General features: G+C 41.8%; 23 protein-coding genes across 39 annotated transcripts; 13 read left to right on the top strand and 10 right to left on the bottom strand.

The window, feature by feature from the left end:
• The first annotated feature begins 323 nt into the window (after positions 1-323).
• On the top strand, positions 324-11,666 carry fam131bb (family with sequence similarity 131 member Bb). The gene is made up of 8 exons (XM_029503790.1): positions 324-384; positions 552-589; positions 3,510-3,612; positions 5,227-5,451; positions 5,617-5,757; positions 7,282-7,592; positions 8,748-9,014; positions 10,300-11,666. The coding sequence occupies exons 1-8, from the start codon at positions 324-326 to the stop codon at positions 10,516-10,518; spliced, it is 1,365 nt and encodes a 454-aa protein (XP_029359650.1). The 3' UTR covers positions 10,519-11,666.
• A 2,565-nt stretch (positions 11,667-14,231) lies between these two features.
• On the bottom strand, positions 14,232-38,158 carry clcn1b (chloride channel, voltage-sensitive 1b). Its single transcript, XM_029503950.1, has 23 exons — positions 38,033-38,158; positions 28,655-28,874; positions 27,739-27,870; positions 27,482-27,610; positions 27,181-27,314; positions 26,697-26,774; positions 24,780-24,858; positions 23,497-23,622; positions 22,820-22,904; positions 22,493-22,594; positions 21,915-21,999; positions 20,647-20,802; positions 20,469-20,538; positions 20,268-20,327; positions 19,686-19,899; positions 19,456-19,589; positions 18,411-18,592; positions 18,251-18,332; positions 18,089-18,171; positions 17,747-17,791; positions 17,531-17,635; positions 16,316-16,402; positions 14,232-16,055 (listed from the first exon to the last, which is right to left on the bottom strand). Exons 1-23 carry the CDS (start codon positions 38,081-38,083, stop codon positions 15,609-15,611), a joined length of 2,886 nt encoding a protein of 961 aa, XP_029359810.1. The 5' UTR covers positions 38,084-38,158; the 3' UTR covers positions 14,232-15,608.
• A 1,453-nt stretch (positions 38,159-39,611) lies between these two features.
• Positions 39,612-47,305, bottom strand: casp2 (caspase 2, apoptosis-related cysteine peptidase). Of its 3 annotated transcripts, none has more exons than XM_029504029.1 (12): positions 47,151-47,305; positions 46,701-46,864; positions 45,319-45,489; positions 44,758-44,940; positions 44,512-44,572; positions 44,006-44,097; positions 43,661-43,843; positions 43,194-43,322; positions 42,823-42,913; positions 41,728-41,928; positions 41,377-41,486; positions 39,612-41,272 (listed from the first exon to the last, which is right to left on the bottom strand). In XM_029504029.1, the coding sequence occupies exons 2-12, from the start codon at positions 46,848-46,850 to the stop codon at positions 41,138-41,140; spliced, it is 1,506 nt and encodes a 501-aa protein (XP_029359889.1). In that variant the 5' UTR covers positions 46,851-46,864; positions 47,151-47,305; the 3' UTR covers positions 39,612-41,137. The 3 variants fall into 3 exon arrangements, with proteins under 3 accessions (XP_029359889.1, XP_029359890.1, XP_029359891.1); XM_029504030.1 differs by having other exon boundaries at positions 41,740-41,928; XM_029504031.1 differs by lacking the exon at positions 44,758-44,940.
• rap1gapl (RAP1 GTPase activating protein-like) lies at positions 39,705-54,734 on the top strand. Of its 7 annotated transcripts, none has more exons than XM_029504009.1 (23): positions 39,705-45,243; positions 45,364-45,500; positions 46,566-46,647; positions 46,749-48,407; positions 48,550-48,603; positions 48,715-48,796; positions 49,011-49,046; positions 49,140-49,187; positions 49,348-49,545; positions 49,639-49,736; positions 49,960-50,038; positions 50,402-50,455; positions 50,563-50,646; positions 50,746-50,846; positions 50,934-51,063; positions 51,224-51,385; positions 52,030-52,101; positions 52,430-52,516; positions 52,605-52,760; positions 52,853-52,936; positions 53,016-53,035; positions 53,129-54,497; positions 54,597-54,734. In XM_029504009.1, exons 4-22 carry the CDS (start codon positions 48,337-48,339, stop codon positions 53,217-53,219), a joined length of 1,707 nt encoding a protein of 568 aa, XP_029359869.1. In that variant the 5' UTR covers positions 39,705-45,243; positions 45,364-45,500; positions 46,566-46,647; positions 46,749-48,336; the 3' UTR covers positions 53,220-54,497; positions 54,597-54,734. The 7 variants fall into 7 exon arrangements, with proteins under 7 accessions (XP_029359869.1, XP_029359866.1, XP_029359871.1 ...); XM_029504006.1 differs by having other exon boundaries at positions 46,545-46,612; XM_029504011.1 differs by having other exon boundaries at positions 46,545-46,612; positions 46,732-48,407; positions 48,571-48,603.
• LOC115044837 (glutathione S-transferase kappa 1) lies at positions 54,673-57,373 on the top strand. The gene is made up of 7 exons (XM_029504123.1): positions 54,673-54,808; positions 54,908-54,989; positions 55,064-55,192; positions 55,750-55,895; positions 55,994-56,110; positions 56,207-56,300; positions 56,619-57,373. Exons 1-7 carry the CDS (start codon positions 54,740-54,742, stop codon positions 56,666-56,668), a joined length of 687 nt encoding a protein of 228 aa, XP_029359983.1. The 5' UTR covers positions 54,673-54,739; the 3' UTR covers positions 56,669-57,373.
• A 445-nt stretch (positions 57,374-57,818) lies between these two features.
• On the top strand, positions 57,819-62,515 carry styk1b (serine/threonine/tyrosine kinase 1b). Its single transcript, XM_029504044.1, has 10 exons — positions 57,819-58,207; positions 59,036-59,091; positions 59,276-59,446; positions 59,747-60,079; positions 60,188-60,369; positions 60,467-60,541; positions 60,832-61,040; positions 61,153-61,193; positions 61,618-61,714; positions 61,852-62,515. Exons 2-10 carry the CDS (start codon positions 59,037-59,039, stop codon positions 62,042-62,044), a joined length of 1,356 nt encoding a protein of 451 aa, XP_029359904.1. The 5' UTR covers positions 57,819-58,207; position 59,036; the 3' UTR covers positions 62,045-62,515.
• Positions 62,516-62,587: 72 nt separating this feature from the next.
• On the bottom strand, positions 62,588-68,573 carry phc1 (polyhomeotic homolog 1). Its single transcript, XM_029503958.1, has 14 exons — positions 68,520-68,573; positions 67,447-67,578; positions 67,223-67,333; positions 67,059-67,124; positions 66,807-66,950; positions 66,420-66,695; positions 65,482-66,225; positions 65,251-65,386; positions 64,972-65,150; positions 64,795-64,858; positions 64,610-64,697; positions 64,217-64,388; positions 63,535-63,769; positions 62,588-63,444 (listed from the first exon to the last, which is right to left on the bottom strand). Exons 2-14 carry the CDS (start codon positions 67,561-67,563, stop codon positions 63,293-63,295), a joined length of 2,484 nt encoding a protein of 827 aa, XP_029359818.1. The 5' UTR covers positions 67,564-67,578; positions 68,520-68,573; the 3' UTR covers positions 62,588-63,292.
• A 1,753-nt stretch (positions 68,574-70,326) lies between these two features.
• On the bottom strand, positions 70,327-73,326 carry m6pr (mannose-6-phosphate receptor (cation dependent)). 2 transcript variants are annotated; one of them, XR_003840846.1, is made up of 8 exons: positions 72,992-73,326; positions 72,209-72,381; positions 71,894-72,051; positions 71,661-71,770; positions 71,305-71,435; positions 71,084-71,210; positions 70,809-70,993; positions 70,327-70,689 (listed from the first exon to the last, which is right to left on the bottom strand). XR_003840846.1 is itself a non-coding variant. In XM_029504109.1 (7 exons), exons 1-7 carry the CDS (start codon positions 72,995-72,997, stop codon positions 70,871-70,873), a joined length of 828 nt encoding a protein of 275 aa, XP_029359969.1. In that variant the 5' UTR covers positions 72,998-73,326; the 3' UTR covers positions 70,327-70,870. The 2 variants fall into 2 exon arrangements, 1 of the variants encoding a protein (XP_029359969.1); XM_029504109.1 differs by having other exon boundaries at positions 70,327-70,993.
• Positions 73,327-75,353: 2,027 nt separating this feature from the next.
• Positions 75,354-87,769, top strand: arhgef5 (Rho guanine nucleotide exchange factor (GEF) 5). 2 transcript variants are annotated; one of them, XM_029503915.1, is made up of 15 exons: positions 75,354-75,956; positions 76,521-80,462; positions 81,111-81,156; positions 81,464-81,513; positions 82,331-82,701; positions 83,779-83,939; positions 84,105-84,257; positions 84,410-84,539; positions 84,641-84,715; positions 84,829-84,918; positions 85,383-85,525; positions 85,640-85,783; positions 85,893-85,960; positions 86,889-86,993; positions 87,106-87,769. In XM_029503915.1, exons 2-15 carry the CDS (start codon positions 76,541-76,543, stop codon positions 87,246-87,248), a joined length of 5,601 nt encoding a protein of 1,866 aa, XP_029359775.1. In that variant the 5' UTR covers positions 75,354-75,956; positions 76,521-76,540; the 3' UTR covers positions 87,249-87,769. The 2 variants fall into 2 exon arrangements, with proteins under 2 accessions (XP_029359775.1, XP_029359776.1); XM_029503916.1 differs by having other exon boundaries at positions 75,362-75,956; positions 76,521-79,745.
• Positions 87,770-88,071: 302 nt separating this feature from the next.
• On the top strand, positions 88,072-91,910 carry LOC115044853 (gamma-aminobutyric acid receptor-associated protein-like 1). Its single transcript, XM_029504147.1, has 5 exons — positions 88,072-88,273; positions 89,334-89,423; positions 89,732-89,810; positions 90,658-90,776; positions 91,366-91,910. Exons 2-5 carry the CDS (start codon positions 89,334-89,336, stop codon positions 91,429-91,431), a joined length of 354 nt encoding a protein of 117 aa, XP_029360007.1. The 5' UTR covers positions 88,072-88,273; the 3' UTR covers positions 91,432-91,910.
• A 213-nt stretch (positions 91,911-92,123) lies between these two features.
• Positions 92,124-96,718, top strand: LOC115044830 (early activation antigen CD69). Of its 2 annotated transcripts, XM_029504113.1 has the most exons (7): positions 92,124-92,281; positions 92,495-92,587; positions 94,900-95,013; positions 95,299-95,400; positions 95,782-95,933; positions 96,014-96,111; positions 96,303-96,718. In XM_029504113.1, the coding sequence occupies exons 1-7, from the start codon at positions 92,194-92,196 to the stop codon at positions 96,427-96,429; spliced, it is 774 nt and encodes a 257-aa protein (XP_029359973.1). In that variant the 5' UTR covers positions 92,124-92,193; the 3' UTR covers positions 96,430-96,718. The 2 variants fall into 2 exon arrangements, with proteins under 2 accessions (XP_029359973.1, XP_029359974.1); XM_029504114.1 differs by lacking the exons at positions 92,124-92,281; positions 92,495-92,587 and adding an exon at positions 94,610-94,801.
• trpv6 (transient receptor potential cation channel, subfamily V, member 6) lies at positions 96,392-102,900 on the bottom strand. Its single transcript, XM_029503969.1, has 17 exons — positions 102,773-102,900; positions 102,413-102,570; positions 102,197-102,294; positions 101,988-102,110; positions 101,327-101,467; positions 100,988-101,086; positions 100,657-100,832; positions 100,401-100,547; positions 100,222-100,301; positions 99,993-100,128; positions 99,369-99,455; positions 99,205-99,281; positions 98,949-99,114; positions 98,717-98,783; positions 98,322-98,590; positions 98,129-98,235; positions 96,392-97,226 (listed from the first exon to the last, which is right to left on the bottom strand). Exons 2-17 carry the CDS (start codon positions 102,541-102,543, stop codon positions 96,959-96,961), a joined length of 2,172 nt encoding a protein of 723 aa, XP_029359829.1. The 5' UTR covers positions 102,544-102,570; positions 102,773-102,900; the 3' UTR covers positions 96,392-96,958.
• A 2,937-nt stretch (positions 102,901-105,837) lies between these two features.
• On the bottom strand, positions 105,838-143,595 carry ephb6 (eph receptor B6). 3 transcript variants are annotated; one of them, XM_029503933.1, is made up of 19 exons: positions 143,463-143,595; positions 134,851-134,915; positions 130,057-130,329; positions 129,359-129,528; positions 128,974-129,269; positions 117,444-117,599; positions 116,856-117,127; positions 116,352-116,433; positions 115,568-115,692; positions 115,296-115,458; positions 114,928-115,042; positions 114,786-114,841; positions 114,473-114,589; positions 114,129-114,376; positions 113,801-114,019; positions 113,011-113,160; positions 112,436-112,620; positions 112,180-112,338; positions 105,838-107,130 (listed from the first exon to the last, which is right to left on the bottom strand). In XM_029503933.1, the coding sequence occupies exons 1-19, from the start codon at positions 143,518-143,520 to the stop codon at positions 107,025-107,027; spliced, it is 3,015 nt and encodes a 1,004-aa protein (XP_029359793.1). In that variant the 5' UTR covers positions 143,521-143,595; the 3' UTR covers positions 105,838-107,024. The 3 variants fall into 3 exon arrangements, with proteins under 3 accessions (XP_029359793.1, XP_029359791.1, XP_029359792.1); XM_029503931.1 differs by having other exon boundaries at positions 114,129-114,589; XM_029503932.1 differs by having other exon boundaries at positions 114,129-114,589; positions 114,928-115,039.
• A 1,639-nt stretch (positions 143,596-145,234) lies between these two features.
• Positions 145,235-154,106, bottom strand: slc2a3b (solute carrier family 2 member 3b). Its single transcript, XM_029504028.1, has 11 exons — positions 153,999-154,106; positions 153,754-153,881; positions 150,443-150,547; positions 149,702-149,862; positions 149,230-149,470; positions 148,859-149,021; positions 148,453-148,640; positions 147,879-147,983; positions 147,686-147,787; positions 147,371-147,574; positions 145,235-147,272 (listed from the first exon to the last, which is right to left on the bottom strand). Exons 2-11 carry the CDS (start codon positions 153,775-153,777, stop codon positions 147,015-147,017), a joined length of 1,551 nt encoding a protein of 516 aa, XP_029359888.1. The 5' UTR covers positions 153,778-153,881; positions 153,999-154,106; the 3' UTR covers positions 145,235-147,014.
• Positions 154,107-158,441: 4,335 nt separating this feature from the next.
• Positions 158,442-161,167, bottom strand: cox6b2 (cytochrome c oxidase subunit 6B2). The gene is made up of 4 exons (XM_029504151.1): positions 161,140-161,167; positions 160,518-160,657; positions 158,978-159,078; positions 158,442-158,769 (listed from the first exon to the last, which is right to left on the bottom strand). The coding sequence occupies exons 2-4, from the start codon at positions 160,621-160,623 to the stop codon at positions 158,716-158,718; spliced, it is 261 nt and encodes an 86-aa protein (XP_029360011.1). The 5' UTR covers positions 160,624-160,657; positions 161,140-161,167; the 3' UTR covers positions 158,442-158,715.
• A 2,212-nt stretch (positions 161,168-163,379) lies between these two features.
• rasip1 (Ras interacting protein 1) lies at positions 163,380-172,121 on the top strand. 2 transcript variants are annotated; one of them, XM_029503941.1, is made up of 16 exons: positions 163,380-163,618; positions 164,361-164,482; positions 164,792-165,243; positions 165,407-165,667; positions 165,753-165,994; positions 166,080-166,244; positions 166,823-167,027; positions 167,154-167,452; positions 167,559-167,720; positions 168,593-168,633; positions 168,938-169,092; positions 169,217-169,329; positions 170,791-171,085; positions 171,389-171,552; positions 171,624-171,765; positions 171,855-172,121. In XM_029503941.1, the coding sequence occupies exons 2-16, from the start codon at positions 164,361-164,363 to the stop codon at positions 172,031-172,033; spliced, it is 2,997 nt and encodes a 998-aa protein (XP_029359801.1). In that variant the 5' UTR covers positions 163,380-163,618; the 3' UTR covers positions 172,034-172,121. The 2 variants fall into 2 exon arrangements, with proteins under 2 accessions (XP_029359801.1, XP_029359802.1); XM_029503942.1 differs by lacking the exon at positions 163,380-163,618 and having other exon boundaries at positions 164,349-164,482.
• A 12,014-nt stretch (positions 172,122-184,135) lies between these two features.
• On the top strand, positions 184,136-189,952 carry il11a (interleukin 11a). The gene is made up of 5 exons (XM_029504135.1): positions 184,136-184,526; positions 185,331-185,488; positions 188,329-188,424; positions 188,544-188,705; positions 188,854-189,952. The coding sequence occupies exons 1-5, from the start codon at positions 184,520-184,522 to the stop codon at positions 189,031-189,033; spliced, it is 603 nt and encodes a 200-aa protein (XP_029359995.1). The 5' UTR covers positions 184,136-184,519; the 3' UTR covers positions 189,034-189,952.
• Positions 189,953-191,694: 1,742 nt separating this feature from the next.
• znf628 (zinc finger protein 628) lies at positions 191,695-198,250 on the top strand. Its single transcript, XM_029503924.1, has 8 exons — positions 191,695-191,907; positions 192,737-192,809; positions 192,893-193,831; positions 193,977-194,147; positions 194,249-194,582; positions 194,859-195,013; positions 195,544-195,786; positions 195,917-198,250. The coding sequence occupies exons 1-8, from the start codon at positions 191,705-191,707 to the stop codon at positions 197,927-197,929; spliced, it is 4,131 nt and encodes a 1,376-aa protein (XP_029359784.1). The 5' UTR covers positions 191,695-191,704; the 3' UTR covers positions 197,930-198,250.
• A 266-nt stretch (positions 198,251-198,516) lies between these two features.
• Positions 198,517-201,009, top strand: nat14 (N-acetyltransferase 14 (GCN5-related, putative)). The gene is made up of 4 exons (XM_029504108.1): positions 198,517-198,618; positions 199,035-199,202; positions 199,320-199,625; positions 199,716-201,009. Exons 2-4 carry the CDS (start codon positions 199,122-199,124, stop codon positions 200,157-200,159), a joined length of 831 nt encoding a protein of 276 aa, XP_029359968.1. The 5' UTR covers positions 198,517-198,618; positions 199,035-199,121; the 3' UTR covers positions 200,160-201,009.
• A 2,497-nt stretch (positions 201,010-203,506) lies between these two features.
• aicda (activation-induced cytidine deaminase) lies at positions 203,507-205,448 on the top strand. Of its 3 annotated transcripts, none has more exons than XM_029504128.1 (5): positions 203,507-203,626; positions 204,251-204,416; positions 204,565-204,847; positions 205,000-205,115; positions 205,234-205,448. In XM_029504128.1, the coding sequence occupies exons 1-5, from the start codon at positions 203,607-203,609 to the stop codon at positions 205,282-205,284; spliced, it is 636 nt and encodes a 211-aa protein (XP_029359988.1). In that variant the 5' UTR covers positions 203,507-203,606; the 3' UTR covers positions 205,285-205,448. The 3 variants fall into 3 exon arrangements, with proteins under 3 accessions (XP_029359988.1, XP_029359989.1, XP_029359987.1); XM_029504129.1 differs by having other exon boundaries at positions 203,535-203,626; positions 204,340-204,416; XM_029504127.1 differs by lacking the exon at positions 203,507-203,626 and having other exon boundaries at positions 204,180-204,416.
• An 831-nt stretch (positions 205,449-206,279) lies between these two features.
• LOC115044835 (adaptin ear-binding coat-associated protein 1-like) lies at positions 206,280-211,968 on the top strand. Its single transcript, XM_029504121.1, has 7 exons — positions 206,280-206,410; positions 207,291-207,391; positions 207,786-207,890; positions 208,145-208,226; positions 208,333-208,441; positions 208,708-208,855; positions 210,400-211,968. The coding sequence occupies exons 1-7, from the start codon at positions 206,310-206,312 to the stop codon at positions 210,480-210,482; spliced, it is 729 nt and encodes a 242-aa protein (XP_029359981.1). The 5' UTR covers positions 206,280-206,309; the 3' UTR covers positions 210,483-211,968.
• A 153-nt stretch (positions 211,969-212,121) lies between these two features.
• Positions 212,122-214,740, bottom strand: mfap5 (microfibril associated protein 5). The gene is made up of 7 exons (XM_029504143.1): positions 214,658-214,740; positions 213,593-213,667; positions 213,449-213,481; positions 213,274-213,309; positions 213,074-213,161; positions 212,756-212,829; positions 212,122-212,658 (listed from the first exon to the last, which is right to left on the bottom strand). The coding sequence occupies exons 2-7, from the start codon at positions 213,633-213,635 to the stop codon at positions 212,546-212,548; spliced, it is 387 nt and encodes a 128-aa protein (XP_029360003.1). The 5' UTR covers positions 213,636-213,667; positions 214,658-214,740; the 3' UTR covers positions 212,122-212,545.
• Positions 214,741-219,436: 4,696 nt separating this feature from the next.
• On the bottom strand, positions 219,437-224,528 carry sbk3 (SH3 domain binding kinase family, member 3). The gene is made up of 4 exons (XM_029504082.1): positions 224,232-224,528; positions 222,146-222,293; positions 221,479-221,681; positions 219,437-220,463 (listed from the first exon to the last, which is right to left on the bottom strand). The coding sequence occupies exons 1-4, from the start codon at positions 224,235-224,237 to the stop codon at positions 219,705-219,707; spliced, it is 1,116 nt and encodes a 371-aa protein (XP_029359942.1). The 5' UTR covers positions 224,238-224,528; the 3' UTR covers positions 219,437-219,704.
• Between the last annotated feature and the right edge of the window lie 4,807 nt (positions 224,529-229,335).

The raw sequence follows: 229,335 nt of genomic DNA, 5'->3' as shown, positions 1-229,335 counted from the left end.
TGAGGAATGTAGCCAGATACATCATTAGTCACATTGAGGATTTCACAAATGTGAATTTGAACAACTCAGAACACAAATACCTAAATATGTCACACTTTGTTGGAAAGTAATCTCTTCCAGTGTTCCAGTGTCATTGACAAAATTGAAAAATTACTGAGTGGGTGTATTTAAAAAAAATTGAGTAAAAGTAGTTTGTAAGTATATAGATGTTTATTTATTTTCATGGCTGTGAGTGTTGTTTCAGGCATGGTATGTGTATTTGATGTAAAAAAAAAAAAAAAAGGTGGAGGTGAAGATGAGGAGGGAATGTAGAGCTTTTGACAATGTGGGAAAAGACATGTGACAGAGAAGACTGGAACAGGAAGCTGAACCAGAAATTCATTCGTAGAGGAATAAAATTCAGAACAGGAGATAAAAAAAAAAGCATTGTTTCTGATCAGACTGCATGAATGTTCGGAGTGGCAGATTAGTCGAGGTAAATCTCTTGGCTGACTTGATTCAAGATTCTCTCTCTTTTTGTCCCCCTCTCTCTTCCTTTACCTTGCTCTCAGCGGCAGATGGCGTGCCAGTCCAGAAGGATGGGGAGCAGGTAAGTCTCCAGCAGTCCCTGTAGCTGTCCATTCCTGTTGTCTTCCTCTTGCAGTGGACAGTTTCCGATCCACCTGAGGAACCAACATGGCCGCCGATTGAAAACCAGTTACACAGGCAGCTACATGATGAGCTCCTGCCCAGAGAGGAAGCTCACCCCTCTAGCTCTCTGTATATCAAGGTGCTTATGCTAGTAGATTAGTAGAGTAGTACACATCATTTCAATGTCGGTGGCTTAGCTTCCACTACTCTGCCCCTGACCATGATGGGGTGGCGTTGCTGGAAGGCCGAACAATCGCTGGTTTGATTGGCTCATTGCTGTTGCTGTTATGTCTTGCTTGACCGTGCTGGTTCAAAGCAAAACAGCAGAGGCATCACTCCCTCTTTCGCCAAATTCCTGCACGCCATTACTACTGTATATTCTCCCCTCCCCTCTCCTCTCCTGCTGCTACCCTGATTCCATGCTCTAAAACGGATCCCTCTGAGACAGGACATAGGAGGGGAACTATTTATGACCAAAATGTTGAGAACTTTACTTCTCCACCAAATTCACTGTGGACTGATTCAATCATTTATTTATGCGTTGTGCCCTAGAATGCCCTTCGGTCTTACAAAGAGGGGGAAAAAAATAAAACAACAACACAACCACCCATCCACCCACACACACGCACATCAGGATTGTCAGTGCCGCTAAAAGGAACATAAAAAAGCTGCTTGAAAAGGCCCAGCTCTATTAGGCGACTGTAAAATATTTCTTTATAGGGAGTGGAAGAAAAAGAAAAGAGAAAGAGATGAGCAGAGCTCCAGAGACAGAAAGGAAGAGAGAGCAAAGAATAGAATTACGAGAAAAAGGAATGGAAAAAAGAATGGAAGAGGATGATATTGATTAACATGAGCTACTTTTATGGAGCCGTATTGGGATGGAACACTATCCTGGAAGTGTCTCTCCTTCATTATGTCATTCAGCATTAAATTACCTCCTCTTTACATTTGACAGGATGTTGTCAGGTGGTGAAGAATTAAGTACTATTAAATACTGATATATTTATACTCAGTGTTTCTTTGTACTTCTCCTCAACTACCATTCAGAAAGAAACACTTTACTCTTTGACAACATTACCTACACCTACAACGTATGCATTCAAAATATTAAGCATCATACTACAAAAAATATTGGAATTTATTTAAAGTAGCTCTCCTATAGCCAGTTACAATGCTGTAAGAGATTGGCAATGCAACAACCATTTAATATAATAATTCTACATATTGACTTGAGTATACCGTTGTATTTATTAATTACATTTTGAATGCATGACTTAAACTTTAAGCACAACATGTTTCATATGTGGTCAGGGAACAGGTCAACATTTTTGAAAAAGTTGAGCTTGAGGAGGAGAGCAATGTCTTCAGTGTTTCTATTGTAAATATAAACATACAATGAACAGCAGGTTTGCTTAATTTAGTGATGAAACTGGAATGCCTGGCTCTGTGCCATTACCTGGAACTCAGTAATCATCACTGTGTATTTTCTTTATTGTGCAAAACTAACAGTGATGATAGAGTGCCAGTAATTTAATTAGATCAAAGTGGATATGACATGCTAATAATTGGTCTTTATTTGTGCTGGTAATGCATCTTCTTTCCTTTAAACAGAGTTGGGCTTGTTGTTTTCCTATTTTTTCCATATGTACAGTAGAGACACAAGAGGGCTTTCTTCTGTTTATTCACAACATATCAAACCGTGTGTTTCCTCCAGCACTGTAGTTTACATTGCAGAGAATCAAACATAAAATGCCTGTTTGGCAAACTCTGAAATAACTTAAGTCAAGAAAATATAGTTTGAGAGACAATAAGTGTAGCCTAATAAATATTGGTGACAAGTACTATTTTTCCAGGCTTGCTTGTTTGCTGATTTATTTTTCAGCCTGGACAGGGAGGTGAAAATATTTCAGCACAGTCACTAACCCCCCAAAGTCCTCAGTTTGGTCACTGTCAGTCCAACTGATAGAGACAAGTGTGTGTGACAGATGCCTATCTGCCTACACACACACACTTCCTCCTTTTAGCCTCAGTCCTTTGTGTGTTGCATCAGATACTGTTAAACACTGATATCTCTCGCCCTCACTCATTCACACACAGAGGAACACACAGACATGTATGATTTTCCGCAGGCTTTCAGTGTTTTTGGCACATGTATCCTGAAAAGTGAAGCGTATTCACGCTGCTATCGATAACTAAGCCAATATAAACTGATCCTTGTTCAACCCCCCTCCCTTTTCATTTATTTATTATTTTACCTACTTCTCCCCATATTTCCTTATTTCCTCTGCATGTCCGATGTGCCACCCCATCCCTCCTGCCTTTGTCTTCCCCCATCTCCCCCTTCATGCATGTCAATATTCTCTGTCCTGTCACTCTCTTACTTTCTCCCATCCCTCTCTCCTCCTACTTCTCTCCCTCAGCATGGACGTTCAGAATTTTCATGGGAAGGAATCAATGTAAGTGTTGTGACACCATTCCTTCAACTACTAATTTCCCTCTTCTATCTTTCTTTCTTTCACCTGGTTTCATTTAACTCACCATGAAGTAATCAGCTGTGCCCCCCCCCCCACCCATGATCTCCTTTCACCATGGCGTTACACTTGATCTCTTTCAGTTTTGTCGTAGTGGTGCACAGTAGTGAGAACAATCCAAATCACTTAGTGGTACAGGACAAAAAAAGTACAAAGTAAGTTGGACTCAGGATTTGGGTAATGCCGATTTTATCTTTTGTATTAACTCAACATCTCCATCACTTTTCCTCTCCAATCACCCCTCTTTAACACACACCTAATGTCTTTGTGTGCCCTGTCACACTGGCCATACTATCCTTTTCTCCACACTTTTCCCCCTCCTCCATGGCTTTCTTTTTCTTCCCTTAGCTGTCTATGGAAGACACAACATCAATCCTGCCGAGGCTCAAGAGGAACTCAAATGCCTATGGCATTGGGGCACTGGCTAAGTCTTCTCTGTCAGGTGTGTCAGGTGTGTGTCTGTGCTGTAACTGGTAATATGACCCCATGTTGACTCCGTCCTCAGCGGGACACTGGAGTCAGCATGGTACCCATAGTGGGTTCCCCTGAATCGCTTCCTCTCCACACTGTGATAACACTAGTCAATGGCTCCTTGTGAGTCATTGACGGAATGAAATCAGCCTAAAAAACACCACAAAACACACACAATGCATCGTCATACTGCATGTTACTGTAAGAAAAGGTGAGTGGGAAGTGTAGTTTTTTTTATGTTAACTGGTTGTGAGTTTGTAATATCCTGAGCAAATTTCACTATGGCTGTTTGAATTATGTGCTGTGTTAAACAGTAAAGTGCAGTGTAGTGAAGTGTTTTTTTTGTTTGTTTTGTTTTTTTAGTTTAGTGTCTTTGGTTTCATCCAGATGTTCTGTGCAGTGCAGTTTATTTGAGTGCAGTGCAGTGTAATGGAGTGCAGCTGGTGCACTGCCTGGTGTGGTACTGATTTGTCCCATACTTTATTCATAAATCCCATCTTCATGTGCCACCATCAGAGAGAATCAAAGAGCCGGGGATTTACAGTATGTGTCATCATATATTGGTCATATGAAATGTGGAGCACAGCCATAATGCAGAGATATCAGCTGGTAGTTGCTCGGTAGCAGGAAATGAATTTCTTCTTTAAAAATTTATGTTCTGCTGTCATTGCACAAGTCAAGTTCTCAGACAGAAGGTTAGGAGAAAGAGGGGAGTTTTCTGCTTACCCAGCTGAGCTTAGCAGAGGTGTGAAAGCAATTATGTCAACAAGGCAACCTCTCATTAGTCATGCCACACAGCCACCTCACCCCCAATTAACCCCCCCATCCCATGATGTATCTTTGTCTGACAAGATGTATCTATCGCGTCCACTCCTCCTTGTAGTGTGGACAGGCAATGGCTTAGTGTCATCAAACATGTGAATGCCACCTCCACAACCCTTGTCATTTACTGCACTTCGTACATGAACACCATTATTAAAATACAGGCACTTAAACAGGAGAGTTTGACTGATTTTTATCTGTACAGACTAGGTTCTCATATTTCAAATGTTTTGTAGTCAAACTGTATGCATATTCAGAGTTTCACAGAACATTTTATTCCTCATATGGAATCCAAAAATTCTCATTTGGAAAAATTTCTAATAAGGCTGTCATTTTTATTCATAAATACTTGTGAAATCTTACCCAGTACAGGTCAACTACCTCAATTATTGTTAATTCAGTAACAATGTGATAAAAAGATATTTATCATAGGCCAACTTGATACTGACTACACTAACCAAAGGGTTTTATCAGTCCAATCCTACTGGGTGTCCATATTTTCATTGGCCATCACATCCCCCATGGTCAAAATATATTATATGCCTTACTGTAACATCTGTCATATTTCTCTGTCTCTCCCTTCTGTCTTTATCTGCATCACTTTTTCCAAACAACAAACCTGCTCCTCCATTCTTTCCTCCATCTTCCTTCAAAATTCTCTTTCACTTCCTTCAATCCTGCCACCCCCTCCCCCGTGTCCCTTTCCTCCTTAAACCGCCATGTGCATCCTCCCTTTGCTCCCTCCTCTGCCTCTGTCTTTTATTACAACCAGGGGTGACCCGCACCATGAAGGAAAGAGTAACCAAACCCACAGCCATGGCTCAGGGTCGTGTTGCTCATATGATTGAATGGCAAAACTGGGGTATGCAGACAGTGGGTGCTGGAGGCATGCCTCAGTCCCGCATCACCACCCAGGAACGGGAAAAGGAGCGGCGGCTGGAGAACGATGCGTACAGTGACCTTAGTGATGGAGAAAAAGAGGCTCGTTTTGCTGCAGGTGTGGAAACGCACACAGACACTCTACCGAGTCTGTTAACTTTCATTAGCAGAATAATGTGCTCATTGACTCGCTGTGTCCGATTCATGCCAGTTATTCGGCCACTTAAAACATGATGGAGTTCCTCGCTGTGGCCACGACTTACCTTTTGATCTCTGACCTCAGGTATCCTGCAGCAGTTTGCAATCTCAGAGGCAACACTTCTTGCCTGGTCATCAATGGATGGAGAGAGCCCACGGTCGGGATCGAACCAGGGCAGTGTGGCTCATCTGAGCGAGGTCAACCAGGAAAGCATCACCAGTCGAGGTAAAGTGCCACAGCTAGAGTACAGAATCTAACATTCATTATGCAATAAGTTGATAGGTACTTTAAAATAAGTGGACAACATGCTGTAAGGAAATGCAACTGCATTGGAGGAAGGTTTTTTATATATATATATATATATATATATATATATATATATATATATATATTTTTTTTTTTTTTTTTTTACTTAATGTAACTTAACTGTGGCTTTATGACACACTTTGACTGCAATTCATAGTCAGGTTTATCTGTCACAGTTTGTCAAAACACTAAGTATGCAGCAAAATAAGCCCTGTCATATGTTAATAAATTCTAAATATTATTATAACAGTTAATTATTCAGAATGCAGCGTGTTCTTCTTCGAATTCTTCTTTAACTTCTACTGTATTATATGCTATAGTCTAAATCAAAAATGCGTCATGTTTTATCTTATTTGGAGTTAAGTTTATAATGTTTCCCTCTGAAATACAATGAAGTAGAAGTATTAAGTAATAAAGAATCTAAATAATGAATTAAAATACAAATATAGTAGATTTACTGTACTCGTCACTTTAAACAATCTTAAGTGTTAGCGGATGTGTAGGCGCTGACAGGCAGCTTGTATACAGTGTGTCATGTTGCTTAGTAATGAGAACATACTGTTCCAGCTTCTCTCTGCTGGCTGCAGGCTTCCCTCATTAGAAACTTCACATTTTTCAACATAAACCGAGACTCAAAATCTGTTTTAATAGTGATTTTGGACAGTAACATGGTCTCCATATAAACTTTTTCTCCTCATGAGGTTTGAGGTGCAGACAATTTTAATGAGTTATTTGTGGCCGTAAGGTAAGCCTCCTTAAGGACATGATGCTTCATTAGTGCATTTGCATGAAATTATCTCATAATTTCTAAGCATATAAACCTTTGGCACAAGGTGAGAATGTGTGGCAGTGTTTACTCCTGGGCCAAATTTATACACTTGAGATACTATACTCTTGAGAGAAAGATAAACTGCACAAACTCAGAGCTGTGTCTGCACTGTACAACTTGACACTACTGATAAATCAACAATGTAAAGCCTGCCAGAGAGTTTCTGTCATAACACTTTATGGAGCCAATGACTTTTCTACTGAGTTTGGGATCCATGTGAAACCTCCTTACATTTTTCTGCAGGACAGATCACAACCAGTAAGTTTTCCTTGTTTCAACTCTTCCTAACAGATAGCTATATTATACAAATATGAGAAGAATTATTTGTCATTAGAGGCTGGATGTTTCAGCTTAATGACATTACGATGTAGTAAATTATCTGACTGTGATGTATTTCTAGTAAAGTTCTGCATTAAAAGCAAATAACAGCAGCATCATATTACGGTTTTCTGGTTCATTATTTATTGATATTGCATTAAGACGATTTAATATCATTGTCCATTTTGCTCCTGAAACTTGATCAAAACTCAGCAAGCACACAGTCATTTAATTTTCACCTTTCCTCCATGCTGAAGAGAAAAAATAACAGCTGCTGCATATCTCATATTTTTCAGATCAGATATTGCACCACTCGTCAGCAGAGGTGTGGCCTCACACATATGTCTCCCAGGGTCATTACTGCCTCTCCTCCTCTGACGCCTGGGAGCCGATCAACAATGATCCCTCTGGTGTGGCATCTCCCCCTGCTGGATCATACATTATGGGGACAGACGGGTACGACGGGCAGGCGGCAGCTCACTTCCTGTCGCAGCAACAACAGCAGCAGTTTAATCTCCAGCAGCAGAGTCAACTGCAACAGCTACAGCAGATCCAGCAGATCCAGCACTACCAGCAACAGCAGCTTCTGCAGTATCAGCAACAGCAGGTGATGGTGGTTGTGACTGTAGGCATAGGATTTAGCCACAATGAACTGCCACCTTTAAAATATCAATCAAACCTTCACAGTTTAGACAGGAAAAAGTGTTTTGATCACCTGAACAAAGGCTAGAGTAAGCCAGCAGTTCAAACCTGGAGTTCAGTCAGGGAAAATATGTTGGATGTGTGGGTTAGAGCTACTTTGACTTCTATAGATACAGTTCAACATTTTTAGCTTGCTGTTAACAGTAAACACTGCTGATGTGAAACCACACATCACAAAAAAGAGATCTGGCTGATTTGAGTGAAGCCCAAAGGTGTAAAAAGCCATCTGAAAGTCTTTAGGTGGAGCGGGTTCAGTTCTGTGGCCAAAGGGCATCAGCTGCGATGGCTCCAGAAGCACAGTGCAGAACGAGTGACATAACCCGAGAATAACGGCCAAAGGCTTGAAGGAATCATTGGATCCAGATCATGTCTGTTAATGAGTCTGATGAAACTAAATTAAATTGTTTGCTAAGAACGTGCACCACCGTGTGTCATGACATCATCATCCTATAGGGGAAATTTGCTGGAGTGTCATTCCCAAATTTATCAAGGTCTCTTTAAACATGTCATATCAGACGGACAGTAGAACTGCTGAGTTGTGATGCAGCAGGACAATGACCCTAAATATCAAAGTCAATCTACTGCAGAAGAACTTCAAATAAAGAAAACCCACATGATGAAGTGGCCCAGTCAGTGCCTAGACCTTCCCAGATGGCGTCCTCAGAATATGTTCGAGTTGAAACAGGTACAGGGAGACTGTTTGTCTGTATTAGAAGAAGATCGGATTTCACTTCATTCAATCAATGTAGAAAATCAATTAATTCCAAACAGTCTACATAGTTTTCCTTCCAATTGTTTAAAATATCTACTTTTCTAAAGACTTCTGTTCAAAAGTAGTATTGATTGCTGCAGAGTGTTACACTGTAAACTGTATCCTGTGTAACAGAGTAACAGATATAGTAGCTGCGTACTGTGTACTGGCTTGCTGAAGTGTTTTCTTGGCTGACAGATGCTTGACTTTGTGTTACCTTTGTCATGTTAGTGTGTTGTGGAAGAAACCAGTTGCACACATGAGACATTACACAATCTTCCTGATGAGTCTCGTTCTTTGTGTTTCTAGTCTCTGGAGCACAGGCTGCACAGTGCCAACCACTCCTTGCAAGCAACGCCCAACAGCACCATCCACAGTCTGGTCCATCCGGTTCACACTCCATTGGTCGATCTGTGGAACACAGGGCAGATGGAGGCCTACCAGGCGGAAGCCAGAGGCTACATGGGTGTGGCAGCGGTGGTGGAGCCGAGCCTCTGCATCCCCTCTGGAGATGATATAGTAGGAACAGAACACTCCCCACTGCTGGAGCAGCAGGAGACGGAGGAGGAGGTCAAGGTGAGGTGAACATGGGCTTTTCAGATGGCAAAGAATTCCATATTCAGTGATGAATAGTTCCCATTGTGAGGGGCTTATTGGCATTCATGTTGCAAATTAGTCCATGGAATAGATTTTTTTAATAATCAAAACAGAGAGTGTTGGTCGGTTTGGAGTCATGCATTTTTAATTTTTCTATGACGCAAACACACCAAAGATTGTGTTTTTGAGAATTTTTTGTACATTGAATATCTGACAGGTTAAATATTACTGGAAAATAAATGCAGTCAGAAAGACATGTATCTCTAGCCACCTTAAACGTTTGTATGAAGTGGAGTAATTGTTGCTAAACCTTGGGAGCTGGCTTCTCACTTGCAGACTTTTTAAAGGGACATTTCACCAGTTTCCACCAGCTCAGCCTGAGAAATTGAAGTAATTAGCCTCCTAAACAACATGACCTTGGCTTGGCCTTGAGAGGTAACGGAAATACTGGAGTGGGTGGATTTGATAGAAGTGGGTTTATAAGATGCAGGTGTGATTTAATGAAGAGTGTTTATGATGTGCATCATGGCAGTTGTAGGATATAGTGATTTTGGAGCTCAACTCACACTTGAAACTAAATATTCTGCCTATTTTGCCTCCGCTGTTTATTATGAACACTTTTTCAGAAATGTGTTTCTTGTGAGTCCCTTAACTTCATGGAAATGCAATTCAAATTCTCCTGAGTAACCTTTAATGCACAAATTAGCACATTCATCTATCCATCTCTTTAATGTAGCCCATGAGTGAAAAGCTTTTCCACAGCTGAATGAATTATGGATATTGAAGCTTCCTGAATACACCAACAAGAAACACACTATGGAAGTTTAGTTTTGACCTTGAAAATGGTAGTTTGACAGTAAAACTTGCATCCGGTCCACTCGCCGTTCTGTAGCTATTGCTAAGTTTCGTATAGCAATACGTACTCACCATACAACTGATTTTAAAACAAAACAAAAAACGAAAGCACATTAAAGACTGCTAAATACTAAATATGATAATGTGAATCACTGAACTTAGTAAAGCTTGAGTTTGTTTGAATTCCTGGGAGACAAATTTGCTATTAAATGTCACAAATGCATGGCCGTTAAGCTAACCAATTTTGTCGAACGACTTTGCCTGCAGAGCCATCAATATGAATCATTCATGTAATTCTATGATAAATTAGTTATTAATGGGGTGAAGCTGCTGCATGTCTCCACTGCTTCTGTATGTGACCTAAGCTGACTGAACCTGCTGTGTGTTTGGCTCTGTGTGTCCTGACCAGGAGGAGGAGGTCACATTGTGCATGGAGCCAGAGTCTGTTACATTGACTCCGCCCACACAACAAGGGGATGCCTCTGGAGGCAGTAGCCCGGGGCAACCACCGGCAGAGCCAATCACAGAGCGGAAAACCTCGGATGTCACCTCCGGCCTCATTCAGACACTGGAAGAGAAGGAAGAAGACGAGGAGGAGGGGCCTGCCGCTTCCATAGCAACCAACTGACTTCCTGGCTGTCAAGAGACTCCTTATTACAAACTGACCAGAGAGTCAGCGAGGAATGAGCGTAATAATACAACATATATCAATTAATCTGTTCCTTTTCAGGTATCACACACACAACTTTGTGAGACAATTTCTTCAAAACGGTGAAAAACTGGATTTGGAAGTAGACTCTTTATGAGACATGAGCTGATGCAACAAAGGACACCTATTTCTTTGTGAGCCTTACATCCCAAAGGTAACAGAAGAGAGGAGTGAGGATGGAGAAACTGAGTAAGAGGAGCAGCAGCAGCGTCTGACAGACATTTCCATCACGGGAATGAAACCACGCAGAGATGAGGAGGGGATTGGAAACATGCATGCTTTTTATGAAGACAAGCAACTAGACCCTGTCATCGTCTTATAGCGATAATGAAACTCCAACATAATAAAATATTATAATAAGAATTATTTTCTAATAAAGCAAAAAAAGAACACAAGAAAAATCTATGTATAAGTATGATAAGATAAAACAGTTTTCCTATGGGAGAACTACTCTGTTTACAGCTGTTACTCAACATAGTAGGTTGTGTGTGTTTAATCAAATTCATGTCCCTGTTGTATTAAACACACACAGTACACTTAATGGTCATCCAGACAATTTCACATCTAATTGAAGTAGGCTCCGAAAATGTCAGCATTTCAGTGAAATGCAGTTTAACGCTCTAAAACTAATTCTATGATGTTGTGGCGCTGGGATGCGTGAGGCACAACCCAGGGACAGGCCTGTCCCTCCGACTGCACACACTACACACTGCACAGATAAGGATTGTACTGTAAGATAGTGTGCTTCCTACTCTGTCTCTGTATGCATGTTTCTTCAGAATACTATGGAGTACCTGTACTATACAGCACTGTATAGACTTTGCACTGAACCGTAGTATCCCTGGTGGGGCCACAGCGGACCTGCAGTGGGCTTGAGCAGAGAAATAAAGACAGAGCTGCATAAGCGAATCTCTTTTGCACTGATGCAATCCGACAGATCAGAGGTTGCCTTTGGACTGTTGACGTTACCCAGTTCCCACTCTGAAAGCTTTCAGCACCACTGACAACCAAAACCGAGCCACTTAATGACAACATGAACCCTCAGCTGCTTGTTCTCGACAGACACAGTTGCTATAAATTGAGGAAGATAACCGCTGTCTTGAATGTACTGGAAGACAGATGGCAGTACATGAGCTTTGTTCTTGATGTCTCCTCCTCGTCCACACGGGAAAGAAAAGGCTTTCCAGAGAAACAAAAATAAACAAGGAAGTCTGTCAAATGTGTGTTTAAAATGGATTTACTGCTGGCTCACCTAGACCACTGCACACGCAAAAACACACAAATGCATACAAACACACACACACAAACAAATATCTAAATTGTAACCAGCAATAGGCAGGCAGAACACTGGCTTCCCAAGAGAACAGTGTCAGCTCTGTCACATAGATGTAAATAGTGATATCGTATATAAAAGTCGCCTCTCGCTCACAGCTACAACTGTTCTGGAACAGTATGATTTCTTTATTTTTTTACACCTCTGAGTCCCACTTTATTTTGGGATTTGCTCTCGAGCTCACAACTTTAGGCCTGAATTTAGTTTTTCTTACGTGAACCACCACTAAAATGCTAATTGAACACAGGAAGGTTTGTGCCGTAAAATGGAGCGATTACTCAAAGTTTTTACTTGCTCAAACCATCAGTGGGGGAAACAAACTGCAGAGCGGCAGGTCTGAGTTCACAAGGAAAATCACAGCCCTGTGTTTAGCTCAATCAGCCAATCAGGGAACAGAACAGAAGGCCAAGACTGAAAACTAGAGACGCAAAGATTGGTGTCTTCCTGCTCGATGTGATTACTGTGAAGCAGCTGCCTCTAGTGTGATAGTGACTATAATGTTTGAGGATTTAATTTTTACTTTCTCTTTTGTTTTGTTTTGTTTTTCTTTCTTCCTCATCTGAATGAAAGAATGGGTGTTTTCTAGTGCAGAGAGTAAAATAGAGACAGCGAACAAAGTGGACTTCCTGTGCATGTCTCACTGATGAACTTTACAATATACAACAACTGTTTCCATCTTTTCCCTGTTGGGGAGCACCTTCTCCTCTCACTTTGATGATTGTGTGAGAAACTTTTAAGAAAAAAAAATATATAAATATATATATATGTATATGGTTTATTGACTTGAATGAATTTATTTATTGATTGCTTCTTTATGCAATGTTGGGGACAATGTTTATTTTTCTACAAACCTTGACTTTGACGTTGAAATCCCTTCCAGTATAAGTTAGAATAGGTGCCGTGGCTGTAAAGCACACTTGGTTTGATGTGGTTTTGAGCACTTCACATCCAGAGAAACACCTTAGTAAATGATGAAGAGATGAATAATGTGGCAGCTCTCAATCATAACAAATCTACCATCATTTCACTTCAAAAATCCCGTTTTAGATTCTTAAGACAACCTTAAAGGGCTCAAAACTGCAAACAGAGTGTCTTTACGTGATGGCAAATATTCATTTATTTATTGAACAATTACCTGGTGGGGAAGAATAATGTGACATCTTGTACAGAATCTATAATTTCATGTAGGTCCCAGCCTTTATGGGAGAAGTGTCTTTTTCTTTATGAGTCTTGATTTTTAAGACATAATGTGGCGGGAAGACTATTGCTTTCAACTCTGATGGTAATTTCTGTAAAGTTCATTTGGGCTCGACTGTTTGCTAGAAAGTGATATTAGTTACCAAGAAAATGTGCATGGACTCAATTAAACCAGATGACACTGCTTCAGTTTGGGTTATTTTAATGCTTTTCTTTTTCTTCTCTTCTTTTGAAAATCTAATTTCAATGAATGAATAAACTTAATAACAAGAAGCCAAATATATTTCTGTGGATGTTAAGGTTTACTGATCACGTCTTTGTTAACTGACTGGTTTGTAGTTGAGTTTCTCTTTTTGTATAATTCTACTGACATCTTCCAAGGGTCACAGTAACTTGTCTGCAGGCATGATGCTCAAAATCTGCTTCTGGTTCTCTGCCTTTCTCCTGGTCTCTCTCTCTCTATTTCTATCTCTTTGTATCCGTTCTGTATATTTGTGTCCGTCTGTATGTCTGTTTGTCGGTGTACAGTAAATTGTCTGCTGTCTGATTGGAAGAATCACTGCCTAAAAAAAAGAAAAAAAGGAAGAGAAAAAAAAAAAAAAACAACTTGAAGTTTTCACACCAACCAAAGGAGATTTGAGGCAATCAGACGTGTAATATAGACGTAATCTGGCAGTGTGTGGCAAAAAAAAGTAACTGCTGTATAAAATGCTGTATGAAATTGGATGGCTTCTGTAAAAGTCTGTATTGAATTGGGTTTATTTGTTTAAATTGAGGCAGTGTGGCTGGTGAAACCAGTGTACTCTCGTAACACTCACACCTATGCATGCTTGTTGAATGGCTGTCACGGGATGGTTCCTCCACGTGGTTCCCTCTCTCTCCTCCTCTGTCAACAGCTCTCTTGTTTCTTCCCGTTTCTCTTCCTTTCCCCTCTTTTTCCTGCACGACAGAACCTCCCCCACCGGCTCCTTTACCTGTCTCCTCTTCCTTTCCTCCGGTGGAGAAAGAGCAAATAAACAAACCAACAAACAGCATTTTTTGTGTATATGTGTGGATATCTTTGCACAATCAGTGAATAATTACATTCTCAGACGTTCAAGCCTTAAACTCTGGAGTCTCACCACGTGTGATGCGTCTTCCTTTAAACAACTTTTGGCAACAACCATCGTCTCAGGCCACCTCATAGGTGCTTGTCAGGCAAAAAAACAGCCATCATGAAGGAACTGGCAGCAGTGTAATCCAGCCTGTCATGTTCTTCCAAACACATTCCCCTCCAGGGCTTATCAGTACTATTTTACGCCAGGAGAATATTAATGACAATTTCTCACAGACAAGACCCCTCTATAGGGAATATCTGCATGTTTGCTCAAGCTTGCATAGAAATCAGAGCCTAAAACACACTGGTGATCTTCACAGCACAATAATGAGTTGTACATTCTCTTTTCAAGGCTTAATGTTGGAACATTAAGATGACAGAGTGCCGAACAATGTACTGTGATTTTTGTCCACAGAGTTTTACAACTCAAGCCTTTTTCCATTAGCAGCTATTTTATCTCAGCTGAACAGTAGAAATACAGCGTTAGAAAGTAATGCATCAGGAATGAAAAATTTGCGTGTGATCTATTTGGTCGCTAAATTGTATAAACGGTTAAGTAGTTGAGCCAGGTTAAAGTTAAGACCCTTCACTTTTTCACACAGTGCTGATGTCAGTCTGGATGGAGTGCCTTGAAAAGCTTGTCACATTCCCATGAGCCTCAGCTGCAGTCCGTGTGAGCATTAGTTTGCAAATGTTTGCGTACTGACACATAAAATAATAAAAAAGTATTAGTATGTTGTATGTATGTAAAATATTAGGTAAGTCAAATCACCAGCATTGTGCGGCTCACAGAGTCACTAGCATGTCTGTGGCTTTTCTTCTAATAAATATTTTTAATTTTGTAAATAATTAAAATAAGTTAGTGGACAGATTTAAAATTTATTATGTTTAAAAATTACATACTGCTGTAAGTGATTTGAATATTTACCATACAGCAAATACGATATAAATGTTTGTCAGAATTTTAAATGTACTTAAATCATAAATGTGTGTTCTCTTGACCTCTAGGTCACATTAATTAAGTTTTTGTCATTCATTTCATTTATGATACAATTCACTGCTGTCAGTTAATTTGTCTCAAAGGGAGTTAATGACTTTACCGGCCAGTTACATTCAACATTTCTGAGATGGATAGATGGACAGTGGATATAATGCAGATCTTTCTGCAGTTCAAAGGACACAGGAAGGCAACTGAGATTCTGAGGAGTGAAAAAGTTATATTGTTGTAAGAGTATAAAAAATATCCTGGACTACACGTTTCAGGAGTGTTGTGTTTACCAGCTCATCCTATTTGCTGAGAGCTGAATGTCTGTGAGGGCAGCAGGTCAGCCCGACAGCAGCCCTGCCTCTGGGGAACAGTCTTTTCTCATAAACCCAGTCCTCCTATATGGGCTCATCGGACTCCTCACTCTCTTGCTCCTCCTGCAGGGAGGACAGCGTGAGGACAGGGCTGTTGGGTGACACAGGGGAGGTGGGGGGTGAGGTTGAGGCAGGGGAGGAGGTAGAAGGGGACGCCGGCTCCTGAGGAGCATCGCTCACTCCTCTAGCGGCGGTGGAGCTGCCGCTGGTGCTCCCCATGCTGCTGGGGGACGAGATCGACCCTCTGGGAGACAATGCTTTCCCTCGGGATTCATCTTTGGACTCCTTCCTTACCAGCTCCCCTTCATGTCTGCTCCCTTCCCCCCACAAGTCTCTGTCCCGAGTGGGGGAGGAAGGGGTGGATGAGGGAGGCTGGTGCTTCTTGGCTTTCCTACTGGCGTCTCTGAAGCTGGCGAGAGGGGGACGAAGCCTCACTCCACTGCGAGTTGAGCCCTCTATAGCCTTCTGTAACTGTTGGAAGAGAGGAAGAGCATGAAATATCTCTGGGTTCGACGATGAAGGGACAATGTAGGATCAGTGAAATGAGCACCAGGGGAGCTGAGATGTGAGGGCGGTGAACGGAATAACCGCGTGAATCAGTGCAGAAAGGCTGATGACAGAACAACTGCCCACAACCGAGTCAACATGACTCACCCTCATGCTGCATTACAGGAGCAAAGAAAGGTGACAAAAGCCATGCAAAATAAAGTAAAAACAAAGAGAACTATTACCTCTTTTAGTGCCACAACACCCACCAGCTTTCCAATACTGGTGACATAGGCATGACTGAGACCCAGCAGGGAGAACAGAGTGTGGGTCTGAGTGACAACACAAAGAGGGACATAATCCAGTCAGTGTTCAATGTATTGTGTGGCGATAATATTCTTCTTGCACGGCTGCACTGCTCCTTGTAAACGATTTCCCTGTAAATATAAGAGGAAATATACGGCATGCCAGCACAGCATGAGTCACAGAGAAAAGCGAATGATGCAGAATTCAAAGCTTTACGGTCGTACGAGCAGAGAGCAAGCTGCAGTGAGGTTCCTTTTTGACATGTATGCAGCACGTTTTACACCAATCTGCATGATACATCAGTTCCTCTTCATCTACCCATGCCACCTCTCACTACCCTTTCCATTTTATCTGAGGAGAAGCATGTTACAACCAGACTTTTAGTGTTTGGTATCGGTCAAGTTCCAAATTCACTCTACAAAATCCATGATCAGTTAAAATGATGAGCTGGTTTGATCTTTAAGCGTAATAAATGTGTGTTTGCTCACTTTAATTTTGCTTCCTCACCGACACTTACTATTACTGTATTACCGGAGAAGAAGCTCTCACATGTTAACTTAGAGCGGCTTATCCTGACGACAAGCATTAAGAGTAAAAACAGGAGGGAAATAGCTAACCTGACTGTGTTCAGAGGCAACAAAATCCACCTACCAGAACCGCGAAGTGAAGATTCAGACCCCAAACAGCGCAGAGTGCTGTACTAATTTAGGAATGGTGTTTAAAGAGCCTGTGAGAAGTCCGCTTGGAGTAACTTTACATTTAAAGGGTTTTATGACACTTACTCCTGAATGCTAATCACTAATCCCAGCAATAAAAAAAAAAATATTCCTCTCAGGTTGTAAACTACCAGGAAGCTGCCTGTGACTGTGCGGTATTTTATTTGTCTGTTAAAAACACACAGCAAACGTTTGCTGAGGCGGGTTCATCTTTTTGCCAGATGATGCTGTGCAGTTTTTATGCATCATTAAATCCTGCTTTGTAGAAAGACTGGCTCAGTTTAAATCGAGAGGACTCTTTTGCGCATATCACTAATGTTTATACCCAATACTCCCTCCGAATCTGCTGCTTGGACTCTGTAGTTGTGCTGACTAATCAGTGTCAGTATGTGATCCCTGCATGTAGCGCTGCGTTCACTCAGGCGCTCATGTTGTCACCTTGTGCAGAGATGTTCTTTCCACCAGCTGAAATGGGGACGGATCTATACGAATCTGCTCCATATCGATTGGTTTGTCCAGTTCTGCCTCTTCCCAGGCTTTGATCTGCAGCACCCAATCACAGGAGAGTGAGCGGAGTGTTTTGGATTACATTTGAGGTGGTTTGATGAGCTCTGTGTTTTACGTGTGAATGCTGAAATCAATAGTGTACAGTACCTCTTCTGGTGACATGGTGTCCGTCAGCGGAGGGGCCGTGGTGTCCTGAGGAAAGACGGGGAAAGACAGATGAAGATAAGTCCATTGAAGCGCCACACAGATGATATTTAGATGGCCCCTGGTGGTTTTATCTCTCTGCAGACACGTGTCCAGCCCTCTATGTTGGCGTCAGATCATGGTCCCCCGTTCACCTCAGTGAGGTTGGCACTGGCTGCCATGTTGGTCTCACGGCCTTGTCTCAGCTGTCACTGCCAACCTGACAGCCGACCGGTGATGCACTGCTCCTTTGAGCATTTAGGGTCAAACCAATGGGAATGTGTGAGCCTGATCTAAGCAGCGCACCTGATTTTCCGTCTGGCCGGATGAAGATGTGGAGGAGAATAGTCTCTGTAGGGTCCTTCTGACAGATGGCAGCTTGCGCGAGTCTGAGTGCATGAGACAGCAACGTATGTAAGAGGAGAGAGGAGGTGACATTTGATGGGTGAATTGGACGTGCCATGTTACCTGAGTTTGTGCAGTGGGTGGAGGTGTCCTGAGGTTTAGAGGCCTGGATGGGCCCGTTACATTCTTCCTGCACTGGAGTGGTCTGAGGACAAAACATATTCAGGAACTGAAACTGGTAAACTTTCCACTCACATCTTAGAAGAAATTCGTTTTTGTCCACCTTTTCTGTGCTTTCCTCTCCACCCTCCTCATCAACGAAGGCGAAAGACTCCCAGCTGACTTTGGAGTCCTGGCCTGGTGAACTCTGACCCCTTTCAAAGACTCGCCTCTCTGGTGAAAGCCACCAGTCAAAGATGGCCTGAAGTTCTGTTCTCTCGATGGAGCCGAGGAGAATCATGGATTCTGCAGAGGGAAGCGTTGCATGGACCAGTCAGACATTTTCACAGTTTTTACCTTTACCAATGAGGTTATGTTTTCAGACAGGATTAGATGAAAAAAGTACTATCCTGCCGAGTGTTGGGAGATGAGTCAGGGGGAGAAACCCTCAAACTTTGGGGCAAATGTGAATAATTTACTCTGAATTTTGTTCTGCTTCCCTGTTTGGCGATGGCCTAGGTGGAAGTCTGCACTCTCCGTGTCCTTCTAGCTTAATTTGTTTTTCTTGTGTAGGTTAGTTGAGAAAATCAATGTTACTGTCAGGCCAAGGCAGGCAAGGTAAGGTAACTTATGAATGTCGCACTTTTCATACACATAAATACGGAGCATTAAAAATTACAATTAAGAAATAATAAAGCACATAAAAAAAAAAAAATAAAAATCTAAGTGTATATCTGTTTGGTAAATATTGACCTTGTCCCAGGCGGGAAAAACAGCCAGTTTGGTTCAGTGATAACAAAACCTGCTTCCCAGCACCTCTGGGCAGCTAATTAACACATTACAGCTAATTTCTTTTACGTCTGGGTTTCATTGGGTGATAAGACTGAGCGTGGAAGTGTTGACTTTCCAGAGTCTCTAATATGAAATTTTCCTCTTTCTACTTTTGGACACACTTTCTGTAGGGTAGCTGAAACTAAATTAAATTTAGTTGTGCTGATTGTCCATCCATACATTGTGCCAGAACGAAAAGACAAGTTTCCATCTCACGTAAACAATAACATTTCTAATCTTATTACAATTAAATTCAAATTTTTGAACTAACTTGCGCTCATGGCTCACTCCTTTACCAGTAAGCATAAGGCAGGACGGACACTATTAAATCACTTTACCTTTAGAGTCAACTAGTGGGATGGTCTTGAGGGTTGTGGTCTCCAGCAGATGGTCCAATTCCCGAAAAGTGGATTGAGAAGACAAGAACTTCACTCTGCGCACCATGATGTCTTCCACAAAGATGTTATACTTACTGGTGAAGCAGCGATACAACAATATATACTATTTGTCTCACAACGGCATCTTCATGGAAGACATGCTTGCACAAAATAACTGCTGCCTGATTTACCTGATGTGCCCGAGGGCCAGCTCAGGCAGGTAGGGCAGCTTCTTCACCTGGATGATGGAGTCATAGAGCGATGGCTGCAGGCCCTGGGCCACCATATTTGCTAAGATAACTGCCACCATCATCGGTAATATGTGGGAGATTTGACCGGTCAGCTCGAAGCAGATTACTGCTGTGGACACTGTGTGTGTGACGGCTCCCGTCATTGCAGCTGCGCCTGATAAAAAGCAGAGGGGATAAGGGAGAGCAAATTCAGTGTGTGTTCAACAACTTTAAAGGTTTGATTTACGATAATTCACACGCTGTCAGTGTTTTTGAGTAAGATTCTAAAAGATTCTACCAAGAAACCAAAGAATTGGAGAATTAACCCGAAACTGCTGCTGCCTGTACAGTGAATCTGCTCATATTGTATTTGGATGAGCAGATTAAATGGCAAGCGAGGACCAAAATTCTGAATTTAAATGTTCAATCGTTTTTGCACTTTCAAAGTAACACATTTGCAGTTTCATTTTTCAGCTCTACAACTCTTTACTAGATCTTCTTGGTTTGGAAATCTCAGTACAGCATTAAGGAAAGTAGACTGACCGATGACAGCATAACCCCCCGGCAGGATGCGGTACACTATCCCATCAAACAGGATTCCATTTGGGAATAGAGTGGCCATGATCTCCCCGACGAGGCGACCGAAAGCTGCTCCTTGAAGACATAGATAAGGGACGCTGGTGAGGACAAATTGAACTGAAGCTCACCAGCAGATATTGCATTTGCATTACAAAATCCTCTTACCGAGTATGAACACTGGCATAAAGGCGCCCGAGGGGATGGGCATTGTGGTGGAAACTGCTGACATCCAGAACTGCAACAAAAAACAGGATGAAGGTGAGGATCGAGACCAGTCCCAGAGGTTTTTCACGCTGTTTAAAGGAAATATCTACAGCACACAGTAGGAGGGAGGGAGTGCCACCTTCATGATGAAGAAGAGGAGGAGGATGATGAAGACGCTGACACGAGGATGCAGCCATGCAGAGGAGCGACCCAGGCCAGGTGGAACAGGAGATCCTGAGATTTTGGTCCAGGTGAAATTATCAAACAGAGAGTTGATACACTCCCTGGGCATCAGCTGCCGGAGGAAACACCAACAGATTTAATGCAGGACAAAGGTGAGGATCTGAAGGCTGGATTAGAGCTGGACTGAAAGAAGGAAACTTTTTGTATCACTGAGGATGTCATTAGTCAGAAGAAGAAAAGCCAAACTGAAGATTCTTGTTGAGGGTCAAATGATCAAAAATACAATCGGCTGCCCAAAGAAAAAAAAGATGAACAAAAAACATGTACAAAATGTTTGCAAATGTGAAGTACGAAGGTTATCCATTAATAAGAAGGTTGTTGGTTCGATTCCCATGTCCGCCAGTTCAAATGCTGTGCAAAATACTGAACCTTGTGTATCACTGAGTGGAGTGTACACGTGAAACTCTGTATGAATGCCCCTGAAACTGGGTTAGTGTGTCTCTTGATTTAAAACTGTGAAAGTGTCGCTTAACAAACAGAGTTAACAGTTAAAGCCTGAAGAGAAAATCTCTGTCATCGATTTTACCTAAAAAAGAGCATTTAACATTAGAGGGAGTAAATCCTGCACACTTCAATTCTTGATATAAATTTGAAGGAAAAAGAAACTATCAGGCTCTATCAGATTTCAAAAAGGGCAAATCAGATCTTATGACTATGGGTAGTTTTTGAAGCAAAATGTTTCAATTCTACAAATTTAATTTCAACATCAAATTGTTTCTTAGAAGGATTTAAATCAATGCAAAAACTTGATTGCTGATATGTCTGTCACAGAATCTGGTATGTAATTCATAGTTAACAGCATCGAGCAGAGATAAGAGATTATTTGAGTATTTTGAATTTCTTTTCATCAGACTCAAAGAACACTGACACCAGAGTTTTATCAGACTTCATGTAGTCCATTCTGGAGCAACAAAAGATATTGTACAGCTTTGCTTCAAACTCTACTTGGCTTGTAAACAGACTTTGATGTGAGAAAACTGGCAGTGTTCCCCTTTAAACTGCTAATCGTATTCAAATTACCATGGCCCTTTTTTCTGTCTATATATAGCACAACATGACAAAAACACACAACATAGACTCCACTGACCTCCTTTTACAGTACCACAAATGTTAATGAACAACAGCAAGAAGAAGTCAGAGAGCACGAGATTGGTTCCGTCTCACCTCTCCAGCCATAAACTGTCCAAATCCAGGGGGAAACGTTAAAGTGGCGATGATCAGTGTCACGGCTCCTGGATAGATTAACCGACTGGGAGAAAAAACACACACAGACATGCAGGCCCTTAACGGGAAACACTACACACTCCCAGAAATTGCAACAAGAAAAGAATGGAAGAAATAGTAATGAAGGTCTGACTGTAAAATGTGTAACACTGATGATTGTACAGCTCTCCTGGTGCCGTTACTTCCCTCCTCTCACTAATGGTGAAGACTAATGTTCCCTGACTGTGGAGTCTCGGAGGATAAGTGAATCTCTCCCCATTGAGTGCATAACTGGCTGAAAGGTTGTTAAGGATTTGCTGCTGTCCTGGCCAGTGCTGTGAGACAGATGAGCTCAGCGAGTGGAACAGAGATACGGAACCAGATTTGAATGTGCAAAATGGTCTGAGTTCTTGAGAACAGCATGTGCTACAAGGACTTCAGTGCTGTAACAGGCCGGCGCTGCATTCATCCACATCAGCAGTGAGTGAGTGCGCTGTCCTATTTGTGTGTGCGTGTGAGTCTGTGTGTTGGCATCTCACTGTTTGGTTAGGAAGCGTGTGAGAGCTGTCGGTCGTCTCATGAAGAGAACCACCTGTCTGTTCAGGTAGACGAAGAACGCGCCCAGGAAGCCACATGAGATCCTGACGCATGAAGCAAACAGTCAGTCACTGTGCATGAGAACAAGTTTCCATCTTAGCTTTGACACATAGATACATCACACTTCATCAGAATGATGACTGCACGTACTACCACAAGCTTAAAAGAGAGATCCAATATGGCCTATTCTATTTCATTTTAAATTGGAGGACAAAATCAAATTATGGCAAAGCAGCAACACCACCAACAAAAACTATGATTTTTTTCACCCTATTATTGCGAACGCAGGCAGCTCCTGCAGGTCAAAGGGGAAATCCATCCTGAAGTTAGTTTTGAAGAGAGCTGTGATTGTGACTAAGAGAGACAAAAAAGCAAAACTTAGAAATGACTTTTTTTTTTTTTTTTTTTTTACACACAAACTCTCTTTCGATTGTACCACATTTTCTGCACTGGGCGGGTTGCCTCATTTATTTTGAGTCTTACATTTCAGCTTACAAAATTTTATTTTCTTAAAAATGAAAGTTTTATCTTATTATTCTCTTCAGACTTATATATAATATCATAATTATCTCTAGTGTGAATAGATGTATTTGTAACATTTTATATTAATTGTAAGAACTGGAGCTTTCAGTGTTGTGAAAATGAATATTTCAGGTGTCTTAAGTGAGAGTGGATGTGTGAGTATTTAAAAAATAAAGACAAGGAATGATCCTCCCTTTATCCGTTGTATTTTTAAATGTGAACATAAAGTGAATGAAACTAGAGGAGGAGATGGCGGTTTGGAGTTGAGTTACAAGTGTCTTGGTGGATTTCGTATATTCTGATGACTTGAAATGTCTCTGCTTTATCTTAAAAAACAGTTCCTCCTACTTTGTCTAACATGACAGCTTTGCAATATTTCAGCTCTTTGTGTGTATTTTTGTGTATGCTTGTGAGTCTTTCTCACCAGCATCTTTGTTCCAGACAGAAAGCACCCTGAATATGAAGGCGCTGAATGTGGCAGCAAAATATCCCCGCCAGTAATTCCTCACCGCAAAGTAGGTAGACGTGACCTCAATACTGAACAACACCCCTGGTGGTGGCAGAGAGGGTGGGGGATGATGGACAGAGGGAGAGGAGGGATTACAGGAGGGGAGGAAAAATGAGGATTGTTGGGGGGAAAAGAGGAGGAATAGGACAGAGAGTTGCAGAAAGAAATAAAGTGTGTGAGAGAGATGGGTTGAAATGAGTAAATAAGCAGAATGAGACCAAAAACACTAGAAGCTGAGGGTGTAATTATACACAACAGGAGAAGCACAGGGAGTGAATACACATACTCTAATTCATCCAAACACATACACAGAGGGCTATAATCAGCATGTGGAGCAATAAAATAAACATCACAGCCATCAGAGGCATTCTTCTGCAGAGTAAAAACAGCTCACAATGGAAAAAAAAAACATCTAATGACTGTATCATCAAGTTTTTAATATTTACAATGTGCTGAGAGTTTTTTACACTACAGCACATTCATATGGAAATGTAAAAATCTTTACTGTCGTTGTCACATTTGAGCAATCAGTGGTAAAAGTGTCTCCATAGGCCTGTGGTGTTGAGATGGAGGAAAACTGAAAAGTAGTCTGGCTGTTATCTCTACAAACCCTCAGCATGGAGTAATAATCAGCTAGTCTTTTTACCCCACCTTCTATCGCTTCACAGGGAGACTGGATGCAACTCTTATTAACTGATTTTGATTTGATGTGCAACACTTGGACATGGTGAATATGTCTGTACAGTATAATAACACAATACCTACCTCTCAATACCAACAACAAAAAAATACTATTTTCAGTAGCTTAGACTAAGAAAAATATATATTGAAAAACAAATGATAAAATCTGCAACATTGAAAGTTAAAATATACACATCCACAGGTATGTGCATAAATGTGACAGCTCCCTGCAACAATAAGCCAACATACAACTCTTATCTAAGTACATGGATTATTGATTATATTATTTTCATAGAATTTACCACATTTAAGTGCAAGTGCTTTGCCTTGACCAATTAAAACTAAAATAAGGATTTAAATCGGGAAATATCTGTTCCAGTCACTGAATAAATACGACTACGTATCAGATCAAGAAGACCAAGAGAGTAATATTTTTGGCAATTTAGTTTTTCATGCAAAGCCTCAGTGGTAACTGTGGTAATTCTGCTTGTAAAGGGCGGTGTGCAGATGTATAGTACCTCCTAGCGGAGTGCCGAAACAGCATCCCACCCCCACGGCACAGCCAACAGTCAGTATATCTGTGTAACCGTAAGGGTTCTACTGACACAGAAAACAGAGAGGGAGGGGAAAAGGCAGGGGAAGTGGAGGGGTGAGGGAGAGGGGGATGAAAGGCATGAGATGATGAAGGGGGAAATGAAGGTGATGGAAGAACGAGAGCATAGAGAGAAAGACAGGAGAGCGGGTTGGAGGAAGAGAGAATATAAGATCAAGGTGGAAAAGGACAGGGTGGGGAGTCACACGTGGAAAATTGACAGAGAGGAGGCAAAATGGAATAAAGTGAATAAATAATGCTCACTAGAGTGTGACAAAAAGTGAAACAAGAAGGAAAATAACTCACAAAAGTAATCTAAAGCAGGGGATGCACAGGGTGATGAGAGCAATCAGACTTAGAGGAAGCAATTAGGAATCAGGAAACAAAGTGAGTGGTCACAATGTCCTTCGAGTCAGATCTCTGCCGCTGATCACAGACCAAAAATTAAAGGCTGCAGACATGAAGTATTTCAATCAATTGTTAACCTTCTTGAATTATGATGTTCGATGTAGCTTTTAAAAATCACAGATGTCCATTTGAGAATGACGCATTATTTTTTTATAGAAACCATTTTCTGTCTGTGATTTATCAAAACAGACGTGTGGAGCCGGCTACTTGCTGCCTAATAAGCAGGAGGAACCTCATAATTCAAGGTCACATGTGGAGTCGTTATCAAGCTAATCTGCATGTTCAAATGCTCATTTCGCAGTGAATTAATAAGCGGTGACCCCGGACACTGGTCTGAAGTCGGTTTTAACCTCCATATTTGTGTTGCAGGTGTTGTTTTAGGAGGACAAAGCTGACCAGAGACCTGTGCCAGAGCAGGCCGGGACTTGCCTCCCACGGGGGCAGCGAAACAGGTGGCAACTCCTACGGCACACGCACACACCAACAGGTCCTGGTTATGGGTGCCGCTCTTGAGTTAAGGGTCACGAGAGGAAGTGGAAAAGGGAAGAGGGAAGAAAGAGAGAGAGGGGGGGGGGGCAACCGACAAGCAGGGATGAATGAGTCAAGGGAGTGGGTGGGGGTAAAGAGAACAGGGAAAGGGGGGAGATAGGGATAAGGAAGGTCTCTGTTAATACACATGCCAGACATTACCATCACACTATTAATACAGTGAGACACAAACACAGGCGAGGCGCGAGGGGGTGAACAAAAACAAAGACACAAGAGAAACTGCGCGGGGAAGGGAGGACCGGGATTGGGCCAGGCTCGGACAGATTTGGGGGGGGGGGGGGGCAAACAGGCATGGGGCTCCCACTTCCTCTCCAACATCAAATTCAAGGACCTTTCAATGAATCTCAAGGACTCAAAGCTGGCATGTTTGGCAACCTCAGACACGGCAGGGGCCTCACGTAATGTAAGACCTTTCCAAGTGGAAAGTGCTGATAGAAGTGAAGGAATATAGATGGCATGTTCAAGGTCACTCAAGGTCATTTTCAAAACAAGTCTCCAAACTTTGATTTGATGGTGGCTTTTCACAGGGGCAATTCACTTTAAATCCAATGTGAACTTCACAGTTCGAGTAGAACAGAAGATAAGACGATAATAACTCAGTTTGGACATGGTTGAGTATTTGAGTCTGGGTCAGAGAGAGGAAGCAGCTCACAGCTAATAAACATTACCATCCCTTGTTCTTAGCATAGCCAGAGCAAGTCCATTCATTTTGCTCAAATCTGAATAATGCAATGAGTTTTTTGAGCTTGTGGGAGCCCTTTTATTAAAACAAAGACAAAGCAAGTTATGATGGAAAAAATTGTATTCCACATCCATTAGTGCATGAACTGTAAAGTATAAATGAGACTTTTGGGGAATGTACGTTTTGGTCAGGGCCTCAGCTTACCTCATAGACGCCAGAGAAGATGGACATCAGTCGACTCAACACTGCAGCACAGATACTGGCGATGTGGACAAATGGACCCTGGAAGTGATGGAAGGAAATCACTGACACAGATGTGTGTAATGCTGCGTTCACAGGGACTGACTCTTGTCTGTAAAACAGAGAGTCTAAACTGGGACGTGTTGTATCAGGACAGATAAAGCACGGGATAAATGCTGGATGTGACAGCAGCCCTGCTACTGAAATAGGGAAAATGGATGTACTCCTTCGCTGAGGACTTGAATAATTTGCCTCAATCCCATGAGAGGTGTGAGAGAGGAAAACATGACAAAAGATGATTTATTATCACCCAAGCTTGGAGAAGGAAGAGATAGAGTGATGCAAAAAGAAGGAGGGGAGCAAGACAATGAGGGTGCTGGATCAATGGGTCGTGATAGAGACACAGCAAGACCCAGCAAGCAAAGAAGTGTTAAGGAGGGTTGTTTACCTCTTTGCCCACCGGCATCCCGCTGCCCAGGCCAGCAGTCAGGCCAATGACCTTAGCTATAAAGGCCTTCAGGGTCAGATATTCTTTCAGGACTACACCTCTTAGGATGGTTTTCAGCTCAGGGATGCCAGAACCTGGAGGAAAAAACCCAAGAAAGACAGAGAGGGAGACTAAAGGTTTGTTGACGGTGAATGCAGGAAGTAAACATATAGAGGTTAATATTACTGTATCCTTCAGGCAGAAACTGGAAAAACTGTTGTTGAAGAGGAGAAGTGAGGCTGATGGGTGGTGAAGAGCTCACCAATGGCCTGTGGAGAAACCAGGTGACAGAACAGCGAGGCGAACATGACAAGGATCATGGGATATGTAACCCAGGCGAGGTATTGGAGCGCCACATTGCCCTTAAGCTCCCCGTGTATCCACTTATAGGCTGAAAGAGATAAAAACAGCAGTAATAAAAGAAGAAACAGGATGCAGAAATGGAATAGTTATTCACAGCAGAAACTGAAATCCTTTTGTTATCAAACAGTGAATTTGACAGGAATACTCGCGTCATACCTTGCAGGCTCTTGGCGCTGGCGTAGTCCATACTCCAGCTGACCAGCGCCATAGTCAGTCCCAGAAGAACCAGGAAAATCCAGTCCTCCCCCATCTTGGTCAGTATGTACCGCCGCACACGAGCCAAACAGTCTGGGACGGAGATGAAATTAATAATTCATCTTGAAGCCATTCATCACCGGATTTCATCACTGACAGTTAGTTATTCCAAAAATGCCTGAGAGGGAATCACTAACTGTAATTATAGGTACAGTTATCATGAAGCTCAGCATCAGTGCGCCTTTACAAATGGATGGAAGCTTGGAAAGGAAGGAAATTGTAAAACAGTCCGTGTTTGAACCATTTTGCTGAAGGAAGAAAATTAGTATTAAGTAGTACTAACCCTAAGTAATAATTAGTAATAAGTATTACTACCTTAAATTTGTGAGTAATTGTAAATTTCACCATTGACCGAGGTCATGTCCTCTTGTGGTTTTAACAAATGCATGTTGGCCATTTTATTCTGACTCTATATACTATATTTTAGACACGGTATAGTCAAATGTCTTTACTTTTAGGTTGACAGTTCAGTATTTTTCCTCTCCCATGAGGTGGAGACAGAAGATGTAATATACTATTCAAAAATTAACGGATTCAATTGGAAATGAGGATGGCAGCACTATTAAACTGCAGCATATCCAATTTTCTGTACTTATCATACTCAGCAGAGTAACCAATAATTAAAGAAATGCACTCGACGTTGTGTTGGAAAAGCAGAGGAATAAAAGTAAAATGAAAGGGTTTTGTGAATTCCCACTTCTGTCACCTGGGTACCCTGGTAACTGGAGCATCATGGCAGCTAAAGCACGATCATGGAAACACCATCGAAGACAACCTTTTGTTGTCATTAACTACACTGCACATCCCTGCTGGTCACCTTGGCATTTGGAGTAGGGACGAGGTTTCTTGGTAAATGAGACGTGGCTGTGATGCGACTCTAAGGTCAGAAGGTGATGATGATGCCTTCGGCCGTGGTCTTTTCGGCCTGAGGCTGCGGTGTTGTCCCCAGCCTGTCTCCTCCATTGTCTCTCTGTCAGCAAACGGGCAGCCTCCCGTCGAGCAAAGCTCCCCAGCTGCTCCCTGTACTCACCATACAGCTGTGAACAAAGCCAAACGCAGACAATGAGCTGCAAAACAAAAAGAACCACATCAAGAAATCATATGTTTGTTGGACCACAATCAGAGAGGAGACAGGAGAAGAAGGAAGAGAAGGAGAAATACCACTGACAACTGAGACTTGGGTGAAGGATAAAAGTAGATCCAGAATCTTGAGACAACAAGAAAGAGATAGGGGGAGTTTGGCGTGTGTGTGTAAGGGATACACATCAACCTGAATACCCTGGCGGACAGAAATAGACAAAATGGGCATAGAGATCGGAAAATCCCCTCCCTGAGAAGAGCCTGGGGCTGGAAAGGAGCCAGAGGAAGAGATCCTGGAAGAGGGGACATGCCACATCTTCCCCTTCCGATTACGTGTGCACTTTACACCTACAACCAGAGAAACATCCACACACACACACGCAATGATACACTAACACATACACACTGGTGCACATGCCTCAGAAAACATGACACTACCTTGTGAGCCAGTGTGATCAGTTTGCACTGCGCTCAGGCTGTAAAATACTGAAGATTCAGGTGCAGCGACGACGTGCAACTGAAACCTACAGATCACATGGATCCCAGCTCACAGGAAAGCAAGATGCTAAATCACAGAGGGGGCTGGCTGCCACACATTTCTGTCTCATGTTCACACAGGGAAGGAGCGCTGACACAACTGTACGGGCCCTACCACGACCAAAACTCAAGTAACGGCACATAAATGTGACCACCAATAATAACATAAAACAATCGGAATAAAAAAGCTCTGAGAAGGCCAGGTTGGTGAAATGCGTTTTCTTGAAACTTGTCAATTTACGCGCACAAAAACTGCTTTGCACACGAGGTCCACTGTAATATGTGGCCACAGCCACGAGATGTGACTGATATAGAAAGTTTATAATTAATACATGAATACACTTCATAGCAGCTGGTCATACAGTTAAACTCCTGAAGCCTCACTAAAGTGTCTAGCAGGTTATTTTAAAACTCGCTAAACACAACGAACCACAAACCAATAAATGTGTTGCCCTCATACTGATGCTGTCAAATTTGAGATGACAGGCGGTCAATGATGACCTTCGGTGTGACATACAAACCATTATTATCCATTTGAATGCATTATTCAACGAGTTGATTGAATATCATTTCCATTAATAATTCCATGGGATTAGTTTGGTTTGCTGCCAGAATGATAGAGTTTGTCTCCGTGAACAAGACACAGCCAGAGTTCGAAAGTCAAAACCCGAATTCTTTGGATAAATGGACAACAGCAGAATTGTTCGGGAAGAAAGAAAGGGAAAAAAACAAAAAAACAAACAACAAATTGTCTTTTTCTCATGTGTGAGAGAGCTCAGGATAATATGATATGAACTACCTGGGTTGCAATCTTTCTATAGTTTTGCCTTGAATATTAGCTTTTAAAGGTAACCACACACAAACTTCTGATTTGCTCCAAAATGGTATGAACCAACAACTAAATAAAATTATTTGGCCCTCAGAAGTATTTTTTTTTCTTAGGAAAATATAAAATGTATATGGCCACCAATGGAAAATACAAAAAATATATCTATCACACAAACAAACAAACAAACAAAAGTTAAAACCAGACTAATTATTAGAAAACGGGCTGTTGAGGTAAATGAACCTTTAACTTTTTAAATAAAGGAATGAAGTTATTTTGCAATTGCAGAAATGTACCAAAAAAATTTAACACATAACAGTTACACTGCATGTTGTTGCATAAAACACATTAAAGCTATATTTGGAAAAAATGTAGTCTAACTATATGATCAGATAAAACAAAAACTTCTGGCACTTAAACGTAAGAGATCGTAAGTTTGGCAACTAAGAAACAAAACAGAGCAGATGGAGCCTTTGGTCCTGCTGACTTTACCTGTTCCCCATCAGTTGTCTTCAGCATGATGGAGCAAGAGTTGTGTGCCTGTTCTGTCTCCTGTCCCACACTGCAGACCCCCTCTACACCACCAGCAGCTCCACCAGCACCACCGCTGCACTACACATTAACACCAAAGAACTAATCCATCAGCATCATCAAACAGGAGCTGGCACCAGACGCCATCAAAAGCAGGTACAGTAACAAAAGAAACCTGTGCACTGTTCACACGGTGAGCCAAAGAGCTGCTGTTTTATGTTTTACTTCCAAGGTCCCTGCCAAATAAGATTAAAATCCGTTTCATAAACAATATTTTCAGGAAAACATATTGCATTACTGGATTTTCCCTCGCATCTTTAAATAAAACTAATTGGACAATAAACCAAATGAGCAAAAAACACAATAACTTTGGCTGTTAAACAGAGTTCAAGGTTTGTATTTTATAGTACATGGGAAAAATATTCAGGCGAGGGTCGGCATTCAGTGATAAATCTGTAGTTATTTTCTTTGAATCAAAAAAATATGATGGATTGAAATGTAAAAAAAAAAAGAAGCTTTTTTAGTTTCAAACCAGATATATTGCCATTAAATAAAAATAAATAATGAAACGGGGGGGAAAAAAAGACGGAGATCTGATGGTGTGAGAGCGACATTGAAAGCTGACTTTGTTCAGTCTCCATCTCTCATCACTGTTTGCCTCTGTGTCACCATTTAACCTTGAACCAACGTCCATCTGAGCCACACAGCGCCCAGAAATGAGAGCCGTAACCAGCGTTTTCCAGCTTTCACACGCTCTGAGCCCAGCTGCTGCCATCTTTGTGCTCTTTAACTAGTCAGTGACCTTCCCATGCCAAGTCAAGAACACCAGAGGACGTGCAGCACCCCTGCCGCCCCCCACCTCCCTTTCCCTCTCCTCCTCCTTTACCAACTGATTTTTCACAGCAAAATTCCCTCTACATTCGTTTGTGGCTCTGACTTCTTCCTGCCTTTTTTCCCCTCAGGTCTCTCTAAAACACGCTAAAGTACTCGGGCATTACTGTACAGCTCTGACACTGGCACTCCTTCTTATTGCTTGTTTCTTGCGGTCTACTGCGAGAACTCGAGTGTTTACTGCTGTGCTTATTGTAGATCTCACGGGATGAGAAAAGATAGAAGATGGCAAACCATTCCTTCCCTCACTTTCACGCGGAATAAAAAGCCTGTGTTACAGTTTTCCAGCGAGCTGTCAGGAGCTTTGAGTTAATTTAGGGATTCCCTTTTATGAGCAGGCTTAACCAGGTAATCTGTATCGTAAAAGCTCTAGAAAGGGGAAGGAAACAACTTCCAATGCAAACAAAAAGGAGAAATCAGCTTGTAGAAAGAAGAAGGAGAGGGAGTGAGTAATGGGGCGAGAGAGCTTCAGTGGCACTGAGAGCTGCTAATAGATACAGAGGTTGGAGGGCAGCGTGACATTGAGATTTAATTAAAAAAATAACAGCACATTCCAGCGTCCCTTATGAGAGGGAGTCAGCAATGTATATTCATAAATATCTGTGTGTGTTGGTGTGGCTTCTTAAGCACAGTGAGTGTGTGCGTGTGTGTTTGTGTTGTGAGGCTTTACAACAATATAGTGTTGTCCTTTAGCGCAAGGTTAATGATAAAATCTGACCCATTCACTGATGGATAGATCAGGAGATTTACCCCCCACCCCCCCAAAACACACACACACACACACAAATTCCACAAGCGCATGTCTCCATGTGCATACACTAATTAACCAGCACAATAACATTTCCATGCCTCGTCCAAACACTGTTCAAGCTGTCATGTTCTAATTAAGGCATGTCGGCGCAGCCAAAGGAGAAAAATAAAGCAAACTGTAAATTTCCATGTGCTACGTACGAGCCTGTGGTTCAGCTTCACACCAAGTAGTCCAGGAAAAATCACCCTTGGTGGCCTTTTTATCCTCTTTTAAAGCTGGTTTACATTAAATTTAGCCCCACCATAGTGTGAAATCTGAAGTTTAAAGTCAACAAACAAGTCAAAAACAGTGAAAACGCTGCCTCTCATTTAAGCCAAACATACATGAATCCTGCTCCAACTTCAGGAAGATAATGAATTCAATATGGAAATTAGTCAACCTTACCAGAAACTGATCTACATTCAGAACTGTCTCAAAAGTGTTGATCCGTTCCCTCATCTTGTAAGCTGCTTCTCCTGCAGGTCTCTGCTCACTCTCTTCTTTGTCTCTAATATTCTGCACTTCCTTCTCTGGATATCTTTTTCTAAAATCTGTCCTTTCCTGTCTTTGGCAGAGCGACTTACAGAGACTGTACCTGTTACCTGCTGCCTCCGTAAAGTATGGACCTCAGTGACTGACAGGTATGGCCAATGGCCCATACACACACACACACACACACACACACACACACACACACACATACACACACGGGGGAAAAGGAGCAGAGGTTAATACAGACACTTGAGGCTTGACAATAAATTGTCAGCAGCTCTTAATTCACTGGGGTAGATTCCTTGTCATGCAGCCGATCCAGCAGATTCCTGCTCAATCCTGCAACAGAATCATAAATGATGGCAGGCAGGAAGGACACATGCTTAAGGAGTGAAAGTGATACCTACTGAGCGACCATGCCCACACTAACATTATGTGGGATCGGGTGGATAATACTGCTCTATACTTTAAATGCCTTCAGCATAGACGAGATGCTTTACTAATGCCCAACTGGGCTCTGGGACAATGAAGGATCATGTCTTTTGGCAAACATTTGTTTTTATACATAACAAATTTTTTGGCTGTGAGTTTTCAAATATGTTCATTAATTATTAAGTTAAAGTAATCCCAAAAAGTTAGTTAATGAGGACGCATAATTTACCGTGTTTTTGTTGCACACTTAAAAAAGTTAAATAACCTGGTTAAGAAAAGTAAGGTCCATCTTCCATCATACAGACTTGTTCTAGGATAGACAGCATTGGTAGGATCAAGCTGATGGTGAATTAGTTGGACTCTTGGGTTTACCTTTGTCAGTCCAGCTGTTTTCCAATGTGGGTCACTATCTGCTGTTCTGTTTTGACCCAGATATTTTCACATGATTTCTGGGTCCTTGGGGACCAGACAGCTCCCCGTTATTATTCCCTGCAGGATATTGTTTAAATTTATCTGAAAAGCAGCAGGGTTCAGTCGGTTTGTTGACCCTGTAGCGCTGAATTTACCTTTGAGTGTAGTGAGATTGATTGTTCTTGTCACCGGCAAATACTGCTGCTACTAAATGTAGAGCCATGCTGGCAGCATGGAAGCAACAATAATTCATTTCAATTTAGTTTCAGCATTATGCAGAGTCCTTTAGCCCAGAGACAAATGTGTTAGATTCTTATTTGTACAGCATATTTCCCCTGCTTTTAACCTGATGCATGCTGGGATATACCACAGCAAACCGGAAAATGGATGGGTCAAAGCGGCTTTCAATATCCGAGAAACGTTCAAATTCTAGTTTAATTGAACCATTTGAAAACATTTCTCCTTCTCATAAAAGACCTCATTAAATTGTAGAGTAACGACTTCTTGCTGCTTATTACTGTTACTTTTAATAGTTAGTGGTATGTTTTTCTTTTATGCTCTTAAGAGGAAACAAAGATGTGAAACAACATGCAGCAAACGGCCTTAATAAGATTCAAACCACTGAAGGTGGTTATATTGTGTTTTATTTCATTAATCCTTCAAGGCAACCCAACGCTCTTAAATTTGACAATATTATTGTTTGATTTTAACATCATAGCATGATGGTGATTATTTTGCCTCCTATCAAAAGTGAATCCAATTCATACATTTTTAGCCATTCCACCTTTTTATCTTTTCTTCCAAATAATTCCTGGTTATGATTTATTGGAGAGCTATTGGCTGAAGCACTGCAGCCCAGGCCTCATTATGTCCAGCGACCACAGGAGAATTGCAGCAGTCTCTTATGATCTGGGTCCCATTCCCCAAAAACGCGTTGAGTTGAGATCATCTCAGCCTTAAGACACTTTTGGGCGATGAGATCCCGATTTGAGTAAACTCCAGTAATTGGTGGCTCTTTAACCCACATTTGAGCCTTTATGTTTCCTACTCTTCCCCCTGAAACTTTCCCTCTCACCACCCCTTGTCCCCATCCATCCAATCCCCCCCCAGCCCTGAAGTGAAACCTTACTCGTGGATAAATTTAGCAGCAGTGTGACCCAATGTTCACTGACACACTTCTCCACACCTCTGCCTCTCTCACGCTGTTTGTCTCTTTCAGGCCGTCTGTCCCAGGAGGCCGGCTGTACAGACACACCGAGGTCTTTAACCTTTTATAAAAAGAAAAACAAAAAAAACGTTATTGACTCATTTGCAACTTTGACATGGTGTTTCATTCTGTAGCTATTCATATGACGGCTAGGAGTTTAATTATTACTTTACCGCCGCCTCTGTAATTGAAAAGACGCATCAAGTGACTAAGATATCATATGAAATTTAATGGCTTAATCGTCTACAGCCCAGCCATTTCAGTCTGTGAGACATTTGGAAGGTGAACATCATCTCTTTTAGTAGCCTGTAACATTTGAGACTTATGAGATCAATTTCACTGCTGTTGACATTCTCACAGATTGAAACTTGTCCCCTCACACAACCTGATTTTTAGCTGCATCCATCACATATAATTTAACGCGCATCCAGCGAGATACACAGCAGCAGCTATCTGTTAGTGCCACTTGACTGGAGAGTGTCTGTCAGCGTGACATGAGGCCACAGGACGAGCTTCCTCCTTGTTAAGGTCAAGGGTCAACAACAGCTGTGTGCCTCGGAAGCAATTAACAGAAGTTAGCGACCCCAGCAAGTATTAATTTGGTTATTTGCAGGTTAAATTTTTTCCAGCTGTCTGAGTTAAAACCGGGATAAAATTTAAAGTTGTTTATTTTTTTTTTTTATCTCCTTCAAAGAGTTAATAATGTAATAATGTAATGTAATAATGACCACACAAATAGTGATCCAATGCACTAAGCCTGCTCTTAGTTTCCCTTTTGGGTGACAATGTTAGAAATTATAAAGTAAAATAAATTGTATTTTGCATAATTATCATAGTTAAATGTGATGTCGTGCTGAACTACATTCATTTGAGCATTCCTGTCAATGCCACTACAAACTGAAAGTTATTATGCTGGGATTAAATTGGGTAGATATATATAAAGTGATTGCAGTTAATAATTAGACAGTATTTACTAAACTCAGGAAATTACAGCTATTAAATAATTAAATCAGAGCACAGCAGGTCAGCGGAATATGAAAAAAAAAATAAATTTCTTGAAAGGCAAGGAACAATTCAGCATTTAAAGAATTAAGTAATAATTATCATTTCAGTTGAGCTTATTTTTCTCTTATTTCAATTATTACATTAAGACAAAATTACACATTTCTGTCCTGCAGATTGACCTGTTAAATAAAGCATATCTTACTCTCTCGTTCTGTTTTTTTTTTATTTTTACTGAATGATACCATTTTTATTTCCTTTATTTGTCTTATTCATATGACTGCACATGTTTGTGCAATCTGTACTGTATAATAAAAGTAAAACTAAAGGTTAAGCCCTGTTTTAATAGGATTGACCACATTTCAGTGTCAAGCTGGTCCTCACGAAAACGATGAAAAAGAGTTGAATTCTGTGTAAATTTGAAAACCTAATCTAAAAACCAAATCTAACCGGGAATAAACCTCTATGCTTGCTGAGACTATTAAAAATGCAGCCATCTAACATTCTCTCTCATCTCCAGTGTGCATCTGCGAAGACTTAGCCAGCTTAATTGTCAACCTGAAAATAAATGCTACTTTATCTGACTCCTGATCAATAAATAAATTATATTAGCGTGATTTATTAACAGCTCTTCAAATCCTTCAAGGCTCTAATTTCCTCTCGCAGACACAGACGCCATCACAGCTTTTACACCTGAAAGACGTGACTTTATATGAGAGACATTAAGCCTGTAAATAGTTTGATTAATTGAGATTTCTTATTTATATCTGACCCATGAGCTTCCCAAGAGGCTCCAGAAGGGTTAGGGATTAGAGATTTTGCTTTGGGCAATCATCCATCCTCTCAAAGGAGAAGAGGAGCTGACACTCTTTCACTGCACCTCTTCACATTGACAGTTGCTCAGGCTGCTTTAGCACATCCACGCACACCCCATCTGCTCCAACCTCAGTCACTCATGTGTTTGTAATTTTTTCCTTTTATTATTCCTAATAAATTTAGCAGAGAATGACCCTTGAAAAACCTTGGACATAAAAGCAATGCCTCAAATCACCCTCTGAAAAACCCTCTGATGCTGTGAGTCATCTCCACAGAACAAGTGTGATCGGAGAGAAAATAAAATAAATGAGGCAGCGGCGGTATAACAACACCGAGCATCTCAAGATGCTCTGGGGAGGATTCGTTTAGGATAAGTATTTAAACAGATGAACACGGGGATATAGTGGCATGACTTCATCTCAACAAGTACATCTAACCTGTCTGCTCAGGTTTCCTGTATATAGGTATTTTTATCTACCAGCACATGAAAACAGCAATGACTGCAGCTAGAGAAGGCAAGAAAAAAAAAGGTCATATGGAAGCTATGTTCTTTAGTTAATAATCTAGAAAAAGCAAAAAATAAAAATAATAATAACAAAAGACAAATACAAGACCTTGTGAGTTTTCACACCTTTGAGTTTTGAGAACCAAACCGGTGTTTCTCTCTTTCTCTCTGATAAGTAAAAATCCATTTTAATTATCGCCTTTACTCACTGATTCATAACGTGGGTAGTGTAAAATCACATGAGAAAATGTGCTGAAGGGCTGTACAAATTTGCTTGGTATAAAGTTGCAGAAAACTTTTTCAAGAATAGGACAGAGGAGGGGGCGGGAGATTACTGAGATGAAGGCTATTGATTCAAAACAAGGCCATTGAGAGGTCTTTGGCTGAACGCTCAAAGTGCTGCTGTTAATAGGGAAGGATGCAACAGATAAAAACGATGGACCAGAATGAATCGTGGGAGGAATATAATGAAATTTATGCATGAAAGAATTGGGGGAAGAAGAGAATGAGCACTAAAAGATAGTCGGACAAGATTAAGTGACAGGTAGGTAGATGGACAGATGATGGAGAGGCAGGTGAAGGGACATCAAATGAGGGGGGAAGGAAGGTCGTTTTAAAAGACAGATGGGACGACAGACAGGCAGGCAGGTAAAGGAAGATTGGATAAAGTCCTACCAGGGTCTGTTGGTATCTCAGAGCCTTCCTTTGCGACGCATCTGCAGCCATTGACACGCTGTCACTGATCCAAAAATAACCTCGCTGGACACCCCAGCATTTCCAGTAGTGTGGGCAACACCATACACGCACTCTCTCTCTCTCACTTATATACTGTATACACACTTTACAGCAGGTGAAATAAACACGCAAACATCTTCTTAAGTTTCTTACTCCCTCATAAAGCCGATATTCTCAAACACACTGAAACACGTAGAGATGATCAAAACACACAGACGAGGTCCTTCCCAGCTGGGCTCTTCTACAGGTTGTCCAGAGGCTGTGAGCCATCCAGCTCCACTGCAGGACTGACAGACACACAAACACAAATTAGACAGGCAGACAAAGCAGAGTAAAGCCATCTCATGAGGGAGTGAAGGACGCAGCGCTTTCCTTTATTAGAACTGCAGACACCTAATAACACACTCACACATGCACACACACGACTTGTTGCCCTTAGCAGCACCCTCCCTTCCAGGCAGCCATTAGATGTGTGTGTGTGTTTGGATGGACTGTTCTTGTTTGGACAGGGGTGGTGAGGGTGGGGGTTGGAACGGTGCCCCCCCCCCCACACCCCCCACAGGGCTGCCCCTGCAACGTGAGCAAGAAGGTGCACACGACACCCCTATGACAGCTCACACCTTATCAGCCAATGATGCAAGGCAATCCCCATAACACTCACATGCTGCGGCAGACCTCCCTCGGGGATGAGTGGTGGGGCTGAAAACACACACCCTAAAAATGCTCAAAACAGTAAATTGGTCTCCAAATTGCTTAACCTCAGATATGATCTGGAGCCAACACAAAAGGTGGGCAGAGTGAGGGTGTGCTGCACATCATTCACTCAGAGCTGAAGCGCTCACAGGCCTTGGGGGTAAACCAACACAGCTCCGGGGCCCCCAGGAAAAGCATATCTCACTTTGACAAGTTCATTTAAATCCTTATAGAGCACTCAAGTTCTCGGTTTTCTTCTCATGCTGATGAGACAGGCAGCCATTATGGAAACCACAAAGACACACAGACACACATAGCTCCCTTAACCCCACCCTGCTTTGTGCACCACACGCCAACACATAACAGACTAATCTCACAGCTACACCGGAGGCCAGAGAGAAATGTGTTACTCTGACCGCCGCCGTGCGCTCGCAAGTGTGTGTGTCATGGGAGAATGACTGTGGACAGCTGGCTGGGCCTCTATCTGATACACTAAGAACATTATCACTGGGCAGCAGGCAGCACAAGGGAGATACATACGGCCCAGTCACAGCATGGAGGGACCTGAGCACAGCGGAATAGTGGGGAGATAGTTATACTATACCTGAGAATGGAGAGGACAGGCTGTACGCCGGGAACAACACACACAAACACAGCAACAAGAAGGATCAAATAAAGCGTAGTATGCACAGGAGCAGCCGCTGTCCACATTGTGCAGAGGCCCCACACATTCACTCTGCAAGCCTCAGCTTAAACCAGATGTATGCATCCTGAAATCCATGTGTGCACATGGAGCTTTAAGGAAATAAAAATACATGAATATATCTTGCTTACAAAAACATGGCCTGTTTATTGTACAGTATATTTGCATTCATTTGCGTTGACAGAAATGAAAATTTCTCCACAACCACACGCCCAAACACTCACTGCACTTCAGCAAAACCTGGAGCAGATGTTAACTTCCAGAACTCAGCCTGCAGGAAAGTTACTCTTTTACGTGGCTCCACTGATGATATTGCCTCATCACAATAACCAGGGGAAGAGTGAGTAGATTCCTTACTGATAAACCAGTAAACTCTATCACGAGCACCTCACAGTGAGCTTAAACATGTCTTTTGTGTTTATAGATAGTTAATAATCAATACTGTTTCAACCATATATTCTTTTCTTTAGAACACTGTTGGAAATTAACACAGTGCTCACACCGCCTTAAAAAAATAGATTTTTTTCTCAGAGTGTGGAGGTGTCAAAATTATACAATATACTATGAATGCACCATGATAGGCTTAAAGTTTTGTAATAGGTTATTCTCACATGGCAGAGACAGCATTGGGAAACTGCTAATTGTGGAAGACATGAAAATACATATTTTGTCCGTACTGCATCAGATAAAGTAAAAAAAACCTACAAAATACAGTAAAGGGCACCAAGTGTGCTCCACTTGCATTTGGAGAAACACCATTAGGAGTCAAAGTTCATACAGTAGGTGTATAATGCAAAAGAAGCACCACATTAGCCCACCACCCTGACAGATTTACAGTAACAAAGTATCAGTAGGTGGCTTGAACTTTGAGGCTAAAATTTCTTTTGCGGGTTCCATAAACTTGACCAAAGAAAGAAACAGCAAAAAGTTACATCTCTTTTTAAAGCTGCTTTGTAGGTGTTTTCGGCTTCATACGCCGACTAGGTGCGGAAGAAAAAAAATGTGAACAACTTAGATAAGAGCATTTAAATTAAAGCAACAATGTCAATGCAGCTGTAACTTAAATAAAGGTTATCTTCAATTATCATGGCCGTAAAGATAATTTGGAACTGCAGGGGCGGAGTAATGATATGAATTTTTCTCTGCTGTGCTGCCCCCTGCCTGCCATTTCACTTTAAACAACAAATGGTAAAAACTGTTATGTACAGAGAACGAATAATGGGATTAAAAATCCTTATAAAAACATTTTCATACAAAATAAAGCCACAAAAATAGATTTGTGTACAAAATACAGTTTTAAAAGAGAAGTTTTTATCTGTGCTTTAGGAAAACAAAAAAATAAATTTGTCTGTAATAAAAAGGATTAAAACTTAACTGGCATAGACACAGGCGCACTGATAAATGCATAAACTGTATACTAATTTGTATGTGGCAAGGTCTGTGTGAGTGCACACATTTGTGGCAGTATTTACACAGGAAATATGAATGAATAAATCCTCTGTTTGGATGTGAAGTCATGAAAAAGAGGAATGTCTCAGTGTTTGGAATTAACTGGTGTGGTATGAGCAGCTATCTGGCCTTGTTGAGAGGCTGATACAAGGAAAGGTGGTTTGTGTGTGTTAATAAGCGCGTGCTTATTTTTGTATATATCAATATTGTGGCTGGTACTTGGGGAACAGGTAGAGGTCTTTGCACAATGAGCTGGTGAACTCTGACATCTCTTTGCAGCGATGGTGGGCAGTGCCCGGGGCATAACCCTCTCTCTCCTTGATACGCCCATTAATCTAGAGATGGGCAGGAAAAACGGATGAGGACAAAATTACAGCCATGAGAACATAATTCTGCATTGTGCATTCAGTATGTAGAAGGAAAGGACACTTATGTTCACCTGCACCAGGATGTCTGCAAGATGTGTGTCTTTGGCGTGAAGGCGAAGTGCTGTGTTAAGTTCCTGGATAAACCAGGATCCTCTCTTGGTGTTTCGCATGGCTGCTGTGCCTTAAGGAAGGAGGAGATCACACAATCAGGGCTTAATACAGATGAGAAGAAAAATCAAATTCAACAGAAACAATGTTCAGCTTTTTTCCAGAACTGGTAGAACTGGTTTGTTTTTCATGGTTGAAATGTTGCTTCATTGACTAAATTAAATTGTCCACACATTACATAAGATACAACAAAATAATATTTTTGAACTTCACAGATAACTCCATCCCAGAATAGTAAAAAGGGATAAACTTACAAATTTTCTGACCTTTGAGAGATGCAAAGCCACAGATCATGTCAGAGCGCTGGGGCAGTTTAATTCTGGGCCTCCCCATGACCTCTCTCTGTCTGGAGTCTTCATTCCCCTGTCCTTCCCTGCCAGAGTCTCCCTGCTCACAACTTGGGGAGCAGGTCCTGGCAGGTCCGTCTATCTGCTCCACTCCACAGTCCATCTCGTCTGAAAGACAAGAAGATTTGAATTTACGCTCTAATATATGATAACTTTTCTCTTAAATATGTGGTGCAAAAAACAAGAATGAAGTCACTCTTGGGTCTTGAGGCATAGTTGTTTTTGCAATTGTCTTGGCTATTAAAGTCTTTGTTCCGACTTAAGTGGGCTTGTCTGCAGCCCTGGAAAAAACACAGTGTGACCTCTGAGTAAATCCAAGAGAAAGCAGCATAACAGTTTGTGTCATGCCCATTAACACACACTGCACGTCAACTTTCTGTGATAAACCAAAATCTGAAAGCCAAATTATCTAACCACAGTGTTAATTTAGTTGTGGGATAGCAGCAGCCTTGGTAAAAAAAAAAAAAAAAAAAAAAAAAAACTGTCAACAGAAAAGCCTGCACAGTCCAGCCTGCTCAATCTATGTAAATAATTCAATTCAGACAAATAGATTTACAACTACTGAAGGTAATTTTTACAAGGCTATCAAACCCTGAACATTGAAATAGTACAATAATGTGTTTTCACTGAAGCTTTTTGGAGAGGCACTGGCCTTTTAATATAATACCTGTAGTAAGTTCAGTGGTGGAGCCAGGAAAATTATGACATTAATTAAAATTTGTCCTGTGGGATCTGAGGATTTGTCAGGGGTCTCATCAGCAGTGTGATCAGGCTATAACCTTCATCGTAGACACTGACTAATTAACTGGGAGCATACAGCATCTGGACATGTGGAGGGACAGGCTGCCATCTTTTCTCTTCTCTCTCTATTCGGTGGTCTCAAGATGTAGCCAAGATTCTAAAACTTGCTAAGATATTTGTGTAGTTTCTTAAAAAACACTTTGTGTGTTACGATTGCTTCTGACTTTCCCCCATGATGACGGCACAATTGCACAATCTTACCCCCTCTGCAGGCCTGGATGAAAAACATCTTTGGTTTATTTTGAAGTAGCGGACAATGTGCATTGTCAAAGGCCTCAAACACCCAGTCAAGCTGAAAATGATCAAGGGACACACGTAGCACAAGTTAAATATCTGAAAGGGAATTGTATCTTTAGCCTTGTATGATTTTATATACATAAACAAAAAATATTTAAAATATGTAGATAAAAAAAACTTTATTGTTATTCATAATATCCACCTTGCAGTGCACATCATAATGACATTTCTTTTCAGTAGCTCTGAAGAGTACCGCAAATGAATAATAAATAGACATAAAAACAAATACATACACAAAACAGAGCTTGCACGTTCACAGGAAATAAAGAACGCACCTGCAGTAGCTGTCCGTCTGTGCCATATATTGCTCCTTCGACCCCATGAGATAGCAGACACACCACACAGCTGTCCACTGTCCGGTGGTCTGGTTGTCTGCAAAAATTCTCAATGCATGTTCTCATACCCTAAATGAAGAACAAAGAATCACGAAAAATATGGATGGATAAACCAGAATCTAGATCTGTCCACATTGTTTTTAATACTTCAGTGTTTGTTATGGTAATGATCTAGTTGTATAGCTCATTCTAAATTTCAGTGTCATTTATATTTAAAGTCAAGGTTTCTCTAGACTCTGTGTGTCTTTGAGAAAGAATATTGAGGTCAACATGTTTTATCTTTCTTTCTTTCCTTACTCCCCCTTCTACAGAGCCCTTTGTCTATGTTTTTCAACTACATGTGATGGTTCATGTTTCAAATAACATCCTATAAACTCACAATGTGATTATGTCTGTGTGAGTGGTACCTCAGCAGTGAGGTCTCTGTGGACAGTAACCATGTAGTCCAGCTCTGTAAAGACCTTCCTGAGAACTTCGTCATCCACTTCACCTCCCTTCCGTGGGTCAAGTTCAGGAGCAGTACAAGTGTCAAAGGTCACATTACTGAGCACCAAGGCAAAGCCACGGGGGGATGAATCCATTCTGTAAGACTGTTATGGAGTCGTTGCGTCCAAAATAACATCATGACAATGTGGAGAGGTAAGTGACACTGAATGATTTATGAACTGTTTATGTAGAATAATATGTTTCTTAGAAGGCCAAATATGACAGAGTGAAGCTGTTGCAAACTTTCTAACAAAGAAGTATTTTACCTGCTCACAGTGAGAAAGGTAAAAGTCTGGAGTGCATGCGAGCACAGGAGTGTTGATGGGACTATCTGCATCCAGACTAAACTCCATGGACTCTACAGAACAAACAAACACGCAGAATTAAAACCTCTTCTTGTTGCATATAAAAAGGTTGATGCACATTTTTAAAATGGCCAACAGCAGTGGTGGAATAACAAACTGTACTACACTGCTGTGAATGAGTCACTCTTCGTCTGTGGCGCCAGCAGATACAGACAGAAGGTAAATGCTAAAGCAGCAACACTCCTACGCTTGTCTAAGTGATAAGATTACATAATAGGTAGCTCTCAGAAACTCACTTCAGCAGCTGTTGGCCACCAAATGTTTTCAGGCTAAAGTGTATTCATTTACCTGCGCTTTAGAATTGAACAGATAAACTCTTTTGGCCTGACACCAAACAATGTTTCCAAGGAAACAGAAATATGTTGACAACAATAAAAAGGAACCTATTATGGCCTATTATCACTCACCATGTGTCCTTGCTCTCTTGGCTGTTGTACCCTCCTGGGTGGGAAGCGGGAGAGGGGGCCTCTGAAATTTAAAAACATGCACAAATTATTTAAATCAAATCCTTAACTGCAAAAACACAAGTTCTATTAGTCAGACAATTAAAGATTTAGTTTTTTCACCATAAGGGAATCTCTTGCCTGCTTCCTGAATAAGCCAGTAGGTCATACGGTTTTCAAAATAAAACAAAAGTGGCTTATAACTCTCACGTTTGTTTGCTTATCACTTCCTCTTCTCTTCCTCCTCTTTCTCTCTTTGTTCCTGTCCTCTTCCCCGGCTGAGACGGCCCCTGTGAATGATGACTCCCAACACTGGTAGCTATCTGAGTCTTGAACATACGAAGGTGCTGTGCTGCTCACTTCACTCATTTCCTCTCTGCCTAGCAAGGAAATCTTCAGAAAACCATTTCACTGGAGCATTAAATTGTTGGAACTTAATTAAACTGTGATAATTTGTTAATGAGCTGGCTAAAAACGTAATAGCCATTAACAAAATATGTTAAAATGATATAAACAGCATTTTCTTTGCTTTGTGAAAAATTGTCTACAGTGACAATGCCTGCAGTAATCCTGGTTGAGTACTGTATGCACACTGCTCGCCTCTCTTTTTTCTGTTGTCTGCTTGGATTTTCCTTCTGGCTCTTCCTCAGACTGAATAATCTGTGAGAAGAATATAATCTGACTGCACTAAGTCTGGTAAGAAACTGTAGCGTATAGCTTTATGCTGTGTGTGAGGTGATGAGCAATGCTGTTAAATACATATATACTTACCTCTACATGTGACACTTTGTCATTTTTTTCCGGTGACTGTTTCAGCAGGTCACACAGATGCTGCTGCTCAGTTTCTTGCAGAGCTGTGCAAAAACTGCTGAAGGCTCTGGGGCCTCGTTTTGGTAGGAGGAGCAGCAAACGCCAGCTTCGTTTCTGAGATGTTTGTTCAGCCTAGAATAAAGGTGATCAGATTGGAAAATTTAAGAACAATGATAAGGATCAAGTATAATAGTACATTGGAATTGCTACTTTTCCATCCCTAATAATTTGTGCTTCAACCACTCATAAATGAATATCCATGTCACTAAGGTCTGTCTACATAATAACTTTCAACCTTTGACTTTTATTCAGACATTGGCTGTTTGAGAATAGCATCTGAGGTTGTGGTCAGTAGTGTTAACCAGAAAGAAGTCTATGCCGTTACAAAGGATTGTAAAAAAAAAAAAAAACAACAACTTCGTCATTTCACACTTGACACTAAACTCTAAACTCATCTCAAATCAGCTAACCTAGGAGAGTAACTAAACGATTTTACTCGTGACCCTTTCAAATTAAACTATTCCTTAATGGGATCTTATTTGAACTGTAATTAAGAGCAACAATGTAGGAAAGGGTTTGTCTCAAGAAAGTGTGGTTTCATTTAACCCATTTAATCCCAAATTTTTCCCAGGATACTAGACACCTTAAACATGATGTGTACCAAAAATCTATGTCCTACCTTTATGTAAACACACTTTATTAAGCTTTTCTGTGGGCGCTTTCTTGCTGCCATCCTCTTCTCTTGGCACAAAAAGGAAGTAAACAGCTCTGGTCATGTGACAATTTACAGTAAACATGCGCCACTGCACATATTTCATTGAGACCCTTTATTATTTCAATATCTGCTGGAAATGCATTAATAGATCATTCAGTAAAATTTTTATAGCCTTAGAAATTGAACTTTTTTTACGGTCACTATTGTGACTGGTGGGATTAAATAGGTTAAGAAACTGCTATAATAATGTATACGTCATGGATAAATGATCTGGTGTGATTTTAACATCAACATTACAGCTCAGGACTTTGGAATAAAAGATGAGCTCCTCAAAGTTACAATAACAGTAATGACAAAAACTATAAGACACTGGGTGTGTTTTGTTTGTTTGTTGTTTTTTTTTAGTTAAAGAAGATTATTGATATTACTTATTTAACTTTTCTATTTTTTTATTATTATTGTTTGATTTTAGATATATCATGTGATCTCACAGAATATCTGACTACCATCATGGGATACACTGACACCAGCCAATAAGATGTAGGTTGAAGAAATACACCTGAACATTTTGACAGGTAGTTGTGTGGTATTTCCTAGCACAGGGTAACGGTGTATCTGGATTACATACCATGACAATCTCTGCCATGCTCTCGGTTAAGATGTCGTCTGCCTGCAGTGACTGAATGAGCACCTCGTCCACCACCAGCTGTTTGCAGAGAACAGCAGAGCATCTTCTCAGAGTCTGCCTGTCCCGATCCAGCATGCCACACTCCAACATTTTGTCCCAGCAGGCTGATCACAGGACAACAACAGGACGGAGATTAAACCACAATGGGACGAGGTGACTCCAGCCAATGTCAACTATCCCAGCTCTGCTACGGTGTGTTTTTCTCCTCCTCTTCCTGCTTCTGTGCAGCTGTGCTGTGTCTAACTAATCGGTTTCAAACTGTAGTTAGGTTGAAGTTAGGTTGACAGGTAACCTGTCTCCTGGTGGCTAATGACCAATGCTAACTTGCTAACTTCTATTGTCTCTTTTTGTTGCTGTACTGAAGTGAACAAAGTGCTATTCCTTCCTCACCTCCTCCCTCTTATCGTTCTTCGGTCCCTGCAACGAGGTGTGGAAGCGACCGGAAAAACGACGGGTTACACACTATTTCACGCAAATTAACAACATCCCGTCCCCGCTCCACAAACCAACTTCCGCGGGTAACCACTGCTGCTGCGAGGGGGCGGGGCTAGAATGTCGTCAGTTTTGTTCGGAGCCAATGATAGCAAAAGGATGCATGACTGGCACCTAAAGTGACCAATCGCCTGGCTTCTCACAGGCGGACGCCACCCACTGTAAGCAGCCTGGAAATTCGTGGATTCCAGGGCATTTTGAATTTGAATCTGTTTTCTGTAAATATTTGTCCAATTGATGAGGAGGCCTTTGAAGACAGACACAAACAACCTTTAACCGGGTGGCATCTGACAACAAGAGGGTGGGAGGACTGAAATAGAAGAGCAATCAGAGTTAAATAATATCTCTTTAATGATAAAAGGGCCGACAACACATAAAAACACACAGCCATGTTGATGAATTTAAGATATTTTCTCAAGTCAAATTTGAGGGTGATGTGTGTGTTCATAATTATGATAATCAGACAGTTTTTAAAAAGCCCATTTATATCTCTTTTATCAATCATAGTTACAATTTGCAATTAATATAAACTATGTACTTTGCACCATGTGAGACACAACTAAAAGTGTGCATACCTCCTATGTTTCTTTCTTTTTGTCTTCCTCTCTCTCCTGAGGCCTACTTCACCATCCCCTGCTGTCTATCTCCTCACTCTGACTGTGTGTGCTGTCAATAATTGATGATCCTCACTGACACAAAGGGTAACTGGTGCGGGAGAAAATGTCTCACCCATTTCTTCAATTATTTTTAAGTGTATCTTTAAGCCCAGTTAGTCCAAGAAACCACAAATGTTTATTCAAGCGCAAATGTTGATGGCATGGACCAGCCTGGCCATGTCTGCTTTATAGTTATGTGATAGCTCCTCTACCTGCAGCCGGGAGGGGGTTAATGCTGCCTGCCTGTCTGTCTGTTTGACAGCAGGACCTGGAAGGGAGGGAAAGGAAAAGTTAAATGAGTGAGAGGCAGGGGGCAGAGAGGAGAGGGAGTGACAGAATGATCGAGTGAATTAATTCAACCATAGCCAGTCCTGATTGACTTGGAAACAAAATGGCATGTACAACACACTCACAGTGACGCCAAAGACATGGAGAGAGAAAAGAAGAATGACATATCTTTCTCCAGGAAGAGAAGTTTCACTTTTGGTGCATATGGAGGGTGAGTAAAAATACCATTTATCTCATGGAACTGACAATGCCTGCAAAAAGTCAATTGAGCTACAACCCAACATGACTACTATATATAATCCATATATATAATCTTGTCGGTTTAAGATTACTCTTTTTTTCTCTCTGAATAGTTCTTACTTCCTTATTTACAGTATGGACAGATTCTCATGTGGGGATGAGACAAGGTGAGGTTTCATTTTGCATTAACAATCCAGTTTTATCCGTTTAACTGTGGACACTGAATGTGAAAAAATGAACTGTGTTGTCTTCTTATGTAAATCAACCTGTTGCTGCAGACCTGAATCTGCAGAAGACAACATACTGGACATCCTGGATTCAGACAGCAAACCTTTCCTCTCTGCCAGCAGCAACCAAAGGGTGATCATAACTACGTTTAGCATTCCATTTACCCTCTGATTCTAATAACATGCGTCAAAATCCTTCATGCATCTTCATTTATTGCACTTGTACAGAAGTTGCTTTTCACTCGTGGATGAATCATTCTCATGTTCCTCTTTCTCCCCCTGCTTCTTCTTCCCTTTCTCTCCGTTTACATTTCTGTCTGATGTCTGCTGCCTGTTGTTCTTATCAGGATACGGACCTGTTTGAAATCATCGAAAAGCTGCAGGTGAGTTCCAACATCATTGATCTTGTGTTTGTAATTCCAGTGATGCCTGAGCAGCAGAAGTTTCTTATCATCGATGCTCCTTTTGTCCATCAGGGCAGCAGGATCAATGAGCAGCGGTGTGAATTTCCTCTGCCTCTCAAGGTTAGTCTCTAATCTGACAGTAAAAAGAAGAGAGCTGACTCTACATACTGTGTGTGTTGACACTGACCTTTTCATTATCACCTTAACAACTGTTTCCCAAAACAACAATCAAGACGGGTCCTCATCAATATTACCAAGTTCTTCTTTGTGTTTCTTTTAGTCTCAGCTTTTAGCAATAGATGGAGAACTGCCCCTCATTCTACCTTCAAAGTTGGGGGGCTACTGGATAGACCCCTCATTGGACAGGCTTGTAAATGTGAGTCCCACGTATCCCCACTATGGCCACGATCCAGAGAGCTATGACATCATGGAAAGAGACGAAGATGCAAAAATCTACCAGGAGTTCTTTCGCTCAAGGGTAAATCAAGCTGAATAAATGTTGTCACATCTTTACTAAATGTTCAAGCAGCCTTTCCATCATCTCAACAAATATCTCACTTTATACTTGTAGTACCATCATTCATTCACTGCTGTGGATCCACTGTTGGGGCCGTTGGTTCTCTCTGTGTGTTTGGAGGACGAGGAGAATAAGATACGGGCTATACTAAGGTCAATGCTATCTCATATTGCAACACTGGGTGTGTTTTAAGCTGCAATGCAACTGAACGCATCACTGTGCAGAATGATATGCTTCAATTTTTTTATTAAAGGATGGGAAAGAAGTGATTTTAATTTTTATGGTTTAACTTTTTTTCATTGTAGACTATATTTCTAAAAACATGTCTAAAATCAGAGAAACTCCATTTTGGAATATTATTATTTTGTCTCACAGAATGAAGGAGTGCTCTTTGCATGGAGTTTTTTCTCTTTCTCTCTTCACGAACATCCCATCTGCTGTTGAATTAGCCAAGGTATCAAACTACTTACTCTGGCCAGAAAAGTATTTAGAACTAATTACACTAGAATATAATAGTACAACAATATGACACAAGGGAAATAACACAGGAACTGATTACAGCAACATTATTACATTATTATTTTTAATTCATTCATTAATTCATCTTAAACCACTTATCACACGTCACATGTTCATTCATTCATTTATTCATTTATTATATCAATGCACTAAGGCATATACATAATTAGATTTGTTTCTGTTGAAATGAATAATAACAAATCATACATTTCACATGTAGTTAGATGCACAATAAAGAAGAATAATAAGGTACCATGTTGAATGCGTGTCAATAAAGTCCAAATTATGTTCTTTCTAGACGCTCTGTGACAGAGTGACTGTCTCCAAGTTTGAAGTGGTCAGCTACCTCAAGGCAATGTTCCAAAACAGATTACAAATAAAACTGGATTTAACTTTTCAAAAAATACTACTTTTTTAGATAAATGTTCTTAAAGCCTGTCTCCTTTTCTCATCGGTCAGGCTCCAGAGCTAATAGCAGCATTCGATGAACACAGAGTGTGTCCTAATTTTAAGTTTGGCGTTTTGTACCAAAAAGATGGGCAGGTAAGAATTGGTCCATTTTCTTCACTATGTCCTGCATGATTGAAATATGGCACCTTATCATGTTTACTCCTTCTTAGACACCCTTCTGTCTCTCTCTAGTTTACGGAGGAGGACATACTGAGTAACAATGGTGAAAGCGAAGGGTTTAAAGAGTTCTTGTCTATTTTGGGAGAAACAATTCAGCTCCAAGGCTTTACTGGGTAACCAATGCTGTCACTGTGCATTTGCAGAAATACTGAATGAGGAGTGTGGAATCAAATGGTTTCTTCTCTACTCTCTTTTCTCAGGTTCAGAGGAGGACTGGATGTATGTCATGGACAAACCGGAAGTGAAGCAGTCTGCACTTCCTTTCATGGGAGAGAAATCATGTTCCATGTTGCAACAAAACTCCCTTTCACAGAGGGGGACCCCCAGCAGGTCAGTTATCTTATTGTATGGTTTTTTGTTTTTTTTTTTGAGGGGGGGGGGCAGTGGGGCTGGTGTTTAATTACTCATTCCTTCTGGGGATATTTTTGAGAAAAGTTACTTGAACCAACACTGACTCACTTTTTCTCCTTCTCCTCATTCTCCTACACAGTTACAAAGAAAAAGACACATTGGTAATGACATTGTAGTTTTGGTCTACCAGGAAGGCCAAACCAGTTTTCTCTCAGATGTTATCAAGTCTCACTTCCTTCACTGTTTTGTGGTGGTGCGGAGGATTCAGAGTGGGGGGGAGAAAGGTGAAGCTGCATACCAGGTTTGTAGTAAAGGAAAAATCTTGTTTTTCTTGTTTTTCAAAGTTTACTGATTTTCTTCTGTATCAACCAAGCCTGCTTTTTTAAAATATGATGCTAGTGTTGCTATTTGAGACTTACATTAAACCAACAATAAGCCAGCTGATATTCATCCATTTATACGAAAAAACTTTGATAGGGATAAACTTGAATATGCAATATTTGCCTCATACAGCAGAATAATAAACTCACTGCGCCCTGGAGGACAAACAATTTAAGCAGTTTGTGTGTTTGTTTGTGTAGCTGCTCTGACTAGGAAGCAGCTGGGGGTGTGAATCTTAAATGAGGAACCCATTTTTAAATACCACCCGTTCGGCCAGTTTGCTTGTTCCTCTTTCTGATTATGTTGTTCCATCCTTTCTCACTTTATGTTGTGTGGTATTTGTTAAACATTGACGAACCTTAGGGCTCATCAGGCCTGTTCTGAATCCAAAGTATTTGAATATGATAAATACAGTCTCCAAATGTGCCTACCGGCTCAATGTTTGCCCTTTGCACAAAATATTCAAAATAAGCAAGACAGGAATTCATCAAATTCAGGCTCACCTGATATTATTAGCCTTTAATATCAGCCAGCCAATTAATCAATTTTTCCTCCTCTACACAGGTGTGTGTCACAGCCAGAGAGGATGTTCCTCCTTTTGGTCCGGCCATCCCAGATCCTCCCATCTTCACAGACGTAAGATATAATACCAAAGTGCTTTCATTTTTCTTGATATTTCAAAGAACCAAATTAAACTTTTTATGTTTAACTTCGTTGTGAATTTACTAATACATATCTAAACCCCTGACTAATGTAAAGTAAAATTTCTATAATGAAAAGTCATAATGGTGTTAGTAAAATAGTAATGCTTTTGTCCTTTTTACGTGTTGTAAATGTTCTTCAGACTCCTCCTGTGCTGCCTTTTAGCATTTCAATGCATGCTTTGCTTCTTTGAATGTTACATTTTAATTCATTATTGAGATGCTTCTCAAGTCTTGTCTCAACTCCTTGTCATGCCTTTCAGCGCTCTGCCCTGAGAAAATTCCTTCTGACAAAGCTCATCAATGCAGAGATTTCCTGCTATAAGGCTGAACGCTTCAGCAAATTAGAGGTAGAGGGAAAAGCAGCCTAATACCTGTGTTTTAACATTATTCATCTTTGCTCATAAGTATTAAACCTCTATATCCCCTTTTACGAAGCTCCGGACTCGTTCATCACTTCTAGAGAGCTTGCAGACTGAACTCTCCACTCGTTCCCAGTGCATGATGGGGGATCCATCGCTATCTGCTTTCCCCATTTCTGAAAGTGTGCGGGGGACATCTGAAGGGAGTGGGGGATTCATTGAAAATTTTAAGGTGAATATTAGCCTTGCTCATCTAAATACTCTACTTCACTTCAAAAGTTTTACATAAATAGTAAATTAGTTTCTTCAAACTTTTCTTCTCAGAGAGCCATCAGAGTGAGGAGCCATTCGTTTGAGACTCTCGGGGTACCAAAGAAGACTGGAAGCAGTGCATCGCAGAAGCCAAAGGTAAGAACTTATAATGAGATGGAAGTTGCTTGATTGAATATAAGCATGGGCTGATAATCTTTTTTAACTTTCTTTGCAGACAGAGAAGGATGGAGAGAGGTATGACTCATGAAAACTGGTGATGAGTGTATCATTTTTTATAGTTTAATGGAATAAATGAGACAAGGTAATACTTTTTTCTTTGGTTTTCAGTGACAAATCTTCAGGATCTCTGCCTGCGCTTGCTGAGAGTTTGGGACCAACTGAACTCAAAGATCAAGCAAGCCCCCAGGAAGAGACATAAAAATAAATATTAATTTTCAGATACAAATATACACATAGACATCCCTAGCTTATATGATTATTACATTAATATCCAGTTGGGTAACGTCTATGTACATAGTTTGGAAAAGTCAATGGTATTTCTGTGAATACACCTTTTACTGTCATAGCAGTGATATTTTAGATTATTAAGAATCTTTAAATTGTATTTTAGTGAAATGTACATCATGTACAACCACAGATAAAGGCTTAAAGAAAGCAATGAGTTCAACGCTGGTATTAAACATAACAAATGTAACGTGTTGTTTTTTTCCCTCTGGAAATCAGTTGCACTTATACAGACAAGTAGAAATTTTGGGTACAGATAGAAAATGGGTTTAACAATATACTTGAAAAAGGGGCTGAGTTATTTCTGTAAATAAATGGGTTGTGCTGGGCCAAAGCCTTAAATTCCAGTGTTTGGGAGTTTCAAGTGTAGCATCTTAGCAACCCTCAGCTGCTAACTTTAGGACCTTACAGGGACAGTAGTTGCTAGCTGACAACCTTTGGACATTAGAGGGCATGAGTTCTGAAACTTTGCACACTTTGCTAATTGGACGTATTACTGTGAATATTATTCATAGCTGTAGATAATATGGGTTGAGTCAGTTCTTTTTTATTTTATTTTAACATGGATGTTCTTCTTCTGCTTAGCAAACTCCATTAATGTCCTCGTCCGGCTTGACCAAAGTCGTACAAAGGAGTGCTAAAAGTAAAAATAATACAAGCCTTAAAAGAAATCAAAACTGTATCATTAAAACCATCATTAAAATATCAGACATGTCGATGGAGGTAACATATCAGCACTTTGTTTTGACAAGAAGGATTAAAAGGATGGTCCAAAAGACAGTTGGGGTAATAAGAAAAACCCACAGAACTAAAACTTAAGAGGATATAACACCAAAGATGACATTTGGACACAAATCGCTTGAAAATATTTATGCCCTTGCTACAATTTAAAGGACAATGGAACATGTAATAATTGACAGATTCTTAAAAAAAATACTGAAATACAAATTGCAGAAAGGCCAATTACATTTTCACTTTCCGATATTGACTTTTGCGGAAAATGATGCACAATAAAACCCATTCATGCTCAGTTTCAGACGGTGGCGGTGTTGTCTGAGAGCCGCCATTAACCACCGAAGAAGAAGAAGAAGAAGAAGAAGAAGAAGAAGACGAAGAAGAAAAAAAAATAATAATAATGATAAAAAATAGAAAGGGAGGTGGGGACAGGTGGGTTAAAGGGGGCCATTAAAGTGTGAGTAGTTAAGTGTTTTTATCAGTTTTATTTGCAGCTGGAGGTGAAGTTTGGTGAAGCCCGCTGAAAGGGTTTAACTTTGACTCGGTCCTCCGACAGGTCAGGTGAACTTTGGCACACTGAGCGGTCAAAGGTAGGACTCTACAGACAGGACACCATTTCGGTCTCATTACACAACGATCAAAAACACCTCTAACACAAAATTAAAGCTTAAACACTGCGAGGAAAAATCAGGGCAGAAGATGAGCTCCAAGAAAGTGGTGGAGTTGTTCTACGACGTGGTGTCTCCGTACTCCTGGCTCGGCTTTGAGGTTTGTTTTTGCGCCTTATATATTATATAAGTCAATTTCAATAACGCAACTGCAGACTGGGATTTGGTGATTTGATGACTTGATATTTTGTGTTTGCAGGTCCTGTGTCGGTACAGAAACGTGTGGAACATAGAGCTCAAACTGCGCCCTGCGTTTCTGGGAGGCGTCATGCAGGGATCAGGTAGACGGAGACTCCCCCCCCACCACCTTTACTGTCCGACTCATTATTCACGACCTGCTCGTCTGTCCTGACAGGAAACAAACCTCCGGGTCTGGTTCCTAACAAGTTCCAGTACATGACCAAGGATCTCCCCCTCCTGTCACAGTACTTTGAAATCCCCTTGAAGTTTCCGTCTGACCCCTTTGAAGCCATTTTCAAAAAAGGTACATACACACAAGCAGGAACTGATTGATATGCACCGTGATATTCATTAATTAGACCACATATAAATGTTACATACTTAACCAAAAGAAAAATGCATTTGTTCGTTCTGCATTTAGGGGATTATTTTTAAGGAGGATATTTTTGTTATCTTTGGGCTGAGCTGACATTGAGTGATTGGCGGGGGTACACCTTGGACAGGTAACCAGTCCCATACAATGCCCACATACAGAGACGTACAGTCTGTTTCTGCAGTCTGTTGCTGGACAAGTGAAAACTGCTGTCTATAAAGTATTAAAAAGCCAAAATCATAGGCACATGGAAATGCTCCAGAAAAGTTTGTGAAATGGCAAAGCTGGGTGATAATGTTCTTATTCATAGCCATCAGTGCTATTTGTGAAAAAAAAAATATTGATTTATGCAGCTTTAAGGCTTTTAACATGGTACCTGACTTTGGTACTGGTGTATTTTCTCAAATAAAAGTCCAAATTATCTTGTCTTTTGTTGCCAAATAGGAAGGTTATGCTCATTTCCCATCTTTCTCCGTATCTTTTACTAGGCTCGTTGTCGGCAATGCGTTTTCTAACAGCTGTCCAAGAGAGGGAAAAGGGTGGAGACAAACAGTTGGAGCAGGTGTCCCGGGAGCTGTGGAGGCGGATCTGGAGTGAAGACAAAGACATTACCGAACCTTCATCACTGTCTGAGGTACCAGCCTGGTTGCATTTACAAGAAAAAAAAAACAAAGATTATGAAGTGCTATTTATTTTGTCATTTCACTGTGTTACCTTATTTCCTTCATGCAGGCAGCGAAAAAAGCTGGTCTGTCTGACAGTGACGTCAAAGAACTGCTGCAGCTGTCGTCCTCAAAGGAGATCAAAAACAAACTGAAGAGCACAACACAGGATGCGCTTGATTTTGGGGTGAGTTGTCCTTCAGCAGTCTTCAGCAGAGGTGAGGCAAGCCAGAAAAGATATTACAACATAGGAAAAAAAAAATCTGTCTATTCCTCTTCCCAGGCGTTTGGTTTCCCCCTGTGTGTGTGTCATGTTGATGGAGGGCCACAGATGTTTTTTGGATCCGACAGATTTGAGCTCATGGCCAACTGTATAGGTAACAATATAAATACACTGTGTATTATTTACAAACACAGACATGTGCGATGTCATGGCGAAAAAGAATAAAGATTAAGTGACATTTGACAGTGTTAATAAACTGTTTCGCTCACTCTAAGTCAGTCTTGATACAGAGTCAGATAAATGCCATAAATGTAACAAAGCTACTTTAGATATATGTTTACTTTTATTTAGAAACTGATAGACGTTTGACAACATGACAGATGGCACAGTTCATCCTTATTTCGGTGGTTCTTACATCATTCAGAATATCATTAGCAAGTCAAGATTAAACAGATCTTTTTCTTTATTTTAGGAGAAAAGTGGCTTGGACCTCAGCCTGAAAAATCAGCTGCCAAGCTGTGAGATGAACGCTGCCTTCAAAAATGTGTTCAAAGATTATTCAGTTTGTGCCTCAATTATATTATTTCTTTTATTTTCCCTAATATTCAAAAGGATTCTCTCTCTCTATATATCTAATGTAGATAATTAACATACCATTCAACTGTATATATGTACCAAATAAAAAGGATGAAACATTACTTATTTACGATAAAATGCCGGATTATTTAGCCTTCAAACTTCTTAAATATTTACTTTCATAGTAGTTTCTTTTAATAATGCAACAAAACAACAACAGTGCGTACACGAGTCAGCAAACCACTTATGTCATAATCTTAAATTAAGCTATTTACCATACTGAATACGTCAGACTTACTTCAACCTCTTTAAAATGTTATTTGAAATAAATGAAAACCCAATGACTAACTGCAGGTTAGGTTGACTGCTAAACTGTCAATAGGTTAACATTGTTTGTATGTGGTGTCCTGTGCATGTGTGCCAACTTTTTGGTAAACTGATGATCTGTCCTGGGTGTGACCATCCTCTTTCCCAATGCGATATGCCAAAGGGGATGTGGTTATAAGGATTTGCTGGGTGGATTAAGCTTTTTCAAGAAATACATTTCAACATAAAAAAATAGATGCCAAAATGATACATTAAATGTAACGGCAATAGTAGAGTGTTTCTGTCTTCTTTAATTATTTTTCTACTTTTATTTTGCTGAAATGGGATCTTCAAGTATTTAGAAAAACACTTGTTAAAAAATGGAAGGCTACTGTTTGTGTCAGATTTACTCTTTCTTCATTTCTTGGTTTTGGTTTTTTTTACTAGTAAAGAATTGATTTGTTGGTTTTCAGCTCCACTAATTTTCCAGTTGAATTGTTCTTTTATTAGTAACCTGCAGTGCCTGATGTGTTATGTTGTATCGTTCTGCTTAATCAGAAAAACTTACATATTTTATATCTGTAACCGGAAGTGAATGAAATGCAGCTAATTTAAAACTCAAAAGGATTACAGAGCTCGTAATACAAGTTTACAGGCACTGAAGGCTAAGCAGGCTTAACAAAAGGCTGAAAAGTAAAAAATGAAAAGGAGCAGCAGGGCCAGTTTTCTCAAACAAAGGAGGAAGGCAGGGCTAGGAGCAGCTGATATAAGTTGGCCGAAGAAGACACAACAAATGACAGAATGTGGCAGAGGAAATTTTAAGACGGGTCTCTTAATTGTGGATTACTCTGTTCCTGATATCAGTGTGCTACATCATCATTACAAAGAAGGAGAACAAAACAGAAAGGAGGGAAAAGGAGCAGGTGAGGAGGGAGGAGTTAAGAAAACACTGAAGGTGGAACGTAGACAATGAGCCGCACGTTGATCCCCAGAGCCTGATCTATCGCCTGTGAAAAACAAGGCACTGAAGAGCTGAACGCCAGACCTGAACCCAGAGTCCACATTCAGGAGGGAGGATGCGTGAAAGGCACCTGACAATGTGAAAGAAGGAAACATGAGCCTGGAATAACTGGATAGATAATTTTTCTTTGGATATAAAAGACACCTGAAGGGGCTGAGGTAAGAGTATATTCCCTGTATGTATCGTCTGTTCTCCTACAGACATGTCATATAAGAGGTGGCAGAGTGATCTGGTATTAATGTAACACAGCTTTTTAACATAGTGAGACACACTGTTTAAGTGTGTCTCACTATGGTGAGCCAGTACTGCTTTGACATATATGTTTGCCCTTTGGGCGTGTAGGACAGTCCTGTTTATGTGTGAAAGAAATGCAGATGAACAGGTTTATGGCTTCTCGGATTTGTATCATGGTGTTTTCCTGTATAGCTGCTGTGCCATTTCTATTCCTGCACATTCCTTCTAAGCTGTGAACTCACACAACGTAAAGCTGCTTCAGTTAAAAAATGAGACTACTTTTTTTTTTTTTCTCTGTATACAGCTTTGGCAAAGGGTGTTATTCTGTTTAATGTCGCTCATAATACCACTGCCTGTGTAAGATTAACCAAGCATAGAGGTGTGTAGGCCAAAAAGGTCATGGTCCTCCACTGTGGAAAAAGACACAGTGAAGTGTCAGAGCTTTGTTCTGATTAACAGGAAGAAAACGTTGAGCGTACCTCAGGGACGGGGAGAGATCAGCTGAAATTTCTGGTCTCAGTTACTTGTTCAGTCAGACACCTTCTCATACCGATTACATACAAGAGTCATGTTACTATTCAAAGTAACAACTTAATGGGGTTCAGGATGATCACTTCAAATGTTGCTTTTCACCAGGGCCATCTAATATTTTTACCCCTCAATGACCATGATATGTTTTTGATGTTTTACAAAAGGGACTACAGCATTCTCACCAGCATTTCTTTAATCTCATCTCTTTCTACGTTTGACAGAATGTCTTCACTATCAGATGCAGATTCCCAATGCAAACAAGGAGATACAATCTGTGGTAAGTTTCATCAGCAGAGAGAGAGGATCAAGATTTTTGTCCGACCAATGGAGTTGACAGATGCACCAATATACCAGCACAGACTGAACAACATGTTCACTGTGCTGCTGTGAGACCAGTTAACCAGAGACCTGCTGAATGATTACAAAGACTAATGTTTCTCTTGTGCTGTTCTTGTTTACAGAAATTCGTGTATATGAGCAGGAGGTGATCATAGTGCCCATCTTCCTTCTGGCCAGCTTCCTGGTTACTCTGGTCTTCATCTTATTGCTGCACTTCTGTCCGGAGAAAGTCGATCGGATCCGACCACAGCCCTCAAAATCAACCTCCAGGAGGGAGCTGCGTGGTATTGATGGTAAGATCCCGAAGGAGACATCAAAGAAATTGAGATTCAAACATATTTCTGGTTCTATCACAACAGAGAACAATAATATTTAATTTCTGCAAAACCAAAACATGCAATAACAAACAAGAAAAAGAATAAGATTACTAAATTTCATAGTATCCGATGTATAATCTCATTTAGCCTGAGGATAATAATTTTTATATTCTAGACTAGGTTTAGGTTAGGTTTATTTACCTTTTCTCAGGTAAATCCTTTCCCTTTATTTCTAATAATTATCATTGTTTTTCTCCTCTCCTTCTCTGTCCATAGCTCCACCAGGAATTAATGTCCTTGAGCATGAAAATATTGCTCTGGACATACCCAATTCCTACTCCACCTTCAACCCCCCAAAAACCTACTCCTCAAATAATCCTTTCCTCCCTGTGAGCACACCCGCTTTACCATCTGACCCCCCATCACAGCCCTTCAAACCAAGTTTCACTCCCATTGTCCAGCCCAGGGAGTTGCCCCGCCAAAGGCTGCCTGAGTCCTTCAACCTGGTCACCCCTCTGCCTCTTGCCTTCTCTCTGCGCACAGACTCCTCTGTGTCACTCTACAGGGCTCGCATGGAAAACAGGAATGTGGTACTGCGAGTGCTAAATGGTGAGAGGGTTTCATTTGCCATGTATTTGGTCTGCTCTTTCCCATCTGGCCTCCTCAGCTGTAGTCTGTTTTCCACGTTCATTTCCTTGTCATTTTTACCCACAACAGACTCTGCTGACGCCACAGAAAGACAGAGCTTCTTGGGTTTTGCATCGTTCCTGGCCCAGCTGGGACCACATCCATTCCTGCCAGAGCTTCTTGGTGTGGTCTCCCTGCGAGCTCCTCTGGTGACAGTGGTGGAAGAGCTGGAGAACAGAGACTTGCTTAGCTTTCTGTGGCGATGCAGACAGGTAGGATGTGTGGGGTATATTTCATATATATATTAAAAAAACTATTTAAAACCATATTCTATTTAAAGTATTTTATGTTTGTTGTTTTTTTTTTTAGGAGCATGTGGATCCTCCATGTGAAATGACTGAGAGACGAATATTTACCATGGCCAAACAGGTGGCCTCAGCACTGGTCAGTATGCTGTTAACTGCGTGTGTGTCCTCACCTTTTTCTAGGCCACATGAATGACTTTCAGCTCAAAGGCACAACTTTGTCAGGAACTTTTCTGAACTGGTTTTCTTTTAAGGAGCTCGACATTTTTATGTTTGAAATTTGTGAATGTCGCAGTAAAAATATGCTCAAACTGCAGTTTGTGTGTGTCAGGGGGATGTTTACTTATCAGGATAGATAGATATTGAGTTAACTACACAGGCATCATCTGCTTAATTCTGACACACCTTGCTATCTTATTGCCCGATAAGGAATTCCTGCACAGTAAAGATCTTCTCCATGGAAACATCCGTGCTCACAATGTACTGATCAGCAAAGAGTTCACAGCCAAGCTCTGGGGCCTGCATGGGGTCTACACAAGGAAGAACCAGGCAGCGACTCAGACTGATGATCCCAGCATGAAGAAATGGCAGGCTCCAGAGGTGTTAGCCAGGAGGCCTGTCAGTCAGACCAGTGACATGTGAGCTCCTTTTCTACCACCACAAATACTGAAACTTGTGTTGGTATTTGTTTATTATTCTGAAAACTGGCCTGGAGAGGACTAACTGTTTTGTGTATGTGTTTCTATCTAGATGGTCATTTGGCATCTTGCTTTATGAAATGGCAACACTGGGTAAGTTCGGCTGTGATGTCAAATAGATTTATTAATACACTAAATAGATAGGTAGTTGTATTTGCAATATAAATATATACGGAAACCACCAAGTAGGTCTGTATGTGTATGAACACAATGTTGTTCTCCCACACAATCTATGCTCACACTCACTTTAATGCAGAATCTCTGGTTGAATTAGGTAGTTGTAGGCAATATTGAAAATCCATCATCAGTCGTCATCTTTTAACAAGATTGAATTTTCACATTTGCTAAAGTACCTCCATCTGTAAGCCATTGCTTACAAGCTGGATCATGGACATATGTTTCTGTTCACAGCGGTTATCTATTGATTTTTCACAAAAGGCATTATATTACACAAAATCCATTTTTATCACACTGTTAATATACTCAGTTCTTACCTCTATTTACTGTTTTCTTCCAGGTGAGGCTCCTTTTGCTGAAATCTCAGTTAATGAACTTCTGCAGTTCCATCAACGAGGAAAAGGCCTGAAAAAACCATCCAACTGCTCCAACGCGCTGTGAGTATCTAAATAATACATACCAAATCGGAGGCAAGTCATTGATTGCAGAGTTTCTCCAATAACCTCAACTCTTCCCCTGGTAAACAAGTAGGCTCCCAAGTTCAGACTATTTTCTCTCTCTCTCTCTCTCTCAGCTTCTCCACCATTAAGGCTTGCTGTCAGTGGAAGGATCAAGATCGTCTGTCCTTGGTGGATTTAAACCGAAAACTCCTTGCAGGAGAGAAGAGCGCCTCTGACAAACCTCTCAAGGTGTCGGGGACAGTGAACATTGAGCAGTACCTGCATGAAGCAGGATATGGAGAAAAAAACAGCTACACAGTTTTCTGAGCATGGGCCATGTCGGCAAAACATTGCACTATTCTCAAACACCCCACTGGTGCACTTTTTCTACACAGGTCTTTCAATAAAGGTGTTCCTAACTCTGGTTCCAAGTGCTTTGGACACTGAAATCGTTTTTGGTAAGCATGCACTGTAATTTAGGACTGATTTGTGGGGAAATAAATCAAGGAAGCATTAACTCATGTAAACTTGACCAATGTACAGATACAGATGCATCCTGAACTTACATTTGATACTGTACATGAGTGTGTTTACACTGTTTACACTCATAATGTATATTACAAGTTAAATGTTATAACTACAGTTTATATATATATATATAGTAATGGGAATGAAGGACATGACGTGTTATTACACTGAATGTTTTCTCTGTAAAGTTCAGTTCATGTAGATGGGTAGCTATGAACAAGAATTGAGCTCAACTGTTTACAACTGAATAAATAATTGCCAAAAGGCCAAGAATTACTTTTTTTTTTTCCCCCATGAGGTAATGGAGTAATAAGTCTCTCACACACACACACACACTTCCAGTAACAGGTATTTATTGGCAGTACTGCATACGTGTACACAGAGCACTTCCACTCAGCCCTTGAGAGAGCAAACCATGAGCAATACCTATTTTCAGGTAGTTAAGTTGATTAAAGCTACTAAAACTATTTCATATCCATGAAAAAATAATTTTGATTGTAGTACAAAATGGAAAAGATACAAAACTAAACATTTAATAACAGGTAAAATGAGCTAAGTAAAATACCAGGCTATTTGAATGTCCTTAGCTTGATGTGATTTGAGCCTGGATTGAATATCTATGGTGAAAAAACACAAACAAATAACCACTAAAAGACTAAAACATAACATATAAATGAAGTGACTGTTGCTGACATCAGAAATCATATCACTAAAGTTAAAGCACCGTTTGAAAAACAGCAAGAAGGCAACATTTTTCTTTTTACCCAACAGGGGAACTGTCCTAGCTCGAAGACCTAGCACCCATTACTGCAGGGTGGCATATAGTATGCATACAAAAGGTCTCTACCACAACGACAGAAAAAAGTGACAAACACTACTACCAAGGATATTTGTCCATGCACGCCACTCATACACAACAGTATGCGTACAAGTTTTTTTGCACATTCAATGTCCAGAAGGTAAACTGTCCATCTCCACATGACTGATGGAGCACTGGTACTTAAAAAAAACAAAACAAAACTCCAAAACATCCACACTGTCACTTTATCACTCACGCAGGCTGTTGATGGAGGCACAGATTTTAAGAGCAGGACCCAGCTTGATATTCATGGTGGAGATTAGATGGTCTTCTCGCAGAAGCAAAAGAGCCTGGCCATCTATTTCCTGTGACAGAAACTGGGCAGCCAGCTCTTCACAACCTGAGCACAACACAAGGACACAATTACATAACTAATACAAAAAGTAGCCCGGAGACCACCCGAAGGCTTTAAAAACTCTTTTATAACCACCTTGAAGTGAAGAGATGAACCTGCAGACTTCCTCAACACTCCACTGAGCAGGAGTTGCTGAGAGAAAGTTGGCGCTCTCGAGTGGGAGACTACCAGGAGCAGAACTGTCCGACTGAGGAGCGCTGTGGTCAGCTCTAGAGCAGGAGTGTGATGAACTTGGAGAGAGTGATGGAGAATCCTCCTCTTCTTCTCCATCACTGGAAACATCTTCTGAACGACTGGACTCAGAATGGCACTGAACCCAAAATATGAAAAAATGTAGATATTAAATCCTGTGAGAAAACTTGAAGTACACATTATTCACTGGCGATTTGATTATGCTGGAGTGTCGTAGTCTGGCTCAACCTTCCAACGGTGTTTTTGTCATAACAAATAAAGCCAATTTTTTCCTCACAAAATATTAAAATCTTTATTTAAAAAAAAAAACAAAAACATAAAGCTTTATTTTAAAGATTAGATCATTTTTTTCCCTAAAATACCTGGTGTAGGTGGGATGATGAAGGTGATTTCAAATAAAGTAGTAAGTCCGTGTGGCTCTAATTATGTTTTTACTAGTTGTTTACAAACCAGCAGTGGCCATCTAACCACACTGAGCTGTAGATATACCCAGCTATGATACTACTTGTATTTTTGCAACATGAAAAATGTATATTGCCATCTTTCTCCTTCGAACAGTGCCTACCTTGACAGATAGATGTCTGCTTGACATTTTATTACAGGTGATATTAGAACTGTTTCTGCGAGAGGGACCTCTGCGCCTTGTAGCACTCTCAGTGGGTGCAGGAGGCGATGTCAGCCCTGCCCCACTTCTCCCCCTGCTTGTCTTGAAGTGTTGGCTGCAACTTACATTATACCTGTTGATAGAAGAATACAGTCAATATTTAGGAAAACATTCATACTTTCATTGCCAAAACCAAACATTGCCCAGTGTGGAGAAGGTGATAATCAGTGGTGCCACTGGGTATAGTTGTTGGCTGGAATTAAAACCTACAAACCTCAGTTTTGTTTTTTTTTTTATTTTAGATAACACATTATGTTGAAAAGGGAATTTTTGGGATGTTAGTGGAAACCCTACCTCTTAGCACAAGTATTTGAGCAGAACCTCTTTGATCCTCTGAATTGGCTGGCTGGAGCAAGGCTTCCACAATATTCACACTTCAACACTGGAGAAGAAAAGGAATTGATAAAATGCCTTGATGTAAAAATCATTAAAATGTTGACTGTGCAAAGATGCTTCTGGCGTCTTACTCCTCTACTTACATGGAGGCCCATTCTCTGAGCGGCCAACCAAAGCAAAATCTCTGTCTTTGAGAAGTCCAGCCACCTGCCATATCAAACATTCATGAAATACGTAAGAACTTTTTCACAGAAAAGTACAAAATGTTAAAAGTTAAGATATGATTTATGAATGGATTTTTAATGGCAGATCATCCTTACAGGGAAAGGTTCAGCTCCCTCCTGGATAACAAAGCCCTCTATAAGGTGGGTGAGAACCTGAGGTTTGACCACTGCCTGGGGAACAGGTGCTCTGTCTTTGTCCCCATGCCCAACTCTTGACAAGGGCAGAGGTAAAGATAAGGTGGGAGGAGAGGAGAATGCCGTGGCTATAGGAGGAGCTACATTGAGGATTGAGACAGGAGGGGATCAAGTTAATTTTTAAACCAGGTTCCAAAAATAATAACTTGCGCCTGATTTGGAGATGGAAAACTGACATACCAGAGTCCTTTGTAGGGGCAGGGGACAAGGGAGGAGCAGAATCTTTCATTGGTGCAGATTCTGATGACTCTGTCGCCATTTCATTTGGTGCATCACAATCAGATTTTCTCTTCAGAGAACCATTGGGAGGTTTTGTCTGAGTGTCAGGGGGAAAAGCAGCGGACAGTGTTAAAATCCTTTCCCAAAACAGTGTCAGGTCACTAGGTGTATCCTTTCAGAAGTTTATCTTACCATTGCACTGCTATTGAAGACTGCATTAACATTCCCACCAGCTGTGCTTTCCTGAGCTGTGCTGCTCCGTGCCGGTGTCAGGGCTACAGCCTGCGCATTTCCTGCTAAGCCCTGTCTGGCTCCCACAAGCTGCACTGGGATGTGGGGAGGGTTGTGCCCCCCAGTGTTGGCCTGGCTGTTGCTAGGAGGTGCTGGAAGAATAGGAGGTGGGTGTCTAGGAGGGGGCTGTGTGGGTAAACGATGTCCCTGTGCTGTCTTGGGCTGAATAGGCACAAGGCCTTTGTCTGCAGTTGCGCTCGCCTGTTGTAATGGCTGCACCACCAGAGTCTGCGTGTTGACATTTGTTTTTGGCGCCACTGAGCGGATGGGGTAGCCCTGGGTGGAGGTTGGAACATTTGAGGTGGGTACTAAGATCACAGGGGCAGCAGAGGGGGAAAGGAGTAGCTGGGAAAGAGGGAGTGCTGCAGAAGAAGTAGAAGAGGGAGCTACAGATGCAGCAGGAGTAACAGTCATTGTAGTCTGGTTCCCAGTTTTTACAGTCATAGTCTTGGCAGTAAACTGCTGAGTAAAGTTAGGTTTGGCCATTTGTTGTTGCTGTGGTTGTACTTGCTGCTGAGCTGTTTGGGAGAATGTCTGCTGCTGTTGACTGAGAGGAAAGCTGGAAGCATCTTTCCTATCTGGAAGCTCAGATTTGACAGCAACCACTCTCGGAGTGGAAACACAGTGCAGGGCAAGGTTCTGCACCTGGGACATAAAGACAGGAATAGATTATGGTGATGCATGGATGTAACAAAATTACCAAAGAAAGTTACTGTTGCTGGAGAATATTTCGTGCCACCAAACTATTTTAAGTATACAAAACAAATATAAACATTTGAAGACTGCATGACATTAAGTACCTCATGTTTGACAATAGAGGAAATTTATGGTACTCAAACCTGATCACTGGCAGACTGGGTACTAGCAGTGGTAGGAGCAACTTCATGTTGCTGCTGCTGTTGTTGTTGTTGTTGTTGTTGTTGTTGCTGCTGCTGCTGCTGTTGCTGCTGCTGTTGCTGTTGTTGTTGTTGTTGTTGTTGCTGCTGCTGCTGCTGCTGTTGCTGCTGTTGCTGTTGCTGCTGCGTCTGAGCAACTGTTGCTACAGTAGCTGTTGCTGTACCACCAGGCATAAAGATCAGCTGAGAAGCAAGTGGAGCCCTGAGAGAGCGGTTGACCTAGGTGTGGAACAGGAAACATGATTAATGATGTGAAAATGAAGCGCAATACACATTCACTCAGCTGATTATAGTCAAAAACAGACACAGCACAAGATAAATTGAATTCACCCTAAGATACATCTGTCCCTGTCCTGCTGAGTTTCCACTCAGTAAAACTGATTGGTTCAGAGTTGGAGTTGTTGCAGATGTGGGTGGGCCATGGGGACGAGGATTTGTCAGAGTTCCCCCTGCAGATGTGGTGCTTAGGTTTACCTGGGAGAAAGAGAAAATGCATGTATATTCTTTAAAACAAAACTGTTTACTACTTGCATGAACTTGACGGCTATTAATCATTAGTAAATTATTTGCATAAAGACTTACAGTGGTGGGAGCCTGGGATATGCTATTACTTGGGGTATTTGACTGGCGACTGGCTGCAAGGGTGGCCTGATGTTAAGAGACAAATTTAGCAGAAGAGAACCTCATGCTTCTACTGACAATGTTTTTGTATCACCTCTATTTTTTCTGCTCATTGTTACAGTTACCTGCTGCACAGCTGCCAAATTATGGAGTTGGGCGCTGTTGAATTGCTGCTGCAGCATGAGCTGTTGAAAGTATTGAGCTGCATTGGGCTGTCTTTGCAGTGCTTGGAGAGCCTAAACAATTACACACACACATACAGAATAAAATGTATATACATATATATTATATCAACAACATTTGTGTTCTCGTCATATTCATGCATTGATTTTCGCAAACAAAAACTAACCTGCACAGCTTGTCGCTCATACAGAGACATGTGGGCTATCTGAGGTGCACGAGAGTTCCCACTTGTCTGAGGAGTTCCATTGGTGGTGCCTGTATTTTGGTCTTCGCCTGCATCCATGTTTGCTGCTCAAAACTAAAAGCAGTTGTTATAAAATGCTTCTGCTGTACACACATTAAATACTTATCAGGTCCTTACTTCTATCTACTGCATTATTAGTTGGAATGAAGACTTGTCGGATGTACAGTTTTGTAGCTCTTACAGTACCCACATACTAAACTTGAGAACAAATCCATGACAAGCTCAGATACCTTTATATTACCATAATTGGATATTATACTATAAATCCATTAAAAGTAAACGTTGACTCAATGGGTTTCAAATGTTTTGATGGCGATTAATGGTGAAATCCCTGCAATAAGAGGAGGAATCCAGTCAAGAGTTTCCAACACGAGCATTATTCTTTATCTAACAGAGCTGTCTGGGCTTATTGCTTCAGAGAGCCCATAAATCACAGGCAGCTGCTCCTCTACACAAAAGTGTCACTGCTTCATAGTTTGGCAGATGTTGCCACTGACCCGGTTCGACATCTGATCTTGCCGAACAGAAGCGTCGTGGTATTTTTACGAGAGAAAGAACAACGTGGAGGAAAGCTAAGAAAAAAAAAAAAACACAAAGTAAAACAGAGGCTAGCCAGCTATGGCTAACTGCAACAGACTCTTCTGCTTAGCTCTCCTCAAACTCAGGTCTAACCTGCGGCAATGAAAGTAAGTTAATGCTTGTAACTTTAAACCTCCCCCCACCGATTACAGGTGTGTTACGTGCAAGTAAAGGAGCTATTTGTGTCGTAACTCCAATGTTGACTGATGTAAAAGAGGCAGCGTTAGTTTACAGGCTAACCGATTAGCTAAAGCCAATACTAGCAGGCAGAGTGCTAGCACCTATTTAGCTCTCACTCCTGCAAAAAGAACGTTTGGTGATCTTGAACTTGTTCAAAGTCTGTGCGCCTATTTGGCGTTCCCCTTCTATTTAGGCTTATAGGCCAAATAATTAAATAATCTGATGTTGGTTTTTACCTGAAAAAAGGCGACAGCCCGCTGCTGGATTTTTGCCTCCAACAAAGCCCCGCCCCTTTGTCTTCTTCACGTTGTTTATTGTGGGGTCGCAGGCGGCCCTTATCCGCTCGCCCGCCTCTGACTGTTTGCTTTTGACCAGTGCTAATCTATTAAATCTAACCTATTAAAAAGTAAAAACGATTCAATAAGCTCCACTGTTGAATTTTCCGTCAGTCCCGTTTCCCCAATGTGTTGTAAACAAACAAAAAAAGTTTTTTTTTCCAGCATGTTCTGAAAACGAGCTTACTCCAAGAAATTTATTTAACCAACATGGAAACATAAAATGCAATTCAAAATTTTAAGATACAAATCAGCATTGGCATTTTTCAATTGACAGGGTAATGCAGTTGTGGATATGATTATTAGTTGAGGCTGTGCCCTTTTGGTATTTTTTTTCTCCACACCAATCAGTACATTGACTGAAATCAACAACATGAATGACTCCCTGAATGAAATTCCTCCAATGTGTATTTTTGTTTTTTGGGCCTTGTTTTAGAAACACTACAGAACCATGGCATGGTTGAATCTGTAGAATCTGCAGGTATATCTTCAAGAAGAGTGCTAAATATTATCAAAAACTATTTTAACCATAAGGTACAGTAACAATAAATAAAATAGATTACGTAATATTCCTTTTTTAAAACATTTTGGACATCTAATAAATCTCAAAAGATGAGCGCACTTTGGTGTGTAATGAGTTTATCACTACAATAGTCATAAATAAACTAGAAACTAGTTTCATTTTTTATTATTTTATGTAACCAGAAAACAAACTGAATGCGTCTGATTTGAAATCATCCTTGAACCAAACAGGCCATGACGACAACCTATAGGCTGATCAGTTCGCTACAGCCACAGATATAACCATTTCAACTACATCACAAGAATCTGACCTAAGTAAAGAAATGTCAATATTGGTGAAGAGAACCCCCCCCCCCAAAAAAAACAAAAAACAAAACAAAACACTCTTGACAGAAAACAAACGAAGTGCTCACACTGATGGTAACCTTGCTCACTTTCAGTCCCAAACTATTTTTTTTTTTTAATTAAATTCAAAAAGTGCGCTCTAGTCCCCAGCAGCTTTTATACTTTTTAGATTTGTGTAAAAATATTACAAATCTTACTGATTTCTTCATAACATTTTTACGGCTATATTATATTGATATAAGAGAATTATACAAGTGCTTTCATTGTTACTGTGTAACTTGCTAATGAAGCGTTATATCAGGCACAAAGCAGCTTGAATATTTGGTCAAACATGAGTCCACGGACTCTAAGTTTGGTGTAGGTACCAAGTAGAGTATCTGCCATGTAAATCAATATTATTACGGCGGACAGATTAGTTTGCCCACTATAATATTAATCAGTCAAGGGCTGAATTATAACATTATTATTTTGCAGTTATTTTAATCTAAAAACAGTATCATTAAGATATTGTACACAAAGTTTTAGACATCATAAATGGCGAATAGCAAAATTCATATTTCAATCTCTTAGAATTGTCCTTTAGTGGATAGTAGCATTAATAAAGTAGTTTTCACTTAGGAATGTAATGGCTTTTCTGCCCTTCAGTACAAAATTTAGGGGAGGAAGAAGGAAGTTACGGTCCAACTCAGGAAGCTGGCAATACTTTGGGGCATATTACTATTCCCCCCTTTGTTGTGGGGGGAAAAGGAAAATGCCCAATTCAAAGTCATATTCATTCTGTCTATAATTTTTTAAGTGATTTCTATTTGTGAAGTAATGCAATAAAAATTATCAAAGTAAACACATTCTATTGTATATTTTCAAAACAAAACTTAAATGATTAAAGCCAGCAGATGACAAGCAAAATCATTCATTCAGTAACCTGCAACTGTCAGTGCACGACCGGGACCCTGGAAAAACAGCCTACTGTAACCTGCCTATATTTCACACATCAATAGTTAGCCAAGCAGAAAAAGATCAGCATTATGTCATTAAGTTTAGTCCAACTTTTAAAACTTTGCGTTTGAATCAGGTTTCCTGGGAAGAAGAGTCATTCTTTATTGTAACTTTACAATCTTGGATGAGTTATTAGTTTGTCTGACATCAATGAAATGCATGGTCTAGACCAAAGACAAGTCTGTCAGCGCTCTCAGAAACATGTCCTCTGAAATGAGAGAAAGATCATCAGCAGTTACCACTAGGCACAAGTCTGGAACACACACAAAAGTGTGAGGAGGGAATCAGACAAAAACAGACTCATGTCTAGTAGCAATTTCATCTAACCTGTGTAAGTGTATAATGTGTCACATTGTGAAAAATGCTGTCCCATGTCTGAAATATTGCAGTCACATAGGTAGTAAGTGGTCATCTCTCTCTTCTGGCTCTTCCGCTAAAGTATCTGGAGCTATTCCCCTGTAAGCCTGGGATTCCTCCCGATTCCTTGAACGGCACACAAAGTCACATCCATCCTGTGAAAGAGAGGTATAGTTAATCATGAATTTTAAACAAAATCACATGCTCTTTAGCTTGTGCTGATGTTATTTAATCAACAAACTTACTGCTGTGAGGTTGCCAACTTCTACCCAGAAGGCATAATTGGGGAATTGCTCCATCCCTTTGGCTCCTACAATCAGACGCTGGTAGAGGAAACCTCCAGTCAAGTAAACAGCCAGAAAACTAAACCCACTGAAAGAAGGAGGTTACAATTACCAACTTTTTAAATTAATCTATATTCCTATTTTAAGGGTTTCTGTGTAAATTACAGGCTTTGCTTACGCACATAATGAGTAATATGGAGCCAGTACTGAGTTCGGACTCAATAACTGGGCACACGGCATGAGAGTCCAGCTCAAACAAGTAGAAACATTGCTCTGTCCTATTCCTGTCCTCCAGAACCACCTCCAGTTTGCCCTGATAATGAGACAGAAGGAGACAAAGGTAAAGAAATGGAACACAGCACTATTATTTATGTCAACAACACAAGCAACATGTTGCGAGTGGACAGACCAAGGCGGGACATGACTATCTATATATAAAAAACCCATGTACAAAAACTGACAACAAAAGCTGAATTTAATTTAATATCTAAATACTCAAAATGCATCTTTCTTAAATCTTGTAATCTTAAAACCATACCATGTCTGTGTTCCTGTCGCAAGAGATCATAATAATTGCTCTTCTTTTTTCCTTGGAGCAGTGGCCTTTATACGTGTCTCCGTTTCCATAGATCAACATCACCCAGTCACCTGGAAGGAATATTTTTGAAAGGTTAACATGACGTCTCATCATGTCAACGTGTCACAAAAAAAACCTCCAAAATAGAGTTGGGGTAAATTAGGAAGGTCTTTTCATATTCCACAGACACTTACTTCCTCCAATAGCTTGTGTTGTATTATACATGCCAATAATAGTTGGTTTCTTTCCCGCGTCATCCTTGTCCACCTGAATAATCCCAGCTCCTGGAACACCCCCAGCATCTCCACACAGCTGGAATATATATGTGTAACTCTTGTCTTGTACTGTAAAGCTGTCAGCATAGGAACAAATCTAAATGAATTGTATGTTGGTGTAATTCCTCTGTTGGGGCTGAATTACATATTCAATCAGTGCAGATTTTTTTTTTTTAATCAAAAGTTTGCAATCCAAAAACAATTGGCCTGAATATGTAGATACACAGCTCTTACTTCTTACGGCTGAGTGGCTCTACTCGTTTGAGGACTTCCCATTCAGATGCAGAGTAAGAAAGCTGTTTACAGTTGCCGATGCTCTCAGCAGCAGACACCCCACTCCCCCACAGGATGAGCTGAACTGTCAGGACCCACACCAGGAAGGGCCTCACACCTGGACAACCTAATACCTTCAACAGTAGTTACAAGAGAAAAGTTATTAATGTAATCTTTTTGATATATTTGTTACAAAGCAAGGAATTGTGAAAAATAAAATATTTTCAAATAATTTTATCTAGGGTTAGATCAATATTCAATCAATCAATATAAAGAAAAATGTCATGGTGGAAAATAGTTATCCAGTTAATTAGGCTAAACCTGTCAGTCATTTCTCAATCAAGCGTGTAGAATTTCTTAGTTGCAGCTTCTCAAATGTGAAATCGCAATAATCAAATATTTGTCGGTTAATAATTAGTCATGTCATCGCTGCAACTTCCTTAAAGAAGCACTTAAAATGCTCCCCGAATTGCAAGCAGACCACAAAATCAGGGTAAAACAAATTCTGCACATTTTTGGGAGAAACCATTCTTAGTGTGGGCTAAAATATCTAAGAGCATAACAAACAACATAGAAACCGTACGAGCCGATCATGCATTTGGAAGTTTTTAAACTAAATGTGCATGTAAGATTTCCGTTCTTCCAAACACGAGGCATCAAGTTCTCGCTCGAAGAAAGGCAACCTGTTTTTTTTTTTTTTTTTTGTCAATCCAGTTAAAACTCTGAGCGTCATTATTAGCCTACCTTCATGACTTGTGCTCTGATGAGTTGGAGAAGCGTATATGCTTACAGTTTTACATAAATGCTGACAGACGTTTAAGCGTGTAGCCACCAGATGATGTAGCGAGCTTCCTCGCGCTAAACGTCGCTTCCTGGTTGACTTCTGCAGCAACAAAGCTTCTTACTTTTTTAAACAGATGAAATACAGAAACACTAAATGTAGTCAGGAGTTTCAAATACAACCGCTTTCAGCTGCAAGGTTTTTGTTTTTCCCCGTCCCGGATAATAAATGTGCTTTCTTTAAAAAATGTGAGCAGTGGCTAGCCGGGAGTGCTAGCAGGCTACAGGCAGCGGCGGAGTGCGGAAGTGAAACCAAACACACGCGTTCACGCGCGCGCATGTGACCGTCCAAAAGAAGCGTAGCCAATCAGCTGCAGCCTGAGCCCGGACACCAGAGTCAGCTGACCACCGGACCGACTGAGAGGTTCAGGACTATAGGAAAAACCACCATCAGTCCGCTCCTGCCCTGCTCAAAACAGTCCACAAGTGCTGGGACCAGACTCTTCTACAGACCTCCACGGACTGGACCTCCGGACCGGAGTTTCAGACCGGGGTTTTTGTGTCCATATATGTTTTGTGACTGACTCCTGCTGGATACAAAGCAAAAAAGCAGAAATTCAAACTACAGTTTTCTGCCTCTTTACTGATCCCCTAAAGTGGAGCTGTGTGGATATTAAACCAGCTGTTTTAGCACAATATCTCATGTGCCACATGTACCAACATACATTTCAGTATAGTTCCCCATTGCGGAGCCTGTTTTGTGTTTGTAAACCTTTCATCATCTAATCTCTACAAAAACAAGCTGTTTGTCTGTCATGTTGTGAAGTAAAGCACATTGCAGTGTAAAGCTGAGGCAGCATGTCTGTATGTCTTATTGTCTGTTGTGTGAGTGATGTATTTAAGTGAATTTCCCTCAGGATAAATAAAGTAGAGCCCCCCCTCCCCAGAGAAAAGACCAGACCTTTCCAGAGATTAGAACGGCCCCCTCCACAGAGACTGGAGACTAGACCGGACTTCTCCACAGACACTGGATGCCTCCACAGACCTGACACAGGACCAGACGCCCCCCAGAGAACAGATCAGACCTTTCCAGAGACTAGAGACTAGACCAGACCTCTCCAGAGAGACCGGATCCCTCCACAGAGTAGACCAGACTCCCCCCAGAAAACAGACTGGATCCCTCCACAGGTCAAACTCCCCCACAGACTAGAGACAGCATTGGTCGTGTTACTGCTGTAACCACCTAAATAATGAACGAAAGAACTGAAGACCCGTAGTTATGAGTTGTGAAAAAATCACTAATTTCTACACTGAGCTTACAATACACGATGGATAAAATTAATTCATACACAGTTTTTACAAAAACAAAAAAGATATATTTTGAAATTGATGTCTTAAACTGCATTGTTTGTATTTAATTTGCTTCACAACTATCACAGCCAAATGTATTTTGTCCTTGAAATTGCATGATAGTATGCAATCATTTATTTAAGACATCAAATGTTAATAAATGTACATGTTCTTGAAATATGTTGTTCAATACAGGGTATGTGTTCAAAACATGTTTCTTCAACAGAAATTAAAGTTACAAATAATTTGGCCCATAAATATTCCAATGCTCCTAGAATGAAAGTATGGGTCTACCAGTTTACCCAGCCATATTAATTACATGCTTTGATCAGTAACAACATTTGAGTATGATGTTTTCTATACACAATTACAATTGATCACCACACATTTAAATACAATCAATTCAAGACAACCTTTCTCCTGAGTTTTGATTGATTAGCCTGAAACAAAGGTCCATTCTGTAATTTAACAAGATCTAAAAGAAGATTAAAATTCACAAAAAGACACTCAGTAGTCTTTTCACCTTTTTCTTGTGATTAGCCTCTTGACAATTAAGATAACATGCCTGTCTGCAATTAAACTATTGAAATTAAAAGGTGAGGAGTTTAGTTTGATGTATTTGTATTTCGTCACAGTTTCTTTTCCAGCTACGTTAATCTCAGCCACAGTGCTCCAATCCTGAGGTGACCAAGGTCAGCAATCAACATACAAAAGCACTCATTGCTAGAGAAAAAAATTCCAGATCATCATTGTAACGCCCCTTCTGTGGTTTCCTCCTCTGTGATTGCTTAATCATGATGTCAAACAGTTTGTGCTCCCCTCTCTTCTCTCCTTTCTTCACTACCTCTCAAGGAAATGTAGAGAAGTTTTTATAGGCAAGAGTGCGCTCCCTGTCAGTAATATATACTTTCAACTCTCACTGCCTTTCTCCCCTCCCCCACTCTTCTTCAGCGCTTACCTTACCTGGCTGTGTGTGTTGTTCAGACACACCCGACTGCTCCATATTAACCAATCACAACTTCAAGAGAGAAACACCAAGGAGGTGCACTTCCTGTGTTTCGTAGGAGAAGAATGGGGCTGGAGAGGGGAGAGAGTTGTGTACTTTTTATTTTGCAAGGGGGGGTCCACACAGGCAGTACAACTGGCAGTAAAGGGAAGGAGAACGGACTGAAGTAATGGACTGACTTTTGTTGGATTTATGGGAAAAGCTCGATGTTCAGCAGCAGCGACTGAGAAAAATAGACTGAGAGGAGGAGGAGGGGAAAGATAAGTGTCAATCTGTTGAGACTTGTTTGAGAATTTCAGGGAGGAGGGGAGAGACTTAAAGAAGCAGCAAGAGGGAGAAACAGGGAGAGCTCAGGCGTAAACATCCAGTATTTAGTAAGAGCTAAAATTGTCTGAAAAAGAAAAGAGCATTTCAGGTTAATTTAGAAAAAAGGAAACTTTTTCTCATGTTATATAGACAACGTGAGTAGAAGGAATGAATTCTTATGTGTTGTGCAATCCCATGCTTTTGAGCTGAGCTGAACTGGCGTGAGGGGGTGAGGGGGACTGGCTCTACTTGGGATACCACATTCAGGTGAGTGACCTTATTTATTTCAGATAGATTTCAGATGCCCACTTAAGTAGACTGCATCTGGTTTGAAAACAGATTTAGATCTGGTTTACTTGTGGTTTACATGTTACATGCCTTGCCTATGTGTCACAGGCCATTGCTCTTTCACAGACTTCTATTGGTGTGCTATACTTTGCAGGTCTGTGCTGCATTCTTAGATAACTGAGGGTGTCACCTTTTCTCTAATTTGCTGCCTTCAGATTTTACTGTAAAGTAACTACATTTAGGCACATGCACGTTGTGACTTTTATTTTGGAACTACAAATGCATCCATTTAGTGTGTTTTGAAAAATCTAAAGAATATAATAACTTTGTTGAATTGTAATGTAAAACATTTCAGAGGCAGCAACATTCCTGGACTCTAAAGCAATTTCCCAAACAATTCATCTTTTGCTCTACGAAGTCAACTGACTTTGCAAAGCCTCCTTTTTTTATTTAATGTGACTGGCATTGTAGCAGTTTGTCTCTGAAAATGGCCTGACTGTGATTGCACCACTTGCAAACTATGTCACTGTTACTGTCTTTTAGGTTCTCCATACTGCTGTATAATGGGGACCAAAAGGCCCACCTACAACCTCTTTGACACTTTATCAAACATAAACACATCTGACCGCAAGCTTCAGCCAGGTGGAAAAATCTCTCGGGATCCAAGTCCCAGGCCAGCAATCACTGCCCAGTCAGAGCGAGAGAGAGATGGCAATCGAGAGGACGATCGGAGAAGGGAAAGAGAAAAAGAGAAAATGAGAGACAAAACAAGATTCAAAGATATTGATCCACAAGAGAGATACTATGACAGAGCAACTGCACCCAGGATGAGAGAGGACGAAAGAGAGTGGAGGGAGAGAGAATGGTGGCGTGAAGATGACAGAAGCAGAAATGGGCGGCCAGTGTCTAATGTAGAAAGGGACACTGACAGAGAAATTGGTAGGGGGGTGAAGAAAGGGGACACATTTCCCAGAATGAGAAAAAGTAGTGCAGAGCGGGGCGGAAAATTTATGTCCACCACTGAGATCCCAGACGAAAGAGGAGAAAGGCGACAAAGGGATAGGCGAACAGAAACACATACCTGGGAGAGGGACAGAGGAAACGCAAGGCCAAGAGAGAGGAACAGAGATATGGAAAGGGATGACATCCAAACCAGGGCAAAGGAAGGAGGGAAAAAAAGGGGGACACGACCTCTAGAAGATGAAAAACTGAGGCTCAATGAAAGATATCAGGAGTCTGATGCATTCCCAGACAGGGGAAGAGAAGTTGGTGATTCGTGGGCCAGGAGAGAAAGAGATGCATTAAGAAGAGGAGAGAAGCAAAGGCCTACCACGGGAGAAAGGGAAGCCTGGATGTCATCACCACACAGACAAAGAGACACAGACATCTACTCTCATAGGAAGGACAGGGAAGATGTAGGGAGGAGAGAGGGAAGGAGGGACACTAGAAGTGAAGGAGACAATGATGAGAGAGAGTTTAGAAGAGAGAGAGTGAGAGATAGAGAGAGGGAGGAGGTGATATATCAACACAGCAGAAGTGAGGGGGATGATGTGGATAGAAGACTGAGGGAAAAAGATCAAAATAGACAAAGATACAGGGAGGAGGACAGACAGAGACACAAAGACGGGGACAGAGAACAAGAAGTGGATAGGCCCAGGAGGAGGGGAGTGGAGACAGAAAGGGAGAGGCACAGAGAAATTGACAGGAGAGGAGAAAGGGTGGCAGCCAGGGAGGGGGAAAGATGGACAGACAGTGGTAGAGGTGTGAAAGATGACAGAGGAAGGTCAAATGATGGGAGAGAGGGTGGCAGATACAGCGAATATGAGCAGAGGAGAGACAAGCAAAGAAGGGAAAGAGACACTGATCCTAGGTGGGATGACACCGCAGGCAGAAGCAACCAATCTCTGAACAAGACAGCTCCCAGGGTGCCGCCACGATCCCAGAGCAGTGGAGAGTGGAGCAGCGACGTGGACAGTGAGAGGAGACATAAAAGAGGTAGAGACAGTTATGAAGAGCCAGAGTCTGGACGAGACAGAACTACTGAGAGAAAAAGGCATGTGGAAGAACAGAGAGACCCAGAGAGAGCTGGTGAAAGAAGTCAAAGGGAGCAAAAGAAAAGTGACAGACAGGAGAGAGATAGAGGGGAAATGACAGGCAGTATGCCAGAGCAAAGGAGGATGTGGTTAGAACCACAGAGGGGCAAGAATAGTAAAGAAGAATTTCTAGACAGAGAGAGACATACAAGACTGAAAGAAAAGGGCAGAGAAGAGGAGAGACCCACGGAGTCACGGGCTGAGTGGTCCAGAGAGGGGCAACAAGGAAAAGAGGAACTAGATGAGAGGTACTTGGACCAAAGCAGTAACAGACCAAAACCTGCAGAAAGAAATGACTACTACAGATACGAAGAGAGGGAGACGAGGAGTGTGAATGTAGATGAAGAAGAGCTCTGGAGGGAGACAGACCAAAGAAGGCAGGGACATCAGTCTGACAGTCATAGTAGGATGGAGGGAAGCGAGCGAAGGAATGTAAAAGGAGAGAAACTGACAGATAACACAGATGAGAGTGACAGAGAAGAAGAGGGGGGGATCGATTATTTGGTCAGCTCCAAGAAAGGAGGAGGAAGTGAATCAGGGAGGAAGCAAGAGAGAGACAGCATTTTGTCGACTGAGGATGGCTTTGTGACCGTGTCCAGTGGTGGAGATGAAGAAGATGAGGAGTATGAGGACTGTCAGGAGTACTGGGAGCAAGGCGTCAGATATGATGACTCCTCCCCTGTCGGACTTGGGGGAAACGAGGAGAGAGAAAATGAATGGGCAGTGGGAAAGGAGGAGGCGGTTGATGAGGGGGAACGAAAGGAAGAAAAGACACCAAAATACGTCTTCTGTGTGATTGGACAAACGCTGCCCCGGTCAAAAGGTGACACAATCCCACCACCAAAAGTTGATCAGACAGGATTTGTGGAAAGAGACAATGTAAATTTAGAAATGTATCACCACTGTAGCAACGATGACCCAAAGCAAACTCAAGATGACCTACATGTGACACTGAGTAGAAATGACGAATACCCAATCATCAACAACCAGGAACCAACAGACAAAAGTGAGCATGACACTTCAAGGGAGGAGAAGGCCACCTCTGAAAAAACAACTGAAGTAGCTATCACATACAGATCATCTTCAGAGCTACCACACACAGAGACTGAAGATGGACTGAGGAGCAAAGCGGAGCACCCATATGCTGAAATAGGGCAGATTAAAAGAGACTCACAGACTGAAAGACTCCTCACAGAGTGGAGAGAGAAAAATAAGGAACTGGCTGATCAAAGACAGGAACAAGTTTCTCCGCTTCCAAATAATCCCTACGCTGATGTTTGTTCTCAGGCCAATTTTGAGGAAATTTTGGATGGATTGAACACTGGAGCAATGAGTCCAGAAGAGGTGGAGGCCATTCGAATTCGACTGAGTGGAGCCTGGAGTATGTCTGAGGAGCCGAAGCGCCATTCCCAAGCGCCTCACCTCAAGTGGGCCAAAAATGTGGTCCGTGAGATCCTGGGACACTCAGATGAACAGATTGTGGATGAGCCATCCTCAAAATGGCAAGGAGACCACATGGTCAACCAGGCTGAGAAGGTGATTGAGGATGATAAAGAGCAGGAGGAAGTTTCACACAAGACCGGGGAGATTACTGGACTTAAATTAACAAGGGAAGAAGAGCCCTATGAGCCAGAGCTGGAGGACGGAGAGCCGTTGGTGATGGAGGGACTGAGAGGTATGGGGCAAAGCCAAGCTGACATGCATGCTGACCAGTTCTCATCTATGCATGCTGACACACCCTCACACACTCATGCTGACACACTGTTAGACACACAGGGGAAAGAGGATCAGAAAACAGACAAAGAGACTGGGCCCTCTGCTGATCCTCAGTTGAAAAAGGCAGATGCAGAGGTTAAAGTTACTCAGGAGGCAGGCGAAGAGGTCACACTGTCAGAGATAGAAAAACAAGTGAGTGGAGAGAAAGAAGTAGAGATGTATTTATCTGTGAGCAACACACTGTACAAGCCAAACAGCTGCCCTATTCTTAATTATGAATCTGATTTGGACATCGTCATTCCCTCCAGTGAGGGTAAGAGCCTGGAGGAAGAAGACAGGATGAGTGAAAGTGAGGAAGAAGGGCAGGGAGAGGGGCCTGAGGAGAGGGGTACCATGTTGGAGGAGGGAAACAAAAGAGTGGGAGAAGAAAATGAAGTGGGAAGCAGAGAGGGACAGGAGGTGGCAGAAAGCAAAACAGGAGAGACTCTGACGAGCACCTGCAGTTTCCGGGAACTGGGCCCCGAGGCTCGAGTACGAAGGAGGGGAATCCGTAAAACCGCTGAAAGAAGAAGAAGAAGAAGTGGAGAACTTGTAGAAGTGGAAGAGGAGGAGGAGGAGGAGGAGGAGGAGGAGGGTGTTGGAAGGGATCGCAGAACCAGAATATTCTCTACAACAGGTAAAGACAGAAGACTGAGAAGGGAAATGCTGGTTATCTGCTCAAATCAGTTGTGATGTTTTCAAAAGGCCACATAATTCACTTTACCTCTGCTTTGACTTTCAGCTCTAATCCTGTCTAGGCTGCTGTCGATCAGCATCACTGATTATATTAATTCTTTAATCAGATCATTTAAATGTTGGGATTTTCTCCTTTGTTGTCCTCCAATCATATCCTGCGCATTGCAGAGTGTCTTACATCATTTTGTTGTTCAATCAGTCACAGAACCACAAATCAGTTGTCTGGATCTCAGCACATTGCATTGCTTTGAAAGTGGAACTTGCGTCATGGGTGTTGTGAATACAGGTAGTGGGTGGAGAGTGGAGTGAGCATGGTATAAAAGGCTTCAGTTGATTCTTGTCTCAGACATAACACAAAAAGTACAAGTTCTGGAAATACACAAATTCTTTTTATCAGGCCTTTTGCTGCAGGATTACTGAGTTAAATAACTCAATTATTGTCTAATTTATTCCTTATTTTTATTTATATATCTATATCTATTTTCTATATCTATTTTTTTTTTTTTTTTTTTTACTTTTTAAAAAAATATTTATTTAAGTAATATGCTACTGTATAATGTTTCGACCAATGGGTACTTTTTTATTGCAGATGATGAAGATGATCGTAGCAAAAGCTGGGGAGAAGTGGAGCTGAGGTAAGTGAAACTATAACATGTCATAGCATGATAAATTGGATCAAATTACAGTTGTGGCTAGTGCTAATGTGCATCTTTCACATTATTGAATATTTGTTTACTTTCCTTCATATTAACTGTTAACTAACTAAACTATAAAAAAAGAGTTCAGTTATCAGAAGGACATTGCTTTAGTTCTGTAGTGTCAGGAGGATCACTGAAATTTTGAATCACTCTTATTCCCTCAAACTCTGAATCAATCCTAATCTTATATGATCCTATATGATCGTATTCAAGAAATAAATGGTTCTCTTTCTTGACACTGTAGGAATGTTTTGGACACAATTGAAAGACGAAAAAGAAATTCACGGTTTTTCAGTGAGTATCTTTCTTGCTTTTTTATTTTCTCCTTTAGTTTGGGCACTTGAAGTATGTTATTGGTATCATACAAGTTCTATTCAGGAATACCATCTGTGTCTATCTATTTTAAAAATGCACTGTGTGCCTTACTTAAATTTTTTTCATTTACTAACTTTTGCTTTCTTAAACCATTTTCTCAAAATCTGTGACAGTTTTGTTTTTAAAGTAAAGAGGAAGGCTGGTTATTAGAAATATCTGTGGAAATGAAAGTGACGTGTCTTCAGATAATATCTTCTTGACTATAGCCAGGAAAACCATGACGTGGTTGGACATTTCCCTTGAATGTGTGTGATTCATTCATTGTTTGTATCCAGCCCCATTAACTCTTTATCTCCTTCTCAGCACACTGAGCCTGATAACTTTAAACGAAATGTGCAAACGAGAGTAAATCTACGAAATTCAAAAAGTCTACGAAATTCAAAAATGCTCTTTTGAACAGCCTAATTGGCAGTAATTCTCTGAGCCGATGATTCACATGCGTATTGCATGAAATGGGGAAGACCTGCATGTGTGCTGTGTATGTATGCCTCAGTAGAAGCCACAGACAGGTTTCTGCAGGCATTCGCGTCTCCTAACGCAACGGGAAAACAGCTGCTGCTGTGACTTTGCATTCCGACAAGTATGTGCAAAAGGAATGCCAAATGCAAACAACTTGTCTTGGCTAACACGGTTCCTGTCTCTGTCTATCTTCTTTCCTTTGCTTCCTGTATTTTTCAACCTTCTTTTTCTATTACTCCCCCCCTTCTCTGTCTCTCACATCCTCTCCTTCTCCCAGATGCTGCCCAGCTCTATCAGCAGTACAGTGAGGCGGCGCAGAACTTCGAGATCCTCCGCCAGTCCCGCTCTGATGTGCTGTCTGTGTGCGAGGATCATACCTCCTCTCCTGCTCCCTCGCCTCCTCCTGCCCGCAGACCTCTACCTCCCATACCGCCTGTCCCACACCCCCACTCCTTGGCATACACAGGCTCTGTCACCAGTGTCAAAAGTCTGCCTCTCCCTGAACCTCCAAAGTGTGAAGGCCGGCCTTCCTCACCACGTCTTTCAGTATCCCTGACACAGTCGTCTACTCTGTGGCGGGACTTGCCGGGGGTCCGGAACAGTGGTGCTCTGGAAGAGCTCACAGAGGACCAGAGGCGACTCCAGGAGGTATCATATTGTCTTACTACACAAATAAAAGCGTAGCCATCATTTGATGACATGAAATTCCTCATAGAGCATGTAAGAGGAATTTGGTCCTCTGAATCCCCCTGATTTTCATTAAAGCTGGAATGTGGTGCTAGTAACTTTCCAGTGAATGGAGTGCAAACCTCCAACACAGTGCTCTTTACTATTCCCAGTACTTATTGTGGCTGAGTGAGGTTAGAGTTCCAATCTAATCAAAATCAGACAGACACTTTGGAAACGAACTCGAAATTCCGAATAATCCCTTGGGCATTGTTGTGCGTGATAGTTTTCCTCTGTTCATATGGCTTTACATCCCAATTCAGTCAGTTCAAAAGATATTAATCCTAATTAGACCAGGAATTTTGCATAGCACATGTTAGTTAACAGATAAGTGGTTGAAGATGAGTGAATGTTAGTTAATCTACAGTAAATATTAGGCAATGTAAGAATTGCTCAGTCTGAAAGTTTGCAAGTCCGTGGAATGTTACCAGCACATTTCTGCAACGAAGTCTGGGGCGTCCTCTGTTACCTTTAATTGCCCTGCAGCTTTGGGCATCACATTTATATGAAATTCTTTGTTATGGTTTTCCAAAGTAACTGTTTTAGTGACTCAACTTGTTTACCACTTTCAAGTGACTAGAAAGTTTTGGGCGTCGTTTGACATTGACAGTTTCTCTATTGTTCCATGAAATGGTGACTTTTGGGAAATGGTGTGACTGGCATGAATCAGTTTCTTACTGTTATTACATCACACCTCAGACTACTCGAATCACGCAAAATAGTTTGACTTGCCACATTGTAGAATAACCCTCCCATAAACCTAGTTTTTATTGGAAGACGAGCCTCTCCTGCCAGAATGTGTAATTGCATAAACACGTGATCGTTTGGTGCTGAAGGTGTTTGCCAGTAAATGTAAAACTGGATTGCCATTGTGAAATCATGCTCCTCTCTTGGATACATCATTGTCATAGTGCCCTGGCTCACAGAAAAAAAGAAACAAAAACCTCCTACTTCCCCCCCATCTGATATATTTCTCGCATTTGTGTTTTTTCTTTTAAGGTGAGATTTGAAGTGCTGACCTCTGAAGCCTCCTATTGCCGGAGCTTGGATATTGTTGTTGAGCACTTTGTGAAGTCAAAACAGCTGGGGTCACTGCTGACCACTCAAGATAGAAACTGGCTCTTTTCTCGGCTGGCTGATGTTCGCGCCATCAGTCACAGGTTAGAAATTTCATTTACTACAGCATTTAAACACATCTCCCATGCAAAATCGTGGCATATGACATGAATGGGTCGTACTTAACTATATTTGTGCTGTGCAGATTCAGTTTCACAATTTGTTGGTGGATTACGGCTCAAAGCAGTGCTTAATGGTTTCTGTTTCAGTTTTTTGTCAAAGTTGGAGGAGCGAGTGGAGTCAGATATTGTACATTTCACAGTATGTGATATCATCGCGAGGCACTGTCAGCGTTTCAGAATGGTCTATGTGCCTTACCTCACGAACCAGTCCTATCAGGATGCCACCTACCAGAGACTCATGTAAGCCATCCAGTCAATCTTTCATACGTTCTCTGATGGAACATTATTATTATTATTTTGTTTTGAGGGCTTTGTAATGAAACAGCTGTAAGACCACATACCTTCTCTGAAATGAATACCTTTCTTACTGATTTTTTTTTTTATCCTTTCAGGAATGAGAATCAAGGGTTCAAGCGGATTGTGGATAAATTAGAGAGGAGTCCTGTTTGCCAGAGACTTCCACTTCGTTCATTCCTTGTTCTTCCTTTCCAAAGAATTACAAGAATAAAGCTGCTGGTCCAGGTGTGTGACAGTGTGTACATGCACTGTGAAATGGCAAAAGCTAATGGGTCGCAGTATGTTCAGTCCTGAACCTAATAATCACACACACTGTCTCTGTCCAGAACATTGTGAAGAGAACAACCCCAGCTACTCCAGAGGCAACCCAGGCCATCAAAGCTTTGAAGCTTTTGGAGAAGGTAAAGGAAGAATCCTTTTTCCATCCTGTGTTAGATATATAGTAATACTTAAATTTTTCTCTCCTGGTTGTGTTGAATTGCTCTATGAATTTTTCTTATCTTTCTTTGTTCAGCTGATTCAAGAGAGTAATGACAGCATCTCTCAGATGAAAAGCATCGAGTCCCTGGTTTCTCTTAGTGCTAAGGTGGACTTTGAGTGCAGGGTAAGTAATGACTGCCAGGGATAAGGAGAAAAAATTAGTGAGATCACATTGTGATGTCACGTTCCTAGTTTCATTTATGTATTCATATTCATTATTTTGCCATTTCTAACTCAGATTTTAGAATAACAGTTATCTCTTTATTGCATTTGTTGTTTATCATTAAATTGGGCTTATTAGTAATTTCAAATGCCAATTAATAAACTCCACATGTGTTTGCAGTAATGTTAACTCAAGCTCCACTTACCAAGTTTTTATGTGGAATTTTTCCGCATCAAGGTCATCCTATATATGACAACTGATCATGAGATGTGTTTGAAAGGTCCAGAATAATTCAGTGAATGGAGCAGCAGTTAAGATGATTTTTGTCATGCAATTGTTTCCATGGTGAGAATGTTCATGCTCCAAATAAATGGCATTGTAACATTAGTCTTTGGTTTGGTCTCTTCCCTCTCTCTGTATTACAGACCCTCCCTCTGATCAGTCAGTCACGTAGGTTGGTGCGAGAAGGACCGGTCACTGAGCTGATGGATTTTTCTCTCAAAGACAAAGAGAGGAGTGTTTACTTGCACCTATTTAATGACTACTTGCTAGTTTCACTACAAAAAGAGTAAGTCAACAAGCATGTTATTCTGTAATGACTGAATAATCAACCTTTGACTGATGTGCTCCTTCAGTCAGATCTCCGTCTCATTTCTCCTTTGTGCTTGTTTACTCTTTCTAGAGGGGGGCGATTCACAGTAATCGACCACTCACCTATATCAGACCTGCGTGTAGAAAACTGTCGTGTCAAACTTCACTCCTTACAGAAGAACCTGTTTCGCCTCCACATGTCACAGAAAGCCCTGCTGCTTAGGACTGACACACAGTAAGGTTCTGAAAGAGTGGGACAGGATGTCAATATTGGTTGTCTCATCGTACATGTAGACAAAGGTAAAGATGATGTATCCATCTTTGCTCCCCCCCCCCCCCCCCAGGAGTGATAAGCTACGTTGGATATCTGCTCTATCTCCAACACCTGAAATAGATTTTTCTACAGCTCAAGGTAAACTACTTATCTGATCTAGCACAGAAAACAGAAAAAAAGTTCATCTTGTTTGTTCTGAAAGACATAAAATCCCCCATTTAGCACAAAGAATCAAATTTGAACAATCTGCTGCAACCTGGAGAGAATGAAAGATAATGTAACATGGTGAAACAATGAAATAATTGTACAACTACAAAAACAATCTGACCCATAAAGAGTCAGCAGAACCAAAGTCTTTTCTCTGACTGGTTGTTTTAACCCTCCTACACAATGCTACTCCGAGATGATGCCATATTGATCAACACACCTACAAAGGCATGTCAGATTGGTTTGAGATAAAACCAACTACTGACAGTCACTATCATGGTCTTTGCTTAAGTAACACCTAATCATCTAATTTGCTTATGCCTACGTATTTCTAACTAATGGCTGGCACAGTTGCGTACAAGTCTCTACACATCCGTTGAATGGTAACATAGTTGCTAACTCTCACCTTTAAAAATTTGCAGGTTAAAATGATTTGTTCTTTTTATTCACCACTCTGGGCATATGTGATTTAGATGTACCATTTCTTTTTGACTATAATTTAAATGCTTCATTGACTAGATATTGAATTCATATCAGAACACACACTAAAGACATAACCATCACAAGTTCTCTAAATAACAAGAGTCACATGGGTGTTTTCATTTACCCTGTTGATTAGATATTTAGTCAGGTGGGAACTTCTATTACTAGGCAGTTCAATGTTGTCTGAATTGAAAGTTTAGAGCATGAGAGGCCTAATTAGACAAGCATCTGTAAAATCACCTGTGGGTGGGTGAACTGTAGATGTTTAGGTGCATTACAAATGTAGAGTCCCTGTGCGAGCATTTATGGAATCTGCTATGAAAACCATTGATTATTATGCCTGCCCGGTTGACCCCTTTCTTTTCTTGCCATGCAGATTTTCCACAGATGCAGTGTATTCGAGCTTTAGTTGCCCAGCAGCCCGATGAGCTGTCCTTAGAAAAAGCTGACATCATTCTTGTACACCAACAAAGCAGTGACCGTAAGATAATCACGTTACCTTTTCTATCATGATAATTTCCTACCATGGAAGGTTCTATTGTTGCACAGATTGAGAATCTAATTTCTTTTTTCTTTCTTTTTCTTTTTTGCAGATTGGGTAGAGGGGACCAGACTGTCTGATCGGAATCATGGATGGGTGCCCGAGTCTCATTTGGAAACCATAAGCAACTCCAGGGTCCGACAACGCAACCTCTCAGATGCGCTCAAACTTACAACTGCCACTGCTACTGTTTGAGCTGGATACTCAAGAGTGGGATTGAACACGTGGGTGTCCTGAGTGCACTGTAAAGGATGTGACTCTGTTCGCTGCTTCAACTCCTGGAAACTGAACAATAAATACTGAACCAGGGTGGAATTTCTATTGTGCAGCATGTAAAATACTGAAATGCTGTAACATTGAACCTCACTGTAGCATTACTTGTTTCACCTGGTGGAACAATTCGTTGCCACAGAGCAATGCATGGACTACTCAGGCCTACTCACAAGACATAAAGGCTGTTTTGATTGTATTTACAACCATCTGCATCACAATCAACATTGTGTATAGGATAATCAAATGGCTTTTGGAAAATTATTTGTGTATACTGAATTTAAAACATGATTTTATGATGTATATCTATTGTATGCAGTAGAGCTGATGGACATCATATGAAATGTACAATAATTTGAAGATGTACAGAAGTTTGCTGCTTACACATTAAGGACATTTCAATAAATTCAGAATGGCGGCACTTTATGCCACTTCATAAGCATGCACTGAGAATGAGTTGTGGGTTTTTTAAATGTATCTGTTTTGAACATTATTAAACATAACAGATGTGCACGTTGAGCACGTAGCCTGCTGGAGGGGTCGCTGTGGGCGGCAACATATCCGGCCTGCTCCAGTTTTCAGGGCCTGCTATTGGTCACATCTGCCATCACTCAGACAGCCTCCAACCAATGAGAGTCACTATCAGCCCGCGTTTTCTTCCCTCTGAGTGGCCCAATCCTTCTGTCAATCTTCACACTCGTCTCTGATTGGCTACAGATAGGGTGGGCGGGCTTTTTTCAGTGTTTGTTGTTGTTTTCGTTCAGCGGAATAAGTAGACCCGACGACATCTTTGCGATTGGCCCCGTATTTCTACGTTACAGTTATATGTTTAGCCAACATTGTTCACCTTAGCTGTTTGTTCTGAGCAAACGGGAGATCAGGACGTCCAGTAGTTTATATTTGGATTTGTTTTGTCTCGAGTGGAGCTCGTTTTTGTCCTCTGTTTGAAGGTATGTGGTCGCTCCGTTAGCTTTTGTCGTTAGCATTGCCGTTTTCTTGTGAATTCAGACGCGCTCAGATGAACCGTCTGGATGTCATCGGCAGGTTTGTAGTCTTAGACAGATCCGCGGAGGACGTGGTGTGCTGAGAGTTTCAGCTTCAGACAGCAGGCATGTTTGCGCATCTCCGTGCTGTTGTTGTGAAACGTGACGTGGCCTCAGCTGGCGATGAGCCGACCCACCAAACCAAACATCCCAAAGGCTCATGTGATCCGTTTTCCCGTCAGCAGTGACCGGACATGAAGGACTGCTGTCAGCTGCCGTCCCTGTCCACTCCGCCCAGACTGGCCTAATGTCTGTTTTGAAGAAAAAACTGGATCATTCTGTGCTTTGTGCTTTGGGTGGTCAGGGGACTGACCCCATACAGCATGCGGTCAAACTTTGATATTTCATATGTATCTCAGTGTGTTCTATCAATATTCGAGTAGATATATCATTGATAATGAGTGGATGACTACATTTAGGTTTCAGAAGTCACGTTTCCAACTCGTTTTTTTCTTCATCAAAAGGGAATATGATAAAGGAAAAGAGGCTGGACTCATCCTTTCTGTTCATGGTTTTATTATAAATGTTGGATTGATCAAATAATCTACGACATGTGTTGGTTCTAACTGTCAATGTACAAATGCCTTAAAATGGTATTATATGCCACAAGAGCTGAAACTAATGGTCAATGAGCCGCAATACAATAATCGTAAGTGTGCCATCCTACCAATTTGCAACTCTGCAACCAGATAAATTGGATCAGGTACTGTTGTTAAAAACGACATGAAAACTCTTCTATGTCATCTATGTTGTTACACTGTCCAAATTTAATATTCAACGGCCTTTGCAAAACATTAGATTAAAAGACGCCTGCATCTCATTGAGCAACAATGATGTGCTCCATGATGGGTTTCAGCATCACTTGTCAACTGAATGCGCTGGCTGGTGAAATCAGCCGTGCTTCTTTCTCCTTTGTAAATAATGCTATTGTCAGAGACTTTATTTTTTTTTTTCTTGTTGTTTTCAGATGAGCAGCCAGTACCAACGCTCAGTACCCCTGGAGGTGAGGAGATCAGAGGGAGAGAGGGTTCGGGCTAAACATCCTGACAAGATACCAGTGAGTGTGAAGACTGCCTATAATACCATGTTACATTTACTGTAAATGATCATTGAACAATTTCACAGGTGTGCAAAATTATGTTTTACAGTCTCAGTAAACTTTTCTTAAACCCTGGTTTTTCTCATAAAAAAATAAAGAATCAATAAAAAAAATATGTTAAAATGTTAATTCTAGAAGTTTCAATTAATAAATAGAATCTCTTGAATTTAAGCATGTACAAAGACAACATGAATATTTGCTGACAAGCTGATCTTTGTTTTTTTTTTTTTTTTTTTTTTTTTTTTTTTTTTTTTTTTTTAAACCAGATTATTGTGGAGAGGGCGCCAAGGTCACGAGCTCCTGAACTGGACAAGAAGAAATACCTTGTGCCCTCAGATTTAACAGGTGAACACATACAAAAATAAAAATAAGCTGTGATATCTCAGTTAAGGCACATGCAAATCTCAACCACCCGCAGTTACCCCTATATTGACTGCCAGGTTATTATAGCCTGGCCAGTTTATTTTGGAAAACGGCCTTATATTTGGAAGTACCCCCCCCAAAAAAAACAAAACAAATAAAAAAAAAAAAAAAAAAAAAAAAAAAAAACACACACACAAGTCAGAAACAATTTTGATATCAATTGCTTGCCCTCAGTGCTCTCTGGTGGACAAACTGTGTAATTGAGACTCTTGTTATGATTGACCTGAAATCAAGTTTGGAATTTTTCGTTTTTTGTTACGAATGTTTTGTTTTGAACTCACAAGTAGTTTAACTCTGATGGTTATATAAACAAACTTGAGCAAAACATGTATCAAGTACCTATCTACCAGTTCAAGCTTTGATGGCTGCTTAACTCATTATTGAAGTACCACCCAAACCCAGATGAATGTTTTCAGTGTGACATTAGCATGCTTTTTCCTTGTGCTTTTCCTGTATTGACATAAATCACAGCAGGGTAAATGCAGGCGTACTTGAGATGGTAGTGTGTTCTTTTTCACTTCAAGGTAGATAGCCAGACAGGGAGGTTTAATTGAACTGAATTAGGGTTAAGTTCAATTCCATTTTCAACTGTGAATTATTGTATAGGTTTTCTGATTGAGCCACATGATGTTTACTTAGTGTGAACCTATTTCAAACCTCACAAACGTCTGTTAACTTCCAAATGAACAGGATCTAGCACACATGAGCCTCACTGAGACCTTCACTGACGTGGTTCTTGCACTTCCTCTTTCTCTCTGTCCTGTTTTAGTGGGTCAGTTGTGTTTTCTGATTCGTCAGCGCGTGTCTTTGAGACCAGAGGAGGCACTTTTCTTTTTTGTCAACAACTCCCTTCCCCCATCCAGCTCTCCTCTCTCTGCTGTGTATGAGGTAACAGTACCTGTCCACACGTGTTCACATAGGGATCTTCTCCAACACACACACACAGGCACATAAGTGCTGACATGTTACAGAATGAGGACAAACACATTGTCGGGTATTTTTCAGATCACTGTCATTGTCCGAAATTAATTGACGTTGGGGCTTTTAATTCAAATGTTTTTCAGTCCTCCTTTGTGACACGTTAAACCAGGCATGTTTTTATTGCATAAACATTGTTAAGAATGAATAATTACTTCACTTTTTTTGAGTTCACAAATGGCTTGCCAGGAACATTAGCAACTGTAATGATGAGTCTTTCTGTAAATCATGTGATTGTGTGTGTAGTGCTCACTGAAAAAAACCATTTGTGATGGCTATTTTCCTTTGAAGTCTGTTGAAGGATTAGAAGGTGTAAAGCCAGCGAATGATATCAATATCATTTTATCAATATCATCAATTATAACTTTATACATTTTTTGAATAAAAATTCACATTCACATTTTTATGCAGTTAGTTCACATGTCTGTGAGAAGCGACACCCTTGTGTACACCATGTCACACTAAATGATGCTATATTTTCTGCCTCTTTATGCTCCAGGAGCACCATGAAGAGGACCTGTTTCTCTACATGACATACAGTAATGAGAGTGTCTATGGTGCCTGAGGGAAGGAGAAACACTGGAGAAAAAGACAGAGAGAGGACAAGCTGAGATGAAGGGAGACCGTCTGAGGAATAAACAGTAGAAGTTGTTTGTCATGTATCACACCACTATTATTCTCTATGATATTAGTTCTGATAAGTAACTACAGTATATGATGGAAGAAAAACTTTGCCGATGGCAGAGTGATTTCTGATAGGGTTTACTTTTGAAAGTATTTCAAGTTTAAGTATTATGTGTTTTTTTTTTTTTTTTTTTTATTACAATTCAAGTTACATTGATTCCATTCATTGTGAGAGACAAAAGAGGAAGGGTGAAAAGAAAGAGATAAAAAAAAAAGATAAGGAAGTTATAAAAATTATGTTGAGAAAGCTCTCGGTATCTTTCTCTCTGTCATCTGTATTTAATGCAAATAGTATTTTTTCTTTTGTAAATTAATATCCAACCTTTGTGGAAAATAAAGATGAAAATGCAAAAACCCAGACATTTATTGTATATTATTGTGTATTATGGTCAGAAATTTTAAGAGGAAGGACAAAAATAGAGAGGAATTCTTAATAAGGAAGTGTTCTGTCTTCACTGTTTTGATGAAGGTTTGAGTTCTTGGTTGTATTTTCAAATCCAAGAAGTTATCATTTAGGCCCAACCCATCCCTCTCCCGCATTACAAGCTCTATTAAAGGATTACGTAACCTCACTGAATTGACCAGACTTTCTGAAAAAGCTTCCTGGACAAATTGAAAGTTAGTGAGACAGAAGAGAAGAATCATGGAGATGCAGGACATCGGCACGGAGAGAGGAAAGGAGAAAGAAAATAATGAAGCAGGTGAACCGATGTCAGAGGTCGAAACTGAAGGTACGGGAATTGTTGAGAATTAAAGTAGCACTTTGAAATAATGATACATTACACAATCTTCTGTTATAGAAAGAGTTTTGTAAAAGGAATTCTAATTATAGCAACAAGTGCAAAGGCAAAGAAAAATTTGCTGAATGGAAAAGTTATTGTTTTTAGCTAATAGGGATATTTGAAATGAAAGAACAGACTGTTTTATATGTGAATTTTGTCTAGCTGGACCAAACCATTACTACAGACTTCAAAGTCCATCTGAGGATGTTTATTCAGAGGCGTGCTTCCCTGGCTCTGGATTGAAAAAGTTAACAGGTACCCTATCATACCAAATCTGTGTCTTCTTTTGTATGTCATAATATTTATCAAGCTAAGCATTCCATTGACATTATATCAATATATTAATAGTACATATTAAAATGAACTGATTTGTTACTTTTCCCGGGAAAATATTTTTATAAAAAGCATCAGTAATGTCATTAAGAAATAAGTAATTAGAAAATGTTCTCAGAAATTTTAAGCAGGGGGGGGGGGTCCATGAACAAAATGGACTTGAATCCTTTGTGTGTGTGTGTGGGTGTGTTTCTGCGTGATTTGGATTTTGACACCAATAGCAGTTTATTAATGTGTAACTCCATATCACAGAAGTTTAATATTAAGTTATCATTAAGTTATTTACTCACCTGAGGCTGTTCCCTCAAGCTCAGGGGTTGGTTGTCATGGTGACCTCTAAAGCGACTTGAAAACAAGCCAACTTCCTTGAAGTAGAATAATTTTTTAAGAAAAGGCCAATGATAAAATCCCCATCAGACCTGAAGTTCCTGAAGTAAGGAATTTCTTTTGCTTCCCTAAAGCCTAAAATGTAGTTCTGGCAGCGATGTTAAAATAAAAACCAAACAAAACAAAGCAAAAAAATATATAACAACGTTGGAGCAAATGAGAGACATGGTTGGTGGACATGTCCTTTAGAGACTCACAGATCAAATTCACTTTGTTCTTGGTTTGAGGGAACCACATTCTCTGAAACAGGTAATAAAGCTTTACTGCTGTGGAAAAAGATGTGTGTTAAATTCAAACTATGCGGCCTTGAGGGTTATTTAGAAATATTTCTTCAGATAATTTTCACCTCAGCTCCTCAGACACCATCAGCCTGAAAACAGCGTGCAATACAAACACAGGAAACCAAGAAAAAAGTGTGAAACATATCAAAAAGATCATTAAAGACATGAATACATGAGGCTTTTGTCTCAGTATGCAGAAGTATTGCAGGATTGTGAACGCACAAAAATGCCTCACTTTTTCTGCCCTGTCACAGTAACTTTGATTGACAAACTTTGACTTCGCATTCATTTGAAAAAGAAGTCACAGTACACTAATCCCAATCGTGCTGCATGTTTTATTATATAATCTGCCAGTTTTTTTCTTTCTTTTTCTAAAGCACTGAGACTTTGCACCAGTAAAAAAATAAGATGAAAAGCTTTACGATAGCTTTTTTATAGCTCCTGAAACACTAGATCCAGATATCTAGTTCATCGCCCTGTGGCATTAATGATAGTTAAATTCCATCTAGCTTCCTCAATCTCAAGTTCCTGGTGCTGCTGGTTTGTTGTAAGCCAATCTTGAGTTACAAGGACATCATAAAAGTTAGTTACTTTCTAATAGTTCTGCCACTGGTAAAAAAAAAATTGCTACCAAGCACAACAATATTTCTTTGACTGTACATTGTGTTACTGTCATGACCTGCCTCTGTCATCACACAGGTCATTTCAAACCTAAAACATCTATATTTTCTGAAAATGGCTTGCAAGGCAAGCAGAGGTTTGTCTTGTTTTTAATAGCTGAACCTGTGGTTAACACTTTCACGCCATAAACACACATCCACTTTTCTTTGTGGATTCATTGTAATATATTATTATATTGCACCAGTTAAGAAATGAACTACTTTGTAGTTTATAGTTTCTAATAATCATTAACATGCAAATAAGGAAACAAAGCAAATTAAGTTGTAGCAACACAAGTTATTATCCTTTCTAAGGATATGATAACCCTGTTTTGTCTTTGACACAAACCCTTAGACGTATGAAATCTTACTTGAAATGACCTTTGGGAAGGAAGTCTATCTGATGTTTTGGACAGTCTGCCTGCTGCATACTGTCTGCATGTGGCCATTTTAGTCTTTCTAACACGCACACACTTGTTCTTAAACATCGAGCAAAGCATGATACAGTAAGAGGACAAGTTGAGCTCTGTTCTCTGTGATTAAATTAAGATTCAGTGAAGGACAAGTTGCCGTGGCAACAATGCAAGGCAGGGGGTGTGAAGAGGAGGGGTGTCTGCTCTGCCACAGGCATAAGAGATTTTTCAGGCCAGGAAGCCGGAGCAAGGCAGGGTAAACAAGTTTCCTCGCAAATCCCTGGACAGTTCTCCTCATGTACATAAAATTCTGTCAGCGCTATGGTGAGGATAAAAAAGATGAGGCCAAGGAAAATTTGTCATCCGAATTGTTGGTTGAGCTGGAGAGGGACAAAGGTAGGCCTCAGTCATTTTTTTTTTTAAGCCTTGGCGGTGGTCTGTGTCGTAGTTATTGAAATGTCTCGCTTACATCTCTTTGATGTCTTGTTCTTCAGGGAAACAGATGGGCAAAACTGATGGAAAGGCCCATCTGTACCGAATTGGCTTTTTCGTCCTCAGCATAGTCTGCATCGTCCTGCTGTTGGTCATCATTATCCAAAATGTGAAATGTGAGTATCTCCAGCCATGAATTTGAGTCTGTGCCTGTGCCTTTAAAGCGGACTGCTGCTGGCCGGGTTGTGTTCATAACAAAGCAGATAGTAAATGTACTGTAGCTATCAATGGCAGTGTAGAGTAAAAAAAAAAAAAAAGTGGAAAATGTGCATGCTGTGATCATGTCATTTTTGTAATAACATCAGAAAATACAGGATGGCAAAGAGTGGCTGGCTGCATTGCTGCAGCCTGAAAGCATTGTTTGTCTGCCTGAAAACCCCTCCCACTGTTCTGATTTCTAGACCAAACAGGATCCACTGTCTGCGAGGGCAAAAAAGCAAGAATTGCTTCCACTTGCAGCTATGAGGAATGCCAGACCAAGTTCAGCGCCATTCAGCCCTCTCGTGAGTGCAATGCTTAAATGGATAACCTGTACAAGACAAGGAAATGTCCATAACTAAGAAGAGCAAATAACGCATTGTCAAAAAGCTTACTTCCACGCTCGTCAAATGAGTGTTCAAACTAAGGAAGTTAGTTCATGGGTTTTTTGTTTTGGGGAACCAGGAACATTTTAGCTAATTTTAAACCAATATCAGCTGAGTTTATTCAGCTTCATCATCATTTCCTTTTAGATTTAAATGGAGAATGCTCATAATTCAAAGCTTTGAGTCTGCTATGAAATCATTTAAATGCCAGAGAGCAGCGTAGCAGTTTCCAGTTGGTGTTTACAAAGTGACCTTTTGTTTTTCTTGTTGCTTAAACATTTTCTGTTCTTTTTCTTTCAGAGATGGGCTGCATGCAGTGTGCCGATGGCTGGCTCTCTCTTGATCGATCATGTTTTTACCTGTCCACCTTCAGGCTGGATTGGGAACAGAGCCAGAGGAACTGCACCTCAAGAGGCGGATCTTTGGCTATCATCAGCAGCCAAAAAGTCCAGGTGTGTCTGAAGTCACCCATTTCTACCTTGATGTTTGCACAGTAGTAGTTTGTGTAAATGTGAATGGTGCTCTCTTGTAGACATATCTGACCCAGGCAGGGAGCCTGAAATACTGGATTGGGCTGAGAAACAAAGAAGCCACATGGTCCTGGGTCAACGACAGTCGCCTGCAGGAGAGGTGAACATTTTTAGTTTTCTCTTTTCAATGTTTGTGGCAAGTTTGTTTCATGTAGTCCCCCTACACACACACACACACACACACATACATATATATATGTTTAAACCCATGATGATGTATGCCCCCCCACTTTAACAAATATAGGTACTATACCCTGTGATCTGATCATCATAATTCAATATTGTTTGCAGTTATTGGGCAGAAGGTGAAACATCAGGGGATTGTGGGATGCTGAACAGTGGCGGCCCAGCTGATAAGAACTGGGCCAAAAGATCCTGCAGAGTCTTGACTTACTTCATCTGTCAGTTGAGCTACTGACAGCATCATCTTTTTTTTCCCAACAGAAACATTCAATGACAGTTTTCTCAGTAACAATCAATTTTAAATCATTTTCGCTTTCCACTATACACAACAATCAACAGTATCATTAGCATCCGGATAACTGATATTTTCTTATGGGAATGCGTATCACAGTTTTTTAGTCTTTAATGTTTGTAAGCACTTTTAAGTACTAGGGGTAGCTCTGTAAATTAGTTTGAATGTATGGGCCTATCTGATTCCCTATATGACTTTTATTCCACAAATAAAAACCAGTGAATTTGTTTCAGTATGGTTTTATCATTAAAAAAAATTGTCAAGCATCTAATATATATTCCATGTTGTTCTACTTTCATAATATATTACTGCTACACATTTTTATATCAATATAAAAATAACACGCTTTTCTACAGCATAATACTGCCAGAATAATTGCACTACTGACTATATAGAGACATTGTAACAGCTGAGTCCTCTTCAGTGACTTTGAGATGATGGAAAGCACCAGAAAATGCACTTCAGACTCCTTCTAAACAAGTTTAATGTCCTGGTCCTCCTCTGGCTCCTCCTGCTCCAGTTCCAAACCCAAAGCACTGTGGCGAATCATCTGCCAGCCTGTCAGAGTCCTCCTGTTTAATCCACCTCTATTTTTGGGTCTGAGGTTTAGAGTTCCAGAGCTAGGCCCTTTTATTGTGTCAGTCTTCTCCAATCCCTCCATTTCCTTTTCATCCTCTTTGGAGAAGACTTTGATATATCGCCGCATCTTTTGCAACATTGAGTCATTTCTGTCCTCAACCCTGCAAAGAGGATTGAGTAAACCACACAAACACCATTACACTCAAAACTATTTTTAATATATTACATTAATATATACTGGACCTGGCATTATTCATTTTTTTTAAATCTTCGAAATCCCCAAGAAATCACATTTAAAACAGTGGTTAAAATATGCTTAAACATCTACGGAGGGATGCTTTTGCACTGACCACAACCAGGTGCAACTCATGCTGAACTGTGAGCAGGAAGCTCAATTCTCACTCTCACTAATACTGTGCTGTTATTATAACCCCTGCCTGACTTACTGGCCCCAATGACTTTAAAGTAATAGTTAGATAATTTGAGAAGTTTACTTGTTCCTGAAAATTGCACAAACAGGAAGCTGGCAGAGAAAATGCCCGTAAGTAGGTGGTGGCACACCCAGCAACTGTCCGACTTAGTTTAGTTTAGCCCAACTTATCTTAACATCAAGAAAGGGAATTGCTGCACTGCCTCTTTCTGACAACAAAACAATGCTATTGAGCACATCTTCATTTAATTTTTAAGCATGACCAAAGAGTAAAACACAAGGCAACCAGCTATAAAGCAGATGTTCCAGTCTCTATGCTAAGCTCACTGGCTGCAAACTGCACAATAAGTACAGTTGAATTTGCTTTGGTCTGTCTGTGTAGGGGAAGGGCAGCAACGATGAAAATTGTCCTTCCTACTCACAACACAACATGACTTGCAGCTGCAGCACTTTAATAGCTATTTAGATTGTGGTCAGTGGACAAACTTGTGCCTCCCTGTGTGATTACTTCTAGCAAAAATAGTCCACCCAAAAAAAGTTTGTGCTGCATGCCACTGCTCCCTATGTGATGACAGATTTGAGTATGCGTTTCTTTGTGGATTTTTTTTTTCTTTCATGGCAGGACCATCTTACCTGAGATACCAGCGCTCCTTCAGGCCATAGTTTATCCCACACACCCCAAGCCGAGGCCACAGGCAGCGTGGCAGCCTTCTCTCCAGCATCAAAGTTGTGGCGACAACCTGCACATTATTACAGTGTAACTATAACTATGACATTCCACAGGAACACGACAGGCCCGTGTGTCCTCAGTTTGTGTATTTATTACCTGAGTTCTCCAGAGCTCATCCCTCTCCTGGGCCACCCTCCAATGTGTGTCGCTCATCATGGCTATCAGCAGATTTAGCAGCAGGATGTAGGAGACCACAGAGAAAGCACAGTGCACTACATGAACGATTGGGGGTGTGATGATGGTATGTTCCACAGGCAGATCTATGAGGCCTACACTGAGCTCAAACTGAGAGAAGAGCGTGATGGGGAAAGAGCGATATGCAGGGATGGAATCAGGGTCCTGGGTCATGTATACCATCCACAGGGCTAAGAGGGAAAATGAAAGAGGAGAAAGTTTTACAATACTGAAAATTACTATTTCAGCAATAACTTGTTGTAGAAGCTGTCTTGAATTAAAGGTTTGTTTGTTTTTGTTGGCCAGTGTATACTCACAGGTGGAAAAACCAATGAGCACAATGACAGTCAGCCACATAAACTTTGTTAGGTCTCCAAATATAATCTAAAGGGAAATGAGACACAAGGCAGTTCGGTTTGAAAACACAAGTAGGTGAACCGTAAAAAGGACTACAGGTGCATTTGGCACAAACAACTATTTCCACATTACTCATGAGGTCCTACAACAGAAAATTTCTCATGGTGTCTATGTCCAGGGGGCGTTTTATACCTTCTGTATCATGATGACATAAGGGCCGAGCATTTCAAAACCTCGGGCAAAGAACATCACGTTGCACCAGCCCAGAACTAAACACACTGCCATCACCACGGCCTCCCCCTGCACCTCGCAGGCTCTGAACACACACAGCAGCACCACCAAGCAGGCGTAGCTGATACTTGTCAGCACAAAAGAAACAGCAACAAGTTAGAAAGTATGTCTGAATGGTATGCTTTATTTTACTGCCCGGGAGGGTATTTGTACCTACAGGATTACGTGGAAAGGGCCTCCCAGCGCTGTCTGGCCAAAGTAGCGCTTTGCTCCCACTCTCAGTATATCAGGGATCTGTCGGGGAGAAGGATATAGCAGATTTGTATGTATATACAGCAATATTTAATATGTGTGCAGATAAAGCATGGTTCATAAATTCACCTCTAACAACAGGATAGCAAAAGCTCCCAGGATGCTGATAACTTCTCCTGCCAGCCGCAGGTTGTCCTCATATGTCACGTAACTCTCCTGAGACATGGAGGAAATATAGTTAGTATTAATATTAAAAGCACATGAATGTTAGACTGTAGGCCATATGTAGATGTGCAGTATAAACAGAAAGACACAAAAAATGCACTTCCTGGTTTTGGTACTTTTATAGTACTTTTTGAGATTTTGGTTTTCTTAATTTTGATGTTAATTTGACGGATTTGATGTTAATTTAAAAGTAAGTAAGTAAGATTTTACTTCTTTGGGGTAGGGTTGGGTTGTTTTGTGGGTCAAAAATATATGAACAACTTTTAATGAAACAAAAAATACAATAACACCCTATGAAAATAAATACATACTCTATAAACATATACATACATATAAAACCTGTCCATGAAAAATCCAAAACTAAGGATAAAGCTGGTACATTACAAGAGCAAATCCCTGAAACGTGTGCTTAAGTTCCTTAAATTCTGCACTTGTGTCATGTTGCTCAAGGTCCTGCATATATTTTTGTTATGTTTTAGTGTTGGACAAGCTGAAAGAAAACACGCCACGCCATTTATTCCTACACACATTGAGTGCTTTCTGGATCCGGATTGTTTTGTCCATGTCTGACTGTGTGTAGTTCTCAGGAATGTCCTTCAGGGGGCGATATACACAACACAGGGTGAAAATCACAATATACAGCAGATACAGAAGCATCAGCAGCCTGGCACAAAGATAGAGAAAGAAAAAAAAATAAGTACAACGTACAGTGCATACATTTCTGTGTTTCACTTCAGAGACTGGCAACAAAATTTACCTGAAGTAATGTTTTCCATACAAGTTCCACTTCAGACTGACCAGCTGCCTCACTGGAGTCACCTCGAGTATCCCCCTCGCCTGGACAAAAGAAAAAAACAAACCATGAATTTCTACTCTGGATTAAAACAAACACATTTCTGATGACTTTTTTTCCCCTAAATCCTGTATATCTTCTACCTCTCTCTGATGGCTGCCCACAATAAGCTCCAGCACTGACAGATCGTCTGCCCATGAATCAATTTCAGTCAGGTCATATAAGCTGGAGGTCAGAGGGCCCAGACTCCACTGGACTACACGTCTTTTATTGACAAGGTGTTGAAATGCCTGAGAGAGACAGAAGGAGTCACAGCAGCAAAGACAGCATCAGTGAAATTATCTGCTCCACCTTTCATCTCAGGATTTCACCCCGTGAGCCCGCTTATGTTTCACTCACCACAGTGTTTCCTTCCTTGGCAGCTAGTTTGAAAGGTGTAAGACCTCTGTAGTTGGGCACCATGTCAAGTGGCAGTGACTGGTCCAGCTCTAGATCGCGTGCCATAATCAGGTCAATGGCCTGACACGCAATCATCTTGTTGGGCTGCAGAACTAAAACGTGAAGCACTGTGTTGCCTACGGAGAAGCCGAAGAAGATAAAAAGAAAGTGTGAGGAGTGAAACATAAAGAGAAAAAGAGAAATATCACTAAGTGAAATAGCAGACAGATACACAGATATAAAATAATGTTGTATGTTCATTACCTCTCCCGTGAGAGGCAGCTTTTCATACCTCGGTAATCCTGGACCCTGGTGCTGGCCCCTGCATCGATCACCATGGAGATAATGTCCTCATTTCCAGCACATGCAGCAAAAGACAGGATGTGTTCACCTGTTGGTCATTAAAAAAAAACAGGAAAAACACCATTTGTACATTACATTGGTGAATGCAATCATCTTTGTGTTTGTGTGTTTGTGTAAGCACATTCATCAGGATTGTTTGGGTCTCATCGTCTTTTTAAAGAACACTTACACGGGGCTCCTGTTACCACCCTTGTGATTAACAGCTGACCCATTCTACCGCCTGGGCATAGCTGCCCAATACCTTTTAGGTTCAATCCTGCTGACTTACCATAGTACATGAGTCCTCCTATCCTCTTCCTGAAATACAAGCCGGTGACTCGAGGGGTAACCACATCACCGCCTCGACTAATGAGGTGATAGACCAGATTGGTGTTCTGATTCACCACAGCAATGTGCAGAGGAGTAACACCTGAGACAGAGCAGACAACATTTTTACTTGCCATGGGAATTTTGACCTTACATAAAGAAGTAATTCTACAGTCTGTGTGCCAGCCATCCTAAATGCATGTTGGCGTTACATTTGGTAAAGATAGGGACATGGCTGCACGGCAAATCTCTGTCTGCATTTTGTAATCATTCGATTCAAGGTGTTAAAACTGAACATCGAAACGTTGAATTTGAGTGACTTTGTGTGGAGGTTAGTTGCATTATTTATGTACCAATATTTGCTATAATTGTGTGGATTATGTTAATTAGCTGAGCAGAGTAATCATAGTTGACACATTCATAATTGTAATCAATTCGTTTCCAACCTACATTTTCTTTGCAAACCAAATGTAGTTCACCTTAAATCTATTTTTATGTTGAAGCTGCAGACAACAAAGTAGACAATACTTTAATACTGTACAGGCACGTGTGTGATAGAAATTTCAACTACGTGATTACGTGACTGTGCTTGTGTCTGCGATTTTAAGTTTATGTATTTGAACCTTGGAAAAGCTCAGAGGTCATGGGCTCGTTGATGAGTTCAGGAGCTCCGTCCATCAGGGCCACAGCCGCCTCCAGGTTGTCATTCATCACAGCTACATGAAGTGCCGTCTCCCCAAGAGCTCCTGAATGAGCAGATCACGGCTTCATAACGTACAACTGATACTGTAATAGGAAGGCAGTGAAGCTTGAATTCACAGTTTAGTCTTACCTCTTTCAAAGATATTAGTGGATGCAGAGCTCAACAGTTTCTTGATGCAGCCTACACTGTTGTGTTTGGACGCATAGAAGAGAGGGATGTCGTTCATGCTGAGGAGAGAAGGACACAAAGAAAAGGGAGAGTTTTGCTGTGCTCAAACACCTTAATATCATTAAATGTGGCACCACCTATGCTTTGCCTTTGACTAATCTCATAAAAGGTTCTTACTATTTGGTGTGCAGCAGAAACGTTTCATCCAACATCTCGTTCCATCCTTTCTTGTTTTGAAGGCGAAACCTTAGTTGGCTCCACCAATGGTTGAGCTCACTGGGAGCGGATCTGGCCAGAGACGGAGACATTGACACCTGATGTTTCACTGGAAAAAACTGTTTGAGAAAGAAAGTTATGTATGACACAATCATTAGAATTTATTACTTCATTTGTTTGTCCTTGAAAAAATATTTTGATGCTTTTATTTATTTTTACATTTATCTGTATCTCTCTCTCTCTCTCACTCTCTCTCTCTCTATATATATATATATATATGTATGCAATAAAACAAACAAAAAGGAAGCTTCTCTTTCTTACCCGTAAAAAAATAAAAGTGCCGCTCCTCAACCTCTGGTGTTACTCAGTCATGCCAGACTCAAAATTGGAAACGCCACCTCTAACATGTCCCTAAGGAGAGTGAAATCCCTGTGACATGACTATTATATATGACCTGGCCACGAGGGAGGAGACATGTGGAAGGATGAATGGGTGGAGAGGGAGGATGAGTGAACAACACACAGGTAAGACAGAGAGAGGGAGGAAGTAATGAGCAGGTAGACTTTCACCACAGATAAGGAATCCCACAGAGAAAGTTGGTCTTTAAGGTGCAGCTCACCGTTCATCCAGGAACTCCTTTTATCATACTAATCTGGAAATGTTGGCTCGATTTTGACACCTTAAAACTGAAGTGACAACGGTCCAGTCCCTTCCAGTCTATCTCTGCTGCCACCAGGCCTGTCTGCATTCCTCTAACCACCACCAAAACCTGCATGGCCACTAAGAAAATTCTGCAACATGACAGTCATCACATTGCCATCATTGTTTCTGGTGAACCGTTTAGGAAACCTGTTTGGAAATTGCATGCATGTATGCTTGAAGACTTTCCCTTTCCCTGCACTTTCACTGATAAAGGTTTTTGAATTAATTATTGGTAATTATTCGGTAATGTATCAGCAGGTGATGAAATCATTTTCCAACATGTTGCATCTTGGAAAGACAAAGAGAGAAAAATGTTTGTTATCATTCCTGTGTCAACAGGAATGATAACAAACATGGTAATTGCCACATTACAAAGACCATAATGAGCATTTGGGGACGAGCAACATCGTGGCCGATGAGGGCATGTCACTTTCCCCTGAAATCGGAAAACAGAACATTGTTTCACTTTGGTTTTCTGAAACTATTTTTTTTTTTTTTTTCATGAAAGAAAATTTCAGTTACTAAGTGACACAGAATCACAGATTTAATTTCCATACAGACACGTTATTTGTAAACTGCTGAATCAATCACCTCTTACAATATCTCTACTGAACACACTCGTAGCGTGGAGGTATTTTGCTGCACCATTTATAGGTCATGACTAATGGACAGGTTAACCGCCGGATAAACAGGGTTTATGGAGACTCTATGGGAGGCACTGGTAATGGTTGCAGATGTGGCAGTCATTTAGTATTGTGGACATAATAGTTGTTTACCAGACAGCGTGCACCATGTTTAAGTAGTGTCATAAAGACCAGTGGTTTCCAGTCTGTTAATGTCTTTATAAAGAAACAATAACACCATAAAAACATGATTTTGTGGTTTGTGTTTCCACTGTTTCAGAGCATACGTATCAACATCTCTTTCACAACACTGTGTTAACACGTCTTGGGACACCACAGAAAACAATTATTATGGACGGCCGTTTTGACAGCCAGCCAATGCTCCTATTCACAGTGACTTCACACAACAGAGCCCAATGATCATTATTAAGACTCAGGCAACATATTTACTGATTGGACTGCTGCAATTTCAAGATCCATCATTTGTAATAACAATCCTTTGTTGCTTGAATTCAAAATTTCCTAGAGGTGTTTTTGTTATATTCTTTTCATGTAATTTTAAAGTGAGATTAAATTGGATGGTGAGAAGTCATCTTGGAAAATTCGAAAATGGAAAATCCCTTCCCTGTAATCATCATGTCTTCATTTGTGACAGAATTGTTCATATCCTTGTGTTATGTGCTTTTATTCAAGCACTGTTTCTGAGTTGCCTCTAATTATTATAAAATAATTTCAGAAAACTACATTTCAGAGGGAAACAACTTTTTGTAAAACAATTTAATCTGACATCTATCTTTTTCTTAATACAAAAGATTGTCATAAAATCTAAAATAGGCAAATATTTACTTATTATTGCTTCTGAAACAGAAAATACTCACACAAAAGCGTATCAGTAATCATAAATGCATTATATATAGGAATAGGAAGAAATGTAAGCATCATTTTAATGTAGCTGATGAAGTGGTGATCATTTTAGCTACTACAGCTTTATACTGCTGAGCAGTCTCATAATGAATGAAAGTATATTTAGTACTTTACACCACCTGTGTTCTGTGTATTCCTCCAAATAACCAAACAGTGACATTGGACAATGTCAGGAAAAGCCATGACACTGCAGTCTAGAATACGATAAAATATAGCACCGGATGAGCGCAATCTGGCAGAATAAATTCTCTCAAGTGCACTGTTTGAACAAGTGGCCTTGTTATCAGCCCAGATCTGCTCTCATATCAGCGGGCCATGAGGGAAACCAGTCTCTGTTCTCTGGCAGCTGCTGATCCCTGCAGATCCAAAACCATGATTGGACTCAAACCTGCTGATCTGCAGAACCTGAGAAACATAGCGTTCACTCTTTGACATTGTAAATGTGATATTTGATCACAAAGGTGAAAAATTTCTTGATTCTGCAAACTCACGTATTCTTTTTCAGATACTCTGTAGAGAATAGTGGGACAAAGACGAAGATGAAGCATTTGAACTTACATGGTTTGAATTGCATGAGCCAGTTTATCAGACAAAGCAGTAAGGTTTCTCAGGATTGTTGATAAGTTGTAAGACATGATATGTAAATGACTATGTTCTTAGAATCTGTCATGTAGTAACAGAGGTGTGATTGAAAGTTGTGCTGATGATGGTGTCACCTCTAAATGTTCACTTGTCCTCTATTTTGTTCGAATTATGGAAGTTGGCCCACCACTTCAGTCCTGACTCAAATATATAAACACGACTCGATGAACTGAAAGGTAAATTCCTCTGACTTTTAACCTTCCACATCCCTCTTAGGATGATTTTTTTTAATTAATTTCTGTGCTTTTGTGTGATGATTTGTGTAGTTTTCTGTCCCTGTGAAAGGTTTTTTGATTGTGTAATGGGCCTACCATTCAGTCTTTACTGGGTGGAAGTAATTTACACATGACTACATTGCAGCAATCTTTGTGACATTTATCTATCAAGACAGAGTTCCTTTGAAATTATGTTTGACAGGTAAAACCTCTTTACTTACATTACTTTGGATGAATAATATTTAGTAAAACAAGAAGCGAGTGTGTTTTTAAATAAAATCATATCATTTATTTTACAAATTTGCACAATAATGGAATAGTGGTGAGCACTCATCCAAGTAAATACAGCTAATAATGTGTGTAACCTGACACACTTGTCTCAAACACACACACACACACACACACACACACACACGCACACACACGCGCGCGCACATATACAGCACACACAAGATATAGACGCGGGTACATACTTACACAGCATTTTGCCTCCCTTCAAGTGTAAATCAGATCAGATCTTGTCCAACTTTTTTCCATTTCACACATTCACAATGCTTCAGTGACTCAGTGTCTTTAATCTAGCAATCAAATAAAACAAGGTGAAGTGTGAAATGTACATATAAAAGTGAGCACTGTTCATTTCGCTTCATGTCAGCTGAGGTGACTTTTATAGCATTTGACAGTACATGATAGGCCTCCAGTGAGAGTGAGTCAAACAAACAAGGCCACTCTCAGACCGTGTGTCTTTTTACTGTTTTTTGGGTGCCTCTTCGTTTAGTTTTGGTTTTCCAAATTTTATGGCAGTGATTCATATCGAAACCTCAAGCTTGGCACACTGATGAAAACATTTCTCAGGGAACTAATGGTAAAACCTTATAAGGCAAACCAAAGTCAGGAAGTAAACAGTTTTCTGCATTTGGCATTTTAAGTACACAGGACATTATCAAACTTTACAAATAACAAAAAATATTAGAAAAGAATACTTGATTGTCTTTACGCAATTCTTTGTGAGGAAGCGTTTATGTAAGTAAAAAATAATTTCATGGTTTTATTGTACTCAATGAGGGTGGGGAAGTTGAAGAAGAGTTTGAGGAACAGGCAGAAGTGGAAGAGAAAGTCAAAGGTTGGACTGCAGATATGGGTGAGAGGGGACGAAGGCAGACAACAGTGAAGTGAAATCTAATGAAAAACAATGAGGAATCTTTCAAGTCCTTTTTAGCAACTCCACTATCCCACTTTGTTCTGGACTCAAGCCCCCATAATGCATCTCTCCTCAGTTATTTGTCTTGACTGACAGGGAGGAAAAGTCCGACCCTCAAATTAACCCTGTCCAGTTGTAGTGTCAGGTTTGTAAGAAGAAAGCAGCACTCTCAGCTTATTCTTTTTGGCTTTAAATGTGCTCCATTACAGAAACCAGACACCACATTCAGAGGAAGGTGACCATATCGGTTGTGGTGTGGTTGGAGTTCACACCTCCACCTGCCCCTGCATCAGATGAGCCCTGAGCTGCTGGGCGGCACTGACGATCTTCCTCTGGTGTCCCAGCAAATTCACCCCGAGATTCTGGACATCACTGAGGGAGAGACCAGACGAGCCGAGGTGTTTAGTTCAACACTTCAGCCTTTGTAATCAAACAGACGTTACACAGGGCAGCATTTGTGGTATTAAGTTTAAATCCACAAAGGCTGCCTGTCGTCCATTTTAAATTTATATACATAATTATTTTTTCTATAGTTCTACCATACATAGTACTTTACTATCTCTGATTACCTATGGCTATTCTAGAGAGATTAAAAATCAGATGTCACATCAGACAGTATTCATTTATTGTATTCAGTATTGATGATTGAATATTGATTATAACTAATTACATGTTCAACAGAAATAATCAGAGGTGATCCTGAATGACATTTTTATAAATTCACAGTATTTAAAAAGGTACTGAACCATTTTGCTTTGCATTGGGTAAAAGGATTGTGACAGCTCTGGCTGGCCCAGAATATTATCTAGGTTACTAAATGTTTTCTGTCAGGTCTGGTGGTAACTGTTTGACATCAGTCTTTGTCAAGGTTTGCGCTCTCTGAGTGTCCCTCTACTTCCGTGGGAGCTGAACTAAACGACAGGTCAGGTCTGGTGGTAACTGTTTGACATCAGTCTTTGTCAAGGTTTGCGCTCTCTGAGTGTCCCTCTACTTCCGTGGGAGCTGAACTAAACGACAAATCCTGTACATCTGTGGTTAGCTATAATAAAAGCTCAGTACATAACACAATAATTGAAAACGCAGTAACTACGGTTCTATGAATCCCGAATGACGGCCAGAGGCGGTACTTTAAGCACTGAATATTCCCCTTCGCGCATGCGCAGTTCGAGTATGTATACCAACAATATCACCTGTGACCTCTGGGTGACCTGGAGGAGACCATATCTTCCGGTGTCACCTGAGACTTGTTTCCTTCAGAATCTTCTCGCGAGCACACAAGGATTCTGAGTGACGGAGAGCTCTGGCGGTCATTTGGGATTCATAGAACCGTAGTTTGTAACTTTCGTTCTATTTCATCCCTGCTGACGGCCAGAGGCGGTGCTTTAAGCACTGAATGACTCATACCAGCAAGGTCACGAAGAATCCGGAGTACAAACCCTCAGTGTGAAGAGGTAGTGGACTCCGGCCGCAGGACCACAGTTAATGGATGGTCAGTGGCCACATTCACTCTGTAGAACCTGGAGAAAGTGTCCGGCGATGCCCACGAAGCCGCGGCACAAATGTCCTCCAGGGACACTCCCCTCAGGGCAGCCCATGATGTAGCAACACTCCTGGTAGAATGACGTCGACAATCCAGTGGGACAAGCGCTGTTTGGAGACAGCGCAACCCCTGTTATAGGGCCACCATAACAGAGAAAGGGCTGGTCAGATCTCCTAATGCATGCAGTGGCTGCAATATAGGCCCTCAGGGCTCGCACTGGGCACAATAGTTCAGGTTTGTCCCCTCCGTCTCCTGGAGGAGGGTTGTACTGCGTAAGCTGAATAGGCTGGTTGAGGTGAGCACGGGACAGCACCTTAGGGAGGAATGCTGTGTTCGGCCACAGAGTGACCCCTGGGCCATCTGAGTTCCACCTTAAGCACGAGTCACTGACTGACAGGGCGTGCAGCTCACTGACACGCTTTGCAGAGGAAATTGCCAGGAGAAGCGCAGTCTTACAGGTAATTCACTTCAGCTCTGCTTGTGCCAAGGGTTCAATTGGTGGCTGGCGTAGTGCCGCCAGCACTAGTGGAAGATCCCATGGTGGAATTCTCGGGACCCTCGGAGGATGTAATCTCTGAGCGCCCTTCAAGAAGAGGGACACCAGGCTGTGGCTCCCTACTGTGCTGTTGTCAACCTTTACATGTCGGCAGGATATTGCTGCCACGTACACTTTTAGCGTCGAGGGAGAACGACCCTCATCCAGGAGGAACTGGAGGAAGTCAAGGACAGTTTGCACAGAGCAGCACACAGGGTTCTCATCACAACTCGTACACCAGTTGGAAAAGAGTCTCCATCTATTCTCATACTGGAGACGAGTGGACGGTGCTCTGGCGTTCATTATGGTGTGTCTGACACCACGCACAGATGTTCAAAAGCGGCTCGGGCCCTCCAGCCACCAGACACACACACCTGTCAGGAAGGCGCCATGTGTAGCAGAGGGAACCAGCTCCTCCCTGGCCAGAAGGGGGCCACAAGCAGGATCCTGTGATCGTCTTGGAGGACCCTGTGGAGTACCAGTCGAATCAGAGGAAGTGGAGGGAAGGCATACACAAGGACATCTGGCCAAGGGTGAGCCAGCGCGTCCTGGCCTAGAGGGCTTGTCGTCTCCGCCAAGGAGAACCACGGAGGGCAGTGGGTTGACGCTTCTGAAGTGAAGAGGTCCACCTCCGCTTTGCCAAAGAGGTTCCAGATAGTGTACACTACCTCTGGGTGGAAGCGCCACTCTCCTGCTGGAGGTTTCTGGCGGGAGAGAAAATCTGCCAGGCGGTTCTGCTCTCCCGGTAGGTATATTGTCAAAGGCTGATCAGGCGGGGAGCTGCCCATGTGAGGAGATCCTTCGTCACTTCCAGCAGCTGCGAAGACTTGGTCCCGCCCTGATGATTTATATGATACACAGCTGATGTGTTGTCCACCCATACGAGGACATGCTTGCCTCTTAGGTGTGGAAAGAAGTGTTTGAGAGCTAGGTGTACTGCCCGCAGCTTCAACACGTTTATGTGTGCACCCCAGTCTCCCATAGGCCACTGCCCATGGGCTGCCCTGCTCTGCCACACTGCACCCCATCCTGAGGGGCAGGCATCTGTGGTGAGAGTCTTCCTGCGAGACGGAACGCAGCCCATAGGAACACCCCTGAGCATGTAGGCTGTCTCTCCAAGGGGCCAAGGTGAGGGCAGCCTGCCATGATACCCTGAGCTTCCTGCACCTGTGCTGCTTGGCGTCCAGGTGGAAACTGTTCGGCCATCTCTGCAGGGGGCGCAGTGACAACAAGCCCAGGGGAACCACAGCTGAAGTGGATGTTAGCTTGCCCAAGAGGGAAGGAATGTAACATAGGTCAGCTGACGGCCCTCCTGGAATAGGGTAAGAAGGTGGAGGATGTCGTCGACCCGGTGAGGGGACAGTCTGGCTGTCATTGTAACACTGTTCAATGTCACCCCAATGAAAGATCTGGTCTGTAACGGCACCAGGCAACTCCAAGTTCACCTTGATTCCGAGGCGGGCCATGTGGGACAGGAGACGCGCTGTGTCTCGTGACGCCTGGGCCCGAGACGGCGAACTGAAGCACGCGCAGCCCACTGTTGGAGCTGCTGATGAGAAAAATACCCGACCGCCGGCCCCAAAGCCTCAGCGTCTGCCCCCCCGTCCGTTCGTCCCCCCGCTAGGAGCCCTAGCGGGGGGACGAACGGGGTCTGGAGCATGAGGTTGTCTGGAGGGCAGGCGGGTGGGGTCTCTAAACTCCCTGGCCGGTCTCTGTGCGGGACACTGGACATTATGGCGGCCAGTGGGGTGGGTTGGTGGAAATAAGCGGGTGTGAGAGGCAGCCAAGGGGCCCCTAGGCCTGCTGGCAGGGGGCCTGCCAGGAGGAGGCGTTCACCTGAGGCCTGCAAGCTGCTGCCTGGCCTGTCCGGCCTGGATGGTAGGTTCTAGTGCTTCCTGCGCTGCTGGGACAAATAGCTCCCCTGGTTCCACCGGGAGGTTGCGCAGGGTTATTCTAGCTGTCTGTCAGGTTTGACTGTGAAAGCCAAACCTGGCGACGAGCTTGAACCAGAATGGACATCATTCTTCCAATCTCTCTGGACATAAGGCCAAATGCCTCCAGTGAGGCATCACAAAGGGTGACGGAATCAGCAGTCACATTGCTCTCCTGTAGTGAAGCTGAGAGGGCCAACAAAAGGTAGCCACCGCTGTGACCCTTACCCAATCAGGGTTCTCAAATTTAATTAACAAATCAATTTCACTAATTGGAGCGCTGACGCTACAATTAACAAAAAGCAACCGTGTGCTGGGGGGAGGCACGCAGCCTGTACCAACAGAGGTTGACAACCACACTCATCCGCGGAGGAAGTTATAAGCTACCGCTAGCGGAGAACCACGTTGGGCACTGGGACGCGCTCACGCAACCCACCAACTAGGTAAGCGAGCGGAAGACGTCAGCTCGAGCAAGTAATTTATATGCCGGGAGAAGGATGCGGGAACGCCATCATCACCGACAGGAAGTTAATAAGCAAAACAAAGCAGCTGCAAAGAACTAAGAATATACTCACCTTGTACCGGCGAGAGTGTCGCGGTGTCCACGCGAACTCAATACGACTAATTGGGGGGGGAAAAAAAAAAAAAAAAAAAAAGAGATCTCGCCGTCGCTGCTCCGACCGACAACGGTCGCGGAACTATTAGCGACGGAATAAATTAGCTGTAGTGAAGCGGGCCGAAAGCGGCTCAGTGCTTCCAAAGCAAACTGCGCGCGAGAAGAAAAGAAGGAAACGAGCCTCAGGTGACACCGGAAGATATGGTCCCCTCCGGGTCACCCAGAGGTCACAGGTGCTATTGTTGGTATACATACTCGAACTGCGCATGCGCGAAGGGGAATATTCAGTGCTTAAAGCACCGCCTCTGGCCGTCATTCGGGATTCATAGAACCGTAGTTACATTTGTAACTTGCGTTTTCAATTATTGTTATGTACTGAGCTTTCAGGGATGAAATAGAACTTTTAAGCAAGGTAGCTATATTTTACTGCCATTTCTTTTAACAACCTTCAAGTTTAATTCCATCTCAAAGTTCCTCCCCAGACACTTAATACTTTATGATGAACATTTAGTTTAATGTGAAAGATAAAAACTGGACTGTAAGCACATGCATTCTTACTTTCTTACTGAAAAATGTGGATCTGGCCATATGCCTCCCCTGCTGCCTGCATTAGGCTGACCGGTTATAGTAAACTAACATTAAAAGATAGCTACGAGTTAGCTAGCTGAAAGAAGTGAAAGCAACTACAAGTGTATATAAACAACATCTGAAGCTAATGGGTAAACATACACCACCACACAAGACAACAAAAATGTTCTTATACAGTCTGAGAGTTACAGCAATAATCAGTTGTACTCACTCCATGGTCAGCTTGCTGACTCTGTCCAAGGTGTCGAGTTGAGCCTGATCGAATTCATCCTGATATCTGTCCATCCTCAGCACCTTCAGCCAATCACTGACCGACACAATTGATGATAAGTCTGTGGGGGTGGGGCTGAGTAGTGTCTGAGAACAGCTCCTGAAAGACAAAAATAAGAGCATTACAATCCAGACTGCACATCACCTGCTTCCTCTGATATGTTTGGCACAAGTGTTTGCAGGCGCTGCCATCTCACCGAGTTGGCTCCACCTTGAGGGAGGAAGGGTGCCTGATGAGCCGGTCCAGAGAAGACAGGAGGGAGTCGAAGCCAGGCCGGTCCCCTCGATCAGCCTGCCAGCACTGAAGCATCAGAGAGTGGAGCGCAGACGGGCAGTTGTGGGGAGCAGGAAGGCGGTACTGGTCTGCCACTGCCTTCATCACCTACAAAGAGAAAGGGAGCGAGACTTGAAATAAGTAGGACAGATGGCATGCTGAGTCTTGTATAAAAATAAAACTCATGAAACGGTCACAGACCATGGAGGGCCTGAAAAAGTGACTCAGTGAAAATTATGCAAACTACAGCTGCCTGGCATTTTCTGTCTGTGGAATAAAGAGGCGAGGGGGTGGCATTAAAGTGTATTTGCTTCAGTAGCTGTCCACAGTTTTTGAACACTTGCATTTTTAGACTTCAAAAGAAGGATTAAGGTTTATTACACAATTTCCTAGCACATAACCTATGGGACAAATAGGAAGGACTTTCCCTTTTAAATGCATTTTACTACAGTGTCACACCTAAACTTGCACTCAGCATGACTTTTCCTTTGTACTCACTTCTTGATTGCTCATGTCCCAATATGGACGCTCTCCATATGACATCACTTCCCACATCAGTATGCCGAAGCTCCAGACATCACTAGCTGAGCTGAACTTGCGGTGCTGAAATGCCTCTGGTGCCGTCCACCTCACAGGAATCTTACTGCCCTGATGGAGTGCAGAATAGGACAGTGACAGAAAGAGGCAAATGGCGGCAAACCAGAAGTTAATGTTGGGAAGTAAAGCACAGTAAAGCTGTTTGAGCAGTACGGTAGTAGTAGTAGTAGTGGTTCACGCTGTTGCCCCACAGTTATGGATCACAGGTCACAGGTTCGCTACCTGGCCCGAACATGTTTAGGTCAGTTGGTTAATTGATGATTCTAAAAGCAGACCAGACCCCCTTCCTCCACAGACTGGACTCCCCTACAGACTAGAGACAGCATTGGTCATGTTGACCATGTGAATAATGAGCAGATCACTAATTTCTACACTGAGAATATGCAGTAGAAAGACCCGTTTCTGAATGAATCTGAGTCTGTGGCGCGCACACGCAGACCATTCGTGACATTCGTGAAGAAATCAGTCCCACCTACACTGAGAATGCACAGCGGTCATGTGCCTTTTAAGGTTGGACGATGAGTTTTGTAGGCCATGATGTAACTGTGCGGTAAGCACAACAAACATTTGAACTGAGACAAATCCATTTTGGTGTCAAAAACCTCAAATGTGCGCTTGAGATAATTGCTTCTTGTTTCTTTACTGTCCACCCCTGACCAGAACAAAGAAAACTCCCCATCCCACAACGTACCAGGGAGGCAGTGTATGTGGGTATGTTGTGGTCCAGGCCCCTCATGAGTCTGGAGAGGCCGAAATCAGACACTTTACAGACCAGGTTGGAGTTGACCAGGATGTTTCTGGCTGCCAAGTCCCGGTGGACAAAGTTTCTTTCAGAGAGGTAATGCATCCCTGCACCAACCCCCCTCGTCATCCCGACAAGCTGGAGGACACTGAACTGCCCCTCATTCTCCTGCAGGAAGTAAAGTGGCAGGATGGATGGAGGGGGGAAAAAAGTCTTTAGTTAGCAGTGAAGTGAAACGTGCACTCTCCAGCAACATAAATGATTCTCATTTTCTTACCCTAAGGAATGCATCCAGTGGCCCGTTTTCCATAAATTCAGTGATGATCCTCTCTGGGGGGCTGCGTGTGACTACACCCTCCAGCTTCAGCACATTAGGGTGGTCGAACTGACCCAGGACTCCTGCTTCACTGAGGAACATCCCCTTCTCCCTGTCAGATGCCCCCCAGCGCAGAGTCTTCACTGCAACCAGCACCTCCCTGCGACCCACTGGACGGTAACGACCCCGAGAAACCTCACCAAACTGAGCTAGAGTTGAGAAGGGATGCAGCAGATCACACTGTGCTGCTATTTGTTCCATTAAAGTCAGGTAAGATTTAAAAGAAAACAGAGCGCCAGACCGACCTGAGCCAATCACCTCCTCAACCTTGAGATGGGTGGGATCTACCTCTCGGGCAAACTCTTTTACTGCCTCACTGGGGTCCTCATAAGTGGACGGGTCCACGTAATACTTGACTCCACCTGGTTTTAAAATTAAGTCAGATATTTTTATTCCTTAATTTTTGCCACAGATTTATTAACATGAGACTGGGTTAGGATGACTGCAAATAAATGATACACTGTGCTGCACATGTCAAAATTAATTACATTTTATAGCACATATTGTTGAATTGCATTAAATTAAATTTAAAACAAATCAACGTAAAGGTTTGCTCACCACGGTTACTGATGTACCTCTGCAGTCTGTCGCTGTACGGACTCTCCCTCCTCTTACTGCCACGTAACAACAAACGTGTGAGTGAACACAATTGTAAACCCAGCATCACATGTCTGATCTTAGCCATGCATTAAGGACCCACCTGCGAAAAACCACCACAACCACAATTGCTGCCACAACAAGGAGGAACGCCGCCCCACCCATCACTGACCCCACCAGCAATGGAAGCCGATTCTGGATCTGCTGTGAATGTTCTTCTGTCCAAGAGAAAAGAAAAAAGTCTATCAGCTGTGATGTGTGTTTAAATATTGTACTGCAGGTATGAACAGTACATTGTTAATGTATTTCACCATCTCACTGAGAAGTTCACCTAAATTAAATTGTCTTATTTTCATGAAGGATCTTCTTTTATATATTGTCAAGAGCTAGTTTTACCCTAAATAAGAGTCCATCAGTTGGGATTAATGTTTGATTGAAATGGATGTGACTGGCATTAATTGAGTGGAGTACCCAGGGGCAGCGTGGTGAAGTAGATAGTGTTGCTGTAGGGTCCGTAGCCACGTTCATTTCGAGCTCTGATCTGGAAAGCGTAGATGGAGCCAGGAATCAAAGAGTTGACGGTCACAGTGTTGGTCTCACTGTATACAATCGCTGCACTGTCCACATCTGACCCCTGAGGGACACAGAGCAAGGACATCTGGTGACTCTCATGCTTATTTAAGCTTTTATGTACATGCACACAGTCATCTTGGTATAAACGTGTTCCTGTTCACTGCATGTACCTTGTCAAAGTATCTGAGCTGGTACTCCAGGATGTCTCCGTTGGGGCGGTCTGGCTGAGGCCATGAAAGAGTGATTGAGTCTGGTGCTCTGCTGAGCTGATGCATCATGGGAACTGTGCTTGGAACTGCGGGGGACGGGAAATGACAGATGGATGAGCGTCATTGAAGTTTCTCTTGAGGAAAGGTTAATCTCCCTCTAAATAATCCCACAACCTTCAAACGTCAGTTTTATTGAAATGCAAGTTACCACATGGGGGCAGCGTTACAGAGGTTGTGGAGGATATTTAGTCAACCTGAAAGTGTACTGGAAGTTTTTAAAGGAGCATTGAGCTGGATCAAGTCACAGTCAGCGTGATGGCATACCTGGCAAAGGGAACCCCCCCGCATTCCCTTCATTTGATAAAAAAAAAAACCTGAAAGACTTTAAATAATTGAGGTTCAGTGAAAGTCCAGATAAATCGCGAACAATTTCTTGGAAAATTGTACAATGGTGCACTTTGCCTGTATAATGCCTGACTCTCATTGTGTCGCTCGACTAGTCTGTCTCTTTGTCATCCCATTTATCATTTGTCCCTTTGCTCCTCCATGCTGACTATAATGGGATCTGACAGGATATTGTAACCTCGAGCAACCTCCTGTCCAAAGAGCATTGGAAGAAAAGATGGAGCAGAAAGACCCAGGGAGGAGGAGAGAGGCAGGAGAGAAACAAGAGACAGACTCACACAGAAAATACACTCCATATCTACACAAACATCATCATCCTCTTTCTTTTTCCCGCGCTCACCTGACTGACTTGTAGTGAAATTGATGCTTGTGTATCGAGCTGCAAAAGGACTGAAAGCTGACACCTCATTCATGGCTTGTACCTGTCAATAAGAACAACACACAGTCTTTTTTTTTTTTTTATTATCTATTTTTATGGCATGCTTCACTATTTGAGCAACAAAACCTCACACATGCGGTTATGCTCCTCAGTTAACAAACATCAGTAAATGGGAACTTGCTTCCCATTATGAATAAGAAATAAGCAATGATTTAGTTTAGCTTCTCCAAGCTAAATAATAAATGTAAGTGTGTGTTTGCTGATGTGGCACTCTTGGAATAATACAGCAGAGAGGACTCTGCTTCTGTGGCTCTACTAAATGTTTTGACATTTTCACAAATTTCTTGATCAACTTCTATTAGGCTTCATTGATTTGGCCCAAACATTTATCAGCAAAGTTAGTAAAAACCAACTCTCCAAGAATTTCTGATTTACAAGAGAGAATTAGTTTTTCCCAGACCTTACCTGTATGAGATAAGTGACTCTGGTCAGCAAGTTGTTGAGGGTGACCTTGGTTTGCTTCAGGTTGGTCTGGGAGGGGCTGAAGGTGACACCATCTCCACACCAGGAGCATGACGCTGGGTTGCTGAAGGTGGGTGAGGGGCAGATGCGACACACCACCCCGTACCACACTTCACTACGGCCTCCCATGTCCACAGGGGGACGCCACCTTAAGGATACCCCGCCGTCTCCGGTCTCATACTCCCAAGACAGAGAGACCGGAGCAGATGGAGGAGCTGAGGATAACATAGAGGCAGAAACGACAGAGAGAGGGGTTTGACATGCAACATATAAAAGAAGCTGCATGCTGGCAAAGACATTTAATAGTGTGTGCTTAATGGAAAAACATTCAGCAGGGAGACAGTGCGAAAATGAAACAGGTACAGAAACTAAACACCAAGCAGTTATATTTCAGTTGGTGCAGTAAAATCCCCATTGAATTGGAATTTGAAGACGATGATGAATTTTGGCTAAGTGACAAAAGGCTCCATTGAGACCTCTTGAACGCCTCCCAGAGGACCAGGCATAAACACACAAACAGACAAAGCTCACTTGTGCAGGCTGAGGAGTTGGCATCATTGGCTGCCCGGTAAAAGCCACTGCGACATTCACACATACTCGACCCCTCCTGGCTGGTTCGACTGTTGGAGGGACACACCAAGCAGGGAACAGAGCCCGAAACAGACTTGAAGTAGCCCACAGGACAGGCTGCAGAGACAAGAAGGACTTTAAATAAGATTACTTCTGTTAACTCCATTTTTTTTACTGTCACATTTTGATTGATAAAGGGATGCAAAGATATCATTAAATGATGTACAGTATTTTGTCATGTACACAGTTTGTGCAAAAGTAATTTGTCCTGTTATGTTTCTTTGGTCAGTTTTGGCCCGGACAGCATCAAAGAGCAGACACTATTTTTGGGTAAAGCATCAATTTGAGCTTGAGGGTTGTGGTTGAAGCAAAGGTTTATCTAAAACACAGCAGTCCGTTGTTTGTCTTTGGCTCTGTCCACCACAGTCATTTACTTGTGTTTACAAAGGAAGTGGCCCACGTTAGCAGAGTTACACACAAACCGGCAAGTTGAAACTGACCACAATGACTCTGTATCATTTTTTAGAAAAGATCAGAAGATAGAGCCAACTCTCATCTTTGTATAGAAAATACAATCCTGTTAACTGAACATTTCAATATTGCATCAGTGGGCCTGTGTGCAGCTGTCGTGGAATCAAGTGTTGCAACTTTTCAAGGATATGATAACAATTTCTGTATGTCACCCAAAATATTAAGTAGGAACTGTGGAATAAGTGAGAAACAAAGAAAACACTTCAAACGGAGGACATGGAAAGTGACGTGCTACAGAACAGGAGTCATGTTGATAGACAATCAGTTTTTCAAAGGCCCAAAATTAGTAACAGCCCAAAGTGAAGTTGTGCATCAGACTGGGTTGTTTCTGTTTCGACCCTCTGATGCTTAATGACAATCAGTGCATTACCAACACTTTTGTTATCCCTGAAGAAAAACAACTTCATATCAAAATGTATTGCCTAGAAGACTGAAAGCATCCACAATTATTTCTGTCTCTCTATGTCTCTCTTATGCACACAAACACACATATTTAAAATGCCATTTCAACCGACAGGTTACGTCCACAACAGTAGGAAATTTGTGAAATGTGCCAATTCTTAATGTCAACAGCAGGACAGCTAAGCGAGGAAGTCAAGATGACCCGCACTTAGCTTCGTGCTGCCACCTGCCAGAGCGTCAAGTGTTTATCCTGAGAAGGACCATCAGAATAGAGAGAGAACTGGCCTCTAAGTTGTTCTGCTGCCATTTTCACACTGTGTGTTTGAGTGGCTGTGTGTGTATTTGTGCAAATGCCTAAAGTAGTGTTCACAAAAGGTGACATCATTCAAAAAGAGGTCCCTTTGTCTAAGTTAAACGTGGAGTGTGTGTATAACCACAGACAGGTATAAATGGCACACCGGATAACACCTGAGCAAGCAGCTTTCAAGAAGAGCCCTCTCATACAGATCTAAAGCGTTTTAAAGACCTCTTAGAGTTGGAGGATGAGAGAGAGGGTGTGTGTCTGAGAGTGTGTTTGCTGTTCATGGTCAGGGAGGGTACTCTTGACTATTTATACGCTTTTATCAGGAACAACTCTTAAATGTGAGCAGGTATATTTGTGTGTGGTGGGCATGAGTGCAAAGTAGAAAGCAAAGGAGGAAAAGATGAAGGTAAGATGTAAAAGAATAAACAGATAAAAGGCTTTCTGTGTTCTCACTTGGCTCTGAGAGCTGACTTCGCTTTCATTCAGGTGAGAAAAAGAAAATGGACAGAGAAAAGAAGAAAAGGTTGATTTGGCCAGATGACAGTGGGAGAGTAAACTAAAAAAGGAAGATATACTCATGAAGATGGATAGCCCAAAACAGCTGCAGGATGAACAGTAGGATTTTGTAAGTCAGTGGCGGACGATGGGCGAAAAAAGAGGAGGAAATTGCGAAAAGACAGCAGGCAATTGACAACAGAGAGAGAATTATCTTCCTTCCTCAATTTTTTATTCTGTGGCTGCACATTAACAGATGTGTTTTCTTATGGCTCTGACATGAGACATAACTCAACTACAAAGACTTTCAACAGCACTATTACAAGCACCGGTAACAGTCGCCTCCCCTTCTTCCCCCCATTCTCATCCACCTGATGACAGCAGCCAATGAGAAGACAAGCTTTCTGCCCCTACGGGATCATCTACAATCCATCTACAACCCCCACCAGGCCACCCATCCGGCTCCATCCATCCATCTATTCCTCTATCCTGCTCACCAATAAAGTAGGAGGAACTAGGAGTCTTTCTGAAACATCAATATGAGTTGGTGATAAAAAAAAAAATACCATGCCAGAAATATAGTTAGACAGTTATTTCCATCATCTCTTCAAAGAAAAGAGGCCTGTTCACTTCTTTTTTCCCCTCCCTCTTTACTTTTTGACTTAAAAATACACAAACAGTTCAAATGGCAATAAATGAGCTGCGACTGACTCCCATTGCAAGAAAGACTGAGTCTAATCCACTGACCTGATGATAGATAGATAATATAATAGATATATATTATATCAGAAAAAAAACATTGCTGAAAAGAGAAGCAAAAATAGAAAACAATATGCAATGAGGTGAGTCATTTGACATTAACATAATACTTTAGTATGTAGATCACTGACCCAATTACTGCCTTTCTCTCTTTCCTCTTTCATGCACCCATTCCCTCCTTTGGCTCCCAGCATAATCTCTCTCACTCTCTCTCTCTCTCTCTCTCAGACACACATAAGCTTGATCACAGATGCGCCCACACAAGAGGAAACACATGATTCAGAAGGTGCATGCCTTTGCCTGCATCCCCTCGTCCTTCGTTACTTGAACATGGTGCTGTTCAGTGCAGCCTGGAAACAGTCGGAGAATCATAGCTAGTCCAAAGCTGTTTGTCATAAACTCCAACAGCCCACTTTCGTATGGAAAAGTAATCCTTTGTTGGATTTTCTCACACAAACCAGTTACTTTTAAAACCCCACAAAATACAACAAAGCTGAAATTTACTTTAACAGTAACAAAAAATAAATCCTTCCTTCAACAGTTTTTTCAACAAATCCTACATCTTTACACAAATCTAGGGGGAAAGAGTTAAAATGCAAAATGCTGAATGAGGAAACTTTTTGGCCACCCAGGATTTCAGTCATCCATAAAAAAGAAAATGTTATGTGCAGCTCCACCTGCAATTAGGATGTTGCACAATGAAAATGATTCTAATTGCGAGTTGAGCAGTTTGAGTAGTAATTTTATGAGTATATAAAGGCTGTTTTTGTTTTACAAAGATTTGCCTCATTACACTTAGACCATTTTGTAATTTTCAGTGTGCTAAATACTTCTCCTTCACATCTGCAAGCTGCTTTTGTCCTGAATATTTGACAGCCACATTATTGTCCATTAGAGAAATTTTAACTCAGACCATATGGACCATTAATGAGACCATGTCCTGAGTATAAATTTTGAGGATGGAAGGACTGCTGTGGAGGTTTGTAATGACATAAGGGGAAGAATTCATTTAACAATTATAGACAAATGATACATGTTCATGAGTCAAAATGTCAAACGGGGACTGTTCTAGACAAATGTGGATTTAAAAAAAAAAAAAAAAAAAGTTTTTTTCCACCTGAAAAATTAACCTGGCTGTGAAAAATAAAATAAATAGAACATTTTTTTGTTACTGAAATACACCTGCTGTGTAATGACATGATGTTGTGGAAACAGTATCAAAAGATTTGCTGTAGAGAAACGCTGATGTGATGTTGTCTGGGTTTGCCAGCACAGCAGGGGAAAGCCAACAGTCAGTATTTTATTGATCATTTCAATTAAGTGTAGTTTGCCCCAAGCTTGACCTTTATTAACAGACTGGAACAAGCCTTGAATGTCAGCATTAGTAATTGTTAACTGTTCACTTGATATACTGTGGTGGGCGAAAAAGATCATTTTTTTAGTGTTAGAGGATCAAACATACAGATCTTTGTGCTTTAAGGACAATGTCCATGCTGTTTGGTGAATGTTGTTTTTTTTTTTTTGGTCAAACACAGCTGAATCATCAGTCAAGCTCACAACAATACCACTCGTTCAGATGTGCTTTACTTTATCCTCTGGCCACATTCTTCTTTTCTACAATATTGTGCCTTAGGAAAACTAATGGAAGTGTCTGTCTGTGCTGAGAGCGCACTGGGTGACCAATGGGCACAATCTCACATGTTGAATATTTCCATGTCACACAGGGCACACACCACAGAAAGTACCAACACGGGTCCAATCTGAAAGCCCATTAAAGCCTTTGGTAGTAATCCCCGTTCCAAATCCAGTGCTTTAATATTCAAGAGGAATCAAACAGAAGAAGCAGGCTTGTATGAGGCTGATGTACAGTCAGCTTGGACCAGTTCCAGCAGTCCACAGCTAAAGGAAAGTTTCATGTTTGGCTGAACAGGTGTAATTATGTCTCATGCTTGGTTGTGCTTCCGCGCACGCTCTCTGTCTCTCCATCTCCCTTGTGGGATTCAAATGTCAAAGAAGGAAAAAACATCCTTCTGTTGTTTGGCAGAGAAACAAAATAACAGCAGATAGCTGTTGCCATTCATCTGCCACTGTCCGCAACATTTTTCAAAAGAGTGGAGTGTCCAAAAAGGACGCTCCGAATGTCACAGTGCTCAGGCAGAATCCAAATGCTCTTTCAGATTTCCTCGAAATAAACAGCTTTATAAATACTTCAGAAATTATTTTTTTAATATCTGACTGCCAAGAAATGTTTTTCTAAGTGTTTCAGTTGGCTATTTAATATATCATCAGTCCAAATGGTGCAGTGTTGTTTTGGTTGGTCTGAGTTATAATCATTCATCACACATTAGGGGGATTAACAGGCGACTTCAAAGTTATCCTCCCAAGCACTGCTGTCTTTGATTCATTTTCATTTCCAACAAATACGAAGGGGATCATCAAAAATCTGCTCTTACAGTGAAACAAACATGCAAAAAATTGATACATATCTTTATGAATATACAGTTAAAATGGCCAAATGGTCCTATATAAAACACACAATGTTCTACTGAAGTTTTTGTTATACCACGCGTTATTTCTTTCAGGTTCTTTCACGGCTGAAATCAGTTGGAAAAACATTCTGTCAAACATTTTTATGCACTTACAGCCCTCAACACATGGGAACACAGGGGAAAGATTTTAAATGTGAAACTCATTCCCTTGTCGCACAAAGCTCGCTGAGGTATATAACAGGACAGGCAGCTCAACTCCTGACTTCTTTCTAAAATTGTCCTAAACAAGATGCTTAAGGTTAAACTCCTACTGTGATGAGGAAGAAAACTTAAATGCTACACACAGATGGAGACAAACAAGATGGCTGCCACTGCACAGCCTGAGCTGTGTCACTATGGTTCTGTTGTGTTTGCTCAGAATATACATATTTCACTTTCACAGGATAATTACTCTACTACACACAGTGGTGGACAGTACACAACGTCACTACTTGAGTAAAAGTACAGATGCTCTTTGTCAAATATTACTCCAATACAAGTAAAAGTAGCTTCTTCAAAATATTATTTAAGGAAAAGTACAAAAGTATTTGCTTAAAAAGTGCTTCAGTAAAAGTATATTTAAAAAAAATAACCCAGGAAATACAGGAAAGGAAAGTAGCCTTATTGTCACTAAACAATACACTGATGTTATTCTGCTACAGACATGTTTATAGCTCAAAAGTACCCACAAGAACCGGTCTGTGGAGGGATCCGGTCCAGTCTCTAGTCTCTGGAGGGGTTTGGTCCAGTCCAGAGGTCTCCAGCTCCGGTCCTGGAGGGACACTGTCCTGCATGTTTTAGATGGTTCCTGCTCCAACACACCTGAATCACCAGCTCGTCATCAAGCTCTGCTGAAGTCTGATCAGGAGTCACTCATTTGAATCAGGAAACATCCAGGACCGGTGTGTCAAACCGATTTGGTTCCCCCCTACGCTGATTTACTGCTGAGTCGTGCGTAGTTGCTAAGTTACCGTGCGTACTTTAAGAATAAACGCAAATAGAAACACAGCTGGGTGTACGGAAAGCGAAATGGAAAAAGCCAATGTGTAGGTTACTGGTATGGTATTTATTATATAACAAAATACATACAAAATACATTGAGAATGCATTTGTTCGGCCATTCTTTGTCAACCTTTGTGCAAATGGATGCCAGCTAGCATATCTGTGCGAGAGTAGCCTACGTTAAGTAAACCTCACTGCCAGATCACTTACACTAGTTAGTCGCTTCGAAATGGACTGCTAGCTAACTGGTTAGCATGCTCGACTGACGAACTGATGACATTATTTTTGACGTATAACGTTACTATTGCTTACCTTTCATTTGGAAACAGGCAGAGCGCCTGCGAATGATATATTTCTGCTGCTTGGAAATACCCACCGGATAGTGTCCGTATGTTTCATAATTCACGAACTCGTTGAACACAAGTTTGTCCATTTTACCATAATGAACATACACTCACATGACAAACGCTCATCCTGGCCGCCCTTTGGGAATTAGTTTATGGCCTGGGTTGGTTCCAAGTAAGGGCATGGTTTATACGAAAGTCAATGATCCATTCACTGAACACTTCAAATATTTTTCCCTGAAAGCCTACACATCATGTTATCTGTTGCACGACATGCTCATAAAATAGGCTATAGGTCTACATAATTAACATTGATAAAGCAACAAAGCATGGTATTTATTTATTACTCATAAAATTATAAAAAAAATATAAGTAATATTATTTATTACTCATAAAAAATTATAAAGTCAACAGGCGTGGACTCGGAGCTAAGAAGAAAAGGTCACGTGGGATGCTGGAGCCAATCGCAGCCCACTCTGGGTGGCACGTCATCATGGTTAGGTCAGGTGACGTAAATGTGAAATGTAATGTAACCCCGGGGAATGATGATAATGTTAATATGTATGATGTAGATGTAATGGTGATTGTATGATTTACTGTAACCCTCAATGTATGTAATGTAATATATATGATATGTAAAGGTCCGTTCCCGGTGTGGGCACCTGAACGTGTCTACGGAGTTAATTGGTTGCGAGTAATGGACTGGGCTAATGCAGATATGGCGCCCCCCCAGGACCTAGGCCGAACCACACCAGACGGGTGACGGCACCCCTCCAGGAACGGACCGAGACCAGACCGGAGACAAGACGCGTCGACAGACTAGACCAGTAAAGCGAACACCCACTGAGATGAACTATTTTAGTGAAATATTATGTAATATTTAACTTGTGTTTTTGTTTTCTTCCTAATTGTAACACCCCCCCCCCCCCCCCCCCCCCCCACAACAAATGGTTTGGCCACCGATCCTTCGCTAAGCCCCGCCCCCATTGGTTACTGTTGCCATGCTAGCCTGTTGTCTGAAGTTCGGTAGGAAAATGTCCAGTCAGCATCAGTCCAGTGATCAGAAAGGAAAAGAAAGAAGAATAAAAAAATAAAGGGTTGAGAAATTTTCCATACAAATATTTTTTAAAAAGGCTGTGACGGTGAATTTGGGACGAGAAACGTAGAGCAAGGTAAGAAACAGGGCCGTTAGCTTGTAACGTAAGCTAACTGGACAGCTCTAATGCTAATGTCCATTAGCCTAGCTTGTATTAAAGCCTACACAAAACGTTATCTTTGACAGAAACAGCTGAGTTTGGGAGCTCCGTCAGAAAGGAAGAGACGGAGAGGAGAGGGCTCCAGCTGCAGTCAGGTAACAGAGAAAGTGACATGGGGGGCAGAGGAATTTATTTAACATGTTGGCTTTATTTCTGCACAAAGATTGACCGCAAATTTGGAAGTATTACTCCATCGCTTCAGACACAACAACCAAAGACACACTTTGGTGTTGTTTCTATGACAGTATAGGATTTTTTGGAGGTGAAAGAAACGGGGTAAAGATCGTACACATATGTTTACAGTCCCTTTGTTGTTGACGCCCCCCCCCCCCAAGTTGCGGTTCCCCTTTACGCGGATTAAAGAAGAAGCATGGTCATCACTTACAACAACACGGTCCAACAGGTCTGTCTGCCTGCACACACACACACAAAACAATAACAACGAGTAATGTCCCGGTCTTGGGGGTGTTGTTGTGTCTGTCTATAAATACCATACCAGTAACCTACACATTGGCTTTTTCCATTTCGCTTTCCATACACCCAGCTGTGTTTCTATTTGCGTTTATTCTTAAAGTAGCACGGTAACTTAGCATCTACGCACGACTCAGCAGTAAATCAGCGTAAAGGGGAACAGGAATTTGGAGGTAACCAAATCGGTTGACACACCGGATTTGGAGACCTCTGGTCCAGTCTAGTCTCTCGTCTGTACAAAGCATATTTTATATGGACACAGTAAACAGTCTCAAACTCCGGGGGGGTCTGGAGGTCCCGTCTCTGCTGGTTGTGTTTTGTGTTACCTCGTGTTGCTGTCTCTGATATTCACCTTGGTTAACAGACTGTCCTGTGTGCTCCATGTCTAGTTCCTCCTCTGCCTCCTTTTATGATCGTACTTCTTGTCATAGATTCAGGATGGCGGCAGAAATGGAGGCGAGTGAGTTAGAGTCGACTCCGCACTTTAGCTAGCTCAGCTTATGCTAGTGTAGCTAGCTATAAAGCTAAGTCTGTTTCACCTTAGCTTGGCTCGTTTCTGCTGGTAACCATGGTAACTAGCCGTCTGGGCTAAGAGGAGAGGCGGAATAGTTGAACAAATGGACCGACTTTATTCAGCTGTTTTCTTCCTTCAACATCACAACACAGGACTTTAATGGCTGCAGACTTAAGTTTCATCACACTGACTGTACTTCTGACGTTACTTCTCACACCATTCACCGGAGAGAGGGACAAACACGCAACACAACGCGGCTACGTGCTGACTACGTCACACATTACCCACAAGGCCACCTGCTTAAAGGGGGACGCTCAGGCCGGTCACACTGCAGCGGCCATGAGACAAGTGAACCCTGTTTTGTGTTTGTAAACCTTTCATCATCTAATCTCCACAAAAACGAGCTGTTTGTCTGTCATGTTGGGAAGTAAAGCACTCAAGTAAATTTACTTCATTATGTCCACTCCTGACTACACTACACATCCACTTCACAATAAAATGAAACCTGTTGCTCTCTCAGTTTTTACTGTAGGTATGTGTGTCAAACGCATAATGTAGTTCTGTCCTGCTTATATCTTATTTACATTGTACAATATTGTGAAAAGGACTTACAAGAATCATAATCATCCACAATATAAAACATATATTAAAGTGTGTAGTTAAAGAAAACCATTTATAACCAACATTCGTTTTCACACAAAACTGGAAGGAGGGGGAAGTCGGAGTACGTTATTTCCTAAAAATGATGTCTTGCAAGAGTGGGCAAAGTTGTACTGGATATATATCTGACATGGCTGTCAAACAACATTAACTTACATTGCAGCCATTTACTTAATCAGCAATTAGCCTAATGCAACTACATGAAATACTGAAAAAATATATCATGATTCATCTTCGAAAGGAACTGGTGAATGTACGAAGTGATGTTTTAAATGAAATGGATGTGGGTCATGATGGCACACTTGCAGTTAGTGGATTAAGTGGAGATGAATGTCAGTTAACTAATTTTGCCGACTGGTTTGTTTCTAATTACAGCTTCCAACCAACACATAGGTTCAGTGCAGCCCAGTCTATCATTTGCAGACCTTGTACCATTAACAAATGTCTCTGGTGCTTAATTCAAATAGGAACAAAATGTACAACTTGTGGGTGTGTGTGTAGAAATTGGTTCTCCACTTTCTTGCTAGAAAAAAGGATCGGCTACTGTTAATAATACTTGATGACTAAATTGCCAATTAACCATCTGCCTCCTTTCTCAATATTCCCAGGGAACCAGGAAGGGCAACAATGTAATGATGTCAATCCACATCATTAGTCAGTGAAGTGATAAACAAAACATAATCAAATCCGATTTCAGACAAAAAACTGTGGCAGCGTGAGCAGCAACGAATTGGCTCATTCATAGACAGTCAGTGTGAGCCTTTGGCCCAGCAGCTGAGCAGTGTCAAGGGGTAATTTGTCAGTAAATATCGTAAATAAAGGCTGGACAAGCACAAGTGGTGGGCCCAGTCTAAATGTAAAGCATTAAAGCATTTCACAGCTGACTTGGCAGAATTGGAGGATTAATTATGCTGGGGATAGTAAATCTACGGGGCCTCCACACAAGGAGGCTGAGCAATTATATCCATTGAAATTCCTGGTAGATTATAGTGTTATACATGTATTTCTGCCATGTGCAGTCCTCTGACATATGAGTCTGGAGTGAAAAGCAACATCAAAATCACAGAAAGATAGTCACACAATCACAGTAAGAGACTCACACAAACGTTCACTCTTCCTTCTTCACAGCCTCAGAATTTTTTGCCTGCTCAGTTCTTTAAGTCATTAACTTGCATTTTCCAATCTTTCACTCTCTCTCCATCCCTCCCTATTATCCCTCCACTCCCCCTCTCTCCCCCTGCTGTTCCTGTCACTTGTTCACAGACGAATGGCCATTACATCTCCATGACCTAAATGTGTCACATCCCCCTCACTACACTGCTCTCCCTCTCTTCCTATTTCCCTCCTCCTGCTCCTTCCCTATATTATTTTGTGTCCATATTGACATTTCTCTAAATTTTCATTCTTAATTTTTTCGTTTTCACACCATACCACTATAACACTTTTGACCAGTTTTGCAATTGCTGACCTAAATACTATTTTTCTGTCATCCAGTCTGTTGTGACAGCAAATGAAGCATCAATAAAACACCTCTGGCCAGACAAACCAGCAGCATGTCAAGAAATCCACTCATCAGTGTCAGTTAACAGGTAATGGTGAGTATAAGGTCTGTCGTTAATTATGGCATCAATACATTATTCCCTTAAAATGTGAATAAAAGAAAATCTAATTATAGAAGCTGTTTTTCGTAATTCTTTGGATTTAAAAAATGTTTCAAGGATCTACCCATTCAGCCAGATCCATCCCAAAAGGTTCTCCCCTTGAAAATCAGTTGAGTACTTTTCATGTAATCCAGCTGAAGATAGGCAATTTCACTAAATGCCTTGATCATCTGACCCAGTGCATGTCATTTTGCCAGGTCAGTCATATAGCTATTGTTGTTCTCTACTAGAACTAAATACATAAATTCTATCACGTTGTTTGGATAATTTTTTCGTTGTTGTTGTTGTCGTCTTACAAATATTTGAGCTCAACTCTTTTCATCAGATGTTTTTTGAACGAGGGGCTGAAAAGATATTTATGATCAGGTTTGAACCACTCATTCTTTGATCTGTCTATCACAATGCTAATCAGCTGTAGTGGAGGTCAACTGAATGGCGGTACAATGTGAAATAAGACAACACATACAACCGTCATCATGAGGCTGAGAAACTACAACTGCCACGCATGTCAAGTCAAATTAACATTGTGCACAAACTGCAAGATTCAGGGCACCTCAGACTCACCCAAGCAGGCGGATCCATTAATGTTTGGCTCAAAGCCGTCATCACAGACACATCCTCCTACAGGTACCATCCACTCTCCCTCAGCATTGCAGTGCATGCGCGGGAGCGTGCCTCCCTGTGCTGTACTGTGGGGGACACATGTCCCGCTCACGGGCACTAAGGCCGTTGGTTCTGCCCCTGAGGGAGTCGCCGGGTAAGACGCCAAGTAGAGGCTGGAGGCCGGACAGCGCCGGTAGAAGATAGACACACCCATGAGGGAGACACAAGCTCCACTGTCCACAATGGCCAGGACAAATCTGGAGCAAGTGGAAGAGGTTCAGATAGAGATGAAAGTGAGGCCATTGGGGGAAAAATGAGAAACAATGTGTATTAAAATGAAAGTTACCCGTTTCGTGTGAGAGGGGCAAAGCTACGTGTCTTGATGTTAATTCGTTTGTATCTGTTTGGTTGGTACTGATGGGGTGAACTGGGCTCAACCTTGGAAAAACTCTTATCAGCGGCAATGGTGTCAATCTTCACCCATCCCTCCCTGGTTTCCTTTTCTTTGCTGGATGGCTGCAGTGAGAACAAAGCCGAGCAGACAGCAGAGGAATGAAACAAGAAAAAAAAATTGCAGCCATTAAATAAGCTGGTTGACAAATGAATATGGATTAGAAATATACCGTGCATTAGGGTAAAAATGGTAAGGGAAAGACACGACACTCAAGGTTGCGCCGTAATTTTTCTCAGGCTGTAATTTTATGTAATATGAAGCAATTTAGCGAGGAGAGTAAATGTTGACTTAGATCTACAGTATCAAGGTCCCAGTGGAGGTTTTTGCTCAAGTCCCTGCAAGGATTTTCAGTGCTGCAGCGTTTTGAGCTCTTCTGTTACTCTCCTATGCTTTGTCATTAGACTATGATTAGCATTTGTAAAAAGCATCCACTTTGCCTCGGCAGAAATGTCATATATTAATGTCATATACATATTTTATTTGACATTTTGAAACATTGTGAAAATGTAGTGATGCATATGCATGTTTAGCTTGGTATAACGTGGGAAGCAAAATCCAGCACAGCCAGTGTTGATGCTTCAGTGACTCACCTCAGCCGCCCAGGTCCTCTCCAGCTCCCTCTGAGAGTCGGCCTGTCTGTAGTACAGGGTGAGGGTCTCTCGACAGGTGGGTGATGGTGATCGCAGGCTGGCACAGTCACGCACTGAGAAACGCAGCGTGACAAAAACCCGTGGAGCAGAGTGGCGGTACAGGAAAGGTGTAGCCAACCAGTTGTCCTGCAGCCAGGGATTTTGGTTGACATTGCAGACCTCAAAGGTTCGTATGAGTTTCCCCCGGTCGTCCAGGACACTCACTTCATCCCACTACAAGAGACAGAAACAGTTTTATGAGCTTGTGTAAACTCTGGATTTTAAAAGAGAAACATGAGCTTAAGCAGGGTGCTCTGGAGTCAGTCTGTGGAAACTGTTTGAATAACTGGTATGTTTAACATTTCTTTAATTATGAATGTTTTCGGAGGTGGTTTACATATTGCAAGGTAAATATTTAACATTGCAGCAGTTAAAAAACATCTCCATCCTGTGTAAGCCAGAGCTCTAACAGAATATTTTCTTCTGATGTAACACTCCATGATATTGGAGCTACAAGTGAAAAGGTGTCTCTCACTGTCCTCTTTGCTATGGCCTTGTGTTGAGTCCCTGGGCTGATACTAGCATTTATTGACGTTTGCTCCCAGCAGAATTGTCTGCCTGTGCCAACACTGGAACAGATGTGGAACGGTCACCAAAGACGCTGAGAGGCCCTGCATACAGATTGTTATCATCTGCACCTTTTGTGCAAATGTTTATTCGTATATGAAATATTAATTTTTTCAGCTGACACTACCCCTCAAAGTTATCAGGATTCATCCACTGGGGAGCATGACTTTCAAAGCAATGCATCCAAAAGTTGTTGTGATATTCAAAGTGATGGACAACATTGCGGTGTTGCTGGTTTTCAAAGCAACAATTTCCCCAGGCAAACCACTTTCAGAATAAATGTATCAAATGTAACAAGGATGAAGCTTTTTGAAAAGACTTGATAGCGAATTTCTTGGAGGTGCTAGCAAAACCCAGAAGAATCCAAAACGGTTTCCATGACGATCAATGAGAAAAACTTTCATCGGGAAAAATGTATGTCACAGATTTATAATGAATTTTCATGACAATGCTTTTGCGTCTTAAAGGGGCGGGGTAGTAAATTTGTGTCGTTACTTGGTTTTGCTTTTCCATGTGTGCCATTTCTCACAAGTGACAGGTGGCGGATAGTTGTGTGTCGGACTTGTGGCAGCCATTGTGTAATGAATTGAGCAGATTTTCTCACATTTTCAAAAGTCTGAATACTTCTGGTTGCACTAATTCAAATGGTCATAAGTTGGATCATTGTGCAGAAAAGTGACCAGCACAGACACACAGCTCTCAATGAGTCAAAATGTAAATGCAGGCATGAGATTCAGTCTCACCAATTATCCAGTACGGTGCCTCCAAGATGAAAAGGCTCTGCTTTAAGCCTGTGTAGCCCTGAGTGACAAGCAGGGCCGAGTGTTGTAACACTGTTATCTCTAGACCACATCATTACAACATAATTCTCTCTGCAGCAACGGCAAGAGGACATCAGGGTGCATTTGGTGTGTATGTGTGCGTTTTTGTGTTTTAGGCATGTCAGTGTACATCTGTGAGGTTCTGACAGCCAGTGAACAACGAAGATTTTTGTAGCATCACACAGGAAAGTGTACACTCATTTTGGGCCTCTGGAATAATGACAAGATCAGTGAGAAGCTAGAAAGAGTCTAAGGTGCAGTCAGTCGAATGGAGCGAAGGGACCGTTTTCTCTCACCAACGCTGTGATCTGCTCGCCATTGGACACAGGAACAAGGGATATTGGATGGAGAGGACAACAGAGAGCACATTGTAGGGTGGTGGGATGCAGATGGAGAGTAATAAGTGATAAAATAGGGAACAATGAGTGTGTCTGTGTGCGTGTGTGTGCTTTAGTGTGACAGAGACAGATGGCTGCAGTCTGATCACGAGGCATAAGGCTCAGATTTTCAGGTATAGAGAGAGTAGCCGCTGCTATCTGTGTGTGATGTTGAATGCAGTTTACTTCCTTAAAAACAGCTTTCATTTGTTTTCTGATCTGAAACCTACACCCTCACCTCCAGGACATCAATCCTGGCCTCTCCTTTCCGACTTTTTCTTGTCTCACTATCTCCCTACCAAATTAAAGCAGGAAGAAAAAGAAAAAAAAAAAAAAACAGGGCAGACTGGGGAGGGGGTTGGATGAAGCTTTGGAAAGAAAGAGCGAGAAGAAAAAAAAAATAGGGACGACTCATCTCCATGATTTAATTTGAACTGAAATGCCAGAGAGCCGCGCAATCTCTGCAGTGGCAGAGGACACGGGAGGGGCAAGGCCTCGGACACAACTGTCGACACAAACGAACACGCAGGAGCAGAAGAAGGCACAAATTTATACCCTGAGTCATATGGATGTGCACACGCACAGAGCAAACACGACTGTGAAACGTTTCTGTCGGTTTGACATGAGGGGAATGAGCAGTAATGTGGAGAGAGAAAAGGAAGAATATCAAGTAGCGGCCTGGTGGCTTTGGGTCTGTGGAGGGCCGAGGGAGGAGCGATTATAAGGGGGAGAGAGAGACAAAGATGCTTGTGAGTGAATTAAAAGAATGTGAAGATGGTGAAAGAGCCAGAAGAAGTGGCATGAGAGTGTAACAAAAGAATCTGCACTGACCCCCAAGCAAAAAAAAAAGAGAAACAGTGAGGAAAGGGTTAAAAGAAAGAACACGCACGCACACACATCTGCCCTCCTTCTCTCCCCCTCCTCTTGGTCTGTCTTTCTATTTCTCTCAGCTTGATGCCCTGGGTCAAATAACCATATCTCCATCTCAGAAGCACTTCTCATCCAGGGACCATAAAAAAAAGAATGCAATGCAAATACTTCACTAGCGCGCACAAACACACACACACACACACGCACACACACACTCACTCACACACATAAATGGATGGCTCCTATTAGCAGCTGCCCATCATGGTTCACAGACACCTAACACACACAAAGCCCTAATTAATCCACCATCACGTACAATTATGGCCCGACACTGGTGGCTCGGGTGATAAAGACGGCGCGTAAAGCTAAAGTTTAGTGTAAGGTGAGATAAAAGGCTGGATTTGGGTGTGTGTGCCGGCCAGATGTTGGTTAGAGACTACCACACTTTTATGTGGTCATTTCTTAGCTGCCAGCGTGTGAAAATCTGCTGGGTTAAGGGGTTTATACTGTTGGCTCACATTTAGCAAAACACATATGAAAGTAATGTTTATGTAGCATGCTACGGCTCGTTTTCATTTCATGCACGGTATGACGCTCTAAATTTATGGATGTGAACACACTGCCCATGTATGGATAGAAGCTAAGAATAATATTGCTCTGAATTCTTCATACAGGAATATCCTGCTCGGTAAGAGAAACATGGAAACCTGCCGTTTCTGACACATAGATTATTTGGAAGATGATGACAATGAAGACAATGTAAGTGTAATTATGAGCCATATTAGAAGTGAACTGCAATCACTCACAGATGAATGAATTTAACTGACCCGGGAGCCGACCCTCGCACAGTCACGCAAGTATACACACCAGTTCACACACACATACACACACGCACACATTGCCCCAGATACATATATTCACTTGGCCTAATCTTAAATAAAAAGCGGGTAGCAAGTATAGATCTATAGTTGAATCACTCCATGATATTATCATGGAAGGAGACGCACATGAGAGACCAATTTTTTTTTTAAATCTAACAGCCCTCTGAGGCCTCAAGGCTTCTTATAAGCAAGTTGAGACATTCATGTGCATTCTCAGGTGGAGCAGCACTGAGCCAGAAGCTCCACTGATCAATGTCAAGATGCCAACTGTGATTCTGCAAGATAGTGGCACTGACCGTAACCCATCACTAAACATCGATAACTTTTTTAAATCTTCCAGCATTTCTCTGTAAGTGAGCAGTGGTTGAGCTCTCATTACGGTTAAAAGGGAAGCCTGCTGTTAGTTATGTCAATGAAATCAGTGAGACTGACAAAATAGATATGAAAGCTCTCATCCATGTTTTAATGTGTGAAAGCAGAAACCTGGTGAGGAATACAAAGCAAAACAGACTGCTGAACCGAGGTGCGTGTGTGATGTCCACACTTTGTGTAAATTTTGTCAGTCTGATATAATAAAGATTCAACTGAGAAGCTAAAGAAGCTAAATTATTCTGCCACCGGAGCTCTTTTTTTTTTTTTTTTTTTACATCAGTCTATTTGATTAAATATCAAGAACCTTTCACAAAAACCAACCCAATACATAACCATAGTTCTAAGTCATTTTATAAGACTACATTAATACATAAGTAAATATCAGATCACATCACATTTTTAGTAAACCTTTGAAGAAAATTGCCACAACAGCTTAATACATACTGTAGACCTCAGACATAAAAGCAAATAACAAATCAATAGCTCTGTGGCTACAATCAATATATAAATACATATACATGCATATATACATATATATATATATGTACACAATATAGTAATCATTGGTTACAGACCAAAAACAACCACCGCAGTCATTTGTAACTTAATTTCTGAAGTGTTAAATCAATTACCATGTGTGACATGTAATTGTGATGAATCTCTCATTAGAGGCAGTTCCAAGCAAAACAAAGTAATTACCACCTGACATTTTAACACAGCCATGTGTAGCATGTGTTAAACACATTGGATTCCACCCCACATCCCAACAGCTGTAAAGCACATCGACAGTCTGCTCTCTGCTCTTACCCCCGTGTCTGGATAGGTGGTCCAGCCCAGCTCTGAGGTAGACTCTGTTGTGTCCAGCAGCATCACTGCGGGGAACAGAGGCAGATACAAGGACAAGGAATAAGAAGAGAGACAACCTAGATGTAGAAAATACAGAATTCAAATGAGTGATGCCCGAGAATTAACATTTAAAGCAGAGCGAGGGCTAAAAAAAAAAAAAAAAACAGTGTGAAGCACAATCTGTAACCATGAGATATTGTCTCGTGGACTGAAAGCCACAGAATGTGTGATTCTGACATCCTTAGCAAAGATGGTAATGCATTTGGAGGGGAGCGTTTACAAGCCCTCCAACAGTCTTTTGTGCTTTTGTTAAATACCACAAGTAGTTGGAAGCTGCTCTACTGCTGGTGGAACGGATCCAGGTTTCGTCCACATATCTCTTTGATTTTTCCTCCCATGCAATAAAAGCCCAGAGGGCTCCAGCTGTATGCATCTGTCAAACCGAGTAACATATTCTCAGTGATGATGCATTTTGACACTGATTGACCTGATGGGGCAATGTGATTAAAGGTCAGAAGGCTGGAACCGTTTGTTGAGACTTTGCAGGTGGATGCTGGTCTAGCTCAAAGGAACCCTTCAACGGTTTGTGAGGGATGATGATGAGAATATGTTTGATGTCAGTTTCTCTCTCATTTCTGGTCTAATAACACTTCTGCTGGTTTCCTCTGATCTGAAATGAAGAGCGTGAGAAGAGCACGTGACTTTTATGTTGGGTTGTATTTTCCCTTAATTTGCTTTTCTGTTTAAGTGCTCTAAAAAGCGAGCTGGCAAAGAAATCACAAACACACACACACATACACACAAAGTGACTTCAATGCTAAGTGCTGCATGCTGACACATGGCAGCTTCCAACACAAAACTGAAGCCTTTGAATTTTCCATTAGTATTCCAAAGCCGTGGCGGCTGCCGTTCCTTCAGTCTGGCGCAGTCTGCATTCGGTTCTGCTGGGGAGCCAATGATTGAACGCAGGCCAGAGTTTGTTGTGCACACAGAGGTGGCACAGACATCAGACTTCAGGTTTGGTTGCTCGCGCAGACGGAGTTAATGTAGAAAAACGCCATGCCTGATTTTGTCGTGCACAACACTAATCACTTAAGGCCTGTAGACACATATTGCATGGAGGCGGGAGCCATCCACCTCTGTTTACAGATAAATAATTCTCCTCATTGTTGTCAAGCAATTTTTAGACTTTTTGCTTCCATTTCATGTCACACAGTCATTCACCAAAGCGAAGACAGCTCTCTTTTCTACTCTGTAATAATCAAACAAAGAATGACTGAACATTTTTAATTACATAATCATCAGAGAATGAGATTTCAAAAGGTAACCTAGATCCTCCAAGACACTAGTGATTTACTGAGATCACTCCGTTTTTATGCCTCAGGTGTACCAGTATGTGCACAAATTGCACATCGAATGCCTCCTCTTCTTCTTACATCAAACAAACAGGAAGAAAGTTATTTCATTTGAGGTTCATGACATAAATCACTTCCAGCTCTCTGTTCTCTGACTGTGCTGTAAATATTATTTTTGTCTCAAAGATGGAGGCCTAGTGAGTCTGTCCTCCAATCCTTCCATTCGCTCCTCTTTTTTCTTTTCACAAGCTCCCCTTCCCCTCCTGTCGGTTTTTTGTACCCACTAGTCTGTCTTTATGTCAGTCTCTCTAAATTTAAACATTTTTCATTGAGGCCCTCCAGGATTCAGGGTGATATGAATTGTATCAAGAAAAGAATCCAAATGGACTGTGACAGTTGAGAATTATAGGCAGCCACAGACATCAGAATAAATAGTTTTTAGTGCAACACATGTCTGGACAGCCTGGCAGAGCCGATCAGGATAAAATCAGCTACAAGGAGAAGACTAAATCCACCAAGCCAGCAACTCTGAAGCCTTTCAGAGGAATGACAATCTCCATTAGTAACACACCTTTCCTGCCTTGTTCGGTGATGCTACTGAAGCAGCACACACATTGTACTCTGTCCTTTCACGTCACAACATCAGCGATGTGTGTAGCAACAAAGAGACTGCCCATTCTTTAGTTTCCCAAGATGCATCCTTCATTTCACACAATAAGAAAACAGATGATCAGTACGTATAAATCTTTCCGGGTTGAAACAAGCTTGCACATGATGTATGGTGACCTCATTAAACACCATCCTATTAAATCAAATAAGAAACACACACACACAAATGCTGCAAACGCGTCGTTCCAAATTCAATTAACCCTCCGCTTCAGGGAAGAGTCATGCATAAATAATATGCAGAAAACTTTTTTGCCATTAATATTTATGCCTCTACTATTTAGCCTCTTGTTGAGGGGCCGTGGGGACCATAGGGCCTCACATCTGCTCCCACCTTTTCCCAGACAAACCTGTACATGAGGATTACATGGAGGAGTGTTCACAGAGCTCCATGCATGTGTCATTGCGTGACATTAGCATGCTGAATAATTCACCACGACATCTTCTGATAAGCATTGAGTGCCGTGTTACACACACCTCTCAAGGATTAACTCGAACCGAGGCAATATGACAGGATTTTGTGTGTGTGTGTGTGAGACAGCACTGAACCAAAGAAAGGGACACTTGCTGGCAATGCCACTCGGCAGTAAAAGCCCCTTTATTTAACTCTCAGAAAACCCCTACGTGTACACAGGCCTCTACAGCATCTATACCAGCGGTCCATTCAACGACTGAGACACTCAAAGTTTGTCCCTGACAGTTTGCAGAAGTGCTGAGTCTGCAATCTGGACCTGAGTGCTGCCTTAATGCACGGCGCTCACTCACGTCTTCCTGCTCCATTCTGGTCTTTTGCTCACTTTACTTGATACCTTTTCCCCCTTTTTTTCTACCTCCATCATGTCCCTTGTCCCTCTCATCCTACATGTGTGTATTATTCATTTAAAAAGTGACAGCAGGGAAGACATCTCCGTACGTCAGATGAAGAGTGAGGCACTCTGCTCCGTTGGTAATACCAATCTGCTGTTTGTTTGGGAAGCGCTTGGGTAGAAAAAGAGGAGACAATAGAATAGTAAAGGAAGGATTATAAAAGGAGAGGAGGGTGATAGGATTGTGCTTGTGCATATTAATGTGATTCATTCACTGCTCTCCCTTCTCGTCCTGTGTGTGGTGTGGGTGGAAATGCTCTTTGCTGTTGTGCAGAGGTGACCTGCATTAATTCATGACTGTCCCCTCTGCTGCTGGAGTGTTCACTTCATCTAAGTGACCCTCTCGCTGCTCTCTCCCCAACACTTTCCCTCTCTGTCTAGCCATGCATGCACCAACACTCTCCAACGCTAAGTGTATTGCTGTCATTCATGTCACACCTCTGTCGGCAGATGTATGCTCCTTCCATGCATCCTTTTCAGGCGATAGAGCCGGCACCTTCTCTCCACCTCTTGCACACTTGACACTTACGAAAACTTAGGTGTTAACATTAATGCAGGCCAAAGGGTGTGACTGTGTGCGACTGTGCGTGTATGTAATACACTAATCCACCAATGTAAATGCATCTGCAAAGAGTACACAGAGTCACTTAGCTCACAGGTGACCAAACGTCACACAAACACACAAAGGGAAACACACTTTTACCGAAAAATAAAAAAAAAAAGTCCAAAGTGCCTGAAGCATTCTGAACATCGGTCAGGTTGTGTTTTGTCTTTTGTCCACTCATCCACTCGTTCTTTTACATGCTCCAGATGCTCTCACCCACAGACAGTCAGTCAAGGACAAGGGCAAGACCAAACCATCATTACAAACAACCACAGTGAAAGAGTGATACGCCAAGACGGAGCAGGAGCTGCAGGAGGAGGGTGGAGGACTGAGGAAGCAGGGGGATTAACGTGGCTCCAGAAATAAGCATGCACATGTCAAAGGGAGTTATCAGAAACTCTGGTGGTTAAGCGCAATGAAAGTGCAGATGCAACAAAGAGCATTTAGGCCAGGTTAGATGATAGAGTGACGGCAGTGAAGATTTGCGGGACAGGGAGCAACAGGTACAGGTAGGAGGGCATTCCCCGAAAACTGTTTCCTGAAAATAACATTTTAAAAAAGTTGGATTGCTGAGATTACCAACTGTCATCTGACACCAGGCAGCCTAATCTTATATCAGCATTTTTGGAAAAGCATTGTGGTTGAGGTGAATAGAAAATAACTAGGTGTAGGCAGCAATATCTTGTGAGAATTAAGACGTATTTATACTTGGTATGAGTAAAAATTCAGAAGGCATAATAATGCTAAAATATAGATAAAGACTACCTTACATAAGTGTACGATGTTATATTATTATGTTATGTAAACATTTTTGTGTGTTATGTGTACCTTCTTTATGCCAAGAGTGTTCACAATCTCGTTATGTTTATGTTCATAATGACGATAAAGACTCTTGAATCTCTTCATGTAGCACGTGACTTCACATGAAAAGGTTTCATAACACAAAGAGCAAGAGAGAGAGAGAAAATCAAATCCTGGATACAAGGTTAGTGCAGGAAAGTGGCTTGCCTGCATTGCCACTTACTTTTCCTACACTACGCTACATTTATTATATCAACCCTCATCGTGTAAAGAGGCAGATGATTGACCGAACATAAGACACAATGAGTAAGACTGAGTGGGAGAGAGAAGCTGTCACCAACTGCTACATTCAAGGAACTTTCAATTTTCTCTATTTGATTTATATAATTAGTCACAGCAGTATTTTAGTAAAGTCACTTTTTGATCTACTTTTACTACACAGTGATATAAACTAATTGTTTCCTTTCAGCTTAAAAGTCTACCAGGGGCAGAAACTCTTTATTTCTTAATGATGTGCCATAGTAAGTACATTTTCTCATTTCCATTTGCTATGATTTCTATTTGTGTAAGCAAAATTCAGTTCTGCTAGTTTCTGTGGCTTAATTTATTATTATTTATCATTATTTTTATTTATTTGTGATTTTGGCAGTCTCAATCCTCCACACTTTGTCTCCATACAGCTTGCCAATCCTGGCGAGATGACGTCAGATTGCTCAAGTGTTCAGACACAGAACACCTGATAATTTAACCTGCAGAATCCAGCTCTATATTCACCATACAGATATGAAGGGGGTATCTGCTGCTTTCACTCGGCTCTGAGCAAGAAATACAGATCACGACATTCCCCAAAATGATGAACTTCTGCTTAAACAGTTGACTCAACTACTCAAGAGGTTATGCACAATTAAGTTGAATGTTTAAGACCTAAAAAGGCTTGACCATAGCAAGAAGGAAAGCTATGTGTTAAGTTATTTAATGAGATCCAATAAAAACTGTGGAGCCAAAAATCTTATGGAAAAATTCTTGTCAGTGGACACAAGGCAAAGACATTTGTCCCTTTTCTCAATTTCAATGTTCACTGGAGGACAGTAATCCGTATGGTGGGGAGTTTTTTCTTTTTTTTTAAATATATATATATATATATAAACGCAAAACCAGCTCCTAAAAAATCTGTGCCATTCTATAAGAAAAAAAAAAAAATCAAGATTCATCATCAGAGTCAGAAGTTGGTACAAACATATTCATCACTACCTCCATCCTCAGCAGACACCAAGAAGAAAGAATGTGAATCTGAAAAGACATCAGTTTACTGTAATGTCATTGTGTAATTTTTAAATAGCAGCAATCATATTCAGCTCTCCCTCCTTTTGGTCGCTGTTAGAATGCCAAACTGCTGAGTGCAACTTTATTGTGAAACTCAAAACTGCAAACTACATTCCAGCGTCGTGCCAGTCCAGACCACATGTTCCTCTGTCGGTTATATTTTGGCTGTTCCCCACTGCCTGTCCACACAGGAACATTATCTGTGACGATATCTGCCGCAATCCCGACTGACTTAAATCTGAATCTTGGCTCACAGCTGCCTGAATGCTTCAGCCCCTCATATCACGAATGACAGATGCCTCATTCATTCGATGAAAAGTGGCCCTAATGTCATCACAGTGCTCTCAACAACCACAGAAAATTATACTGCTTTTAAAAATGACACAAAGAAAAAATGCAGCTAAAAATAATATCCGGTCACATTTAAGTGTTGTAGTGTCAATGATGGGGATGCTGCCTCCTACACTTCCAAGCAGCATGTGGTTTCTCTCCTTTTGCAGCTCCCTGCACAGGCAGGCTGCAGGATGGAGAGCAGGAAGCTTCTAATGGCATCCCTCCCGCCGTAATCCTGCTGCTACAAGCACGCCATTTATTTTCTTATCACACTTACTCTGATTTATCATATCCTGAAAATGATATTATAACACCCAGAATATGGGTAGTAATCTGTCTAATTAAAACCTAGTTAAAGACAGGAACAGCGGGAAAGATGGCCCAAATGACCTCAATGTGAGAACGTCAATATGGCCTTAAGGATTATAACAGCTGCCTGATGTTTCTCTTTTTATGTACAATTATCCAGTGCCTAAGAAAGTACAACAAGCAGATAATTGACTTAAATGAAAATGGAAGATAAGACGCATTATTAGAGCTTTCATACTCAGTCCACTGAGGACACTGGGCCAATATATGGAGGTTGGGGCTCGTCCAGAGGGTCACAAAATAAATCTTGACATGGACATGAGATGGTCAAATGGAGAGGAAAACATAAGACATCAAAACTAAACTGCATAAATGCATCATTTTTTTATTTCATCTTTGTATTTGTCATGTATGTAATTCTGGAACTAATCTTTCCTGACTGGGCCTAAAACTGTACAGACATTGAGTTCAGAAGTTGAAATGTTCCTTTGGTGAAATCACAAACCCCTCTGAAATCCCCAGTTTTCAGATGAATGTAGATGTATGAAAAAGTTTAATAGGTGACAAGCTTTGCTTTGTTGGATTGCTATAAACAAGTCAGCTCAACAGTTGGTCAAAGTCACATGCGATGTTTTTATCTGGGTAAGATTAGAAGGTTGATTTCTGGATATGCATTGTTCAGTGAGCATCACAGCAGCTCTGCTCATCCATGATGAAGAGCTGGAGGGGCATCAGGTGTACCTCCTGTGCAGGCCTTCCCCTCAGTGTGCTAATCCAATGTGAACACGCAACCCAAAACACTGATCCAGCAATGTGGACCCCAGCTACTGGGCTTCATGTCGACACTTTACATCAACAAAGCATGTGGGTGAACGCGTCAACAGCTCGAACAGGCAGCATGTAAGAGTGAAAAATCCAAAGCCTCTTCACGTGCTCTGGAGGTTTCAAGGCGTGAAAGCTAAAACTGATCTGTTGTATGAGAGGCTAGAGTATGGTTGTTCAAGGTGGATGCACAGATGAACATTCAAAAGCAATAGACATGGAGAGACAGAAAACATCAGCAGGCAGTCATGAACAGTCCGTCCAGACAGACGCATCATTTACTGCAGTCAAAGCTGAGGCAGACGCCAAATCCTCCTGTCATGCCGTAACTGGGTGCTTCAACTTATTTGGATTTATACGGATGTCTGTGATATTGGGTTAATACTGTATTATGGCGATCTCACACAAACAGACAGTCAGTGGAGCCAGTAACACTGTGCAGCCTCTCTCGCTCTCTGTCATTCTGTATCATCTTAGTCCAGGCCATCTGTTACAGAAGCAGCTGAAATCTGTGGCATGAGGCTGACATATAAGCTACCTCTGCTATAGATCACGACTGCCCTACACCTCACAGTAAACCGAAGCCGGAGGGAGGTGAGTGAGGTGCGCTCTCTCCTTTGACCCCTCATGTGTTGGGGGGCAGGTTAGGAGTGGGAGCTATGTAAAGGCAGACAGCAAAGCACACACCCACACCGAGACACACAAACATACAGTAGATACAGATGAACAAACAAACAATCAGCCGGGCATCAGTCAGCTCTCAAGTCCGCCTCTCTTCTGATTTAAATATTAGTCCTTCCCGGGTCTGTCACCCGCACACACACACACGAACACACGCAGGATGGGATGGGTCCGTGGAAAGAAAGGGGCACTGATTATGGTACTGGAAGGGGCAGGGGTCTCCCGCTGTCACATCCATGAGATCACGAGTGACATGTGGTGAGGGAGGGGGGAAGACATCGAACAAATGGGTTATGCAACTTGTTCATTTTTCTCCCGCCTTATTTCCATATCTTTTTGTTGCAAGACCCTGATAGGCCCCGGTACGCACCTGGCAGAGTCTCATCTGATGTGTTTCCACAGTGGCACACACAAGTGTGTGCGTGCATATTCAGCTCATACACAATACAAAGCACGCAAACCTAACACACATGGGAAAAGGTGGTAATGATTCAGGGGGTCCCAAGCTGGAGGTGGAGCCCCAAAAATCCAGCATGAATCGGACGTTCTGGTCGTGCTGCGGCCTCGTGTGCCAGTGCCACAGTTTCACACGTTGTCAAAGTGCCCTGAATTCCCAGAGAGCCTCATTCTTAGAGTGCTATTACAGGAGCATACCGAGTGTCCATCCTTCATTTGTGGATTCATTTTAAGCACATAATAGGAGAGCTTTGCAAACTATACATCACACCCTAACCATAAACACACCCCAATCACACCCAATCCGCCAAGCACAAATTTCATGTGAATAAATGAACGTAAAAGTTATGCCCTTACCTTCCTCCGCTGACTTATGCTGGAAAAACAGACAGAGAGACAGAAAGACACTCCACATCTCCACTACAGAATGACACTGACAGAGAGAGAGGGAGGGAGAGACCGAGAAAGGGAGAGAAAAGAGGGAGATAGAATGAATGTGTGTGAGAGGGAGTGAGAGAGGGAGAGGGGGGTGAGAGAGGGGGTGGAGTCTGTTTGCTCCTTTTATCTGAGGGGGAGAGAGAGGGGGAGGGGGGAGGGGATAAGGGGGAGGATGGATGAATGGATGAGGGAAGGAGAAAAATATTTACAGAGCAGCACATACAATAAGTAGACTGCCAAGCGAGGAAGTAAACAAAACAATGTTGTCAGAGAGACATGAGGGAGAGGAAGAGATCAGAAAGAGACAGAGCAGGAGAGAGGAAAGTTCTTTCTTTTTATAACAAAAGACACAAAGAGAGCCAACGAGAGAGAGTGACAGAGAGAACGAGGTGGAAATATGAATAAACAAGTTTGTCTACTCTGCTGATGTCTAGACTTGTCTGCCGGAGTCCGTTCCAGCTCTCCTCAGCTGCCTGGCAGAGTGTCCTCAGACTGTGGCAACCCTCACACATCTCAACACTCTGTTAAGTTGCATTTTTCAAGCTGTGGCATGCAAAAGTACCCAGAGCTCTCTCTCTCTCTTTTTTTTATTTATTTATTTTTTTGTGTTTCCTGCTCACTTTTTTACTTTTCATGTAAAGCAAACATAATTTAGCTTTATATTTCTGGGTGCATTCCATCTCTCATATGACAAACCTCCTCCTGGAGACTCACACTCACTCTCTCACATTCATACATACTCTCTGGTCTGCGCACGCCACTCTCTGGTCAGGCTGCAGTACTGCATCATGTTGATGGCCTTTCATGCCCCAGTTCACCACAGCGAAGACTTCAGATGACTCTATCAGAGAGAGGTTGCCTATTGGCTTGACACACTTAGATGGCCCCATTCCCAGCCCGCCAGGGGCCTGTTACCCTCGGCTGTTTGCTCCGAGGGGCTGATGAACAAAATGCAACGCGAAGAGGGAAATGGATGATGTTCCACAGCTCATTAAGCAGCGATTTAAACTTCTCACATCCATTTTTTGTTGTTCTGAAAGAACTCGATCTCTTTGGCACCTTGATTGAAGCATCCGTTCTGTGGAGCAGAAACAATTTGTTTATTCACGGTTTAGTCACTCATCACACAATGCTCTGCAGTTTTAATAATCAATTCATCAATAATGTTTGAAGCAAAATGGGGAAAAAAATGAAAATAAATGTGAATATCCTTTGGTCCTCCAAACCACTGACATATGGCACAGCCAAACCAAAGATTTTTTTCACTTTAGCTTTTGAAGCTGAGTGACTCAAGAGGTTATCCGACCTCATAATTCAACATGGATATGAATATATCAGTTCAACTTTTCAGCAGCAACAACCACACAGGGAAAAGCCAGCACTGGTTTTAAACTTGTGGCTTTATTTCATTGTTTCAGAGCTGTTGCTTAGCTCCTCTGTGTGAATGAGCAGCTAACTGAGGCTTTGCAGTGGTAAATAAGAGGAAATGGAGCTGCCACAAAGCAGAAATGAGTAGCAGACAAATCGTCCACACTTGTACCACTGCACAGTGATTGCAGTTACGCAAAAAAAATGTCATCATAACAAGCCTACTTCGACTTACGGTGTTACAGAAAAAAACTAAACAAAACAAAGAAAGAAAAAAAATAACTGACTGTTTCACCTCATGATTCCATTCAGACATTTCAAGATGGACTTTAATTCCTTTATTCATAATAAAACAACAGTTAAGGTCGACTGTTATCTGACTCCCATGCACATTCAGCTTTTGTCACTTTTTATTTAAGTTTTTTTCTTCTAATAACAGATAACAAAAAAGCAAAATATACATATTAGAGATACACATATCGTGGAAAAGCAACATTGTGACATTCATTGTTGTAACAGTATTACCAGAGGGCAAGAAAGAGCAGTGGATGGAAGAGGATTTGAGAAATAAAGATCAAAACCTCACATATCTGAACAGATAGAGGTGTGTTAACTAGTTACAAACACACAAAACAGTCACTAGGAAATGGTCTGTATGCCAAAGTGCAAACAAATCGCTACGAAATGCAAAAGCTGAAAAATGCTTCCTTGTGAGTGTGTGCGCATCGGGGGGACGACATCATTTATCAGCATTTAGAAGTGTGAACACGGTGCTGTAAAAGCTCATCATGAATCACTGAAGATAGACTACAACATATACACATGATTTCAAACGAATGGACACCACTACTTATGATAATACGTTTTCTCTAGGTAAACCACTGAAATTTAGTGAATTTAGCGTTCACAATTAGCATCACCGTCGCCATCTCACATGGTCAGTGAGCTGTTAGCACAGAAATATATGTTGTTATTTAATTATCAGTAGTCTTGAACATGTTTTTGAAAACATCTGTGACGAGCACTGAGGGACGCTTTTGATTTGATGTCAAACTGTTTCAGAGATTATAAGCCATTTTATCTCATGAGCTGTGATGCCATAGTTCGTTTTGCGTTATGACGGCAGAATTTCAAGTACAATGACAGATAAAAGCATTTTCTTTGCTGTAACAGAGCCACGTAAAATCAAACAAATAGCCACCTGAGTTTTTGTGTCCGACTGTTGTAATGCATCTTGTAAATGACTGTGTTACAACAGTTTTTCTGTCACACTGGTTGTACCCTGCAGTGAAATCATCAAACACACGTTGTTAAGATTTGGCAGTGCTAAATACCTGTGAAGCTGACACCGCTTTACAAAACTGTCTTTAAGTTAATTATTTCTCAGTGTAAACACTCAGGCAGCATACATTAATACAAACATCCCCTGATCTCAGACGTCATCATACATATTTCACTTAAATATACTTATTTAAATCTACAGTCAGTGCTTTATGTGAACTCAGCAGAGGAGAGGGACTGCTGTAGCACCTCCATGTTTATTCTGTCCACTCAAGAAAACATGGCTTCCTTCCCCTCGCAGTGAGGCACATTAGACAGGCACACAGGACAGCGAGTCTCGTTCTTTTTGGGTCAAACTACTGCACTGCACTGGCTTTCCAGGCTTGACCTCAATACATAAACCCTCGAAAATCCTGCAACCTTTGAACGCTGGGGGTAGCTGAAGACCTCAGGTTTAAGACTGAACATGTTTATCCTCTTAAATGGATCCATTTGCACAAAGTTGGCAACGGGAATGTCAACAAACATTTAATAATGATAATTCGGTGAAGTTTAAAGCAGGATTAGAGGGAATACTGTCAATTATTTTAGCATTTTTAACTGGAGAATCTTTAAAAACACTATAATTAGAACAGCACATACAATAAAAAACTAAAATCAAATAATTTCTGCATCAATACGTACAATGAGCTGTTTTTTTTTAATAAACAGATCTTCACTGTTCTTGTGTGAGTTATGAAACATAACTCTTACAGTATCTATGTGCTTTAAACCTGTTTGTCTGCCTAATACCCTAAGGTTCATTCTTTTTTCTAAAGAGGCTCATGGTCTCTCTGGGGGAAGATCCACCATGGGAACCTTTTCTGTAGGCGACATGGGTGCAGGTTCTTTGCTCTCTGGCAGGCTGGCCACCACCGCTTCAGGCTCTGGAGTGAGGTTGGATTTCGCATTGGCAGCGAATCCCTCAGCAATGTCATCAAAGGTTCTTCCTTTGGTTTCGGGGACTCGCAGGAAGGTGAAGATGAAGAAAAATATAAGGAGAACCGTGAAAATGATGAAAACGTACGGGCCACAGAGTTCCTAAGAGAAGAGAAGAGATGTGTAAGTTATGGGATGAAATACAAAGCAAGCCAAGCCGCTTGTTCATTACAAGCATTTAGGTTTACATGTGTTCATACCTCCAGTTTAGGGAAACCTAACCCCACCAGGAAGTTGGCAGTCCAGTTGGAGAAACCAGAGACAGCCATGGCAGCTGGTCGGGGACCCTGGGAGAAGAGCTCAGCCACGATGAACCAGGGAATGGGACCTGGACCCATCTCAAAACTGGCAACAAAGCCGAACACAGCCACAATTGCCAGGTAGCTTAAAGATGGGTTGGTCTTCTGCTCATAAGGAGAAACAGAGGAAACAGTTTGTAAAGCACAAACATTTACATTTATTTTTTCAGGCGAAAAATCTTACAGGACATGAAGAATCCACCTATGGGAACTTACCCCTAAGGAGAGTGAAATTGTCATAACGAGGGCACAAATGGCCATTCCAGCTAGTCCAATTAGGTGCAGCGTCCTTCGTCCTGCCCTTTCAACTAGGAAGAGCTGGTCAGAACACAAAGGGATTGCTTAATATTCCACAAAATATGAAACATGCCATAAAGCAGAGATACAAACTTGGTAGTCAGACACTTACAGAGACAACAGTGAATACTGTGTTGACGACTCCGGCTCCAATGGTAGCATAGATGGGTTGAGTTACACCGGCAGTGTCAAATATGCCTGTGGAGTAGTAAAAGACCTGAGAGGGGAGAGAGAGGAAGAGTTATCATATGGGTTTACCATTGGCTTCAGTTAATACATTCAGTGCAGCCTGTTAATTACATTACACTGACAGCTAATAGAACCTAAAATATTCAGTGCGTGTGAGCAATTACAATATATTGTAACATCGATAATAGTTTCACTGTGATTGTCACTCTTTTTTTTTTAACTGTCAACGTGTTTAGTCAGCCTGATGGGATGACCTGACGAAATGGGTATTTACACTGACCATCACAGCGTGCCATTATTCCACACCATCTAACCGAAACCATCCCCTGTCATGTATTTGCCTCAACCACTTGCTTCCTTTAGTTTAGTTAATTTCCTTTTAGATTCCTCCTTTCAAGATTCACATTTGAGCTTAAAAATTGCCTGATCACTTCATGTAGACTGGCATCTGGTAATTACATCCCCAAAACCCATAATAAGATGTGATGTCAACTCACTGCATTGATGCCAGACAGCTGCTGAGAGAGCTGGAGCACGATAGCTATAATGATTGGTTGGCGGTATTTTGGGGAGCGGAAGAGTTCTAGGATGGTCACTTTCTTTTCCATGGACATCTTCATCCCTTCTTCCTTCATCTCTTGAATATCGTCGCTTACATCTTCGCAGCCCCGCAAGCGCACCAGTGCTACAAGGAGAATCAGCATGGATGTGAAGAGAGGAAGTGAGTGCATTATCGTCCAAACATCAGGCAAAGAGGGGCTGAAAGGCTCTTGGAATGTGGACGTGTTATCATTTCAATAAATCTCAAGGCCAGCTGATCTACAGGACATGTTTCAATCCATGAATCATTAAAAATCAGAGGGTCTTTCGAAAAAATTCACTCTCAGCTGTTTCCAAACATACCTTTTCTCGCCTCCTCCTCCTGGTCAAGTACAATGAGCAGGTAGCGGGGGCTTTCAGGGCAGAAGGGTAACATGATGCTCTGCAACACGGCAGGCAGGGCAGTCAGAGCCAGCAGCAGAGGCCACAAGGAGTCTGAACCCAGCAGAAACTCAAGACCGAAGATCTAAAACACAAAGGGAGCCTCAGATGAAGCGTTTGTCATGCAGGTATCAGTCTCAGAAAAGACTCTAATGACAGCAGGACGCCAAATGATTAAAGCCCAGTGCACAGGACATACAACAATAAATTACAGTAAGAACAATCAATTTAGTCCACAAGCTTCACAGCTTTTCAGAAACGCAATATAAAAACATACAAAAACAAACACATACCTGCGCCACCAGAATGCCAACCACAACGCCCAGCTGATGCAGAGTGCCGAAAGCTCCTCGGACAGCAGTGGGGGAGATCTCACCCACGTACATGGGCGTCAATCCCGTGCACAGACCGCAGAACACACCGATGACCAACCGGCCAATAATGACCATCTCAAAAGATCGACTCAAGGTTGACAAGCCCATCAGAATACCACCGATTATAGCGAGGATGTTGTTTAGCAACATGGACTTCCGCCTGGTGATAAGTACCAAGGGGAAAAAAAAAGGGGGATCACGGTTAGTAAGAGTTACAAGAAAGTTGAAAAAAAAAATTTGATTACTTCTTCAATTATTCCAACTTGATGTCTCACTTTGTCCAGTCCAGAATTAGCTAATATTCTCATTAAAGTGCCTGAAACCATAAAAATGTTTTCCAATTTTTCTTTTATTGATCTAATACCAATTTACTTAACTCTACTTCTCTCACCTGCCAAATTTGTTCACCATGGCTCCAACAGAGAAGGATCCAATCATGCCTCCAACACTGAAGATGGCCACAGAAAAGCTCCACACCATGGTGTTTGTTCCCGGGCTGAAAGGCTCCCCGTAGCGCTCCAGAGACACATTCTGGAAAAACCTGCGCAGTTTCTGTCACACCACAGAACAGAAGGGCAGGTTTGAGTTGGCTACTCTCAGGAGAGCACTTGTCTTTGGTCAGAGATTTTACTTTATGTGCATTCGGGAGGTTTTTGACATGTCCACAAGGGGGCAGTAAAGCTTTTATCATTGGCTTGTTGCCTTGCCAAAAAACTTCTTGTCTGGCACCACAACTCTATCTGGTTCAAAGCTGACCTCCTTATAAAACCAAATAAGATACCTGATACAAAAATAAAAGATAAAAAAAAAAAAATAGGCACCCATAACAAGGCATCACAAAAAAAGTGTTCAGCTGTAGAAGCACAAAAAACCTACATTATTATTTCAGGAAATGAGAGAAGATGTGGTTTGGTACCTATTATTAATCCAGGCATAACGCACACTCCCTTACTGCCTGTGTTTGCTGTGTTAAGGCAGAGAGATGTGAAGTGACCAGGAATTTCAAGAATTCATCCAGCTGAGAGTCTGCCATGCTGAAAACATCCACACATCCATAGGAACACACACACACACACACACACACACACACACACACACACACACACACACACACACACACACAAAGACACACCTGTTCAGGTGCATTGATGACCCCGGTGTTGTAGCCAAACTGTAGCGATCCAATGACTGCTGTTGAAACACAGTAGAGGAGGTAAACTGTCACCTTCTTCTTTGGCTGTTGGTGGAGAAAGAGACAGGGAAATGTGAAAGGATTCATACAACAACATGATGCTGTTTATATACAATCATCCCCTCAGTCTGTGTGGTGGACGTGGTCCATTCCTGAAACTACAAAGCTCTTGTTGTTCATAGTAACTCTGGGAACTACAACAATGAGCCTTTCTACATGTGCTCTCCATCCCTGCTTTCCGTTTGCTGCATTACAAGCTGCAGGCTGGAAGCCCTGATGAGAGGGCCAGGTATTACAACACAGCACAAGCTCTGTGACTTGCAAATCTGAGGTATTTCTCAGCTAAGTCGCTAAATTCACCGTAAGAAAATAAGGCTGGGTCCAATCGTGAGAGGTTTCTTCCAGCAGGTTTGGGAATTAAAGTGACTTTAGCACATATTAACGAGCTAATACACCTGACATTAATCCCTGGCCTGGCAGGGGGAGTCAGACTGAAAACCTGTTTGTGTTTCGAAGCAAGAAGAACTGAGGACTAATTGGTTTGAATGAAGTTCCCAGGCCTACATGAGGCATGATGCCAAAAAAATAAGAACCACAAGCAAAAGTTTCACATCACTTTTACATTTACTACAGCTTTCTCAGATGATTTATATTCATAGTCTTCTGGTTTGGGACTAATGTCCAAATAAGCTGGTGAGGTGACTAAATGTATTTTAATCTTCCAAATTAATGCAGCTCGTTTCAAAACCTGCTGCTGTTTCAGCACAAACTCTTGGACATATTGTTTTGTACAACTTGTAATCTTGATTCGCATCAAATAAATAACGCCTTCAAGTTCCAAACATTCACAAACACAGGGACAGTGAGTTTTGTGCCACAGATTTACTGTACGTGTTATTACTATCAGCACAGATAAAATGCCTGATATCTCAAGCGTCATAAACAGCATGTTAATTTGAAAACAAACTGCTTTAACATGAAAATCAGAGTCCAGAGTGTCTCCCTCCTCTGAATCAAACTGTCTTTTCCTTCAACTCATTTTTCTGAATGACTGGTCCCTTAATAATGAAAATGGAATTGAAAACATTCAATTTTAAGCAAAAAGATATCCATGGCTGCTTGTAACAGGTGCCTGTTAAGTTACCATAAACGAAGCATGAGGCATCCTGAAACAGGAAAGGAAGAGGAAGTGGTGAATGACTTGAAAAAGGTTTGAGCAGATACATAAACTTGTTCTCTGCAGTGTTGATAGAGGTTGTTGTAATCAAGCTACACTGTGTTTCTCAGTGTGATACGAGGTCCTATATCTGAACACACTGGTGTTACATCTGTAACAGACAGAGAGTCTCTTGAAAGTCTTTGTTTGGGAAATAGGAAATGGAGTACATATGATAATGTGACAGGAAGCAGGGAGGGAGACACTGAAAGTGTTATTGAAACAAATGCATGATAAAGCAAGAAAAATAATAAGTCATCTAACATTGAGAATTCTAATCAAATCAATGTTGCATCAACTATTTTGAAATAAAAGCGTAATAGAAATTACAGATACATGCAAGTAATACAACATGACCTCAGATCACTGAAAAAAGAAATGATTGATAAAAAATAAAGGGCACAGCAAGGTTTTATCTCTCTGGAGGTCTTCAGATTAGAATGAATATGTGTGTGTGTATGTGTGATAGAAATATGAGGTAGATCTGCAGGGACATGCTGGCGTTGAGTAAGAGTCAGACAAGACAACAGCACCTTTAAATCTTGTTACAACAGAGTCTATCATTGGGGCGTGTCAGACAGAGTGTGAAGCATTGTGCGTGTTGCCACCATGATGTGGCTGACTCAGCCACTGCAGCAACATGTAGTGAGGCCTGTGGATGCACATTTTTATTGCATTGGTTTGTTTTTCATGTGTAGATTATTTGTCAGAACAGCATCCAAGACAATTCAGTTGCTCAAGATTTGCAGCAGTAAACGTATGGTGCAACATTTACCTTTTAATGTGTGCTATAAGAGCTTGCTAAGAAAAGGTATGATCACGATCTGTTACCAGTTATTCATCACCGGCCAAGAAATGTAACCATTCGTGTAAATACTGACAACTTTATATTGCTCAGATAATTTGATCCTTTGCAATCCTGTGACAAACCATCTGATCATTAGCTATGACTGACACTCCAAAACAAATACTAGGTGGAACTTGTGATGATATTGTTCCATTAATTGTTGTTTTCAAGGCCAATAGTGAACTTTAACCTTTTAAAGCACCGTACTCCCTTAATTTGGCCATTTTCTGTGCTGACAGTTAGTTCATATCTATTTAGTATATGAAATAAATAATTATGTCAAACCACTTGTTTCAACAGTGTAAAAAAAATTTCAGCATTTCATCATCAACCACGATTTTCAGAAGAATGACGTTGGATTGCACCTACAGTCAGTCAACTTCCACATTAATGTGGTATAGAAATCTTTTTACTGTTTCTTATTTCTTAGTTTTCTTCTGGTTGATGACGATTCCCATCAAAAAAAAAAAGAAAAACTGAACTTTGTGCCTTTGTGTTTTATTTTGCCTTCAGCCGAGCATATCCAAATGACATTAACAGCTGTTCATTTCCATGGCATCCAAGTATTACACTGTTACAACTTCTTGAGTAACATGTTTCAACACAGAAACCACAGAGAAGCTTCGCAAAGCCAGTTTTTGTTCATTTTCGTGAAGAAAGACTTAATGTTCACAGATTTAGTGCTAAACTATTGATTGCATACTATCCCTACAAAGAAGTTGTCAACTTCCATTCTCTCACAAACTCTGTCTATGTCACTTCTATCTCCTAATCCCTCTTCTCTAGGCATGCAGGCATGCAAAAAAAAAGAAACAAACACACACACACACACAAGAGACTCACTGGCACACTCAAGTTAAAACTTGTCACCGAACAGCCCTCTCTCCCTGTCCTTCCATATTAGTCATATCCTGAAATACTTATCTCACAATCCCAATTCTTGCTCTTGCCAGAGAGGAAAAATACAGAATTGCCAGCCTGTACAGACTCTAACTCATTGTGAGGTGCTGGCACAAAACAGGCACACAATAAAACGCACAATAGCAACAGTCTGACACTTCTCCTCAGGAAGGACTGGGCATAAAAATAACAATAAAACTAATGTGCTGAAAAATACTTTTAGGTTTTGAAGATGTTTATGAGCAGCCACCCGGCTCGGCAGTGAACTAAAAACAGTTAGACGTTTACCTTGTCATCCTCCATCCGCTCCATCCTTGCTGCTGGTTAGAAGATAATCCAAGAAGAACCAAGTGGACGAGTCAGATCACACTCACTGAGGCTTCTTGCTTTCTTGTGAACACACTGCTGTGAAAAACCTAAAAGAAAAAACAAAGAAAGCAACACAGGAGGCACATGTGATAACTTTTCCTTACATAAGCCCCAGGAGAGAGAAAAACAGTCTGAGAGCATTAAAATGAGTGAAGAGTACAGACCTCAGGAACAAGTGCAGCACCACCTCAGACAGATGAAGCACTTTGTGAACTCCACAGAAGAGTGTGAGTAAACCCCTCCCTGATTTCTTCCTCACCCTCCTCTTCTTCTCCCTAATTATGCTATCTGAACAGACGGATGATGTAACTGCGCCTCTTCAGCCTGAATTATTGTCGCTTTGTTTATTTCTAACAATGAGACTTTGACAATCTGCATGTTGCTGCATTTTATGTTCTTCTTCTAAACCATTTAGGATATCCTGTGGCAAACTCTGATCAAGCGATGTCCCTACAGGTGTGACATTAAAAAAAGAGCTGAAATGGAAATGAATGAGTCTAAATCTGGTTTGCAGCGATAAAATGAAATAAAATGAAATAAAATAAAAATGAGTGTTTACCCGTGCGCGGTGCCGGTCTGTAGAGCTCGTCCAGATGTGTTTGGTATGCGATGCAGATGTTGAATGTGCACTACAAACTTCCTGCGTGCTATAAAATACAAAGTGGGACGAGTTCTGGGGCACGTTTGGTTGTTTCCTCCGCTCTTACTCACACCGGGTCTGTGCGTAAAGAGTGCAGGCGGTCATTTCTAAATTTGGTGTCGTAATTACCAAAAGAGCTGCGCAGAGGCGTTTCCTTTCTGTCGAGAAGCGGGTACGTGCGGGGATGCGCGTATGCGTGGACCAAACGGCAGACCGGTGAAAGGAGGCTCTGTGCCGCCGCTGCTGGCCCTCCCGACTGCCCACCGGAGGGGCGAGAACAAAAGGCAGCCTGCGCCGAGCCAAGACACAGAGCCCGGTCATGCAGAAATCATAAGACCGGCTCAGTGGGTGGCAAACAAATGGGAAACCTTCTTAATTCTGCTGTGTGTAATCTGTCACAGCGCACATAAATCCCAGACTGGAATCTGACATGTAATCCAGGAAAAAGGCCTGCTGGTCAATCCATCGTAGGTGAGCTCGGCTCGGTTGACATAATTATTAATTATTAGTTGATTTCCACTGATAGCTTTAAATGGAGAGTCAGAACAGGTGTCTGGGTTTGAATTCTGAATTTCCTGTGGAATATGAAACAGATGTCTATACTTTCTCAAAATAAATCAATCACAGATGTGAAGCCTCATCAGCACCATCTTAAAGAAATGGTTTCAGGAAAACTGACTAAAATTACTGAAGCAGAAAATTCTGACCACACAACAGTAACAAGTAAAATGTTCATTTTTCATAAGATAACTACTGAACGCTGGATTTTTTTCCCAGGCGACTGAAACTATAAAATACAGAGGTCATGACCTCTGTGTCCTACAGTGGACCGGTCACTATTATATAAAGGCAGCAACTAATTATGCAGAATAGATAATGGAGTAATTGTGAATTTTAGTCTGCACCAATGAAAATCATTGTCTGAACTTGGCCTCGACTGCCAGCTTGCTCCATTTCATGTGGTGGTCTGGGCCCGGTCTTGTGCTAACAAAGGCCAGCGAGTCAGATTCAGGCTGCTGTGACAATTAATCTGACATTTTATTCTATAAATTGTGCATAACGGTCCAATTTGACAAACATTAGACATACTATAAACACAGCTACGATTTGCTTGCCCTCATTTCCGAACCAAATGAATACAAATTCGACATTTAGTGTTGACATTGCTATGTTACTCCAGTTCAATCCAGTTTAGTGTTGAAACAAGATCTGACCACATGAGAGACTTTTGTGGTTTATGATGAAATATTGTGATGATGAATATTGCAGTCTGTATCTGAAATTAGAGATGATTAATTAATTACGCATCAATGAAGACAGGGCATGGAAAATGTTTCCAGGAGATATTCAAACCATATCAAACCAGACCATGTGTATTTATACGTTTATAAACCAAAAATATCCACTACATGGAAATGGATAAGCGGTAGAAGATGAATGAAACCAAAAATACTACACACCTCGCTTTGTGCAGGGCCACTCACAATACAAGTGTGCAGTGAATGTTCGTCTCTTCATCAGCTACACATTTCCTTTGTCAGACTTTGTCAGACATGAAGCTATTTCATTCTGCTTTCCCAATCAACTTCCAACCTGAGAAAAGAGAGAGAGAAAGGACGTGCAGAATTTCAGCTTCAGTGCTCGTAACAACATAATTTTTGAATATACTTCACCTCTCCATGCCAGCATCCCATGAACAGTTGCTGTGGAAACTGCAGCATCTCCAGTGATCTGCAGAGAGAGCATGTGTGTGCGGAGGAGAGCGTGACAACATCTCAAAAAGATCGCACAACCTGAGCTGATCATCTGTCCATGCAGTTGACTGTTATTCTGTAAAACCTCATACAGAAATTGAATTGAATCTGCTATCGTTCTCATAATATTTGCTCATTTCAAGTTAAAACATTTTAGCTCAAGAGCTTAAAAACATTAAATGCTAATCAATGAAGGATCAGAATTACTTTATAAATTCACAGGGAAATTTAGCTTGTTTCAGGTGAACTATAATAGAAACCAAAAAAATATGGATAGAACATACAAATAAAACTGATAAATATTTAAGCACATAAGTGAATGAATGAACTGCTGATAGAAGTTAACAAATTAATACTCATGGCTAACACAACATACATGTCTAATCAAGATAAATTATAACTGTGCATCAGACAATTAGCAGCTGAATGAACTGAAGAAAATGTAAACTAGAGTTTACATAACCTGCAATATTTAACCAGGATACCATTTGGAGCTGTTGGGAGAACAAATTGTAATTTTTGGCTTTGACTCAAATTTTTCTCTGATTTTAACAAGCTGTACTTTATGCTGTAGCTGGAAGCACCCAGTGAAACCTTGAGAAACCCGTTGATAAGATCAACATGCAGAGCCTGTTCTGTTATTTACTTAGTGTGTATCAAAGTAGTGCATCAAAGCGAAAGCTTTCATTCTTGTATTGGTACAAGCTTTACATTTGAAAAATTTCTTTTTCTGCCAATTTATACATCTGGCTTCAAAGTGTGATTGGGGAGCAACAAAATGCATTGAATTGTCCAGTTAGTTAACAGCTAACAGGGAAGACCCCCTTTCTCCCATGTTTCACTACATATATGTTAAATACGTCAACATTACATCGAACCTATTCAAAAAGAGCACAGACACATAGTCAAGTCATCTTTAAATGGTTCAATCATTCTTTCAAACCTAGGTCACAGGTAATTTATTTGTATGATCCCTCATCCTGTGCAGAGCTGCCACCCAAGGCGCTATGGATACAAGCTTTTGCTGATCTAAATTTCACACAACAGCCCCATCTAGTGGTTTGGTTTTGACATAGACTCTTGTTGGCAGATACACAACCAACAGTTCCTTGCAAAACACAACTTCATGAAAATAGCTTTGTGTAATGCCTCACCCACATCCATTTTCCTTTTCAGAAATTTACAATCCTCACCACAGAATGACTATCGGTAAAGAGAAAAGGCTGAGAGTTGGTTTATTTGGTCTATAAATCAGCACTGAGGAGTGACAACCCCCCCTCCTCCCCCTCCTTCAGGCATGTCAGGACTTATTGTAGCATAGCGGAGATGAATGAGGGCAAGTTAAAGTTGTTATGAGCTGCTGCTAGGCAAAGGAAGATTACATCTTTGCTGTGGGAATTGAAGTGCTGGCGCTGAACAGTAACACAATGTTATTAATTTAATTATGACCTTGCATTTTACACGTTGGCCTGTCTCAGCAGGCAGTCAGCTGGTTTCCAAGTACATCACTGACATGCAGAATGGCAGTCTCAGAGCTTTAACTGAAATATTTCAGCTCTTCAGAGTGTAACATCGACAGTAACAGTCCACAGCCTCTTTTCTCCAGTTTAGAATAGTTTGATCAGTGACTTGCTTTTTTGTCTAACAGCGCCACAGTGTGTTTAAACGAGGGGATGACAACAAAATAAAAATCATCTTAAAAAGACCACTGCATTGATGAAAATAGCACAAGCATGCAATAATCAAGAGTGCTGAAGGCTGAAGAACTACACTTCAACTTAAGAGCAAGAAACCTTAATGACAATGTCATTCTATGTCCAACACTGGGACAGGATGAGAAAATTGAAAAATTGCTTTTCTGGGTTTTCCTTGAAGCAGTGGACAACCCGATGACATAATACCTGTTCAATCACTCAACTGTCTTGCATTGTTGGTATCTGAAAGAGATGAAAGTGTAGTTACACCGTACTTTATACATTATGGTGTATTTCTTGGAAATATAACTTGGTTTTCCTTGTCCTCCCTTAAATGTGGTTGCAGTACCCAATCAGTGACAAGAAAACATTTAATAAATATCAAATAAATAAGTACTGTGTTCACCAATATCAAATCCAGGGACAGACAATGAAAATTAAGTTACAGATTTAAGATATTTTTTTCCCTGCCCAGCTTGGAGAAACACCCCTGAGTTAAATACAGTAAAACAAAACATAAATATGCAACCTTTTTATTAAATCTCCATTATTGCATTTATTGTATATTGAATGCTAAAGAGATTGAAGATTGATTCAAGATTGAAAACAAACATCAACAAATAAACAGACTAGAATGTGCAGGGTAAAAACTTGTGCGTGTTTATAGTTTTAGTAACATTAGTGATAATGAAGATGTACTCCCTCTCTCTAATACATGTTGTATGGTCCACGACACAATAATAAAGGTAAATGTTTAAGTAACAGTTGTCTTGAGCTATAATGGTTGGACATTTCAGATCTTCCCTGGGAAGGTTCCATTTTCAATCTGATCATCCCATTTGGCAACCTGAAGAAGAAAGAGAAAAATCAGCTATGTGACAAATGGCAAATCCCAATTTAGTCTCACAGTATTTTCTGTCAATCCACAAAACCGGATAAGAATGTAAATGTATTTTCAACCCTGCGTACAGTATATGTGACAGCTGTTATAGCTGTTTCCTGTGATGCTTTATGCAAACAGGCTTGATACAAAAAATCTAAACCCTGCAGCTTACCCAGCTCATGGGGCACAGACTCTTGTAAACCCTCATGTACCACTGACAAGGAGCCAGATCCTGGTCTTTAGCTGACAGGGCCTTGTTGCACCTGTGGTAGTCTGAAATAAAATAAAAACAACAGTGATTTGATATGTGATTAGATAGCAGCATGACAAAGTGTAACAGATTGTTAAATTTTACTTCTAGTTTTTTTTAAAAAAAAAAAGCAACTTCTGTATACCTCATCATACTTTTAAGCTTTTAAGCATTTTTATATAGCATTTTTCAAAAATTGGGTTTTCAAAGTACATCAAAAGTAAAAACATATATACAATTATATTACCATATAAAAAAATAAAAAAACAAAGTCAATGAATAAAGTAACGCAATGAACAATATTAAGAGGTTAGAAAATAACTCACTTAAAAGCTAACCTATAAAAATAAATTTTTATTAGCTTTATAAAAAAGGACCCTGGGGTTGTTTTATATCCAATGGTAGTGTGTTCCACCAAATTCTTAAGCCTTTTTCTGGGGTCTGAGAGCAACAGCCGGTCAATATAAACATAACATGAAAAACAAGAAAACACACAGTGATTGATACAAGCTGGTAGTTCTAAAAGTGCACCAGTAAATATTAACAGTAGGAGAGAAGAAAAGGTTACAATGGAAAATGAATAGTAGTGTATATTGATAACTAACGGTAACTCTTGCATAAGCAAGTATTAAGTGGGAACATGGTGCAGAGATGATTCAGCACCTGCAGGACAAGGACAGGAGGGACAAAAAACAGACTACAGGAAAAAAACAAAGTGAGAGGCATGTAAGGTTGTAATGTACATGCATGGTGATGGTGGAGAGAGAGAGGTGCTCAGTGCAACCCCCAGCAGTCTCAGCCTATAACAGCACAACCAAAAGAAAAAGGTGTAGTTAAACCTTAAACTGTAGGTTTTGTCATAAAGAAAGGTTTTAAGTCCGATCTTCAGTGCTGCAGCAGAGTCTGCCCCCCGGACAGAAACTGGGTGTTGGTTCCATAGAAGGTCTGCCTCCCGATTTACTTTTGGAGAATCTAGGAACCACAAGAAAACCTACATCCAGTGAGTGAAGTGACCTCCTGGGATACTAAGGACAAGAGCTCTCTGAGAGATGATGGAGCTTAGTCTTTAGGAGCTTAGTACGTTGGGAGGAAGATTTTGAGTTCTATTCTGAATTTCACTGGGAGCCAATGAAGAGAAGCTAGCACAGGAGAAATGTGATCTCCTTTTCTAGTTTCTGCTAATATGGCTAAAATGTTTGGAAAAGCTCTGGCCCAATACAAAGATAACTCCCAAATATCTGGCCTCATGGATGCCCTGTTGTTCTAGGGAAGCTAAAGTCCTGTCACAGAATTCCTGTGTGCTTTGGGTGGTTTATCTGTAATCGGATATCTGCGAAATTAACACCTAAAAGTTTTAGATGGATAATTAAATGTTTATTAAAAACAGCTTTATCTGTAGTATCTCTGTAAAAGCAGTTTCTAATAAGTTTTGACAAAAGATTTTATGAACTATTGAACTCACCCAGGTAATTCTGGAAACAGTTGCGGGTCTGGTTGGTGTTTGGGAACCGGGCGTCAAAAGGAGCAGTCCTGTAGTTCTTGATCTTTTCTTCAATAGTCTCAGACATTTTTCCTCTGATGAAAATACACGTCCGGTAGATTCTGGGAAAGGTTACGAAGTGCATTGATTTACAGCTCCATTAAAATGTCAGATAAAGTCTGAACTCAGCAAACAAAGCTCGACGCCTCTGGCTCAGCTAAATATAGCATCATGATTAAAAGGTTAACGTTAGCCTTGTTTTCACGTTGTTTTACGTTCGTTAGATGATACCAGGAGTTAAATTGTTATCAGACGCAGATATAGAGTTGTAATGAAAGTAACAACATTCAGAAACGTGTTGCAGCCACACTGTCAGCTTTGAATACCAGCCAACTAGCTAGCTCACTAGCTAAAATGCTAACGTTAGCTAGTGTTCGCTTTTTAGCAAACAGGTTTGAAAACATCGGGTGGTCTAAACAATTTTGTTGGATCAAAAGATCATAACATCAGCAAGGACGACAGATAAAGTTGGATAAGTTACATCTCGTAAGAAATACCCCAATAACCACCAATAATAACACCATCGGTGGAGACGGCTGCTAACCTTGGTGCTGTGTCCTCTTCGAAGAGATGTCCTTCTTCGATGACGCGCAAAGGATTCTGGGATATCCGGTCCTCCCCGTCATTTTTCTTCTTCGAGATTTTGCTAATGTTAATAATTTTTACATTTTATAAATTTATTTATATATTTATATATTATATAAATTTGCAACCGCAAAAGGTTCATGCAAATCTAAATGGCCTCTGATTGAGTGCTCCTGCCTTCACAGTAATATTTTAACTGTAAAACATTCCCAGGCCTTTCTTCAACATATCACTTCATTCTGCGGCTTCTGCCACCTTTCTTTTAACGCGGGCGTAGTTATGGTCTTAATTTGCGTTTTATTAGTGCATGAGGTCATGTTAGTCTTTCTTTTGTGTGGCTTCTTTTTCCGCATGTTGGTGAGTTAAATTCCTTTGATTCCTAAATGCAGTGAGATACTTCTCATTGTGGGGTTTACTCTAGCTCTAAAAACATCTGTTCAGCTGTTTTAATGGCTGCCCTTCAAGCTTTTTTCATGGCAAGCAAAAAATCAGCACCCATTATGGCGCTCATATTTGCAAATGATTGCTTATTTTTAATGGAGAAAAATACACAAAAAGAGTGAAAATGCCAAATGTTATCACCCGATGCTTTTCTGTCTGACCAACAGATAAAAGTACAAAGATGTTTTGCGTTTACTTTCCTCTGAGATGCTGGTGGTCTAATGCAACATGCTCAGTGCTGATTGCTGACAGAACCTTAAAGCAATTACTTTTCTTTCTGTCCTACTATGATTGATCAACCAGCCATATAACTTTAGATTTTTTCATAAACTCAAGTTCAATATTCCTACATGCAAAGATAGCCTGATCTAGCCTCTGATTTTCAATTAAGCTCATCTTAAAATAATATGATACTTGGAAGATATATCTTTGTATTAGCAAACAAGCCTTTAGTTTTTAAGGGTGGCTGACAAAATGCAAATTTAGTGCAGATTCTTCTTTTCCTCAGAGAACTTCAGCTGTGGTTGGCTTCAATTTGTGTTGGTTAAAAAAAAACAAAAAAAAAACAACAACAACAACACAACAAAAAAGAAAAAACAATTATGCGTAGCAACATTTCAAACACACATGAGACCTTAATCTGTTGTCAATTTGTATTCTTATTGCGTTCCACACAATGCTTTTTCTTCTGCCAAATACAGTTAAATGATTTGCTTCTCTTTGCCACAAGAAATAGAGAATGTTTAATCAGCCCACATAATAACACTTTAATTCTGAATCACAGGGCTGGCTCTGGTATTTCAGCCCTATTGTGTGTGTAATTTAAATTCACTAGATCCTTGATTCAAGTAAAGGTTACAGATGTAGGTCTGTTAAGGTTATGGGAAAATACTTTAAAATTAAAAAGAAAACATTTCTTTTCAGTGTTTGAGAACATAACACAGGATGTTTATGATCTGTATTTGCTTTATGAAATTACCCCATATATGATAAACATAACATATTAGTCCCTCAGTGTGGAAATTCAAATCAGTCCATTGGTGGATGATGTTAAATTTAGTCTTCACATTGTCCACATTTAAATGCAAAATATGCTCTCTTTCAGTGGGTACGGTCGCTTTGAAGCAGTGGAGTCCCTTTGAAATGGGAACATTTTTTCATTGTGAAATGACTTTTTTAGCTGTCAATGTGGATTTGTGAGGATTGAGCGCCTTTATTGGGACAAAGTGACAGTGTCCTTTCCCTTTCCATAACCATTTTCCTGTTGAAGATCAGGTCAGAGATCACAGGTGTCTGTCGTTCCTTCTAGCTTCCTGTCTTACTGAGTGCATTTCCTTCATTCTCTTTCCAGCAAAAACTTCAAACTGACACACAGACATATTTTTTGTGTTGTGTGGTGAACTGATTGTGAAATTATAACATAGTACATTGTTTAAATTGACATTCTCTGTCCAAGTGCTCAGAGTGATATAATTAGACCTTATTTGGATGAAATAATGGCACCCCATTTCTGTTCTTTCACACCAACTCAAAACAGAAAGATTTTTGTGGCATACAACACAGAATATAGCATTATTCTCAACAAGGTCCCGTATTTGTGTGTAAGTTCATCCTTCTATTGCTTTCTACCAATCTCTCCCTCTCTCGCTCACTCACTCAGGATATAGGTGTTGTCCACTGCAAAGGAAGGAAATTCTGTCACTTAGAACAATGGGCCTGTTTCTCTATCTATAGACTCAGAGAACCGTGGGCCAGGGATAGAGAGGCAGCAGAGCTTGTCCACTAAGAGGAAAAGAGAAAAAAAAAATGAAGAAAAAGGTATTTTAACTTAGACATGTGGTTCTATATTTGCACCAGGTTTAGGTCTTTAAAAAATGGAATTTTGTTGCAAGGAGAAGGAAATATATAAGGTAATTAGATTGCTTTGAGCTGCGCCTTACCATTCAGGTGGGAAGGATAATCATAACACACAACAGAAGGATCAGAGGGCTCTGTGGGTAAGTGGATTCATTATGTAATCTCTAAAAACACATGATTTCATTTCCTGTATACGTTAGATTTGATGTTTTTTGAAATATTCCACCACAACACCGAGTGCAAGATGCTTGTCGTCTATTTCTAGAATGACAAGCACAGATTTTAGGTGTGGGCACACATGTCAAGATATGAGGAGATTTTCAGTCTTCTCAGATATAATGCATGGAGGAGTGCAGAAGAAGAAACTTTGGTTTGGTTTTCCAGATGAATACAGTTTTTCCTTTAGATGTCCAATTTGGTTTCCACATTGTTAAGGAGATAAAAGCGAGTGTGGTTCTCTAATTTTGGTGCTAAGTTACACAGAAGTAACCCTGAGAAGTGGACAGGCTGTGACCTTTGAAGTGGGTTTTTCCCTGTCAGTACAACAGCTGGGCCCGAGTCCCACAAAACTTGCTTCCTGTTTGAGAATCAGCAATATACACTATGATTTTCAGGGGATTCACTGGAGGGATCGGGGTTGTTTGTCTCGTTTTTTTAAACTCTGTCTTCTCCTTGTTGACAACCTGCTCTTAGGTATCCTGTTGATATTTTTTGGAGGTGACATCATTCTATTGTTATATTGTTCCAGTCCTGGCATTACTGCAACACATTCCTCACTACAGTGGAACAGCAAATTGAAGGAAACCAACATTTATAGTATGGTAACATACTACAGATCAGTGACTTGAAAATCCAAATATCACCATAATTTCTTTTTCTCAGATGGAGGGGTCTGGCAGTCCCCGCTTCAGGAAGCTCCATTTCCCAGTAGGTCTGTGGATCAACTCACCCAGGAAACACTTTGCCAAGCTAGGAGGTCGCTGGCCCAGTGCAATTTCTGTCAAGTTAGTCTGAAGTCCTCATGTTTTTATTCCTGTTCTACTTACATCACAAGTATATTCTGTCTCAGGTTAGGAAGGTTTCATGCTACTTATTGTTTAGTTAGAGGCCTGTTCCTATTGTATTGTTGACTTAACAGTTTGAGTATTGGTCATTTTATCTTACTTCCGCTGTCATTAGGATCCTTTCAACCTTGTAACCTTTCCTTGTTTTATTTTCGTCCTTGTTTGTCAGTCATAACTCACAGCTGACTGGTCCCTTCCTTTCTCCTTCCTCTCTCCTCCATTTGTCTTCCCCTCCTCTGTTGTTACCAGGTCGACCACCAGCTCTGACGCAGCCTCCCTCCACGAAGCCCCTTCTGCTCCTTCCTCTTCGCTTTCTAACTCCACCCCCTCGCTGGCTTCCCCTTCGCCATCCCCATCTCCCTCCCCAGCCTTCCTCAGGCCACGGCCTGCTGGGCCCCAGTCTCGCACAAAGCGCCTTTCCCATCTTTTTCTGCGGGGGCGCTCCAACAGTGACCGGGACAGGGCGGTGGGGGAGAGGGAGAGAGAGGTCTGGGCCCATTCGGCGACCCCCTCCTCCCACCACTACTTGCCCCCTGCCTCTTCCTCTGCCCCAGGTCTGATAAAGATCTATGGAGATGCCCTGTCCAGTGGAGCTAACTATCGCTCCCTGCTGGCCAACATCCATTCTACAGCCAGACAGCTCATCGTCCAGGTCATCACTCGCTACACTGAGAGAGAGAGGGAGGAAGCAGATGACGCAGGTATGAAAGGGGGAAAATTTCTCTCATTTGGACCTGTGCTGGAGAATTATGTGGTCAAAATGTTTTTAAGAAATTGGGAATTACTTAGTATAAACATAAACAGCGGTGTTATGGAAAAATAATTATCCATACCCTGTTTCTCCCTTCATTCATTACCTTTTAGTTCTCCAGAAACACAGCCCAGAGGACTTCCTGTTGTGTGATGTCATCGGAAAGCCCATCCAGCAGCCAGATGGAGCTATCAAGTGGGAGACAGAGTGCCGGAGAGGTGTTTCTCCTTGGGAATGTCCCTTGATGTTAGTGGACATGTGGCGGCCTAAGGACGGATTTGAGCGGCGCTTTGAAATCCAAAGGAAGGAAGACTATGAGAGAGAGGAAAAAGAAAGAGAAAGGGAGCGGGAGAGGGAAGGAGAAAACTACCAAGGTATGTGTAAGACTTATTAACGGAAGGATTATTAACACCACTGAGTCCAACTGATGGACCCACTAATTATCTGCCTGGGTGACAGGTGTGCGCTGGCGGCGGAGCAGGGTGTCATCAGGGGGTGGACCAGAGGAAGGTGAGCGCGGCCACCGTGGAAGGAACACTGAGCTCAGGAGGAGCATCAGCGACATGAACCTCAGTCTGCGCCGCCGCCAAGGCAACCATGTCGGCAATGACCCACGTGGCTCTGGGAGCCGGGCTACTAACAACGGAGGGGTACAGGACAGGAAGAACATCGTGAGCATGATCAGCCCACAGCATGGAGAGGTAAAGGCGCTGATTCAGAGAGGAATAACTGGATTAACAGCACACGTTTCTATTCTTACTGTCATGTCTTAACCTGCTATTTCAGATTAGGGTGTCAAAAGCTGAAGCAAAGGTTGGATGGACAAATCAGCCAGCAGAAGATGAGCGGGATTACTCCAGCTGTGACCTGGAAGTGATGTCACAAAGTTTGATCCTTCCACCCACAGATCGACCCTACTTCCTGTTGCTGCAGGGTTACGATCAGAGCAAGGCAAGACATGTTGACAGATGATATCAGAGACACACAAATATTCACAAACAACACCCACACACACACATGCACGCTGTCTAAATACATAAACACACACTGACACAAGCACATTGACACACGTACCCTGTAGCAAGATGCACGCACAGTAATGTGCTCATACACAAACTGGCACTCATATTGTGGAGGATTTATACAGAGGATTTATGCAGGGCTACACAGGTGCACACACCCTAAAACTGACATCATACCTGCATGTCTGTAATCGCCACATACCATCGGGGTTTCCATCGCTCCACAAGTCTCTTCCATTCAGCATCCAGCACAAAAAAGCCTTAGAGCAGCACAATGGCTCAACAATTTTGCTATCGAAGGCACAAAACCCCTCTGTGTGCATCATTCCATCTCACACAATGACCTCACACAGATTTCCATTGTAGCAAACTGTGACACACTTCATACCTTATCAGCTGCCTTGTGTTCAACTTAACATCTGATGGAAGATTGATATAAACCATACCACTTGAAAGATAACAGACCTCCCTGACTTTCTTCTACTCTGCACTGTGTGTTTTGTTTAGGATTTTGTTTTGTACATCATGGCGGGACATACACATATGTTTGGAAGAAAGCCCACATTGAGAGAGCGAGAGAAGGATAGAGAGAGGGAGAGGAAGGGGAAGAGGCCTCTGAAGGTTGACACGTTCCTCTCTGCTCCTGACCTTTTGGCCAGACATTTACTGGTGAGGAGAGACTCGGCTGTTCCTGACACGCCCACTGGACAAGGTAGTCCCAGCATATGTTCACACCCAGTAGTGTGTCCAACAAAATTTGAAGCAGGTGTTAATTTCCATGCTCCCGTATACTTGAAATGAAGATCATCTGTGTCTGACTGATCTCATTTAATTTCAGCTCTGATGCGGCCCTTCAGGGGAGGTGCAGTCACACACAATGGAGTGGCCCTTTACCGGGAGACGGTCCTAAAGCCTGGGGATGTAATTGGTCTGGGGAACCACTTCCTTTTCCTATACCGTGACCCCCGTGTCACCCCTCCTCCACCACTGGCACTGACTCTGCCATGGCAAGCTGATGCACCCATGACTTGCTGTCCCTCAGGGCTGGTAGACAGACAGGAAGCTCTGAGACAGTACCTGGGATCAACTGAGGCAGTGTTGAAATTTCATCCTCGGCACGCGGATACCTTGTTACAGGTGAGCCTGGGACAAATGAATGAACGCATAATAACCGTCTTATTTTGTGTAAGTTACAAATAGCCTTGACCCCATATCTTGTGGTTATCCTTCCCTTTTCTGCTAGGAGATAATCTCCAAAAATTCCTCTCCAGACTCGGGCGGGGGCCCTTTAGCTCCTGCTTATCTCCTGTCAATCATGATAGATCACGCCTCAAAATACCTGGACCCTGCTCTGACACCACATCTATTACTCAAGTCAGCCAATCTAATTAAAGAAATTGTGTGGGTGAGTACAACAAGTTCAATATATCAATTTAAATTTTGAGTTTTTGATCATAAACGAAAATATTTGACAACTTCTTTACCTGATAAATCTATACAAATTCAAGGGCTTGCTAAAGCAGTTACAACAAATACAACCGACTTAGTTTTGCATTTGTTAACTGGCAAAGCAATTGGAGTTGTGCCTAACTGGTATAAAAACGTTTGTACAAGCAAGTGGTTGTTAACATACAGCTAAAAGTATAAATTGTCAATTCACTGGTGGCACTAGAGGAAATGTCTGGGGATCACCGGGGTCAGTTGAGTTCATTTTCTGGGAACAATGAATATCTGCACCAAATTTCATAGCAATCCATCATCATCATTCATTTTTGAGATATTTCAGTCTTGACCAGAGTCTTGGATGCAGAACAGAAAGACTTAAGTGATCCAAAGAGTCATGCTGCGAGCCTGGCTAAAAATCAATAGCTCAGCATATAAAATATGACAATGCAATAAGATATGTTCAGTAAATTGATCAAATATCTCAGCACTTCAAGATTAGTTTAACTACAGGAGGAGTCGTCTGCGAACCTTTTTTAAGGATAGTGTTGCATGACCATGGCGAGACTTCAACAAGCTTGGCAGGAAAACATCAGGTAGGCAGACTTAGATTGCCACATTCAGTCAGACAGAAAAACCAGCAGACAGACATATGCCCTTCACTGTGGCCAGTTAGGTTGTGGACATGAGCAAGGATGAGTTGATGTCACTTCCCCTCCTGCTGGAAAATGTGCTGTAATTGTCCTGGCTGCAGGGCAAGAGTCTGCTCCCCCCTCCACCCCCACAGTAAGCTGAAATGTCTCTCCTCTTTTCTGTCTCCAACTCTCTTTACAGGATAACATTAAGGAATTTGGGGATAAGCATCCCACGCAAAAGTAAGAGCATTTTTGTTCTACGTCATGTTTCCTCTGTTTAGAGATCTCCTGCTGAGTGATTCATGATACATTTGTGCTCATGCTGTTATGTCTTTGGTAAATTTTTGTGGTATGATGAAAGCATTTTAACAATGTCACATTGAAAAATGGCTCAATCATTGTTGAGTAATAATAACTTAGTCTATTTTTATTCACAGTATGGTGTGTCTCTCTTTTAAAGCACAAACAAAACACTGACAGGAGAATGTTCACAATCGTTTTTACAGCCGACATAACTCTGACACTACATGTATGTTATGTCCAGTTCCACAGAACAAGAGGGTGAGATAAATACACCAAATGTTCAGCAACTGTCATCTGACCTTCGACCCCTGATGTTCTGGATGTCAAATGCCACAGAGCTCCTGAATTTCTTCCAAGTCAAAGTTGAAACCATGGAGAAAGAGTGGGAGTTTGAAGGTGAGGGCTACTTTAAACATTAGCAACAATGACAGTTAGATAAATTACTACAGGAGTTTTGCAGCATAGAAATCAAAGCAAGCACAAAGTCTTTAAGCCTTAACATTATCTTCACTTCCAAAAGCCCCAGGAGACCCAGTTTTGACAGCTGACATGGACACCTGCTCAGAAGCTCTGGCACAGCTGGATGACGTCATTATGCACACTTTCCAGCAGTGTGTGTATCACCTCACCAAGGTATAAAAGGAATTCCCCCGCTGTGGGCCTTTAAAGTATATCTTTACCTTTACCTTTAATAAATACTAATTCAAGTACACTTATTGTGCACCGTTTTAGCAATTAGTATATGACTGAAATGATATGGTTCGTGTGACCAAGCTGTGACTCTGGAAAGCCTCAACTACTTAAACATCACAAAGGCACAGGAAAATTTCTTATTCAAGACTCAAGATTTATTTTTGTTGTTTACCACGACCTCTCTGGAGCTGTCTCGCCACCCATAATTTATTTAAATATTTTCCAGCCATGAGCATGTTCTCCATTTACTTTGTGCTTTGGTATTGTGGAATAATAGCGTGCATCAACAGCACACTCAAACATCGGCAGTATTCAGAGAGCACAGTGTCACAGTTTTTTATACTTAGTTCTTTTGCTTTTCCACTTTAAAATTAGCCTGTTTTTTGGTCTTAGGACTTGTGCACAGTACGTTCGTATCCAAAACGTGCACAGTAACAACAATAACTTAATGATGTGCAATGCACGTATAATGTTAAGTTATGTTGACATTGTGACATTTGCTGATGAACAAGCCTAAGAGTACACCTGAGGCTGGTGAGAGGGTATTAGTGTCAGGCAGGACCTAGGATCAGCTGAGGAAATTTTGAAATTCCATCCCTGGCATGAAGATACCTTGTTACAGTTGAGCCTGGGACAAATGTATGTGTAAACTGCTCTTGTAGTTATTGCGTACTCAAGCATGGCTGAGCCTTGAGCTAAATCAACATTCTGTATTGTGAACATTGACAATACCGGCAAAGTGTTGCAATGCAGTCTCATCAGGGAGAATGCTAACATACTGATGTGCAATGCACGTATAATGTTAACATTCACTGTTGTAGTTACGTGTGCTTGCATAGTGACATTTGCTGATGAGCACTACAGAGAGTAAACCTACCGTTGGTGGGGGAGTGCTAGTTTCAGGCATTTGGACAAATAAAAATTTGACCTTGATGGCGACACATATATATATATATATATATATATATATATATATATATAAAAAGATTAAGAGATCAACAGGTTGTTGCAATTCATCCTTAAGTGTGAACATGTATGCTCCACATTTCAATAATGATCAATCCATCAGTTGTAGAGAGCTCTAAATCTTATGAGATCGCAACAAATGGCGGCCTTGTGGTAGAGATAAAGTGAGAGGTTCATCAAAGTCAATAGGAACTTTCCTCATGGAAACATGAATGTCTGCCAGTCTGTAATACGGGATGAAGTATTTTAATCTGGATAAAAATGTGAGACAAAAGACATGGTCATCCTTAGAGACACACCAATAAGGAACTCCATCCTCATCCTCCATTCTCCCTTCTCAAACGACTCCTTTCCATCATTTCACCAAAACAGGGTAAATGTTGATCTTTTTTGAAGCAAAATAACTTATGCTTCTATTGTCCTTTCTCCACAAAGACCCTGTACTCACTGCTTCCAGCTCTCCTGGACACCAACCCATTCTCCAGTGAAGAAAAAGAGAAAGAGAAGGATGGAGCTGGTGGTGCAGAGACAGAAGAAAAAAGAGGAGATGAAGGAGAGGTGGATGACGTGTCTGCTTTACCGCCTAAGGTCGCCGGGCTGGTGGAAGTGTATCGCTGTTCCCTCATGCTGTCACGGGAAGCTTGTCTGTCCCCACCTCTTACCTCCCAAACCTTTGGCTACCTCTTCTTCTTCACCAACACCTCCCTGCTTAATACTTTGCTGGAGAGAGGTGAGGGCACACTTTATATTCACTTCGTCACTGTGACCGCAGGACTGCAGTTTTTTTTTTTTTTAATTCTAATTCGCACATTATTATTTTGAAGTTTAGAGCTGCAAAATATAGACTCAGGAGACAAGCTGATAAAAAAAGCTTTCGTAGATAGCAAAATAATATCTTATATTTTTTTTTTTTTTTTTTTTTTTAACATTTCATTTCATTTCATTTTTTTATTTTTATTCATGTTGACATTTGGCAGATTTTCTTTTCTTTACGTTGAATATCTACTTTTTTTTTTTTTTTTTTTTTTTTCAGATGGACTGTTTTCGTGGTCCAGAGCAGTTCAGATCAGAACGAACTTGGATCTAGTCCTGGACTGGCTACAGGGGGCGGGATTAGGAGACATAGCCTCTGAATTCATGAAAAAACTGTCAGTCACAGTCAACTTCCTGTGTATTCCAAAGACGCGACTTATCCAGGTAATACAACCACAGTATGCCTTTGCTGTAACATAAGGCCGCATTTGCTCCATTGACCTGTCATTTTGCAGTCATCGTGGATGAGTCTACTGGAGGACCATGCCTTGTTAAGCCCCGCCCAGCTGCACCACCTGCTCACTCATTACAAGCTGGGACCAACCAGGGCCCCCCCAGCATCCTGGGCACCTCCACCAGGCACAGAGCTCAGTGGAGGTGATACAAATTTCTTTTATCACAATAATATTACGATATAAGCAGCAGAATATTGACTGTCAATTGTTTGCAATCCCAATACCTTTCAGACATCTTTGAGAGCTTCCTGGATCATCCCCCTCTTATCCTGCCAAATGAGACACCACGCCTTGACCTCTCCCAGCCAATCCCAAGCACAGAGCTCCAAAAGGAAGTGACACGTCTCCGCACCTTCTTGTGGGGACTTGACCAGGATGAGCTCCCTGCCAATCAGAGGACTCGGCTTTGAGGAAGCCCATATTTGTCAAACTGAAAAAAAAAAAAATTAGCAAACTGGACATTATTTCTGTATTTTGTTGCCTTGGTCTTTGATTTTTCATGACATTTCCATATTCATTTACTCACTTAGATATTTTTTAAATAAGAGAAATGTATTGGCTTCGGTATGTCTATAGAATTTACTTTGAAGGAGAGAGTTAAACCCCATGTGTGTTGGCCACGTAGTGTTATGCTCTATGTGTCTGTTTGACTTGGCTTCCATGTATGTTTTTAAAGTACTTGTTTTTAATAAAAGTCTTGATTCTAGTCTAAAAGACGTGCAGTTTCCGTATACTCTTTGACAAGTTTGTTGCCCACAGCGGAGCCCCTGGGGCTTGGCACTTGTTTCAACTGTAACACCAAAGAAATGCTCCACAAGGTGGCAATGCAGCACTCATTCCCCTTTGACGTTAAATGATGAGTCTGCAGGTAGAATTGCTTGACTAAGGAGACGATCATACTACTATATTATCATCTGTTCCAAAGACACAGTCTCATTTCCTGTAATAATAGTCGCATTTTACACCCGGTCATGACTCAAGCGAGCAAATGAGGCTGTGACGACCACACACAAAGGTTACCTTTATCTCGTAAGCTGTCTTAAAGGGCAATGGTGACTTAAGAGCAAGCGAGGTTTTAATTTCCCTTTGGCTAACATGACACACTCAAGTGGATCGATTGGGAGGACGTCTTATTTCAATAATGTGGTGTAATGCCCACTAAAGTCCATGTCACTAAGTATAAATTAGAAGTGGTTGTCGTGAGCAGACAGCAGACAGGTGATATCATTATTAGTAATGACTAACAGCTTAACTTGAACTGTCACAATTTTGTAATATCCAACCAATTTCATTGTCTAGTCAGCCAGACATCTTTAGAAAACAGTTCCCAAGTTTCTTTGTTTTGAGAGTGGAGCTCTGTGATGTCTCGGCAAACAGAAGTTAACATGCTCCTCCGTTGGCATCCAGCCAGATGGCTTCCTTTCTTCCGGTCAGATTCTCAGATGAATTTCTTTTACGGTAAAAGCTCAAAAAAATATAAATCCCATGAGAGACCCCCTGCTTACATCATCACTATAGCCTCCAGTTCTGTCTTCCCAATTTCTTACTGTGCTGACATCAAAAAACATGTCATTGAGAAAGACCAGTTATAGATTATGAATCACAAAATGAGGCTCCCTGTGGTCAAGTTTATCAATTAAGTGATTGTAATCACACTCATTTGAAATTCAATGTGGTGTATGAGTGAGAGTGAGACTCTGCTTGTGTGCTAATTTCAACTTTCCAGTAATGTCATACAGATGTAGTCTGTAGCTTTATAATGAAAGACAGATGGGCCTTAGACTGGTATAGGTCCATGCTGGTAGTCTGATACTGCAGTAGTCTGTCATACAATATGGTGACCAATGTCTGAGTGCTATTAAGTAACATGTAAGGTTTAGTAAGCATGTGACACACACAGTTCTGAGTGATCTCAATCACTGACACAGAGACACTTTCACCCAGCATTACATAGTCACACACACACACACAAACACAACCCTTTTCACTGTCTGACATACACACACTTAGTAGACCTCTTTACCCAGGTGCACAGTCCCACACCTGTTGTAGCAGCTCTCTGTAATTAGCTCAACACAATTATCACTGGTGGACGGAGCTAGGGCGGGGTGAAGACAATGGGGCAGTTATTCTCTCCCTATCATCTCCTTTTCTCTCCCTGCTGTCGAGTAATGAAAGATTCTTCCTTTCTTCAAAGAGACGGAGTTTCCTACAAAACAGCTGAGTCAGAGGAGAAAAGAGAGGAGGATGAAAAGAAAAGGAGAACAGTAGGGAGGCAAGTGCGGTAATGCAACGCTGCTGGTGTGAGGCCCAGTGGACCACAGTGATTGTGTTCATTGTTGTTGCACACAGGAGTCATTTTCAGGAACCAGAAAAAGCCCATGGCTCCCACACTTAACACTAACAGCTACAACCTGGCATGGCCTCACTATCTATTTGTGATCTGTTAATACTTTACCTTAGTCTTGCGTCACTGTAATGGTCACTGCATTAGGAGGTTTTTTATGTCATACGTCAAGGGAAAGGGTGAGGGTTTAAGCTCAGAGTGCTAATTCTGGTTCCTTGTAACAATGGAACTTTTTTTTTATTTTATTTTTTTATCCTAATCCAACCAGCAAAGGGAGTAATACTGCTTTTAAAAGTCTGGCTCAGAAGAAACAGAGGTCCCAGAAAATATTTCAGAAGCTGTCTGTGATTGAAACATTGTGAATGGCTCCAGGCTAAGTCCATTGTTAAGGCCAGGAAGGAAAGAAGGGAGCGAAGAATCTCTGTTAGGTCACAGACAGACAAAAAGACAGACTGGGGGTGTAGGAATCTGCTAGAGATTTTGAGACAACAGGAGAGGTCAGCCGTGCCAAGAAGGAAATCAGTCAGATGCAGACAGATGACTGTGGATGAGGTTGGAGATGGGGAGCCTCTTGAATGAGGTGGACAGCGACTCCTCAGTGAGGTGACTAAAAGGCCAGGAGAAAACTTTGTTTTTTTTTCTCAAGGGACGGATCTGTTCTCTCATAGTTACGTCATCCAAATGTGAAACACACGCATAAACACACAAACTTTTCTCTTTCTCTCTCTTTTTCTTTTTTTGGTGCGCACATGCATGCCCCCACACACAAATGCACACAAGCGCACGCAGGGATATAAAGAACCCCTGTGAGGTCAGATCCTCTGGGCTGAGGGTGTCCACTGTTAGTGGGACTAGCCAGTTAAGCCTCACAGTCTCACTGGCAGCTACAACCACTACCACCAACCGCTGTACCCTGCATGGCTCTGCCCTGCCCTGCCCCAGCTCTCTCTCCACTGGCGGCTGTCTGTCCTGGCCTGCCGCTGCTGGCTGTGCAGGGAAGAAGTGCATTTATGTGTGTGCTTCTCAATTTGGGACAGGTCCGTTCCACCAATATTGGGCTGGTGTTCTTTTCCGCTTTTTTTCCCCAAAATGTCCTCATCTACCTTTTCCCTCCTTTCCCTTCCTCCTGTTTTCCTGTCTCCCTCGTTCGTGCTCAGTATGTTTCTCTCGGGCCGGGGGGCCTGTGGGCCTGTGGGTAGGGGCCTTATTCCATCAGCCTGGGGCTTCTGTCAAAGGCTTGTTCCATTTTGCGTCATGGTGTTGACTGAGCAGACCCCACACTTAACTCCCATAGAGCTATGGGGTTGGGCGGCAGGGAGGCCGGCGCGGGCTAACGCGGCCCCGTGTTCAGCGTGGTAATCTGATGGCCATGTTTATTTTATGTAGCTCTGCTTTGATGGAGCAGAAAACGTCTTTGGGCTTTTTGTTTCAGCACTTTCACTGCCAGGTCAGAGGTGCTCGCCGTGGTTACGCTCAGGAAGAATAATATTTGCCCTTATATTCGCTCCAAACAGGCTTTTTTCCATATTAGTGTCAAGGATACTCTCTGAGTTTCAACCTTCCACTGATTCGGCACATTGGAGGTGAAGGGTTGTGGGGGACCGCACCTCAAAAGCATCGCTCCCTGGGGTATTACGGGGGTGTCCCACAGGTCGTCCCCAAGGCCTGTTGCTATACCCCTGGGTGAGCCCCGGTCTTACTCAATGTGGGCTTGAGAGATGGGCCTGCAGCCATATATATAGCCCCATTAGTGTAGGGAAACACACACATAAACACATGAAAACACTCTCCCTCCTGCTTGGCTGCCCCAGACTCCACCTCAGCTGTCAGTCGTCCAAACTTCCCAGGGGTTCCTTTTAATGGAGTTACACAAGAAAAATAAAAAATAAAAAATAAATAAAAAACTTCAGCTCTCCTTCTTGTCTGCCTGTGCCTTTCACTGCCTCACTTCAAAACTTCAAAACACACCCACCTTTCTGCCTTGTGTCAGCTGTTTCAGATGGGTCGAAAAGCCAGGGAACCACACTAAGTCATTTTGACCCAAACGTGCAACCAAGAGGAAGAACAGTTCACGTTCCTTGGATCAAATTCTGACCCCAATTCCTTCTGTACAACCAAACCATAAAGTATAAATAAAGTCTCATGTGTTGCCGCTCATCACGCTTTTCCACTTACTGTATCTCTATTAGGCTTTACAATGTTGATTTGACCCGGGAAAGTGCTCTGATTTGATGCGAGTGGTGACTAACAGCACTTGCTTTGTCATGCAAGAATGCTTTTTTACTTTGAAGATTAATTAGAATGTAGCTTTTAAGAGGAGAAGCCCAGATTGTGGCTGGGAATATTGTTTGACTATCTCGATTCTGTTATTGTAACTGGCTATGGCCTATGCTGTCACATTACAGGAATGAATCATTGACATACAAGCTATACCCTGGGAGTTATATGGATAATGTTTAATTTCCTTCCAGATTGCTGATAATTTATGATCTGAATGCAGAAAAGACTGGGTTTTGGCCAGATAGGAACAAAAAAGATCAGTATGCATGAACAGAAACTAGATCACAATAAACAGCCTCTGTATCTCTGATCTTTCTATTAAAGAGGAATAGAAAACCACACATAAGAGGGATTGTTTATACTTCCTGCCCTCCTCCACAAATCCCATTAACCCCTCTTGTCTAACATATAAGACATGTTTCTGACCTCCTGTGTGACTGCATGATATGTGCTTGCTCAGATACAGGAGCCTACACTCTGATGTAATCCAGGAGAAAACAAGGAAACGAGATGGGGGTTGGAGGTTTGGGTGGAAGTTAATCCACCCTGGTGGTAGTTAATCCATTCCCTTCTGCAATTTAGCAGCTCAGACCTGTTACCAACTGGCCACCAAGAAAATCAGCACCAGCAGCCAGACGAAATGAATGTAGACAAAATAGGTCACTACAGAGGGGAAGCCAATCTGGATCAGGGTTTGGCAATGTTCTGTTTGCTGTTCAAACTGAGCCTGAAAGCCTCTGCAGATGGCAGAGTGTGGGAGACAGTAGAAAAGCCAGATTGGTGAGTCATAAAGAGGTGCTGTCTGTCACAGCCAAGGATTTACCAGCACGAAATCTGCCTGTAAGGTGTATGTGTGCGGGTCCTCCTCCTCCCACGGAATGTCGCCCAATCAGAGTTTGATTAACAGGGGCTTACCTTTCCTGTGGTCCTTTCCTGTCCCACCATGTCCCTTGTCCTCTCCCAACACCCTTTGGATTGGTCATAGTTTGTTTTACGTCTTTGCAGTTGCAATCTTTATTCAGTCTTTCCCTTCCATGGCATCACTTTGTTTTTGTTTTTTTGATTTTTTACTGCCACCTCTATCACAGCTCATTAGCTCCTTTCTCCCACACTTACCTGTCTCTATCCAGTCATCCCAACCCATCCTGTTACTTTCTTTTACTCTCTCATCATTGCTCTTGGTTTCCTAGGATAGCCAGTGTCACCATGTCTGTTGTCTTTGTGTCAAACTTCGACCTATGTCTGTCCAGGCTTCCTGTTCCCTCTCCTCCCACCCCACTCTTTGTCGTCATCCCTTTCATTTCTCCCCTGTGATTCTCGGTGTGTCTGTTGTTTCTGGGCCTTTAGTCCAGTGTGCTGCGGGAAATTTCCTTCTTATCGCTCACTGGGCCATTCCTTGCATTCCTGCGATGCTTCCTGGCACTACCGGGGGTCCGAGCCAGATGCGAGACTGTCTGTAACACAAGGCAGACGCTGAGGCCAACTACACCATTCTTGTATCCAGAGCTGTCCCTTCTGATGAGGATGGGCCAGGTGATTGATGAGCAGAAAAAGGATGAGGAGCCAGGGAGGCAAGGGAGTGGAAACATAAAAAGGCAGTGGTGGCAGGGGCGTTATGATAATGCCTGTGAACTCTGTGCCAAAAATAGAAAAGTCAGGATAGCTTTCATTACTGAGTCCTTGGCTCACAGACTGTTATTGATAGAAGAAGACACGTAAGGCATTTTAAGATCTCCAGACAGAGACATTTGTGGCTAATTGGGAACAGCAGGGGGTCAAAGTCCACATAAACATTGGGAACGAGAATAGCAAGATTAGAATAACTTCCATTTCATTCTTCTTAGTCACAGCCTTCCAATGATAATGGTGGGTTGGTAACAAGGCTTTTGTGAGTTCATGTAATGAACAAAGAAAAAAGCAGAGGACAAAGTGGGGTTATAACAGTTCATGCAGATGCACAAATACAGTAAATGATGGCCATCGGACTTGGAGATAATAGAAATGGCGGTGACAAAGAATGCACGCAAACACATCACTTCCATATCTTACTCTCACTTTTGCAGAGATAAGATGTCCAAGAAGTATAGGGGACAGATAGTTCAGTTTATATAAACATTTACAGTAAATGTTTCTTTCTCTACAAGAGAATGCAAAAAAAAACAACAAAAAAAACCCTTCAACTTCACAACTGCCGAAATTTCAATCTATAAAAAGAAGACAGTGCATCTTCTGTGCCGCGCAAAATCAAAGTCATTTCAAACCAAAGTTGACATTTCAGTGAACTTGAGGTCCAACTCCCCTCCCTGTGCGGTCACAGCACAGCTTACTAAATGTGGAGTCTTTTTGATTTCCAAACATTTTCAAATGTGCTCTGCCTCACAACTGTTGTGCTCTTTTTCACCAATCTGTACTCTTTTTCAAAACATAAACAGTGACAACATACGGATATGAAATTTCCTTTCCTGTGTTTGCTCTTAGTTATGGTGAAATTTACACACTCTGCGTGGCTGACGCACAGGAAGTGGTCGGCGGAAGGGCCGTAGAATCAATACAGCTGCCCATGTGCTCTGTTATAAGTTGTGTTATCTGCTATCATTGTTATGGGAGGTTGATTTATGATTGTCAGCGTGTAATGAGCGTTAATTTAATGAATGAACAGGGATGATGGGGCCCGAAGTGCGTCAGCATTCACAAAATCAGACAGGACCTGTCAGGTTTAAGAGGGCAGTGGGTTATAAATTGTTTTCAATGCTGGTGGTGAACTATCTGACAGAGCACACGTAAGCATACGTGTTGTTGTGAAAGTATGTTTGCGTGTCTTTGTCGTTTTGCCTGCGAAAGGGCATCTTCTCGTCCATCTGACTTTGGTCATGATGCATTAACAATGTCACTCTACAGGGCAAAAAGCAACGTCGCACAAGTGTTCTTCCCTTTGTCTTCCTGCTCCCCTCATCCTTTCCTGTCGTCTCAGGAGGCGCAGCAGGCCCCTAACAAAAACTCACACACACACACCCCTCCCGATTTCCCCTGAACGTTTGTCAGCAGCTCTCAGCTTCCGTAGAATAACACGACAACTGCCTCAGTGCGCATCTGACGCAGACACACTGCCAGTAATGGACAGCTTTGATACAAACACACAGATATAGTAACTCTCTACAAATCATTGTGAAAGTCCGACAAAAGGGTCAGCGTGTGCACGAGTAATGTCTCCCAGGTAACTATTATGCACACGGAGGAATGCACCAAATATAGGACTGTCACACTCCCTCTCTCATTCTTTAGCTTTTTTCAGGTTTCTGGGGGGGGGGGATGGTCACTGAGGCAGAGATACCACAGCCAGGTGATAAAAATACTTCAGTCTTGACATGCACATCAGGTAAAATTAAATTTGATAAAGTTTGTACTGTTTATATTTCATTGATTCTCCGGCACACCAGACAGACAGCGCCACAGAAAACAGAGCGACCAGGAGGAGACAAGGATGTGAGATGGAAGCTCACATCCTTGAGTGAGTGTGTAAGAGAAAGTGAGAGGGAGCTGAGGGGGAAGCACATTGAAAGGAGGACGAGATGAGGAGAGGGATGCAGACAGGACACGCAATGACAGGGGAGGAAAGAATGTTTAGGGCGAATGAGAACGGCAGAGAAGGGAGCTGGAGGGAGCTCCTAGACAGGCCTGGGCTCTCCGCTGTATTAACACCAGTCTGAGATGGAGGGAGCATGGAAAGAGTGTTTGCACAGTAAAAAGTTCCTTTTGCGTGGGTTGCTTACTTCCCGCTGTACTCCCCCACTGCAACCCCGACTACCCCCCCACCCCTTTCCTTCCTTTTCCCTCTCACACTCTGTCTGTGACCTTTTGCTCCAACAAGTTCATTCAGAGATTCCCTTGCTGGCAGATGCAATTGCTTGGGCACAGCAAGAGTACGAAGGGAATGCAAGCAGGTGAGCAATGCAGAGTCAGAGAGGCAGAAGGTTTCGGCTGAGTGTCACTGTTACATGCTTGTACGCACGCACACACGCACGCACATGTACACTGTGTTTTATTATAGACCACAAACTCTGGTTTCCTAAGAAAATAAGTGCTGTAAATGTGTGTTTAATAGAAATCTGATTAAAATATTTCGCTTCCCTTGTTTCTGCTCTCCTTTTCATCTCTGCATCCTGTCCTTTGCACAACTCTGTGAGCTGAGCCTGGGGAGGAAACCTGCAATAATGATGGTGGTTAATGTCATACTTTAATGGTCTAATAAAAAGGCAAAGCAACAGATGCACAACAGCCATATCTTTCTTGAGCGGGCCACTGGCATGGAAAAGGAAGAGAGCAATTGAAACGCATAATTTGAAAATCAAGTCCATGGGGAGTTTTTCAAAGAAAGCCTCGCCAGTAGCAGGGAGCTTTTTTTTTTTCAGGGGGTGGGGGGGTGGGGGTCTTGTCATATATCCAATTCAAAGAGCGCAATGGTGCATTAACACTGATCTCTGACGGTGATAAAGGGAAAGTTAGAGACGTCATTTTATTGCCCAATGACTGCAACCCCCTTCTGTGTGTCAGTATCCCCCCCTCCAGCTTCCCAACTATTAACACACTCACTGGCTCTCTGACGTAGGTTGAAGTAAACGGGGGCAAGTGGAGGGGAAAAGGGGGATAAAGCGATGATGGTGATGGGTTAGGAGTTAGCGTAAGGTTACCATGACAATTCCCCAGATTGCATACCATGCCAGAGTCATGCACTTGGCAGCACAGTAGAGAGGATGAATGGGGGACAGAATGACGGAGTAGAGAGAAAGAAGGCAGGAGGTATAAGAGGTCATGGGGAAATTTGAAAGCGTTTTGTTGCAGGAGAGTAAATATTAACAGTAATGAGTCGGACTTGTGGCTTTCCTTTTGAATGTAATCTCGGAGTTTATTTACTTGGGCCGTGCTGGAATTCCCTGAAGGAAATGAAGCTGCAGCATAAAAGTGATGAATTTATTACTAGTTCTTCTCCCAGAAACCCTTTTACCGTCCTGGCAATGTTGCATCACGGCCAATATTTTAACTGTTTACATATTACACTCTGAGGTAGACAGAACATCAGATTTGACCCTGTCTCAGTGGATAACTGTTTTATCATCATGGAAATGAACCTGCAGCAATAAAGATTTATGGGCAAACCAACATTATCAGAATTGGCAAATTGTGGTATTTGTTGTCACAATCACACCATAACTCTAATCACACTAAAGTAAACAGCGAACAAAAATCCCCAACATAATAAAAAAAGCCAATCTTTATCAAGCATTTCCTTGTCAGATTAATAAGCTATGAAGAATATGACACTCATACTACAGTTTGGCAAATAGTGGATGAATTGAGCAACTGTGTGGATTAACAACCCAGCAAAAAGTGAGTGAAGAGTGTGAGGCATTCAAATGATTTGAAGCCAGTGTAATAATGTGTGAATACATGCCATGGCGCACAGGAAACCTAGTGTAAAGTATGACTGAATTGAGTGAAGCTTGTGTGAGTAAAGTTTGTCTGGCAGTGAGGCTGGCTGGCAGGCCCTGTCACAGGTTCCCCTTCCTCTCTGATGTCTTTGAGGTCGTAGTCTGAGTGTCTCACTCTGTTTCTCCTCCTATGGTGGTTTACACAGATTGGTGATGTAATGGGTAGCATATGAAGGCCACACACAAACACACACACACAGACGCACACACAAACACTGATGTTTCATGCACGTTATACAGACACCGCACTTTTACCACCACATACCCATAATTACACACATATACTGTACGCACACCCATTTACACAAACCCTGGATTCCCCCTTTTCCAATAGGCATGCGCCAATGTGTGCTCATTCTCACACACAAAAAACAAAAGTCTAAACAAAGATACATAACCTTTTTTATTTTGCACACTGACATCTATGCACGTGGGCCCACTCGCACAGACACACACACACTCAAAGGGCACCCACCCAGTGTCATAGTGTGTGAGTGATCAGTGCTGGCGGATGGCCTAACAGAAGACTATGTGCTTCAGAACCACCCAGGAGACCCCCATCATGAGAGGCAGCCCTGAGAGGGAATGAGGGAGAGTGACTAACTTCACTCTTTCTTTTCTTCTCTCCCCAGCTGTGTCTTCAAACGGCTCTTTGATGTGGGAAATTAAAAAGAACGAGTGTGTCAATATCTCCCTACATCGAACCGCACTCATCTATTTCCTCTCCTCCTTCTCCTGCTCTCCTCCTTTCCCTGCTTTTCTTCTCTCCTGTTGACCCGAGAAAACAGAGCATGACCCTTTTTTCACCACAACAACTCTGCCACCCACTTGCTGCCACCAGGCCCTCATCGTTTGGAGGGTGTTTGTTTGTCTGTGTAGGCCCACCACTGGACTGGCAAGTCTGTGTGTATATGTGTGAGTGTGCGTGTGTGCGCATACAAGGCCCACCACTAATTATTTTTTAACCACACCATGAGTGTATGTCTGTGAATGAGGGTCTCCTCATCTCACACCCAGACTCAAAAACGTTTTCTGCTTTTTCCCTGGTTTCTCTCCCTTTGTGTGTGTGCGTATGTGTGTGTGAGTGTGTGTCTGACTCCCATCTGATATGCAGTATGTGTACAGTATGATGCACTAACTGACCCTCTGTGATGAACTGTGATGACTGGAAAGAAATTTTTGCTCTTTGCAACAGTAGGCCATGCTTTACTGCACCTGACTGAGTGTTTCCAGGCGGCCGTGTACTATGTTAGTGCACGTGCCTGTTTGTGTGCGTGTGAAAGAGAGAGAGAAATCACAGGCGTGTGTGTATTTCTGCATGTATCAGAGTGTGTGCTTCTGTGCCAGAGTGTGTTTTGGCTGCGTGACAGTGCGTGCACATCCATGTGCATGTTTTGTGATTTTGTGCCTCCTGTGTTGACCCTATCACCCAACCCACCACCCATCATAACCTTCATGTGTTTACTTTAATGTCCTGCGGTGTGTACAGTATGGGTGTGTGTGTGAGTGCCCGCTCACTGTTTCTATGCAACACTTTCAGAGGCCCCTTCTGGTCTGGACAACAACACCTCTCTCCTGGTCCTATCCGTCTCTCACTCCTCACTCTTTCCTTCACCCTGGAGAGGGAGAGAAGGAGTGAAAAAAAATAGAAGGAGGTGGGTGGGTGGGGGGTAAGGGGGGGGGGAGGGGGGGGGGGGCAGTGGAAATAACAGGCTGCTGTCTCAGGAGGGGCTCTGAAAAAAAAGAGCAAGGGGTGAGAGAAATATGGGAGAGAAAAGGTGTTTGCTGTGTGTATTAGCTCTATTACAGAGAATGTGGCGTGTGTAGCCTAAAAGAGCCCGGCCATAAATTGAATAACACAAGTGGAAACACACTCAGTGACATTTCATCCTTGAGCTCAGCACAAAACACCAGAGAGCACTAGAAAAAGACAGGGGCAGGTCAGACTAGAGCTCCAAAAGATACATGGTTACATGAGATATGCTGATACACATGAAAACAATGGGCTTTTATAAAATGTCTGCAGTGATAGAGAGAGAGGGGGGAAGAGATTTGGAGATGGAAAGATAAAAAGAGGTAGATGGGACTGATTGGCACAGGTAGCGGGATGCGACGGAGGAAGTGCAGGAGATAGGGACAGGACAGGACGGGAGAAAGTGATAGAGGAAAAAAAAAACAACGGAACATTTTTTTAAAGTTTCGCAAAGGGAGACGGGCAGCAGGGAGGGGAGGAGGAAAGAGAGAGAGAGAGAGAGAGGAGGGAGAGAGAGGAGGGAGAGAGCGTGTGTGTGTGTGTTTTTATGAATGAAGTGAGTCACTGCCGATGTGTCATAGGCCCGACGTCTTTATAAAGGAAGTTTTAAACAAGCCTAAACACTTCACTGCGCGCAAAAATTGGACTTACCACACTCGCATCCCTCTCTCTGCATTTCTGTTGCCTCTCTCTCTCCTAACTGTCTAAGTGTCTCTCTGCCTCCAGCACTCCATAAAGAGCACAGGGGCTCATCTCAAACTTTTTGCTCAGGACAGAAAGTTTGACTTGAGGTTGACTTTTACCTTTCTTTTCCTCACTGTCTCTGTGTGTCTCTCTCTCTGAGTGGCTCCAGTCTCCTCTTGGCTCTCTCATTCATTCTGACAACTTTCCTCCTCACTCTGACTAAATAGTGCGAAGAAGAAACCGGAGCACGTGACAATTTCCGGAGCTGAATTTATTTATTAATTTTCTATTTATTTATTTATCTTCGTTTGTCTGCTGTTTCCCCATCTCTTGGATCCGAACCAATATGAAATGTAAGTGACGGTGTGAGTGTGTTTTGATTTTTCTGAATGCACGGTGTGTTAATTATCACTCCTTGTTGCTCTGTCATGTCATAATCTTGAACAGTGTTTGTTTTTGTCGTTTGTATCACAATGGTGTGCTATCGCCCCTTTATTGACATACAGTTTTTTTTATTTGGAGGTTTAATTCTGAACTTGACGATTTACTTTTTTTTTTTTTTTTTTTTTTTTTTTGCAACAACTTTTCTAACTTTTACCTGACTAACTTTATTCCCTCAGCTGTTCAAGTTACACCAGGATAGTGAGCTCAGATGCTCTTGCAGTGTTGTTTTGGCTGCGATTCTTGTGGTTCACCTGTAATTATCAAGCATTCATCATTTCAACACCACTGCGGTTCCCTTTTAATACTTAGTCTACCTTGTATTTGAACTTGAAAGGAAAAGAATGAATGAGCTTACTGTTAGGGAGTTGACTTGGCTTGGTCTATATAATTTATACCACCAACTCACGTACCTATCCAGTTGCAGGTGTGACAATCAGCAGCATTCATTGCGTTGCTTAAGGTAAAGGAGTGATGGTGATATTCAGTGTCAAAGCCTGGCTTTTTAATGATATAATGATTTGCATTCAGCGTGCGAAAACATGACTCTGACACTGAAGCTCTTCGGGATTCTCCTGCCAAGTCTGGAGTTATTGTTTATATTATGGTGCAATATCTTCCCCTGGAGCTGACAGCCGTGGCCTGAGGTCATTATCATTATAGCGAGATGACAGCGCCTCTCCACTAATTGCTTCCGTTTTGTTCTACCCCTGCAGTGCTGCTCGACTCCTCCTCATCTCTGCTCTTCTCGCTGCTATTGGCTCAGCTGCCTGTGTTCACGTCTGCCTCTCCGGTCCCACAACGGCGGCCCACTGACATGGATAAACTGTCCAATCAGACCAAAAATCTAATGAAGCTCACCCAAGAACTGCTGGTAAGTGAAGATGCAGTGGCGACGATAAGCAGCCTCCCACTGACTGGAGGAGAGGAAGATGGGGCCCTGGCTCCTCCATCCTAATTGAATTGTCAGTGTGAGGGTGGAGGAAGGTGCTGGTGTGTTGCAGCGCTACAGCCTGCTTTGATTGATCTTTTCATAAATGGATTTTGGTGCTAATGTTGCTTTGCAGCTCGCACTTCAAACTACTACCTTACATCATCCACTTCAGTGGAAACACTGTTTGGCTGTGCTCAGCTAGGTTTGCTCAGGACTTCAGTCTGACTTAAGCTGCTTTCATTGATGACAGACTGGTCAAAGTCCATTTGCATGCTTAGATCAAGGCAGCAAGAGCTTCAGGGGAGATTTGACTGAGTGATCTCACTTTTAATCTACACTGCACTCTGGAGGGAGGGGAAGTCTGACTCTTTGTCTATCAGGTCACCTGACTGGTGGCGGTAGCACAAAGATTGGTGGCCAGGCCTGTACCTTTTTCCGGTTCAGTGAACATGCACTCGAAGTTATATCAAGTCTCATGCAGTAAGGAAGAATAAACACCCACTAATACCGACGGTCGAGCAAGAAACATGATGTGGTCAAAAGGAAAGAGAAACAAAACATAATGTTCTTGGAATTGGTTTAATATCTCCACTAAAGACAAACTCAGAACTACATATTAGGACAGTCCCTACATTCAACTAAGCCTGAACTGCCAAGCATAGCATCTGTGAACTGACAGCAGAGTATATGACATGCCTGTTTACATAGAAACATGTTTATGTTCTGTGGTTAGTCTGGAAATGTGGATAGAGTTGGAAGCGTTTCTATTCTATCAAATGTGAATCACCCGCACATACTATGCTGACAATTCTGGCCCAAATCATACTTTGTTGACAGTCAAGTGAGTAGGAAAATCAGATTTGAGAACTTGGCCAAGATTTGGCTCCAGCTGGTGATTGTGTATCAACACTGTTTTAACAGGTGAAAAAAAGCTGCATCATATCTCTGGATCTCTGGTTACACATGACTGATCCAGATTTTATTTTTGCATTATGCAAATATTTAAGATCTTTTGTTCAGTGGATGAAATTAAAAATAGCTGAATACTCTCTCTAGTCTTCGGTTCAGAGAGTATGTGTGTAGATCTCTTGCTTTAAAACAATGCTCAGATATTTTGAAGCAGTAGTTGAGTCTGTGATGTGAAGAAAGAGCATTATCAAAGAATGTTAGGGACAGTATTACACGGTGTTCAGTAATATGACAATATTTTAACTTCATCTTTTATCCTCATTGCATGGGATTGCAAAATGTTCATAACGTTTCCTGAGTAAGGAAAGATAAATGGAATGGAAAAAATGATGCAAAAAATGATGAAATTGATGCTGTGAAGAGAGAAAAGTGTGTGCACGTTTTCATCATATCTTTTGACCTGACATGTATCTGTGTGAGTGGGTCTGAATGTGTTTGCATGCATACTGTATTGGTTCCAATGTAGCTATGTCTGCATACAGGTCTGCGTATGCATTTTTGTGGTCGTGTGTGTGTGCATGTTGAGGTCTCTGTAAATAGCCATGGTTGTGTAGGTGCGGTGTTTAGTGTTTTGCTTTCAGTCGCCACAGCAAAGTGACTTGATTGAAATCTAAAAGATTTATCACATTCCAGTATTTGCATTCAGGAAGAAAAAGGCTGGATGCTAGGCTGTTGGGTGAGGTCATGATCTGCGATGGAGAGAGCAAGAAAAAGGAGGATAAGTGGGAGAATTAAAGGCTAAGAAAGATGGCGCAAAAACCACAAGAGATGAAGAGATCAGAGAGCCAACTAGATGACAAGCCAGTGGTGTATGTGTGTGCATGCATGCACATGTGCATGTGATGTTGCATGTGCTTGTGCACCTGGTATGAGACAGAGCAAGAACGAGAGGGAGAGAGAGAGAGAGAGAGAGAGAGAAAGGAGAGGGGGAGGGAGAGAGGGAAGCAAGAGATGGAAGAGGACAAAAGCAACAGAGACAAAACATTGGACCACAAACATAAGTGGGCCATTATAAAAGACATGAGTGAGCGACATGAGAAACAATGCTGTACATTCATGACTTAACAACAACAACACAAACAAGTGGAAGTAAACAGTAGAGCGAAAACAGCATAACCGGTAAAGGAAGCTTAAAGCACACACAACCTGTTTACACAAAACATTTCTCAGCAGCCATCATGCTAATGTTGTTATTTTCCTCTACTGATTGGAAATGACGCAAGACGCATCGGTCATCTGCATTTATCCCCTTTCATTACTGCATTAGGCCAACATATTTAATTCTAAATTGTACTAGCACTGAGTACAGCTGCTTTTGTAAAGTGGGATTTCAGAAACCTGCACCTCAGGTTGTTTATCCCCCTCTTCTGGCCACAATGGGAGCTACATCTGCTGTCAGGACGTAGTTTACAACGCATCTCAAGCTGGGCAGCAGCACTGCGTCATGACATCTTTTTATAGCTGTGACCCTGGAGTTTCCCTACAGCCCTGTGTTGTCTGTCCCACTTGAAGCTTTCTTAGTCACTGCATATGTTGTTCTCCTCAGTCCCTGTAGAAAACATCCTGTGGGTTCAGGTCATTTGCTCTTATTGTTGACATTTGGAGAGGCAGAATGTGGGTGAACTTACACTGACCCAATCAACCACACTCCCCTCAGTGAGAGCTACTGTCTCTAAGCACAGAATGCAGTCATCCAATCGAGGTGCTAGACTAATACTTTCCTCGTGTTGCCGTGACTTGTCTCAGGATGAGTAAAATTGCGCTGATGCAAGTTACTAATGGGCTGCTCTGTGTGTTGTTTTCTCTTTCAGAGGGAGCATGCATTTGACTCAGATGTGGAGCCCCATAGATTCAGGTCACTGCCAGAAATGAGCAACAGATCAGCCAATGACTTCAACAATCTTGAGGTAATGCTCTGATAATGCATTTGTGTGTGAGGGGAGAGTTGCTGGTCTTTTTCTCTCCAAACAGTTACATCTTGCCACACCCAGGCTGAGTCTCTAAAGTATGTCTGTGTTGTTTCTAGCTGAAGCCCACACTCTCTCAGCTGCACGCTGACCTGAAGCTATATGAGCACCACTTTGAGTGGCTGAACAAAGTTTCAAAGAAGCACCACCACCCTGGAGTGCCCAAGCTGGTCGAGATGATCAGAGAAATGAAATCTCTCATCAGCCTGCTGCATCGTCAGGTAAAAAGTTCAGCTTCCCTTCTCCAACCTCAGTTGAGTTCAGGATTAAATGTGAAATCACTCGATGGAAATTTGAGCAGTAAATGGTTTAATTGATTTCATTTGAGTGATTTTTCTCACGTTTGTTTGCTTGTCTCTTCTTCCACAGATGCAACGAGTTGAAGCGCCGAGGGTGGCTCCAGCTACCCCCTCTCTCCCGCCTCACCTCCCCTATCAGTTCGATGTCCTGCAGTCCAGCCATGAGCTTCTACAACACTTCAAGCTCTTCTGTGATTGGGCATACAGAGCATTCATCAGCCTCAAGCCCAAAGTTACTGCAGTGCAATGATGACCAATGAACTATTTGGTTGCAGAGCCATGAGCATACCTGGAATCCCGCCTCAGCCGGAGGGGAATTAGGACCATGTCAGTGGGCATTGTAGTCAATAGCATCCCTTAAGAGGCCTAAACACCAGCCAATTACATGTACATTGAAGAATGTTTTCTTTCCATCAATGAAAAGAGCCAGTGAGGATGCACTACACTGCAGCCAGTTATGACCATCAAGATTCCCGTTAAAGCAAACAACCAGTTTAACTATGATGATCAGTTCATTATTCCCCAAACTTTCTCCCAAAGGCCTTGTTCATGACCTTGTTATTTATGTATTTATTTATTTATTGACTAGTTAGTAATTTATTTAATTTTATTTATTTGAAGTTGTAATGTGTCACTCTCTTTATCTTTATTTCTGTATTAACGTGAATTTTTTGCCCACATCTTTGTAAACTTTCTTGTTGTCTTGTGTCTCACTGATCCTCAAGAAAAACATAGTAGCACTTCCTGAACCTATAGCTCTGATAACGACTTTTGTTTCGATTAACTTAATTTACTTTCTGTTTTTGTATTTCTTCAGCCTTAATTCGTCCAGTAGATGTAGCATACATTTTGGATAACCAATTTTTCACTATCTCTCACTCACAGTGCCCTTAAAAGTAAACGTTTTAGATGATGAAAATGGCATCTTCTAACCATGTTATTTGTGTCACTTATTGATGTATCGATTAATGGCCTATGAAATGAATTATTTTTATTTGTAAATGTCAGGATGGCAGCCAAAGAGAAGTGAATATTATCCTTAACATGGGCAGAGTCTCTATTTTTGATGCCTGTTTTTTGCATCCTGCATGAGGAGGCATATTTAATGTTGTGGTAAAGTTGTATGAATGTGCCCTGTTGCCGAGCACTGATGGACCTGATTAAATTCTTTGCACAAACTTGTTAAGGTTAGCCTCTTGAATTAGTGAGATGGCTGATTTTTAACATGTGCTTTGGGGTAGAAAAGTGTGTTGTTGTTTTTTTTTTTTTTTGGTTAAACACCCAAAGCCTTAAAATACTATGTATTGTGACACTAAGTTCTGTACAGGTGTACATAAACATATAAGAATGTAAATTGTTGCATACAGTGCTTTGTGTGTTATGGTGTTTTCTATAATATAATGTAGAATACTTTACCAATTTTATCACTATAATTTTTTGTTCATTCCTATTCTAGTATTTGTTACAGTATTGACTATTTATTTAAGTAACTTGGTGGATCTATTTATTTTGTGCTGCAGCGGAGCAAGTCTCCTGTCTTTTTGTACTTTTATACAGTTTTTATTCCTATTTACTATAATTACACCATCATGTTTAAATTATTGTTGTAACATCAAGTTGCCTCTTCCACACACTGATTGGCCTCAATGTGAAATATGTGCCTTGGTGAAATAAATACTAAAGAATGTGCACAATGGATCTGAGTGCATTTTTGCATGGTAAAGTCGACAGACACATACATGTACTACATTACCCATAAATCTGCGCGCTATTGTAAGAATATAGCGGACACACAACTAAAGCTAAAAATGTTTTGTAAACAGTTTCTGAAGATAATAAGGTGTAATAATATCAACAATAGTTACAAATCTTGAAATTTGTATGTAAGAAATATTTTTAAATGAGGGTTACAAACGTCAATCTGTCTGTTGAGGCTCCTGTCCAATAGCAGTGTCTCATCTATCGGAGCAAACAGCCAATCGGCGCCGCTGTTCTTGGGAGGCGGCATCGGGCGGAGAACTGCTGTTAGTTTGTGCTGTGTTTATTGTTAAGGTTGTGTGGATTAGCACTGCGGTACCCACTTCATTTTCCTAATATCAACAAAATAGGTTTAAGATGAGTTAAAGATGCTCGGTGAGTACTGCTCCGGCCTGAGTCCGTGCACATCCGTCTGCAGCTGTTAAACGGAGCTATTCCGCAGTGACGAGGGCTAGATTAGCTTTAAATGCAGGCCAGTAACTGTTTGTGTTTACACCGTGAAAACTGGAGCTAGTCGTTGTTGCCGCCGGGTTTGCACAGTCCACTGGATACATTAGAGTACACTTATAAAGCAGCTTTGTGTGTAACGTAGCTGTAAGCTGTGTGTTTTTGTGTTAGCGGCAGGCACCGCACTGCGGGGACCGACGGCCAGAGGAAAGACGGCGGCAGGGAGGGGGGGACCGCCAGCCTCATAGACCGGAGAGTGGGAGGGAGGCGGGGGGAGGAATTTAAAGGGGCCCTTCTCAGCAGGAGTTACAACTTATAACACTGTTTATTTCCATTTCAACTCATGTCAGGCCAGTCCTGAGCTCTCCACTTTGGGATGGCAGCTGGAGCCTCCTGTGGCTGACAGGGAAGGAGTTACCCAAACACAGAGAAGAAAACATGGCGAGGTGAAAGAAAACACAATGATACTGCTCTAGAGCTGACCCACACCAGTTTCTTAGGAAAACTGTCGTCTGCCACCAGCTCGCCCTGTAATGGCTAACTCAGTGGCCTTGGTGGTCCAAGCAGAACTGTTACCGCCTCAGTCCACCACCTCCCTCTCTCCTTTCCCATCCCTGCTTGGCTCTGGAGAGGATGGCGAGGACGACCGGGAGAGAGGGGAGCTTGTGGAGGGGGAAAAGGGGGTGGTAGAGGGGGGAGAGGAGGTGGTTCTGGACATGGTGACATCATCTGTGTCAGGACCAGCCCAGCAGACCAAGCAGTCGGACCATCCCTTTCAGTGTCTGGACTGTGGCAAGAGCTTCAGGTGGTCGTCCAGGTTGACTCACCACCAGCGGAGCCACAACAATGAGAGACCCTACCGTTGCAACCTCTGCCCCAAGGCCTTCAAGGGCTCCTCTGCTCTGCTGTACCACCAACGGTATACTTTAATGATACTGTGACATACTTTTATTGCCCCCACCACCACAAACTGTCTAAAATTTTATGATTATGTTCCTGAACATCCAAAATGGAGCAGTGAGAGTCAGTAGTGTATGGGTTAGGTGTATACAAACAAATGAGGATTTTAACACCCTAACAGGTTCATACAGCACGTACCAGAAGCCAAAGGCTTGAAGTGCACTCTCATTAGCTTGCAACAAAGTCTCCAGCATTCAGGGGTGAGAAACCAATGTGATGTCAATATACCACTAAGATTGGTAAATACATATTGAGAAAATTGATTATAAACTGTAAATAGTGTGTCAAGGTAATGCTGTTTTTTTTTTTGTTGTTGTTTTTTTTTTTCCCTTATAGTGTAACATTTAACAAAACAATGGGTTCACCCTTAAATAGAATACTAATAATTTGCAAATCCAACAAATCAGCTATGTGTTGGACCGGATTTTAACAAATTGTTCTGCAAGTCCACCTGAGCCTGCTTGGAGATAAAACTTGAAAACAGGAAATTCCTGCTCAGTATTAAGTGAAGTGAATCATAGTGGGAGTGAATATTGGCAAGGGAGAAGAGTTACAGGACCATATCATAACAGCCAGAACAGTACATTTCAGAACACTGGAGCCAGGAAATTTAAGGTAGCAGATTACTATCTGAAATCCATAATGAATAGTTTTTTATTATTGCAGCGACTCGACTGCCAGTGAAGCCTAAGAAACTATTGCTCTGTATTTCTACGCTAATTAGGTGTCAAGCTTTTAATAACTCTACATAACCTTGCTATCCCACTAAATAGTTATGTCTATTGTAGGTCTCACTCAGGGGAGAAACCTTACAAATGTCAAGACTGTGGCAAAGCCTTCAAACGCTCCTCTCTGCTCCAGGTGAGACATAAAAATTTTAGAACAAAGGAAAAGAAAAGTTTCATTTTGCAAAGGCCTTTCCATCTTTGTCTGTTTGTCTTCAGGTCCATCAAAGCGTCCATACTGGTGTGCGTACCTTCTTGTGCCCCTATTGTCCCTTGACCTTCAAATGGAGTTCTCACTACCAGTATCACCTTCGGCAGCACACTGGAGAATGTCCATACCCTTGTGACACTTGCCCCAAGGCCTTCAAGAACTCAAGTAGTCTACGCAGACACAAGAATGTCCATCTTGGTCTCAAGCCTTACACTTGCTCGGTTTGTAACAAATCCTTCACTCAATCCACTAACCTGAGGCAGCACATGAGGATACACACAGGGGAGAGGCCATACATCTGTGGCGAGTGTGGACGCAGCTTCACACACTCATCAAACCTGGCACTGCACAAAAACTCTCACTCCAACCTCAATGCAGGAGGGAAGGAGGGTAAAAGGGGAGAGGATGCAAGGAAGGAGAATGAGGTAGTGGAGGTGGTGGTAGGGACAGAGGAAGTGACATCATCCATGTTGACGGACATGGTAGGATTTGTGAGCCAGGAAGGAACTGATGGAGTTGGGGTGGGGATGGAAGAAGTGTTCCTGTCAACCACCTCATCCAGCCAGAATCCAAGCCTTCTCCCCCAGCTCACCCTCACCCCATCTGGGGAGGATGTGTGTGCATCTGGGGCTATCGGAACAGAGGTTCACCTGAGCACTGACACCGGGGCCAGTGTGCTGCTTTATAGCTGTGGCAGCTGCAGTCATACCTTTGGCACACAAACAGAGCTGGAGGAGCACCAGGCCATCCACATAGCTCCAGAGCAGAACAGGGCCAGTGGAGAGACAGGGCCTGGGCCAGGGATGGAGGTTGGGGATGGGCTTGTTGGAGCTGGACACCTGCTAGCTGACTTTGAGGAGGTGGTGGAAACTACCACAGTGGCTGAAAATGGACAAACAACAGAGGTTCTCCTTGGACTGACAGAAGGTGCAGATAGCAACAATGCAGTAAGTGATGGGCTCAATCAGATAACAAATAGATATAATATTAATTTAATCAAAATAAAATTTTGTATCCCATGCTGTAAAGTCAATAAGTTTAAACGGAAGCTATGGGGTTTTGATTGTGTTACTTCCTTTGGTCTGTCCTCAGAATGTGGACACCACCCAGGCCCAGTTTGACCTGCTGCAGAGCTTCACCGAGGTGACTCAGAGCTCTGAGACCGTTCAGCCAGAGGCCAGAACCACATGGGCAGGGCTGTCATGTGGCTACTGCAGTAAGACCTTCAAGACCAGTGGAGGCCTCAATAGACATATGTCACTGGTGAGGATTGCTTTTATAGCAGCTCCGCTACTGGCAGAATTACACAGATACAGATATCCATGATAACCTTCATCTCCGGTACTCCTTTTCTGTTTTTCCAGATGCACTCTCTCTCATCACAGTCCCGCTCCCAGTTCAGCTGCTCCGCCTGCGACCGCTCCTTTCCTCTTCTCTCCTCACTTCTCACCCACCAGCACTCCCACACTCCAGAGCAGCGTCTCCTGGCTGAGGCAGAGGCGGAAATAGTGTGCCCTCCATCCCTCTCTCTGTCTCTCCCCCTGCCCTCCTCTCCCAGCCAGGCAGACAAGCAGCAGGAAGGCCAGAGGGAGATACATGTCGACATCATTACAGTTGGAGAAGAGCAAGAGGAGCAGCCAGCCAAACCGACCAAAGCCCCCAAAAAGACAGGAGCCAGCAAGAGCACACCTGCTGGAGGTAAAGGCAGAATGGACTTCAGGACAGTGGAAATTTATGTAAAAAAATTTGTCAGTACATTAGGAAATTCAACCCATCACCTATCTGCATGTGAATTTTCGTATATACGTTCCACCGGCACTGGTATTTTCATTAATGCAAAGCTAGCCGTGCTGTATTCATACTGAAAATGGCTGTCATCGGAAATGACTGGCAATCAGGAAACAAAAAGAATGTTTAATTCTGTAGTTCCTGTGATTAAAATGTTTTGTTTTTGTTTCACACACTTGCATACAGAAAGGCCATACCGCTGTTCAGAGTGTGGAAAAGCCTTCAAAGGTTCATCTGGGCTGAAGTACCACATGAGAGATCACACTGGGGAAAGGCCCTACCGCTGCACTGAGTGTGGAAAGAGTTTTAAAAGGTCATCCCTGCTTTCAATCCATCAGAGGGTAAGACTCACTCCTCTGTTGTGTTTTTCTGAGACAAATGAATTGGAGCTAAATTTCAGGAAATGTGATCTAGTTTAATTAGAAAAATTAAAGAAGGCCACGTTCCTCTAGTTTACAGGTGGTGTGACTCTCCAGTTTAGAACATACCCCGGCAGATGATTGATGTCTACAATAGGCAAATCCAAATAGCAATAACAACTCATTCCTGTACAATAACACACTGCCGTTACAGCACTCTCACAGCTAAGCAGATTTTATCACACAATGCTTCAGCTGTAACAGTCTTTATTTCATGTGATTTAATATTCCTTGTGCCATGTTGTACTCATTAGAACACACACTCGAAGTCACAAAATATTGGCCAAGTTTATAGCCCACCAGAAAATATGTCCAGAAGAGTTTAGAATCTTGATTTATTAAAAAAAAAAAAAAATTGAGTATCGGTTTTGGTGGGGCACTAAAAACTTGCAGGTTATTGCCAAAAAAATTTCAGTAATGAAGTTTTGTTTTACCTATTACACTTTACTCAGGTACACACAGGTGTAAGGGCGTTTCAGTGTCCTCACTGCCCACTCACTTTCAAATGGAGCTCTCACTACCAGTACCATTTGCGGCAGCACACAGGTGAGAGGCCATATGTGTGTAAAGAGTGTGGTAAGTCCTTCAAAAATACCAGCTGTCTGCGGCGACACAGTCAGATGCACTCTGGACTGCGGCCCCACATATGCTCCATCTGCTCCAAGTCTTTCTCGCAGACATCAAACCTTAAACAGGTCAGTGTAAAGATTTGGCTGTGAACTGAAGTCGATTCTGTGTTATTTGGATTCCATCGTTTTTTCTGATCTCACCAACTGTTTTCTGCATTTCTCTTCTCTGTTCCGTTGGTTTCTTTTCTCTGAGCAGCATGAACGCACCCATTCTGGTGAAAGACCCTTTCAGTGCACACACTGCAATAAAAGCTTTACACACTCCTCCAACCTTCAACTCCACCTTCGCACACACTCCTCACGCAAGGACTTCAAATGCCCATACTGCTCTAAGGAGTTTGTTATGCACTCCTACTTGCAGAGGCACATCCGTACCCATGGCAACAGCGTTCCCATGCCCTGCCCTGCCAGAGGAGGTAAAGATGGTGTGGCTGTGAAAGCCAGTGTTGGAGGAGTAACAACAACCACAACCTTGCTCAACCCCATCACCCTGGAAGCCTCAGGAAACAATGGCAGTCTGATTGTGTCCCAACCAGCACTTAATATTCCCCCCAATACATCCCAGAACTACTTTATGATTCAGACAGCCAGTGGCCTGCAACTCATTCCTCTGTCATCCCCAGCACCTACCCCTCCTCCTCCTCCACCACCACCTCCGTCGCAGCCCCAAAATTTCCTCCTGCTGCAGTGTCCCTCCAACAACGGCAGCCAGTCCAGCTTGATTCTTGTTCCCACAACAAACAATCCTCCACCAGCTCTGGAGCCACAGACTCTGCCCGTATTACAGACCATCCAAGCACTACAGCCCGTCCTAAACCAAACACAGACTCCAATACCCCAGTTTCCAACTCTATCACAGCAACAACAGCAGACCAGGATCATAATCACCAACAACAACAACAATGCAAACACTCCAGTTGCCACACCAACGCATACCCTGTCAACTAACTCTCTACTGACTAAGCCCATATTGGGGAAAAGCACACGGACAGCACGGGGCAGGCGGGGCCGCAAACCCAAAGCTGCTCTTCAGAAGTCTGCAACAGCTACTGTCAGTCATACTGCAGCTGGGGCGTTGTTATCAACAGACGGCAACACACAGAATGTTGCTGCAGCTGACACCACCACATCACCGTCATCTGGTTCCCATTGTTCTTTATCAACATCTTGCACTACTGTTCCAACATTTTCATCCTCTACCTCTGTAGTTCCCACAGCGGACACCTCAGGAGCCCCATCAGCTGTTACCACGGTTACACCAGCCGCCACCGTAGCCACAGCATCAGCTTGCAGTCCTATCAAAGCAACTCTGGAAAGGAAAACTCATACCACTGTTGAGCAAATGACAACAGGGGATACCATTACAGGGAAACAGTTTGTATTGTGCTTTGATAATGAAGAACAGACAAAGGAGGGGATGAGTATTGAGGAGGGTGGGGACTCGTATGTGTTACAGTTTGAAGGGGATGCAACAGCAGGGGCAGTTGATGGGGGAATGGGTGGAGAGGGAAAATCACTTGTGCTTCAGTTTAAAACGGATGGGCAAGGTGAAGGAGAAAAGGGAGGGGATAATGGGGGGTTGATGTCACTTCTTCACAAATGGGGTGGAGAAAAGTCTGAGAGACATGCCGGAGAGGAGAGCAGCCAGGGCGAATCTTATGTCCTCCATTTCCACACTGAGGCACAGGACAGCAGTCCCTCCAGTGCCACCTTCAGCCAAGGGCAAGACAATAGCCTGCAGCTATCTTGCACACCAACTCAAGGCTTGGTACCCCTTGATGGGCAAGAGGTGGTGTTTGAACTGGGAGGTGAGACCAAAATGGAGCAGGAAGCTGAGGAAGGCATGCAGATGATAGCCCTCATACAAGGTGAAGGGGGAATTATTGGGGAAGAGGGGGCAGGTTGCAATGCTGCAAATGGTAATGTTACTGAGAGTGGGGGAAGTATATTTCAACTGGAAAGTGGAGAGGAAATTGTCATAATTGAGGTCAGTACGAGTAGCTTAAGGGAAGGAAGAATGGAGGGTGGGGGGGATGGAGAGCTCTCACAAAGTACTGAGGTAAAATATGAGAATACAAATGCAGAGGAAAATGAAAAGTCTGTGAAGGAACACAACTCTGCAGCCAACACAGAGGTACAGTCGTGCACTGAAGACACAATAAGAAATGGGCCTATAGCTAAATCTAAAGACGTACATTTCTCTAACTAAAATTTCAGCAGGCATGTTAGAGGAAAATGATGTGTGCGAATGAATGCCTCACTAATGGTGAGCCGAGTGTGTTTGCACTTTAGCCAGTTTGAGTTCTTCTGGAACTGAGAAGTTCCTGAGTACTGTGTTGTAATGCCATGGTGCCACATACTAGAAATGTTATACATTCAAATGGGCTGTACATGGACCTCAAAATATTCCTGAACATATTAGTTTAATTGATGCTGTCATTGGCAGCATGTTTATTAAGTAAATAAGTTTGTGAATAAGTGTTGTAAATTGCCTACTTTCTTCCCAATTGTATTAATAAATTGTAGTAATTATTAATGAATGTTTCGTTTATTTTATTTATTTATTTTTTAATCTTTTTTCTCTCTTTCTCTTTTTAAGTTTTAGCTCAGTTTAATCCGTTTTTATAACCTTGCAGAGAGCTCAGGGCCTTTGGACCCCCCCTTTACGCCGTCGGTCTGTTCTTACGCCGCGCATTACGCAGCTCAGATTATACGTACGCAAATGGCTTAAGTGGGCGCATTGAAAACCCGCAAGAGGACACAAAGCTGAGTACATTTGCACTAAGAATCCCTCTATTTTAAACCAAGATACGACTTTGTGGTCATTCTGTGAAACGTGCGAAAGCCACACCGACGAAACAACAGCTACACACAGTTTATTATCAGCTGAATCTGAAGGTAAGTGGGACTGCTTTAGTGCAGAAGGGAGGTCAGGAAACGGCAGCACTAAATAGTTACCATATATGGATCTGAACAAGGTCTTTGCACTTCACGAGTTCACCTTCGATGATCTCGGTTTATTGTAAAGATGACAGCTAGAATGGGTTGCGATGTGCAGAAAGATGCGACTGCAAATCTGCCATAATCCTCATCTGCCTTTGTTGTTCAGGGCTGTGGTGGATGTAATCATACATTACTGCTTCACTGTATGTCAAGTCTAGTGCATTGTACAATATTAATGCTGGAAATACAACGTTGAAATTCAACATGAAATTGCCTGTCAGCGCAGAGCTAAAAGAAATACAATTATTAACTGCATGATGTAGTATCGGCTGCTACCTTTATGATCCTCTCCTTATTATGCGTTTTTCTAGGTTCCTGGTGCATCACTGTGTGGATGTTGGAGGTTGCAACACATTGTGGGTAGAGCCAGCTGACCCACTGTTGGAGCATTAATAAACATGGTCCGGCTGGAGCTAGATCAAGTTGTGATGAGGAGGATGAAGGAGGAAGACATAGAGATGATTAAAGCTCTTATCAAGGTTTGTAGGACACATTCAAGTGTAGTCTGCCTTCATCTGGGTTATCTAGTCATCTCCTTTGGGGGACTGTGCTTATTTTTTTATTTTTGAACTTCTATTAAATCGTTTTCTTTACAGGAGGGCTGCGAGGGCACAGAAAATCGTCTCATCCTCCACATCCTCACTCGTCCACTCTGCCTCTTCATCTTAGCTGTTTTCTCCTCAATCCTACGCTGCCTTGTTCACTCCTTTATCCTTGCCCTCGCTATTCCTGTCTTCCTACTAATCATTTTTCTCAAGATCACCATGCCAAGGTCCACAGGGGTTCTGGGCAGCAGCCGTCCCTACTGGGACTACATTGGCAGCAGCCACCGGGGGACAGAGGAAGAGACACTGCAGAATCCCTATTGTAGGATCAGTGGAAAGACACCAATAACAAAAAGGGTGAGTCTACTGGAAATGTTTAGTTTTGTGCATATAATTTCATGCTAGTGTTCAAACATTGCAGCCATGTACCCTAATTACTTTTTTCAGCCAAGATGCAGAATATCATCCAAAGACAAGAACAAGGATGTGTCAACTGAAAAGATCACTCCAGAGAGGGAGCAGGCAGCAGGACAGGTCTGGGTGGCGGAGTGCGAGGGGGAAGTGGTTGGCTGTATATTTTGTGAGCCTGAGAGGCGGCCGGGCATCAGGAGGATCTGTAGGCTGGTGACAAGCAGTTGGTACCGAAGGGACGGCCTAGCTCGACTGTTTGTCCAGAGTCTGGAACAGAGAGAGAGGGAGATGGGAGCACACAGAATATATGCACATGTCCCCTATCCCTCCAAGGTGGGGGCGGCCTTCTTCACAAAACTGGGCTATCGACAACAGGGAGAGGGGGCTGATGAAGACAACGATGAAGAAACAAAGCTGGAAACACCAGAGAGAGGCTTTCTGGGATACCCCCTCAATAAGGTGTTTTACAAAGACTTGTGACTGACTGCTGATAGACTCGTACATTGGAAAAACTGACAGTGAGCCATGAAAAGGCTGAAGGTAAACAAGTCATAACAGAAGAGCAAACTGTGGATCTCTTAAAGCGACACTCTCATTACTGCAAGTGGATTATTTAAGTTGATAGTTTATTGAATTTTTGGGTTTTTTTATGCCAGTATTTATTTACTTGGTGTATTTCTATTTATAAGTTTTACTTCAGTGTTTACCTTTTTGTTATTATTTTAAAGCACAATGTCTTATTTTCCACACAAAACCAGTTACTGATCATTATTTAACAAGTCAAAAATGATATCACAATGCCTCAGGGCTGCTGTTCTCTATCATTTGTAATGAAATAAAATGGTTACCTTTAACGTCTGCACTGAAAATGCCTGCATTTTTATTTTTTTTTAAACTAAACACAGTAAATGGTATGGGGACATGCTTATTTGCACGTATTTGTGTGTGGAGCTGTAGAGATGTGTAGGAGGATGTAAAGTCACTGTATAGGAAGTATGTGTGGTTTATGTGAATCTGCACTCTTTGGCTGCCACTGCTTACCCCCATTTACAGTATGTAGGTTCATGAGTCTGCAAAAAGTAATGCTTCCTTACTTGTTTTCAGCTTTCTCTTTTTTCTTGGTTTCCTGTGTAAAATTTTACACAATCAGGGAATGTGAATTCAATATTATGACCTCACTGATGAGAAAATGGTGATATGCATGAGTTGAATAACAGGTTGATAGACTGTTAGTGACAATATCATTATTTGTGTTTCTTTATATTATGATTAAAATTTTCATATTCTTTCTGCTTTCAAGTATTTCATTATTTTTCATGTTGTTTTAGGTTCAATGCTCTCAACTGCGTAACTGCTTCTAAAACAAAATAAAAACTAAATCATAAAGGAATAACTTTGGGCTCCCCTATTTTAACTCTGTGGTAAGATCCATAAATATGAAATTGGCTCAATAATCATGATGACTATAGATTATATTACTTGAAACTAAAGTAACTGTCAGTTGCAACCCTAATATACCAACTTAAATCCACATTGATATTAGTGTTCAAAACTCATTTGCATCCAGATTTCAGCACAGCACAAAACGTCTCATGAATGTGTGTGGTTTGCAGGTGAATGGCAGTTTATGTATCTAAGTGTGGAAATGCACACAGCTCCAGTCTGAGGCTAACCTATATATGGTTAGCAGCCCTCACGCTTGCATTGCGAATCTACCCTACTGCTAACCTCAGATGATGTCGGTGTAGCATCAACATGCCACAGATAAACACCACAAGATGTTTGTTCAATGTTAATGTGTCTGGGAAGGAGGCATATCACACCTGACGTGAAGTCAAATATAAGCTTATGCTTTACTGCAAGCGCTTCATCATGCAAGCTGTTGCGGAAAATCAGTGTCCTTTAATTAACTTTGATGACAGAGCTCAGTTGTGACTGCACAACTAAGTGTGTGGTCAGGCCATTTCCACCTTATAAAAGCTGTATTTTCACTTGTGACACTTTTTGGTCATCAGGTCATTTCTTCATGACTGCCAAAAAGCAGACACCTGTTAGCAGGGCCTCTGCCTGCCTGATCTGTAGCTATTATTGTTGTCAGGAAACAGATGTGAGTTCACACACTGGAAAGAAAGTCTGTTTGTGACTGTGGTCATGTGCGTCTGCACGGTATGGCTGTGTGTAAGTGTGTGTGTGTGCGTATGCGCGTGTGAAGGGTGTGGGCGGGTGGGTTTCGGAAAGTATGACTTGGCATTTCCTACATCCGGTTTCTGCCCCTGACTATGGGCTAAATGCACAGCCATGTCTGGCCATATTGAACTACTCCACCACACACACACACACACACACACACAGACAGCACACAGGAGGGGTGGTAGTGCATGAGAGTGTCCATGTGTGACTGTGAGATGACCTTGGTCAGCTGTGGTCAAACCCAGAGAGCTGGGTGGGAAGTGGTTTCATATAGTTTGGCATTTGATCAGCCTCTTGAAGTCAGGAAAAGACACATGCACACAAGATCAAATGAGCAGAGACATTAGTCTTAGTGCACTGTCAGAGTAATGCAATATGATGTGAAGTTCCTTTGGGCATACAGACACACATAGACATGAATCACTCTAAATTTTGAGGCACCACACAATCACAGGATAAATTAGGTGAATTTGTTCCAGATGATGTATAACATATAGACTGTGTTAATGACATGCTCCTACAGATGTTTAACACACACAGACACACACACACACACGCGCGCATGCACATGCACGTACAGATGAGCTCCAAAAACAACCACCCTGGGAAACGGTGAATTCCCCAAACCACAGAGTGCATGAGAGGGTGAGGGGAGTCATGGGAAAGCAGGATGGCTGCATGTAGTACCACTGAGTGAGCGGCCAGAGCTAAAACAGACAGAGCAGAGAAAAGACCAGAGCAAAATAATACACATCCTGATTTGGCAAGGGCGGATGACAGCATCTGATGGTTCAAAGGCTTATGAGTGAGATTTATCCACACACTGTGGTCACTCAGCTGGCCAGCCAGACTAGCAAACACATAGGGTGAGGGAGGTCGATTACAGTTCTGCTCCCTGCCTGACAGAGTTTGGGAAAACCCAGATCAGAAGTAGGTGTCAGGTCCTCCAAGGTCTGGTAACGCCTAAGACTCCACCAAACCTTCAGCCCTAGAGGGGTGGAGATGCAGGTGGGCGACATAGGTGGAATGGGTTAACTGAAGGGGTCAGTGGCAATCCCTCTAACAATCAAGGTGAAAAGGTTTCTAGGAGGTTCTTACTTGATGATGTGGGAAATCGAAAGTGGAGGAGCCTGTGACTGGACAAGTCTCAAGTGTTTGGAAAATTCCAGCCAGCTGGCACAGTATACTGACGTCTATGAAAAACTCCAAAGGTTACAAATTGCGTAAAACACTCTTCTCGTGCGTGGTCACTCTGATTATTTTGTAAAATGTATGTTGTGTAATTTGCCTGCTCGAGAAATTTCCTTTAATCCTCCCAAAAGAATTGTCTCATTTTAACATTATGTGGACTTAAGTTAAGTTAAGTTAAGAGTTTTTAAAACCTACCATGCTATCTTTAAAAAGAAAATGACAGAATGCTTATTTACTTGTAGGTTTAATTATGTTGCAGCAAGACAATACAATTTACCCATCTCTTTTCTGTCACGCCCGACAAACACATTTTAAATTTCATCACCCAACCAGAAGCTGCCCCTGTTGTATGCAGGATGTTTATGATTAGAGATATATGTTCTCAGTTACTTCCCCTTAACCCCCCATCACACCATCACACACCATCACACACCATCACACACTATCACACACTAACACACACACACATACACTTTCAGTCTTTCTCATTTACCTCATTGTATTACCCATGCATGCTGAGTGACAAAGCAAAGCGCATCTTTCGAAATGATTACAAAGCTAGACAGGTGAGCGAAACTGATTCATTTAATTTATATGTCTTTTTGTCTTTATAAAAGTTGCACATGGTGCCATTATATGGCAGAAATTTACATAAAGTTGTGTTTTTATTGATACATTTACCATACTACCAAACCTTTGCACATAGCTGATATTTATCAATGGAAATTTTGTATGAGTAATTATGACACTATGCTCCTTAGCATGCTAAACTGAGGTTTATTTATTGATTGAGTGTTTAATAACTGCACTGGTTTCGGGAAAGGTTGTGAAAGTGAGAGTGAGAGAAAGTGAGAATGCAAGCGGCTCCTTACCGTCCATTGCTCATATATGGTTAACCTATGGTTCTACATGTTTATTTTATAGTTTATTTTATTATTTAAGTTATTAGAATAAAACTTGAATTCATGTGTGAGTCACCTGAATAATAAAAAAGTAAAATGGAAATCAGCTCCTAAACCAAGTTTCTGCTGCACACCAATAAAATTATCTTTGACTAATCATTTAGATTTTTGTAAATGCATTTAGTCTTAAAGAAATCTTTAAAATTCTTAATGTAAGCTATATTAATGCCAATTGTTGTTCTTGTATCACATGCTGTTAACTAATAAAAAGCTTATTTTCTTGCTCAGTGTGCTTTTGCCCAAAAAAAAGTTTATTTTCCATTACAAAAATGTGCGCTGGGCAAGAGGACGGAATGAGACATACCTCTGCTTTGTAGTGAAGAGACGAGTGGGACCAGACTCCATGACCTTTGACTTTGGACACTTCCGCAATCGCAATAACTGTCATGCAGAGGTACGTAATGTAGGTAAAATAGGGCAGCAAATGAGGGCATATGAGGTAGGTCTGTAGAGTAGAGGGGCAGAAAATAACAAATGAATAAAAAAAATTTAAGTATAGGATGATTACATCCCGATTAGCTTCTCCACTTTTTCTCCTACAGATGCTGTTCCTACGCTACTTGGGAGCCTTGTGCCCTGGTCTGTGGGGGTATGGAGTGACAGGAGAGAGGAAGCTCAGTTACTCCATCACCTGGTTCTGCTCCTGGTCTCCCTGTGCTGACTGCTCCTTCAGGCTGGCACAGTTCCTCAGCAAGACGCCCAACCTTCGCCTCAGGATCTTTGTCTCACGCCTTTATTTCTGTGATATAGAGGACAGCCGGGAGCGAGAGGGTTTGAGGATGCTAAAAAAAGCTGGAGTGCAAATAACAGTCATGAGTTACAAAGGTGGAGGCATTCATCTGTGTATATGTAATAGAAATATAGAGCTACACACTTACTGAGCTCAAAAAATTCCATGTGCAAAGTCATTGTTTAGCTTGTTATAATGACCTTTGGACGTCATCAACTTTTTTTTTTTTTTTTATATATCTCTTCAGATTTTTTCTATTGCTGGCAGACCTTTGTGGCTCGAAATCAGAGCAAATTCAAAGCCTGGGCTGAGTTGCATCAAAATTCAGTTCGTCTTGCCAGAAAACTTCAACGCATTCTCCAGGTAGAGGATTAATCTTACAACATGTTTTTCTACAACCAAGAAGGTTTGGCCACACCTGTGGTGACTTGTTCAAAATCAAATAATGTCATGTTTTCTTTCTTTTTTTCTCATCTCTCAGCCATGTGAAACAGAGGATTTGAGAGATGCCTTCAAACTTCTTGGACTGTGAAAAACATTTCTGACTTCCTGCTGCACTGATCTATTATTATGTCAGAGTTAAAGACATTTTGTCCATCACTACAACTGCTACCCTGAGAGTGGAAAAACAACTGAGAAAAAAAAATGCTTTCACGTTATGGCAAGGCTTTAACTGTACCTCGCTGCTGCTTATTGTTTCTCTGGTAATGTGAAATAAAATTATACACAACTAGATTTGGTCTTGCGTTACTAATGAATATTAATATTTTGTTTGCAAGTAGGTTGGCTAAAAATGAAGCCGGAACCAAAGTGACAGAAATGATTGACGGCGTGTTAATCGTGGCTGCACAACAACAAACAAATAAACGTCGACTCGGAGGGGCGGCAGGATAGTGATGGCTATAAAGTTATAAAACACTGATTAAATAGTGACAAAGACCACAACGTTTGGAGATATGATCACGCTAGGCCTACTGAATTACTTTTGGAAATTGGAAGCTCGGCGTATTTCATTAGCATTAGCATTTTGTTGGGGCGATGGGGGCAGGTGGTACCTGAAGAGTCCCCCTTTTCTAATGTTTTGTGAATCACCTAACCCTAATGCCTTAAAACAAAAAACCCGTCCTCTTCTAAATATTTGGATGATCTTCCTCTTTCCTGCATCGTTTACTGTGGAGGTATGTGAAAAAAAACTATGCAACAACTTCTCAGCGTTTCGTTACATCCATCCGACAGATTTTTTTTAATCCACATGGTTTATGTGTTTTGGAAATATATGAAAGCCACAGATGAATTGCCTTTTTCCAGGAAATGTTTTGTTAGCTTTGAAATACCAATGTATGCTAGCACATGACAGCACATGGAGAGGCTTTAAAGCTTCTTGGTTTCATTCGTCGCTGCGCTCCTTCGTGTGTAAATCGGTGGAATGCTCCTTTAAGGGCATCCGTGACAGCAGTGTGTGCGCAAATACTCCGTCTATTACGGTCATGCAGCCGTTAACGCCGCGCGGACACACCGTCACCACCGCCGGCGCACACCGACCGGGTAAAAGTCAAGATGGCGACCGAGGGTCAGTTCGAGTACGAGTCCGTTCTCTGTGTCAAACCTGAAGTCAACGTTTACCGTATCCCACCGAGAGCATCCAACCGGGCTATCAGGTGAGCTGGAGGGGTGGAGGGGTGGAGGGGTGGTGGCGGGGGGCGCAGCGGCCTAATTACCGACCCAGCATCCGCGAGCCGTGCCCGCTGGAAGCTGTTGCCCCGGCGACCTACCGACCGCCAACATATCCGAGTCACGCAGCCTCACGCAGCCTCACGCAGCGGCCTGTCACACACACACAGCTTGGTTTTCACAAGGTCACGGTGGGAAACACGCTGCCGATGTTCGGGGTTTGCACCTGCAGATGGAGGCTACACCTTAATGCCTCCACCGCTCAAAGAGGCTTGTTTTACGCAGTTAGGGAGCTCAGTTTTGCTCTCGTGGTTCATATTCCGCCTGCTTGACCTTTTCTGTAGTAGGTCATATAGTAGAAACACTCCTGTGGCAGCAAAGAAGATTTGCTCAAGGACACTTCAGCAGAGACGATGCTGTTTATTGCGCATGAACAGGGGATGCTCCAGGTGATCTTTAAAAAGCTGACATTGGACTGTTTATCTCCATTTTTCATTGGCCGGCCCTTCAACCTGCTGCAGCTGCATCTGAGTGGACACGACTCCAACCAAACAGTAGCACAGGCCCCACGAGACACATGATTGGTTAACCAGTGACCATATGTCCTGTGAGTAAGGGCGATGATGTAACATTTTAGCCTAAGTCTCAGGGAGATGCCCGTGTGACGTTTAAGTCACGTTCAATTATCTTAGAAAATAACTAACAGGGTGTAGCACTTTGTTATAAGTGACATGAAAACAAAAATGTGCACAGAAAATAAAACGTTGGGTTTTCTTGTTCTCCACGTCAACATTACTCTTGTCAAATTGCTGTCACTAACTCACCTACAGCTAATTCACGTTACCCCCCTGTATGTGTGTGTGTCAGAGCTGCTGATTGGAAGCTGGATGCTCCTGACTGGACGGGACGCATGCGTGTAACCGCCCGGGGTAAAGTGGCCTACGTGAAATTGGAGGACAAAATCTCTGGTGAGAGAGAAGCAGACAGGACAGCGCCATTGTTTACTGGCATTGCTGCTGTCATAAATCATTTCACTGTGTAGTCTCCTGTCTCCCATCATCCTCTGTTACTCATCTCTTCCAAGGTGACCCAGCCCACATCCAAGCGTGCAGTTTATTTTGAAGCAAACAGGCTGATGTTTCTGTCAAAGCATTTTAGGGACTTTTAGGGCTTGTTTTTCTCATATTTTACATGCGAAAACTGGAAGCTGGCTCTTTTTAACAAAATGTGTCCAACATTGAAAACAGAAAAATTCCTTTCTTAGGCAGCTTTGGAAAAGAAACTCTTTTTTTCATGATCCAAATAGTCTCTGAATTGTTTTCCAAACAGATAATGAACATGTTTTTTTGTTCTATTCTACAGGGGAACTGTTTGCCCAGGCACCAGTGGAAGAGTACCCTGGCATTGCAGTGGAAACAGTCAGTGACTCAAGCCGTTACTTTGTGCTTCGCATCCAGGATGACAACGGTGGATCAACTGTTTGTTGCTAAGCAATAAATATTTTGTAAATGTGCTCATAATTTAGAGGATAACATGTTTGAATAGGGTGGTCCAGGGAGGATTTAGCCCACAATTTATCAGTGCACTACATCTTGGGAAATGTTAACTGTAAAGTAAAAGTTATTGTGCATAGCTAAGAGGTTTCCTATGTTTTTGTTTGCAATCCTGCAAAGGTAAGTTAAAATTCTAACCCTTGTTTCTTGACTTCATGTCTCTCATAGGCCGCAGTGCATTCATAGGCATTGGATTTGGAGACCGAGGCGATGCCTTTGATTTCAATGTTGCACTTCAGGACCACTTCAAGTATGCAGCTGCTTTGTAGTGTGTCATGAATTAGTGGTGAATGAATATGATCTATTTTTAAGCTCTCTTTAATCTTTACACATCTGTCTTCATCCTTGTTTTCCAGGTGGGTGAAACAGGAAAATGAACTTTCCAAGCAGGCACAGGCTCCAGACACCACTCCAAAACTGGACCTGGGTTTCAAAGAAGGACAAACAATTACTCTCAATATAGGGGTGACCTTATTTTCTAAAAATGTATGAGTGTAAGCTTGATGTTGACTGGAGTTTGGTGGCAAATCTCTTCAAAGTTTTGCAGCATTGTTGAATTATGTCTGTTCTCCAAAGTTGTACTATTTAAATTAACCACACTGAGTGACAGTTTATATTGATTAACAATTTGGCTTGAATTTATAACCATCAGGTTTTATGCCTTGATGTATTGTAAGTGAAACCCGCATGTGCTCAGCCAATTTTGTTTTTCCCTTTTATACTTTCTCTAGCAATCAAAAAAGAAGGAAAGGTCTCGTCCACAGAGTTCAGGTGGCATTGGGCTTCTGCCACCTCCTCCAGGGGGCAAGCTAGCGCCACCCCCTTCATCCAGATCTACCAATCATAATACGCAACCGCCTGCAGGGGGAAGTGATACTGGTAGGTAGTTGCGGTATATGTGATAATGATAGTCGTTTTTAATGTGTTGTGTGTCTGGTGTCAGGTGTGGGAGTGGCTGGTCTGTGTACACTTTATTGTATTCATATTGATTTATCCTATATATTGTAACGTATTTTATGGTTTCACGTTAAATGTTTAAATGAATTCCTTTATTTTAATAATCACAATGAAAAAAAGATAGTTTTCCTGTTTATAAAGTATCTGAAAACATTTTTAACCCCAGAGCACAGAAATTCACCCAATTACAATATTCTTTGAAGTTCTTGTCTGTTTTTCTGATACACTTAGAAGTAAAGACGTAAGAAGATAAAACCTTTTGCAAAGACCCTCAAATGTAACTAAATAATGATGGATAGATTTCACTCATTATCAGCTTTAAGAGATCACGATCATTATTAAACATTTGGCAAAAGCATCCATGAGCTAGCACACCATCTTCCTCTGAGACAACTAGTCTAATCTTGATTAACATATACAAAGCAGTGTCTTGGAAATGGTAACAAAGTAAGGTGGAGCATTATTAATGCCTTATCCCAGTGCCCTACTCCCATGTGAAACCTATGCAGGTTGTTAGAGATAGTCTCAGCAGTTTCACTGACAGTGGGACATGAAATGTGTCCTTACTGTGACGCCTCAGGAGTCTGGCAGAATCAAAGTTCATATAAATGGGCAATGTGAAGCGGAGGAAAGTTATATCTTTGGTTAAAGTTTATATTTCTTTGGTCCCACTGAGGTCTGTTGTAAAACTATTTCCAGAGCAGCACTTGTATCCACAGTCTTTACAATGAAGGTGTTGAGTGCAATGCTGACCCATAGGAATATCAGCCAAAACTATGACAAATTGACTCCAGTTGTAAAATACTCTTTAAATCCGCTTAAAAAAAAAAGAAAAGACCACTATCCTGTTTGGCCCTCTTTAAAGTAGCAGGTTTTGTTTTGTTTTGATTTTTCAGTCAAATCACATTTATTTACAAAAATGAAACTTCTTGTCCTTTTCAGTATTCCCCTAGTTGAACTGATCTGTCCACTGCTTCAGTTTCACAGGCTGTGAGATATCTGCAGCCATCAGGACACTGAAAAACATTTTCAGCTTCAGCAGCAGTTTTTCTCCACACAAATTATGTCTTGAATTCTCAGGATGTTAAATATGAGATAGTTCATAAGAGAACGACTCATTGCTTTTGAGTTTGAATGTAACTTTCAAAAGCTTTGGGCAACGCAACTAAAATCCCATTTACCTCCACTGAAGTAGGTGGTTTCAGAGGTTGTGTTCTCAAAATCTTAGTATGGAATCTTGAGTGTGGAAACATTGTTTATAAGTATTGTAAATAAGTTTTTATTTATCATTGTTGTGAACCAACCTCTATCAAAATACAATTTTTCAGGCTTCGAAGATTTTTTTCCTTGTTTATCAGTGAATTTTTTTATGCCTGAAATTGCTCAAAAATCACATATTCCATTTTAAACATGCGAATGTATTAATAAAAATTGTTACTCTTTTTCTTTCTTTTTTAACCTACCAGGTTGCTTGTTAGACCTGGACTCTAGTAACTCCAACTCAGTGGCTCCATCTAACTTCACCACCACAGCCAGCTCAGACCTGTAGGAAGACTTTGACTCTGTATTCCCAAAGTGAGGAGAAGTTGACTCTGCTTAATCAATCATATTTCTCTGTAAACTTATGCACCACTTTTTGCAACTTAGTTTTCCCCATCAAGGGGTCCAGTATCTCTCCCTGCCAAGCAGGGTATCCCCCTGTACTTGTTTGTTTTTGCTTAGTTCAGTCCCTCTTGGCATTTGTTCTGGTTTTAGCCAGAGACGCACCACACCTCAAAGCACAGACTCAGTCAGAAAGATTCAGAACTACTGGCCGTCACCTTCCATCATCCTTCTTGGGGATTATCTTTCCTCTCTCCTTCTGTACATGTAATCAAGCTCTGTAGTTTCTATTTTACAGTTTGAATACAACCTTTGTCCATTTACTCCTCCTACCAATGTTGTATTTGCTCATTTGTGGTTGGGGGGAAAATAGGAAACGCAATCGGAAACATCTGATTAGGAAGACTAAAAGAATATTATAATGAATGAATCCTATGTACAGAGAATATTTATTTTAAATGTACATATTATCAGTATTGCCATTGGTGTTGCCATTTGTATGTAATGTAGCTTATTTTTGTCAAATTCTCCAGCGGGACTGACTATATGCACTGAATGACAGTCTAGTCTGTCTTTGTAGTTAGTAATGCTGCATTGAATGCAGATTAATGGAGATTCAGAATATTGCGAAGTTTACCGCAAAATGATTTTACTTGAAAGAAACCTGCTAGGCTGTCACTTATTGACAGTGTAGTTGTGCTCTTTAGCACTCTCTAGTGGGTCTGGGTGGCTCTACAGCATAATATTTACGAGAGGAGATGTCAAATTTAGATGCAGCTGTTGATCACATAATTCACTTGGGATGGGTCCCAGGCATTGCGTGAATAGTTTTCACTGTATATCAGTACAAAGAGACAGGGAAGTGTAGATGCTGGATGCGATGGAGTGTAAGCAGGGGAAAAACAGTCATCAAGTGCTTGCCTCAAGGGGAAATAAAGAAGATTTAGTCCACGTTATGTCAGCACAGCTGTTAGTGCTGAGAACTGGTGAGTCATTTAGGTCATGACCTCTTTCGTACTCAATGAATAGGCCTGTGTCTTTGTCCTGCCTCATCAATCTGGGAAGGACTTCTCCTTATTCATTCTTAATGAGAAGGTGAGCAGGTTGTAGACCTAAGTGACAGCATGTTATACCGTAAGAACAAGTTTTAACCGTGAAGTATAATTCTATGTTAAACTTTTATGTTATTAATGGTATTCTGATGCAGACCATTTCAACGTAGGACCAAGTTTGTGTTTGATGCAGTGTTTTGTGATGATATTGTCATTTACCAAGAGATGGATCTTGTTGCACTGATATCACATGCACATGGATTGTGAAAAGGGGTGTGATAATGGATGTTGGTTGGACCGCAGAGTATGAGTGTAAAGCCCTAACAACGTTTGTCAGTGTTTGTTTATTGTTCATATTGTATGTATTCCTCCCAAATGTTATTCTTAATTTAATATATATGTGTATGTAAGTGTATATGATATTGAATATGCAAAGAAAAATATAATTATATCACTTAATGATCATGATTTTTCTTTGTTTTTTTTCTCTCAAAATAAAATGCTTAAAATAGAAAACATTTAAAAAAAATGAGCTCATGAATGAACGTGGTTATACTTTATTGGCTACAATAGTGCACTTAATGCTGGATTGTCGATGAGTACCTTACAATCCCAAAGATCGGGTCTTTCTTTGTACAATGAAATGACTCAGTGCTGCTATAGGCCCATTACTACAGTACCTTAAATGGCTCGTAAACCATGGAAGACATGATCTGTGTCCAACAATACACAGATGAAATCAGCACACCTTCAGTATTCACACACAATTAAAAGACTAATACATACATATAGTTATAACTCAGCACGCTTCTGTTTGTGTGTGAGAGAAAGAAAAGGACCCCCAGGTGTTGAGCAGTGGATTTATGGTGTTATGGGCTGTTTTTATGACAACGCCCCTGGTTTTGCCTCTCTAAGGGACTCCATCCTCACTGGTGGTCACACTGGCATCCTGGGCCCATCAGGGCTTGTTTGCCCAGGTTTTGGGGTTGCTACGGCGACTGCGACAACGTTTTCTATTAGATGACCTCTCGAAACGTCTGGGCCACCCAGATAACTCTCTGCACAGCTCAGCTGCAGCAAGCAAAAGACACAGAGATTCCTTAAAGTGTGTGATCATGCACTCTGGCATATCAGACCTTGTTAACACAAGATATTCAGATATTCTCACCTTTCAGATACTCATCCTGCTGGCACACGGTCCTCATGCAGATCTCTTTGTTGATCACATAGACGCGAGGGAGGCTGTGTCAGAAACAGGAAAAATCAGAACGAATCAGAATTTTTAGGAATAAAGTAGATCAACAATGTTGTATCAATATATGTGCAAATTGATACATCAAGTGATATACTTAAATCAGTTTTAAAAACAATACTGATAATCACTGTATTGGAGTGAACTCACACTCGTAATGTATTGCTACATTTAAAGCAGTCATGGGTAGCCTGGAATTATAATTAGTTTATTCCTGTAAACTCTGCAGATCACCTGTAGAAACAAAGACCACCAATACATCTCTTGATGGGCTTGTGAACTGAGTACATCCTGGTGCAAGGATACATCTCCTCTCTACAGTCTGCAGGAGACAGGAGATATATTTTACAGTGTAACCATGCGCAGAAAAACCTGCATTAGTGTGAGTATTTTGTAGAGCAATGAGGCTCAGAGGTCGCCTCCAGATCACTCACTGGCTGGCAAGGAGCTTCCAGGTGCTACGGTGGCCTCTAGAAACAAGGAAAGAAAGGACGATGAGTGGGAAAACATCTTCCCAGTGACCCACATCAGTGACTCACAGGCCTACAGATGTCATGCAACACAACTTGTCCTGATCTGAAGTGTGATTTATAAGATGAGGAGCATTACCAGACTCCTGGGCTTGGGCTACAGCTGTGAGCACTGTGGAACAGAAACCACATGAGGGGAGTGTTTCACAGCATAAAAACAAACACGCAGCGACTCAACCGTAATTAAACACGATGATTTGTGTGTTCTGTTTGGCACCGTTACCGTGGAAACTGCAGAGGAGCAGGACCACTGGAAGACTGCCCATTCCTTCAACTTGTAAGGGGTACGCTTTACAAGCTGGAGGAAACCAAAGAGGAAAAGAGTCAGGATGATTTCACAGAGTGGAACTGTTCAATATCCTCTCTCCAGATTTTTGTGCTGTTTATGTTTCCTCTAATCTCCCTGCATATAAATGCTCCCCGTGTTCCAGGTCGCTGTAATGTTTTCCCTTCAGTTTTTGCTCCAGCTAGTAACACAGAGAGCAGCACAATGTTTTGGGTAACAGACAAGTTGTCAACATTACAGAGAGAGAGAGCCTGATGTCATTTTGCTGTGGAATATGTTCTACACACTCTGGCGTTTATTGGACTGCATGTAAACAGCAACTGAAGAAAAGATCACCTGAAAAGCATTTTTCTTTCTGTGTCTGAAACTGTTTTTCCTCTTGCTTTCAGTCCCCTCTTTCTTTTTCTCCTCTCCCTCCCTGTGTCATTCCTCTTGTGATGTGTCAGGGTAACTTTGGAGTCCAAGATGTGAGTTCTCTCAAAAGAATGTGTGTTTTTTTTGTGCCCTATTTGAGCTACCCTCCACCCCGCCTCTGTTACAGTTGCACATTCTTTTCCATCTTTCTTTTCATAGAAAATCTGGAGCTAAGGGTGTAATCACCGTGAACCAGTCCGAGCATGACAGTTTTGTCACAAGTTGTCTTTTCTGCAGCGATATTCCCAGAGTCACGCATTTGCAGTCGCTGACATGAGACTGGTTTAGCCTGAGGCATGCCCCTGTTGAGTGGTTTGTGAGTGACATGTTTTCCACTGCTTGTACTTACCGAGCTCTGCATGCAGCCACACGCATCACTTAGCTGAAAACTTGAATGCTGAAGTAAATCACTGAACACTCAAAAATGAATCCTAAACATTTCATGTTTATATCGATATATATAGGACAGATCCTTCCATCCATATCTTTGGAAGTAAGCTACCTTTCCCCTGCAGATGTTCCTATGTGCATTTCCTACAGCATGTGTCAAAATGAGGTGAGAAATAAGCATAATTAACTTGTACTCACAACTTATGCGGTCGTCCACAACTGCTTTAGTTTTAAGAATCTTTTGTCTTCTCCTTTTCCCCCTCCTTCCCTCTCCTTCTCCCTCCTCCTCCTCCTTCCAATCATCGTTTTCTGGCTTTTACTTTTTTTTTTCTTTTTTTTTTTTTTTTTGCTCCAATCTGTTAAAAATTTAGTATGCATGAAATCTGATGTAACACATATCTTTTTAACAATCATGTTGTCAGACCCTCTGTCAGGAGCGTATACAGCTCCAGTGTTTATTGTCTTTGCTTCTCTTCAGTTTCTCATCACTACATGAAACAAAACAGTCACACTTTCAGCATCCACAAAAAGAAGGGCTGCTCTTCTTCTTCCTTATGTAGACGACATTACTTCTGCATGGACACACAAATGTGAAAGGACTAAAATAGAAAGTAATGTTCAGTTTCATACGTTCATATGACGGTGACATGATGTTTGCATGCTAAAGGACATCAGCGGGCCAGGTATTGTCTGAATACATTTTCTGTTCTCCTGTTGTTTGGAGAGTGTGTCGATTTCTGAAGCTAAAGGACACAAAATAACAGAAATGTCCAATTGCAGGCCTTAATTTACACTTTTGCACTACTTAATGTAACCAGCAGGTGGGGCAGTGCACACAGAGTAATCAACACTGAATGACACACACTGACACACAAGTACACTGGATATACGGCTAATTTACATTATACATTTGTTCTCCTTTCTGTGATTGTATACTTGGCTAAATTACATTTTAATGCTTCTGCAACAATTTTCTTGAAACTTCACTGCAAGTAGAATACTTTGAATTCAGATATAATACTCGGTGAAATCAAATTTGATCCTTGTCCTCAAAACCTACAAAGACCAAGTGATTAAATGTATGGAGCACTCATTACTATGAATGAAGTGAACTGGCTCCAAGAAACGTTTGAGTTAGATGGAAAGGACTAAATGAGGCCAAGAAAATAACACAGTTGTTATCTTGATTTGCTGCAGTAACAACGCTAGTGCTGTGTTAAAAATGCGTTTCACCCCACCACAGCTAATCTGTTGCGCTTAAATCTGATTTCTCCATTGCAACCACATTTCTTCTGGGATTTGTGGATGCTATGCATATCAGGATAATGGAAGACTACTGCTGCTATTACTGATCAACAATAAATCTTAGCACCATCACAAACTCAGACACTCAACTCAGTGTTTTATGTGTGCAAAATAGGTTCAGCTATGACCAGAATAGGATGCAGCAAAATGACTTACAAGAAAACTTGGTCAGTTAGTCACATATTTGCAGTCAGACAAATATTTCCATTCAAATATTTGCCATTTGTTACACCACATTCAGTTAATATAGGTTATCCTTCAAATATCCTGATTGTCATGACCATAGTTCCTGACCTTTTTCGTAGAGATGCTTTGTGATGAAACAAAACTCTTCATTAGGACTATTATAGCAGCATTGAGATGGGAAACTTGACTCTGAACTGACCTCCATGGACTTCACTCATATAAATATTGCTACACATACCCTTCAAGTCGCAGAATATTTAACCTGTTGAACTGACTAAGCCACCCTCAGCCCAGTTGGTTCAGAATCAGAATCAGAATCAGAAATACTTTATTACTACTTAGGGGAAAATTGGTCACCACGCTGACATGTTGGGTGTACACTGGCTGTAGACCGAGCGCCTGTAGGGTGCCTCTAACAAGGTCGACTGGGCAAAGGTGGTGACAGTTTGACAGATGGAGGCTCTGTACGCAAAAGAGAAGTGCAGAGAAGTGGAGAGGAGCCAAGAGGGAAGATCAATCCTGTGAAAACATCAAACTGCCACTCTGCCCACACTGATCCTGTTTGAGTGGAAACTAGAGCTGAGAGGAGCCCAGATGAAAACAGCAGAGAAAAAAAAAAAAAGAGAGGAGAAGAGGAGTCAGGAAGTGAGGGAGACTGAAACAACGCAGAACGGTTAAGGTGATCATTCCACATAGTAAACAGATGATAATCTCGCAACTTGTTTATTAGTTGGAAGGTGTTGCATGAGACATGCCAATTCTGCAATGCATGCTGACTCTCTCTAACCTCCTTTTCACCCCAGCACTCCCCCCTCCCTCACCCTACCGCTCCACATTTCAGCCAGCTGATACATTTTTTACGTAGTGATATATTTCCTTTACGTTAAAACAACAAACTCAAAGCACCAACTGAATCCACTAGAACATTGCAAATCTCATTCTTGACAGATATACATATATTAGAGATCTAGTCTCATCAGAGGTTCTCTCTGCGCAAATATGGTAATTTAGGGCTCTTCCAGTGAACCTGTGTAAGTGGTTTAAGCCGTTAACCTCAGCAAGCAGCAGTGTGACGGAGAATGTCGAGGTCATAATATCAAGAGATATCAGGACGTGATGTCTCCAGTAGTTGGCTTCCTTCTGAGGATACACTTACAAACATTTGGCAAATGAACTTTTTTGCTTTACTTGGGCCATTAATCTGACTCTAATATCAGCTTTTGCATTTGCTGTCATGACATGTGATATATCTTTTTTTAATCAGACATCTATCTAACTATCTGTTACAACCGATGTCATTTTCCATCTGGTCCTGCTCTATAGACTTTGCATACATGCGCTGAACATAATTTAGCAAAACATTCAGAATATGGTAATGGCTGTGATAGGAGACATAAGATGGAAAATCAATTTAAAAACGTAAACAGAGCAGATGAAAGGTTGAACATCTACTGCAAAGTGAGCTTAACGGGTAGCATGAAATTGAGATGACGTTATAAATCTAAGTGTAAGTGTCTGGAGTTACCAGATTAGAACAGGTGTTCTTCATCTTCACAAATGTTTTTTGGCCTCTCCTATCTTGGAAATATGTCGATGTCTTAAAGTAAAACAAGCTTTACCTCCCTGACATTGCAGGTGTTTAGATATTTGTAAGGACAAGCGGTCTGAATAGCTGTCCTTGTTCCGACTGTTCTTATAATCTCTGCTATCTGTCCCCGTAGCCCTCCAACAGATTTGCACCTCGACCAACATCTTTGTGTTGGCACTATATTGTCTCAGTGGTCTGTAGCATGTGTTTCCATTTGTCAGGCTTTGCTCTTCCATTAACTCCCCACCTGAATGTCACATGGGCTTTGTATCTCTGTTTCCCAGTAAACAGCCAATCCCAAATGGGCATTACCGAAGGAGACGTAAAAGGTTTTAACTGGACACATTTAAGATAGCTGCTTTTTGTTGGTTCAAGCAGAGACGTGAGAAGAAACAGGTGCAGAGGGCGAGGGAATCCAAGGGCAGACAAAGATGAAGCAAAGATGAAAGGAAACAATGAGGCCCAAGTGGCCCGAGAGGAAAAAAGGGAAAACTAATCAGCAAGAGGGCCGCACATGGAAAGAGCAGGGACGAGGGAGTTAACAGGCGAGATGGGTCATACTGTTCCATCAGATTGTGCTGTTACAGGCCTGTGGGCGCCAAGGTAGCCTGACTTTTGCATTTGGAGGTCTGTGGACTGCAGATAGTCAGAGAGAGGTGATGATGTGCATGGTGTGTAAATAGATGGACTTGAAGTCTATTTATAAATCCATCTGGAGTGGCCCTTAGCAAGGGTTAGCACACTGACTTATATGCGCGTACTGAAAATTAGCGACTCGCTACCAACAGGGATCCACTCCAAAATGAAACTGAAATATTATCTGTGCTGCAATGTGAATGTTGTTTTATTTTGTCTTTGCATTTGTTTTCAAAAGAATTCATGCAAAATCCTATGTGTTGCAAAAGTCATTTTGGAAATTCCAAGTTGTGGCAAATTCACACTGACACAGAGTCACTAACTGCAACGTAACGGCGTATGTAAACTCAGCATCAGGTATGGCGGCGCATCGTTTCGGGAGGCGTTGTCAACATTGTAATTTTTCAACTGATAATCATCTTCTGTGACAGAAGTAGGACAACAGTCTCCAAGTGTCCGTGTGTGGAGGTCAGCTAGTTTTACATATACGTTTCATATGAGCTCTGCTCTAAAGTCAACACATCAATTGTGTACAGTACAATATATCTAAATATCACTTCTCTACCTTCAGAATTATTTACCCGAAAATCGAAGGTGAATATATGCCTCGTGCTGCAGGTGTTATGCCTGAGCTTTTGCATCAGGCGGGCATGGATGAGGATCACGTTGGTATCACTATCGGGTCGTATTGTTCAGTCCAATTTTAGATGTGCCTCTTCTGTTCGGCAACACCTGTTGCCTGACCACGTCCAAGATGTCACAGCTTTCCATAGGTGTACTTTACTAATGTTTTTTTTTTATTAAAGTTTTAGAGGTTATGAATTATTTACATGTCGTACTTTTTATTTATTTATGTAAAATTGACCACAAATTAAATGTTGCTAATATTCCTACATAAAGCATAAAGCATTTTGTTGGCAGCAGGATCTTCTTCCTTATTGGACGTGTGCTGTCCTTCATTAGCAATAAGTAAAATGTTTATAAATCTATTTGTAGCCTTTCAAACCTGTTAGTCAAGAAATGTTTTATTGCTAAGTTTATCAAGTTAACTCTTACATTTTGAGAGGTATATGGTGATTATTAGAGTAATACATTTGTTTTGAAATTGAATTAGCTGAGATCTTGCAGCTTTAAAGGTTCCTGATCACCTTCTGTCCTTCTGTGTCAAAATCTTTTAGCATTTTAGGAGAAGGGTGTGTTTTGACAAGACAATGAGACCAGACAGCAGTATGCTTTATCCAAACAATATTTCTAATCCAAAACTCATCCATTGTAGCCGTTATGATACAGGCAGCAAATGCTTCTTATACATACGCAGAAAATGTACACACAAACACACACATTGGAATATATGCAACAGTGGAAGTGGTAACTTCCGTAAATATATTAATGACAATAAAAAAAAAAAAAGAAATATACACTACCTTATTGTGTATGGATTTGCATTTGATTCAAATCTGTATTTACACACAAAAATACATTGCAGGAAGTTAAAAATGTTGCTTTTAAACAATTTTACAAAGTAAAAGTTTATCTCTCCCCCCTTCCTTCCCTCTCTGGCTCTTCCTCTACTCCTCCTCCTCCCTCCCTTATTTTTCTGGCCTCTTTTTCTGCTTCCTCTGCTTTTCTCTTCTCCTCTCGCTCCGTCTCCATTAGCCACGGCCCACCCAGGTAGCTCAGAATCTCCTCTGGGCTTCCTCGCTGCTTTGGATTTGGGTGGAGCAGCTCTTTCAAAAGAGTCATCACGAATGGGCTGAGGCCATCAAACTGGGAAGGAGGACGGTTGTCCCCCATGATTATGTTATTGTCAGTGTCCTCCTCAGCGAGCTTCTCCTCCTTTTCTGCCTCACGGTCAAACCACTCCTTATATCTACGGTAGCCACGGTCATCATGGGTGCTCTCCTCCCAGGGGAAGCATCCAGTTAGCAGGCAGAAAATGAGTACACCAAGGGCCCAGCTGTCAGTACAGGGCTCCACTGTTATCCAAATGTCCTCCATCTCCTCTTCCGTCCCCTCGCTCAGCCTCTTCTTCATCTCCAGTTCTGCCTCCTTAGCTGGCTCCACCTCAGGAGTACAGAACGGCGAATCGTACCAGACAGCTCGAACGGTGGAACCGATGGAACGGGCGAGGCCAAAGTCGCCCAGTTTGACCCAGCGACAAGAACTGTCACACAGGAAGATGTTCTCAGGTTTGATGTCTCGATGGACGAAGCCCAGAGAGTGGAGGTGTGTGACAGCGCCACTCAGCTGGGACATCACCCTCTGGACACATTCTTCACTCACCCCGGCCTAAAACACAGAGGCAGTCTGGATCAGAGAACAGGCTCTTTATAATTAAATACAGCTGTCAGTTCACACAAAAAATGGAGAGTGCGTTGTTGATGCAAAGGCGCAAAGCACTTCATCACTGAAATGGTTGGAGATGCCCTTGGAAATCTCAGTTTTACCTCATGTGCTCCCTCTTCATTGACTAAGAGCAGGCTGCCCTTACTCTTATCAACACTCTATTATGTTACTGGCACTGACACTAAGGCGGAGGAGGAGCAACTGGAAGCCGTTATCAATCACTTCAATTCAAGCTTTTGCTGACAGAAATTGAACTTGAATAAAGAGATAAACTGTAAGCTGTATGTTTTGTCAAATTCCCATTTTGAGTCTGGGTTTGCAGTACAGGTTATACTGCAGCCTTTCAGATTGTTGCTGCCTTGTCCTTTACATTGACAGATTAGTCTGTCAATCTAAAAACTGCCATTTCAAAATTAGGGTTATATACCACTGATTTGTTTTATTGGCTGGATTGAATTTCAGAAAGCTGTACATTCTTTGCACAATAAAAGTGCCTAGGTTAGGTGAACGAATGGACAAATGAACAAATGCCTGGTTTCAGTCTGGGAGTGGGAAAGTTTGTGGTTCTCTTGAGGGAATGATGAAGGAAACCTGTTCTTTCTCAGGCTATTGGTCATTGCTGGTTTACAATATCAAGCTGCTGCAGCACATACACACAAGTGTTTTTGCGACATGTTTTCGTTGCCGCAAGTAGACATTGTGTTGCAAAAGCAGAAATCGTACAGAAAGTAAATTAAATAATTGCAGCTTTAAACCAACAGACAATATCTCTGCATTCTTTTGCTAGAAACTGCCATTTAATTGTCCTGCTTTATAAACATGTTTGTTGTTGTATCCATGCAATTTATAGGAGAGAGCTGCAAATCATGGAGGTTTCATGAAAACATTTCTAATTATGGTTCACCTTACATGTCGAATGTCAACAACACATTACATACCACAAATCAACAAAACTGACCTCTGACACAATTACACTGTAGAGATCGCCGTGTAATCCGGCTTGCTGCGCAAACACATAGTAGGTTGGTGTAGAAAAGAAGATGCCAAGAGCCCGAGTGAGAAAAGGATGGGTGCAGTAAGAAAGTGAGAGATGGTATTCACGCAGAAAAGAAGAGAGGGAGGTAGATCGACGAGGGAAGAACTTCAGAGCCATAGGAGTTCCTGAGAGGAATGAAGCAAGATGAAACACGTTGAATACTACAGTTTCTCATTTAGCGTAATTTTGAAGGGAAACTGACATTAACGGAATGTGAGTGCTGTCCATCATTGACACTGAAATCAATTTTAACTTCCCCTTTGGGCTGACTCGGTTTAACAGCTATGCTCTATTTGCAGTAACTCCATGCCAGAGAATGTCCCAGAGCGCTTCATTACAGAACAGAAGAGCAAAAGGTTAAATGAACGCTATCAAAAGACAGATCTGTCTTCATATCGCAATGGTGCTGACCCCACACAACACAGGTCGCTTGTTTACTAGAAAGAAGCACGAGACAAAATTGCCGCACTGGAGTAATGTCATTTCATCTACTTCAAATTAGGCTGAGGGAGTGTAATCAAAACACAAGCATAATAGACATTTCACAAACTCCAACAGACTGTATGAATGCCTTGAGTGTTGCACTGACCTCTCTTTCTATGAACAGCCAACATGACCTTTCCATAGGATCCTTCTCCCAGGAGCTTTACCATCTTGAAGTGCTGGGATACTTTCAGGCTGGGCATGGACTGTGCCGACAGGAAACATAGCTCATCAAGTTCCTGAGCTGCCGCCGTCTAAGGAGAAGGTGCACACGCACAAAGCCACATTCAGTGTCCACATTTGATGACTGGTTCAAGAGCTGTCAGTAGATCTACTGCTTGAGACACACGTGTTGATACTAATGAGAATTAGCTTCACTGACTGAACTTGTATGGGGCTCCACATACTGATGCGTCACCTGAACCTTGGCGTGGCTCAGTGTAATGAATATTGCAAAGGCAAATATCGGAAAATTAAGAGTTGCATAATGATGCTCAAGGGGATTTGGTTGTTTTTGGGGTTCTCAATCACCTCAGAGTCAAAGAAGCTTTTGCATTCTTAGCACAAATTAGTGGAACATATGATGTAATGTGATGGCTTTTAATGGATCTAGCTTGATCTCCATTGTCCTGAAGATAAACTTCAGATGTCAAAGTAATGTCTGATCAGTGTGATCAGAACATTTGGTGCTGACATTCAATTTCCACTCTCAAGACACATCCATGATGACCTCTTTTGAAGAAGATCACCCTCACCACATACCACATCAAATTAGAAAGGGTGTGAACAGTTATGACACACAGCTTGGCACAAAAGATGATGCGATTGCAGGAGGACTGAGACAGTGATTTTTATTGTCTTCTGATTACTTCTGTTCCATTCCTATAAACACCTATAATGTTTCACAAGCTTATTGCAAGTGTATTAGTCTCATTTTCTGACTTGAAAATTTCGAACCATCAACGGATACTGTTTGGTGAATACACATCAAACTGTGCCAGATGACGTGTTAAAAAAAAAACATTCAAATCAATGAGCTTAGATTTATACATGGTCATAATATGAGCGATAAACAAAAAGTTGGATCATGGTTATGACTTGTTGCTTGACGAGATGAAGAAATTGATCTTTATTGCTGCCAAAAAAAGAGAGTGCTGTTTTGCTGCTTTATCGTAAATGGAGCTGCTGAAGTTCTCCTTCAATATCAATTATATATCAACGTTTACTCTTTAAGCAAATGGCCCAATAGGCTCCAATTTATCTCTAAAAAGCTGCATTGCAGTCAGAACTGACAGCGGAATGAAACTGTGCATTTTTCAGGCAATGACTGCATGCACAGAACTAAAATTAAGGAAGTTTCTACAGGAAACCGTGTAGTGATGCATCAACTTACTGCATTTGCATAGTGAAAGTGGGGATGTGGTAAACTGGAATTTTCTAGACACAATGCTATAATGCTATCTATTTGTTCAGACCTTTTCACACTTTAGCTTTCACAGTGCTAAATGCAATGCTTGAGTGGGTTTCCTCCACAGAGAGGTTAGCATGGCTTATGTGTGTCACATTATTACGTTCTCCTGCTGCTCCACATTCTAATCATGCAAAATGAAACCAGTATAATTTATTGCATTTTAAGAAGTTCTTGCAGCTGGAATTTTATCCATGCCGGCTTGATTTACTGGCTCTGACACATAAGACATCACACATAAATCTAAAGCATCTGTTGCATCAGAAGAATGTCCTTCAAAGCAGAGGTGATTATTAATTAAACCCTAACTAGATAAGGCCTTTGGCGTGGAGCAAAAAGTGATCTGAGATTTTAGGAAGGGCTGGGCAGCAGCTAACATCATTAACAAATTTGAAGTGGTGCTAAACGTTACAAGCTGAAAATCCTTCTAACAACATTGCATATCAAAGCCTTTACAGCCTCAGCAATTTTACAATAAAAAGCCTCAATTGTGCTGTGCCTGCATGTCATATCATCATTTAGCTGCAAAAACATGTTGGTGATATCACACATTAAACTCCCACCCATTTGCACATAAAAGAAACTGTTGTATTTATGTATTTAGTTTGTTTGGTTGTTTTGAAGCACAATAGGATAACATGAATGAATCCATAAGCCTGTCATTCCTGTGCGCATTTAAAAGTTTGATGCTGCATTAATGCTCACAGCAAAGTGCAATACTTACCGTCATTTTCTGTTCAGTTGGTGGATCGCTTGTCACTTTGTCCTCACTCCTGCTTGCATCAAAAGAAAGACTTCAATTCTTAGCAAGCTGCTGTCAGTGTAACAAGCCACAGTTTTATGTTGAAGATATGGTGTGTGTCCTGGATCAGGCCCCACACGGAACAACAGTTGAAGTGGATGTTTTTGCCTGTGCTTCGCGAGTCCATGCAGTAGCACAGCAGCTTTATAGAGGATGGTGGTAAGTGTTTACTGGCCTGAATTGACTGTGTGCTTCCCCCCCAGAGACACACTGGACTCCCTCTCTTTTCCTACTCTTGTGCCAACCCTCTCTCCCGCCCTCCTGCCTTTTGTACTTCAGTCCTCTCCTCCACTACACACTGATTCCAATCTGTCCGTCAGGACCTAACCACATTAACCCGTTGCTCTCCTGCCTCCCGCTTCCTCAGCTGTCACTCATTTTGTGCCCAGACATCCACCACGACCCCTCCCTGTCCTCTTTCCGTGTCTCTTCTCTTTTTCTCACCTTCTCAGTCAGCCTGAGTCAGTGAATTCCCCCACAGTCTCAGATTCTTCGTTTAATCAACAGGTATGCTGGAATGACAGAGATAGGCCAACAATTTGTATCCATGATCCCTGAATCCTTGTTTGGATTATGGGGTACAGTTAAACATGTCACCTGTGGACTCTTTTATTTCCCAATATCACTTTCCTTTCTTTCTGTCTGTCTTTCATTCCTGTCTCCAGCAACCCTGCAGGAGGCAAACATTTTTTTAAATAAAAATAAAGCGAAAGAGTTTAAATATATAGATTTTTATTTCATTTTCTCATTACAGAAATTCAGTCTTGGGCAAACTTCAAGATTTTCACGTTATTTTTCATCATCAGCAGACAAATTCCTCTTCGTTAATTTTACTGCTCCAATCTAAAACCTCACGTTATCTCCATCCAAATGCATATTACTGCCTTTCATCGCACACTGATGGAGCTAACAGCTGAACGCTTGCCCTACAAAATAGCTTCATTCTGTGCTTGTGCTATCTTCATGTCAGCTCTGTTTGCTTCTTAGCACCAGCTGCAGGTCAGAGCATTTCTCTGGCTCCCATGGCGTTGGCACTCTCCTCTTCTTTCTGTCCACTCAGATAGATTTCCCCTGCTACTACATACTACAGGACATTTATTGCCACTGGCTTGGTGGCTGTGTCTTGCGTAACACAAACACTGGCTGCTATCACAACGGCTGGTCAACTCTCAGGTTACTCCGACTGCCACAGTGAGGCCGCTAATATCCAATATGCATTTCCATGTTTGTGCTTGCAACATAGGGTCCTATATCCACTGCTTTGACAACCACCAAAGGACAACTTTCATCGCTTTGAATGAGTTGATGCCAAGAAACAGTCACTTCATTCACAAATACTGCTGAAGTATGTAAGGCAGACACGCACAAGTAGCAAATGTAGACACTATGCATGAAGGAATGCCTGTCGTAGTTTCAGACACTAAGGACATCTTTGCTGACAAATTCTGGAAAGATACACTACTTACATCTTCGCTATTAACCTACCTTCTTTGTTTTTCATTGAAAAAATGTATTTTTTTTTCTCTTTTCTCTTCTAAAAACAGAGCCATCAGTTATTATAATATTTAGTTCCAGAAAGTCTTGTTTTTTGTCATTGATGAAACATATTAGTGCTAAATTTGCACTGTTGTTAAGAGGTTAGTAGCCCGGTCTGGGCAGGGAGAATGGTGCAAGAAGGCCACAGATTTCAAAAGAGGCTGAAGCAGCATAAAATTGAAACATCTTGATTTAATAATTAGTATTATAGAATTAGTATTATTATAATTTTTTTTTACAAATAACGATGTATATAGTGCAGTATACAGTGCATCTTAAGATGATGACTAGATCTAACCAACAAATTCGATTTTATAGCTGTGACATCACAACATGAGTAAGAGATGCTGTTCTAAATAAATAAAAGCTTGAGTGTGGTGAGTGTTGTTTTAGTTTTAGGACAGGGAATTAAATTGGGTCAATAGAAGTGAAGAAATTATCACTATGACAGAATTTGAGAGCTGATTTTGGATTCTCTTATTCTCTTGAAAACTCACACTGATTTCCATATTGGGGAGTCACATCAAATGTCAAGAAATGCTCCATGATTGCTTGAACTTGTTTTGCATATAAAACGTTCATAGACCAAATGAATACTCTTAGGTTGATTCAAGTAAGTATGGTTTTTGGTTGCAAAGCAGTCTTGTTGTCTCAAACAACACTCATCAAACAGATTAGAGGAGACACTGTGTAAAGTTTTTTTCTGTGACATAACAGTGGAACAACATGTGTCAAAATAGCTTTTATACTTTATGTATGTACTGACATTTTTTTAGTTATCTCCCTGAGATTAGTATTTCCAAAGTGGTGCCACAGCCCAGTACAGTTTTACAGTTTGCTTGAGTCATACTGCATGCTTTCTCAGTTCTCTCCTCCCCAGAGAGAGGGCAAAGATAAAGGGATAAAGAGATGTGGATAAAAGGGGGAGCTTGTAACACTCATGCATGCCAGCTGTTACTGTGATGTTCTGAGGGGCTTACTGTGTTATTCCTGGTTTCACAGACAGCCCACTCTGAACAAAGTTGTTCTGGTTTCAGTTGATGCTATAGAGGGTTCAGGGCCGCCTCTCTGTGGACAGTGCGGGGTACTGCTAAAGAGAGACCACCAATGATGTGATGCCTCACATGACATGATGACTTATATAAACGCTTAAACATGAAATACTACTACTTTGAACAGAGGTGGGCAGAGTACACAGCTTCACTACTTGAGTAAAAATACAGATACTCCTTGTCTAATTGAAATTATGTAAAAGTACAAAAGCATTTGTGTAGAAAATTACTGAAGTATAAAAAAAACCTCAGGAAATACAGGAAAGGAAAGTAGCCTTATTGTCACTATACAATACACTGATGTTATTCTGTTACAGAGATGTTTATAGCTCAAAAACACCTTCAGTTAAAGAGGCCCTACAAGAACCGGTCTGTGGAGGGATCCGGTCCAGTCTCTAGTCTCTGGAGGGGTTTGGTCCAGTCCAGAGGTCTCCAGCTCCGGTCCTGGAGGGACACTGTCCTGCATGTTTTAGATGTTTCCTGCTCCAACACACCTGATTCAAATCATCAGCCTTTCATCGTGCTGGGGGCTCTGGTCTGGTCTAGTCTCTCGTCTGTACAAAACATATTTTATATGGACACAGTAAACAGTCTCAAACTCCGGGGGGGTCTGGAGGTCCCGTCTCTGCTGGTTGTGTTTTGTGTTACCTCGTGTTGCTGTCTCTGATATTCACCTTGGTTAACTGACTGTCCTGTGTGCTCCATGTCTAGTTCCTCCTCTGCCTCCTTTTATGATCGTACTTCTTGTCATAGATTCAGGATGGCGGCAGAAATGGAGGCGAGAATTAGTGAGTTAGAGTCGCGGCTCCGCACTTTAGCTAGCTCAGCTTATGCTAGTGTAGCTAGCTATAAAGCTAAGTCTGTTTCACCTTAGCTTGGCTCGTTTCCGCTGGTAACCATGGTAACTAGCCGTCTGGGCTAAGAGGAGAGGTGGAATAGTTGAACACATGGACCGACTGTATTCACTGTTTTCTTCCTTCAACATCACAACACAGGACTTTAATGGCTGCAGACTTAAGTTTCATCACACTGACTGTACTTCTGACGTTACTTCTCACACCATTCACCGGAGAGAGGGACAAACACGCAACACAACGCGGCTACGTGCTGACTACGTCACACATTACCCACAAGGCCACCTGCTTAAAGGGGGACGCTCAGGCCGGTCACACTGCAGCGGCCATGGGACAAGAGACTGAGGACAGAAGACCCCGAGTCGGATCCCCTAAAGTGGAGCTGTGTGGATATTAAACGGCATGTTGCCGGTTAAAGTCCAATTTGAATCAATGTTTAGAAAAATAATATAGGAATTGTTTTTTCTTCAAAGTATATTGGTAAATACATTAATTTGGCTTCTAGAGTCGTTTTTGAGAGAATTTTACTTCCGCATCCGAAAAAGCTAAAGCGGAAGTGACGTAGGCAGAGGGAGAGCAATGACCCTGGGTAATCGGAAAACAATGGATCCAAATCTCAGGTTTGGCACAGAAGAAACATTAAATGTGTGCGGACTGCAGCCCGATAACTTCGAACCTGTTATGCACCACAGAGAGCACAGAGAGAGCAGGGGGAGAGGAAATTTCAGAGGAGAGTGATGGAGCTGCCAGTGGAGAGCAGAGCAGGGCAGGTGGTGTTAGGTTATGTAATACGGTGCTCACGTCATAATATTGCACAGATTACCATCATATATCCGGCAACGGCAATGATCATCTATTACAGGCAGACGTATTGATACTTACAAATAATCAAAATGAATGACCTTGTTGAAGTGTCTCATACTCGTAATATTCGTCAACACTACGAGGTATAGTGCTGTAGTACCGCTGCCAGAGAGGAACACTCTCATGATCAACGTTTTGTTTGATAGGTGCTTGTGTGGGAAATGCGAGGCCATGAACACAGCCGAGGAGAGCCTGTGCTGCAGGGAGGTAGAGGCCTGCTGGGCCTTAGTAGAGAAAGTCACCCCCAGGCTCCAAGTGCAGGGCTTCACACACCACCCGGGATTTGATGCTTGCTGTCTGAATCCCTCCGTGCTTCAGACAGGGCTTAAAGCACTCTTGTGAGTGTCATTGGACTGCGATAAAAAAAAAAAAAAAAAAAAATCAACATTAAAAAAACAAACCTGTTGATGCAGGATACTGTCCAGTTCCAGCAGTCAGTTGAGTTCACCTATCAGGAGAATGAGAGTAACGAAGCTTTCAATCTCCTGATAGGTCAACAAACTAACATCACCAGCCAATCAGCAGGTGTGGACATTAACGAAGTAAATTTACTTCAGTTGTTTTTCAGTGTCTGTACTTTACTTGAGTATTATTTTAGGGCGATACTTTTACTTCCATTAACCACATTTGTTTCCCAGTTCGGGATGTAAATGAAAAATACACCCCTGGTTTTTAAGGTCTCACTATAATGTGGCCTGCTGCAATTTATACACTAGTTTC

The sequence above is a fragment of the Echeneis naucrates genome, chromosome 6 (assembly GCF_900963305.1).
Source record: "Echeneis naucrates chromosome 6, fEcheNa1.1, whole genome shotgun sequence".
NCBI classification, from domain to species: Eukaryota; Metazoa; Chordata; class Actinopteri; order Carangiformes; family Echeneidae; genus Echeneis; species Echeneis naucrates.
Note: the sequence above shows the minus strand (reverse complement) of the source record. Positions and strands in the feature narration are given on the sequence as shown.

Bases quoted from the DNA above. Each gene is read 5' to 3' on its own strand.
- fam131bb (XM_029503790.1), top strand. From the start codon at position 324: ATGTGGGAAAAGACATGTGACAGAGAAGACTGGAACAGGAAGCTGAAC. The intron at 3,613-5,226 runs GTGTGTGTCTGT...TATTACAACCAG, and splicing joins TTCTCTGTCAGGTGTGTCAG to GGGTGACCCGCACCATGAAG. The intron at 7,593-8,747 runs GTGATGGTGGTT...TTGTGTTTCTAG, and splicing joins TGCAGTATCAGCAACAGCAG to TCTCTGGAGCACAGGCTGCA.
- clcn1b (XM_029503950.1), bottom strand. From the start codon at position 38,083: ATGGCTGCAGATGCGTCGCAAAGGAAGGCTCTGAGATACCAACAGACC. The intron at 27,315-27,481 runs GTGAGCTCTTCA...TTTTTCCTCCAG, and splicing joins GGTTTCTCCACAGGCCATTG to GTTCTGGCATCCCTGAGCTG. The intron at 18,333-18,410 runs GTGGACAAAAAC...TTTTGTCCTCAG, and splicing joins GAGAGGAAAGCACAGAAAAG to ACCACTCCAGTGCAGGAAGA.
- casp2 (XM_029504029.1), bottom strand. From the start codon at position 46,850: ATGTTGGAGTGTGGCATGCTGGATCGGGACAGGCAGACTCTGAGAAGA. The intron at 43,323-43,660 runs GTACCACTCACA...TTCTTCATTTAG, and splicing joins ACAGAGACCTCACTGCTGAG to GGTATGAGAACATGCATTGA. The intron at 42,914-43,193 runs GTGCGTTCTTTA...GATCATTTTCAG, and splicing joins CAGACGGACAGCTACTGCAG to CTTGACTGGGTGTTTGAGGC.
- rap1gapl (XM_029504009.1), top strand. From the start codon at position 48,337: ATGGAGAGAGAAAAGAAGAATGACATATCTTTCTCCAGGAAGAGAAGT. The intron at 48,604-48,714 runs GTGAGGTTTCAT...CTGTTGCTGCAG, and splicing joins TCATGTGGGGATGAGACAAG to ACCTGAATCTGCAGAAGACA. The intron at 49,188-49,347 runs GTTAGTCTCTAA...TGTTTCTTTTAG, and splicing joins AATTTCCTCTGCCTCTCAAG to TCTCAGCTTTTAGCAATAGA.
- LOC115044837 (XM_029504123.1), top strand. From the start codon at position 54,740: ATGAGCTCCAAGAAAGTGGTGGAGTTGTTCTACGACGTGGTGTCTCCG. The intron at 54,809-54,907 runs GTTTGTTTTTGC...TTGTGTTTGCAG, and splicing joins ACTCCTGGCTCGGCTTTGAG to GTCCTGTGTCGGTACAGAAA. The intron at 55,193-55,749 runs GTACATACACAC...ATCTTTTACTAG, and splicing joins TGAAGCCATTTTCAAAAAAG to GCTCGTTGTCGGCAATGCGT.
- styk1b (XM_029504044.1), top strand. From the start codon at position 59,037: ATGTCTTCACTATCAGATGCAGATTCCCAATGCAAACAAGGAGATACA. The intron at 60,080-60,187 runs GTGAGAGGGTTT...TACCCACAACAG, and splicing joins GGTACTGCGAGTGCTAAATG to ACTCTGCTGACGCCACAGAA. The intron at 60,370-60,466 runs GTAGGATGTGTG...TTTTTTTTTTAG, and splicing joins TTCTGTGGCGATGCAGACAG to GAGCATGTGGATCCTCCATG.
- phc1 (XM_029503958.1), bottom strand. From the start codon at position 67,563: ATGGATGCAGGCGAAGACCAAAATACAGGCACCACCAATGGAACTCCT. The intron at 67,334-67,446 runs GTTAGTTTTTGT...GTAATTGTTTAG, and splicing joins ATGAGCGACAAGCTGTGCAG to GCTCTCCAAGCACTGCAAAG. The intron at 66,226-66,419 runs GTTTGAGTACCA...TTTATGTCCCAG, and splicing joins CCCAGTCTGCCAGTGATCAG to GTGCAGAACCTTGCCCTGCA.
- m6pr (XM_029504109.1), bottom strand. The intron at 72,052-72,208 runs GTAAGAGCTGTG...CTATGCTGACAG, and splicing joins GAGCCACTCAGCCGTAAGAA to CTTTACAGTACAAGACAAGA. The intron at 70,994-71,083 runs GTAAGTTTGTTG...TCTCTTTCACAG, and splicing joins AAGTTGGCAACCTCACAGCA to GATGGATGTGACTTTGTGTG.
- arhgef5 (XM_029503915.1), top strand. From the start codon at position 76,541: ATGGGGACCAAAAGGCCCACCTACAACCTCTTTGACACTTTATCAAAC. The intron at 85,526-85,639 runs GTAAGTCAACAA...TACTCTTTCTAG, and splicing joins CTAGTTTCACTACAAAAAGA to AGGGGGGCGATTCACAGTAA. The intron at 85,961-86,888 runs GTAAACTACTTA...CTTGCCATGCAG, and splicing joins AGATTTTTCTACAGCTCAAG to ATTTTCCACAGATGCAGTGT.
- LOC115044853 (XM_029504147.1), top strand. From the start codon at position 89,334: ATGAGCAGCCAGTACCAACGCTCAGTACCCCTGGAGGTGAGGAGATCA. The intron at 89,424-89,731 runs GTGAGTGTGAAG...TTTTTAAACCAG, and splicing joins AACATCCTGACAAGATACCA to ATTATTGTGGAGAGGGCGCC. The intron at 89,811-90,657 runs GTGAACACATAC...GTCCTGTTTTAG, and splicing joins TGTGCCCTCAGATTTAACAG to TGGGTCAGTTGTGTTTTCTG.
- LOC115044830 (XM_029504113.1), top strand. From the start codon at position 92,194: ATGGAGATGCAGGACATCGGCACGGAGAGAGGAAAGGAGAAAGAAAAT. The intron at 92,588-94,899 runs GTACCCTATCAT...CTTGTTCTTCAG, and splicing joins TGGATTGAAAAAGTTAACAG to GGAAACAGATGGGCAAAACT. The intron at 95,934-96,013 runs GTGTGTCTGAAG...GCTCTCTTGTAG, and splicing joins TCAGCAGCCAAAAAGTCCAG to ACATATCTGACCCAGGCAGG.
- trpv6 (XM_029503969.1), bottom strand. From the start codon at position 102,543: ATGTCTCCGTCTCTGGCCAGATCCGCTCCCAGTGAGCTCAACCATTGG. The intron at 102,111-102,196 runs GTAAGACTAAAC...CTGCTCATTCAG, and splicing joins CACTAATATCTTTGAAAGAG to GAGCTCTTGGGGAGACGGCA. The intron at 101,087-101,326 runs GTAAGTCAGCAG...AATGACCAACAG, and splicing joins AGGAGGACTCATGTACTATG to GTGAACACATCCTGTCTTTT.
- ephb6 (XM_029503931.1), bottom strand. From the start codon at position 143,520: ATGTGGAGTGTCTTTCTGTCTCTCTGTCTGTTTTTCCAGCATAAGTCA. The intron at 115,459-115,567 runs GTACATGCAGTG...TGTGTCCCTCAG, and splicing joins AGCTCAGATACTTTGACAAG to GGGTCAGATGTGGACAGTGC. The intron at 114,020-114,128 runs GTAAGAAAATGA...TACTTCCTGCAG, and splicing joins CACTGGATGCATTCCTTAGG to GAGAATGAGGGGCAGTTCAG.
- slc2a3b (XM_029504028.1), bottom strand. From the start codon at position 153,777: ATGGAGCGGATGGAGGATGACAAG. The intron at 150,548-153,753 runs GTAAACGTCTAA...CTCCACCAACAG, and splicing joins AGCGGATGGAGGATGACAAG to CCAAAGAAGAAGGTGACAGT. The intron at 149,863-150,442 runs GTGTGTCTTTGT...GTGGTGTGACAG, and splicing joins TCATCAATGCACCTGAACAG to AAACTGCGCAGGTTTTTCCA.
- cox6b2 (XM_029504151.1), bottom strand. From the start codon at position 160,623: ATGTCTGAGACTATTGAAGAAAAGATCAAGAACTACAGGACTGCTCCT. The intron at 159,079-160,517 runs GTGAGTTCAATA...ATTTTATTTCAG, and splicing joins CTGTTTCCAGAATTACCTGG to ACTACCACAGGTGCAACAAG. The intron at 158,770-158,977 runs GTAAGCTGCAGG...TTTCTTCTTCAG, and splicing joins GTCTGTGCCCCATGAGCTGG to GTTGCCAAATGGGATGATCA.
- rasip1 (XM_029503941.1), top strand. From the start codon at position 164,361: ATGGAGGGGTCTGGCAGTCCCCGCTTCAGGAAGCTCCATTTCCCAGTA. The intron at 166,245-166,822 runs GCAAGACATGTT...TGTTTTGTTTAG, and splicing joins AGGGTTACGATCAGAGCAAG to GATTTTGTTTTGTACATCAT. The intron at 169,093-169,216 runs GTGAGGGCTACT...CACTTCCAAAAG, and splicing joins GAAAGAGTGGGAGTTTGAAG to CCCCAGGAGACCCAGTTTTG.
- il11a (XM_029504135.1), top strand. The intron at 185,489-188,328 runs GTAAGTGAAGAT...TTTCTCTTTCAG, and splicing joins AGCTCACCCAAGAACTGCTG to AGGGAGCATGCATTTGACTC. The intron at 188,425-188,543 runs GTAATGCTCTGA...TGTTGTTTCTAG, and splicing joins ATGACTTCAACAATCTTGAG to CTGAAGCCCACACTCTCTCA.
- znf628 (XM_029503924.1), top strand. From the start codon at position 191,705: ATGGTGACATCATCTGTGTCAGGACCAGCCCAGCAGACCAAGCAGTCG. The intron at 194,148-194,248 runs GTGAGGATTGCT...CTGTTTTTCCAG, and splicing joins TCAATAGACATATGTCACTG to ATGCACTCTCTCTCATCACA. The intron at 195,787-195,916 runs GTCAGTGTAAAG...TTCTCTGAGCAG, and splicing joins AGACATCAAACCTTAAACAG to CATGAACGCACCCATTCTGG.
- nat14 (XM_029504108.1), top strand. From the start codon at position 199,122: ATGGTCCGGCTGGAGCTAGATCAAGTTGTGATGAGGAGGATGAAGGAG. The intron at 199,203-199,319 runs GTTTGTAGGACA...TTTTCTTTACAG, and splicing joins TGATTAAAGCTCTTATCAAG to GAGGGCTGCGAGGGCACAGA. The intron at 199,626-199,715 runs GTGAGTCTACTG...TACTTTTTTCAG, and splicing joins AGACACCAATAACAAAAAGG to CCAAGATGCAGAATATCATC.
- aicda (XM_029504127.1), top strand. From the start codon at position 204,213: ATGCTGTTAACTAATAAAAAGCTTATTTTCTTGCTCAGTGTGCTTTTG. The intron at 204,848-204,999 runs GTGGAGGCATTC...ATATCTCTTCAG, and splicing joins AACAGTCATGAGTTACAAAG to ATTTTTTCTATTGCTGGCAG. The intron at 205,116-205,233 runs GTAGAGGATTAA...CTCATCTCTCAG, and splicing joins AACTTCAACGCATTCTCCAG to CCATGTGAAACAGAGGATTT.
- LOC115044835 (XM_029504121.1), top strand. From the start codon at position 206,310: ATGGCGACCGAGGGTCAGTTCGAGTACGAGTCCGTTCTCTGTGTCAAA. The intron at 207,392-207,785 runs GTGAGAGAGAAG...TCTATTCTACAG, and splicing joins ATTGGAGGACAAAATCTCTG to GGGAACTGTTTGCCCAGGCA. The intron at 208,442-208,707 runs GTGACCTTATTT...TACTTTCTCTAG, and splicing joins CAATTACTCTCAATATAGGG to CAATCAAAAAAGAAGGAAAG.
- mfap5 (XM_029504143.1), bottom strand. From the start codon at position 213,635: ATGGGCAGTCTTCCAGTGGTCCTGCTCCTCTGCAGTTTCCACG. The intron at 213,482-213,592 runs GTAACGGTGCCA...TCTGTTCCACAG, and splicing joins GCTCCTCTGCAGTTTCCACG to TGCTCACAGCTGTAGCCCAA. The intron at 213,310-213,448 runs GTAATGCTCCTC...CCTTGTTTCTAG, and splicing joins AGCCCAAGCCCAGGAGTCTG to AGGCCACCGTAGCACCTGGA.
- sbk3 (XM_029504082.1), bottom strand. The intron at 221,682-222,145 runs GTCAGTGCAACA...CATTCCTCTCAG, and splicing joins GGCTGTTCATAGAAAGAGAG to GAACTCCTATGGCTCTGAAG. The intron at 220,464-221,478 runs GTCAGTTTTGTT...TCTGTGTTTTAG, and splicing joins ACAGTGTAATTGTGTCAGAG to GCCGGGGTGAGTGAAGAATG.